General features: G+C 41.5%; 1 protein-coding gene across 4 annotated transcripts; it reads left to right on the top strand.

The window, feature by feature from the left end:
• The first annotated feature begins 152663 nt into the window (after positions 1 to 152663).
• Positions 152664 to 287932, top strand: CHRM2 (cholinergic receptor muscarinic 2). Of its 4 annotated transcripts, XM_081147901.1 has the most exons (3): positions 152664 to 153004; positions 153240 to 153379; positions 282302 to 287932. In XM_081147901.1, exon 3 carries the CDS (start codon positions 282349 to 282351, stop codon positions 283747 to 283749), a length of 1401 nt encoding a protein of 466 aa, XP_081004027.1. In that variant the 5' UTR covers positions 152664 to 153004; positions 153240 to 153379; positions 282302 to 282348; the 3' UTR covers positions 283750 to 287932. The 4 variants fall into 4 exon arrangements, with proteins under 4 accessions (XP_081004027.1, XP_081004029.1, XP_081004028.1 ...); XM_081147903.1 differs by lacking the exons at positions 152664 to 153004; positions 153240 to 153379 and adding an exon at positions 155769 to 155896; XM_081147902.1 differs by lacking the exons at positions 152664 to 153004; positions 153240 to 153379 and adding an exon at positions 155769 to 155901.
• Positions 287933 to 288358: the final 426 nt, after the last annotated feature.

The raw sequence follows: 288358 nt of genomic DNA, 5'->3' as shown, positions 1-288358 counted from the left end.
CCATGAACTTTGCTTAAAATAGGATGCAATTGTCCTCACTTTTATTTATATGCCCTGCCCCCTATAATCTTCAAATGTCCCATTTCATTTCAATACCCTCCTCAGTAATTTGTCTCTGGACTTTATCTGGTGATTAAGGTTGGGTTAATTTAATATGTTAGTTTGAATTTGATCATCCAAGGGACCAGTACCCCAGAGAGTTCCAAATTGGAGAGTATCTGACCATACAAAGGCATTTCTCATCATAGCTTAATAAATAACATACCTCCACTGTCTTGGGCAAGAGTGAGTATCTGCTTTAGAACCTGGCTTTATCATTCCCCTCTTTCAAGCACAGGTTGACAGAGTACTCGCTAAAACCAAGATGTGAAAAGACTTTCTTGTAGAATATGAAAGGTTTTGTGAGTTTCATACAACATTTCAAAACCTTCTGTATTCTATTGGGATAGAGTTCCTTTGTTTATCTAGGTTTCCCCTTGCTGATCTCTCCATATTCAGGTCTCTCACATTCATTCTAATTCTTCCCCTGAAACACCCTATATCAGTTAAATAAATTTTAAAATTTCAGAAGAAAATATAGTCCTGTGCATATTATCTTTTCTACTTATCTTACTTAAAAATCTACATGATGGGAATAGTATCCCCAATCTAACAAGATCATCTCCATCAAGCCAAACATGACAAACTGTGAGCAGCAAACTGTGAGCAAAACACTCCACTGGCTCTTTCCTGAAAGGGGAATAACTGTCTCCTCTAAGACTGTAGCATGATTTTCCTTGTTTGGTGTGTGAGATGATGATTTATAACAAGAAATATTGTATATATTTGGCCTTTGACCTCATTCTCGGCACTGAGCTCCTATAACCCTTGAAATTTTCTGATAAGAGTGATGAGGGTGACTTTTGGAAAGCCCTCAGGTAACCTAAGGATAAGGGCTGGTTGCTAGGGAAACTTGCCTTGTGATTAGAGGGTTGGAACTTTCAGTACCCTGCACCCCAACCTCTGGGAAGGAGAGAAGGGATACAGGTTGAATCAATCACCAATGGCAAATGATTCATTCAATCAAGACTAGTAACAAAGCTTCCATAAAAACAAAGAGGACAGGGTTGGGGGAGCTCCTGGGTTGGCAGATACATGGAGATTTGGGGAGGGTGGCATGCCTAAAGAGAGCATGGAAACACCAAGCTTTACACATCTCTTCCATCTGGCTGTTCCTGAGTTATATCCTATAATAAACTGGTAATCTAGTAAGTAAAATGTTTCTCTGAGTTCTGTGAGCCACCCTGACAAATTCATTGAACACAGGAGGGGGTCATTGGAACCTACAATCTGAGCCAGCTGGTCAGCACAGGTGATAACTGTGGCTGGCATCTGAAGCAGGAGGGCAGGGCAGCCTTGTGGAGCTGAATCTTTAACATGTAGAATTTGATGCTATCTTCAAATTAGGGTAAAAACTGAGTTGGATTCTTGGATGCCCTACTGGTGCTGTAGAATTTCCCCACACATGCCTCCAGTTTGGAACTTAGCCAATGTCTTGGCTCCCAGGACATTGGATCCAATATTAGAGGAGAGCCGTAGCCATCACTAGGTCTTCCAACCATTCCTTCAATCATGTTTTCATTTATCAATGTTTCATTTATTCATGTACTTATCCTTTCAGCAATAATTGTGTAGCTGCTGTGGGTGTGTGGCTGTGTGTATCAGGCTCTGTGCTACATCTAGAAGGAGAAAGGGAACAAATTCATGGGTCTGGTTCTCATTTTCTCATTCATTTGTTTATGCTTTGATTTAACAAATATTTATCACAAGGTCACTATTTGTCAGGTATTGCTTTAGGTGATCAGAATACATCAGTAACTAAAACTGAAAGTAAATAAAACAGAAATCCTGCTGCTGTGAAGTTTATATTTCAGAAGAGGGAGGAAGAAAATACACAAATGATACAATAAACACAATGTCAGAGGTAGTAAGTTCCATGGAAAAAAATGAGTAGGTCAGTGTGAAGGGGCTAAGAGGGCCAGTATTGGACAGGGGCTGCGGGCTGGTAATGTGAGTAGGCTCCACTGAGAAGGTGACACGTGGACACAGACTTGATGTTGGTGAAGGTGTTGCCTGTATGGTTCTATAGGGCAAGAATATTCACATAAGAGAAATTGCCAGTACAAAAGCCCTGAGGTGTTATGATCCTGTAATGTAAAGAAACCAAAGGTGGTGGCAGGTGGAGTGAGACCCTGGGGAATGGTAGAGTTGAGGTCGGGGGGCATTCAGGGAACTTGATCATGTAGGCGCTTGCAGGGTTTGGTGTTTTCTGCATGTGAAGTAGGGAGTCATGACAGAGTTGTGGGCATAGAAATTTAAGCTGACAACATTTTAAAAAAATCAGTCTGGCTGCTGTGTTGAGAATGGACTATTTAGTGTCAGGAAAAGACATGGAGAGACCAGGTGGAAAATTATTGCAGAAATCCAGACTCATGTTGGTCACTTGGACCAAGAAAGCAGAGAAGAGGTAGCAGGAAATGACCAGATTCCACATATACTTTGAAGGCAGAGCCAACTGAATTTCTTGATGGACTGTGTGTAGGTTAAGAGAGAAAGAGAGGAGCCAAAGATGACTCTAAGGTTCCATAGATTATTCAGACAAATGAATGAGAAATCCAATGGTTACCATACAGTGCTTATAGTAAAGGTAGAAATAGAGACTTGAATGGGTAGATTGAAATTACATAGTGTTAGGGAAAATGCCCTAGAAGAGGTAATGCTTGGATTGACTTTTGCTAAAATGAGTAGTATTTGTGAAGTCAAGATGGGAAGATAGTAATGCAGATTGGAGAGAGGTAAAGAAGTAAAAAGGCAGGAAAGAGCGAGGAATACAGGTGGGCAGCTGGTGAGAGAGGAGAGAGAGAAGTAGACGGTAGGAAACTACACAATACTTATGTACTAAGGAACATTCTTCAGCTTCATCATGTTTGTTGAGGGGAGCCTCAGGAGCGTATTAAGCACAGTGTGACAGAATTATTTAATAAAAGGGATGATTTTGGAAATACTAGTGTCAGAGGAGATATTCCATTGGATCGGCCTTATGAGCGTAATTAGTGACATCCCAAAAACTTTTCCATGGTTTCTGATTCTAGAAAAAGATGTAGAAACTTCTAAACAAAGGGTATGAGAGGCAATAGTGTTGAGAAAATGTGAAAATAGACTCACAGTTCAGAAAATGGATCAACGTTTGCAACTCTAGGTACATTATATTAATTAGGTACAGGAATTCAATATGCCTGGTTTCTTTCATCTTTGCCTCTAAGAATGGCTTCTCTCTGTTTTTATATGTGTGCAATTTTATTAAAAATATGCAGGTTAGTATAGTCAGAACCTGGGAATTATTTCCCTGGCTTCATGTGGAAGAGATTTGCTTCCCACTTGCTCTGTGCCTTTGTCTATTTTTCAATTTTTATTTATTTTTCTGTGGCAGAAACCCAATTTGAGGAGTGCCTGTCATATAGAAAGCATTCACTCAACGTGAGTGTATAAAAGTCAAAACAATCTCTGTTCCAAAGAGATGACTATTTGCTTTAAATCTTGTCAATTGGTGGCAAGTGTCGTATATTTAGAGTAGGAACTTTTCCACAGACAGATCTCCTTCATTTCCAAGCATGGCTGTCTATACACAAATAATGCCTTTGGATATGTAGAGTAGGGTGACTAAAGGTGAGTGGTTCAGAATGACGCACTTTCCTCTTAGAAAACCAACTCAAAATAGAATTTCCTGCTGATGGCTGGGTCAGGAGGGCCACACCAGTGTTTCAGAAATACAATGTCCAGAAATATATTTGTTGCTGTGCCCCGCTAATCGCTTTGTCCAACTCATGTCCTTGTTTCCTTCCTTTTCAATTTACACTTCACATCCATAGTTTTAAAATAAGTGTTATTATAATTTTTCCAAAAGTAGGAATAATTCTGAGAATAGGCCAATGGAATACAGAAAAAATATCTCAACTACTTGCCCAGCAGGAGGATTGGTCCAAGTTAACATTCTGCATGAAAAAAGATAATGAATGCCTGCAGTACAAAGCAGTGGAGCTTAAATGAAATCTGACTTAACTTGAAAAATGTGTGAGAGAGATGGCTCTGTCAGGGACCTCAAAAATACCAAGTATCCCTAAAGAGACGTGCCTAAGGGTAGATTTTCATGAGTATGTAATCCAAGTGATCCCTATTTAACTAATACTTGGAAATGATGGAAACAAACATCTACTCTACACATGGATTTAAAAAAAATTTTAAGGCAAAGAAAGTTCTAGGGATAGTGTGTAAAGCTACCCCTTAGATAAATGGTGGTCCTCCACCTCAGTTATTTCCCTATGTACACACACCCTGACAAACACTCTTTCTGACCATGAAGATAAAGAATCATCAAGATCTGTTTTCTCTTACTGTTGTGAACACCTTGTCCCTACACTTTTTTTTTCTTTCAAGTCTACAACACGTTTTGTGCTTGAATTGCATGTTCCAGCAGCCTCATGTAACCCATAACTTCTTGTGCTCTCCTACTAGGATTTTTAGGGAGGACACTGCAGGGTTAAGACCATGACATTGGGATTGTGAGGTGTTTATGCATCTAGCCAGAGGCCACATGTCCAATTCTTGCACCCTTGTAATTTCCAATCTTGGAGACACTGTAGTTTGCCTGGACATGGAGGACAGGCTTAGACTCTGGAGGTCCAACAGTACCAAGTCTGGGGCGAGGGTCCAGCAAGACTTAAACTTAGAGTAAGCATAGACCTGTAAGTCCCTGCTCCACTTTTGTTTCCAATGATTCCTGATTCCTACAGCCTCTTTCATCATTCATTTTTATGTGCACAATACTTCACTTATTCATTCAAAATGTACTGAATGCTAGCTCTGTACCTGGCTCTATTTTTGTGCTAAGATGACAGCGGTGAGCCAGATACCCATGCATAACCTTAAAGAATGTTCAACCTAGTGAGAAGGACAGACTATTAGTCCTGTCTTATAGGGAAAGACATGGGGAGTTGTGTGCTACAGACCAAGGGCTAACCTATACTACTTTTGTGTTTATCTGGGTGGTCAATATCCACAGATATTCCATGGTCTGGAACACTTCTCATACAATCATTTTATTTATTTTTTCCCTGTAGGTTGTTCCTATGGTCTGGGATCCTAGGTATGGTTAAATTTCAGCCCAATATTGTATAGTTTTGCTGTTCAGTCTATTTTCAGCCTGTTTTCAAACCTCCCCCAATAATGATCTACCAATCAAAGATAATCTGATTTTAAAGGCCCTTCTCTACTGTCATATCCCCCAAGAAGGCTTTCCTGTTTCCACATTAATTCTTCCCTTTAGAAATTCACATAGCATTTTGATTTCCTTCTATAGTGAATTTTCTTATTCTAAATTCTACAATGGATGTTTGTGTGCTATTCTTGCTTTAATGATTTTGAGAATGTAATACAATACTTTTCTTTAACAGTAACTAAAAACCTCACAAATGGGACATCCCTCTGAAGCTATTTCCTTCTGCCTTTCCACACCACATTTACTCTGATTGCTGGAAGAAAGGCTATAACCAGCCCAGCCTTTCAAAGGACCAATCTTCGTAAATCATATGACAGAGTTCTCCTTACACTCAACACAGTTGTCCGGTGTTAAGCTGGGACTCATTGTGAAGCTTAGTTGGGTAGGAAGGTAGGATTTTTGGATTTGATCTCCCAACTACTGCAGGGCAAAAATAGTGAAATAATTGAAGGGACCTAAGAAAGTCAGAGAATAACACACATATTAGGTAGGGGGAGTGTCTTACTGGGATCCCCAAGGGGTGAGTCCACTGTAAGATCTGTTTGGTTGATCACAGGCCAAGGCATGTCTGGAGGATTAGGCCTTTCCTATAGAGCCATGGTCTTGCCTCTCACATTGGTGGTACAATGGATGGCTGTTGAAGGTTTTGCTCCTGCTCTATAATATCCTTGAACATTTCTCCTCCCACCTCCACACTTCTTACATATGGACAATTGACATTTTCTCTATCTTATGTTATGTCCTATACACAGTGAAAGACAGTCCTCTAGCTGAAGCCTCTCTCCCAGTACAATTCCTTAGGCAAATATTACCCCAGGTAGACATACTGACCCCACCATTGGCCTCAGAAATTCACCTGAAAAGCTGTGTGTGCATTTATCATTATTGACTGTGACATGAGATAGACATTGATAGAGCCTTATGAACAATGTGTTGTAGGGATCAATCCTAAATTAATTCCATCACCTTAAAAAGCCTATAGGTTCTCCTTTGTCTCATAAGGGTAACTGTGCACAGATCACTTAATCTCTGAAATGGGGTCTATATAATATTTACTTCCCTTATAGAGTTATGGTGATAATAAATAATACATGTTAAGTGCTTAGCATAGTGGCTAACACATACCAAATGCTGAATGAATTAATGTAGTCTCTGATAATGATGACCACTATGATGCCGTGAATCTATTTGTTCTCAGTTAGATATTACCAATAACCGTCATTCATTATAAATCTCTCTCCTGCCCCTCTCAACAATATATTGGAATAGATCCCATATTTCACAAATTAAAATATGCCTATTCTTTGCCCAGGCTGTGCCAGGGGATTTCTGAACTAACCAAATTTAAGTTATTTGTTCTATAAGGGACAAGAGCCCTTTTCAATGGCCTCAAATTGGCTTTAAAGCCATTCAAGTGGACCATCAAGTCTACAGGAAAAATGAGGAACATTTTATGCTCCAGCTAGTCCTGAGGAATATGGGAAGTTATTTCCATTTGAGAAATATATAAACATCCTCCCCCACTTTTCTGAGATCTTTTAAATTCTAACTATTAAATTTGTAGGTTTGATATTCAGAGAAGGTGTTTATAGTATAAAATTATACTCTAAGCTGGAGGTTTGGTTTCAACTTCATAAAGTAGGGACAGGTAGCTTGTTGGTGTTGGCACTTAGAAAGGGGTTAAATCTGTGGCGGAGATGGGGGAAGGCGAGGGGTGGCATTACATTGCAACAAGCATTTGGAAATCTTTGCAGCTTAAGCCCATACAGATAGAATCGACCAAAAATGGAAGAGCCTTGGCTATTTTTGATGGATATTGCAGCAGTGATAGATTATGTTCTTTTGCGTTTTTGTTTATTAAGCTTGACAGAGGGTATAAGAAAGGTGCTTTTGATTAAGCACTTTAATATCTTACATTTATATAGTACCTTTCACCCCAAAGGGCATAATAAGCTCTGTTTATACAGCTTTGTAAATATACAGCGTGGGCCTTTCCTTCACCGGGGCTGGTAGAAAACCATCTGTGGCAGACATTTGCCCCAGTGAAGGCGGCGGGGAATTCGGGCCAAGTTCACCAAGGTAGACTCGCTGGTGCAGACCCATGTGCTAAAATCCCAACTATGGGCAAACCCTGGCTCGGCAGATAAGTTTGATGGAAGAAATCCACACATAATTAAATCTATGTTTAATTAGTTAATCTACTGTTTAGACAGCTGGTGTTACATTGCCTTCTTGCTAGTGTGTGAAGGGAGTTTCATGAATGTTTGGCATATCCTGCCTAAGACCATCAGCTGGATTAAAAAGTAACAATAAATACTTCAATTATTTACTTAAGCTTTTCAAAAGTATTTTGTTTGGGACCCATTTTTCCTGTGGTTAGAATGCAGAGTAATGGTGCCTATGTATGTCTGGGTCATTATAAAGATAATAAATATGTAATAATATTTTTTTCTTTTTGTTGTTTGTTTTCTTTATTTTATTTTGTATTTTTCCATCGCCATTTTTCTCCCCTATACCCTCTACCACCTTCACCCATCCCCCACTCCCCCCACAATCACCACACCGTTGTCAATGTCCATGAGTTCTTTCTCTTTTTTTTCATTTTTGCTCAATTAGGCCACCCTCCCAGCACCCCGCCCCCACCCCCTGAGAGCCGTCAGCTTGCACTCTATCTATGAGTCTGTCTCCATTTAGTTTGTAGTTCAGTTCATTCATTAGATTCCACAATATTTGTTATCTAGACTGAAGCTGATTTTAAATGATAAACACTTTCTTGATTATAGGTATTAGTTTTAAGTAAAATGGAAACTATTATTGGATTTTATATTGGGGTCACTGGGGTCATATTTTAAGGGTTCTTCTCTTACAATAGTTTTAGGTACTTATTTTTGACAACTAAAACAACCAAAATATAGCTGATTAGATGTAAGAATGAAAGTAATATTGCAATCCATAAGCAATAAATTTATTATATGTTCTTGAGACTTTAGGTAGCATTTGACCCTTAATATTCAATGTGAAGTCTCTCTGTCTCATGCACGCACATGTGTGCGCACTCTTGTGCGCACACACACACACACACACACATACACATCCCTAATTGATAGAATCCTAAGTCAGGATTCAAGAAACCTCTAGGTTTATTGTGAATTTTGTCACTAATTAATTTTCTGGTCAACCTCTCTCTAACCTCAATTTTTTAGTTTATATTTCTTTCTACAGAATGCAGTAGTGGAGAAAATTCATGTATTATGATAAGTGTACTAGATGTATGATTCCTCTGAGGAATTTATATGACTCTTCAAAATATCATATATCAAGTTAAAAATCACCAAATTCTTCTAAGTCCTACAAAAATCCTTTAACAGTATAAATTTTACAACTTTATTAACACTTTAGGCTACTATGTTATTTCTTACTGCCTGAAATCAGGCATGAATGGATTTATGAAGTTTTAAAGAATGCCTGCAGCTGGGAACATTAAAATTTTGATTTATTTGTTACATATCTATGATATAGTCAGTTGAATCGAAGAAGACAGCAAACTCAATATATTATTTTATAAGCACTGTAAAACACTTTATGAATATCCATATCTTAGAAGGACAAGATTAAGACCTACCTTGAAATATATCTAGGTTGTAGCTATACTGTCTCTTAGTCAATGCTTCAAGCTTTATGTATTCAGATTTTATGTAAACAACTCTGTTGCATTTGGGATATGCCATATTTGTTTAATTTGTAGTGATGACTTTCCTCCCCCCCAATTTTATTATTTTATTTTACAATAATTAGCAACATGACCAAGCTCAGGAATTCGGAAGTCCCTATTTTAAATCAAGGCATTAGAGCTGTGTTCATAAAGAAGTAAAGAAATTAAGTATCTAAGTCTGGAAGAAAAACCCATGTGTGCTATTTCATTATATTGTGACAGGTATAATTTCAGATGCCATGTATGTTTATCTTGTTCCAGAAGGTATAAAAATCTCGTGCCTTCTTTACATTTAGAAACAATCACCTTTGCTTTCTTGGTAGCCTGTTATATTTCTCAGAAAGCTGCTTGCGTAAGGAACTCCCCCACATTAAATTGCTGTGCGTCAGAAAATGGATTATACATGTGCTCTTGGAAACAATTGATCCTGTAGGCTGGATTTCATGGGAAAATAAAAACCATAAAGAAATGCATTTCACAATGTTCACTGGCTAATTCAATTTCTCAGTCATCTGCCTGCTGGTTTTTGCTGGGTGCCATGATGGCAAACAATTGGATTGCAAACAATAAAGGCATTTTACCCTAATATCCATCTTATTGAAAATGCCTGTGTTTATGAAAATAATTAGAGCTAAAATAGTTAGTTGAGCTAAACTCTACTGAGCCCCTATTTAAAGAGTTCCATATTACATAATATATAGACAACAGAGACCCTGCTTATACTGTCCTACCTAACATTTTATTCTGAGTTGTAGTAAACCTAGCTAGTTTATATAAATTATTATTTTTTCCCAGAGGTCAGGGACTACATCATGATCATTTTTGTTTCTCACTCAAATACCATAATTTGTGCAGTAGATGGAATGAATGTCTGAAATATAAAGCACTTAGGAGACTAATAGAACCAAAGAATATATTTGCCCTTGATTTTTACATTTATAGAAAGAAAAACATTGATATGGCATCTAATACATTAAAGTAATAGATCTGTAGAATGGTTTCCCAACATCTCTAGAGAAAGTCTAAGTATCTTTGAGTGGCACTCAAGACCCTTCACAATTTGCCACTGATGCACCCCTAGTCTCAATTCTGTGACATCCTCTTACATACTCCACAGCTGAAGTATGCTTGGATGGTAGGACATCCTGATTTTCCCAGAATAGACATGGCTTATACCTGTTGTCTTAGCATTTTTTTTTTTAAATATATATCTTTATTGATTTCAGAGAGAGGAAGGAAGAGAGAGAGATAGAAACATCAATGGTGAGAGAATCACTGATAGACTGCCTCCTGCACACCCCCCACTGAGGATCAAACCCGAAACCCGGGCATGCGCCCTGACCGGGAATTGAACCCCGATCGCCTGGATCCTAGGTGAACGCTCAACCGCTGAGCCATGCCCAGCCGGGCAGCATCATTATTAATAACCCCACTTTTCACCTTTATAAGTGTATTGGTTTCAATCAAGTGCATGGTGACCTTAATTTATATACTTATTTTATAGATCTGTGGTGTTTCATGCTTCCGCATATTTTGGAAAACTATCTTAAGAGCTTCTATCTGTCCATGAGTCACAGATGTTTGGGTACATGTTCAACCTTTAGGTTTTCTCACACGCAACTTAAGAGTTGAGTTGGCTCAAAGTTTCTGGGAACTTCAAGTTTCTCAAGAGCTGTGTAAAACTAGAAGAATCATGGAGGCCTGATTGGTTAGGCAAATTCCCTAGAGCAATTCTGTTGATTCCGCAGGGGCCATTTAAACACTGAGCCTCTCTTTGAATAATGCTGGGAATATGCTGGATCTAACTTAGTTGTTAGTTTAGGGCTACAGTGACCCCTTCTCAGACTGTCCCACAAGCTCCCCAAAACATGGCAGAGCCACCCAATTTATTTATACTACACCCTATATGATGTGTTCAGTAGTCCAGCAATTCCTTCATTTATTATAGAAGTGTTTCCAGAATAATTCTGGTCTTTTAGGGGGGATCAAAGAAATTCAAACCAGGAAGTTTTAAGGGACCAAAGGATATACATTTGAAGAATTAGTAACTTTGGTAAAGCAGTTGTTTCTGTCCATGTCTTCAGATAAAATGCTCGACACCCAACAGGAACAAATCCAGAGCATCTGCCTGGCTGAGCTACTTTGGTTTATAAGAACATGGATGTGCTCAGATTTACTGAACCGACCTCCATGGCAATGCCTTCATCCATGATTTTCCGTCTATTTGCCTCCCACCCCCTGTCTTTGGTTTTCAGCTTTCCAGTTGGATAGCAGACATTTATTTTCTCCTTTGGCTTAGGACATGCAACTTCTGTCACAGTTAATATAAGGCACCAGCATCTGCTAAAATAGCAGTGTTGCATTGAAAGCCAGTAGATCAAAGAACAGTTCCAATTCTTCTTTTTTCTCGGCCTTTATATTTAGTCATGAGCATATAGGAGGGGGGCAAAGCACACGGTTGTTAAGGTTCTAGGAAAATAATTTACTTTACCTCTGTCTGTAGAACTAAGAGAGCTGGAGGAGACCTGGGATGGTTTTATAGGCCCCAAAGGCACCTGTGGCTACTAGAGGTGTCTCCTCTGTGTCTCATAATAGGAATGTGAAAAAGACTGAAAAATATTTATAGGATAAATTGGCTTTATTGTAAAGTAAGAGTGAGCACCAATGAATAAGATCACTTAGGAAACTCATCAGAGCTATTCTTATAGTCCTGTGACCCAAGGCATGTGTGAATGTAAGTGTATGTGATCATATACTGTTCCCAGAAAAGTATTCCTCAAAGCATTTTCCAGGTACAAGAAGAACAGTTAAATTTTCAAATCAGATAAGATATGGAAAATTTAAAAAAATGACCCTTTTTTTCAAACCCATGATGTTTCTGTTTCTATATTTACTGCTTCTCAATAGAAAAACTAACAAATAATAAGAAATCACAAAGAGGGAATATAAATAATCTGAGTGATAGAAGAATCCTGAATGAAAATTAAATGTTAGATATGTACAAGATGAGGGGAAACATTCTTATTATTCATAAAATTATGAAGCTTATATCTACCGAAACTCCAAATAACAAAATTAACTGGGTCTTGCTTTTACTAGTGCTATTTTTGGAATGAAAATGTGATTTTCTAACATGCTGGCAGTGTTAGGAAATGAATGATGTTGAGGTACCTAGAGTCTAGCAATAGGAGGGTGCTGTTACCACTTCTAGACTTACAGGGGCAAGGAAAGGAAGTGGTGTAATTGGAATCCAAGAAGATCAGCTGTGATCCAGAGGAGAGCTTCCATTAGGAGCTGGAGAAGTCACGGGCCATGAGCCCAGCTGGAGCCACAGCATTGAATTAGGGTTGGAGAGGGTGTTTTAGTCAGTTTGGGCACCTCTAACAGAATACCATAGAGTGGGTGGCTTATAAATAACAGAAATTTGTTTATCATAGTTCTGGAGGCTGGAAAATCCAATATCAAGGTACTGTCAGATTCAGTGCCTGGTGAGGACCTGCCTCCTGGTTCATAGATGGCCACCTTCTTGCTTCACATTGGTAGAAATAAGGGAGCTCTCTGGAGTCTCTTTTATAAGGGCACTAATCCCATTCATGAGGGCTCCACTCTCATGACCTAATGATACCCTAAAAGTTTTCCCACCAAATATGATCACATTGGGGTTTAGAACTCCAACATACAAATTTGAGGGGCACAAACATTCAGTTTGTAGCAGAAGAGGAAGTACTCTGATCTGTCTTTTTACATTCTTAGATGCCCTGTTAGTTCTCTCCTTAACTGAATTCAGTTAAAAGACAGAGAGCAAGGGATTTCACATAATTGAGTCCTTGGGAATCAATTCTTTTGAGTTCAGACCAGAACCAAGAAGACTGAAAAATCCTTCTGTGAGTGAAGGAAGGGGAAGTGAGGTGGAGAACTCTCAGTATAAATTTATACAATGATGTTATGACAAGTATTATTATAGTTCCCATTTTACAAATGCAGAGCTTGAGTCTAGGATTGTTTAAATAATTTTGCCCAAGGTCCCACAGCTAGTGGAGGTCAGACCATTGCCTTGAATTTATCTTTCTTGTTCAATAACCAATGCTATTTACTATGTTATATTACCATCGCAATGTTTATACTTTTCAGCCTATTGCCGTTGTCAAAAATAAATATTCAAAGAAAAGTTATATATATATATAAAATTTATGAATGGATAAATTAAATTGAAAGCAAAATGTAAGAAAAACAAAACTAGGTATTATATGGAGGCAATATAGGGAAAGTCAGTAAATACTGCTCTACTCCTTTCCATTCTTTGCTTCTATTGCCTGGTTTATTTCTACATTTCCAGCAAAAGCTTAGAATTCCTGTCACATCAATCCCAAATTAGCTTTTCAGGCTAAAGGCCTTAGGCATGAGTGTTTTTGCAAATTGGATAGAAGAGCATTGCAGTGGTCCAAAGGCTCCCAAGTCAGCTTGAATTTATGGCATAGCTTGGACCATAGCCTAAACTGGCAGCCTGGGATGTGTGAGTGTGAAGGAAAGAAGTTGAAACTGCCTCTTATTTCATATTTTCCACATTAAACAGAAACCAAGAGGGAAATGGTCCCAATATTTTATTGTGTATATTACTTATCCATTCTAGGCTGACAGTGTCATGTAAATGGACTGTGGCAAATGAAATTTTCTCCAATCCAAGTGAGAAACAAACCTTCAAGATGTTGATTATAAGATATAAACCATTACATGGTACTGTTTCCATAAATAAATATTTTTCCATAAAATATAAGAGTAGTCAATTCCACTACTGCATAGAATTAAAATTTCAGATTATTTTAACTCCAATAAAAGGAGACACCATGACAAACCATAGTCCAGAGGTGAGTTTAGTTTGTTTAGATTTTCTTTCCAATACCCAGTGTTGAATAGTTGAGGCCTAAAAAGATGATGGAACCAGTGCCGATCACTAAGCATTGAACAAGGAGTTCATTAACCCACAGAGACAAATAGGAAGTAGGGGCCATCCACGTGGCAGCCTCTCTGTTAAGGGAAGTAGGAAATGCATTATCAAACAAAGGAGAGCAAAGTAGAAGGTATAAACAAGTCACTAATGTTTTAAAAGGAGGAAAATACCATGTTTACAGGGGTAAAAGCAGAACACTTTTTAAAAAATGATCAAGTATGAGAAATGCGACATGAAAAATGGAGAAGTCAGTTGTCAATTTGGGAAGGGATGTGTTCTAGCCAGAAGGACTGGCGTGAGCAAACACGTAGTTTGGGAGGTGCTGGGTAATATGGTTTACTTGTAGTGTGAAATGAGAACCAGTGGTTTTTGGTTAAGGGCAGACAAAGAAGAATAGTGGGAGAACATGGGGGTTTCCAATCCAAATCAAAAGACTGGCAAAGGAAAATAGGAACTCCCTAGGCACTTGGGGTGTGGCATTACATTTCCTGGAAATGAATTCAGTCTTAAATGATACATGAACTTTCACAAATTAATTTTACAAAATTTATGAATAGGTTGCATGGAACCTCCCAGGCCTTCCTATTTTTACTGCTATATAGATACCTACACGAAAAAACATAGGTGTCTACTGTTGCCTTATATGTGCATTTGCTTGAATGCATATTGCAAATGCCTTCTTCCTTCACTACCTTTCTGTATCAATCTTTTTGCATTAGAAGATGCATTTCTGAAATCTACTAATTTTATATGCATATAAACATACTTTATTTAGTTCTTTTTATCGGCATATTAACATATTTTATTCATGTCATATTTCATATAGCTTTGTTACAGTTTCTTTACCCATATATATTGATGTTTTGTCCAGTAGTGCCCGGTTAAGAGCAATGCTTCAGGCCCTTACATCCCAAAATGTGCCCATGCCCTTGTTACACTCTATCATGGGAGACACCATGAAGTGGTTTTTGGATCCTGCAGAGGTTTCTTGCTTTGCTCAGGAGAGAAGACAGCATCAAAGAGGCCTGCTCCCCCCCGATGAGAAAAAAAGCTGGGCGAACTGCAATTCAAAGACTATTCTTGACCCATCAGAGAACTTAAGTCACTGGGCAAAACCTCACACAAAATCTGGAGAGCTGGGCATCTACATGGAGAAACAGTCTCAGCATTTGCTCATTCAGGGCAAGCACTGCCTACGATCACTGAGGTCTGCGGAAAGACTTTGGTGGAAACTTCGAACGAATCGTGCAGGATAGCAAGAAGGTCTGAATGCCCTGCGGGACACAGGCCGGGGGCTTCACGCTCCTCTCAGACGTTTCCTCCAAGAACCACATCGAGCACGCAGGGAAGAGCAGGCAGAATAGTGAGAAACCTTCCCAGGGGCGCTGGCTGGGGGAGGGGAAACGCAGCCTCTGCCCCAATCCAACCAGGCTCATCTCCTCTATCTACCTTAAAGAAAAAAAGCCTTAATCTGAGGGGGAAGGGTAACCAAATTGTCACCAGAGCGAGCTGGTGACAACTACTTCCAGCTTGGGGGGAGGAACAGGAAAAATAAAATAATAAAATAAATAAAATGAATAAAATAAAAAATAATAATAAAATAAAATATAAAATAAAATAAATAGTTCTACACCGGGGGAAGGCCAGGACTCCCTGGTGATCCCATCTCCAGGAAGGGCGGAACAGGTGAATACCAGGCCCCTGAGATCCAGGTGACTGCCTAAGGCTGAGGCTTAATCAAAACATCAGAAAACACTGGCCCCTGCTACACTCCTCTCACCCAAGCACTGTCACCGCCACACTAAGAAGCACTGAGTGAAAATAACAGTGCAAACATCTTGGAGATCTGGAAGAGAGAAATTCTCAAAGACGACTCATCGTCAGGTGAAGAGGCCCATAGCCAAGCAAGGGCCAGACACAGAGAAATCCTTTGGCTAATTCGCCCACACCCTAAACACAAGATATTGCATGAGAAATGGGAGGCCTGCGTGGAGCTGAGGCTAATCACAGGAATAGCCATCTTCAGTCTAAGCTCTGCTCTTGACTAGCCTGACCAAACCCTCACAATAAGGAGAGGCGTGTTTATCGCCAAGATTAAAAATTGTGTGCTTCAACATCTTGTCTTCTATATAACATACTATGTTTTCAACAAAAAATTTGAAGTCGTACAAAAGCCATTAAAAACAGAAGAGACAGTATTATCATCAGAACAAGATTTATGATATAGACTACTTTTACCATATCAAGTAGCCTTTATATCTTTTATTTATTAAAAAAATGTTTTTAGTTTTTCAATTATAGTTGATATACCACATTACGTTAGTTTCGGGTGTTCAACATAGTGATTAGACATTTATATAGCTTACAGAGAGATCACCCCTGTAAGTCTAGTACCCATCTGACACCATACCTTTTATATCTTTTGAATAAAGAATACCATATACTGGAATGTCATATTTTTAATAATACTTCTATCCCATTAAAACTGTAGATAGCTCTAATTCTGAGAGCCTCTCGTTCCTCTGATGGACCTGGGGAAAAGAGTTGAATATGAACTTTACCTTTGCATAGCTAATGAGATTGGCGTACCAGAGAGCTCCATACCATTAAAATACATTCAGCATTCTCTAAACGGAACAAAAAGGCAGAATTAGGTTGAGAGCCATCTTCCAATATAAAGAATGTGGTGGAGATTGGAAGGGTTTAATAGATAGCTGATTTCCATGCAAACCTATAGAAATCTGTATCTTGCCAACATCCCTATAAGGAGATGGCAAGAGCTCCTTATAAAATGTGGATGAGAAGAGGGGAAAAATACCTCTGACATACAAAGCAATTCATACTGTAAAGGCATTTTTTTCCCCTGAACTGTTTTAATACCACTTTCCTGATCTCTTGCCATTGATACAAAGCCAATAATTTCAGACTTAACAAGATGCAGGTAGGCCAAAAATAGGGTCTGTATATCTCCTAGGCCCGAAGATGGGAAATTACAAAATGTATGACTCATGGTTTTCATTCTTGCAATCCATTCGACAAAGTTGGATTTAGAATAAGTGCCAATAGGCTTTGTTTGTTCTATGGTTTTTCAAAAGTATAAATAAAAAAAAAATCTCAATTTATAAAACTCAACAAATTCTTGTTCTCTAGTCTCTTCTCAGGCAAGCTTGAGATTGCTCGTATTGCCAACGCTATTTACCTTTCAAAGTTGATTTCATGCTCTCTCTTATAGAAATTAAACAGTGTCACTGAGAAATGTGTGACAAATGATCCTGGCCTTAACTCCAGTAGTGACCTTTAGCACGCTAACCATGAAAGAACCAAGAACAAAGCCAACCTATTTGTAACCTGTGAGTCGGTTTGAAAGATTTCAAGTTCTACCTTAGAAAGTGCTTCACCCTTGTTAATGCATCCAATAAACTCTGACCAAGCTTCGGGGAAATACTTTAATATCTTTATTCTTAGGTCTGTTCCTCCACTTACTAGTGTCTGTCTTGGAAGTTAAGTTGCAGGAAAATTGTCTTCTCTATTTATTCTTATGCTTAATCTTAACTGAATTGATACTGGCAGTAGATTGTTCTTTGCATCCTCAATTCTCTAGAAAGACCACCATTTTTCTATTTAAAAAATTCACCCTCTCTATGAAATATTCTTGCTAAAAATTGACAACAGCAGCAACAAAACCCCAAAGTGATCATGGTTCTAGAATTAACTACAGAAAGTACAAACCATGCTGGGTACAGAGGGATCTGTTGAAAATATACCACGGTGATATAATCTGTAAAATACAAATTGGAGGAGATGCTACATGTCCACAGTGAGCATTTTCTTGAACAAATGAATTGCAAAAAAACAGTAAGGATGGAAGGAAAATCTATAGATTAAGAGATGCATTAACAAATTGCAATGTATGGACCTTATTTGGATTCTGACCCAAACAGTCAGAAGAAAAATGAAACTCTCAGGGAATTGTGAACACTAATTATACATTTGATGATATTAAAGAAGTATTATTGATTGTAGGTATTGTAGGAGTATTGAGAATATATTAAAAGGGCCTCTATCTTTAAAACATACATAATTGTTTATGGAGTAATTATAGGATATCAATGAGCTCTGAGATTTGGATTAACATATTCAAGGGGGAGTGAAAGGTGTTATGAATGAAGCAAGGTAGGTGGTGAGTTGGTGGTCGTTGAGGCTGGATGGTGGATAAATGGTGGCTCAGGGGACTGCTCTCTCTTTGCATGTGTGTGTGCTTGAAAATTTACTTACACTTCAATTCAGTAGAAAATAACAGCTGGTTTTTTTTTATCTTTCAATTATTTTGATTGCTTTCGGTTTTCTTTTTCAATCTACTTGTTCAATGTTTAAATTTTTAAAAATAATTTAAAATGTGCTTAATTGTGACTGAGCAAATGATGGCTCTGTGCCTCAGTTTCTTCAGCTGTAAAATGGAGACCAAAATAGGACTTCCTCAATGTGTTTCTGGGAATATTAAATAATAGAGAACACATAAATTGCTTAGAAGAGTAAATGCAAGCCCTTATTTTTAATATTACATTGTGCTAAGTGGTTACCTATTTAATCCTGCACATCTAAATACAGATTTTTATCAATTGTGCTTATTCTATTTTATCTTTTTGACTGACAAAATGAAGTCAGGGCTATTTATTTATTGTAGTAAACTGATGTCTGACATAAAACCACTCATGTGAATAAAAGGATATTAAAAAGAAGAAGACAACTTCTTGAAAACGGAATGATTTGCACAAGGATGTCCTGTGTGCACGATTGGTAGCTATCAGAGCAAAGAACAGAAATGACAGAATTTTTATTTGTGGAAATTAGATGGGAGGTAAAAACCAAGATAAAAATAAGGAATTAATCAAGATAATTTCTGGAGTGACTTTGGAGCACTGCGGTTTTCAGCTCTAATGTTGTTTGTCTTCATAATAATAGTAAAGCCCATGGATGATAATGTTGAAATTGTGACAGTTTGGTGTGAGATGAGAACTGCTGAGCATTACCACTCTAGTGGAGGGGGGAGGAGACAGACTTCTAAAGGAAATTGGAGGCTGGCTTAATAGCGAGGGATTTTCTTGTAGGATATTATTATTATTACCTTACTGGTGTGAATATAAATAAGCAAATATATTCAAATCTGGCAAAAGGAACACGAATAAAAAGTCATAACAAAAGAAAAAGCATTTAATTCAAGAAAAACACATAGTTGCCCAAAAGGAGAGAGTATCTTCTGTGATTTTTGGTAACTTAAAAGTATAAAAAATATGATCATAAAGTAATTAATTTAATCTACTGCTAACTACAGTAAGTGAGTACTTCAGGTTTTGTTTTTTTTCTATTTTGAAGCTGTTTTTCTTACAGAATTTCTATACTGATGTAGGAAAATTTCCCTCAGTAAGGTCGCAGCATGGGGATGCACTTACGGAGGACACGGCCGGGGGCACGCACAGTCGCCCTGGGAGACGGTGGCTTTAGCAGGGTTCTTGACCCCGTCTCTGCCGGTATCCACCTAGCTGCTGGCCTTCATTAATTGCTAAGTAATTGCTCTATTGTTTGTAATAATGCCTTGGGCTTTAAATGGCTCCACAGCCTGGCCCAATCAAATTCATGTTCCTTTGTATGGGTAATCTTTGAGGCCCGTCTTTGAGATCTCTTCTGACCCCATTCCGGCTCTTCTTAGACGTCTCCATCCTGCTTCACTCAGGTAAACATTTAGCTGGTCTGTGGTTTAACTTGTTGCTCTCACAGCTACTATCCTCCTCTTCGCTGCTCAGGGCACGGCCACCTTGGCGACCTGCCGTCTTCACCGGGAGGGTGTTCCACCACCAGGACGGCTGTTAGAGCTCATTCCTTTCTTAAGACCACATGGCTATAAAATGTGCTGCGTCCACTGTGGTCAGCGGCGGCTGTGCGAGGGCCGCAGGCACACACATACTGAGCAGGCTGAGAGTAATGGGCCCTGCTCATCTTTCTCAAGAGCCTCTGGCCTGTGAATGAGGCCTGGGTGGAAGAAGTCTCTAAACCCTTAGAATCTCAAAAGCTCTTTTCTGAATAGAGTTTCTGCAACACAGAGCGGAGAAAGGTGAGAAATGCTGGTGGCTGGCCCCTCCTAAGGAGACACTGCGGTCCTTGCTTGAGATCCAGAGGGAGCCTGTGCTCTTAGCTGCACTTGCCCAGAGCGGCCCTCCCGTAACGCTGAGCTGGGCGGAGGGAGAGCCGGCCTGGATCATGGCTGAAAGGTCACAGCCTTTGGCTTTTCTTACCAACACTTATTAGATTTTCTTGAATAAGTATTTCTTCATTAGCTGTGTGCTCTTAGGGCAATTTCTAGAGATTTTAACTGGTTATTGTTTTTAAAAATGCTTACCAGTCATTTCATTGTGGAGAGTCCATGACCCTCTTCACACTGCACTTCCAGAAGCCACCTCTCCCTGTCCTCACTGTGCCTCACTGCATGCGTTACCTGTACCTGTGCTGATATTCACGTAGTCAGTCCTTTCAGTATATCTTGTTTTACTCTAAGTAATTGTTCTGCCTTGTTCATTCATTCACACGGGGGCCAGCATAGCCATCAAGACTTACGGCTTGTCTTATAGTAGGAACTTCATTATAATATACAAATAAAATAACTACCAGTGCTGGGATCCATGGTAAGCCTTTTTACTATGACATTTCATTTAATCCTAGAACAGATTATGAAGTAGAATTAGGATTCTGATTTTACGCTGAAGACACTTCGGTGTGAGAGATTAAATAACATCTCAGGATTGAAACCAGATCTACCTGAACAGAACGTGATCTGATTATAACCAAGTAGAATATTTTTTTCTCGAGCTGTTTAGTTAAAAAGTTGTAAGCTAAACATAGATATTCTCGGTTACACTGAGACACACCATAGAGGATGCTGAAAAACTGTTCTCTCTTTTTTCTCTCTGTCTCTCTTTGTCCCTCTCTGTCTCTGTCTTTCTCTCTCTCTCATCCTTGCTCCCACTCTTTCTCTCTCCCTGTGCACTACCTCGCCCCTCACACACACACTCCCTCTCTCCTTTACTCATGCATATTAACCAAAATATGAATCTTTGAATAGCTAATATATTTCAACACTAAAAAATTTACATAATCTTGAATTCTTATACAAGCCTTATTTGTTTTCCTGCCGCCAACAATTTAAAGATTCTGACTCTGTCTAACTTTAAAGAAAATACCTTTGTTACATTTTAAGACCATGATCTTATTATGAGTTAGTTATGTAAAGGCTTAGATTGTTAGAGCCTTTTTCACTGTTCATAGAGTTAAAACTCACCTAAAACATCATTTCAATATCTACACAAGACAGCAGATGTCCAAATAAGACCCACAAAACATATATCAAATATCAAAGTCATGTTAAACAATTCAAGTGTAATTTTGGCCAAAGATTTTAAGGTTTATTTATTTATTTTTAAGACACCAAAGAAAGGCAGTGATGTTACCTGAGGTGTTTTTTTTTCTTGTTTTTTAGAAAGTCTGCAGCAATATGCTATTCCCTAGAATGTCTCCTCAGAGCTTCTTTAAAAATGATCAGAAGCTAGAAGGAAGAAAACAATTGATAGCATTTATAGGCTTTGTTCAGAAGGGAGTTCAAGCAAATATTTTGTAGGTAGGGCAACATAGGACACCAAAGCTCTGTTTTCTGGGTTTTCATTCTCAAAGGCCATTTCTTTTTTCTTCAACATGCTCAGTGTTTCTCTACAACAGTCACAGTCAGAGTGGGATCGTTCTAAGAGGTGTCGTATGAAGGTAATGAAAATATTTAGAGACACTTAACTGCTTCCTTTAGAAAACATTGAGCAGAGCGTTAAATCATAGACCCTGGCCAAGAAGAGATGGGATGTTAGCTGAATATTGTTGAAGAAGGGTAGATAGATATAATTCACTGAATTAATAACCAAGTTGATTGATAAAAAAACTTTTTTAAAACTATATTTTTATTAATTTTAGAGAGAGGGAGAGAGAGATAGAAACATCAACGATGAGAGAGAATCATTGATTGGCTGCCTCATGCACGCCTCCTACTGGAGGTTGAGCCCACAATCTGGGCCTGTGCCCTGACCAGGAATCAAACTCTTGGTTCATGGGTCAATGTTCAACCACTGAGCCATGTGAGCCAGGCTTAACTTTTTTCTTATTGGGAAGAAATCATCATAGAATTGAAAACAGACATTAAAAAAAAAAGGTATATATTTTTTTGTCTTGGAAAAGATCAAGAAATATAGAACATAAAGAGTGAAAGAAAGTATCAGATTAATTCCTCTCACATAACAGAGCAGGCTAATTAAGTGGACATGAAAACCAGTAAGAAGCCCTGACATTAGTGATTTTCAATTAAGCAAGAAGACAAAGTGTGATAGGACTTTCAAAACATAAACTACAAGCGACTAACGGGTCAGGCATATGTGTTCCCAAAGCCTCTGGTGAGAGAAAGTGAAAGTTTCACTAGAAAGAGAAAGAAAACTGAAGTTCAGTTAAGAGATGATGTATAAGTGATAGCAAGGAGATTTAGTATCAAAGGTATCAGTTTATACTATGTGTTTTGTTTTGTTTAATAAATATATCTTCATTGATTTCAGAGAAAGGAAGGGAGAGGGAGAGAGAGAGATAGAAACATCAATGATGAGAGTCATTGATCGGCTGCCTCCTGCACACCCCACGCTGGGGATGAGCCCGCAACCCGGGTCTGTGCCCTGACGGGGAATCGAACCGCAATCTCCTGGGTCCTAGGTCATGCTCAACCGCTGAGCCATGCTAAGTATATGGGCCAAACATATACTTACGTTTTATGCTTGTTTCAGTGTTTCTCTAAATGACATTTTTTAAAAGTGCTCTTACAGTTTATTACAAATGTCCAATAAAAATGTTCATGCTACTTACTTAACAAGAAGTTATATATATAAAACCCATTGGGAATGAAATTGTTTTATTGTCACTCATGCTCCACGTGGCCCACACCTAAGGAAAATCCCTATCGTAGGGAGGTTCTGATTTCCCTGACTTCTCCCCGCGCTGCAGGCACAGGACTCAGGAAGAACATGATTGGTATTTGTGGGGTGAGTCCTACCTTTCCAAATACGTTGAGTGACAGTGAACATCAAAATTCCCTTTCAAAGAGACCACCTTTTCTCACTATGCTTTGGAAGAAAAGAGAGAGATAACAGGAGCCTGTTCTTTTAAATACAGTCTCATTGCCAGAGAGGTGGTGCGTCTGAAATCAGCGCTGTGGCAAGTGTTAAACTCATCTGCCCAAACAGCACAAGCACAGCTGCTTCCCTAAGGTCCATTGTCAGGCTTTCTGATTTTCAAAGAACCGTCGGAGCTAAGATACCTGTAACCCTTTTCAGGGCCACTCATCTGCGTGTTCAAGCCAGCTGTGCAGTCCCTCTCTCCTGCCAGGCAATTCGGATGGTCCTGAGCTTTGCAAAGCAATGATACAGATCGTTTTTACCTTTAAGTCCTGATTGCACAGGGCTCGAAGGGAAATGCTTCTAAAAGAGGTTAAGATATACAAAGATCTCTTACAAAGCTGCGGTGAGGCCCCAAACGTGGCCTCCTGCAGCGAGTCAGATGAAAGAAAGCAGGATGGACAATTTGACAAAATGATATCTTCGATTCAACAAATGTTTCTGCCGCCTCCTACTTAGAATAGCTGGGTCTATTTTCAGCATTGTTATCTGTGCTTTCCATACAGTATTTCATTGAGTCTTTATAACAAACCAGCGAGGAAGGGATCTGTTAACTTCTAAGGAAAGGCATGCAAGGCTCTCTCTGCTCCTTTTTTCGACCCTCTGGTCAAAAAATGAGCTGAGATTAAGGTCAGGTTACCTCACCTCAAGAGGGAAGTGTCCAGATTTGGACCCATTAAATTTTAGGCTTTGTGCTGGGCCTCAGCCTTAATGCATAAGCCTCTGCACACAGCACAGAAACAGTAACAGCTGGAAATGCTCTGCCCGCTCTCATGAGGTAACCAGGCCTCGGACAGTGCCTCCAGCTGACTCCATTCCAAGCTGTGGGACAACTGGACTTATCTCTCTTGTTCTCTTTTGTCACTAGGAGGTGTAGTTTTATTTATTTATTTATTTATTTATTTTCACCATTGAAAAGAAATTTGAATTGAAATGAAATTTAGACTTTGAGGTAGATATGAATGAAATAGTTCTGATCTGCTTTTGTCTGAGGTCAGAAAGAAAACAGCACACTTCCCTCCTGCACCGCCAGGTTCCGCCGTGGAGTCTGGGCTCAGAGCCCCAGGGCTCTGTGCCACCTTCAAGGACTCTGTGGGCAGAGGTGACTGCAGTAAGGGAGGATCTGAGCTTGTGTTTCTGGTTAAATACCGTGATGTTATCTTCATCACAACACAGCTCACACATCCTCAACAGTATTACTAATACAATTTTACACATGAAGAAACTCAGCAGCAGGGAGTTGAAATAATTTGTCTAAACTCATAGGGCGTTAATACATGGCAGAGACAGGCTTTGAACCCAGGCTCATCTGACTCCAGTGCCTTTATCTTTTTAAAATTTTTATTGATTTTAGTGAGAGAGGAAGGAAGAGAGGAAGAGAGAGAGAAACAAACATCCATTGGCTGCTTCCTTCGTGGCCCCTACTGGAGACTGAGCCTGCAACCCAGGCATGTGTCCTGACCAGAGTAGAATCAGCAACCTCTTGGTGTGTGGGGTGACACTCAACCAACCGAGCCACACCTGGCAGAGCATTTGCCCCCTCCTTTTTTTTTAAAGTCATGTTTATTGAGGTAAACTTGACATATAATAAAATCCACACAGCTTCTAGGTATGCAATGCTATGAGATTTTCTTTTTGAACAATTTATTTTTAATTTTCCATGATGTGAAATTCACGTGACATAAAATTAACCATTTCAAAGTGAATAGTTGAGTGGCATTTAGTTCATTCACAATCCCAAGCAAACACCACTACTATCTAGTTCTCGATTCTTTTCAATACTATGAACTTTGGCAAACTCATGCAAAAAGAAGGATATTCTTCAATATGTAACAGTATGGATGGGCCTTGAAGACACTGTGCTAAGTGATATAAGTCATTCACCGAATGACAGATACTGCACAATTCCACTCATGTGAAGCATCTAAAAGAGTCAGATTCATAGAGTCAAAGCATGGCATAGTGTGGTTTCCATGGACCAGAGGGAAGGGAAATGGAGTTCCTGGTCGGTGGGTATAAGTTAGCAGTTAGAAGGATGAGTAAGCTCTGGAGATGTGCTCTATAGCATGGTACCTGTAGTCAAGAATAGTGTATTGTGCCCAAAGCCTTGAGTCTTAATGATTAAACTAAAATGACATTCAAAAGGAATAGCAATTCAGACCATGTATAAACACCAAATAAATGGGACAGTGGTCAGTTGTAAAGGAGTTAAAATGAAGCAGTTGTTGCAGTGGGCAATGAGCCTTCATTAAGGAGCCCCTGATCCATAATGAAGCCCAAACACTGCAAAGTAGGAAAAAGTAAGCAGGAGACAGAAACAAGAAAGGAGGAAGCCAGCCCAGTTCAATACAACATGCTCTCAGTGGACACATTTATGCTGGTGCCCAGGTAGGGTTCCCAACAAAATAAACCATCAGGTGATCAGAAGGTGGGAGTCACACCCCACCTCCATTCCAAGTGTCCCTTCTTTCTGCTCCACCACTGACCCTGCCCATTGGAAGAGCTCAATGTTTATTTTTGCTTGTTTCTCCAACCAATACAATGAAAACACATGACCTGGCATGTTCAAATATACTTAAGAAAAACGTGAAACAGAATATTAGCATTTAGAAAAATCTGACATTGTATTTGATGCACCAAGATTACCACTTTGATTATAAGGAATGGTCCCCAAATCAAGATTCTCTCTTCTCAGTTTGTTTAACACAGTGAGTGATCATTCTGAATATTTGCTTTTTAAATTAAGGTGTTCTTAAACCAAATAAAGGAAGGTCTACATGATGTGAATTATGCAGAAGTTATAAAGCCACAGGAATTTAAAGATATGTAATAGAAGATATATTTTTATATTTGATAAAAATTTGTTAGAACTCTGTAAATAGTATTATATTTATAGAGAGAGGCCATTATAATGTTTGTGTGTGTGTGTGTGTGTGTGTGTTTAGGTAAACATTTAAAATGTCCTCTGGCAGGCATTTGTTTGAATTTTACAAAGCTTTTCTGTTTAACATTTCTTTGTTATGTTTCTCACATAGTGCATGTTATCTCTGTATTCTAAGCACTAAGCATCATTAGGAAATAAATTCAAAGACAGAGATTCTTGTCTGAGAATGGAAAATAAATACTTAAACTAGATTTTTGGAGCTGGAGGTATTTTCCTATGAAGAATTTATCGGCCAACATTTTTTTTTAAAAAAAGTGTCTGTCACCGCAAATTTGTGACTTCAGGGAATTTCCCATAGTGCTTCATGCCCACACACAAAATTTTTCTTCTTCAGGATGTCTTATTTGTCTTGGTGGAGAAAAACCTGGTGGTGATGCTGATGATGGTGGTGATGATGATGATGATAATAATAATGTTATATTTCAGAAACAAATGAATGAAATTCAGCCTTTGGTTTGCCATTCAGTTGAAGATGTATATGTATCTTTGTGGTAGGCAGAGAGTTCTGAACTCAAATTCAGCGTATTTGTCCTGTGGTGTGCTACTCTGTTAAAGAAACCTGTGGCACTCTCATTCTACCTCCTTCAAAGCTTAACAATAGCCTCCCTTATCTGTGGTTTTACTTTCCATGGCTACAGTTCCTGAGGTCGACCTCTATCCAAAAATATTAAATGAAAAATTCCAGCAATAAACAATTCATAAGCTTTAAGTTGTGTGCCCTCCTGAGCAGCATGATGACATCCCATGGCATCCTGCTTTGTTCCCTCTGCGATGTGGGTCAATCCTTTGTCCAGCGTCTCCACACTGCATATGCTCCCTGCCTGTTAGTCACTTAGTAGCCCTCTTGGTTATCAGGTGGGCATCTTGGTATCACAGGGCATGTTCAGGTCACCCTTATTTTATTTAATAATGGCCCAAAATGCAAGGGTAGTGATGCTGGCAATTCGGATATGCCAAAGAGAAGTCGAAAGTGTATGGATGTACATATGGGGTTTAGCACTGTCGCTGGTTTCAGGCATCCACTGGGGGCCTTGGAACATGCCCCCGCAGGGAAGGGGAACTACGATATTTGACATGTTTGTTACAGTTTGTAGGGAGAGAACATACATTTTTAAGCTGATGAGTTTGAATTTTTTTAAAGAAGAGGACACTTCTTTTTTCAGATAAAGCCTCGAAATAACCAAGCTATATATGAAACCTTCCAAAAATAACCTATTTTGAGTAAAAATGGGCTGAGGTCCAGATTGCTGCCCAATCAGGGTCTCCTGATGGGACTGGAACATGAAGCAGCTCATGGAACTCTAAGGCTTTTCTGAAAACAGTTTGAAAATCCCTGCTTTTAATCACCTGTGAGGCTTATGTGAAACTGGGGGATTTCAAGAATGTCTTCTTAAAGTGGAGGAAGTGAAAAGGGAAAAATATTCCAGGCAGGAAATGAGCACAATATGGTTGTCTTTTAAAAAGCTAATTTGGAAAATCTAATTGGAATTCATTGTATTTAATGCTGTTAAAATGATGTATAGGTTCCCAACCCAATCCTCCCCATATTCAAATGCCCATCAAAATAATAATGTGGCTGAAATGAATCTATTAAGACCCTTAAGACCATCTGAGACTTTCAGACTAAACTACTAATCTTACCTCTTAGTTTTATGACCCTTTTGGTTCATGTTGATCCTTAAATCTTTCAGTGCTTGAGTCAAGAAACCCTCTTTGACATCATGAGCTAAAAATATAACCAGGTAGAGAATATAAAGAGAATTAAAGTCCAAAAATGACATATTCCTGATTTGGAGAGGTAGTGTAAATTTAAAATAGTTGGCCCTGTGGTCAGATCACTCATCCCAATTTTTGGTTCAGAAAAATATGGTATCCCTAAATATGTGAAGTTTTCATGTGAATAATATCTATCTATCTATGCACCTCTCTGGTCCATGGCTTTTCAGTAATCCATTACAAAGAGATAGTTCCTGTCATTCTGTATCTCCAATGGTTCTCTTGGTTAAGGGTTAATAGGCAATATTTATGGTAAAATAAAGATACTTTTGGACAGCCAAAACCTGAGAGGTCAATATTAAATTCTTGCTAAAGGATTGCTAAATGAAATACTTACATAAGAATTGAACTCAAAAGAAAGAAGGGAGTACAAGAAACAAAGTTGAGGAAAGAAAAGTAATTTTAAAATATATTTTTCATTCTATGATTTTGATACCAAGTACAGATATTCACAAAATAATACTTTTAAAAAAAAATTTATATAAATGTCATACTGTCTTGGTCAACATAAAATTTGTTTATTTTCACTCAACATTAGGTTTTAGTTTGTCTCTATTAAGCAAGAACATAAAATAGTATAGTAACATAGAAGGAATATCAACTTAATGGGCAATATTTTTATTATAATTTTTAAAATACCTGGAACAAAAATGACTAATTTTTAAAACATTGAAATCTGAATAGTAGGTATACAAGTGTAGTCATGTTTCCTGTAACTTATTCACTTAATTGTTTTTTACTTATTTTTAATTTAATGTAATTTTATTTTTTCCATCACCATTTATCCCCTCTCTGCCCTCTTCCACCTCTACCCCTCCTCACTCCACCCTCTGCCCCCCGCTATCACACACTGTGGTCTGTGTCCATGAGTTCACTCTCTCTCTCTTTTTTTTCTTGTTTGCCCAACCCCTCCACCCCCCCCCCCAACACTCCCACACACACCAGAGCTGCCTGCCTGCTCTCTATCTATGTCTGTCTCTATTTTGCTTTTTCATTAAAAACAAACAAACAAACAAATGAGTTACACACCCAAAGAGTAGAGCAGGGAAAGGGAAAATGATCTCTACAGAGACCTGACAAGCACCAGCTGGTCAAAGTGATAAAGTTTAACATCATCAGTGATGCCTTGTGGATGTCATGCTCCCCCTGATTTGATGTGACAAGATCACATGTATCATATTGTTTCCCCAAACCCATATCTTGAATCTAATCATGAGAAAAGTATTAGATTAAACTCAGATTAGGGACATTTTATAATGTCCCTGGCCAGTACTCTTCAAGAGTTTGTCCCTGACAAACTGATGAGAAACAAATAAATGCTGAGAAATTGTCATAGGCCAGAGATTGGGGAGATACGACAACTGAAAACAATATGACATGTTAAAGTCAATCCTAGAAAAGAAAGAGAGCATTAATGGAAAAACCTGTGAAGCTCAAATAGTCTCAAGTTTACTTAATAATAGTAATAATAATAATAATGCACCAGTGTCAATTTCTTAGTTTTGACCAATGAAACAAAATAATTTAAAATGTTAGCAATAAGGGAACAAGGTAAGAAATATACAGAAACTCTCCAAACTATGTTCACAACTATTCTATAAACCTGAAATTAATCCCAAAAAAGTTTGTTCAAAAAAATGTTCAAAAGAATTTTTTAAAAATTGAATCATTTTAAACTTAGGTAAACAGTATCCCGTTATATAAATGGAATGGCAATCTTTTATACCTGCAGCAAACCCGATACGTTGACGAGCAGGAGCACGCTCTCCCGTTTTGCTAACATATTCACTAGTCAGCCTCAACTGTTTAAGTAATGAATCTTCAGAAAACTGTGGTCACTGGGATTTTTCACAGGACAACACAGAGATTCCATGATTTTGCTTCCTGTGGAGTATCTTTTAATCTTGGATTCACTTAGGAAGTTAGATTTTCCTTCACTGGGTCCGAGGATGTTAAACTGTTTCCGCCGGCAGGCACTGTGCTGGGCAGGTCCAGAGGGCATTCAGACACACAAAAGGCCCTGAATGCTGACGGAGCAGAACGCCACACATGACATCAGCAGACGCCTCTTCTGGAGTCAGGCAGGCAGCTGGCATCTCACCGAGTATGTGGGGAAAGAACAATCTTCTTAGCAGTCTCGTGGAAAACTGTATTTACAATCTAAACTGTGAATAATAGTTGATACAGAGACTAAGAATGCCCATGAAGGGAAGCGCTGACTCAGCACAAGCTTGCCAGGTCTGTGGGGCATAAAGAAGAAAATTTGCGAAGCTTGGGTGACAAAGCAGAAGAGAACAGAGAATATTACATAGGTAATCTCACTCTAAGGTTTTCACCATTTTCTTAGGAAAAAAAATTCAATTCAAAATGAGGACCTAAAGTTGAATCTGTGTGTGAATATTTGTGGTAAGCTTTATGCCATTCTCATTCACTTGGCTCTTTAAATTTTTAATTGAGTAATATCTTCAAGTATAATGATCCATAGATATTTTTTCCCCACTAACATATCCCAGCACCTGGAACAGTGCATGGTACAAAATAGCTGCTAAGTAAATATTTGTTGAATGACTAAATGAAGGATACCCTTTGTGTGCCAACAGCCACTGATGTCTCTCAATGGTGGCAGGGAGTCTGAGTGTCAGCAGGGGGGGAAAGTGTGTCTCCTGGCCAAATGCTATTATTTGAGCTTCTGATCAGTCCCCCTTGCTGGTGCCACCAGTCTCTCTTGGTGTTGTCAGCAGACCTCCTATATCATCCGGGGAAGAATGACCTACCTAGGCCACTGTTTTAGCTCGATTTTCTCTCGCAAACCCTAGACTGAGTGTCTTAAGCAAGTCCAAGATCAGGTGCCAGCATGGGTAGGGTCTGAGCCTTCTTACGGATGTCTGCCCTCTCTTCTCAAGCTCTCATGCCTTTTCCTCTGTGTATGACATGGAGAGAGAGAGAGACCTCTCTTTCTTCCTCCTCTTAGAAAGGCACTAATCACGTCATTAGGGTCCCACCCTCATGACTTCATCCAAACCTAGTTATCTCCCAAAGGCTCTGCTAACAAATGCCATTACCTTGGCCTTTCTGTCTTCAACATATGAAATTTGGGGAGGGCATAGACATTCAGCTCATAATAGTCACCTCTGTTGCCAGCTTGTGGGTCCTGGAGACACAGGGTTGGGGCCACCTTCTTTGGTTGGGTGGGATGCCCCGAGGAGTGATTGATTCTATGTTGTGCCTCAGTCCTAAGGTCTCAACCAGTTTGCTTTCTTCTTTCCATTTTTTCAAGCTTCTCTTTTGATTGCCTCTTATATTTTTTTCAGGTCTTTGGTTGTACTTAGTGAGACAGAGTAGGGCAAAATGAACCTATGCTATCTCGTTTCCACCGAAAGCACATTTAATTTTGAAGTCCATGGAAAGTTCAGCCAAATCAAGTCTCGATTTTCCTGTTGTGATTCTGCTAGCACCAAAACCAACTACCAGAGGCTCACTCAGCTGCCTATTATCTGGTTATAAAACCAATTTACCAGCTCTGCTTTTAAACTATTTGATTACCGTGAGAGTGGACTCACTATATTGGGGAACAAGGAGTGGAAAATTGCTTTTAAAAGTCAATTTTAGTCATCTCTCTCATAATCAGAAATAGAAACTGAGTTGCCTTATTATGAGATTTCCCCTGTCTCTTGTTGGCTTGGCTGAGTGTCTCTTAATTCTGGTTTCTTTTCATTTTATCCAGTGAATTAAGTCATCATTTGTGTATTTTCGAAAATGTTTTCACTGAGCTTATTATGCTTGAAAAGGAGTGACGAGAGCTATTTTGACTTATTACTTTCTGTACGGTTAGGATAATCAAACATTCAGCAAGGAAGAATAGAAGCACCGTGGGAGGTATGCATGAGCATGAAAAGAGCGCCCCCAAACCTCTTCCAAATAGAGAGCGCTTCCCGCTCCTTCCCCCTTCTGCCCACCCCACCTCCGTCTTTTCCCTGCTCTAGACGGTTCCTGAGCCGGGAAGTAAAAGTTGTGAGTGGGAAGGGCTGGGGAGGGTGGATGTGCAGCCAACAAGGGGATTTACTCTCTGGATGAATCATAACGATTGTACTATAATCCCACGTTCCCACGTACGGCCCCGAGTTCCTGTGCCAGCACTCGCCTGCCTTTGCAACAAGGCAAACGGGCTCCTTCTGCTACCTCCTCCAGCTTTTCAAGCGAGATCATATAATCAGAAAATGAGAGCTATAAAGAGCCTCGGGACCACCAAATTCCAGCCTCTCGTGAGCAGGAGAGAACTGGAGGGCCTAGGACGCGGTGAGAATCATCCACGTTCACGTACCGGTGAGAGCTGGAGGTAGGGGGAGACGGTGGCTTTCGGCCGCCGCTGCTTTTATGAGACCAGGTTGCCTCATTTCCGCTGTGGCCACTAGGAGCTGTCGTGCTTTAATGCATAGTGTTTGGTAAGGGCAGGAGTACATAAGAGCTATCCCACTGCTGCTCAGGACTCTAAAAACGTCAGAAAAACAAGCTGCTGTGACAATTTACAACTTGAGACGTACAGTCAATATCTCTGTATTACTACATCTGTCTTATCTTTATCTTTTCTTCCCTTTGCTTATAAAGGAATAGAGACATTATGAAGGTTATAGGGATATTTTTGTCTTAATATCAAAACTATTGGAATAGGACAGAGTGTCTTATGACTAAAGCGCAGGCACTTAAAGAAAGAGAAGAGCCCAGCAGTCAGACCAAGGGGCCGTTCTCATTTTCTTTTGTGTGCCCAGCCTGAGCAGAGGACCTAGCATGTAGGAAATACTCACTACCTATTTTTTAATGAATCCTTGAATGAACATTTCCTACAATCAAGTTATGTTTTATTCTAAGCTTTATATATTGGAACAAAGCAATCGATGCAGGTATTATCAGAGAGTTTAACAGAAACTGGAAATGGGCCATAAAGTCTGTTTGATTAACCATAGATAAGAGGATAGTCAGAACCAGATATCTGCTGAAGTGGGAATCCCACCTCTCAAACCCTCATTGGTGCCAGAGAAATGTGCGGTATTGTTAATGGATCGATTATTTGGGGGAAAGGTATCCCCTACAAAGCTAGGGTAACAGAAAAGGGAATGGACAAGACCAAGCACTTCTCTCCCACTTCTGTATGGACCTGGATAGAATCCTCTGGATGAATGAAGTATGATCAAATTCAAGTGTAATTAACTTCATGTTGAACTTGGCAAGACGTGGCTACTGGCCATCTGTGTCTGCAGAGCAATGGCTGGAACATGTGAGGTGAATGAAAAGCTTGTGCAGAAATACAAAAGCTTTTGAAGAGAGTATCAGAGAGCAGGGTGGCTCGATGCAGGTGGCCTCACAGGTAAGTCTGTGCAAGAGTGTTGCAAATGAGTAAGTTCTGATAAGAAGATCTACAGAAATAGAAATAAATTAATTCTCAGTCCTGTCTGATCATAAAACTAGGAAGGGGTTTGGCAAGCTGTTGGAAAAGTTAGTTGAAAAGAGAAAATTCAATAAAGGCATAGTAACCAGTATATTCCATTTCTGAAAGATAATCTTGTAGCAATGAGATTCGATATATTGAGAATGGCACTGAAGGGCAGAACTGGGACCAGTGGGGGAAGTTATGAGGATAGTATTTCTATGAACACAAAGATAAAGTTTTCGATAGCTAAAACTGTCCAAATCTGTAATGGCCTAGCTTTACTTTTATCACAGGTAGTGTTCAAATACATGCTTAATCACCAGTTACAGACAACACAAGGGGAATCCCAGAATATAACAGATTCATAACTATAAGGGCCTTAATGAACTCCTGTACACCAAAATCCAGCCTGCTGTGATTTTATGATTCTTCTAAAACCACTCTGGCTGGTAAGCATTAGGAACAGAAAAAGAACCTGGTTGGCCCTTTTGACATCCATCCCAGAAACAGTGGCTCAGTACCTTTTAGAACCATGTACTTATTTTGACACCAATGTTCCATATCAACATGACTCTCTTGATGTCTCAGAGTCAGTCAGTCTGTATTCCCTCAGGTAGGTTACAGACAAACACATTAAAGGTTAAGAGACAGATTGTTCAAGACTTTGTTGTTGTTGTTTTTAATTTATCTTTAGTGTTGAAAGTATTACAAATGTCCCTCCCCCCCATTGATCTCCTTCACCCTGCACCCCCCCTCCAGGCCTTCACCACACTTATTGTCTGCGTCCGTGGGTTATGCATATATGCATATAAGTTCTTATGTTAATCTCTCCCCACCCACTCATCCACTCCTCCCCCCCTCCTTCCCTCTGAGATCCCTCAGTCTGTTCCATGCTTCTGTGTCTCTGGATCTATTTTGTTCATCAGTTTATTTTGTTCATTAGATTCAGCATTTGAGTAAGATCATGTGATACTTGTCTTTCTCTGACTGGTTTATTTCGCTCAGCATAATACTCTCCAGGTCCCACTGTGCTGTCTCAAGACTTTTTATTTAGCTCCAAAGTAGGCAGGCCTAAGTCTGGCAAAGACATTGAATGCCATTTAAAGGCAGGATCTTCTTTAATGCTTCAAAGAAGCAGCTTTGGGTTACTTGTTTGAGAACGGGGGGGAGAAATGATATTATAACTGTAGATATAGATTCAGATCTCTAACCAAAACCAAAACCAAAATAATTTTGTGTCCCTTGGCAGGAGTTGCAGAAAGAGAATTTAGGAAATTTTTGTTTTAATATGTTACCATCATTTTTTTCTTTGTGATGCTTGATATCGCTGCTTATAAACCCAGGACATCCACAATATGGAACTGTTAGAACTCACAGTAAAGGCAACAGGAGATATAGCAGGAAAGGCCCAGTTAGGAAAAAACACTCTATAAATGTCTAGAGGACTCAACCAAGAAATGATGGTCCCATTTGGAGACACCTAAGGTTCTAATGGTGGAAGTTACGGCTGCCATGCTACTCTTTGATGGTGATGTGCTTGGAGACCTGATTTCTGTCACTTATCATGGGAGCTGATACTGTTCTCTGAAATTTTATGGCCCCTACAGAAGAAGGTTGTATAAAGCTAGAGTTGGAGTTAGAGAAAATGTCTGTTTTATGTGGGCTACTACTGTGTGTTACATTTCCATTGCTTCTCCAACCCAGTATGCTCTACTAAAAACTAAAACATACACAGAACCAGTTCCTTGTTTCAAGGCAGGAAGAGGCTCTTCCTCATTGAATATATAGTTAGGCCACTAAATCTTTGCTCATTTGGACTAGCCCTTGATGCCCTAGAAATGTAACACTCTTATATAAAGCTGTTCTGTGGTGAGAAAGACAATATTTTATCTATCTTAAGATGAATTGTCCATGTTTCCACCCTTAAGAAATAAGAATGCAACTTATAATGGAAGGTATTTTAAAATATCGGTAGGTTAGATATTGATATAGTTGTCATTTCTTCACACGTTCAAAATTGTTTGTTTGTTTGTTTGTTTTCTGGTGGCATGACTAAACAAATGTCTCTAGTTAACATACCAGTTATACACTTATTATGCCTCACCCAGCCGGTGTGGCTCAGTGGTTGAACGTCCACCCATGAACCAGGAGGTCACGGTTTGATTCCTGGTCAGAGCCCATGCCCGGGTTGTGGGCTTGATCCTCAGTAAGGGATGTGCAGGAGGCAGCTGATCAATGACTCTCATCATTGATGTTTCTATCTCTCCCTCTCCCTTCCTCTCTCTGAAATCAATAAAAACATATCTAAAAATAAAAAATAATTATTTTGGCCCATTTGAGGACAGAATATATGTCTTGTTTGTTGTCTGAAATCATCTATTGTTACCTTCTGGTATCAATAAAAAAAGAGCCAATATAAAAATGTACATATGGGGCCAACAGCTTGTTAGAAAATTGCACAAAAATACAGAGCATTCTTTTTAAGAAATATTGCATCGTTAAAGCTCTGGGTAGTGCATAAATTTATATTGCATGGAAAAATACAGATATTGATGATACCAATGCCATGATGAATTGTCCTTGTCTTTCCACCATAAACGACTAAAAACCTGGACTACTTTCAGATGTTGGACAACTGAGCCTTTTTTTTTAAGTTGATTTTTAGAGAGAAGGGAAGGGAGAAGGAGAGAGAGAAACATCGATGTGAGAGCAAAACATTAATTGGCTGCCTCCTGCACACCTCCTACTGGGGATGGAGACAGCAAAGGACGACACCCAACCAGCTGAGTCACACTGGTCACAACTGGCAACACAGGACTATGATCCTTAAGAGAGGAGAAACAGAGAGATAGCCTATACCGGTACCAGATTTCCACATGGAGCCACTCTTTGCTGGTGCAGACGGGGGAACCCAAGCAGAGCACTAGGTACCTGCTGAGTTGAGAAAACAAAGCTCTGGTTTCAGGAAAATAAGTCAGTGAGAATTCTCAAAGCTGATTACTGCAAAAGAAGCAGTTATGAAGAAAAATGTTTTAAAAATCTGCAGTTTTGAGCTTGCTGCTAAATAAGAAGTTTGCATGCCTAGGGTGACAGCCCATGAAGCCAGACAAAGAATGTCAGTGACCCTGAAAGCTTAACAATTCCCAGAGCTCACACAAAGTGGGGACTCATTCAAGTTCATAGAGAGTAAAAAAAAAAACCCCTAACACAGGGCCATTTAATAGATATCTCAGAAAAGTAAAGCCTTAGAAGTATGGATAAAATAGTTGTGGGTTGAAAGATCCTAGAGATCTTTCCAGACAAACCTGGAAAATATTAAGCTAATTTTCAAGTAACATAATTGTTAGCCAAAGCACCTCCATACGCTATAAAGAAAACAATAAAATCCAGACACTCAACAGCGTGACATCTGCAAGTCAAGCATCAATTAAAAAATCACCCAACATATAAATAAACAAGAAAATGTGACACATAGCTGGGAGAAAATTCAGTCAATAGAAATAGACTCAGAAAGGAGAGAAATAAAGCAATTGGCAGATAAAATTTTAAAAGTGCTAAATATATGACTAAGAATTAAAAGAAGAGATGACAATAACAAGAAGAAAACTAGAAAATATATATATAAAAAAGAGATAAATGCTACTTCTGGTGATCAAAAATACAGTATTCAAAATAAAATATTCACTGGATGAGCTTAATAGCAGATTAGACACTGCAGAAAAAAATACCAATAAGCTTAAAGATCTAGCAACAGAACTACCCAAATGAAGAAGTGAGAGAGAAAAGTATAGAAAAAATAGAACAGCAACTCAGCAAACTGGGGGAAAATATCATCATTTAACGAATAAGTTGGAATTGGGAGGAGGATGGAAAAGTATTTATAGAATGAATGGCTAAAACTTTTTCAAATTTTATAAAATCTCTAAGTACACAAATCCAAGGACTTCAAAGAAACAATATTCAAATAGAATATTCAAAAATTCAAACAGAACAGACACAAAATTACACCATGGTAAACCATAATAGATGGCTGAAAATCAGCGATGAAGAGAGTAACTATTAAAGACAGCCAGAGAAAAAAGGGAGACAAAGAATCCCCACTAACTATCATAAATGCAAGCCATAAAACAATGGAGTATGTCGTTAAAGTGATGAGAGAGAGAAACACACACTTGTCAACTGAAAATTCTGTGTCCAGAGAAGATATCCTTCAAAAACAAAAGTAAAATACCTTGTGAGACACATAAAACCTGAGAGAATTCATAGCTGGTAGACATCCTGGCCCACTTATAAATCAGCCCAAAGATGTGCAGACTCCTCAGGGTGGGTTGGGTTTTGTCTTTGCTTTGGTTTTTAAGAAAGGAAATGCGGATCCCAGAAATGACATGAAAACTTCCTGCTCCTCACTAAAAAATGAAAGTTTTAGAATTGATTTTTAGCGAGTTGCCTGTAGCACTTAGAAGAGAAAGTGGCAAGAGGAGCAGCCAGCGCAAACTTAGACAGAATGCAGGCACGGCAAACGCGCCTCATTATTTCCCCTGTTGGTTTACTTCAGAGGCAGACTAAGGATAGGGAAGAGCACGGCTTATCTTGATTTCCACACCCACCCTAACAAATTCGCTCACCATCCCCTCTGGGCGAGCTGGGAAATTGAATATATGATGACAATACACTTGAGTGTTTTCTTAGCTGACTAAGGATTATAGTCTACAGGTTGATAACAAAGAGGAAAACATTTAACAATGAAACTCGTTTTTTGATAAGAGTTTTCAATTATTGAGAGGACACAGAAAGTTAGTTCATATTAAGATAGCAAATATTCTTTTATAATATAAAAATATTTTTTGACTAATTAAAATATAGATTCAGGTAAAATAAAATTATGGAAAAAGCGTTGACTATAGAGTGAAGTGTACAAACACTGTCCTTCAGTAACTTATAAACTTTTCGTATGTCACTATATTTTCCTGTGGTTTTATGTTTTCACATTTTGAAGAAAAAAAAAAGTATACTTTTTGGACTTTAAAATCTCTGGAACCTTTGTAGCTTCAATAGTCTCTTTTTCTTAATTGCCATAAATAGTCACAAATCTATTTTGGTCGTTCAAATACTCTAAAGTGGAGAAGTAGGACCCCAGATAAACCTGGGAACTGCAATATCATAGCTCCAGATACTTTGTTTAAATTTGAAACTCAATTTAGAATTTTACAACTTGTTTTTGCACGTTTTTTCTGAAGTGGTTAAAAAAAAAATTTACAAACTCTAGATAAAGGCAAATCCTTTAATTAAACATGCTGGGTCTGCCTAGGTACACACTAGATGGAAAATTGGAAGGCTTTTAAATATTTAAGAGGGAGGAATATAAATTGGTAAGAGAATATTATTAGAGAAGACAGGATGCATAACAAATAGTCAAACAGAGATTAATTATTTCTCTCCTCCCCAAAAATAGTAGACATGATTACCAATGATGATGAAGTTGACGGCATGAGCAGTGCTTCGTCTTCCGCTTACGTCTCTCCTTCCAAGAACTCCTTTCATTGACTATGTGATATTTTCCGGTAAAATATAAAAGATGGGAGGTCTGACCCCACAGTGGTGCCTGGCTCAAGCACTCCTCCCTGTGGGATAGCGAAGGCCTCGAGGGTTACCTACTCTTAGCTTTTTCTGCCTGTAAATTTCAATAAACCTTACTGGTCGGTGTATTGCTAATAGTGTGTGTTCCTGCTGACCACATGGACATACCACATTTTACAGCCATATGGTTTTAAGAAATCGGGGAGTTATAATAGGCCATCCTGGTGGTGGAACATCCTCCTGGTGATGATTGCAGATCACCTAGATGGCTGGTGATCAGGTGACCATAATCGCCGCGAGCCACAACAGCCTCAGAGTGACCAGGTCACTCATCAGACTAAAATTCCTCATACCCGGTAATTGTGGCATTCATAAGCTATCATATCTTTAGATTCCCCATATCACTAAAGTCCAAAAGTCAAAAGTCAAAAGGGTTATTTGGAAATTTGAGAAGAGCAAATTAGTTTCAGGTTAAAAACAGACTGTAATAAGGCTGCTAGTAGCCAAGGGAAAGGGGTTGGCCTCGTCAGAGCCTGGGAAGATGCAGCAGGAGAGCTCTCATACGAGATCAACTCAGACGAAGAAAGAAACGTATTCTGTGCCAGCTACTCCTGTAGGCAGTCAGGTAGCTGGGAAAGCAGAGAAGAGTATGGCCTCTGCAGAGAAGCAGAACAGACTTAAGTGAGATACAGAAACAAGCTCAGCAAGAAATCAGAGCAGAGCTAGGGCCAGGTCCTCACCCCAGCATCTGTTCCCTGTTGTTCATCTCAGGCTCCATTTCCCACTCCCCACCCCAAGGGGAGGCCTTCTATGAGACTGTATGTATTGGAACTCATAGAGCCGTAGGCAGTTAGTTCATCGGGACTGCCTTGCTGGTCTTTTGTTCGACTGTATAATTGATTTGGACCTTCTGGGTTCCATATACTCAGCACTAGTGGGAAGGCAGGTTGGTTGGATGAAATCACTCTGACCCCTGCTGATGGGATTCTATTACATTTGGCCAGGGGCATTGCTGAGAAATGACTGTAATCCTGAAACTTTGCACAGTCATGCAATTGAAACAATACCATTTTCTCCGAGCAGAGAAATAAATTAGTCTCCATATAACACACTTAATATAGGCAGGGGTATTATACAACACTGCTTCCCAGTTTAACAACCTTGTTCATCTAGTTTAAAAAAGTCACTAGTGCCTCACTGTGGGTTGTCAGGCCTATACAGAAGAGTGTCCACTATTATTCTCACGGTGGCATGTGTCATAAAGGCATCTTAACAAATCATATTAGTTACTGGCACTTGGGTGCCGCCTTGGACCAGCTTTTCCCATTACGCCCCCACAAAGAAGAGTGGACTAAGTTTGCCTTTTTTAGGGAGCACCCAGTGACCGATGACCATCCAGAACTCCGTAGCAGTGATGGATCTTCAGTGGGCTGATGAAACCACAGCATAATGAGAATTGCTTGTTGGAATCCAAACATTCCATTATGCCGCCTTTAAAAAATTCTTAGTTTGAAATATTTAGACATACACAAAAGAGGAAGGTAGTATATTAAATCACCATATACACATCCTATAATATAAACATATATATTCTTAATATCAGCATTTATCAGCATTCTGACATTCTTGTTTCATTTATACTTCCATTTTTTTTACCCTGACAGTATTTTAAGCAAATTCCAGATTAATATTCATAATATTTTTAGAATGGCACCACTAAGGAAACTGCTTGCATTTGCATGCCATTTAGGCAGAGTCAACCAAAGATGGATGGGCTTTTTATCAGGACAAAAATCCAAGGCCCTCTTTTTAAAATATTTTTTAATTGACTTTTAGAGAGAGAGGGGAAGGGAGAGGGAAAGAAACATCAGTTGGATGCCTCCAGCATGCCCCCTATTGGGAATTGAGCCTGCAGCCCGGGCATGCGCCCCAACTGGGACTCAAACCAGCAACCCTTGGGTGCACAGGATGACGCCCAACCAACTGAGCCACACTGGCTGAGGCAAGGCCCTCTTGAGAATATATGGGCACTAGCTCAAAATGACATTCCCCAGCTTATTAAGTGCAACTCCTAGTTTTGTAACCGTCACCTGAAACAAAGCGGCTCAGTACCTGGTTGGCCTCCTAAGAGACTGGAGGCAGCGCACTCCATACTTGGGCGTTTCACCAGAGCCAAGTCACTGTGCAGGTCCAATGGGATCACTGAAGCCAGAACTCCTGGAAAGATTCCAGGCACCAGTAAAACAAGCTGTGTCCTTTCCCTCCACTGCACCTTTCAGAGCCCAGGTGATCGCCATTATCTAGGAACATTCTTAAAGAAAAGTGGTAGCCCTGGCTGGTTTGGCTCAGTGGTTGGAGTGTCAGCCCTCTGACCGAAAGGTCAAGGGTTCAGTTCCCAGTCAAGGGCACGTACCTCAGTTGTGGGTTCCCCGCCCTGCTCCTGGTGCCTGCGGGAGGCAATGAATTGATGTGCCTCTCTCACATCGATGTGTTTTTTTCCCCCCTCTCTTTCTTTTTCTCTCTTTGTCTCTCACTCTCTCCCCCCTTTCTCCCTCCCTTCCACTGTCTCCAGAAATTGATAGAGAAAATGTCCTAGGGTGAGGATTTTTTAAAAAGATGAATGGTGTGCTGGCCTGTGAGACTGCCAATACTCACTGGCCTTCGTTCTTTGAACTGGAGGGTTTCCTCCCACTGCTGACCAGTACCCACCCTCTGAACAGTGACTGCCAACCTATCCTGAAGTCGCATAGTCCCCCCTGATGGAAATTTCCTGGCTTCCTGACTTAACATTCCCACCCTTCAGTGGGACATCTCCCAACCTAAGGCCATACTTTGAAAGAGCTCCCCAAAAGCTCGATTTAAAAATGAGTGTCTATTAAGAGCAAAGCCTGATCTTGCTTTTGTCTTATATTTGTCATTATTACAATAATGCCATGACGTGCCCATTTTCATAGCTATGGGGATGAATTTGTACCTGAATGTTGACTGCGGATGTGGGTGAGCAAAATCTGGGACTTGATACACAAAGTTCTTCAGACCTAGAATTTAACCTCTCTTTTCAGTCCTGTCCCCTGAGATGCCTCTATCTGCTATGTCTGTGAGCTCCTGTAAAATGCCTGCTTTGGTTCACACTGATTCCTGTACATGGAATACCTCCCCACTCCATGTCTACATGTCAGATCTTATTGATTCTCTTAGGTCCCAGTCAGATGTCACCTCATACTCTCTTCCCTGACCTCCTATACAATTTATAGTTCTTTCAGGACACATTCTTCATTGTAGCAGAGTCATTTATACTCATGACAGACTTTTAACAGCCTAGTGTGAGGAACTGAAGTGTATGAGACTGAGCTCTGGGAAAGAAACATCGACAAGAAAATCTCTGCCCCTGTGGAGACCATGCCTGAGCAGGGTGCCAGACAATTAACAGCTGTGGGTGTAGGGCAAGCCAAGGTCTCTAATAGGAACGTGTCAGGGGTACTGTAGAGAGCAGGAGGGGCAGCTTCTAGTGTTGACCTTATCATTAAAGGCCTCAGAAAGAAGATGCCTGAACACAGACTGAAGGATGTGTGGAAGCTGCCACAGAGCTAAGAAGAAGAGAAGATATGCCAATCCAAGGGTGTTCCTATCTCCCTGTCTGTTATCAAATTGTGAGCTCCTGAAGGCAGGAATTATTCCAATATTTAAGGTCTCTGAGTGCTTTCATGCCTGTCACAAAGGACAGCTTCAATAAATATGTATTGTCTGAAGGAGATTTTTTAGGATAAGTGTGGTCAAGCAGCAAGTGGAATCTGAGTAACAGACAGGCAGCAATATGATGACAGGGTACCACTGAATACATGGTCACTTGGACTAGTCCTGCCGCTATGGAAATTGGTCAGGGAGGAGATTGCAGCTGTGCAAGTTCTGGGTGGAAACCTAGGAATACAGCACAGTTCTTGATGTCATATTTAGAATCTCTGCAGACTACCATGATTAAGAGAGAGCCCTATCCTTGTATGCAACGCAGAGGCTTCTGATCAGTGACCTCTAGTTTACCCAGGATGGTAAGGAGGTTTAAGAGCCTCCCACAGCTCCTCAGTTCTCTATTTAGTCAATAGGTGCACATTTACAAGGCCATCCGCTTGGTCAAGAGTGCAAGCGCCTGGCCAGCGTGGCTCAGCGGTTGAGCATCGACCTATGATCTAGGAGATCACAGTTCGATTCCCAGCCAGGGCACTTGCCTGGTTTCTGGGCTCGATCCCTAGCAGGGGGCGAGCAGGAGGCAGCCGATCAATCACTCTCTCATCATCGATGTTTCTCTCTCTCTCCTTCTCCCTTCCTCTCTCTGAAATCAATAAAGACATATTTAAAAAAAAAAAAAAAGAGTGCAAACTACCGTTGAGGGAGAACTGTCACCTCATTAACACCAAGCTCTCCCCAGCTGAACTGATCTGGAAAGAGAGTGATCTGAATAGGCTATGACAGTCACATTTCAGCATCCACCTAGTGGCTCAAGTCTGAACACTTGCAACGGTCCAGTGCTCTGTAGTGACCTTTGCATCTTTGGTGCCCTTCCTACTATCTCCACTGCACTTAATGGAGCTCCTGAAAGGCATCAGCCTCCTAACCCATTCACCAGCCTCCAGCCCTACTGTCTTCTAAACTCTTTCCCAACAGCTGCCAGAGAATTAAAAAATAAAAACCCCCACTAATGTAAGAATGTTATGTGCGTACTAAAATATCTTCATGGTTTCCCAATGCTTCGGGCTGCCTTCCAACCTTACGTAGACATCTCCCACAATCCTGCTGCTCACATCTGCAGTCTCATGTGTTGCCACTGGGCTCTTGGACCCTTTACACCAGGCATCTGATACCACTTTCTGATTTCTTGGTTCCATAAGCGTGCAGAAATGTGTCCCTTATTTTGTGCTCACGCTGCCTTGACTGCCTTGTGTAGGCCTTTACCCAACTAATGTCATTGGTCCTAAACATTTTAGTTATCTACTTTTTGGTAGCTCTTTCTAACACGTGCACACACACAGAGCTAAACTGGATTACCTGCCCCTTTGATGTAATTCACGGCATCCTGGACTTGCTTTCTTGCTAAGAACAATATTGCATTTGATCTGTTTATGATCTGTGTTCTGTTTCCCTTACTATTGGCACTCTTCCCTGGTTTTCTTTCTCCCCTGCCACCCAGCATCGCGCACAGCACACAATGGCTTTTCACACTCTTCTGAGTAAATGGATCTATGCTTTATGACCAGCTACACCCTTCGCTAAACTGCGACGAAATAACGACTCTCCTCATTGCAGGCTCTTCGGTTATCCCATAAGAGCCACAGCAATATCTACCTCGCAGGGTTGTGATGTTTAAATGAAATGTTGCCCAGGAACAGATTTTGAAACTATAAAGCACTTTAAAAAAAATCAAATCAGAGTTCAATCCTTGGTTATAGACTTCAGTCAATAACAAGTGCATTCACATTTCTCAAATATGTTTGGATTTCATAAAATTTGCATACCCTAGAAGACAGACCCAGCAATCACTTTTCATAGTCTGATGGTATGAATGAAAACAGAAGGCTCTTTTAGGTGAGCCATTACATTTGAGAACAGAAATACAAACAAAGCACGATACATTAATTTCCAGATATTAATGCCCAAGTGTGAGTGCTATTTTATATACCTGTGTGTGTGTGTTTATGAGGTTTGGATGTCTTCCCCTTGCAAATAAGATGTGAAAATAGCAGGCCAGAAGAGCAGTTTATACAGCTTCTTTTCTTACATCCATCTGTTTTTCTTCAGACTACCCAGCTCTTAAAGTGGAAAACAAAGCACACAGACTGCATTTGAACACTTTCTCTGCAGGATGACTCAGTCTTCTGGCTACTGTTCATTCTATTTCTTCTGCTTTATAGAGCCACTAGGAGGTCAGTTTAAAGTCTTCCAGAAGCCAGTGTGCTCACTTCTCAATTTACTGCTTAAATAAATAGACAGAGAGTTAAACGGTCATCCGCCAATTGCTGTTACATTCAGAAAATGACCAAGCAAAACACACTGTCACCTTTAGCACCGTATTGTGGCAGAGCTGGTACGTTTAAGGTAAAATGACTTTCTGTATTGGCTGGAGCAGGTTCCCGTCTCTCTGAGTGAAGTCGGGGAGTTGAAGCTGCGAACATTAGCTTCTTGAACCTGCCGTGTCATAGGGCATGTGGTCAGGCCCGTCAGACTGCAGAAGCTTTAGAGGCTCATTTCTGAGGGTCAGTCAACTCTCATGGCCTTGCACTATTCAGGAAAGAATTGTCTTTGAACTACAGTATTTCATTTTTTATTCTGAAGAAATAAGATTTTTTTTTTTAAGCCATCAAATTGAATGACAATTTCAGAGCCAGGCAAGTTAGATTTCATGAAAGTTTATGAGGGTGAACAGTGTCAACAGAAGAAACATCCAAACCTGTAGAGAATTTTTAAAAATTCTTATTGAATTTATTGGGGTGACATTGGTTAATAAAATTACATAGGTCTCAAGTGTACATTTCTATAATACATCACTGTATATTGTATTGTGAGCTCACCACCCAAAGTCAAGTCTCCTTTGTCACCATTTTACCGCCCCTTTCCCCCCTTCTCCCACCCCTCTTTCCCCCTGGTATTGACAGTACTGTCTTCTGTATCTATGAGGGTTGTTTTTGTTTTTTGCTTAGTCTCTTCATTTTTTTCTCCCATCTCCCCAACCCTCATTCCCTCTAACAGCTGTCAGTCTGTTCTCTATATCTATGAAAATTTTATTAAGAGTTTATTTGAACCTGTGGGGTGGGGAAGGGGCAGGTGGAGATGAAAGAGGGTGTAGGGGAGGGTAGATGGTGATGGAAAAAATAAAATATAAAATAAGATAAAATAAAATAATAAAATAAAATAAAATGGTTTATTTGAACCACTCTGACAACATATGCTGGGGAGAAAAAAATCTCAAATTTCGCAGAGAATACCAGTTTTGCAGCTTCTTTTATGCATTTGAAATTAAGGAAGGGGCGTGGGAGAAAGCAGGGTGGGGATTGGATTGCATTGCAGGGTAGTTAACAAGATTCTGTGCTTTCTTGAGGGTGGTCATACCTTTGAGGGTTACTTCTGGCGTCTCAAAGGAGTGCTAACCTAGATGTACAAGGACAGTGGGCAGAGCTGGCTTAAAACCTTTCACTAAAGAAGTTACAGGCCTGGGAGTGACACCCACCATGACCTGTCCCCTTAGGACTTTATGATCAGAACCCCCTGTGAGGTTACTTTCCTTAAAACTCCTTTTTTTTTTTTTTCATTCACAAGGGGAGAAAAAAGTTTTCCTCCACCTGAGATCTACAAATTAAACTGCCAAAGACAGGTTAGCAGGAGAAATGCTTTCTTATGTATGCATTTGGGGAGCCTTCAGAAAAAAATAGTGAAGACCAAGGAAGTGGTCAGACCCAGGGGCTTATATAACATTTTAAACAAGAGCAATAAATTTGAGGAGAGGTGTCAAGACAAAGGAAGCAGGGGTTTAGGCTTTTAGAGGCAGTAAATTGTGGGAAGGTAGAAGATAAGGCTTATTTAGTAAGGTTCTGTTTATGCAGGCTCATCTCCTGTGCTATTTCTGGTGATAAGGTCCAATCTCCCCTTCCTGGTACTGGGGGGGGGGGGCACCCTCACAAAGGGATTTTTATGCCCTGCTTTCAGGCAAAGAGTGGGAAGGCGGAGAGTTTTTCTTATACCTGCTTCTCCTCAATAGCCTTCAGCTCAGAATAATCCTCTTGTTAAAGGAGCGTATTTTGGGGTGGTGTCTCATGATCCCTGTAAGGGCACGTCTTATGATTCAGAGAGATATAATGTCAATCGGCAGGTATGGTATGGAGCTGTAGACCTTTTCAGTGTCCCCTCTTTCCCAACCCTGACATTATTGATTATTACCAGTTTCATTCAGTATGCTGGGACATTTTATTTATCAAACCTCTTTCTGTTCCAATTCTCTATCTGTTGTTTTTTTTCTCCTTACTCAAAAACTTCAAAACATACGCAGTGCAAAGCTCCTCTGGTATCATTATTACTTCATATTTATCTTTAAAATGTCCAGCTATTTTTCTTAAGAATTATTTCAAAAGAAAACTTTAAAATGATACTTATCATGGGAAAACTGTTATCACATATCACCTGTAGAAGGTTGCCGTAAAAACATAACACAATAAAAACATTTAATTTTATTCTTTCTTATACTTTTTATTTCTCTCCTAAAGTTACCCAAGTGGACTTGCATGCTATTACATTAGAACTATTAATGTATCAATCTTCGTTATTTTTAAATTCCCTATCAAAGAGCTCTAACAACTCTCATCTGAATCTACTTCTGTTGATTTCTTTATCTCTTGGGTGTGTATTGTGTGTTTTTCCTTCTATGTGCCTTATTATTGCTGTTAGTAGACAGGTATCTTTTGTAGCATAGTGAAGGGGTTCAGAGCAGGCTTCCCCAAGATGTAGGGCATTTGGCATGTAGATTATTTTTAACTGAAGACAACGAAGAAAATTTTACCTCTCCCTTAATGCATTTAATTTGTGGCCTTGCGCATATTAAGAGTTCTCATGAGAAATAACATTTTTTAATGACCTGTCTACAGGCCAAGCAAACTTCTAGTTACCAACCATTTGCCCTTCTTATCACCTTTCAAAGTACCCCCCTCCCCTCAGAAGCCTCAGGGTAGCTGACCTCACTCCTTACTCAGGAAGCCAGATATGTCTCCTTTCACTTTTCTGTCTCTGAACCTCTCGTGTAGGTGGGGTCTCTGACTCTTTCATGTACGTGGGGTTCCTGTATATACGTATATAATTAAATTTGCTTATTTCCTCTCGTTAATCTGTCTCATCCATTTAATTATTAAGGACCTAGAAGTGTAGAGGAAATTTTCCTCCCCCCCCACAATACTACGGTTGTGATTCAAGCCAGCAACCTGGGCATGTGCCCTGACCGGGGATCAAACTGGCGACCTCTAGGTGTGTGGGACGACACTCAACCAACTGAGCCACACAGAGTTGTGATTCTGAGAAACTGGCATGCTTTTCTTCTCCTGGGACTCTAATGTGGAGGTTTTGAAAAAGGTTGATAGTGAACAGGGAAAATAATTAGTGAAATTTCAATGTTAAGCTGCCACTGCCAAGAGGAGTGGAACCGACTGACTTAATTATCAGCAGTATCATCTGTCTCAGAAATCATGAACAGTTTTCAAAGCGGAAAGTATTTATGGACCAGGAGGAATTGCGGATTGTGCAAATGGACAGACTAACAGAACCTGGCAATGTCCCTGTTCACTGTAGCGAGAAAAACAAGGCCACAGCTAAACCCTAATTACAAGAGGGAGCCCGAGGCATACATTCAAGAATTAAACAAAACAGATATCAAATTGAGAGGTGTTATTAGCTGGGGGGTGGGGTGGGGGGGTGGGGGGGTAAATGCCCTACAAATTGAAATTCAAATGCTTTTTAAAACCACAAGAAATTGCATCTGCTTTTTCAACAGTCTAGAGCACCAGAAACAATACCAGCAAGGAAAAATATTAAAGAATGTGTAACATCTTTGCTATGGTCTGAATGTTTGCGCTCCCCTAAAATTCACATGTTGTATTCCTAACTTCCAAAGAGGATAGCATTAGGGGGTGGGGTCTTTGGGAGATGCTTAGGTCATGAGGGTAGAACCCTCATGAATGGCATTAGTGCCTTATAACAGATCCCACAGAGATCCCTCACAGCTTCCTCCATGTGAGGACACTGCCAGAAGGCTCTGGCTCTGAACCAGAAAGAGGGCTGTGTTCTTGAACTTCTAGCCTCTAGAACTGGGAAAATAAATTTCTGTTCTATGTTGGCATGGCCAGCCCAAATGAAATGGCAGTCTTTTCATCCAATACCACAATACAGATCCTTTTGCATGACTGAAAATGATATCACATCACAGTACTTTATAGTTACCAATGTTTAAGATTTGTTTGTTCATATTTATGATTTATCTTAGGCCAGAATAAATATTTCCTCTATTGACAGAAAGACTTGTTTTTGCTAAAGATATCATTTCAGTGGGAGAATTCTTCCAATTTTATTTCTTCTTACTGAATCATAAGCTCCCCAAAGTGAAATTTTGAATAGTTGAAAAGAAAAATTCCCCAATTTCGTTACAGTGCTCATGGAAAAAGGCATAATTCATTAAATCAAGTAAATCGAAAATTATAAATAATAATATAGTAGTTTCTTCAATACCCAATAATAGTTTTTTGCTAGTGCAAGAGCTTTATCCTGTTCCAATTGCACTGTAGAGGGAGAAAAGAGCCAAATGATTGAATCACTAAATGCTATTTTTCATTTGCCTAATCCCTCATAATTATGCCCTCTCAGTGTTTTTATCTTCTAATAATTGAAGAAATTTAATCGAATGTATTGGGAGTGACATTGGTTAATAAAATTATGTAGGTTTCTAGTGTACAATTCTGTAATACATCACCACCCAAAGTCAAATCTCCTTTTGCCACCATATATTTGACCTTTTATCTTTTACTATCTCCCACACCCCTCTCTCTGATAACCATCACACTGTTGTGTGTCTATGAGTTTTTGTTTGTTTGTTTGTCTTGATGTTCCTTTGTTGCTTTCACTTTTATATCCCACATATGAGTGAAATCCGGTGGTTTCTGACTTTTTCTCTGATTTATTTCACTTAGCATGATACTCTCAAGGTCCATCCACATTGCCGGGAATGGCAGTGTTTCATCTTTTCTTATGGCTGAGAGGTATTTCACTATATACATGTACCACACCTTCTTTATCCAATTACCTATCAAAGGACACTTCAGTTATTTCCATGTCCATATCAAAGGAACTTTCCATTATTTCCACCACGAATAATGCTGCAGTGAACATAGGGGTGCATATGTCTTTACAAAAAATAATTTTAGGCATCACACAATGAACTCACACACCAGAGAACCAAAGAAAGCCACGCGAAGATATGCACGTACTAGGATGTGATTAAGGTTGGCACATCCATAAAACTTTCTCAAAGCATAGATGCGAGTGATGGGGCTGGTAAAATAGGCACACGATGGCTTATCATGTATTATCTTGAGAAAAATGTGGTAAACTACATCAAAAATACAGGGACTAGTATAGTGAATACTTAGGTAGCCACATGCCAACTTGGCCAATTCTTGTTTTTTCTTTCCACATTTGCTATATATATATATATATTTAAAAATACAGAAAGGATTTAATTCCCATATGATGCCCTTCCCAATCTTATTGCCATCTTGTCATTGCAAGTATTCTCACCCAAATTTTCTTCTTATTCCAGAACTATTATTCTTCTTTTGCTGCATATGTTTGTGTTGATGAACAACTTATATTTAGTTTGTATTTATATTGATATATTTTAAATGAGTCACTAAAATAGAGAACCTTAACATTATTATTTCTTCATTAGAGGTGTGCATCCAATTGGGGAACACCATCGCCTCACCAGGAGGCGGACAGAGACCAGTGTGGGAGATCTGGCCTCGAAATCAAAAGGTGTAGTATTGGGCTGCGGCTAAAGCTATGTGTCTTTGGCAAGTTCCATGGACTCTCTGAATTGCAGAATTTAAGGGGAAAATGAAGGAAAATATGTACTTCTTGGGGTTTTGCGAATATTATATAAAATATAGCATGCAGAACTTTTGACCCTTAGGCACAACTATTGTTTTCTTAATGTATCAAGAAGCTAACTAGTTTTTAACAGTTCTGTAAAATTACCTGAGTTTATAAAATATTTTCTTAAACATTATTCCTGGACCAATGAGAACCCTACCTATTTTGGGCTAGTAAATGACATAGAGAAACACAATCAGATATATAGATATAATTAAACATTAAACAAATAAGCTCAATATTACGCAGAATGAAAGGGACCTTAACGATCTCAACTTCAGTAGTAGTCATTTAATACCCAAGAATGGAATACAGAGTCAGAGGTGACTATTTAGTCATATGCAGAGACTTTCAAGCAGAAAGTAAATATCGATTGAATTGTGATGATACCTCTTCCATTGGAAGAAATATAGTAATTATTTTTATCGTATCTGTTTCCAATGGTAAAAGAGAGCTAAGGCTTTCTCTATTGAAAATGATTCCTTTTGAAACTCTCGCTGCCTGAGCCAAGCGCTGATGGGAGATCGTCTCCCCTCCTGAAGAGCAGCCGGGCACTTGTTCACAGTCACTTAGTATATATGCAGACGTCTCTATCAACCATGTGGCCCTTTTTCACGGTCACAAACTGCTGCTGTGTGTGCGTCAGTGGCAGAGCCCTTACTGTTCACGCTGTTGCTTTCCTGGCCTTAGATCAGGGCCCAGGCCACTTGCTCATTCCAGGGGAGTGAAGGGGTGACAGAGATGGGCCCAGCAGCTGCCTGTCAGCCTGCAGATGAGGGGGTGCTCCGGGACGGGCTGGGGCTCCAGCAGCTGTTTCAGCTGCTATTTACTCTGGAGTTGGGGGCACGTGTCTCGCGCTACCTGTCTTTCAACTTCCTACGTGGAAAGATCTGTAAATCCCAAAGAATGCAAAGGTGAAAGAGAGCGGCGCACATTTATAAGTGTGCGGATTCTTCAGGGTGTGACAGAGTGTGAGGCTCGCTCTGATTTATTCCGCCTGTCCCCCTGGGCACATCCAAATTGCTTGCGTCTCAGCTACACACTTTGATGCCTGGCAGAACCGCCACGCATCTGCTGTGAAATGACTGGCGGCACATCGGGATGTCTCGCAGCGCTGAACTTGGTGCGTTTTAGTGGAAAGGATGCCAGACCAGAATCTCAATGATCTGAGATACAGTCCTGGCACTGTGATGGACCGGCAAGGTGACCTTGGGCAAATGCTTTCTGTCTAGATCTCAGTGTTTTCAACTGTGAAAGCAGGTGGTCATTGAGGTGATCCCTGAAGTCCCTTTCTGATGTGATTCTATGATTTCTAAATGGGCGATCGCAAGAACAGCGATCATGTATAGAATGCACACTGGTCAAAGTCATGTACAGGGACTAAATTGTTTACTCCTCAAACAGTCCTTTAACAAAGTAAGTGATGCCGTTGGTTCGCAAGGAGGAAAGTCGTACTAAATGACTTTTTCGAGATTAGTAGGAACCTTGTTAACGGGTTAGTAAGGGCAGAGCTGACACTCAGACCCATTTATATCTGGTATCAGAGTCAGTGCGTTAAGATGCCATGAAAAGAATTCTAAGAGCCCTGCAGAACTGGACCTCAAAGCACCCAGGTTGTCCTTGAATTAATTCCTTGTGTCTGTAATTTCCATAGTATTTCTGAAATATGAGGGGCCCTGTCCCACAACAAGATAGTATTGGGGCCCGGCCAGGCGTGGCTCAGGGGTTGAGTGTCGACCTAGGATCCAGGTGATCGGGCTTCGATTCCTGTCAGGGCACATGCCCGGGTTGCGGGCTCAATTCCCAGTTGGGGGGGGTGTAGGAGGCAGCCGATCAATGACTCTCATCATTGATGTTTCTCTCTCTCCCTCCCTCTCTTTTCTTCTCTGAAATCAATAAAGATATATTAAAAAAAAAAGATAGTATTGGGTTTGATGCATTGGAATTTTCAATGCACAATAGTTATTTATTGTTTCCTATCTTCCCTGGTGTCAATAATTTTTTCCTGTAAATATGAAGGAAGAAATTGTTCCTTGATATTTCTAAGAAATGAATCCAGCCCTGTATAGAATATTTTTGTATTGTTTAAAAATAATATATTTGTTTGTTTTGTGTTTTACTTCTTGGTTATTAAGGTAGCTGAAGAAAGCTGTGTTGAAGTACCTCGCATTCAACAACAAAATCATATAACCATGGTAATATTTTGGGATATCCAATTTAAAAATTATTCTCTTCAGAGTACAAGTTTCTTTTAGAAATTAGTTACTGCAGTAACTCTAATTAAAATGTCTTATTTACTTGAAAGAGGTGGATTATATGCTTATTTTTTCCATTTTCTGCCAGGTAGCAAACAACTAGCAGTAATTATTTTTGTCTGCAGTTGCTGACAGAGATGTAGCACAGAGAGAGCACTAAAGTAGAAGTGTCAGCTTAGCCATTTCCTTGTTTATTTATTCTAGCAGCAGTGGGTGGGCGGGCAAACCACAGTTTCCTTACAGGAACTTTCTTAGGGCTCTTCGTATTTTATGAGGGCTAATTACGGTAAATTATATGGTAGGATGGGTAAAGCCACTCAATCAGACATATACAGATGTCAATGTCTCGGTCCACTAATAGCAAATAAGTGAGGGTATGGCTTTCAATTTCTACCCAGTGTCCCTAAAGATGCTTCACTTTCAGGAGTGACGTGTGACTATATGGCCCATGTTCCAAGTGATGGGACTAATTTCTCTCTCTCTCTCTCTCTCTCCGTCTCTCTCTGTCTCTGTCTCTGTCTCTTTCTCTCTCTCTCTCTATATATATAGGGTGTCCCAAAAAATGTATACACACTTTGAATAATTATTAATTCCAATGTATTAAACCTGAAACAAAAAAATTTATGTGTATACATATTTTGGGACACTATATATATATATATATATATATATATATATATATATATATATATATAATGCAAAAGTAGATTTACACTTGTGAGTACATGAAACAAAGTTTATTCTTGTATTATTATTGATTAATTATTGTATTATTTTCCATAAGAACAATTTCATAAATATGCAGACATTCATATACATATATTGATACATATATATATATATAAATACATATATAATATTTATAAAACTTAATTGCTTTGTTATATTTCTGTTTTAAAAAAATCTTTCTACTGACTTCTCCATAGACCCTCTCACATAAGCCTGGAGAACACTTATCTGAAAGTCAGAGCAGATGTGGTAGAGCCCAGACTGAAAGAAGAGAGGTAAAGGGGCTTTTGGGCCTTCCATTGGGGTGGGATATAAAGAAACGCTCAGGACAGAAGCTCTATCTGGGATTAAGAATGGCAAAAATGAAAAGCGGGAAACTGCTAATAAAGAGCTCATTTTTGTTGAAAGCAGTCAGTTCTCCACTTGATTGTCCTTCGTCATTAACATCGTCAGGACTCATTATCCAAACTTGAGGAGCCCCGAGAGAGAGTGATGGGACTGCCCATGGCGCTAAGGAATGGGCCGCGACATTTCACACGCTCAGCACATATGTGGCTTTTAGGGACAAACGTGTACAAGTGCAAAAGCACCGCCTTGAAGCAGAAGGCTGAGCGCAGGTGACATGGGTCAGGACGTCCTTGGCTCTTCTGCTGGTGGCTTTTCTGCCCCGGCTCCATCGGCCGAGCCACACTCACGCTGACGCAGTTCTGAGTGACAGATGGGAGAGCCGCGGAGGAGCTGGGCTATCTGCTTCTTTCTTGTCTGTGTCTTTGTGTCGCTGGCCAAGTTGGGATACTGTGATTAATATGAGATACAGATGTCAGCTGCGCAATCAGCGGCTCACGCTGGCTGGCTGACAGGCTGCTTTGGCTGTGCAGGTGACAGCTTCCTTTCGCTTGGGCTTGTGTCAGTACCTTTTTCCTCCCAGGAAGGAGAGGGTCCCTGGGCGGCAGTCCAAGGATGAGTTCATTTCCCAGTTTGTAAGGGTGCAGAGGCCAGAGACCCAGCTATTGATTATGGGATTTTTTTGTAATGTCCCCAGAAACTAATGTAGATGTTTAAAGAAGACTTGTTAACACTAGACACATGGGAACCTGCTTCTACTTTCATTCCAACAAATTTCCAAATGAGATTCATGTGATTTATTAACAGTGGATACAGAGTCAGTTCCCAGTCCTGTATCTGCCACTTATAAGCTGCATGACTTTACGACAAGTTAGATGTAACATTTGGAACCTGACATTTTGCATCTGTTAAATAGGAATGATAATACCTTCCTGATACACTTTGAGGTGATTAAATGAGATGATACATAGTGATTCATATGACTCACAGTTGGTCCTTTAAATGGTAATTATCCTTGTCTCCTTTCTCTACTTTTCTAGATTGTTTACAAAACACAAACGTATATCCAAGTTTAAAGTAATAATAAATAATAACAACCACCATAAGATTATATATAATGAACCCATACTAGTATAGGTACATGTAATATTGTTTAATTTCCCCATAAACTCTATGAGATAGATATTATTATTATCTGCTTACTATAGATAAAAAAAGCGAACAATAAAAAATGAAGTGACAGGTAAATCCAGCTTTATCTAACTGTGTACTCTCAGTAGCTCTACAGATGCCAGTCATACTGCCTTATGTTAGGGCCAATAATAAACTTTTTAGCATCAAATAACAAATTAAAAACTGTGTCAAACTTATCTATTACTCTTACCAACACCTGGGCATGCATGAGAGTGCAAAGACCTCCATGCAAATACACACCTGTATACATAGCTGTTGAGTAACCCTAGGGTTACAAACCAGAGGCATCATGTATCAGTGTTATCTTTGTTCTCAATAGAAGATCTGAGAATCTCTCAAAGACGAGACTCGGTCACCGATTTTGCAGACAGTAATCCAGTTTGTTCGCAGATGTGAAATACAGTACTTCGCTTTCGGCTCTTGTCATCCATCCCCTAGAAAACTGGGTGATCGGCCATGAAGGTAGCGGGCCCTGGTGCCCAGCTCACCTTGGCTATACCGTGCGGTCACCTCAGAGGAGCTTTTAGTTTAAGGAAAGTCTGAAAAATTAGAGGCTGGTTAAAGAACTATAAAAAAATACATATCTTCTTCAGTCCTTAGCTGCCTCAGTTGTACGTATTCCTTCCTGCCATCTCTCTCACTAAACAACAGATTCTCCTCTCCAAAGTCAAAAACGCAAATGAATGAATGAATGAATAAATAAAATTAAGACACACAGTCAACCGCTCCCACTATTTGTCTTTCTCTTCTGAGCCTAAGCACCTCCATCAGTTTGCTGCATATCTTAGACCTTGAGTTCACCCCCTTTCAGGTGAGAGCCCAGCAGGTCTGTGCTAAAACAAACATATATCCACCCTAATTCTAAACTAACTCTCTCTTTGATCTGTCTCTTTGTTCTCGGTGTCCGCAAATACAGTTTAAAAGTGTTCAATTGAATGATTCCTGAGACCAAGTCTACTGTATCTTATGACTGAGGCCCTGACCCTTCTACACAGGCCCTTCCATTAATGCCCCTCTTCAAAACACCTGGCACCTTCCTCAACTCTGTACCCCCATCTCAGTCGCCAGTGTCCATCTGTCTTACTAAGTTGATGCCGTTGCCTTTCGTTCTCTCTAAGCTTCCGTTGTTTCATCTCTGTCACATTCTGGTTTTGGTTTTTCCACATAACTCTTTTTTTTTTTACCCTCACTCGAGGATATTTTTTCCATTGCTTTTCAGAGGGAGTGGAAGGGGGAGAGAGAGAGGGGAACATGGGTGTGAGAGAGACACGTTGATTGACTGCCTCCCACAGGCCCCGGACTGGGGCTGGGGCTGGGGCCTGCAACCGAGGCACGTGCCCTTGACCGGAATCAAACCTGGGATCCTTCAGGCCTGGGGCTGATGCTCTAACCACTGAGCAAAACTGGCCTAGGGCTCCACTTAACTCTATTTTATCCATGGTGCTTACTCATAAGCTTCTACGGTATTCTGGAAATTCTGGAGACTAAATGTTCAAGTATTGGCTATGAGGTGACACACGAAGGCTCAGTGGTGAAGAGAACTTTGACTTTTTGACAAGTTGTAATAGCGACGAGCAGTTCAGCATATGCTGAAGTTGAGGGAGCCAGAATGAAACCACCATGATCAAAAGATATCTTTGAAATTCACAATCTGCATAGCATGTTTAATATGTAGGTATACTTTAAAAAAATTTTTTTTGTTATAACTCTATAGAGTAATGAGAAAAGCACAGCACTAGTTATCAAAAAATCTGGACTCCAGCATTGGCTTGTTTTGTTCTAGCTGTGTGACTTGAGGCTATTTAATTCAATAAATTCAATAAGTATTTTTAATGCCCATCATGTACAAGAAACATGTGAGGTACTGCCAAAGATATAAAAAGAAGCTAATATAATTCTTCCCCTCAGAGCTTTTACACTAAATTGGAAGGAAGGGAGTTCCAGCCCCTTCCTGTGATGGTCGAAATGCATTATTTCAAAGATACCTTCTAGCATCTTCAATCTATTCTTCAATCTAAGAGACTAAACGTAGAAAAGAGAAAAGTGTTCTCGTTTTGCATTTTTATTTTGCCTTTATTATTCCTGAAGTGTGTTTTTATTTGTCTATGGCTTTTCTGGTTATATTATTAGAGAACTCAAAGGTTCTATAAGAGCCAGATAATTTTGTACTGAAAACCTGCCCTGACAGTCCTTCTTAACCTCTACCTAGCTACCTTGGCATTGTGTTATTGTTGATTACAGGAAGGTTTCATGTAAAGAAATGTGTGGTCTGCCCCAGACCCATCCTCATGCCTAGGAAAAGCTTGTGTCCCTGGTCACTGATGTATGTAGAGACACACCACTGGCCACTCTAACCAGGGCAGATGGGAGCCCAGACTGTGTTTTACGTCTAATTGCGGAGACAGGGACTCAGTGAAGCAACCATTCCATATGCCAGCGAGAGAAGCCAAAAACTGAAGGTTTCCAGTGTCCTCATTGCCGAAAACACAAAGCAGCATCTAATGCCCCCTTCACCGTTGGGTCTCAGTTAATTTGCAACACCCTATTTTTAAAATATTGCAACCTTAAAATAGTATTAATTCTGAAAGTGCCACTCTGACTTCAGAAATGGTACACTTGCTCTCTTCTTAAATTATACAACTTAGGAGAAAGAAATATGTGTTCAACAGACACACTGGGGTTGTAGAGGCAGGAGTGGGGTTGCAGAGAAAAACTGCCTTGCCTTCAAGCCTGGAAATTGGCCCTTGATGGTCCTGAGAAAAGAAACAAGAGAACATTTTCTCACTTTCATCTGCAGCCTCTGGGACTATACTTGGTGAGAAGTGAGATTTTTCCAGAACACAGACACCTCCTCAGATTATGCCATGACTTTTTCTGCCTGATGAAAATCTCCATCCCTCTGAGCAGAGGCACATCCTTGGAAGGAAGGTTCCGAAAGGCAGCCATCTGTCGGGGAAAGAGACGCCCGTGTTTACCCTGAAACTGCCTCCTCCCAGACTCGCCCTTGAGCTGGCTCCCGGGCTGCTGCGTGGCTGTGCTCAGGCTGCATTTCCCGCGAACTTGCAGGCCAAGGCTGGGCTGATTAACTCCTATGATTTTATGGTCGTCTTGGCCGGGTTTGAATCCATCCTGGTCCTGCCACATCCTAGCAAGATGGATGTTGTCTATTACCCAGGCTTTCTGAGCCTCAGTTTGCTCATACATAAAACGACCCTCAGAATGTCAGTTTGTTAGAAAGATTGTTAGAGCTCAGTGATATGCTGTCGGTGGAGTGACCAGCACCTTACCCAGCAAAGAGTTCACACTTATTAAATGTTCCTTAGTCCTGGCATTCTGCTGATGCCAGTGTCGGGGAGGATCTAGTGTATGAAGGAAGCCATCGCTGGTACAGTCATCGCAGGCCCCAGGAGAGTAGGAAGCAGATGGAAAATATAACTTCCCCTTGCCTTCCTTTCGCCAACTCATAGACTCATAGAGTCTTGGGGATGCATCAGGCCAGCCTCGGAGATGAGGGCAATTCATCACGTGGTGCCAGCTCTTCCACCTCTGTTTAACAGCGGAGGCCGGTTGAAAAATGATCCACGCAGGCAGGGGCAGTTCTCAAGAGGCCAGACCACTTGGCGCAGCTCCCTGAGTTAGCAGGCCACTGTATTTATCTTAAGCAAAGCCCTGAAAGCATGCCACACTGCTCCAGCAACATATCAGCTGTCCGAATGATGTTCTGTTCTGTCTTGCTTAAATCATTTAAGTCTGTGAGTCACCAACTATTCACTGTACGGGAATTCTCCCCAATGGCAAGGTGGTAGAATAACAAACATGGAGTTCTAGCGAAGAACTTTTCATTGGCGGGTAACTCCCGATTTATTTCAAATGGGACATTTACATCCCAGCTATGGGATATGCAGAGGTATTGAGTGGAATGTCAAGTGATGCTCCAGCCTAACAGGTGACCAGAGGCAAAGGAGCACTTGAAAGAGAAATGTGATTTATTGCTTTCAAGATCTTGCCATTCAAGGCTTAATGCATTTGCTATTAGGCCCCAAAGCATCATCTTCCATGGGACAGAAGGATTTCATCATTTTCTTAGGAAAATAGATAATCATGAGATGTAGTCTTTTCAAATTAAACGTCTCAATTGGTATCAGACAGCCAGCACCTGGGGAAGGCCAAGCATGACCGCATATGATGGCTCCGAATAGCTCAGATAAATTTAGAGTCTTCACTCATGAAAAGCAGTGTGATTTCTCTGGCTCCTACGACTGGTTCTGTTCACGCTCTAAGCTGAAACGTATCCCACAGCAGCATCCTCTGATCTCTGTGGAGCCCACTCACATTTCCTTTCCCTGTCTGTCATCTACCTTGATCCCCAGTCTCCTATCACCCCCCCCCTTGCTTCCCACCAAGCCCCCTGCTCACTCAGTCACCCGCATCTTTGATCACATCTGAACGCATGTAGGTGCTAGTAGTTATAGGCATGTGTGTTTGCAAGGGCATCTCTGTGGCTTTATATACCTGTGCCTGTGTTTTCATATATGTAAGTGGACTTAAGAAATCTCCGCCTAGAGTGGAGCAGCCACTTAAATCTGAATCCCCTTCCCTCGCTTTCCCATACATCTCTGGTATTGCCCCACATCAGGCGGGAGAGGAGTTCCTCTGGGGGGTTAGGTTGCATAATTCACTTCTGGTGGAATTTGGGGCCAGGTCCTTCCCTCCCCTGTTTTCTCTGCCTCCTCAGTAAAGGAAGCAATGAGAAGAGCAGACATGCACTTAGGAACAAAGAGCCACCTGAATTTTAATTTTAGTGATTATGTCTGAACAGCAGGAGTCCCGTGTGTCCCAGATGTATCGGGTATGGTCTCGCTACGCAGAACAGAGAGGGGACATGATCACTTATTACCTCCGCCATGAAGCAGGGCACAGCAGACCCCTGTGAGCTGGGCCTGGAGGAGTCGTCGCTCCGCTCCAGCTTCTCTGCCCAAAACGCAGCTCCTTCCCTTTAATCCTGTCGTCTCATGAAATCGGTGATATGTGTCAGGCCCAGCAAAACCAACTTAGTGATGTGAGACATAAAGTAATATTTTAGTTCTTAAACTGTTTGAATGTCTGTAATAATGTGAAGTCTAGTATTATCCAGAATAAAAGAGAAAGGACCACACTACGCTGTCTAAAAACTTAAACTGAGTACCTACCACGTAGCAGCAGGCACTTATATATACTTTTCTGCTCGATATTTAAACTTCATAGCCATTCTGCATGGGGGTATTGCTGCGGAAAGTTAGCACAGTTGAGTGACTTTCCTTATGCTACATACCTATTAAGTGGCCGAGCCGAATAATAGCTATAACCTTTCTATGAGCACTCGTCTATTAAGCTAGGAGTACAATGGGTACAAAAGTGAATTTCCTGTAATTTTCTTTCCTCCCTAGGCCTTAGTAACGTGTGGGTAGAAATGGAACCCTTTTTGTCTTTTAGTCTCAAGTTAGAACTCGAACTCTTTGAATTCAGGATCCATATAAAATTCAACCTGGTAGCAAATACAGTGTATAGTTCATAGTAGGTACTTAATAGCAGTGTGTTGATAGGGACTCTTTTTCCGTCTCTTGAAGAATGCCCTGTGTCTATGCTTTTTTCCCCCTTTTCTTGACTTTCTGCTCTTATTGCTTCTTATTTCTGTATAATCTCCCCTCCCTAACTCAGTGGATTAGAACCGCTTAATTGTATGACGTTTGTAAAGTTCTCAACTTTACAAAGTTTGAGAAAAGCATTAAATACATTGGAACAAAAGTTCTATAAGTTAAAAAGTAACTATTGAGAATAAGTTTTTTTGGTTCCTCTGAAAAATCTCCCTATAAAATAGAATGTATTAATAACAAAAATTGTGCTGATAAAATTCATTGTATATAGAGTATTTCTAGAATTACAGTCTATTTCTTGGGAACAGAGCTTTAAATTCTAGCTACTTATGTGCCCCACATATTTATAAAATGCCTACTGTGTGCCAGATTATGTGTTTGGGTCAGAATATAGAGAGAAAAGGCATGGTTTCTATCTTCAAGCAAATTATGATGGCATGACCTTAATTTGGGAGGATTAGGTATGTGATGTCTGGGTATGTGAGCCAACTATTGCACTGGCATGTGAGAAGTGCTATGATAGAGATTATGCTAGTACTTTGGAAGAACAGAATTATGGTATCTAATTGAGACCTCGAGTCAGGAAAGTTTTCCTAGAGAAGTTGGCGCATGAAAGGAGTTTTGAAGAACCAACAGTGGTTCCATAGAAAAAGGAAAGAGACTTTGAAGTTAGCCATTGGACAACCCTCAAGGTTCATTTTTTCTACAATTCACAGGGTTAAACTTGACTTAACTCAGTCTGTTCTTTTTCTAAACTATCTTCTGTAAAGATATACACAAACTATCTATATTACTACTCTTATTTTGTAACACTGTGAATGAATTCACAATATAATTTTTCAAAACTTGAGCCCAACCTTCTGGTTCTTTCTAACTAAATGAAATAATGGAGTGGGTTCTGAATTTGTAATTTCTTAATTTTTGACATTTTAAAATAAGGTTCTGCCCGGCCGGGCGTGGCTCAGCAGTTGAGCATTGACCTAGGATCCAGGAGATCGCGGTTCGATTCCCAGTCAGGGCACATGCCCGGGTTGCGGGCTCGATCCCCAGTTGAGGGCGTGCAGGAGGCAGCCGATCAATGACTCTCTCATCACTGATGTTTCTCTCTCTCCCCCTTTCCATGCCTCTCTCTGAAATCAATAAAGATATATTAAAAAATAAAATAAAAATAAAATAAAATATAAAATGAAGGTTCTGCTACCATGAAGTCTGAACCAGTTTAACAAACTTTTGCCTAGTGAATATCCACAACTCCCTTTACTGAAGATACAAAGATTTGTGACAGACATGTCAACTCTTGAAACAGATGCTCCATGGTGACTGAAAAGAGTTTCTTCTCTCACAGCGGTTAACCACGCTTCCTGAAGTTTGCATGTACCATCCAATCACTCAGAAATGCACTTTTCACAAATAGAATACAAGTGAACCCAGCTCACCCCAAATGATGGTACAAATGAGTGGAGTGGGGTCCAGGTCAGTGTGGCACTGAAGTCCATAGAAATAAGCATTCGCTACTGGAGTGTAACAGGATTTAGATTCATAATCTTTAAACTGCAAAACCAGCAAGAAATATTTGCGTCAACTTGATCTGGTTTAATACCATAGCAAGTGCAAGTAGAGCCTAAACGCTCATGTTAATGAGAAGCCTGGGATCAGATGATGGACGAGGAGATTGGAAGGTGGCAGAAAACTGTATAAGGACTGATCCCTTTGCCTGCCGATGTCCAGGTCCTGATTCATGCGCTTACACGAATCTTCACGTTTATCGAAACACTTCACATATTTTGCCTGGTACCAAACTGGGTCTTTGTCCATGTTCTGCCACCAACTGGATGCATGACTTTGGGTGGGTCATTTCTTTTTTCCCATTAGTGCATTTGGTGATCTCTTACGTCTCTTCCTCTGTTATGTACGTAATTCTGATATGTGTGTCCTGTCTAAATGATAATTGGACAGGGCCTGTAAAATACTGAGACACTACCAGAAAGTAATCCATAGACCTTGACAGATATTATCACTCTTTCGGGACATTATTCTTTATGCCTTACAAATACAGAGAGGTGGCAAATAGGTTTCTATCTGTATGCTGTGTTTGTGGTGCTGGTTGCCTAGAGTGTTGTGTTATCCATATCAATTCTAAGATCCGGATAATTCGCTTTTTAAATATTTTTGAAATTAACATCCTCAATGAATCTGATAATGTAGATACGATATAACACTTGGTCTTCTTCCGAAATAAATTTTAAAAAAGGTATACAAATAATGTAACAATAAATTAACAACGCTAATTGAATAGACCTGTATAGCACTGTATCAGCCATGACCCTAGCAGGAAACATTCAAATGTGTTAACTGAGCAGCACTGAGTAAAGGAACTATTACCTGAGCTGTTGTCAGAGTTAAGGGAAGCCAACAAGAAATATGAAGTTTTTCAGGAGCTCGCTACAGCATGGACCCATTAGCAGTTCTAAATGTAGAGGAGCAGGCGGTGGAGAGTGTCCCTGAACCCGGTGAATGGTGTAGTGACAATGGAGCTGTAGAAGGCAGCACCTGAGAGAAGCTGTGGCCTTCAGTGGAGAAATGTAGTCACTGCCAACGGTGGCCTCACAATGAGGGACTGTCAGGATCAAATGCCCTCCCCTTCCTCTCCTCATGCCCTAAAAGGTTAGCCTCCTCAGATGCAAAGGGGTAAAGAAGGTAGAGGTAAGGGGAAGGGATGTTAGAGGGTGCACAATCTAGATGGGGGAGATTATACAGCATAAGAACACCGTGCCCAACAGTTAGACAATATATATTCTTTATAAACAAGTTAGGGACATTTATAAAATTTATTGCATACTAGACCTTAAAAAGTCTCAATAAGAATTAGACTAGAACGACACGGAACCCATTTTCTTACTATCATGCAATTGTTAGGAAAATAAAAGAGGAATTAAAAGCTTTTGCAGAATTAAAAGTTTAATGTAGTCTTCTAAGACATTCATGGCCAAAGAAGACATTAACATGGTGACTTGATCAGATTAAGATGCTACATATGCAGATTTGTAGGACACGGCTAATGCAATGTTTAAAAGGATTCCAAAATAAAAGAAATCGTAAAAGTAATGAGTTAAGTGTCCAACCCAACAAGTTAGATAAAGATAAAACAGAATTTACCCAATGAAAGTAGAAGGAAGAAACTGATAAATGTAAGAACATAAGTTCGAGAAAGAGAAAACAAGCTAAAAAAGTAACCTACGAAACCAAATGTTAAGTTCTGTAAAGATAAAAAAGAAAAAAAAGTTAGATGTGAGTGTAATTTATTCTTAATCTTATGGTGCCCTTCCATGTGCAGGGTGTTTATTAACATAATCTTTCTTCTCTCTCATAATTTAGCCCTTGGAAAGCTGGAATTTTCTAGTGTGTTTAGAAGGAGTAGCTGGCCACAGTTAGGCAGTGTCTCTCTGTCTCTCTGTCTCTCATTCAGTTTTGTCCTAGATACAAAGTGGGAAAGGAAATTGAGTTGTGAGGATACTAGAAAGTAAAAAAAAAAGGTACCAAGTTCAAAATATCTGATAAGCAGAGCTGCTATTGCACAAATGTCAATTCTTTCACCTCCCCCCATCATTTATTGAAAATGCATGTGTCCAAATTTACATCTTGATGGGCATTTAAAATTCATAGGTCATAAATTCTGAATTAGTTGAATGATGACAAGGCTAAAGAAAGAATTTCTCTATTTATGTTTTCTCAATCAGTTACCATTGAGCTAGCACTGTGATCTTTGACCAGCTCCAAATATGGACTCTGGGAATGTAATTTTGGCTGGGATAACTGCTCTAGGCCCTGAAGATTTTATATTCTCTGGTGAGTGTGGAGTTGGTGTCTTCATACTCTTAGATGTCTTGTTAATGATATGGATTCCAAAAATGAGCAAACTCAGAGACCTACCACTGATTCATTTAAGTTCCAAGGACTCAGAGGAGTCCTAGTCATTACTATGGAAGACAGTCCAGATTAAAGCCACTGAAGAAACTATATTAAAACCATATGGAAAATTTATTGTTTCCCAGGCATTCTCTTAAGGACACTATATATATTACTTTATATAAAACTTACATCAACTTCATGTGATGGATATGATTATCATTTTTATTTTATATATTGGATATTTGAGAGACAAAGAGGTTCAATAGCTTGTCCATGGCCACCCAACTGTCAGGTAATGCCCACAGGATTTGAACCCAATCTGACTCAGATTCTACTTTTATCCACTTCTGATGACAAAAAGTAGTTGTATTTAGACAAATACACCTAAGCTTTCAAATTGATGAGACATAGAAATTGGAGTAGACTTAAATTTCTTTGGACTATTAACACTTAAGGACAATATAATTTATTTTGGATCAACAAGTCTTTTGATCTTTGGGCTTTGACTTTCAAGGGAGTTTAAAAGTTGGATCTCTTTTCTGCCAGGGAATTTGATGATGGCAAGAGATTTATTTTCATATCTGAAGTATCACTGCATTGCTGGAATTTTAATATTACAGCGTCTTTATGTAGTTTATTATTGAAACACATTTATGATGTCATTTGGTCTCTTTGAGGACCTTTTGAAAAAGTGGCTGGACATAATTGGAGAAGGGAAATAGAATAAAGAGTGACTTTTCAGCCTTGAGTACAGAGTGGCCTTGGAGACGATTTAATTAATGCACTCTTCTGACCCATATCCAAGAAGAAAGCCAAACAAGCAGTTGTTAAATGCAGAGTGGCATCGTGAAGGATTATTCTGATGGACATCTAATCTCTTTGCAAGAGGGAGGTAGCACATCATTCTCAACTGACCATAGCTTTAATGGTTAGGCCAATGAATTAAGAGAACAAAAACGTGGGGAATATTGGAAATGGTGGTGCTTCTATCTTACTCCTGATGATGATTACTCCATGTAAAGGGAGATCCTTTGGCACAATTCTCTTGGCCTCTCTCTGTCTAATTATTCACCCTGCCCAAGAGGAGGAGGAATGCCCTATCTGGTTGGTGAGATTGGAAGGGGGAAGTGGGCATGGATGGTCAGCAGATTCCTTTTTTTCTAAGGAGCCAGAAGACTGCACGTAATATGCATTGTGTCCTGGATGTCTAGGAGTAACCCTGTCTCAGAGATGGAGGCCTGTTCCCCTCCAGCACTGCTGGGTAGTAAGTCTTTTCATTCTAAGATCTAGTAATAGAAACTCCACTTTCTTATAGATAAAAGAAACACTGTTTAATATCATCATTAACATTTCAAAATCTTATTAGTCCTTCCTTTGTCTTATTCTTGGAGTGGTTTAGTACTCAGGCAAGAAAAAGAGAGCAATTTATTGCCTCCCTTTCAAATAACCCAACAACAAACTACTGCCACGATGGATGGATGGATGGATGGATGGATGGATGGATGGATGGATGGATGGATGGATGGATGGACAGATGAAGGGGAGAGGGAGAGAGAGAGAGAAAATTTATAAGAGGATAACTCAGAACCAGAATCATGCTGATTTGTACCATAGAATTCCAGAAAATTTTGGGAACCCTGAAACTGTTTTAACCTAAGAGTGAGGGTGCAGGATGGGGATTGAGACAATAGAATTGGTTGAAAATTTGTATATTTGTATAAAAATTTCAGCTTGGTAATGGCTCCTCAAATGACTGGACGATAAAGTTAATGAGAGAGAACTGGATAAACATTCCATGTCCCTGTCCCCTGCTTGGACTCAAGAAACTTCTGGTAGCTGAGCCTATTTCTTCCAAGTAAGAAACTAAGTGTTTTCTTTATGGGGAAATTATCAGGTTAAGGAAACAACAATAATAAAATTGTCAATTGGGAATTACCCAATTAAATGGCCCATCCAGGTGATCCTGCAATAAAACCAAGCATTGAAAAAAACTTGCTTCCAAATAGCTTTCTGATATTTTACTCTTAAATAAAAATGCAGTTAAGAATCATAAGATGGTCAAAATAAACTCATAACATGGCAACAGAGAGAAATCAAACAAAAGCAGGAAAAAGGAAGTAGGAGGAAAAAATAATGAAGGAGTAGGCAAAAATTCACGCCCCCCACACCCCGCTGCACGCACAGTCCCCCCAACCCTCCCCACATACCCCACACACACAGAGGGAAAGAGAGAAAAGGTAAATTACTTCCATAATTAACATTAATATTAATTATTTTCTAAAAAGAACTAAAATTACAAACCAGGATATTCAGAAAAAATAATCGGAAACAACCCTCTTCTCTTCCCCCCGAAACTTGGAAATTAAAAACATAAGGTCAGATATGAAAATGCTAATAGATATTTTGGAAAAAGCTTCAGAAATCTACCAGCAACTAGAAGAATAAAAATAAAAAGGGCAGACAATAGGAAAGGTAAGATCATAAAGTTCGAGGATCAGCAGTGAAGCCTAAATGTCCAACGAGAGGACATTTCTGGTGATGAGAGCAGAGAGCACTCGGGGTAGAAAATTACCAGTGATAATTCAAGAGAAGCACTAAAAACTGAAAACAGCCCTTTGCCCATTAAAAATGCCTACCACGAACTTAAATAAATAAAATAGGAATGCCTACCAATCCTATGAATGCCTACCAAGAAATAAAAATCAAGTAAAAATAAAAATCAAGTTTCTCCACAGCACTAGGAATTTGACTGTAATGAAACATTATTTGCCAATTTAAAAGACAGATTAATCCTACTAAAATTCTACCCTGTCACACTACTAGTCAATTAACAGTCTCAAAAATTGTATCTCCTAAGTGCCCTTCCCCGGGAAGCGATGGGCACAAACCATGGGAGAGGGAGCTGCAGAGCTCAGAATAAGGGCTGCGACCCAGAAGAGAGGAGAGAACTTTGCGCCATGGTGGCGAAGAGAGTGCCAGGTTGGCAGCTGTGCCATAGGCCTAGAGGAAAACCAGCACAGATGGGTCTCGGTACTGAAGGACTGAGGCCTCCAAGGAAAAGATGAGTTTGATATGACAGTTGATGTGGGGGATACATTCAGAGAGTACAGAGAACCATAAAAGTCACTTGAAAACTCACCCAGAAAACAGATTTCTGAATTGTTATCTGAATTTCTTTTTGACCGCCCCTAATCAAGTACTTTATGCCTGAATGCTTTGGATTTCTGCAATTGTAGTCAGAACCTGATGGACAGAATTTTTCCTATTCCTTGCCTTCCTTAACTCTGCACCAGAAAGTGTCTGCGCTTATCACCTTTTGCTATATGACAGGGAATTAGTCAGAAAAATAAGATAAGACAGCAAAGCCCTGCTACCAGCTAGCTCTCTAACAAGGTGCTAAGGTCAATATTGCGCTAGCTTAATTAGTGTCAATATTAAGAACCTTCAGACAACCTGTAGAGAGGGAACTGACTGCCGGTATTTGAAAGCTTCTCGGGACTATGAAGATGGGGGAGATACAACGAGGGTTTTGAGTACCTCTCAAATTCCAAAATATAGGTGATTACCTGTTGTACATCCGTGCAGGTAGAGAGCTATTTTTCTGGGAAGCTATGCCAGGCTCTCGAAGGGATCTCTATTAATGCCTAGGATAGCTTCACGACCATCTGTCCCAAGGTCCAAGAGGAATCACACAGTTACAGATGGGAACATCAAAGAAAATGAACACATGTATTTGGGGTGCCCTCGAGCAGTGTCGGTGTGAATGCGAGGTCTGGAGACACTTCCTCTCCGTCCGAGGAGGCAGGCTCATGGGGCTGAACATCTGTCTTCGTCTGTCCTTCCTCTGACAGATGCCCAGCGCAGCTCATCAAGTCTTCTCAAAGAACGACTCACCATACTTTTTATTATTTTCACAAAACCCAGGCTTGGTTATAGAATCTTTTCTGTACTAGCCATAGTTCTTAAAGCGCAATGGTCATTTTTTTTTTTTTTAATACCTGGGTGTGGTTGCCATGGGCTCTTAGAGACAGAAAGCACTTTTGGGCCTCCTGTTCCTGATGTGGATCCAGCCTTAGTAGCCCTTGGTGTTTCTTTCTTGAGCATTCCTGCTTTACCTTTCCATCTCAGCGTAAATACACACAGCCAGAACTTTTATCAGTTTTGTGTCAGATTTGCAGCCTCAAAGAGGGAAATAATGACCCACTCACACCTCTTCTTATTGAAAGAGGCCTTTATTTTCGGCGTGCAGGGCAAGGGTTGGTCACTAAAGGAATCGGCTGTCTATAAAACCTTTGTTAGAGCTGCAAGTCTAATGCTCAGAGAAACTTCGCTTGATTTCTGGAGGCCAGGGTTGCCAAGTTAACAAGACATTTTCACCTGTTTCACCCCATGCCAGGTATGGGATAATTTTGCACAAATACTGCATATTTCTATGTGAAGTAAAGCAAGAGGCAAAGTTCATATAAATAATCCCTTGTCTAGGTAGATGCAGAAGTTCTCGCTTTTTTCTTTAGTATCAGCGTTTGCCACTTGCTACGAGTTGACTTGACAATATTCTGATCCCCGCCTCCCTCCTCACCTGTCACAGGTTGCACGCAGAGTGGGGGAAGGGGGTAAAACCTCAGCTCCCTCCCTAAGTGCGACTGGTGGCCATGGGAGGAGGAAGCAGGAGGTGAACCACCCACCCTCTCCTTCTCCACAGGCAGGCTCTGCCGCCTGGACTGCCTTGTGAAAAAGCCCGAATTCCCCGTTCCTTGTGCGTCCCCCCCGCTTCATTCTCCGTCCCCTTCCCAGGCGGTCCTTGCTCCCGTTTGGCTGCTAACACCTGTCTGTGAGCTCTAACCATAGGTGGCCTTGTCAAATCAATTCCTTCATTTCGAAAAGCAAGATGACATCCGGGAGGAACAACACGGGGTGTGGTCCACCTGGGGGAGCCGGCTCTTCTGTCCCTGTTCTGTCCTGTCTGCTGGAGCTCTTGCCCTAAGGAGGCGACAGGGCCCCCCTCCCTTTCCTCCACCTCGCGTCTCCCCTCAGCACACGGAGCAGGATGTTCAGGAGCAGTTTCTCACCAGCCCAGAGGGTGGGTCAGAGGCTCTTTCACTCAATCTTTGCACTTTCCCAAGAGAAAACATGGGAGTGATGTATCAGGAGAGTCTACAAAGTTCACGGAAATAGGCCCCAGTTCATGCTAATTTTATAAGTGACGGCATGTCCCCAAATGGGGACTATTCCCACCTGCAGAGCGCCTAAGGCCAGGAAGCGTTAGGACTTCCAGGAAGACGGTGGAGAGTCTTCTCAGAATAAAGCATCGAGGAAAGTAAGCATCCTTCTAAATTCAGTTCTCAGAGGGTCACAGACTCTGCCTTCGATCTGTACAGCCCTTGCCCCTTGACTGAAAGTAAAACCGGGGTGAATCAGGGCATTTTCGTGAGATAGCGACTTCGTGTCTCCATCCTGGTGCCTTTTCCCCACCTTCGCCCCGCAGCCCTGCGCACCGAGGGAAATGGGAAAACCCGGCTCCTCGGAAGTCAGACCCGAGCAGATTATGAACAATAAGCAGATGTCAGCACCCCGATTGCACGGGGGACGCCTTCGCCTCTCCTGTGCAGAGGGACCAGCAGAGGTTGAAGGCTGAGCCACCCGACCAGCAAGGAGCCGGGATGCCACCCACACTCCCAGGGCCCCGAGGCGGGAGGAAGCCTTCATCCAGTGTGCTTTGAGAAAGCTGGAACACGGACAGCTGACCTGCCATAAATCCACAGCAAATGGACTGACAAAATCCCGAGGTGCAATGAAAGTAATAATCTCAGCTCCCGCAGAGGCTCCCCTTGTATCCTCAGGAGGCACCTAGTGGCCTCTCTCCTCGTCGCCACTCACTCAGTAGGACTTGTTCACTGCAGGGCGAAATTACCTCTGTGGACGTGTGAGTTGCCATTGTGTGAACATGTTATTTTTACTGTAAAATTAGTGTGTATTAGTTAGTGTAAATCTTCTGATTTACCTGGGCCTTAAAACTTCCCTGATGCAATTGAAAATTTTAATTCTGCTGAACCCTTGCATCTGAAAACACCTTCTATTTTTTCCTTTTTTTTTTTTTTACCCAGCAAAATGCTTCAGAAAAAAAAAAAATCTTTAAGCAACTTACTAACTGATGCTTATGTGCCTTTCTCTCTGTCTCACTAATGCAGCACATGTCTAATAGATGTCACCATGTGCCCGGCGCCGCTCAGAGGGGAGCCTACAGCAGCGAGAGTGAGAGGCAGGGAATCTCCCGCTAGAGCTAGAGATTCTGGGAGAAGAAGACGATAAAACAATAAAGTTCGCAGTAAGAAATTTAGGTGATGACCTAGGAGGGGGTGGGGTGCGGCCTGAGCTAGGTTAGTTTAGATGTTGAAAGAACATTTCACCGAAGCTTTGAGCTGAGGCTGGAATGAGGAAGAGGAGAAGCCGTGGGGATATTTGTGGGTAGACAGGCAGCCAGAGCAGGCTTTTTCCAACTTGGCACTAATGACTTTTAAGGGCAACTAATAACTTTTTATGGGGCTTGTTCTGGGATTATAGGAGGCGTAGCGGCATCCCTGGCCTCTACCCAGTAGATGCTGGTGAATGGCACCTCCCCACCCCATTTGTTAGAACCAAAATGTCTCCAGACTTGCAAGATTGCTTCCAGATGAGAACCGCTGGGATAAAGGCATTATAAAATGCAAAGGCCCTAAACAGCAACAAGCTGAAGCGGTATATAAGAAGTTAGTGTGTCTGGAAGGTAGAGATTTAAGGTAAGAGAGGGAGAAAAAAAGGTCTGGATACAGGCAGAGGCCAGCTCACACTAGAGCCTTGCACATTACTTATTACAGTAAGGACCTAGGATTTCACTGCAGGTACAGGTGGGAGACATTGGAAGACCAAGGAAAGGGAATTCTAATCTGAATTACATTTTGCCATCACTGTGGATGCTACATGTAATGCTGCCAATGCCTCGTTGTACTAACTTATTTTAATTAGTGGATTGGCTATCTGAGTTCAAAGATAAAACTTAGTTCAGATTTTTTGGTAATAAGTTTTACTTTCATTTTATGGATTTAAATTTGCTATGAACACTCTGGAGGCTATTCCCCCCAGAGACTATATAATTAATTTGGGTAGACATCAAGACATGCAAAAACGTACATAGCCACGTTAGAAGCTGACACCTTTTACTTAATTACTGCTCTAAATATAAAAAATAGGGAAAAACTGAATATTGCCACTTACCAATTACTAAATTATTACGTACTATTGAAAAAGAAGAAGACTCCGTTACTGATGTCATGCTCACACAGTTGGATTCTTTGTTTCCCAGCTTCCATTGGGCCCCTGGGCCCCGTAGATGTGGAATTTCAAAGCAGTGTGCCAGGCTGCTGAGTGGGCATCTCTCGGGAGGTGTCTGAACACGGTGAGAGCTCTCACATCCGCAGGGCAGACAGAAACAGGTCGAGAAGGGAGAGGCTCAGCCGTGGCTACGTGAAGCGTCGCTGCCACCTCAGGCTCTGAACTCCGGCCCACGACGAACAGGGAGGGGTGCTCCCTTCACTGTCAAGCTGAGCGACAGGCGCCCTCAGGACACCATTCCCTGGAGTCAGGACGCTCCGTCGGTAAAGTGTCTGACACAGGTCTGAGTTACGCGTTTTCTCAAGGAGAGAGACAGTGCTGTGGCCTGAAGCATTGAGAGAGGGAGAGAGAGACTGATACTGATTTGAAATCAGTGGAAACTGCACTCACCAAGCACTAAAGAATGCCTGCATTTTGCTCGTTAAGTTTCTCGGGGTCCAGAGTCGAAGGAGTGAGGTGACTTGGAGTCCTTTCAAACGGCGCCTCTTACCGTGCCTGGAGCAGTGGTGAGGATTTCCATAGAGGGTTCTGTGTGGAGTGAGTCCAACAAGGAAGGTGAGCGCAGCCCAACTGGGGGGGTCGGGTGAAGAGGGGAGGAGGCACCTGAGGGTTTCCAAGAAAGGAAGGTTTAAATATCAGGTGGGCTCAGCAGTTCATCGCTCGCTTCAAGAAGGGTGTATCGGCCCCCCCTTACCCCCTCAGTGCAATGCAAATTGGACCACAAGCCCTGATTTGCAAGGAGAGGGTGGAGCAGGGAAAGAAGGAGCCCGGGGGAGGGCGGTACTGTCTGAGTTGGTCAAGTTCAAGGTGCAGACGCAACAGAGACCACGCTTTCTCATTAGCAAGTGGACACTGAGTATTGTGACTTAGAGTAAGTCAGTTCATTGGAAAAGGACAGTGGAGAACAGAAATGCCCTTTCGTGTTATTGTGTCCTACTCACCCTGCCTGTTCAGCATCCCGGTTAGAATGTTCTCCAGCTGCGGGGATCACTCTTTATTCTAGAGTCTTCCCACGGTGTCGAGGGAAGCTCATCACGTTTGCTAACCTGGAACATTATCTGGACACATCTAAGACCAAGTATGTTTTTGTGTTATATTTTAGAGCGTTCATGTGTTTATTCATTCATTTAATATGTGTTTATTGAGTGCCTAATATTGGCCAGGTTTTTAGTAATCTTGGCTTGAGGTGTTAGACACTTACCTCACCAGAGGGAGGCTAGCAGGCTAAGGGAAGCAGGCCTCTGGGCTCAGAGGACCATGTTTCCAGGCCATGGGATGCTCAAGAGATGTTCAAGGAAACACGGTGCCCGGAGCTCCACTGTCCAGGGGACACAGTGGAGAATTACGCTGAGCTGGAGATGTGTCTACTCCTCACACAGTCTGCTTAGTCTTCGATTCTATCTCTAAAAACGGATGCATGTGTATTCTAACTTAATCTGCAGTAAAATAAAATACTAAGATGTATCAGTTTAGAAATATTCTAGAAGGAAGCCATACATAATAGCAAGCGTCACAGAACAATGTGGGTTGAACTGCATCTCCCAAAGAAATATGTTGAAGTTCCAACCTCCCCCCCTCCCCCCCATCATACCTGTGAAAGTGGCCTATTTGCAAATAGTCCTTGCAGATGCAATCAAGTTAAGATGGATCACCCTGGATTAGGGTGGGCCTAATCCAATGCCCAGCCTTCCCATGAGCAGAGGGAGATAAAGGTCTTCAGATATAGAGAGAATGCCAGGGGAAGACGGAGGCAGAAATTGGAGTGATTCGGCTACAAACCAAGAGATGCCAGGACTGCTGGCAACCGCAAGAAGCCAGGAGAGGGGCACGGAGCAGATTCCCACCTCGGATCCTTCAGAGGAGGTGGCCCTGCTGACACATTGATTTTCGGATTTCTAGCCTGCAGAACTGTGAGAAAAATACATTTCTGTTATTTTTAAGGCACCCAGTCTGTGCTCATTTGTTAGGGCAGCCCTGGGAAATAATACAAGTGGTAAATTCAGCCAGAGAGAGAGAGAGGGAGGGAGAACAGTGAGTGTGGACTGTACTAACTTTCTCTTGAAAATGCTGCCATCAAACATGTTATAAGATAACCTTGTTCTGTCAGATCCTAATAATATGTTCTAGAAATTGCAGGCCAGAGACAGATCACGTCGCAATTTAGTAGGCACTCGGAAAATAGCAGCAGGAGCAGTGACACCTAACTCCATATGCTTAAGTATAGAAGGGTGTTTGTAAACTGTGAGATGCTCTGAAAACAAAAAGAAAACAGCACTGCTGCTCCTCTGCTTTCATTGCTTGTGGTTATAAAAAATTAACTAGCGATTTATATATAATTAATTAATTTCACATTTGGGGATATTTTTATTCTCTTGTTTCTGGGCCCCAGTCAAGTTTTTTTACGACAGAGCAAATTCTTACACTACCTGAATTTTTATCATGACTGTGTGTGACTTTTCTAACCAGGACATAAAAATTACTTCTGTTTCAGAAATAAAAGGTTACAATCTACTAGAGTATACAGACTATTTCTATTTGTTCCCTTTTGTAAAGTGCCCCAAATTAATGTTAGCCAATAAGGTACTTAATATCTTTTCGGTGGTTAAGAAGGTATTATGGGTGAAAGGGTCATGACATGGCATACAGTGTTAATTCTGTGTAAAAATTATTTTAAATGTCTTTTTTAGGACTATTTAAGTGATGGGCATATAGAGAAAGGAAACATGAACCAGATTGACTGGAAATACATAGAAAATATTGAAGTGAGTGAATGCTAGCTGAGTGATACATTTTTTTGAAGACTGTGAAAAAAAGGTGATAAAATTTATTTTACAACGTCAGAGGCATTGAGCCTATCATCGTCACAGAAACTAAGTGAATCCCGTTTAAAGCTTTGGGTGGGAGGAAGGCACTATCCCTTTAGATGCTTTGTTTACAATTAAAATGTGCTCCTACCAGGTCTCCATAGGCAGGTTTTCATAGGTGTCGTAACCTGAGCCAGAGAGAAATGGAAGCCACTCAACCATCTGAGAGAATCGTCGCTAGTTTGATGATTGGAATCTGATGGTCTTTGCAGAGCCCCTGCTGTGCACCCCCCCCCCCCCCCAGCTCCTACGTGGCTCCCCTGGCAGGTCAAGGCTGTGTTTTCCTTCCTACCACATCTGTTATTCCTCCCATCTTTTTTTCGTGGACACGCCTCCTCTTTTTATCCCTGAAAATGCCTCGGCCCTCTGTGTGCGCCCCTCTTCTTTAAGTTCCCGCAGCCTGATTCAGGACTTCGCACTCCTCACTCAGTGCCCTGGGTGCCACGTGAAGTATGGAGGCGCCTGGGGGGGGAGGGGCAGGGACTCGTTCCATTTGCCTCCGTGTGGCACTGTGTCTACTGGAGGAAGGGTTGCCTCTTCCTTCCCACAGAGAATGTTAATTTCCCAAGGCAGGTGCTTATGGGTTGTATCTATCTACCTGGCGAGTGTACTTTTGTTCTTTCCTTTTTAAAAAAATTAATCTGCCCAGTAGAAGTGCATTTTTCTGATTTACCCAAAGACCTTTATAAGAGTAGAACTTAAACATTCTCACACACACAACATAGATAAATCTGCGAGGTGATGGATGTGTTAATTAACCAGGTGGGAGGAATCCTTTCACAATGTGTAGCAATAGCCAAGATATGGAAGCAACCCGTCACTAGACAAGTGGATAAAAAAGCTGTGGTACATATAGGCAGTGGAATATTACTTGGCCATAAAAAAGAACGAACTGAGCATTTGCAGTAGCGTGGATGGACCTAAAGGGTATTATGCTCAGTGAACTAGGTCAGTCAGAGAAAGACAGATACCATATGATTTCACTCATACCTGGAATCTAAAGAACAAAATAAATAAAATTAAAACAGACTCATAGATACGACACAGAGAGCAGACTGGTGGTTGCCCGTGGGGAGGTGGGTTGGGGGCTGGGTGGAAAATGTGACGGGATTAAGAAGTACTAATTGATAGTTACAGAATAGCCTCGGGGGTGTCAAGTTCAGCACAGGGAATATAGTCAGTACGGTTGTGGTGACTATGTGTGGTGCCGGGTGGGTGCCGGAGGTATTGGGGAAGGAATCACTTTATGGGGTGTGTGGTTCTCTGACCACAGTGCTGTGCACCTGAAGCCAATAAAAAATGATGAAAGCACTCTGTAATTAAAAAAATTTTTAATTAAAAAAATATAACAATATATACTTTAAGTATCTTACAATGTTATTTGTTAATTAGGCCTCAGTACCAAAGCTGGGATGGGGGGTGGGGGGTAGGGGGAAGAAACCACTCTAAGTATTTCAGAAGGATATAGGGTAGATAAATGTTTCTAAATTGTTGGAAAAGGGGAGAACCCAAAGGGAGAGGGCCATGCAAGTAGGTGCAAGAAGGCGCTCCAACTGTTTAGGCCGGGAGGAAAGGGCATTCGCCAGGGCCCCCGGGGAGCCTCACAGTTACTGCAGCCGCGATGGAGGAGCCAGGAGCTGCAGCTCCCGGGAGGGACGCGGGTGCTGGCAGGCCCCCTGCTGATATCACAGCAGCCGCCTCAGCCAGGAGCAGGGGAAAATGAGTTTTCTTTTTCTCCCGGCTTCAACTGACTGCCAATGCCTCCCATTGGCAGAATTTAATCAAAACCCAGTTAGCAAAGGAGTCCAGGAAAACAGTTTGGAGGCTTCCAGTCTTTGGCAGAATAGGGGAGAAAATAAAAAGGCATCTGTGAGGCTGAGAGCCGAGAGGGAACTAACTGAGGGACCCGAGAGCAGGTAATAATAGAAATAGTGGGGAAAACAATTCTCCCTTTCCCCACAGGCAGCTCCGGCAGCCTGACAGCTCCGGGGGGCAAGTGGGTCCCACAGTTTGCTATACTCTGAATGACCTGGGATCTTTATAAAAGTACCCCAGCCTGGTTTGCAGCCCCCAGACACCCTGAGTTGGTTGATAAGGGGTGCAACCTGAGCATTGGGATCATTACAACCTCCCAGGCGGTTCGAATGTCCAATACATTTGGGCCCAGTGCCGTGGCGATGCGTCTGTGGAACACGTGAAACTCTCCCCTGGGGCTCCAGAAACTTTGCAGCAAGCTATTGCCCTACAAAAAGTGAGTGATGTCACCCCAATAAATTCAATAAAAATTTTAAAAAAAGGACTTAAGGGTTAGACAGCTAGTTAGTGGTAGAGCACGGCAGGAACCTGTCTCCTGACTCCTAATCTAGTGCTCTCAACATTAATTGGGTTATAATTTTGCAGTTAAGAAACAGCAGTCATTTGACGGAAAACCAACACAATAAACTGTAAAAAAATAAGTTTTAAAAAAAAGGAAAGTGAAAAAACCTCGGCAGGGTCAAGACGCCTTAAAATACAGACTGTACCGGTCTATGAAAATCAAAGTCATAATTCAAATAGACTTCATGCTTATTCCCATTACCGAAGACTTCTTTACAGCACAAAACTTTCAATAGGTTTTAGTCCCATACATTTACAATGTGGTTAGTATTACATCAGGCGGGTCTGCACAGCATCTTCAGGAAAATATCTACTGTACCTTTGAAGAGCAATTTAGATGAAAACAAAACACCCTCAAAAAGTTGTGAAGGAAGGTAGAATGAGCATTGAATTTCGAGACAAACCAAAACACCGAGTTACATTCTATGATTTGCCGACTGTTTTCCAGAGTGAAAGATTAAACTCTGGGGCCCTCTATACAAAATTTTTTTAAAATAATCAATAAATAATGTATAGAACCCTTGCAGCCCAAATAGTCTGGCTTGTTTTGTCATTTCTATTATTTCTTTCCCCAAATATACTTTGCTTCATTTTTGCACTTTCGACGTAGCCTTATAAAGCCCTCTCTAGAAAGGAATCCTGAAGGCTCTGAGCTATGACATTCTCTCTTCTAAATTAGTTAATATAAAATGACAAAGAGAATACATGACCAGCTGCCGGGATTACTCTCCTACTGTCTGCGTTCTCTGGGGCAAGACAAGAAAGGAGGCAGAAAATTAGGTGGCGGGGTACAGAGAGCCCCGTTCTCCACCCACGCCTCAAACGCTTGGCCTCTCAGCCACTGTGCTGTGTTCTGAGTGTGTACATGACCATCGGTTTTAGGTACATTTAAAAATAAGTTACAGCCCAGCCGGGCCTGGCTCAGCTGTTGAGTATCGACCTAGGATCCAGGCGATCGGGGTTCGATTCCCTGTCAGGGCACATGCCCAGGTTGCAGGCTCGATCAATGACTCTCTCATCATTGATGTTTCTGTCTCTCTCTCTCCCTCTCCTTTCCTCTCTCTGAAATCATTAAAAATATATTAAATAAATAAATAAATAGTATCTTTAAAAAATAAAAAAATTTAAAAAAATAAAAATAAGTCACAGTACGATATTATTCAATTTAGAATGAAAACGCAGAGTTCCATTCTGGTGGTGGAGAGCTTGAGCAGTGCATTGGATTCCACTTGCATTCCTTAGTCTCTGCTTCCAATGCATGGAAAGGCCTTGACTCACCATTGCAGGTCATTGGGAAAGGCGGCCGGGGGGTGGTGGCTGTGTGAGAAAGTTCTGGATAGCTGGCTCAGATGGAATCAGCAGCTCCTTCTAGCGCCCCTCCCTGGACGCCGCAGTTGATGCGCACGGTTCCCTCAGAATCTGCTGGGTTGGCTAATTCAGCTCCAAGGACAATGGCCAGTGGATTCCCGATCCACCCTTTAGAAGGATGCGGCGCTCAGCAGGGATTCTCACACTCTGTAGTATCCTTTGGATGTGATTTTAAAATATACCTAATAATTGATCATCAATTTCATTCTTCACTGAGTGAGAAAATAATAAAGGGGTAGGAAAAAATGACGTTTTTTTAGCAATCTAGTTAGTGAACCTCTGTGGTGGTTAATTTTATGCGTCAACCTGACTGGACCAGCAGTGCCCAAATTATTTCTTGGTGTGTCCGCGAAGGTGTGTTCTGGAAGAGGTTAGCATTTGGGTGGCTGGGCTCAGTTAAGTAGATGGCCCTGGGCAATGCAGGTGGGCATCTGCCAACCTATTGACAGCCCGGATAGAGCAAAGGCAGAGCAGGGAGGAATTTGCCCCTCTCTTCTCTTTCACTGATTGAGCTGAGGCACCTCATCTGTGTCCTCCTGCCCTCGGGCTGGAATTGACAGTGTCGGCTCCCCTGGTTCTCAGGCCTTCAGATCTAGACTGAATCACACCACCGGCTCTCCTGGGCCTGCAGCTTCCAGACTGACAGAGGACAGACGGAGGGACTTCTCAGCCTCTGTAATCATGTGAGTTGATTCCCTACAGTCAATAAATCTCTCTCAAGGATGGATGGATGGATGAATGGATGGATGATGGATGATGGATGCATGGATGGATGGATGGATGGGTGGATGGATGGATGGATGGATGAATGGATGGATGATGGATGATGGATGCATGGATGGATGGATGGATGGGTGGATGGATGGATGGATGGATGATGGATGGATGGGTGGGTGGGTGGTTATCTCCTATTGATTCTGTTTCTCTGGAAAACTGATTAATACACCCTCAGATGGACGTTTTTTCTTAATATATATTATTCTTTTATCCCTAATATCAAAAATAATATTGGGATCCTTAAGTAATGGGTTTAGACTCTGCAACATGCTGAGTATATCACTAGTCTATGCCACCTGAGCAAGCCACATAAAATCACAGATATTCGAACTTTCAATATCAGAATTATTCATTAAGAAAGTTTTGTCGCCTGTTTCATTCTTTAAATGTGGGTGAGATTCTTTAACTTTGAAGCGCGCTGGCCTTCATGTGGGAAGGCAGGTTGGCATCTGCTGTCCGCCTCACTCAGAAAGCTGCAGACAGACACCCAGAGAATCGGCTTTGAACACTCCTAGCAGGCTTTCTCTTCCTTCCGCCACTGAGCCATGCTCCAGAAATCCAATTTAGATGACCAACCGCTTTCTGTGACTAAAACGCCGTGTGGATTGGCGCTCATCACCAATATCTCTTCGCACAGAAATGCCCTTTCTTGGTGCACGTATTGCTGATTCCCTCGGCGACTGATACTAATGCCTCTCCTCCTGCTAAAGCACAGCACCCAAAGTACATGTAAATTAATGAAATACCTTTTCCCTGGTGGTTTGGGTTTTTAGTAACAGATCAAACAAATACTAACCAAGACTTTCTCCTTGATACAAGAACCATGTATGTTTGAAGAGCAGAGTCATATTCTGTCCAGGGGTTTTGCACAGCTGTGGACCGAAACATCTGGTAGTGTGATGCTATGATAATAGCATGTCATGACCACTGTGTGACAACCAGAACACCATTTAACGGGGAATTTTACAAATTTTCTCACTAACTTCCTCTGTTTTCTCTTTGAACCAAACATTAATTCCAAATTTCCTGCCTGATTGTGCAAATATCTTGCCATACTGCGATTTGTACTTGTTTTAACTCTCTGAACTATAATTTTGAGTGATAAAGTGATAGTTTTCGTTTCTTCTCTGTGTTTGTCTTTTAAAATAATCTTTTTAAAAACGGGAATGTATTTTCCCACAAATTCCGGTAAAGAAACTCTTTAGGTTGTCCCATTTTTAAAAAAATTACGCAGACCGCATTGGCTCCCTGCCAGTGGTGAACTGGCTCCCCAGTCTAATAATAGCCAATGTTCAGACATTTATTATCCTATGTCCTAATTGTCATTTTCCAATTTAAGTGCCCGTGCAAATATTCACACTTTTTGTTGTTGTTTTTGTTAATCCTCAAAGATATTTTTTTCCATTGATTTTGAGGGAGAGAGGGGAAACGTTGATCTGAGAGAGACATGTGGATTCATTGCCTCCCAGCACGGGCCTTGACGGGGCCTGGGAGCGAACCTGCGCCCAGGCACGTGCCCCTGACCGGGAACTGAACCTGAGATCCTTGGGTGCGCAGGCTGACACTCTAACCACCCAACCACACCTGTCAGGGCAAATACTCACCCTTTTATGTTCATCTGTCCTTGCATTAACACATGTGCTTTTTCATAGCAGACATTTTTCTGAGTTTTATAATTCATGATATGTCTTTCATCACTAATTTTATGTTTACTAAAGTCTTTCTGAGGCACTAATACATTTTTGTGAGCTATGGGCATGAGGTAGCATACAAATAAGAGCAGACATTCAATTTGTTCAATAACTTCAACATACATAAAAATGAGCATGAAAGTGACATGGTAATATTTTAGGGAAGATAAACTCCAGACAAACTGACAACCAAACTTGTCATTCTAAAAAATGGACAACCTTTAATAATATCATAATTAAGAAGAATGCATTTTATACAATTATAGTTAAACTTACATTTCAAGTCTGCAAAATAAATATGGATATAATTTTAATGTCTTTTTTTCTTTTTTTACTATTTTCACACCAATTGATAGACATAGGCATGTGGCTGGCTAAATACTTAAAGGAGCGTACTTTTATATTATCTCATGGCTAGAAAAAGTGCATAGTTAATGTTTTAAAGGCTTGTATTAAAATCCTGGATTAATCATTTAGTATCTAATTATGTTACCTCGGGTAACATTTAAGTTCTTGGAACTTTAGTTTCCTCATCTGTAAAATGAGGATAGGAATGCATTTGTTAATTTTTGTTATAAAAGTGTAAATATCTAGCCCTAAATCAGTGTAATTGCATAAGATCTATTAGTTTCTCTACTCACCTGAATTAGTTATTATATTGGCTTTAATAGATTGGCCATAATGGAAATGAATTCTCCTTGTGAGAGATTTTGAGAAGATAATTTTATATGGAATTGTGTCTGTTTCTTCTTCCAAAAGTTATCACTAAATACTTAGCAGGGTCATACCAGGAGAGAGTGCAGATCATGTGAAGAATGGACTCAGGCGAGAGAGAGTGGTGTATGTCTTGGATTTTCATCCTGGCCTCAGCAGGGAGAATTGCCTATTGATTAGTGAAAATTTAGAGCCGAGCATTTGGGAGTTGGCTTTGCATTTGCTGAACACTAAGTAGAAAAAAGAAGGCAGCCTAAGGGGGAAATTAATAGATTGTTACGGTCTACGTGCTTCAAATCTCCTAAAACAACTCTTGAGAGAAATAACTCACCAATTTCCTAACCCTACTAAGCTTCTTCCTTAATTATGTGATGCTTGCTTATATTTTGGTTCCTCATATACAGCTAGTTGTGCTTAAAATGCTTTTGATTGGGAAATGCAGAACATTTCCAAGGCACGCTAAAATTAAAAAAAAAAAAAATAGTGGGGTGGGGATTTTTCCTTTGAATTCTGTAAAGGGTAATTTTTAATACGATGATTACTGATAATTTCTTTTTCACAACACTAGACTCCGCTTAGTATTTCTCAGCCCTTTGATTCCAGGTTATCAGCGTGCATTAGAAATTATATTGAAAACAATTCTTTTTCAGATATGTTAGGTCCATGGAAGACTATGTTTGCATATACATTTTTAATTTCTACATTTTTGAAACACTCCTCTTTATATCCTTTCTTTATTAAAAATATCGGGGCTAAAGTTTCAAAGTATCTTTATCTACATAGACTACACATCAAGAAATAAATCTCACAGTGAATTATAGAGGAAACATCAGTACAGAGGCTTCTTTCTTTTTATTTTACCTTCAATATAATAATTTATTATTTTGTATATTATAATTTCATTTCTATCAACAAATACACAATTGTATGTCTCCTAGAGCAATTCTTTCAGAAGTTTTCCAAGCTACCTTTGAAGACTGCTTGCTTTGAAATTTTTCATAAAATGGTTTAAGTGACTCTTGCTCATAAAGATATTACTCTTCTGATTAAAAGCACAATAGATTGTCACAAAGCATTATTTACTAAAGATTCACGTAGCCATGACTTCTTTCATTGCCCTGTTGCAGTTTGAACAGTGAGGCGATGTTTTGTCCGATAATTGCTCAATTGCAAGAAACAAAATCCCACTCAGGGTAGCTTAAGCAAGAAGGGCATTAAATTGGACTTAATTACAGATATAGTTAGACCTTACTGGATATGACAAGTTAACAGGTAAATATACTTTCTAGCTATTATTGTTTTTGGAAATGCATGGTCCCTTTGTCATTTTTGTCCGCTGTACCAAGAAGTACCTTTGCCAACCTCAGCAGGGCACATGGACCAGAATGGCCCCATAGCTCCAAAGTCCATAATTCCAACCCTGTCTCCAGCGGCCACCACAATCTGGTTTTTCATTTCTTGGTCTTTCATTTAAATTTGCACAAAGGAGGACCTTAATTCACACGTCCCTGGTCTAAAAAGATAAACAGGTGTAATCCCCTGGTACCGACATGGCTGTGAGACTCCACCTCTTTAGCTGAGGTCTGGGTTATGGGTTTGCAGGTGGGAAAACTAATAGAGATGGAGAAGTTAAGAGTCAATCTGCTCTTAAGGGCGAAGATGATGATTTTTATTTTAGGGTGTGTTAAATTAGGGATTAGAGATTAGAGATTAGGGATTAGGGATTAGGGATTAGAGATTAGGGATTAGGGATTAGAGATTAGAGATTAGGGATTAGGGATTAGAGAAGGCAGTTTTTCCCAATACCTCACGTGGACAGTGTCTAGAATATTTTATTTCACTTTTTTACTTTGCATTTAATTTCAACTGTTAGAGATTCATTTGAGTTAACAAGGGACGCTTTCTGAGGAGAGATTTAAGCTTCCAAACACATTTAAATTAGTTATGTTGAATTATTGACATTGGGGAAAGGTGGACATAAATGAAATCAAGGTAACAGAAGTGGAATGAAACCCAATTTTGAAGAATTTAGCCCCTGGAGAAATCTGGGCCTGGGTGGTCGTCTATCTACAACATAAATTATTGCTAATACCAGCAATCACCACAGGGTTCATTCTAGTGTTCCACTTCTTTACTTATTTCTTTACTTTTTCTCTGACTGTGACAAACTTGGCTCTCATTATGAACAATATATTTATATATTTACTCAGCCCTAGGATATAACTAAAGTAGTTTCATAATTGCTAAATCATAGCTGTGAAAGACAAACCTACTGAATATTACAGTTTTTTCTTTAGCGTGGACGAAGCATATATGGTAATACTTTGTATAACTTTTGCAACTTTGTACATGTCTGAAATTATTTCAAAATGTCAAAGTAAAAAAAATAGACATTTAAATCTGACGATTGTTTTTTTAAAATGACCTTTGAATTCTGTGTTTTGTTTGGGAAGCCTTCCCCTAACCTCCCCTTCCCATCCAAGATCATAAATATTGTCTGATACTTAATTCTAGGTGTTTTTCCACTTTGATTTTTCCTTCTATATCTTTAATTTATGGGCAATTTATTTTTATGTGTTATATAAAGTAGAGAACTGACTACGTTATATTTTCCTTTGATGTGTAAACAACCATTGTCCCCAACCATTTATTTTAAAGTTCATCATTTTCTGGCTAAATTAAAAAAAAAAATTATGACATAACAAATCACTTATATATAGATAGATAGAAAACAGTGCTGCAAGAATGGGCAGAGGGAGAAAATGCACTTACGATATCGCCATAAAGCTACAGGTGACTCCACCAGGGGCTTTGAAGAAAGGTCAGCCCTCCAGAGGTGTCCCGAGTTGGGGAGAGATGGCCGAGCTTTTACATTCCTGCATCAACCAGTAATTGGATGCAGACTGCCCTTGGAAGGGACACAAACAGGGTGAAGTGGTTTTCTTCGGCGTGCCTGGAGGGGACAGGCCACCGAGGGCCACCTGCTGGCAGAACCCCTCAGCAGCAGGAGGGATTGAATCTGTCCCTCAGTCTTCAAGGGGGATCTGGGTGGGAAGGCATGGTGGTCACCAGGGGACACATTATGTTTAAACAAAATTTCCCCATTATTTATTTACATTTTTCTTTCCAAATGGATATTAAAATTGACCTATCAAGTTTCTCTTTAATTCTTGTTTGAATTGTATTTGGAATTCCATTAAACTAAAGGTTAACTGGCTCTCTAATGTAAGCCATCCAAAATCTAAAAATGTGGACATTTCTTTTTATCCTTGGTGATACGTTTTCTCCGGAATATGTTTGAATAGCCAACCATCTTGTAAAACATCTGATGGGTCCAGCCTGTGTGACTCAGAGCGTCAACCTATGAACCAGAAGGTCACGGTTCGATTCCCAGTCAGGGCACATGCCCGGGTTGCGGGCTCGATCCCAAGGGGAGGGTGTGCCGGGGCAGCCGATAGACGATTCTCTCTCATAGATATTTCTACCTCTCTCTCTCCCTCTCCCTTCCTCTCTCTGAAATCAATAAAATCATATTTAAAACAAACAAACAAACAAACAAAATCTGATGGGTCCATTTTTCTGAGGACTCAAGTATTTGCTATGTATGGTGAGTCCCTTCTGAGTCTCCCTCTGTGATGTATCACACGACCACTTTGTGTGGCTCAAGGAACAAGACTCGTTGAGGGAAGAGGCAACTCAGACACGCAGGACCAACTAGCAGAGAGCAAGCACAGGCCCAGGCTCCCCATCCCCGCAGCCCGCAGAGGAATGTCCTGAGGCCTGGGTGTCCCTGGCCCACGGTGAGTCTGGGCTACTGTTGACGGTCACTTTCCCTTCTGTGTCTGCTCTGTTATGTTGCAAACAGGATAAAAGATTTCAGGGGGAAAAATATTTCTTGATGCTGGGTAGGGTGGGATCATGGTGCCAGCTGTTTATGAGATGTCACCGAAACCAGCTGTTTGGTACCTGGAGGCCTTAGGCCCACGAGATTTTCAAATCCTCCCGACTGTGGAAGCCAAGCTTGGTGCAAGGCTCCCCAGAGAAATAAAAGAGGCCACATTTGTCCAGGGAACCTACAGTAATTAATATCCAGGGTCGCTTGTAGGCAATTCTGCTATTGCACCACATCTATTTTCTGGAAGATAAATTTTCTTCTATTTTTAATCATTCCTTCTACTCTATTTTCCCTCCTCTTTCCTTCTAGAATGGTTACTTGCTTTCCTGGATCTCTTTTCCAGGTTTCCTGATGGCATTCGCATCATTTCACGTCCCGTTCATGATCTGTGTGTCTCTGACTTGAGTTTTGAGACATGTCCCTGCACAGTCTTTAAGACAAATGTCATTCTGCGGCTGTGCCTCGTTCTACGTCGGTAGCAAAGGTTGAGTTATCTTTTTTGTTGCAGTTTAACTCTGAAGAGCTGGATTTACTTGGTTACTTTTATTTCCTGGTGCCAGTTCTTTAGAAGTATGCTACTCTGTGGCGCCTCTGAGGTTATTTAAACGTGCTATGGTGCCTGCTGTCTTCTGTTTCCTTTATTACCTTGGGTTCCCTTGGGGGTTTCTTTATTCGGTCTGTTTTTCTCTCTTTCTTGCCTTCATTTTCCCTCAACTGTTTCAGGTTTTAGCTTGTTCCCAATTTTAACTGACAGCCCACACTTGGCGGCATGTTGGGTCGAGGTGGCTCCAGACCAGAGATGAGGGGAGCCCCCCCCTCCCCCCCAATGTGTGCTGATCCTGGTAACGCAGGACCCCTGCTGAGAGCAAGGGCATGAGAGGTGGTGGAAATGGAGAGGTTCGCACGTCTGGGTTTTCCTTAGGAGAAGGGAATGTCTGGGTACACCAGCGCTCTGTCCACCGGCGCAGGTTTTTCTTGACCTGCTGTCCATGAGGACAGTCTCCTAGGGCAGAGCTTCCATTTACCTAGAGTGTTATTTACTTGGCTGCAGCTTCGGGGCAAATTCCTCATGCAGAGAAGGACCCCGCTGCTCCATCCTTGAGTTAGTGCCCCCCTACCCGCCTCCCCAGGCTGGCCCTGCACCCCGCTCCCGCCCCCACTGGGAGAGGGAAACGATGGAAGTCTTGCTGGGTAAACTCGTATTTGGTGAATTTTCACTTTTTGTTTACCTTGTTTTTTGCTTCTCATGAATTGCAAGAGCCTAAGCTTGGTCGGGTTTCAAAGGAAATCTGTTTTCTGCTGTTAAGAAATTCCTCTGTGTTCTGACAACGTAACCGTGCCCTGTTGTTTTTGGCAATGGGACAATGGACTTAGTGGTGCAATATGTGGGTTTGTGTTTTTTTAATTTTTCTCATATTTTAATGAGATTTGGAGGGGGAGACGGAGTCGTGGGTAGTTAGTCAACCATCCTAAGTAACAGGAATTTGGAAAATGGAAACCAATCATTCAAAATCTCACTGATTAATAGAACAAATGCTTCCCCCTCGTTAAATGAGGTGTGTTTTTCCCCAAAGGTAAATAGTAACTGAAAACATACTTACAAGCAGATGGAATATGTGGGGTGGAAACAAAACCTCAGAAAAGGCAAGATGTGATGGGGTCCAACGCTTAGGGGAGGGAATTCAGCCCGGAGAAGTGAAAGACATGAATTCTTTGAGAATTAGAAGGATAACGGGAGACATTTACTCCAGTGACGATTAAGAACGTAGTAAAGCTCACAGGTTGCGGTCATCTTCTCGATGCAATAACAAGCTTGACTGTTAATTAAGAGTGAAGAGGGGAAAAGTGGAGAAGTTGGAGATGGAAAGATGAAAGATATAAAATTATCTCCGCAGCCATTTATTACAGGAAAAGAAAGCATATCCCATCTTTTGAGGCTCTCTCTCTCTTTTATCTTTTTTTCCCCCTGAATTCTTTCCTCCTGCATTGTTTCTACTGTCAAAAGCACACTTACTGCCACAAAAACTCAACTGCTGTCAGAGGCAGGTGTCCGGCCTTCTCACTCTGTCCTGTCTAGAGACTCGAGGTTGTATTGTTGCTGTGACTACAGTTTCTATGCCCCCATTTCAACGTCTAGCACCTTCGTCTTCATAAACCAGTAGAGAAAAATCACAAGTAGCTCTCTCCTTTCCCGGTATTTCATATCTTAGCTCTCCTCCTCCATTATGAAGATGACAATCTTAATTTTTCAGAAAACTTAACGTTTTAGCACTTGCAGGATCATATCTAAAGCCCTCAAATGAGCCCTGAAGGGTTTCTCCCGTTTTCTATCTCACCAGCTTCCATCTCCTTCTCCAACCCATGTCCCCAAACTTTCTAACGTCACCATCTTTCTTTCACACGAAGTGGCTGTTCCAGGCAGGCTGGTTTCCTCCTCAACACCAGCCATCCCCTGGTACCCCTCGCCTGCACGTTCATCATAAAATGCTCTTTACCTCCATGTATCCAAGTTGAGCCCATCACCCAAAGCACATTTTATCTCTTCTCGGTGGCAAGTCCCTGCCCGCTGTCAGCTGTGCGGATTGCTTGCGTCTCTTAATTTTCACAGCCCTTATATGACGACCATTGATTTTGTTTTCTAAGCGATAGAAGTGTGTAGATAAGTCAGGCTTCTTATTTGATAAACAATTCCTTGAAATGGCTTTATTCAACATAGGTCTTGCTATCAAAGGGAGAAAGTCTCCTGACAAAAGCTTTTTAATTTCGATTCTCTTCAGCGTTAATGGGATGCACAACTCAAAGAGAATTGAAACTTTTCTAAGGACCAAAAGGAGTCAAACAATATCTTTCCTCATTCTTAGTTAAACAAAAGAATAATAAAGTAACAATTTTTTTAGTTGAAGGACAATTGCAAACTTGTCCTATTTGAAAGTCACTATGATAAGTCAGCCCTCAGTGCTCGGGTATGTCACTGGAGGGCTCAATAGGATGGAGTCCTGCTTTTTGTGGAAGTTAGAGGGATGATATAATTTTACTTCTTTCAGTCTAAAATGTCTACATACAACCGGGCTGGGCGTGGCTCAGCGGTTGAGCATCAACCTAGGATCCAGGAGATCGAGGTTTGATTCCCGGTCAGGGCACAGGCCCGGGTTGCGGGCTCGATCCCCAGCAGGGGGCGTGCAGGAGGCAGCGGATCAATGACTCTCTCATCATTGATGTTTCTATCACTCTCTTCCTCTCCCTTCCTCTCTCTGAAATCAATAAAGATATATTTTTAAAAATTAAAATATCTACATATGAATGTGATGTGATGGGTCAGTTGGAACTAGTTAATTCAAAGAAAAGCACAGCAATGCTCTGTTTATATAAGAATCATTTGTCCTGTTTTACAAAATAGTACAATATGTTGTGAGGAAATCTGTACCACATTCAGGGCTGTGTGGAGCTCAATTACTCTGTAAGCCATTAAGCAAATGAAATCTTACAAGGGTTCCTTGCTTCTTCGAGGTTATCAATCCATTCTGGCCGCCTGGCAAGGCTCTGAGCCGCTACAAATAATCGAGCCTGAGCGCCCCGCACTCATCTCTCCCGGGAACTCAGCCCTGGCCCACTCTCCCCGGCGCAGAAAGAAAACTATGTTCACTCTTGACTGGGGGAGAGACAGAGAGAGGGACAGAAATGCACGGAACCCTGACCCTTTATCTCTTTATTTCTGGGAATCTTTTCCACAACACACTGTTGGGGCTGCCTGCTTCCACTATAATTTGCCATGGAAGACGTTTGCTTTGTGTGAAAGTAAAGAGTCGCATTTTCTGTACCCCGATAAAAGGCCTTCTGTAGAGTGTTGTAGGGGAGGGAAAGTTAGGGGAGGGGTCTTCCAGGTAAGTGGCCTAGAGAAGTTGCAAAGGCTGCTGGGAATCCACCTGGGAGAGCATCTCCTGGCCTGTACCTATCAGTCCATGAACAACGACACACTCTTGTTCCCCAACTATCTTTTTTTGTTTTTAAGGAAGTATACTTTGTAAAATATGAAGAAAGGAAACTAACTCAATGGACACATTAGAGACAATTTGATTGAGGTTGTAAGATATGTATATTATTTGCTTACCATTGTTGAATAAATCGCCTGTTATTTTTAGTACTTACCAAATTTGATAGAGAACTGGGAGCGATGAAAGCGAAATGAAGAGAGACGAGGAGAGCTCTGGCCTGCAAAGCAGGGAGACCATCGGCTGTAGGCATCTGAAACGGCAGGACCATACGTAAAGGAGGTTATTTTTGTCGTGTTTATTTAGGGTCACCAAGGCTTTGTGTGTGATTGTGCAGAGGACTTGGTGCTAGTGACGGGGAAAGCAGGTTTCCAAATTTAGAGACCCCTCAACGTTCATGAACTTGGAAGTTCCAGGCAAACTTGAAACCTCTTCTTGGCAAAAGAGACTCTGTGTTTCTTCTGTTGCTTTTTTCAGAAGCGTAAAATAGTTGCCTCAGACAATAGTTAAATTAGTGCTTTCTTCCAGTTGTTTTATAGACATGCGTATGGGCTACACATAGGCATTGTAGAAAAGTAAGTACAGATAATAGAAACCATAAAAATATAAAAATGCATGCTCAGTGCTAACCCCAGTGTGCGCTCTTCTGCACCTCCCCTGCCTCCCCTCCCCTCCTCCGCCTGCTCTTCGTGGAGTTAGGTGAATAAATCTCCCTCAGCGTCAGATGAATGCCACATACATAAATGTAGCTCTTTTTTCCCCACCCAAATAAAATCACACACTCTGTATGTTTCTGGACCTGCTTTTGTTAATCAATCATCTTCACCTTTCCATTTTATTAAAATCGTCTCTCCTCCGATAAACCGGAGCAGGAGAACAGATGGAGATAAAGAGAAATAACAGTTTGCATTTTTAATGTGGTGCATGAATGTCACCGTAAACACGTATTTATACTCACAATATGAATTGTTTGTATGAATTTGATTGATACCAAGAGGCAGGCTGTCTGAAGCCACGTGCGTTTCAGAAAGTGATGAAAATTCGTTAGCTCTCTATCTAGCTCACAGATCTTCTCTGATTAAGTAACTTTATTTTGAGTTTTACAAATGACTTATCAGATAGCTCCTAGCATTGCATAATATTTACATTTTTTAAAAGAAAAAAAGGGGGAAGTGGTATTTGGTGCAGAGAGGTGGGAGCTGTCATGTTTTTCAAAAATATTGTCTCAGCAAAAGGCAGAAGAGGCGGCACTGGGCTCTCGGGTGGTGTGTCAGGAACACTCACGCTGTATACAATCCTGGGTCGCTGGGCTCATTTTTCCATGTTGTGCACCCACAATAGTGAGTGCCACAGAGAGAGAAAGGCACCTGCTCTGTACTAAAATTTGTAATTGTTAGTATCCTCAAACTTCCAAAGAATTTAATTCCTTTTCTTTTTAAGTTTTTTAAACACTTTTTAATGTTTCAATTACAGGTGATAATATTATATTAGTTTCGGGTGTACAGCTTAGTAGTTAGACATTTATGTAATTTATTAAGTGACCCCCCCATAAGTCTAGTGCCCACCTGGCCCCATGCGCAGTTCTTACAATACTGTTGACTGTGTTCCCTGTGCTCTAGTTCCCATCCTGCGACTATTCCGTAACCGCCGGTTTGCAGTGCTTAATCCTTTCACCTTTCCACCCAGCCCCTGAATCCCCCTCCCGTTTGGCAACCATCAGTTTGTTCTCTGTATCTACGAGTTTATTTTTATTTTGTTTATTTATTTTGTTCTTTGGCTTCCACATAGAAGTGGAATTATAGGGTCTTATTTTCAACTGGTTGATAAATGTTTAGAGAGAGTAAGAAGTTAAGAAAACGGACCTTAGGTGTGAATCCTGCCTCGCCACCTACTTGCTGTGCATTTTTTTTTAATTAAATTTATTGGGGTGACACTGGTTAATATGACCATATAGGTTTCAGGTGTGGGTTTCTATGTTACAAGATCTGTATATTGCACTGTGTGCCCACCACCCAGAGTCAAATCATCTCCCATCACCATGTATTGGGACCCCCTTTACCCCCACCCCCTTCCCTCTGGCAACCACCACACTGCTGTTTGTGCCCATGGGTTTCAGTTTTCTATTCCACGTATGAGTGAAATCATATGGTTCTTAACTTTTTCTGCCTGACTTATTTCACTCAGCATAATATTCCCAAGGTCCATCTGTGTTGCTGCAAATGGCAGTGTTTCATCTTTTTATGGCTGAGTAGCAGTCCATTGTGTACATGTCCCACATCTTCTTTACCCAGTCCTCTATCGCAGGACACTTTGGTTGTTTCCATGTCTTGGCCACCGTGAATGATGCCGCAGTGAACACAGGGTGCGTTCTTAAAGGATTTTCTTAACCTCTCTGTGCCTTATTTTCTTGGTCTGCGTAACATGGATAACGCTAGTATCTATCTCATTAGTGATTATGAGAAGGAATTTAATTAATATGTATAAAGCCCTTAGAATAGAACCTGGCACAAAGTAACCATCATATATTCATGCCAATTATTATTATTTATAGTCAGGAATATTTGACTTTAAATAATTCACTCATGAAACATAATTATTTTTAAAAACTCCCAAATTATTCATCAGGAAGTGGAGTTAATTTTTAGGACCCAAGGCCTTGTTCAGTGCCTTCAAATCTCTCCATGGACTTTTCTGCCTCTTCTACCATGTCCCTATGTGCTCATTTAGGACAGAAGCAGTGGAACCAAGCAGAGGGCTCAGTGATGAGGCAGATGGGCTGCAACCTCACGTTGAAGAGACACCTAACCCAGCCCAGGAAACGCATGTTCATCCTTCAAGAATTCAATCCCAACATGAAGTCTTTGCAAAGGCTTTCTCTGACCTCTGTGTCTGATTCAGTTGCTCCTTCAGAAAACTCCCCGACATATGATTTCTTTACTATCTCCCTTTCCCCACAGAGCATAGCTCCACAAAGGGAGGGACTCTCTTTGCCAAGTTGAGTCCAGCGCCCAACAGAGGGTCCATTACATTTCACCCGATCCATTGCTACTTGAGAACCACAGGTCATCTAAGTGTCGCCATGAGTTGCTGCTTCTGCTCTGTTATGCCTAACTCGCAAGGTTGCTGGGAGAATTAATTAATTGAGTCATGGATGTAAAATGTCCTTCATTGCAGCTGGAACAGAGGACCCTTGGCCTGTGGTCAGCCACGTCTTATGCAGGGCCCTTTGTTTGGAAAGCTGTTTTTCTTCGGATTGAGTTGTCAAAATTCCTCCCTCCCCATTCCCATTTGTTCTTATTTCCATACCTGGAAACTTTGTGTCTCATTTCTGAAATAATGCACGAAAGCAGTCTGATCCAATTATTTCCCAAATTCTTCTGACATGTGGGAGAGAAACAGTTCTCATGTTAGCCCAATCCTCAGCTAAATGAGGAAAATCAATCACGTTGGAAAATGACTTTTATTGGAGTCGGAGTCATCCATTTTCTTCCAGGTGGGTCATGTCAGAATTTTCATAACAGTGTCAAAGAGAACAGGAAAGAGAATTATAAAAATGTCAGCCTTTGCTAACAATGGAGATGGAGCTGATCCTTGCAGGCGACTTCAAAAACCCTGCTGGATAATTACACAAAAAGAGCTGCAAAAGCATGTACTTAAAAAAAAAAAAAGTTATCTTAAATTTATTCCTTTCATTTCCTCTCTCCACTGGAGGAAATAAATAAATATGAATATAAGGGGTAATCAGAAGGAAAGTTTGCAAAAATTTTAATCAATTTCTCAATTCTATCATACCCAGAATGCCTTTCCAGTTTCCTCCTGTTACTGTTATGTCAGTTACCTGGGTCCGTCATATTATATCTCAAATCCACCTCATGATGCCAAGAGATTGGCATCCAAGGCACCGGCGGTCCTCATTATGAGACTCATCTTTGCCTCACCCCCTCGCAGGACATGGGAAAGAACTATCTCAGGAGAACCTGTCTGAACAAGCATTCACTGAATGCTGGAGGGGAAATTTCAATATATCCCTTTTTCTTGGACTCCAATATTATTAATTTATATTTCACCCTTATAAGTGCTTATCATTGTCAATAAACTCCCCGAAGATGAGAAGTGCTGTAGATGCTCTGCAGCTGGAAATCCAGACGTGAGACAGACTGTGACTGGAGAAACTCCAGAGAAGGGGGACCAGCTTCTCATGAAAGGGGTTCCTTCAAAACATTTGGAGTGAATGCCATCTGGCCTGGCGGTATTTTAAAATTTTAATTTATCCTGTGGATGAAGAGTATCCCGTGAATTTAGTGCGATTGCGCTGCTATCTCTGACCTCTCAAGTTCAAAAGACATTTTGAAGACAGGATACTCTGTATTATTACTTCAGGTGCCCACAGAGGGACAGGTTTCATTTGACTCCTCTAATTTTAATCTTGTTGTCTCTGTGAATGCCTTTTTTAAAGTGTACGTTTTATGTTAACTTACAATAAAATTAACTTGTGTATATACATACAGTTCATGACTTTTAACACATTTAGAAATTTGCACAGCTGTCACCACAGTTAGGACACAGAGTCGTTTCATCGCCCTGAAGACTCCCTTTCGCTTTCTGTTTTCAGTCACACTCTCCTAAACCTGGAAACTGCTGGTCCTATCTGAAGTTTTGTCTTTACAAGGACGTCATATAAATAGAATGTAACTCTTTGAGAATAGGGTCTCTCAGTCAGCAAAACGCCATTGGGATCCTTCCAAGATGTGGCAAGTATCGCGGGCACATTGCTTTTTACTGCCGAGTAGTATTCAGTGTATGAATGTACTACGGTCTGTATCCTTTTGCCCATTGAAGGCCATTCTGGTTGCTATAAACTTTTGTGTACAGTAGGGTGAATGTAAGTTTTCATTTCTCTAGTGTGAACACCTAAGAATGAGACAGTGGGTTCACATGGTAAATGGGTGTTTACCTTTATAAAAAACTGGCAAACTGTTTTCCAGAGTGGTCCAGTTGTTCCTGCTCCTTGTATGCACTTAGTATTGTCAATTATTTTCTTTTACCCATTTAATAAGTTGATAGAAGTACCATGGTGATTTTAAGCCACAGTTCCCTTTGTACAATTCTTCCAGCTTCTCTAGGTATTTTAATACATTTTACTGATGTTTTTACCACTTCAAGTAGAATTTTTTCCACCATATAAATCCCTTTATCTTTTCCCCTTTAGGTTGTAGTTGTCTATATATTACATCCACATACAAGATAATTACATATATACACATACACATACATGTATGTGTGTACATATATATATATATATATATATATATATACACACACACTCAAGTGTAGATAAAGTAACTAATAAAAACCCAGATTTTCACATATATTTACTCAGAAAGAGGTTACTTATAAAAATTATTTAAGTAGCTTTGTTTAAATACTTTTAAGGAAATTATTATAGGTGACACGGATATGAAAAAAGTATAACACAAACTTTAAAGCTTGCAAACAACTTTTCTATGCTCTAAAGATATTTTCACTTTTATACCATGCCTTTGGCATTTCCTCCATAAACTATCACCGACAGTTCCCACGGCCCTGCCCCCGAAGGTGCGGGATGTTCTCTGAAGAATGCGTGGGTTGCTCTGTGCTCCGCAGTAAAGGGCTATGTTCTGACTGGTTAAGTCGAACGGGCCGTGACTCTCTTTCTGCCACGTCCCAGCGCATCTGGACACACTGCCATTACCTCCGGGCCGGCAGCTAGTTTATGAGAAGCCAATGACGCTTGGAAAATGGTCTAGGTTTCTACACTTGGCTTAAATATGAAGTGTGAATTAGAGTGAAAATTAAAGATTTCAACAGAATTTCTTTAAAGGTCCCTTGATAATTTTACACGGGACTCCTGAATTCTGTACTCAATATCAAAGCTTTGAAGAGTAAAGCAAAAGTGGTTGTGATTATTTTAAAACACTCATCCTGAGTTTATTCCAGCCAGTGGATGTAGAAATAAAATGACTGGATTGTTGCTTCTGTTCCAGGCTATGTCCGTAGGAAGGAGGTAATTAAGGGGCAAAATGCGGGCTGCTGAGTTGCATCCCAGCTCATATAAGAATACCTTATTTCTAATGTTTTGAAAATGGATAAAAGCAGTAGTTGGGTTTTTCTGTTGTTTTTTTCTCTAATGTTCAATGATCTCTGAAATTTTATTGGCCTCCTGCCCGCCCCCCAAGAGGAAAAGAAGTAGTTTTATCTCTTCCTCTAAATGGAGATCTTTTTTAAATTTAATCTTCACCTGAGGAAATGTTTTTATTGATTTTAAAGAGAGGAAGGGAAAAAGACAGAGAGCGAGAAACAGAGAGAGAGAAAGAGAAAGATCACATCAATGTGAGAGAGAAACATCAATCGGCTGCCTCCAGCACGTGCCCCTGCCGGGGATCAAACCCGCAACCTGAGTATGTGCCCTGACTGGGAATCCAACCTGAGACCCGCTGGTGCTCAGGATGACGCGCTGACCAACTGAGCCACACAGGCCAGAGCTAAAGAAGATCCTAAAGAGACCAATCTTCATTTATCTTTAAGGCTGAATCTGTAAACAAAACAGTTCAATTATTCACTCCTCCCTCTAATTTCTTCTTTGGTTATGAACGGATAACTAACTGTACTCTCTCCAAAACTGAACTACAGAGAAATAGAATCATGGCCTATCTGACCAGAATTTAATGTTGTAATCATATAAAACAAAATGAACCATTACCTATCACGAATATGATCAAGTAATTGCTATACAGTGTTATTCTCTGTAACAATTAGGCACAGAAAAATTTATTTATATAACATTTTGAGGTTGCTATTACTCTTTCATGGTAAAGTCAGGTTTTAAAAATCTCTTTTCTTCGGTTTTACTTGTATTATTCTTAAATTATATCAACCAACACTTTTTTTTTGGTATTGACATACATGCCCGAACACTTATTCAGATGCAATGTCCTAATTCTGAATTTCGACTCACCTCATGGTACCCACTGCAGCCTGGCACTAAGATCTTGCCGCTCTTTCCTGTTCTATCTCTGCCTCTTACCTGAATTGCCTGGGAGTCTTTTCAGCTCTTCCCTCTCCTGAAGACCTGATACTAATCATTCTAGATGATAGAAGGACGGCGGCGATGGTAACTCTAAGTCACTTGGCTTTGGGTGGATAGTCCGAAGCACACAGACATGATCGTGTGCTTGACCATGGGTGGTTACAGAGTGGAGGGGAACAGGAAGGGGTACAGGAAAGGGACCCAGGTATGGAGACAACCGGTGCTCAGGGAAGACAACTCCAAGTTCAGGTGTCCCAATTAGAAGCCTAGACCACACAACTCCTGGACACCTGCTTCTCCATCTCTCCCCACCAGCTCAGGTCCCTTCAAAGGGTTCCTCCCTAGGAAATGAAAGGAAGTTTGGGCAGTTGTTCAGAAAAACACAGCAAGCTTTTCAGGACTCTAGACCAAGTGATCAGATTTTTCCTCAAGAGTCAGCCTTAGAGGAAGATGTGGTAAGATTTTAGGAGCAGTGGGAAGACGTTTATCAGGTTATATGCCTATGTACCCTCTTGATAGGACAGTCACAATTATTTCAACCTTTTTGGGGGGGGGGCTCTCAAACTAAGCTTGGGCTTTTTTAGCCCTTTATGACAACTTGCTTTGATATTCTTCTGGATTGTATGAGAATGTGATTGGGGTTCAAGGTTCCCATTCACCCAGGTTCATCAAGCTCATCCAGCCCCTTGGGTGAGCCCTCAAGTTTGTTGTCAACATCTTGCTTGGGTTTCTGAACCTGATTCCCCAGGCTCTCCCTTGGATTCTCTTAGTGCTGTCTGCACTAAGTCCTGGTGTCACCATCTACCATTGCACAATTTCTCAAATCAACCCTCAGCCACCCATACCTTAGAGAGGTTATAAATAACCCAATGGGTATGGCTCCACGCTTACCAATGCCCAATATGTGTTTGAACGTGAAGTATGAAGACCGGGTAATGGGGAAATGCAAGGAAACCCTTGTTGCCCTAAAGGGAATCCAAAAAGGCGTGAGAGTCAGGTTTAAACAAAACTTAAAGAAGGTTAAGTAAAACTTAAATTACTCCACTGCTTTGCCTCAAGCTAGCTCTTTTTACTTGCAATAGTGAGCACACACCGGCATCCTGCGCGGGAGTGTCTTATGTCTTGCACTGCTGTGCACAGCAGCACAGAAAGGCTGTGCTGGTGCCGCCAGTCAGCCACTAAATCATAAAGTGCTGGCGCTGGAAGGGACTTTAGAAGTTATCTATACCAACATCCTCATTTTACAGGAGAGGAAAGTGGGACCAAAAGAGGTTAAGCACCTTGCCCAGCATCAGTCACGATGACTCTGTGGAGAAGCAATCAGCCACATCACCACCTCGGTGCCCGGAGGCCCCCTGCTTCATGGCTAGGGGTTTGAGAGCTAAAGCCATTTCACTGATTTCAGAAGCTGATGCCTAAATTTGTCCTCTTGATATTCCTTTTTTTTTTTTTTTTTGCCTTGAAGGGAAAACACTATGCTGTCCTTTGGGCGTTTTGCTAATTCTCTCTCTCCTCTCTTGGCTGAGACACTCAGGATCACCCTTTACTTGCTGTGGCCTGGAAGCTGAGTGAATCGGCCAAGGCTACAGGACTTCTAATCCATATTAGCAGAGTGGAAACAAAGGTTGAAAAGGTGGTTGTGAGGAAAACCACTCTCTTCTTCTCCTTGAAACCGAAGAACTCGTTTCAGCTGGTGCAGCTGCTTCCTCCGAGCATGGGTGTCCGTGTTTGTATGCCTGCGTCTGTAGATACCTACAGATAAGAGCTTGTGTCTGTGTCTATTCGATTGACCAGATCTCTATGTTAATGAATGCAAACCTATGTTCAGCTGTAAAGAGGTGTAGAGATATGCGTTTTCCAGGAAGCAGACCTATAAATATATGCATGACTGTAGAAGTATATATTGTAGGGTCCATGCATACATGCCATAGGTCGATTTTAGACAGGGGTGAAGACATCCTCTCAGCCTCTGCTCTTCTCTCTTCAAGAGCTATTTTGAATTATTAAAGCACTGTTTTCATCCTTGTATAAGTTATGTCATTTCTTCCCCTACTCTAAAAATATTACTTGGTCTCTGTAAAAGACTTGGAAAACACAAAAACATAAAAATTCAAATTATAGTCTTCCTTTTATACGATCCCTTTTCTTTGCCTTTTAAAAAAATTCTTCTAACTTCTAGACTAGTCTTCTTTACATAACTCACTGTCTCTTTCTCTGTCCCTTCATCCTACTCCGGCCATGACCTTTCCACATTGTCAATATAGATGCCTTCTTAAGAATGTCACAGAGAGGTGACAGTAATTAATTGACACAGAGGCTGGCCTGTAGCTTAGAAGCTTCTTCTGGCCATCATATGCTACAGACAGACATGGAACATATTAGGGAAATACAATATCATAATGCATGTCATGGAAACTTTGCATTTAAGAGTAATGTAATACCCAAAGATACTAAGCAGGCTACTTTATATGAAATGAATACATTTAGTCTAGATCAGTTATAATAATATCATTCATTTATTGAACTCATAGAGTGGTCCAGGTGCTTTTTATATGGAGTGTCATTCGAAATGTTCAAAACAACCTTATGAGGTCATTGTCTTCTATAGGTGAGGTAAATGAGATTCCTAAAATATGTTCTCAAGGCACAGCTTCATAGTCAATGGTAGGACATGCGTTCACTCCCATCAACATCTGATTCCGAACCCTCTACTTTTGATAAACTTCCATTCTGTACTCCAAAACATGTGAGAGGAATTCATAAGTTGACTGTAACATAATGAAGAAAATACTCATCTTGGATCTAAGAGGATCTGAAAGATCTCCTAGTTCAGGTCCTTCAGCTAACAAAGGGGAAAAGCGACTGTGCCGAGGGGTTGATTTGCCTAACATCACACAAGCAGAGGCAAAGCTGGGGTCAGGACACCGCGCTGTCCTCAGGGTCAAGATCAGACTCTGCCGTGTAGATCAGTGGTTCCTCTGAGGTTCATTGGCTCCAAATCTCCACAGGGTATATCCTCTTAAGCCTATGTATATATTGTCAGTAAAATCTCTTTTATTCTAAACTAAAATAAGTCCCTATTCCCATGCCATTTTTGACTGAGATTTATTCTGATCGCTTCTTAGTTTTCTGACTGGGGAGGGAGGGAGAGGTGGATGGGACAAAGTAAGACACGGACAGACTTCTCCAAACTGGGAGAAGGTACAGATTCTGAATGGGATGGACAAAATAACAGAGAGGGAAATAAAGCTCAAGGTTTTGACTTCAGTTCTCCCACTAAATCCCCATTTCTTGCCAATGCGTCCTTTACTGTGATGTATATGGAACCACGTCTTCTGAATGAGGGAGGTGTTACAGCGCAGAGATGGCAGAAGATTCAGTGTTGTCCTAAATCCTGACATACAAGCTGTTTAGTTGATCATATAAGTCTCTGTGCTTTTGCTCAGGGACTCCAAAGTATTACTGTTTCTATTTAATATCAGAAAAAAAACTATATAACTGTTCAGAGATGATCACATTTCAGGCCACCATCAAGGTCTCTTCACCTTTCTAAAATGAAGTACCACATTTCTTTCTAATTTTTTCACTGTGGTGCTCTTTCTAAAGATTTTACATGAGAGCCCTGGCCGGTTTGGCTCAGTGGTTAGAGCGTCAGCCCACAGACTGAAGGGTCCCAGCTTTGATTCCGGCCGAGGGCACGTACCTCGGTTGCTGGCTCCATCCCTGGCCCGGTCCAGGCGTAAGGGAGGCAACCAATCCATGTGTCTCTCTCACGTCGATATTTCTCTCCCTCTCTCTCTCCCTCTTCTACTCTCTCTGAAAAGCAATGGAAAAAATATCCCCAGGCAAGGATTAAAAAAAAAAAATTATATGAGAAACCTTTACTTCTTATGTGATTAATTAAAGTACAGTCATACAGGCATTGTTAGGCGAATGCATCATTGTGCAAACATCACAGCAAACACACAAACCTGGGTGGTATAGCCCACCGCACACCTAGGCTACGGGGGATAGCCTAGTGCTCCAGGGCTCCGAACCTGAACTGCATGTTACTGTGCTGAACCCTGTGGGCAATTTTACTACAATGGTGACTGTGTATCTAAACATATCTAAACATAGAAAAGGTACAGTGAAAATATATAGAGAAGATAAAGGATGGAACACCTGTGGGGGCATGACCGTGAATGGAGCTTGCAGAGCTGGAAGCGGCTCTGGGCCAGCCCGCGCGTGAGGGGCGGGGGAGTGCGAAGGCCCAGGACACGACACTGCTACAGACTTTATAACCCTGCACGCTTAGGCTGCGCTAAATTTGGGAAGCGTCACAAGATTAAGTCAAGCACAAGAGAAAATGGTGCAACCAAGAGACACGTAAACAAGAGACAGTGAGGCTGCCACCAGTGTAACATCACACACTGTTTCGCAGCAACAATTTTTCAGCGCCAATTTTTCAGAGCAATTTTTCAGCACCATTATGTGCTCCTTCACTGACCGAAATGCCGTTCCGCAGCCCATGACTGTCATTCCATTTAGCACGCAGGAGCTTGGAACGAACTCCCAGAAATGAACAGTCATACTCTCATTTCTCTAAGCAGAGAAAATCAACCGAGCACCGGTGACTGTGCCTTAATGGCTTTCCCCAGGAGGGCCGAGCGCGTGTCCCAACACGGGGCCGGGCACAGAGTGGAGGCTCGCAGGTGTGTGATGAGGGAATGAAACGAAGCTCTGTAGCAGAGCCCGTCACGATTTACTCCTTAACATGTTGTCTCGCCTGGCAGCTCCGTGGGGGCAGGGATCATGCTTCATTTTAACAGCTTTGTTTAGACGTAATCCATGTACAATTCATCCACTTAGTGCACAATTAAGGGCTTGTAATATACTCACAAGTTGTGCATCCATCACCACAATCAGTTTTAGAACATTTTTATTACTGCCCCCCAAAAACCTCCACACCCCTTAGCCTTCACTGTCCCTCTCCCGATCTCACCATCCTGCCAACTCCCCCCTGCCCTAAGCAATATCCTTTTTGTATCTACAGATCTGCCTATTCTGGACATTTTGTATAAATGAAACCATAGAATATGTGGCCCTTTGTGGCTGGCTTTATCCACTTGGCATAATGTTTCAAGGTTTGTTTAACTCGTAGCATATATAAGTGCTTAATTTCCTTTTATTGCTGAGTAATAGAACTTTGTACGGATATAGCATTTTATTTATTGATGTTTCAGTTGATGGACGTTTGGATTGTTTTGCATTTCGCTGTTATGAGCAAGGCTTCAATGAATACTCGCGTATATGTTTTTGTTTGGTAGTAGATTTTCATTTTTCTTGGGTGTATATCTAGGAATGGAATTGCTGGTTCATATGGTGACTCTGCTTGACCACTTGAGGAACTGTCAGGCTGCTCTCCAAAGCGGCTGTGTCACTTTACATTTTCAGCAGCAGTGTATAAGTTACAGTTTGGGGCGGTGCTTTATTTATATCTACACCATCAGCACCTAACAGCACAAGACATAATGATATCTAACAGGCATTTATTGAATTGCACAGTTGTTTCGTCTTCAAATTTCTGAGTATTTCCAAACTTCCTTGGAAATGAAAACCAAGGAGTTTAAAGCACTTCAAAAAATAAAATTACTTTGCCCCATTTACTTCCATATCGAATTTACTATTCCCTACTGACTTGATTGTGGGTAACATAAATATTAGTGGCAGGAGTCGGGCGTGAACCAAAACCTATCACTAGTATTTTAAAACTTTAATTCTTCCAGCCATCCCAGAAATTGCCTGAGAGTCCTCTTTAGGAAGCGTAACATTCCCTTCACAGGCAGGAATGGGGGGCAGCCGTGTGTTTCAGTGCCCAACATCCATGTGGCTCATAATGCCGATCGGTGAAAACTTACGTATTTTAGGAATGATGAGACTCCTAATTTTGGAAAGAGTAACTTGTTCATGGTCAGAGGAGTAGAAAGAGTCGAGTCCAGGTCTTCTTGTTTCAAGTGTGTGTGTGTGTGTGTGTGTGTGTGTGTGTGTGTGTTCTCCTACAGGACATCCTTGCAGCCTCCCACACCCAATAATTGGCATCACACAATAAATACCCTCAGCATGTCCTGGCCAGGCCTTCGCCACCTGATCTGCATTCTCAAAATTAGCGAATGACCCGCTCACGGAGAAGCACTGACATGCCCAGTACGACTCTGTGTTCACGGGGCTGGGGGAAGGAAATCTTTGGGCAGAGTGGCTCAGGGTCTGTCCCCGTGCGCCTCAAGGGTGAGTTCAGGTTGGAAACAAATGTACTGAGTTTTGTTCCATCTCTTTAATTCCATTTGGCATTTGTTGCCTTGAACATGTTAGAGGTATAAAATATCTCCTTAGAACAAAAGATCATTATGGCTTCATCTGTCTGCAGAGCCTATGGAAGTAGGACAGAGCCTCCTGGGCCATCTTTCAGAATGACAAATAATGGCCTTGTTTCCCACAGGTGCTCATCTTCCAAATTCTCTCCTTTTTTTCCGAGCTGTAGTGAGAAATGGAAACATATAGGCACACACAAAGAAGTAACTTCTATTTCTGATCCAGCTTTTGTTCTGACATGAAGGGGTACAGGCGTTGGTGAGCATAATCTTACTCATTAAGAATATCTGGAGGGAGAAGCACATAATTGTCACGTTTACATTTTGGGATAAAATCTCTGAGGTGTGGGATAAATAGACACTGAGACTAACATATCGAATATCAACTCTGTACCAGTCCCATTTTAGGAAGTTTATGTTCCTTATCTTGATTAAACCGTTCAAAGGACTAGATATTAGAAGTTCATTGTCATCTCCACTTAACAAATAAAATAAATACAATCTAAAGTTTGTAGAAGTTGATTTTGCCCCTGTTCACACAATTCAAAAACAGCATTAAAAATCCATTCTCTTTCCACTAAACTACTGTCTTTCAAGCTACACTAGTGCTTTTCAAGTTAAACAAGTTCAGTAAAAACCATATAAATATCTTTCTAATAGGAGATTATGGGGGAAAAAAATCTCTAAAATATGTGGGGTTATTCTGGGGAGTGCATAGTTATTCCAAATGGGGGATAATTGGATATATTTTCCTCCAAGAATTAAATAAGCACCATTTAAATTAGCACATTGTATGCAAACATCTGCTGCAAAATTAGTTCCCAAAAGAGCTTGAAAATGGCTTGTTACATTTTAGAGTAGATTACACCTCACATTCTTATTTACACTATTGATGCAATTAGCTAACATCTTTTGTGAAATATGATATTGAGTGAAATAAAGATCAATATATATTGTACGGTTTAAAATTCAACAAAATTTTTTAAGACCAAAAACTGTATTAGCATCACTTTGCCTATATATTCGTTTGAAGACTCAATGGTAAGTGTATGCTTACATAGCAGCCCCAAATCTGTATTATCTCAAAGGGGCTGAATTTAAAAGATCGATACAAGGAGTGTGTGGGGTGTGTGTGTGTGTGTGTGTGTGTGTGTGTGTGTGTGTTTATATGTGTCTATAGTGATGACAGACACATTTCAAAATGGTACAAAGAGTTAATAAGGAAATTACTTTCCTCTACATTTATAATTTTTTGCAATAATAGATATGTTATAAAACTAATACAAAATATACACATGCTCATATTCAAGGTGAGCATCTTCATGAGTCAGAAACAATGGAAACATGAAGAGGTAAACTCAGTCTGAAGCCTTCTATTGATGTATCTGCCAATTACAAATGTGTAGAGAAATGAAATATCATAAAACAATTTATTTAATAAACATGTATTCAGCTTTTAAAACTTTATAAAACTATTGATTTTTTATTAATTTTAAAACATAATTTAAACCATATATCCTTACAATCCCATAATTATAATATAATGATTATATTGCTATATTAAATTATACATTTATAAGTAGTAAATTTTAAATGTTCATTTTTAATTTATATATTATACCAGATAGATATATAGCACACTGTAATTTAAAATACTAAAAACCATGAGAATTAAAGTGTTCTATTTCTTTGTAAAAAAATTTACCACGAGTACTTGGAACAGTGCTTGCCTTTTTCTTTTCACCATATAACTTACAATACGGAGCGAGTGTCTTTTTCCTGCCTTGGCAGATTGTCATACTCCATTCGAAGTTTGGATCAGCGTCTAAAATTGCATCCCTTATGCTTTCAATGCTGGGAACTATGCCTGTGAGATCTTTTCATGGGAAGCTTTTTGCTGGCCTCCCTTCCTCTGGGACACTGTCACCCTTTTTGTCACAACCGCTTTCCTTCCCCATGACTAGAAGTTGGCCTTCACTACGTGCTCTCGAGCAGCCAGCTCAGCTTCTAGCATCATTCCTTTCACTTCTTGGCTGAACTTTTTTATTTTTTTAAATTTTTTTACTTATTTATTGATTAGAGAGAGAGAAAGGGAGAGAGAGAACACCCCATCGATTTGTTATTCCCTTATTTATGCAGCATTGGTTGGGTCTTGCATGTGCCCTGACCGGGGGTCCCCCTGGCTTCTCAGGATGGCGCTCTAACCAACTGAGCCACCAGGCCAGGGCTCTTTGCTGAATTTTTACCTTTGTTGATGAATTTCCTCTTTGGAGTGTCCATTTTTGTATGACGTCACATGGGTTTATTGCAGGGAGACAAGACCACGCAACTGCGAGCTTTGTTATCTGAGTGTGAACTGAACAACAGATGCGTGATGACCTGTCACCAACAGACACTGAGGCAGTGACATGACTGGTCCCTGATGATCATGCGCACTTGTTATTTACAGAGTGGTTTCTGGGCTCAAGATCTGGCCAGGGAGTTAGTACTTGACACAATCACTCGCAGTTGATGTGCCATGTAAGCGAAGTTTGGATCATGCTGCTGGGAGGCTGGTGCTAAACCGTGGAAACTTAACCACGTGAATGCTCTGGCTGTGTACCTTCCATTTCTCTGTTTGAAGTAAGCACGTTTGCAGCTGTCCCGGGCTTCAGTGGGTTTCCCCTCCTTTTAAGTTTCTTCTCTAATTCATTTCTTTTGTGGAGAAATGATCGAGGAGACACAAAAGAAGCTATTTTTTTCAGTACTTACAAAATGAATGAAGTTCCCATGATGGGTCAAAGTAAAGAATGTCAGTAGAGGCAGAAAATGTTTCTCCTAGAGTATAGTTTGACTTCACTCTCCATGGTTGCACATTCTATTAAATAGTAGTTCTCTGGAAGAAAAAAAATCCCTCTCCCTACACTCAATTAAATTGCTCTGATAATGGGACTATCAGATGGTCAAGTGGCAAGAGAATGTTGGGACAAGGGAGAAGTAGAGGGTAGCCTTTGGGGTAGATCTCGGTGGTAACTTTCAAAATCATGCATCTACTTTTCCCAGGGACAGGCAGAATAATACTTATATTGAGAACATGCTAACGTTGATTGTGTCTAATATATTGTCTCACGCTCCACATATAACTGTTTTCCCCCCTCTTATTGTCTATGTAGATTTCCATGCTTTGATTTCAATTTTCACTCTCTATCTTAAGCTCAACAGCAAATATTTGCACTTTGGTATCTCCTTAATTTCCAAAGAGCTATTTGTGTGAAAATGGGCTAGACCTGTGGCTCTGGTCCCTAATATGACAACTGTGGTGTTATTTCCTGGTTCAGGTTGGAGGGGACATAGGAATGGAGCAGGTCAACAGCAATATGAACTTAAGCATCTGCTTCACTTCTAGATCCATTTCTATATTTTGGGAACAAGAAGATTTAAAAATGGCAGAGTGTACTGCAGGTGAGAAGAAGTGCGGCAGTTCTCTTGTTCAGTTCTTTCGTTTTACCGATGAGGAAACTGGATTCACAGCAATTATGAACTTTGCTTGAAATTAGGAGATTAGGCAGGTGCGCAACACTAGTCACTTGGTATCAGGTTATTGGTCTTTCTGCCGCACCAGACTTCCAGAGGCCGGCAATAATAGAAATAGATCCAAAGACTGTTTCAAAATACAAGGCACAGTAAGCACAGTGTTGAAAAACTGATCTTCAAATTGATTTCCTTTAATGCGAGACAGTTCATGCCAAATAGGACCGTCATAACTTACAAGCTTTTGAAAAGCGCCTTGTGCATTTCCCAGCCATCTCAAACTGTTTATTGAGTTAAACACATCACATTGAAATCCAGTTTCCCTGGTGCCTTGGTTAACTACAATTACTGCCCAGGTTTAGTTGCCTCATCTGTGGAGTGAAGACGGATTGCTGAAGAGACCCACATCATTTGCCTGGACAGTAAGTTCACTTGTCGATGCCATCGTGATCAAAAGACAGTAGCTTTTAAAAGTCTGTTGTGAATTCCCAGAAACTCTGAAGCCAAGGCCAATCATTTATGTCTTATCCCAACTCCTTTAGAAAATGAAGATTCTATCATGATTGATTGCCAATTGGAGAAATGCATTTATAATTAATCTCATACATTTCCTTGTGAATGATTTATGCGTGGGAGTGGTGAGGTCATGAGGCCAAACAGATACATATTCCAGATATTTTTCTTGTGTCTTATAACTAAAATAAGATGGACTCTTAGCAGGTTAGAGGCAGAAAAAAACTTCTGTTCTTTCTGAGCCCAGACCAGAGCTCATCTCATAATTCACAACTAAGTGCTCCTTCCACCGTCTTCTACAAATCGCTGGTTCTTTCATGGCTATCCTCATTGTCAGACAAGAAAACAACCCTGTTTTTAATCCATTGGTCTGTCTCAACATGGTGTCTTATTGGAAGAAATGACAATCTAATATGCAAAAGTGACTGAACGGCTATTTAAAATTTTAAATGGAGTTTAAATGAAAACCCTCTCCAGAGCTCCATTCACACGCAGTGCAATATTCTTAATTCTTCTTTTCACCCGTCTACCTCCCCAAAGCGCCCCTCATTAGAGCTTAATTGTCAGTTGCTCCATCTCTCAATTAAACCACCTTCCACTGTGAACCCAGTGCTCAAAGACTTCAGGGTTTCTCATCACTGCCCCCACCTTGAGATCCTTTCTTCTGCAGAGTTACTATGTCCTTCCCAGTGTAAGTCAGTCCAGCCAGGCTACCCCGTGTGTCACTTTGCACAAGTTTGGAACCAGTGCACAGGGACAGAGGCACTTTCTGTGTTGTTTTGCTTTTGCAAAGGAAGAGATAAGACTGTGTGCGCTCAACGTTGACGCCTCTTTCTCTGACATCTCCTTTTGACCATTCAAGTCCTTTTCTTGGAATGAGGCAAAGTGTACATCCAGACATACATTATATGATTCTATATTTTGATGTTTGTTTCTATTTCTGTATCTCTCTTTTCACCTGTTTATTTCTCAGTATCGACACCGACATTCTGCAAATCTTGTGCAGAAAGGGAGACTGGAATGAGTTCTGTAGGACAGGAGGGACTTAAATTCATACATAAATAAATACGGTTATAGAGTTGGGGCTTCGTGTCTTTGTTCTCAGTTCTGTTTATCCCAGTGTAGATAATTCTGTGCCCAGAAAACCTGACTGAAGAAAGTAACAGGGTAGGTAAAGACCTTAAAAAGAGTCACAAGTTTATTTTTATGCAAGTGACAACACAAGAGCCATTGTGTGATATTATTGAAGGCAACAAAGACAAATATTTTTTCAACAAGTGCATGAAATGTTGCTCAACATCATTACTCATTGAAGAATGCAAATCAATGGAGTTACACTTCACAATCTACTAAGATGTTTGTAATTAGGAGAAAAATAACAAGTGTTGATAAAAATATGGGAAAACTGAACTCTTATCCATTGCTGGTGGGAAGGTCAAATGGCATTTGTGGAAAACAGTTTGGCAGGTTTTCCGAAAACTAAACACATGACCAAGCAATTTCATTCCTTGATATATACCCAAAAGAATTAAAAGAGGAATTCAGACAGACACTTGTACACTAATGTTAATTGCAGGATTATTTATAAGAGACAAAATGTAAAAGTGGAGCAAGGATCCATCAATAGAGAAATAGAAAATGTGGTATATACATACAATGGAATAGTATATAACCATAAAAAGGAAAAGAAGTTCTGATACATATGGAAAACATTATGATAAGTAAAATAAGTTCAAAAGGACAGATATTATATGGCTTCACTTATATGAATGATCTAGAATAGGCAAATTCATAGAGACAAATTACCAGGGCCTGGGTAGGATGGAGAATGGAGAGTTTTTGCCTAACTAGTACAAAGTTTCTGTTTGGGGTAATGGAGAAGCTTTAGAAATAGAGAGTGGTGATGGTTGTCCAACATTGGGAGTGTAATTAATGCCACTGAATCATACAATTAAAAATAGTTAACATAGTTTATTTTGTTATATATATTTTACCACAATAAAATAAAAATTTTAAAACTCTGCATGGGATGGGGTTAGCATAGCCTCCTCTACGCTAGAAGATAGGGATAACTCTTCTCCTTATCAAGTTATCAGGATGGTGGTGACAATTTTTTCATAATAAAAATAAGCATATTTAGGCACTCATAAAAAATCAAGATGCTTGGGGAAAAAGTGAAATATGCAAGAAAGTAGATAAAACAGGGTCACACAAAATAAGGTGAGACGGGAATCGAAGTGACGTCTTCACCTTTACCCAGCAAGATGAACACTTCCTTGGGTCAATAGCAAAGGCTGAGAAATTGGGTAGAAGTTTGGAGTAATTCCTGAGGAACAGAGGAAAGTCGCCTGAGACCCCTTGATGCCTTAGGGAAAGCACAAACTACAGCCATCTGTAAAGACTGAAGAATACACTGAGTGATTGGAACAATAGGAAGTCAATAAATAGAATTGGTGAGCATCCCCCTAAGAGTCCAGTTGAAGTTGGGTAACATGACTTGTGCCCTGTATTTGATTGACACATTAATTTTTTTAAATGTTTGGCCTCTCTATCAGACAACTAAGCCCACAGTACTCGTAGCTGAATACTGTGATCTTTACCTTCAAGGTGAAAAGAGGTGAGGAGATATTTAGGGATTTCTCTACACCAGAGCTTATAAAAATGTAATGAACATTGGAAATTACCCAAAGTCTTATTAAAACATGAACAGCTAGGTTCCACCCTCAGAGTTCCTGATTCTTGGTCTGTGGTATAACCCAAGACCTGGCATTTCTAACAAAGGCCCCAGGGCTGCTGCTCGGAGGAACCACACTTTGAGAACCACTGACCTGCGGGTGATGCTCAGGCTCTTTCCTCCACATCCTGTTATGTTCCCACGCTATTCATCACCGTCCCTCGCTCCACCATCACTTGTTGTTTCTGATTGAGACACAACATCAGCTCCTCTTCAGCACTGACCTCAGCTTGGACTTAATTGCATCCACTTAAAGCAGGAAAGGCAAGTGTTTTTCTCACTTGAGAAGTAAGGGAGCTGTAACTTTTAAGTGGCTTGCCCAAGATGACATACATACAAGATTACATGTTTAAATAATGAGATTACATCTCATTACGGACATAGGCTGAATTCACTCCCAGCCTCAAGTCCTTGTCAGTACAACACAGAGATAGCTCACATGTCTTGTTCAGCCACAGCTCTGGGAAGGAGCACACATCACAGAAAAGCAATGACTGAGGCATGGAAATAAGGCCTTGGAGACTCTCCTCTGCTTTTCTTCTCTTTGGAAAAATAATAAATGCACTGTGCTTTGTGAATGCAGTTGGAATGTGTCTCGTGAAATCAGGCAGACTTCTGGACTATGATGGTGTCTGATTAGAGTTTCATGACTTGGTCTCTCTGAGATTTCAATAAAATATCTATGAAGACTTTAAAATGAAAAGAAAACCTATAACATTAAAGGCTGAAAGTAAAAGACAAGTCACTGGTAGGATCTGAGAGGAATTTCCACTGATTTAAGACTTATAAACTGTAGTCAGAAACCATTAACCCATGGTTTCTAATGACAGCAATGGTGCTCAGAGCAAATCTTCTGAGTTGTATCAAGGACTGCATGGAGACGCCTTTTTCACACCTGTATAGTCTTCCATCTAGATTAGAAGTCATGCGAGCCAAAAATCCAAGCAGTGACCCTGGTCCCTCTACTTCCTCATTAGCTTCCTGAGTTAATTTTGTCTCCCACCATGTGTCTTCCCACATGCGTTCCAGTTTGGAAATGGCCAGTGTTGGCATGCAGATGAATGTCAACACAGGCAAGCGTCGCTTCGCATCAGGACATTGATGTCAGCATCATAAAGCAGGAGGGAATTAGAGCTCGGGGAGCCGAGCAAGCAATCCTGCTTTGGAGGTTGTGACCAAACAACAGTTTCTAGAAAGTGAAGAACCACAAAAAGCTTTAGACATTTCTGGGTAAATTCTTTTCTTTATAATAAAAAGAACATGGGCCATGTGATGGTTAAGTTTGTCAGCTTGATTGGAAGCAAGGATGTCCAGATAGCTGCTAACACGTTGTGTCTGGGTGTGACTGTGAGGGTGTTTCTGGAAGAGATGAGCATTTGAATCAGTAGACCTAGTAAAGAAAAATTCCTCCCACCAATGCCGATGGGCATCATCCAGTCCACTGCGGGCCTGGACAGATCAGAAAGGTGGAGGAAGGGTGACTAATTCTTTCTCTCTCTCTCCTTGGGACATCCATCTTCTCTTGCTCTGGGACATTGGAGCTCCTGGCTCCTGGGCCTTTGGACTCTGGTACTTACACCATTGCCACCCCCTCTCCTCGTTTCCAGGCCTCAGCCGGGGGGTTACCCCATAGGCTCGCGGGTTTTAAAGCCTTTGGGCTTGTACTGAATTGCACCCCTGACTTTCCTGTTCTTGAGATTGCAAATGACAAATCAGCAAGTAGTGGGACGTCTCGGCCTCCACAATCATGCGAGTTAACTCCCATGATAAACCTCCTGTGGCAAATGCTAAGAGATGCTAGGCTCAGGATATTCTGATTTCAGAACAGTTTTTCACCCCGGTAAAATCTGACTAAGCCGTATATTGCTCACCTGCTAGTGTTCTAGCAGGATATCTGCCAAGAGGAGTCTGACAATAATTGAGGTACAGGGATAATAATTAAGAATAAGCTTTATATTTGTCTTCATCTTTCTATCTCAGAAAATATTATGCTCTGCTAGAAGGTAGCTCTTATTTCAAGGATAGCTAACAGATGGTTAACTATAATGTCTGCAGCATAAGTATAATAGTTATACTTTTGAGAAAGTATTTCAGGAAACAGACATAACATTTAGAATGCATCAATAATGAGGTTCTCCATAAAATTTAAGAAAGCATGACCTCTAAGAAATGAGAAATGAGCAATGAATTGATAAGACTAGAGTCTGAGATGAGAAAAAGCTACGAGAGGCAGATATAAATTAAAAAGCTGATAAAAAATGACATACTAGCTCATAATAAAATTAAAAACAAAAGGGCAGAAGTAAAATATGTATGAGAACAAATAAGGACAGAGAGGCACTGCAGAAAATTAAATCAGGGATGAGCAAGATGAAATTGAGATACTCCTTAAGGAAATGCAACATATTTTATGGAACATATTTTATAAAAGTTGAAACACTTTCACCTTTGGCAATATGACCACTAGGTGCTCGGAGAACCTCTTTCCATCCCTTCCCTCCCCAAATGATTATATTTTGGATAGGACCCATTAAAAACAACAACATATTCCTGGGTTCACAATTCTACTCAGCTCTTCAAAAAAGCAAGAGGATTGTTGGGAATGGTCAGCAACGGAAAGTTCAAGAGCCAAGTCTGAGCCGAGGATTCTCTCCTACAGCAGCGTTACGCCCGGGATGCTGAGCCCTGAGCCGGCTGACAGGCGCAGGCGGGAGTCGGGGTCCTGTTCCACGCCCAGACTCCCCTGTGGGGGGCCCTGGCTCCTGGCAGAAGCCAAAGCTCACTTTCCCTAGAGGAAAAGCATCCTGAATTTAGACCCACACGCTCAGAGACAGCAAACCAAGAAACAATGGCTACAGATGCCAAGAGCTGAAGATACTATAATTGTCAGATATATAGACTAGTGATATATAAAACACTTTGAGAAATAAAGGGCGAAAATAAAAATGCACATGTAACGGGAGAATAGGGCAGCTCTTTAGGAAAATGGCATTTCAGAACATGAACTATAATTGTGAAATCTAAAACTCAGCTGATGGGCCGAACATCAGATGCACACACGCAGACATGCACATGTGCACACACCTAAAAGGTTAAAACATTTTTAAAAATATTTTATGTACCATGATAAAATAAATAACAATAAAGGCAGTAAGAAGACCTTTAAAACTGGCAAAGGGAAGTGATATACTTACAAAGAATGCCAATTAGACAGACGGCTGACCCAAAGCAACCATGGAAGCCAGGTGACAGGGAATTAATAGGTTCCTCGTGTTCAAAGAAAATGACTGTCAAGGATAATTGCACGCCCAGCGGAACAACCTTTCAAGAACAAAGGAGCGATAAAGGCATTTTAAGTGAAACAGAAACGAGAGTGTTTACTAAGTAATGGAACTCCTGTAAAAGAAACTGCGGATCAACAAGAAAACAACCCAACAGGAAAATGGGCCAAAACCCAGGCCGATTTTTTACAGGTGAGGAGATGCAAATGCTGAACAAACATGCAAAAGGATACTCAAAATTACTATCAGAGCTCTGTAAACGCAGAGCGTGGCGAGATAGAATTTTAAAGCAATTAGGTTCACAAAAATGACAGCCCTGAAAATATTGGAAGAGGCTTGGATAGGCCTGAGTTTTATAAACTGATAGAGGGTAAGTCTGGGTAGCAGGCTGCAAACACGCTGGCACCACTTTGTGACAGGGGCCCTCGTGTCACCCCGGGCTCAGCTATTAGCCCTCGGGCAAGGCCCTGGGGGTGTACCAGGGCACACTGCAAAATGCTCCCTGCAGCCCGAAGTTTGAGAACAAAGCTGAAACCCTGGCTGGGTGACTTAGTTGGTCGGAGCATCTTCCTATACGCCCGAAGGTTGCGGGTTCGATTCCCGATCAGGGCACACCCCGAGGTTGAGGGCTCCAGCCCCGGGCGGGCGCATCCTGGAGGCAGCCGGTCTCCCCCTTCCTCTGTGGCTGAGCATAAATAAAAGACCAAACTGGAAGCAGTGCACTGTATCACATGGGTGAATAAAATCCGTGTCACACAATCCGTTAGCACAACCAGTGAGCACAAATGAACTCTAGCTACGTGCAACGTAGCTAGAACCATTCTGGTAGATGGTTGGGGGAAAGTAAAGGTCCCAGAAACCTGTAAGCAGCTTGAGACCATTTTTATGAATCTTAAAATTTAGCAAAAGTAATCAATGAACTGCCCTGAATATAAATGTATATACATATATGTATAATTTTTTAAAAATCAATTTTAAAATGCGGAGGAATGACAAAGGCAAAATGAGAGTGGCTTCTCCTTGGAGAGGGACATGGGATGGGATAAGGGGGAGCCCCCAGGGAGAGCCATTGGGATGGAAGCCTTGGTAAAGTTCTAGTTATGGAGTCACAGGATTTTGCTAGTATCTTGAATTATATTTTCTACATGTTCCCTAGTTTTTTGCATGTCAACTATTACATTAAAATATAACAAAAATAAATATAAAAAAACCCACACAGTTGATTCCACAATGGGGAAAAAGGGGACATCTGTAATACTTTCAACAATAAAGATAAATTAAAAACACATGCACAAAAAACAACAGTTGACAAATCTTTTGGAGTCAGAAAAGAAAAGAAAAGAAAAGAAGAGAAAACTTGCCTCTCTAGCAGAGCCAGTCAGAATAAGAGATGCCTTTCAGGCATATGGAGAAATTAGTGAACACAAATTTGCATTAAAAAAACCCAGTTGACAAATCTGTTTCATTTTGGATATAAATTACTGATTGTTTGACTTTCTAAAGAACAGAAAATAACAAATGGAAGTGAAGCAGTAACCACAATAGAAAAGGGGGAAAAAAAAATCAGAGCTAAAGAAAACTTGAGTCAGTTAAAATCATTGAAAATAAAATATAGTATTTTTTTCTCTTAAAATGTGAACCAGTAAACAATTCCAGAAACAATAAGACCAAAAAAAGTATAACAAAACAGAACAAGAGTAAATAAAAATAATAGGTTGCTTACAAAGAGAGAAGAATTGGATTCTGGATCGAACATGTTTTATTTCTGGGTTCACATAAAGTGACGGAGAGAGGGCTCCGTCTCCAACCTCACGCTCCGCGGTGGGAAATGAGTGAGTGAGGAGGGCAAGCAGGTTACTGACGGGAAGGGCAGGCTGACTTCAGAAACAGTCCTGCAATAACAAAATCAGGAAGAAAATGAAGCATTTTTTAAAACAGAATTGAAATTTTAATAGTGAAAATTGAAAGCAATTCATATGATCAATAATAGAATTGTTGATTTGACTATACCCATCCCAGAAATATCATCTGTGCCCTAAAAATAAGATTGCAACCTGCCCAACAACTCCCCAAAACTGCCCGGGTCATCAAAGACAAAGAACGTCCGAGCAACTGCCACGGTCAAGAAGAAAGAGCCTCAACCCCAAGCACTAATCAAAAAATATGAAGAAAAAAAGTTTGCAAACACTATTGTTTATTTCACACTAGTGAGAGCATGAAAGCAACCTAAATATTTAGTAGTAAGAAAATAGTTTTAAAAAATTCCAATACTTGCATGCTGTGAGGCACTGTTCAGCTATCACGAATCAAGTTGTATGACATTAGGAATTAAATGAGATAATTACATATCAAATTAAAAAGCAGGTTCCTGAATAATATCTAGTATAACTCCTGCAGCTAGTGTGGCCTCAGAATATCTGACATGTGTATTTAAAGGTGTTTTTTTCTCAAATCCTCATGACGACCTAGAAACAACAGATAAGACGATAGTGGCCATTGGACCTAACCAAGCTCTGCACTAGCCAGCGGCCTAGGGTATGGCTGGGCACACATTTTGACCACTCATGGATGCTGGAAATTATTTAAAACAATTGGATTTACTCTGTTCGAAGACTGGAATTTTTAAGCAGAGAGAGAGAGTTGAGCAGTTTTAAATAGTTATGTGAGTCAAAATAAAATAAAATAAAAATACCCACAAACAACAACACCTGGGAAACAGCCTTGATAGAAAAAACCAAGTCATGGTAGCGATAAGCTCCAGATCCCACAGCCACTATATTTGCTGCTGAAACCTGCTGGGTAGAACAGGGTGGCTTCCTCATACCCAACCTAGATTCCTGTCTCCATAAGGAAAAAATTACGCGAGTATTTCTGAGTACCTGCAAGCTGTTGCTTTTTCTATATATATCCTTATGCTAAATGCTGCATCACCAAATTATTCTGCTCCTTGGAACTACAGGGCCCGACAGATGCAGTACTATCCTGCCCCAATTTTGTAACTGCCTATTTATGGGTGCTACGTCTAGGCGCACACATCCACTCACACACTGAGGATAAGCCAGAATGAAAAAGACCCAGGTCCTAACACGTGTTTATCCAAACTCGCGTGGAGTGCTTGCTACGCACCTCACCCTGTCCCAGACACAGGGGCACAGCCGGGGGCCGCCCGCCTTCCTCCCTGGCACTCACCCGACCGTGAGATTCCGACAGTCGCTGCTCTCTCCCTGTTGGGATTTGGGGAAACTTTTGTTTACAATTCTTTATATATTTCCAAACTTTCTACAATACCCCCCCCTTTTTTTTTTTTTTTTTACCATAAATGAGCCTTAGTTTAAAATATAAGAAATATGTCTCTTTGATTTCTCTCTCTCAAGGGAGATGCACTGAGGGGGAGCAGAAGCCAGGGAACGAACATTTTTTTTCTTGGATGAAATCAACAGAGAGAACAGCATCCTGTGAAGAAAAATTTTTATTCCTGGGACACAAAGGGGCAATGGAAATAGCTGCAGAAGAATGAACGAAGCATGGGCTCGTTCACACCACACCCAAGTCCTGCAGTAGCCACTGGAGAGCTCTGCAGGTATAGAACTTGGCCATCTTCCAAAGCATCTTCTTCTACCTTCACCCCCCCACTTTGCGGGGGCAGGCAGGGCAAATGTCATTATTTCTAGTTTGCTGAGACCTCCTGGGTTAAGGGAAGCAAAGTTACTCTCCCCCAGTTGCAGCCTTTAAAACTGGCCCAGCCCAGACTCCAGCCCTTGTTGCTTACTTCCCACCATCGTCTCCCCACCGCAGGGCATGGGCCTTGCAGTGCGACTGGCCTCTGGTCGCCTTCACCCTGATTATGCTACTTTGGGGGAAATTACGGTTACAGTCTTAGGAATTCTATTCTAATGGGTTGTTAGGCTTCAAAGGGCCCTCAGAACCGCCGGCACGTTGAAAGACCAGTTTATATTAGGGTGGAGCACAATATAACTTGGTTCTTCTAAACCCACTGCTTGGGCTCAAGCTTTTGTTTTCACTGCCCTGGGGCAGATCTAATAACTCTTTACTCTCCAGGATATTAAAAAAGTCCTCGAGTCCCATTAATCACAAGAAGAGCCTCCATTACCATAATTTAAAATCCCCAGTCCAGTTCAATCACTACTCAAACTATGTTAGACAGGCCCTCGCTATGGCAGGAGCAGCCAAGAGTCCCACTTGAACGTGGTTGGTTTTTTTGTTGGTTTTTCCTGAAAACAATGTAAATGTCCACAAGGCCTTGGACAACACAAGGCTCTTGGAACAAGCCCTGCAGCCCAGAAGATGCAACGTAGACACAGGTGACAATGTGGCTTCGATCATCTCCTTCTCGCTTGTTCTAATGCCAGCTGCAAACAGTGGGGAGAGTTTCACCGGAGAGCTGGTGTTTCCCATCAGTTGGCTCCGTGTTTCACTGCATTTCTTTAAGAGATGGGGGCTGAAGTGAAGGGATATTGGTGCCCATGTAAGAAAGGCCCCAATAGCTCCATCCTTTCCACCAACGGGCATTTAGATCTTGAGACAAAAAGTTGGTTGATGACTCCCTGTCTGTAGAGGGCAATTAAAATGGTGATGCAGTGAAGTCCACAGGGGCCATCATGGAACCTAAACAGAAAAAGTCCTGGTCCTATCTATCTATCATCTATCTATCTATCTATCTATCTATCTATCTATCTATCTATCTATCTATCTATCTATCTATCATCTATCTATCTATCATCTATCTATCTATCATCTATTTATCTATCTATCGTCTATCTATCGTCTATCTATCATCTATCTATCTATCATCTATCTATCTATCATCTATTTATCTATTGTCTATCTATCTATCTATCTATCTATCTATCTATCTATCTATCTATCATCTATCTATCTATCTATCATCTATCTATCTATCATCTATGATCACCTAGTTAGCTATCACCTATTTATCTACCTAGAAGTTCAACCTAAAACTCAAAGATGTGACACCTCTGGGGTTCTAACTCAGAGTTTTTAGAAACTGTCCCAGGGAAAGCTGTAAACTCAAAGACAACTCTCAACAGAACAGAAATATGTTACCCTGGTTCCTTTTACATCAACTCTTCAAAATGACCTTATTTAATATTAGTAGGTGTTTCAGTAAAATAATATGAATAACTTTTTATAAGATAAATGCACATCTCTAACCACTCACACGTCACCAACTGCCTCTTCACACATCTGCTTCTGCTCATTACCTTCGATCTAGAAACATAACTATAAACAACCTCAAAACTAGTGGTTCTCAAACCTGGAGTGCGTTTAAAATATGCCAATGCCCAGGCCCCACCCTAGACCAATTAGAACAGACTCTCTGGGTGCAGAATTATTAAAAGCTCCCCAGCTAACATACATTTAGGAGAGCTGCTGCTGTAAGCTCTCAAAGCTGGATGCCACTTAGCGCTGGTCTGTATCCAATCATTTTATATCCATATATAAGGAAGGAGAAGCTGCTTCTTTCTTAAGTGACTCTGGTTCTTCTCTTGACCTCTCCTATCCAGATGGGGTCATGGTTCAGTAAAATACATGAGTGTGGACGGACAAAGAGGGAAGGAGCCTCGCTACCTGGCTCCTGGTGCCTCTGCTCTTTCTCCTGGAGATTTGCTTTTGACCCTACAGAAGAGAGAGGGTGGAAACTAGATTAATCTTTCAGAGTTTGTGCTAATGGAATACAAATGCCTCTTACTACAGAGCCCTAAGAAGCAGATGTATGCTGGATCCAGGTCAAAACAGCCCAGGAGAGACATCTGTTAAGCTTTCAGGAATTTGGGGAGCCAGTTGTTGTCACATTGACATTGGCCGTGATGGGAATATTTACACCATAGGAATCAACAAATGCTACAGTCCAGGGCTCTTTACTTTCCCCTGGAGAACCAACTGTCAGGCGGTCACCAGCAAAGCACTGGAGGGTATAAATACTGAAAAGGTGCTTCTCAAGCATGGTCCCTCCTTTCGAAGTTGAAACAAAAAATAGGAAGCTTTGCTACTGAATGGCTCCTTTCCTCAACAATCACAGAAACTACCTTCTCGGAAAGAGTTTACAGAAGTGGGGAGGAGGGAAACACGCGCCAAGGCTCATTCTAATTAACTATGTGCTTCCTCGTGGCCGTCTACTGACGTTTCCTCATCATCATAGAGATAAAAATATCCTGCAGGTGTTTCTCCAGTCATTAGAGTCAATGGGGGCCCTCTGCTCATTAACATCCAGCTCCTATGTTTTTCCAACCTATGTGTGAGGAAGCGGTGGTTTGTTTTTGTTTTTCAGCTGTTGATGTGGATGTTTAGGTAATTAAAAAAATCGTTTCAGGAAATTGTAGATAAATGCCATCTGTCTTCCTGTGCAGAGTCGAGATTCGTTTTCAGAGGAAACTACTCTATGCAGCATTGTATTATTTTGCAAGAACGTGTCACTGTCGCAAACAGTGAAGACTGTGCTGGGAGCATCCTGAGGTGGCTGATTTTCATCTACTATCAGTCAGTGTCTTCTCTCCCATCACATAAATGACCAATTATCTTAAATGTGAAAATGTACCTTAAGTAACGCAAATACCCAGCAAGCCAAAAGAGCCAGGTAGTGTCAGCGGTTTAATGTGTAAGTAGTGATCATTGTGATATGCACGAGTGGCAAATAAAGAAATGAATAAATAAGTAAGTAGGTAGATAAATATCCCGACCTTGACTTTATTAAACTTCATAACTCCTATGCTTTCCCATGGCCAACAAACCAAGCAGCTGCTACCTCCCAAGTTCTCCTGCCTACATCTTCCTCTCTGCAAGACATACTTCTTCTGTCTCCTGTGCTCAGTTTCCAAAGGACTGCCCAGTGGTCACCACTTTACGGGCCCCCTCTTCGTGTCTGGGGCTCTGTGATTGAGAACTTGGTTATGGACTCTAGCTCCACAGCTCTTATCCCCCCTTCCCATCCCTGTGAAAATGTATCATCCCTGTGATCCCCTCCCTTTCAAAGACTTAGTCTGTGCTTCTAGCATTCGGAGCAAAGACTTCCTGGAACAGTCATTGTCCGATCCAAAGCATCCACATAAAGACCAGGAGTCTCAGACAAAATTGCAGGAGAGTGTTGGAGCAATTTGAGGGTGAACAGTCACTTGTCAGCCCCCATAAACTCACATCCAAAGTGGAGAAGGGCCTCTTCACCTTTCTCTAAAAGACATTCTTGGTAACCCCACAGCTGGAATGGCAGAGTCTTTGGTAAGATTAACTCTTGCCAGTAAGTATTTTTGCCAGTTTATATAAACTGTACTTACAGCAGTGTATTCAGCTCTTAAGCTTCACATATGATATGAAAGAGACACTGGGGGCCTGTTCGTTCACCTCACCCAGTCCCCACTCAGCACACGCTTTAGACTGTGCTTAGAGACCTCTTAGAACTTTGAGCCTTGTGGATTTTTTGTTTTTGCTTTTTTGTACATTCAGCTGATGTATATTGTACACCCAATTCCATTTGATTTAGAAGACTCCCTCATTATATGAGAAATTAAGGACTTAGTAAATGAATTCATAGAAACAGTGTTGATCATTGTTCTTTGTGATTATAACTTAAAAACATGCAGGGGGAGCAGGCATTATCTCTGGATGGTGTGGCTATAGGCAAGTTATGTTTATTCCCTTTACTTTGTTTCTAAATAACATAGAATGCATGCATGAACATCTTGTTTTGCTTAAAAATATGTTTATTGCAGAGAAATCCCTGATCACAGGCTTTCCATAATCGATTTTACTAACAGGACTTATAAAATGAGCCAAAATTACTCATACAAGGAATGAATTGAGCTTTGCAATTCAGGGGAACCCTTGTCATAAGAAATTTTTTCTATTAGCTCATTAAAACTCGATAGTCTTTTAATAAAAACAAACACAGTTAATTTGTTCTCGATTTAGAGCAACTAGTGTCCAGTAACAGTTCCACAGAGAGTCAAGTAATAAACGCATCATGCTCGTGGAGGTCTGCAAGGGCTATCCCGAGAGCCAGGAGGAACCGAGATTTTCTTCTCCCTTCCCCACCCCAAAAGGGACATGAGATGCTACAAGAAATTAAACCAACGTAGAGGATTCCCATCCTCAGCAAGTGAGCTTCGTCACGAGCAGCACTTCAAACCCACCAGGAAAGACTTCATCTCTTCTCACCACCCCCCACCTCCCAATTCCCCGGGGTGTAGGTTTTAGTTCCACCCAGCAATCTTGCTCATTTATTTTATTTTATTATTATTATTTTTGGGCCTGTTATCTTCCTGGAGCCCGTTTCATTGTGTCTCCCTTTAAAATGTTCAGCAGGACGGCCCATCTGCTGTCGCTGAACCCCAGTGCCCACAAAATGCAAAGCGAGGCCCAGTGGGAACTGCCTCGAAGAATCCTTGGCCCGGTAAACAGCAAAATCGCAAAATGGGTTTTAACTTCTTTCAATTAATAGCAGCAGAAGAAAGAACAGAAAGGGAGGCAGGCTGCATGGCCTCGTGTAGGCCTCCGGGAGCCCGGCCTCGCTGTCGACCTACTGAGTGGCCGTGGAGGGAGCCGTAGCCTGCACACTGCGTGCGGGGAGCTTGCGGGTTTCCTGGGGTGACGGCCAAACAGAGAGGAACATGGGGAGCTGTCACATTCCTGCTTATTATGAAGGCCCTCAGGGTACTTAGAAGCTCCCCGTTTTAAACGATCTCTCTGCACAGTGTTCACAAGCAGTCGCCTCACCTCCTAACACGCTTGCCGGATAGGACAGCGCCCCTTTCCCCGCTTTGGGGGCCTTGCAGTACAGTTTGGGGTGCTCCGGATGTGTAAGGGACTAGGCCATTTAGTCCACAAGCATATGCTGAGTACCTACTATGTGCCAGAGCCTGTGCTAAGCACTGGGTGAATTAAAGCACATATAGGCCCTGATAACCGAGCTTACTGTCTGGCGGAAGGGACAAATATTAATAAATAATCGTACAGACAGGTGCCCAGTTACAGCTGTGACTAGGGCTACGAAGGAGTGGCAGGTGACATAGGAGAGCCCCGAGAAAGGGTTGTGGGGGTGCCAAAGCGAGGCAGAGATGTTTGGTCTGCCATCTGAAGGGCGAGGGGGGATGACTGCCCTCGAAAGGGAGGTAAGAGCTTCGGTGAGGCCAGGGGACAGCCTTCTGTCCCCGTCGGACACCGGTGCTGGAGGGAGCGCCCCGCATGCTGGGGCTGAGGCAGGCAAAGCGGGGTGGCTGGCAGGTGGACGGCCACGTTCTGCTCCACAGGCCAGTGGTAAAGGGTTATGTTTCTGCAATTTTTAATTTTTAAATGATTGTAGGTTTATAAAAGAGTTTTAAAGATAATAGAGAGAGTCCCCCGACCCCTTTCCCTCAGGGCCCCTAATGTGACCCTCTTCTGTTGCTATGGTACAGTCATCGAAGCTGAGAAATGAACACCCGCACCACAGAATTAACGAAAAAACAGACTTGATTCCGATTTTACCAGCGTTCCCAGTAAAGCCCTCCGTGCACTCGGGGCCCGAGGCAGGGGCCGTGTGGCTTCGCATCTTCGTGTGTTCTTGGCCCCGCGCCTTCTGTGGCAGGGCCTCAGTTTACCCTTTCCCTCGTGATCTTGACGCCTGTGAAGAGCGCTGCTCAGTGGCGTTGCAGCGCGGTCCCCTCGTTTGGCTGATGTCGCCGTACAGTCGGAAGGAGGTTGTGGGTTTGGGGGCACCACGCGGCAGGGCTGAAGGGTCCCCACCGCCACAGCAGGAGCTGCGCGAGACGGACGGACTTCACTGAAGGGATTAGCTTCGGTCACCTTGTTAACAGAGTACGGGGGAGCTTTCCCCCCGCGACGTCCCCACGGTCTCCTTTCTTACTCTGTTTGTTGGAAATGAGCCGCTCAGTCCAGCCCGAGGGGAGAAGGCCTCTGCCTCTTGGGGACAGGGCTGTCAACTGTGGGCACCTGTCAGAGCCACCCGGCGGGGAAGGTATGCGGGGTCCCCCAGAATGTCTATACACTTAACAGCCGGCAGATCAATTGATGTCGCCTGCTTCTCAGATTTAACCCATTGGAATTCATAATTATTCCAAGTGTGTGTACATTTTGGGGGGGACACTCTATATTTGGGGGAGATACTTTGAAGCTGCCCAACTGTGCTGCTCCAGCCTGAAGCTTGTCGCCCACACATTTTAGCTCGCGTTAGTGGGTCGTGCCTGCAGCAGCTATTACTGATGTTGAATTTCCTTTCCCGCATCCTTTCTGTATTTAATATTTGGAATTCTTCTGTAAGGAAGATCTGTCTCTCCTCCATTTATTTACTTATTCCATCACTTACTTGTATCAGGATGGACTCGTGGGTATTATTTATTTTGTCTTGGGATTATAATCCAGGGTCATCATTACTTATTTCTTTTTTCACTTTGCTCTAGCTCTTGGCCACCGGGAGCTCTTTAAGGTCGGCGCCTATGTCCTTTGACAAGCTCTCACATTGTTTTTGAGGAAGTCCGTGCTGTCTGGCGCCAGAAATATTGAACCAATTTTTCATTTCTGAGAGGAACTCCACTTGTTTGTGACACAGTAGCCTCTTTATATGTTGCTGGTTTTGATTTGGGAAGTGGGTGTAGCTATGAAAGAGCAACATGAGGAATCCTTGTGGTGACAAGCTGTTCAGTACTTTGACTGTGTCAGTGTCAATGGCCTGGTTGTGATATTGTACTAAATGTGCTGTTGCAAGACCTTACCTTTTGGGGGACCTGGGTAAATATTACACAGAATCTCTCTGTAGTATTTCTTATAACGGCATATAAATCTATAGGTAACTCAAAATAAACCTTTTTATTTAAAAACTATATCTGACAATTGTACAATGACAGATGAATGAACAATAGAAATATACTATTGTGGGACCTTTGCACTACACCTGAGGGAGTATTGTGTACTGTAAACCTTAAAGGATCCTCTATCATTTACATAGCAAATAAATATATATTTAATAGATAAAGCCAATAAAAGATATGGAATGAAATAAAAGATAATTAAATTAAAAGAAAACATAAAAAGAGAAAAGGGGGAACAAAGAACAGATGGAAAAATAGAAACCAAATGTCAAGTTGGTAGAACTGAACCTTGAAAAGGTAAAATGATATAAATGATCGAAAGTCACCAATCAAAAGGCAAAGATTTTCAAACTGGATAAATAAGCTACACCTCACCATAATCTACGAAAAGTCCACTTACGTATCTATGTATAATATACAATTAAAAATAAATAGTTTGAGCCCGGCCGGGCGTGGCTCAGTGGTTGAGCGTCGACCTAGGATCCAGGCGATCGGGGTTCGATTCCCGGTCGGGGCACATGCCCGGGTTGCGGGCTGCAGCCGATCAATGACCTTCTCATCATTGATGTTTCTACCTCTCTCTCTCCCTCTCCTTTCCTCTCTCTGAAATCAATAAAGATATATTTAAATAAATAAATAAATAAATAAATAAATAGTTTGTTAAAAGGTTGAAAATATATTTTATGATCATATTAACTTCAGAATAGCTAGTCCTGTTTTGTAAATTAAAAAAAAAAATAACTTAGAGCAAGAAATATTATCAGTGAGAAAGGGTATACTTTCAGAATAATAAAGCCATCAATGTATCAGGAAGACATAACAATTCCAATGTTTCTTCACCTAATAACAAACCTTCAAAACACATGATGCAAAATGAATGGATGCGTTGAAGAAATGGACGTATCCTTAACTATATTTAGAGATTTCAACAGCTCTCTTTCAAAAATTGACAAATCAGAGAAATAGACAATTAGTAAAGATAAAGTCATGGGGGGAAATAATAGATCATCAAGCCTATTGTAAAATATTACACCCACATTCCTGAAAAGGCTTGATGCAAAGCAGAGATATGTTCAAAGTCATCCGCCCCAAATGTCAAATATGCCACTGATAGATGATGTATTCTCATTTTTCTGGCTACTGTTGCTCAGACATACATGTGGGAGTTTCAGTAATGCTGTTGTGTACAGCAGAGTTAATTTCTTCTTATTGATGAGTGGTAGTCCATGGTTGATTATTTCTGCAATTTTCTATCTTACGTTTAGTACTTTAGTAAGTAGCTTGAAAGACAAAGAGGAAAGTGGAGGGAAGGCCACTGCTATTTATTGGGCATTCATTTGCTGAGCAACGTGCTTAGCTGTTCATGTTCATGATGCCAATTAATTCTCACAAGAACTATGAAGTGGGTGCTATCGCCACCTCATATTTACAAATAAGAGAAATGAGGCCAGAACATATAAAGCACTGAGCCCACATCATATTGCTAATAAGTGACTAATCTTGGATTTGAACATGTACTGTCCTTATTCAATGCCCCAAATCTTGACAGCCATGAAATACTCCTTCACCCGCCTCCAAAAGTGTATACAACTGTTTCCTTCTACATTAGCCACCACTGTGGTAACAAATAATTTTTAAAATGTTAGCTTCTATACTTGTAATTCCAAAGCTTATGTTGATAGCAAATATCATCATTTCAATCTATAAGGTCACATTTTTGGTACATTCAAAACCCGTTTTTAAATTCTTGGTATGGTTTCCGTGGTACTTTAGTCTCTCTTCTCCTTTCCTTTCCTTTTTTAACTGTTTGTATGGAGTTCCCTGCTTCTTAAAACGCTGGGCTTCTATAAAACTCCAGAGGAAGAAGAATCCCCATTTGGTTTGCTATTGATATCTAAAAAGGGGTTGCCAGAGCTAGTAAATAAAAATACAAGGAAGCCCGGTTAAGTCGAAGTTTCAGATACACAATGAAGTCTTTAAAAATGTACTTATGCCTCTGTGAAAATTTGAGGACCATTTATACTAAAAAATTACATGTTGTTGATTTTAAATTCAAATTTAACTGAGTGCCCTGTATTTTATTTGGCAAGTCTAATCTAAACTAAAGCAATAGAGTTTCTGAAATTTCCCCTGATGGGAGAAAATCAATCCTCTGTGTCCCAGGCAAATAAAAATATACAACATTATCACAAACGTGGCTTACTGAGTTTGTATAAAACGAACATCTAAAATCTCCAATTAAAAAAGGCCTCCTCTCCTCTATAAAAGCTCTATACCAAACTCCCTCCCTAATATTTTGAGAGGGGAAAGACAAGGCACCCACAGCAGGCATATGGTACCTTAAATTAACAGGGCCTACTTTTTGTCCAAGGAAGGGCGCCCTCATGGAAGTAAGCAGCCATAGACATGGGCCAGCCTTTCTAAAATGGATGTCATTAGTTGGGGGGGGGGTTCCACTTTCCCACTGTTTTGAAATCTTGAAACAAACCTGGAGACGGCAGCTTTGCAAATCCAATGAAACTGCTTGCGAGCCGCCCTCATGAACTACCCCGAGTAGGGAGCGCTTCTCCTGTCTCCAAGCATAAGACTGGTAAAGATATTAAAGGAAGGATATTGAGATGACATTACCTTCCCCTTTGGCTTCAAGCTGGTCCAAGGCCCTGAGAGTCATCAGCTCCATTCTGTCACTGGTTCCAGTCCCTCATGTGCCAGGATCGTGATGAGGTTCTCTTGGGTACCCAAAGTTAACATGCCATTCGATGGAGTCTATTTAAAACTTTATTAGGAGCTTGGATTTTCCCTCCCCTATAATTTAGAAGGCAGAATAGAGAGGCAGTTTGCTCTTAAAACAATGCAATTGTGAGCTCGTGAGCTGGTGTCAGGCTGACTTCCTCCCCACGGAAAGTAACTCCCTTGACGTGCACCAGATCTCTGTACCCCTAGATTAATGGGAGAGGATTCACATAGCTTGTGCTTAGTGCTGGACCTTGGAAAAGAGTGACGTGACCGTAATGGAAGGACTCAAGGAAGGGATGGGACCTAAGTGGCAAGCAGGAGATTTGGGTCTAGTTACCTTTCTCTCAATCTGGCCACCCTATTAGTCGTGTGACCTTAGGCAAGTTACGTACCTTCGTTGAGCTTCAGTGTCCTCTTTTAAAAAATACTGAGGCTTGACTAGATTATTGTAAATATCCTTGTGAAACCAGAGGTTTATGTCATTTTACATTAGCTTTTTGTTTCCCTCGAGATCCTTGTGTTGTGTTCAGTTCTCCCAGCTATGTGGCTGCTGGAGCAATAGTCGTGAATCACGGAGCTTACTGGCTCTCTAACAACTGCTCTAGAAACCTTTACATAACACATCAGCCTGGGAAATATTACGGGCTGCCACCTAAAGGGGCTCTGGGAGGAAAGGTAAGGGTGCATAGTTCTTTAAAAAAGAAAAACAACAGAAGAACTGAAGTATGTGAGGAAAGAGAGGGGAACTCTATCAGAGGGGGGTATTTAGATCATTGGACAAAAGGACGAATGGGAAGAAAACACAGAGGAGCATTAGCGTAGCACGTGCTGTGTTTCAAAGGGGTGGTCAAGATGTTACAAGGGAAAGAGTGAAAGGGACTGTAACCCAAAGGAAGGAGGAGCTCAGCTGCAGAAGTAGCATTGTGTTTGTCCTTCTGGCGAGCAGAAGGGCTATAAACTTTTCCTAAATATTCCTGAGATATAAATAAACATGTGGAATCACAGAGGCAGCTACCAATGTCTATCCTTGGATTGTTGGGCTGTGTGACAGAAAGGGGACAGAGAGCCAAGGCCACGGGTGGGGTGGGGTGATTGGGGTTCCTGTAATGGGATGGAGGAAATGAGTCCCGTGGGAATGGAAGTGCTGGGGAAGTGGGGCAGCGATGTGTGTCTGTGCTCCCGGGGAGCGCTGAGAAATAGCAGCCGACTCAGGAACTCCTGACAGTGCAGGAGACTGAGCTTCGGATATAGACCACCTAAAGAAAGACAGACATTTCTCGAAATTCTTCCTATGCTTTTCATTGAAAAATGTATAATTCAGTGACAGAAGAGAAAGAATATTCAATTTGATGAACACGAGTTAAATGCCATGGATTTCTTTCCTTGGGCAGCTATTGAGTTACTACTTCCTCAAGTAATATTAAGGAGATGGGAGGGGAAGGGGAACAGAATGAGACTTTTCTTGGGGCGATGGGCACATGATGCAGCGTGCAGATGATGTCTTAAACTGAATTGTACACTTGAGACCTACCTGTATGGTTTTGTGAACCAGTGTCACCCCAATAAATTCAATTGGAAACAAACAAACAAGCAAAAAGGAGTCGATTTGCCCTGAGCTGCACAGGCTCCAGGAGCCTAAATCTTTCCTTTTTTTGTAAATAATAGTTTATTGAATTTTAGAGAGAATGAGAGAGAGAGAGAGAGAGAGAGAAACATCTACGCGAGAGTGATACATCAGTTGGCCGCCTCCTGCACGCCCCCTACCGGGGATGGAGCCTGAAACCTGGGCATGTGTCCTGACCAGGAGTCGAACCAGCAGCCTTTCTGTGCATGGGAGGGTGCTCAACCAACTGAGCCACACCGGCCAGGACCCACGTCTTTTCTTGAGATACACACAAGCGTCACAGCAAAAGGATACAGATTATACTTACCCCTCTCTTTCCACCCATTATTCCTATTCATTTTTTCAAAATTCACCTGTGCATAAAGAATGTGGTATTTTCTCACCCGATTAAGAGAAAGGAAACACATCAGGCCTATGTCTTTGATTCTTACTCATGATGTCAAATGCAGTTTGTTTCTACAAAAAACATGATATGAATTTAAAACTTGAAGACAAAGAAGAGGAGGGAGCTTTAAAATGTGCATGACTCTGGGTGTGGAGAGAAATATAGGCAGTGGAATAAATAAAGAGGAAGGTGATTGCTTTCTAAGCAGCATGGTCTGATATGTCAGTAAAGGAGGTGAATGTCCCTAACTCCGTGAACTTTTTAAAGCCGACCCTCTTCTACAGCCCATTACTTATACAAACTTAGTATCTGGTCAGTAGGCTCTGAACTCCTGGTAGTCAATCTTCTCAGCCCCATAATTCAAATTTATCTGGCCTCAGTTATCTCTTATTTCTGTTTAACTCAGCTTTCAAAATGGACAGGCACACAGCCTGTCATAGAAAGAGGAACAGTAGGCATTTACTGAACACCTACTGTCTGCAAGTTCAGTATTAAAAACTCCAGAGGAGCCGTGGCCAGTGTGGCTCAGTTGGTTGAGCGCTGTCCCATGAACTGAGGTTGTGGGTTCGATTCTTGGTCAGGGCACATGCCTGAGTTGCGGGCTCGATCCCCAGTAGGGGGCACTCAGGAGGCAGCCGATAGATGTTTCTCTCTCATTGATGTTTCTCTCTCTCTCCCTCTTTCTTCTCTCTCTCTCTAAAATCAATAAAAACATATTTTAAAAAAACAACAACACATAAAACTCCAGAGAAAACAAAGGTGAGAAGAGAATTTCTACCTTAAGTTCTGATTCTAACTTTGCTAAGGGAAAATCATTTAACAAAGCCAATTCATAGTGAAATATGTAAAAAGAAAGCTCAGGGGGAAAATGGGAGAAACATTGAAAATGAAGAAAAGATAGGAAATATATGCAGGGAAAGAAATATGGTTTAAAAACAGCTGAAAAGACTGATAAACAAATAAATAAGTGCATATTATAATAACATTTTAGATTTTTTGTCAGATTGGTAAAAACTGGAAACATCAAATTGGTGAATATAAGGAGAAATAAATTCTCCTGCGTGCTGTTGGTGAATGTTGGAGGGAAACTTGTAAACTTTATCTAAATTTTAAGTGCATGTACATTTTACATAAAAATTCCCCTTTCATAAATCTCTCCTGTAAATGCTATAAAAGTATTCTATATAAAAGCAGAAATATTCAATTTATCATCAAATTGCTTGTCATAAGAGATCATTGGAACAATAAAAAGTATATATATAATTATATCTAAATTATATATAAAATTATATTTATATCTAAATTATATATGTAAATGATATATGATTATTTATATAAAATAAAATAAGTATATACAGTTATATATATATAATGTGATTATTTGATTCAAATGATGACATTAAAACGTGTGTGTGTGAACACACATGTGCATATGCGCACGTGGGGGAGAGAACAGAAGAGAGATAAGGCTGAATGTGGGCTCTGAGGAGCAGCCTGGCTCTTTCCCTGGGTGCACTGACTACATGCACTGGTAGATGCCTAGAAAAATAATTCTAAACAGTAATACATTCTTAGTAGCTGTTACCCTGGGTGGAGAATTTGTAGAGTAGCAGTTAGTCATCTTTCCATTTCTTTCTTGGTACATCTCCATGCAGTTTCAATTTATTACAGCAAGTGGTTAGGACTTTGGGAATTTAAAATCAATAGGAAAAATGAAGAGATATCACAAAGCACCACAGTGGTTAATATTCCTGTGACTTATAGAGACAGGGGACGTGATCTAGGGGTTCAGAAGAGATGGACCCAATGCCCAGCTGGCTCGGTCATGAAGGCTTGATGGCCTCAGGGGACACTGCATCGGGACCCACAGAGTCTGGGTTCTCACCGCCTTTAAGCTGCCAGATCACCGCAAACGCTTGGGCACAGTGGAAGCTGCGCAGACATCAGGGCCAGCCTGATCTTTCCGTGGCTCAGTTTAAAATGAAGTTCTCTAGATATCTCTCAATGTTGTTCAAGTTTAAGAATTAGTGATAGCCCGGCCGGGCGTGGCTCAGCGGTTGAGCGTCGACCTAGGATCCAGGCGATCGGGGTTCGACTCCCGGTCAGGGCACATGCCCGGGTTGCGGGCTCGATCAATGACTCTCTCATCATTGATGTTTCTATCTCTCTCTCTCCCTCTCCTTTCCTCTCTCTGAAATCAATAAAGATATATTTAAAAAAAAAAAAAAAGAAAGAAAGTGCCCAGGGCACTCAACTTTAAAAAAAAACAACACAAAACATAGATTTAGTGATATTTGAGTAGGAAGGAGGGTTTCTGGGGGTGGGGGGAGAGGAACACGAAGGTGGAAAAATGAAATCTTGGTTCTGAAAGTAGCAAGCAAACCATTCTTCTCCCACAGAACAAGGTGGATAGAGCAGGTGAATGACAAATATTGCTGAAAACGTTTGAGTCAGATTGTAGATGGCTTTGAGTGTGAGGATAAAGAGGGTGAGCTTCATCTGATGGGAAATCACTGGTTTCAGAGAGACTTCCAGCCAAACTAATGCATTAAGAACTGTAATCTGCAGTGAAATAAAGGAACAGGGGCCTAGAAATGTGGGGGGATCCTTTGGAGGCCCTCTCAATAAACAAAGGTGAGATAAGAATACGTTCCTTGCACACTGGCCCCGGGTATCGAAAATAGGAGACTTTTGGACCTGATAGGAGAATCGGTAATGGAGGCCTGAGGGGTGGAAAATGTAATTTTGTTGCTGGTATTTTAGCTTGAGGAATAAAAATCTTAAACAGAAAGGCAAGTGTTACTATAGGGTCCTGCTGTGGGAGAAAGAAAAGTGATTCAAATTTCAACTCCAGGTCATCTTTATTAGTGCTTTGGTCACTGATTTATAAATTATAGGGGATACATTTAAAAATCTATATTCTTGCCTGTAAATGGAAGTGGGATGATCTACCCAGCATTAGCACAAACACAGTGCATTAAGAGTTGAAAACCACAAAGGACATGTGCTACATACAGGGAAGGTCACAGTGACCACCCCCCCCCCACCTCCCCATATTCAAATTCTGCAATTTCTGCTCTAACAATTGAAATACTGGGAGGTTTACATTTTGCCGATTTTATGACATGGGCTTTTTTTTTTTTTGTAAAGAGAAAAATTTTATTATTCTTGCCCAGCCTTCCTAATTTACATAACCCTTGTAAACGCTTTGCCTTCATTGAATATGCATAATATTTTGAGCTAAGGACACTGGGTATTAACACTGTTATGCATGAGGGGCTTTAACTCAGCACCTATGGCGATTTACCCGAAGGCCGGTGGCTGATTGCTGGTGGCGCTGGCGTAGCTGCTGGGTCTCTTTTGATGTACTTACTCTGAGAACAATACATCTCAAGATGCAGCGGTTGCCAAAGGGTAGTATGTCACACATCCTTACATAGGCCATTGGAATAGACACAAGTGCTTTCCAGAAAAAGGTTGGTTTGCTTACTCTTGCATGGTAAGGGTTATAATGTAATTAGCTCTGCATCAAGGAATAAAACGGTTGCATGCGTGCATCACAGCAGATGAAGGTTGTCGCTCAGAAGACACATTCCTCCCTCTGCTACGGGCAATAGGGGCAGCTGCCTGGTGGTGGTGGCAGTCCCCGTGGGCTCTCATGGTGGCAGGACTGCAGCGTTCTCCTGGATCTTTTTTTCGTATATCTAGAACTCAATATCATTTATCCCTCTCAAGCCGAGAAAGAGTATATGACATTTCTCCATGTGAATCTGTAACGTGCAACAATTTCTAAAAACCTCAACTGTGTTTATTTTCTGCTTCCATAACCATCCCCAAAATTAACCACATTAAGAGAAGTATCCTTTTTGCACATTCTGGGCATGGATGTAGCCTGTAAAATCCCACGGGAGTGATTCCTGGATGTCTCTTGGACACTTAATGAATAGCCAGAACGTGGGTTATTTTAAATAATGCTGCAAGGAACATAGGGAAGCATCTACCTTTTGGTATTCATGTTTTGGAATATTACCTGTTCATAAAAAGAATAAAATCTTACCATTTGCGACAGCATGGATGGACCTAGAGTGTATTATGCTAAGTGAAATAAGTCACACAGAGAAAGACAAATACTACATGATTTCATTTATATGTGGAACCTAAAAAACAAAATAGACACACAAACAATACAGAAATAAGCCTATAGATACTCAGAGAACAAACTGATGGTTGCCAGATTGGGGGCAGGGGTGGTAATGGGTGGAAAAAATGATGGGATTAAGTAATACCGATTGACAGTTACAAAGTAGTCGAGGGATGTAAAGTACAGCACAGGGAATATAGTCAATAATATTGTAATAACTATGCATGGTGCCAGGTGGTACTGGAAATATCAGGGGGAACGCTTCATAAGTTATATAAATATCTAACCACTATGCTGTATAACTAAAACTAATATTCAATGTCAACTGTAATTAAAAGAAAGACTGAGTTATTCTTAAAGTTACGTTCAGACTTGTGTGTTAGCCTAAGAGGTGGGGAGGGGGAGGGGGAACGCTCTGTCCTATATGAAGTCTTTATCGTCTGCAATACTTTGGATCTGCTGAGAAGCAGATGCTGACATGGGTTTAGGTGTCCATGCAGGAGACTTATTTACTGGGGGAAGAAGCAGTCATACAGATGGAACATTTCTGGAAGGTGAGAGACAGGGGGAGAGGATTGGGTACAGAGAATCTTGGACTGTAGCACAGTTCCCCCAAAACTGCAGCCAGGTCAATGCAGAGTTCCTGAGCCAGAGCCGGGGGCTGGAGTCAGCCCACTTCCCCCCTCTCCGCCCGCCTGGCCCCTCGGGCAGGGTCCCCTGTGCTGGCCACCGCAGGAGGGCAGAGCCGCGTGTGCTCGTGGCTGCTACACGCTGGCATTGCTCACCCCTGTGAAAATGTTTCTCTACAACAGCTTCGGTGTCTTCAGATGGTTCAGACGTTCCCAGTGATTTTCCATGAGAGTCAAGTGACCTGTTATGAAGTCCAAAATACTGAATGCAATGTGCTTTTTTAAAACCGCTTAGCTAGAATAATTATACATGTCTTGATTGAATTTATTTCTTGTTTTGTGTATTTGTACATGGGTTCATAAAGACCGATCTCTTTATCATTGTAAAATATATCCTCTGTATATTAAATACTTTGTGCACATCTTCTATTAAAATTTAGACCTTATGTGGGAAAGTTATATTGACATGCCATATTGACATCTCTATAGTAACAGGACTAATTGGTGGCTCTGGAAGGAAGACTTGTGAAGATCAATGGCATAATGATTACTACTTCCTGCAGTCTGTATTAAGAGCTTTGCAAATGAATCTTAAAAGCAATAGAGTCTCTTTAATTTTCAAGTTGTTTCAACTGTACGGAGGAATGTGTGTGTCTTAATCAAAGAGGGATGCCTGGTCATTTAAACAAGGACATTCAGTTTTAAATAAAGCTCAGGCAAGTCAGGTGTCTGTGGGGAGGGGGTGGGGGGGATTGTAAGCATTTATATGAAATCAATACAGTCATTAATAGGTGGATTTATTTTTAACAAAATAATAAAAAGGAACATGGGACAAAAAATCCACAAGATTTGCGTTTCAGTATTAGCCCTGGCCTGTGCTAATAACAAGGGGCCTTAGATGAGTCCATTTAAACTTTCTAACCTTCTGTTTCATCACTTAAAAAATAAAGGTGATCATTAAACCAGCCTGGCCGGGCGTGGCTCAGCGTTTGAGCGTCGACCTGGGATCCAGGCGATCGGGGTTCGATTCCCGGCTTGCGGGCTCGATCAATGACTCTCTCATCATTGATGTTTCTATCTCTCTCCCTCTCCTTTCCTCTCTCTGAAATCAATAAAGATATATTTAAAATAAATAAATAAATAAATAAAGGTGATCACTCATCCGTCTTCTTCATGTGATTTTTAGGAAGGTCAAATGAGCTACGAGGTGACACTGGAATGACTCTGGATGTCTCTGTGGAAACACTAAAACCTGGAATTGCATGCAAGATGCATTAGCCACAGGGGCTTCAGAGGGCGGAGCATGCCTCCTGAAAGCAGCTCTGTATTGTCTCCCGGTACAAACACACAGAACCCATCCACGTCCTCAAATTCTCCCCTGGGAGGAGAGATCCGTCTTCTCATTCACTTATTTGCTCAGCAGACATGAACCCAGCACCTTCAGGCGTGTTCTAGTCGCCAGGATGCAGCCGTGAGTAGGGGTCAATCAGATGGACAGAGACGCGTCCTCATGCGGCTCACACTCTACGTAAGAGGTGCCTCCCGTGTCCAGGAAAACGGCCTCTGAGATGGAGATTTGTGACCAGGGAGTGTGGCAGGGATCGACACAAGTCAGAGAGCGAATGAGGCAAGCTTGGGCCGAGGGAAAGACTAAATGAACCGAGACTTAGTTAACAAGGGCCTCGGAAAACCCCAGAGGTGGCCTGGAGTTGGGGTGGCATTTTTGCTGACCATATACCTGATGTAGTTGTCCCTAGGGAGGGACAGAACCTTGAGTGCGGCAGGTTCTTCTAGCCAAGGACGATGTCAAGGGGAGGGGGTTTCAGGCCTGTGACCTGTGAGCAGATAACACTCCGGGGCGTGGAGAGTGAGCGTCAAGGATCTGAGGGGTGCGCCCCAGCATCCAGGACAGCAAGTGAGTGTACACTCTGCCAGCTGGTGATGGGTGCCATGGAGAAAAATCAGACATTAGCATCTCAGGGGTGGTGGGGCTTTTATACAGAACAGGCAACAGGGTATATTGAGACGAGACCTACAAGAAGCGAAAGCATGAAAATGCAGATTTGGGTGGTCAGAACTTCCCAATTCAAAGGCTCTTCTGATGGGAAGTGGCGGCTGAGGTATTTGAAGGACACCAAGGAAACCGCTGCAGCTGCAGTCGTCCAGACAGCAAGGGAGATGGTAAGAAGTGAGTCAGAGAACTGGCCCAGGGGGAACAGAGGGGGTCCCTCAGTCACACTGGTCAAATCTTGACTTTCTACCGTAGCCAGGCCTGCTGGGCAAGCTGTCAGTGAGCAAGAACGAGGGGCTGGGGAGCCTGGAGCAGCAGATAGTAAACAAAAAATGTAAAAGATTATATTCAATAGTGGTCAGCACAGAAAAAGGAGATTCTTAAATGGGTAAGGTGATAGGAAATGAATGAGCTAGAGAAGTCTCTTTAGATCAAGAAGGTACCTTCGAAGGGGGATGTTAGAGCTGAGACCAAACCATGTAAAATGGCATCAGAACCTACATGTGAATTAGAAGAATGTAGGAACTATGTACAATTTACATACATGTATCCTTTCTCGGGGAGAATCTATCAGGTATGGTTAACTAGCCAGGTGCAAGATGCCACTGGACTGACTTGAAGATGGCACCCCCACCAAATCCTTGGGCTCATTGTTTTAGGGATAGGATCAGAGTCCTGACCCATTGCAACTCATTAAAATCACTCCTGGAATGCAAGGCCAATGAATGTCCTGGGACAAAATAGACAGGCCTGGTCTAATTGAGCCACCATTTGTGAGTTTTCCATTCCCTTGTTCAATTAGAACTAAGGCCATCTCCTCTGTGAGTCAGTTACCTTCCCCCAGTTCCATAGTCACTTAGAAAATTTATTCTCTCAAGTAACATTTCAATTCAGTCCACCTCAAAAAATGCTTATGAATGACTACTCGTGTACAAAGCACACTGCTAGATGCAACAAGTATGTTTAGATGATCAGTGTACGTTCCATGTCCCCAAGAAGATTAAACAGAACTAGAGGCGGTGATATTTATGGAAGGACGGAACACTCGGCTGACTGTGCTAAGTATACAGGGAGCCTAGTATTAATTATTCAACACTGCTTTTCATCAGGACCCAGATAAGGCCGGTGGACTTAAAGCAACCCCTCAGCAGTACTGAAATAAACTTTAAAGAGCATGCCTTTGACCATCATGAACAGCATGTAGAAAATATAATATTTATTAATTTACTCACTTCTTCATTTTGCACAGTTGTCAAGTTCTATGGGTTGTATTGTATCTCCCCCAAATTCACGAGGTTGAAGCCCTAATCCCAGTACATCAGACTGTGACCTTTTTCAGAGATAGGGTCTTTCCAAGTTAAAATTAGGTCACTGGGATGATCCCTAACCCAATATGACTGGTGTCTAAATTTGGAGAAAGACTTGCCAAATTTGGAGAACGCCATGTGAACACAAAGACAGCTTTTTACAAGCCAAGGAGAGAAGCCTGGAACAGATCTACCCCTGGTAGCCACCAGGAGGAACTAACCCTGCCAACACCTTGCTGTCAGACTTCTAACCTCCAGAACCACGAGACAGTGTTTTCTGTAGTTTCAGCCACCCAGTCCCTCGGTGCTTTGTTTTGGCAGCCCTGGCAAACTAAGTTAAGACGCTAAACTTAATATCCTAAGTCTGAATATGCTCCCAGCTAATGTCTAAAGGCAGGAAAGACTATGATCTAAAGCACTGGTTAATTCATGCTTTATACGTTTATCTAGCTCACTGTTAATGAGAAGTTGGGAAAAGTTTAATTTTCAGGTTTACTCACCCAAGAGCTGTCATTATTTTTCCTTACAGCTGTTCATCTAAAATGTGTATGAGCTTGTCTGCCGGTTTGAAGAATAGAGTTAAGATAGTTCAGCCACAGGGTCATCAGGATGACTCAAAAGTATTTAGCCAACTTGTAAACAGAACAGGCCCCGCGGGACGCTGGGGGAGAAAGGCTGCGTCTGGCCGTGGCCCGGGAGCACTGCTTCCCGAGGCTCTGAGACAATCTCCCCGCCCGCTACCTCCTGCCAAGTTCCCCTTAGTGTCTGTGTGCCCGTTCCTTCATTTTTACAATTGGGTGCCGGCAATCTTCTCTCAGTTGGGAAACCAGATAATAGTCTATGAGAGTTCCATAGTTTTTAAATGGATCTGTGCAAGTGCCTGAGGAATTCCCCCACAAAACATATTTTATGAGCTTTTTGAATATCTGTTTTGAAAGCAAAGGAGGTGTCTGTTTGCTTGGAACAGAGATGTGTTCCAAGGACTGCATTTGGTCGAAGTCTGTCTTCTAAGGAAGTTATTGCTTTATCTTAGCCCTGAAACCTCAGGCCAGCGCTGCCCTGATCCCGCAGGGGTGCTAAGTGCCTAGATCTCTGAGTGCTCTGCGCCTCCACCACCACGGCCTGGGAAGGGTCTCTGATAAACACTCGGCTTTGGGACAACTCTGGAAAAACAGAAGTAGCCCATTTTGAAGAAGAGACCTGTCCTTAATCCTCTAAGTCAGATCATCTGAATGATTAATTTGTGAAGTAGATTGTGTTGTGGAGAACTTGTCCTTTAAAGCCTTGTCCCTGGACCGTGGTGGACAGAACCCAGGATTCCTGACATTCGTCCAGGTCCAGGTCTAACTCCAACCCCGTATGTGCTGCTCCCTCTGTGTGCTCTGCTAACGTCCCCCTGGTCCCCGGGATCCCGCCCTGGCCCTTCCTCAGGCCACAGCCTCAGCCTTGCCCGTGGCTTCAGTTGCTGCCTAGGAACAAATAGCTCACAGCGTCATACGTCTAACGTAGACCTTTGACGTCCAGGTCTGTACTTTTAACTGTTTGTCACCCTCTCTTGTTTCCTGGAAGGCCCTTCAAATCCAGTATATCCAACACGAAACCTCCCCTGAGAGCTGGGTCCCCTTCCACTGTTTCCAGTTCTAGCCAGTGGCATCGCCACCTCAGATGGCATGGTGCCATCTTCATTATCTCCCTGGTGCCATCTTCATTATCTCCCTCATGCTTCACCAAATTTATAAAATTTATAGCAGACAACGCTTTGGAATTCATCCCTTTTCTCTGTTCCCACCATAACGTCTCCCTTAAAGATGCCACCATCTGTTCATTGGCCTTAAGCAATGGCCATGCCAACCTATCCCCGTTTGCTCTTGCCTTCCTCCAACCCGTTCCCCTCACTGTGGCCAGGACGTGCGTTTTAAACACATTACATTATAATCACCTTTCCTCACACCCCAGGAAACCTCCTGCCAAGGGCTTCCCAGTACTTTGATTATAAAGACTGTGTCCCAACCATGGTCCTACTTCCATGCGTGGTTTCCACCCCCAGCCCGCCTGACCCATCTCCTCTCATTCCTGTTGGACATTTTTTTTAGTTTTTTCCCACCCTCCATGCTCTCTCCCACCACAGATTTGACCCGTGGCTCCCTTTTCCTCCCACTCTTCACCTGATTAATTTGCGCTCATCTCTGTGAGGTCACTTTAGGCTCCAGTTCCTTGTGCAGCCTTTCTCTGACCTCCCTGGCCAATTTAAATCCCTCCGTATTCTCAGAGCAGTGTGACCTTTTATTCCCTTACATTTATCATAGTTGTCATTTCCAATGAATTTGGGCAATTGCTCGCTTAATATGTGTCTCCTCCATGACACTGAAAGTTCTATCTTTATTTACCATTTTTATCCCAAATGGTTTGCCCAGAGTCTGACACATTGTAGTTGCTTAATAAATATTTATTTAATAAAAGAATGGATTAAAAACACGATGACATCGCCGTGGTTCAGAGGCCACTTGGGATCTCAAGCACTACCCCAGAGTTACAAAGAAAGTTATGGGAAGAACTTGTGCTTGGGTGTAAAGTTAGTGGCAAAAAAACACACAAAACAATGACGCCTGAATAGAATAATTGTATAGGTAAGAAATAAGTTATATCCTTAGCTATACTAATGCAGTTGGATTTCAAAGAGTTAAAGATACTGATTCAAAACATCTACTACATTTTTTCAAGCAGATATTAGCATGTGAACAAATAGAAATTACTAAGAAATAGGGCAGGCAAAACACACACACACAAAGCAACCCACAACTGGCAATATCCACAGCTATGACCCATGTCCAAGTTTGGCTCAGATTATGCAATACTTTCTTGGAGCCCGGCTTCGCCTATTTCAAAACTGTTAAACTAGCCATTTCCTCTGCCTAAAAGTGCCTCAGCCCAGAAGTTCACACTGCTCACGTGTTATCATCCTTTAGGCCCTGATGAAATTCCAGCCCCCCAGAGTCATGTCTCCCCTGACTCTTTATCCCCTTTGTCAGCCAGAACAGAGAGATTGTGTCGTGGAGGGAAGGACAACTGCATTGTAGTTCACAATCCCACTGCATATTCACTGTGGTTAGCAGAAGCCACTCAGTGATTCAGACCGTGGAGCTTCTATTGTGAATATTGCTGGTTGCTGTGCCAGGGGGGGAGAGCCCCTGAGGTAATGAAATGCTCGGCTCTGAGTCACATCAATACCATCCACACCTCTTCTGTAGAACCAATCACATGACCCTAAGTCCCACCACAACTTCAATCTGACTTGGTGCCCGTAAGAAAGGAGAGCTCTAGATCTGTGGCAAATAGCATAATATCTAATCTACACTAGACTCTTTACTTTTGCAATTTGCCTTAATTATTAGTTTGATATTATTCTATCTTTCTGTCTATCTCTCTGTCTTTTTGTCTGTCTATCTATCGATCTATCTACCTGACTGTTTACTGCCATGAAAGCAAGATTTTGTCTTAGTCAAGCTTTATCTTGAGCAAGTAGAACAATGCATGGTTTATGGTAGGCAGTAAAAAAACATTGTTCATGAAGTGAATAAGTAAATAATGAAATGCACCATGGCTTCTCTTAAGCTCTATCTTCTTTTATCCGAACCTTCTAGTAACGAGCTCAGTTTGCCTTTATTCTAAGTCAAGAGCATTGCTAGACTGTAAAGACAGATTCTAAGCAAAGGCTATGAGATTGAAGGCAGATTTTGAAATGCGCACATGGAGAGGCATAAGGAAGGAAATCCAGGCTGAGAAAATTTACAGAAGCTGCCTGTTGTATGCAGCATTGGGCTGGAGAAAATGTGGCATCAGCTCCAACTGGCCTTGTCAACACTCCATCAGGGAATTTGTAGTGAGGCAAGAGCTACCCCCAGGTGAGGTGACTTCATGCTTCCTTTTTAGGTTATGATCAGCTCAGTCACTCTCCAAATCTCAGAGATCTTCACAGAGGCTGATACCACAGGATAATTGACCATTTGGGCCAATCCTGATACTCTACTAGGAAAGACTTGATCCTGTTCTCTCTCCAAGGTACTGATTCAAAACTTGTAAATATCACTGAACTGTCCTAAGTACTGAACATTTAGTATCAATAAACTGCTTCCTTAAAGTGTACCCTTATCCCACCCCCACCCTAGGAAGGTTATGGCCACTATAGTTGACTGAAACGTTGGGGCACAATACTTGACACAATTATATTGCAACTAACATAAGCACTCACCTGAGAATTTGGACAAGCTAAATTAATGGCAAACCTACAATACCTGAGTCACTTTCTATGACACATGAGGAAATTTGGCATATTAGTTTCCTAAGACTGCTCTAGCAAATTACCACAAACTTGGTTGCTTAAAACAATTCAAGTTTATTATTTAAAATGTCAGTAGTTCAGAAGTCCAATGCGAATCTCACCGGGCTAAAATCAACGTGTCAACAGGGCTGTATTCCTCTTGGAGGCTCCAGGAGAGACTATGGTCTCTAATATTCTCCAGGTTCTACAGACTGCTTACATCTTGGCTCATGAGCCCTTCCATCTACAAAGCCATCAATTGCAAGTAAGGTCCTTTTCACATCCCATTACTCTGTTAAGATTGTTCTGCCTAGGTTGCCCAATTTAAGGGTATTGGTGTTTCATTGGGCCCAACTGAATAATGCAGGATAGGTCATCGCCTTGTCATAAGGTCAGCTGATTAGCAACTTTAATTCCATTTGTTGTCTAAATTCTTTTTTTTTTTGCCATGTTTGGTAATGTTTTCAAAAGTTCCAGGGATAAGACTTGGACATCTTTGGAGGAGTAGGTAATGTTCTGCCTAACATCCTTAGTACATATTAACATTGAAGATTATGAAAATCATTATAAAAGTGGTCAAAGGAGTATTATGACTAGCTGCATAATACAGTAAATCTTGAGGTACTGAAATATTTTTAAAGTAACCTGGGATCACTTAGGATGGACACAGTGCCATTTTTCAGATAAAGAGCGTGAAGCATGGATGCGTTAAATTCCATATCTGAGGCCATATGACTCGGAAGAATTGGGATTAAGTTTCAGGGCACTTTCTACTAAGATATCACTGTTAAATTTCATTCAGGAATCCAGGCTATAACGCAGTTCATTTCAGAACAAATCTATTAAGTGGTTAGCATTTGTTTTAAACTCATGAAGCCTAAAGTCATAAATTTACAATACTAGAATGAGTTCATCCTTTGATGTTGGCCAAAGTGATCATTCCTCTGAGTCCATGATTTCAGTGCTTCAGGTGATCTAGTTACCAGAGGCTGAGGTTCCCAGATGTGGCCAGGTGCATACCATCCAGGTCATCCCACTCCAATAGGGTGATATTGTGGGCAAGGTACATTCTTTGTCTGAGAAGTTGAACTTCATCATTTGCTGACCTCATCACTGAGAAGTGTGCACATAAATAGACAAATGTTTGGTGAGTTATTTTTAAGTGAGTCAAGATATCACTATTAAGGAAAAATATAAACATTAGCGAGGATGGGAGCAAACTTAGGAGAAAGTGAATGGAGATTTGAGAACTACTCCAAAAGAACCATTCATCTATAAATTTATGTTGTTTGGAATTGTACTATGAAGTATAATCTATACTAAAGAGTCACTTTTATTCCCCAGAGCTAACTGAAAGCTAAATAAATATTCTGCATGTTTACACATTCACATAGAAATGCTTTAAAAAATGCCGTCTCCCTAGCGCTGCTGTGCTTTGTAAAACTGGCGATCAAGATGCTATTTATATCTTTAATAAAACATTTAGATTAAATTTTCTGCTTCACCATGGATCCATCCTGAGAAACACTGTGGCACACTGGCTTGGGGTATTAGGCTCTGACCTTTATCCTTAGCAACTGGATTGCTACCCATTCCAATTCTCTCCCCCTCCCCGTCTTTACACCCCGGTCTCTCTTGAATAAGTTATTTTCCTCTCTGCCACCAGGTTTCTAAAGAGGTTCACAGAGAGAACTGTCACCACACAAGGGAGAATGCAAGCAAAAATAAAAAAATAGGAGCTTTTGCAGGTCTATTTTTGTTTTTGCCAGTTATTTACCCCTAAGAAGATCTCAGTAGAATGGGTGTAGAAGCTGCATGTGAGGCCCTGAGAACCTGCAGGTTAGCCTGCGGGCGGTGCTGCAACAGTTTAGCAAAGGAGCACGAAACGGTGTCATTGCCCTGCCCTGTCTGTGCTTGTTTTAGTTTCCACACCCCCATGGGTGTATATCATGGTAGACACGACAGGGAGCTGGTTCCCCGTTGTCCCTTTTAAGATCATGAGTATTGGCTCCCTTGGGACATTGAATTTCACTTGGTAAGTGCCTTATTTCTTTTAAATTAAATTTATTAGGGTGACATTGGTTAATGAGTTTACATAGATTTTGGACCTGGCTGGGAAGCTCAGTCGGTTAGAGCCTTTCCCAATACTCCAAGGTTATGGGTTCGATCCCCAATCAGGGCAAATACAAGAAACATCCAACAAATACATACATAAGTGGAACAATAAATCTCAAATCTCTCAGTCTCTTTCTTGCCACCCCTTCTCTTTCAAAGCAATCAATGACAAATTTTAAAAGATTATATTAGTTTCAAGTGTACAATTCTATGACATATAATCTATATATTGCATTGTGTGCCCACCCACTGCGGTCAAATCTCCTTCCATTTTCATACATTTGACCCCGTCTGCCTTTCACCACCTGCCCCCCCCTTTCCCTCTGGTAACCACCACACTTGTTGTCTGTGTCTATGAGTTTTTGTTTCTCTGTCTTCTTTGTTCATCTGTCGCTTTCAGTTTTCTATCCCACATATGAGTGAAATCCTGGTTCTAGACTTTTCTGGTCTGACTTATTTCGCTCAGCGTGATACTCTCAAGATGCATCCGTGTTGTCCCCGATGGCAGTATCTCACCCTTTCTCATGGCTGAGTAGTGTTCCACAGTGTGCATGTCCCACGTCTTCTTCATCCAGTCCTCTGCCGAAGGACACTTTGGCTGTTTCCAGGTCTTGGCCACTGTGAACGGTGCTGCAGTGAACAATGGGGTGCGTATGTCTTTGCGAATAATTGTTTTCAAAATTTTCAGGTAGAAACCAAGAAGAGGGGTTGCTGGGTCCTATGGTAGCTCTAGTCTTAATTTTTGGAGGAACCTCCACACTGTTTCCCACAGTGGCTGCACCAGTTTCCATTCCCACCAGCAGTGAATGAGGGGTCCCTTTTCTCTGCACCCTCTCCAACGCGTGTTATTACCTGTCCCATTGATAACAGCCATTCTGACAGGTGTCGGGTGGTGTCTCACTGTAGTTTCCATTTGCATTTCCCTTATAGCTCGTGAAGCTGAGCATCTTCTCATATATCTGTTGGCTGTTTGTATGTCTTCTTGGGAGAAGTGTCTGTTCAGGCCCTCTGCCCATTTTTTAATCGAATTGTTTGTTTGGTGTTGAGTATGAATTCCTTATAAATTTTGGATATTAACCCCTTATTAGAGCTGTTGTTTGCAAATATCTTCTCCCATTTGGTTGGTTGTCTTTTTGTTTTGTTGACAGTTTCTTTTTAGTTTAATATAGTCCCATTCACTTATTTTTGCTTTTTTTTTGTCTTTGGGGTCAAATTCGTAAAATCCTCTCTTAAGACCAAGGTCCGTAAGTTTAGTACCTATGTTTTCTTCTGTGTAATTTATTGTTTCAGGTCTTATGTTTAGGTCTTTGATCCATCCTGAGTTAATTTTTGTATGTGGGGGCAAACAGCAGTTTAGTTTCATTCTTTTGCGCGTGCCTTTCCAGTTTTCTCCATTGTATGTTTTTGGTTCCTTTGTCAAATGTACTTGCCTGTATACATGTGGGTTTATTTCTAGGCTCTCAATAAAGCCAAGAATCAAAAGTTCTGGACAGGAGAGAGAACAAAAGAAGAAATTTAGCAAATTCTAACACTGCAGAATAAATCATTGTCACTAAGCACTCACAGTAAAAATATGTTTAATGTGCTGAGATTATTTTTAATAATATATAAGTAATGCACTTACGTTAATATGTGTATTAGTGTCTGGTCAAGGTCAAAGACAATCATGCTGGGATATGGTTTCAAATTTCCTTCATGAGAATCATCATCATATTTATATCATATTATCCTGAGAAGTGTTCCCTATAGTAGTTCAAGTTGTGAGCAATTAACCACATCAAAATAAATCTGAGATTGAATGTACTGAAACAGCGCTGACTTGGTAATCGGGGAAAGGAGTTGCTATGCTTACAGCCCAGCTGCAGTGGTCACACCCCGGTTTATAAGAAATGTTGTTAAGTTTAAAAGAGACAGCAGGAGCATGGTTCAGATCAGAATTTTTTGGGAGGAACGTTTATAAATTACCTGGGTCAGAAAGGAAATCTGAGCTTCTGGTGTAAATGCACAGATTCATTGGGAGTTTTTCTATGTCATTTACTATCAGAGAGTACTTATGTTCTGGGGATAGATGCTAGTTTCTATAGTTAACAGGTATCACGATTCATATTTTTTAAAACCAGAGCAAAGCAACTGTTGGGATTTCTCTCTTTGACACAGGGCAGGACAGGCATCTTTGTTTTAGAGGAGATATTCCACCTTTCTTCATTGACAGCCATGTAAAGACAAGGATTTGATATTCCATTCCAGGAGCTGATCAGACTAAGAAAGTAAAGAAAAGGAGACATCGGGGATTCTTTCATCTTTCTGCTAAGGAGACATACTTTTTCTGGTGTGATCTGAGTAAGATTAATACCCTGCCCAAAACTTACCCTGTCCCCAGCCATGTATTGGCTAATACTCTCCCAAGTCAACATTACATTTAGTTAAGAAAGAAATCCTTGCCCCAGGGGAGTTGGAATTGGGAAAGGAGCAAAGAAGTCAGTCATTCACAACACAATTTAATTACATATCCACATTTAATAATCCACATTTTCCAAAATGTTTTTCACAAATATTTTATCTTAATCATCATGACAACTCTGGGGTAGAATCTACACATTATTGAGGGGACTACATTGTAAAGGGATGAGGCATTATGTCCAAGGTCAAATGTCTAATAAGTGGCAAAGTTTGACCCTGAACTTGCTTTGCTGTGTGGAGAACTTTGGATCCCATCTTTCTCACGTTCAGGCCCTGCAAGCAAGTCTACTATTCATTCCGTAGCAATTTTCCTTCTTCACTCTCCTAGTCTTGTCCAGGCCATCCTGCTTTGGAGGTGATGATAAAGAAGCTTCTACAAAGACTTGCTCTTCTTAGATGCTCAGTGGCATAGTCCCACTTTCATCTCGAAAATTTACATCTTTTCCCCATTTCCATTCTCTCACTCATCACTCTGGGCCAGCTCTAGGGTAAGACATATAAGATCATTCCCAGAGATGAGCCCAGTATTATTTTGCAAACTGAGAGGGTAAATTATGGTTCAAAACAGGTTTCCATTCTTTTCAGTCCATTCTGTGAACAGGGACTGCATTCCAGTTCATAATAACACTGTCCTCACCTCCAATGTCATTATGTAATTAGAATGAGCTGTAAGAGCCTTGACCAAGAGCTTTCATCTCAAGACATTATGGAAGAATCCACGTGCTAGAGACACTGTTTTGTTTTTGGGAGGCAAAATTATGCTCAGAAACTGAGACTGTCTTGGTCAATAATTTATTTAACACAGGCTCACTGCGGAAAGTATATTAACTTCACAAGCCAAGAGCATACAGGGTAATGTCTCTTAAGAAGCCAAAAAGAAACAACAAACTCCAAGGTAATGATCGATTCATTACACTGCTGTCCCAGGCAAGGGAAATGAAAGGAATAAAGTCCAAATTTTGTTGAGGTGCATCTTTATAAGAGTTGGTGCTAGGGAGAGACTGTCTAGCCAACTGAAAGCTGAAGTCTAGCTGCAGCAGCGAAAGGAGAAGTCCCTCGTAGCTGGAGCATGTTGCGATGGAACTGTGGTGTCGGCATTGCCAAGCAAGATGTTCTCCTTCATGGGGCTCCTTGCGTGATTTTCACCACTGCTCAAAGGGTCACCTGTATTGCAGCCAAAGCTAAGGCCCCAAAGGTCTTGAGAGAGCAAAGGGTACTTTTGCCAAGACCAACAGGGTAACTTCTGCTTAGTTTTCAGAGCTTCTCCCTTGTCTGCTGTTTCTTGAAAATAACCAGCTCAAAACAGTCAATATGCCAAAGAGTCATATCCTGCTCCCCTTCGATGGTCATTAATATGTCTTCAGTTGTAACAGCACCTTCCTGGTGACTGCTTTCAATATTTTAAGTATCATTTCATCATGCATTTGTATCTTCCTTCCAAGATGTAACTGAGAGCTTCCAAATCCCAGGTACAACACACCTTAGGTAGAATCCACTTCTGGAACCGCCACCCCGATAGAGGAGTGTCAAGGCCGTTCCCTGCATTCCACGTGGGCTATGACAGCAAAGATTTTATCACAGGTGCCGACGAACAACAGTTCTCTCCAACTGGGGTAAGCTTCTGGAGAGCAGGAATCGTCTCATTACTTTTTGCTGTCGTTGTTGCCCTGATATCTAAGAGAATATTGAATGATATACAGATATTTGTTGAGTCAATCACGGTACTTCGATTCAGTGTATGGTAGGCCTCCGAGAAACACTCCGTTCTCGGAGATGCAGTCTGGCGTTGTCAGAAGTGTCCCCGCAGAAGGAGGCAAGGCCATGCAGCTTGTTTACATGACCCTTGCTCAAGAAAGAAACATTTCCAGGGCATTGCCACCAAGCAGGAGAATCTGTCTTCCATACCCTGACATCAATAAAGGGAGGAGACTCTGTGTGGGCCCTGGCACTCCAAGGGTAGGCTTTGAATGGTTGTTATTGAAGATGCTCAATAATTACCAATACATGCTCATTGGGCATTCCTGTTCAATTAGCTCGCTTTCTAGGAACATGTTTGTCAATAAATGCCTTGCAGGAATGTTGCAGGCACATTGACTTTGCCTGGGGCCTGGCCTCGTTCCTTCCTGCAGGGATTTATAGAATACCGTCCACGAGGTTTTGTAAATGAGGCCCTTCAGCCAAAACCCAGTCACCTTGCTGAGTCAATGAGGAAGAAAGGACAAGTCCCCAGGATCCGTCACAGTAAAATAGGAATGCTGCAGGGAACGATTCTCTGGTTGAAGGAAGAGTCTGTTTTTAAAGTGAAAAGGTCTATGCAGAGTGATATTAGCAGACATGCTCAGCTGAGCCTTGTTTGGCAAAACACTGCTTTCTGCTTCACAATGATCTCAGTCACCCTTGACAACAGCGTGGAGGTAGCTGGGGGGGGGGTGTGTGTAAGGAAGATAAATGGGATGGAAGGAGACTTGACTTGGGGTGGTGGACACACAATACAGTGTATAGGTGATGTGGAATTGTGCACCTGAAACCTGTATAATTTTGTTAACCAGTGTCACCCCAATAAATTCAGTAAAAAGGGGAAAAAAGGAAATAAGGGGCAGATGGAACTTAATGAGAAGGCCGTCCTGTGTTGATGTCTTGAAAAGTGTTAGATCGTCCGCCTGGCCCTTGAAGGGCCATTTTCAGTTACCTTCAGAGCCAGGTACGTATGTGACCTGAGAAATTACATGAATCCCCATGAGCAAGTACAGAATTCACTCTAGTTCTAAGAAACTAGGCTTCCCTGCTTCTTGAGCATCCCTAGAAACGACTCCTTCCTTCGCAAAGATTCAAAGAATTTGGGGCCTCGGCACAGAGAAGGACCCGCTAAGGCCTTCCGTTTGAAGTTGCTGCCGTCTCATCTCCTCTCACCTGAGATGCCAGCTGTGAAAAGGGGAAGCTGAAGCTGTTCCTCAAAATGTGAGGTGAGGTGGGTCTGGGGGACTGTTTCGGTTCCTCTGTCTTTGAAGAGGAACTCAGGGGGAGGAACACACACACACACACACACACACACACTCACACAAAATGCTTCTCGAAGGAAGCTCACGTCCCAAATGGCCTTTCCTTTTGCGTTTTTAGCACTGATTTTTCACCATTGCAACTGGTTGCTGTTTTGCAGGGTGGTGCTTCGGCGGATGCCCCTCTTTTGAGCTCCCCATTTGAAAAAAGAACTCTGTATTTTATGTATTTTAGACTCAGCAGCAGTAAATGTTTTCAGGCTGTGGACCACACCGCCGCTGCTAGGCGAGGAAGAGTTTAAGGCAGCTGTGATGCCAGATTTCAAGAAAAAAAAGAAAAGAAGAAGAAAAATCAAAAGCAAATCATTTGTTTGTTAAGCTGTCACCAAACATCGCCGGGAATCTGTCCCATTTGATCGTGGAAAGTCCCATTGCGGGGTCTGAAAAAGGAAAGCTTAAGATTTTCTAGGAGACAGTGATCATCTTTTCTAGCTCAAGAATAGAAGGATTTAAATTACTTTCTGAGGACATTTGTAGGGAAAGTAAATAACCCTAAGAAGACTGGTGTGTCTATTATGAGGCTGTTATTAAGATTTCAAAACAGGGAGGGAGGCTGAAGAACCCATTTGAGGCAGCGATTGTCATCCAGTGGACGTTCACTTCTAACCCAGGATGGTTGTGTTTCACACGGAGGTCAAGGCACAGGACTGTTCCTTTGACATGTTGGGGAGGAAAAAAATTCCCTCTGCCCCACAAAGGTTCTTTGGCTGGTCTCATAATCAAATAGACATGAGACAAATTAACAGGAGAAAATTTCATTTCATTTCATAAGCACGAGAACACTCTCCCCTCCTCCCCACACACATACACAAGAGTTTCTAAGACACACAATAATATAAGGTGCTTATGCCATCTTGAGCCAAGGAATGGGGTAGGGGCCTAGAGATTCAGAGGGGAGGAGGGTAATTCACAGGATGACAGGACCAGATGTTCAGTAATTAGATGTTCACCCTGCCATACAGATAGGGCATTACAATTTATTTCTGATAATAAGTCATTATGGGCAAGGCTTGCAGTTTAAATTCTTTAAGGGAGAGGTAAAAGCTTTTCTCAAGCCCAAGGGTCTTCATTGACTTTGGCTCAAAATCATCCATATGTCAAAGTGGCACATCTGGGGAGGCCTGTTCTGAGCTCCTCCGTGTACATCCGATATATCAGCCTGTCTTCCCCAAACCTCCTGCTAATAGAGGCTTTACTTCAGCTCTTGAACAGTCTGTGCGAGTGGGGAATTAAGAGCAAGGCAAGATCCCCTGCTCTTGGCTCATTTTCCCCATAGAGGCAAAGTTCTCACCTTTATTTTCTTGATTCTTTGAAAGCAGAAAATTAAGAAAATGTTATGGCCATCATATCTGGTGGGAAATCACTCGAGTTGAACTTGTCACCCTCTTAATCCACTTACGATGATAGAGTGCTGATCTGAGCATCTAATGACTGAGGCCTAATTATCACTGGGCTGAAATCAGTGTGGCCCCATAAAATAGGCACCACCTTCCCAGGAATGAGACCCGTCAGTCATGCCCCTTCTCCTGACCTTAGTGCTGAGCTTACTTCCAGTCTTATTCAAAAGTGGGCTTTGGCAAAGGTTCATAGTCATCCCCTTCAGGCATCTGAGCTCTTCCGTGCAGGCCTGAAACCAGCTCTGTGAGGTTGTAGGTAATGAAGTTTGGCTTCACAAGTGGAGATTACTAATTCATCAGTGTTCTTTGAGGTGGAAAATAGGCATGTGGATAAAGGGAAACTCAGAGATGCCTTCTACAATGTCTTTAAAGAGGCCCTTTTGAAAATGTTCCAAGCCCGGGGTTACCAATAAGTGTAAAAGCTATATTCCTGGGATGGGGGGAGTACCCTTTTATCTGAGAAAATGAACTGGCTTAAGGGATAAAAATAAAATGCTCTGAATACATATGATTTTTGCTTATGTAGAAGGAAAAATCGAAGGGGAAAGAGTGGAGTTTCTTGGGATTAGTGTTATGATGGATGTTTAACATGCTTTTTGTGTGATATTGATGGTTTTCATTGTCAAGGCCGACTCCTAAATGTTTTGATCCAGTAGGTCACATGACCCAGGAATCTGTGCTTTAAACTCCTGACTGACAGTCTTTTTTTTTTTTTTTTAAATATCTTTATTGATTTCAGAGAGAGGAAGGGAGAGGGAGAGAGAAAGATAGAAACATCAATGATGAGAGAGTCATTGATCGGCGGCAGCCAGCAACCTGAGCATGTGCCCTGACCGGGAATTGAACCCTGATCTCCTGGATCCTAGGTCGATGCTCAACCGCTGAGCCACGCCCCAGCTGGGCCTGACTGACAGTCTTATAATTATGGCTAAGATGCTATATGCCATGCACTCTGCTGGAAACCTTACAGTATTTAACCCTATTATTCTTATAACAACCCCAAGAGATATTCCGATGTCCCCTTTACAGATTAAGAAACGGAGGCACAGATAAGTTAAACAATTTCTTCAAAATCACACATTTAGTGGCACGGCTACAAGTATATAAAAACAGTGTTAAACAAGTATATAAAAAACGACCTCGAAGAAGTAAATGGACAGCACTGTTGATTGTGTACTGAAAATGCTGTTTCCCTTTGCAGCTCCTCTCCAAAAGGCCATAAGCATAGTGACTCCTATTGGACATAGCAGTTCTCTTACTCACAGACTCAGATTCATTTGGGATTGAGAAAATATTTTTTTAGCTTTCACTGACTTGTGCCAAGTCCTGCTTGGTGTTAGCTGCAAATTAACAGGAAGGGCAGAAACTTTGAGCTACAGGATTTCCATTTATTAATGAATTTACATTTCTGTATAATTAATTATCTTGATTGTCCCCTGTCCTATAGGTGTTTCACAGGAGCGTCTTTCCTTGGCAGTAAGACTGAAAGCTTATGAAGAACAGAGGCGGTAACGCTTGCTATTCTCTATGCTCTTTGACACCCAGCAAAGGCCTGGGCATCGAAAATTGAATGGAATTTAATTAACTATATGAAACCAATGCATCTTTAACCTGCTAGTTGTCTGTCTTTGTGATCGAAAAGGGGGCGCCTCTCATATTGTTATTCAGTTTGAGGCTCAACTTTTTTTCATTTGCTTGCCAAAAGGTAGGTGAGGGAAAAGCAGCCTGTATAACCTGTTGTGCGTTGATGCGATCTTCACATACACATGCACGTTCAGAAAAGCAAGTCTTGTCCTCAGCAGTACTTCAGAACTGTCTTTGTGCCTTTATCAAAAGGGTTAGTACCTAAAAACAATAAGAAGTACTCCTTGAAGGAATTTCTCACTAAAGTAAACACACACAAACCTGAGGCTGATCTCAGCACAAAAAGTTCGCATCCTCATTTTTTCACGGAGATCCCCCAATTCCATGAAGCACCCTGAATACTTTTGTAATCAAGTGCCCGGCAGTTGAAAACATGGGCACTGACCTGTGTTTAAAACAAGAAGAGAAACATCGCTCCCTCCAGCACGTTTATCAATCAGTGCCCCAAACAAATAAACAATCCGCGGACAGTTCCGCGCGGCTGTGTGTTTTTGCAAAGCGTAGCGGATTTACCGCGACACGTTCCCACCTGGAAAGACTGGGCTCGAGTGTCTTCGGGAGTCGCAAAGCGACCCTGCGTTCCCCCGGGGACGGGACCGGGCGGCGGCGATTGCCGAGGTCCCGATGGAGAGACGGCAGATGGAAAGCGGGGCTCCGGGCGCGGACGGGGCCGGGAGCGGAACGCAGCCGGGAGCCAAGGCTGTCATCTTGGCGCGGAAGAGCCGCCAAATCAGAGAGCAGAGGGGATTTCATTGGAGGGGCGCCTTCCACCGCGATGCACCCCCGTCAGAGGGCAGGGAAATCGTCACTGTTCCCTCTGCAGCCGTCCGCCCGCCGCCGAGCGAACCCGCGCGCCCCGCGGAGCCGCTCGCCCGCCCCATGCCCCAGGCGCGCGGCGCGGAGACCCGCTCCCGCGAGCGCACGCGCGCGCACCCCCGCGCAGGCACACACACGCACGCACACTCACGCCCGCCTGCGGGTTGGCCAGAGTCTCGCTCCCGCAGATCCGCTTCCAAACAGCCCCGGGCGCCGAAGTCGGTGCCGCCGCCGCCGCGCCTCATTACTACTTTCCAAGCACTTGGGTGGAGACATGCGCCCCGCCCCGCTCGCCGGTGCGTCCGGCTCTCGCCTCTATGTTGCGCTCCGGGCTCATCTTCTCCGCGGCAGCCAGGTTCGCAAGTCCTTCTGGCTTCCCCTTGGGGGCTTTGGGGTGCAGGGCGGCGGCAGCCTCGCTTTCACTTCGGCCCAAAGCGCCGAGGGGCTCCCGACCGGCCAGGCGACCCTGGGACACCCGGGCGAGATGCGCGGCTCCCGCCCGAACCTCTGGGTCCGCGCTCTCCCCGCCTCCCCGCCCCACCCCTCCGGGTGTCGCCGCGCCAACTAATCTTTTCTTTTTCTCTCGGAAGATCCAGGGAGAAGGCGAGCGGTCGGCTGGCTTAGGACTCTGAGCCCTGCGCAGCTCGCGCCGCGCGGTCAGCCCCGAACCCGCGAGGGCCGCGCGCCCCGCCGGCCCGCACCGAGGACGCCGCAGCCCCGGAGGCGGCAGGTAAGGGCGCCGCTCGCCCAGCTCCCCGCGCGCCCGCCCAGGGGCCCCGGCGCGCCGCGGTCGCTCGGCGTCTCCAGACCCGGGCGCGAGGGGTGGGGGCTGGGACGCGGGGCGATGCGCCCCCGCGAGCGCGGGTTCTCGGACGGAAACTTTCGCTCCCGGGGCTCGGAGGGCCGAGGGCAGCGACGGCGGGTCTGGCAGGAGGGGCGGATGGGGCCCCGCGCGGGGCAGGGGCTGGTTCCGCGGGTCACTGAGTCCCGCGGAAGGTGGAAGGCGGCCTGGGAGCCGCGCGGCCGGGGCGCCATCGCTCCCTCTGCCACCCGCCGCCCCTCCATGCCACCCCTCCGCTGGCACCCCTCCATGCCGCCCCTCCACGCCGCCCCTCCACGCCGCCCCTCCATGCCGCCCCTCCACGCCGCCCCTCCACGCCGCCCCTCCGGCTCCCCGAGACGCCGCCAGGAACAGACACGGAGAGCTTCGCCCTCTCCGGCCCCTCGCGCTCTCTCCTGCCCGGAGTCTGACCACGTCTTCCAGACATTTGGGGTGGAGGCGCGCGCGCCCCCCTGCTCCGCACGGTACCCCGGTTCCGCCCTTCGGTGCTGCGGTTCGTGGACCCCGACCAAGGGGCAGGGTGAGGAGAGGGACCTGCTGGCCCCGGGACGGGGGGCGGGAAGCCTCCTGCCACCCCGTCCCGTTTCAGCCGCGCACAGAAGGTGGGCTGCCGCCGAGGCTTGGGGACAGGGTCTCAGCCCCGCAGCCCGTGAGGCCCAGCCTGTGCCTTGGCTCCGCGGTGGGTCCTGGGCCGCCGCGGCGGGGCCGGGGTCCTAGGTGGGGTCGCTGCGCGCCTGGCGCCCCTGGCCGCGCGCACCTGCGGACCGGGGCCACCGCGAGTAACTTAGAGCTCGCGGCACCCGCGGGGTGCACCGCGCGGAGAGTCCACCTGGGAGCCCGGCCCGCAGCCCCTGGGGCGCCCTCAGAGGGGCGGGAGGAAGCCCGCCTAGGGGCGCTCTCAAGAGGCGAAGATCCCCCCAATAACGAGCCCGGAGAGCCCCCCTCCAGCGCCCCCGCCCCCTCTGTGTTCTCCCCCGTCGCCGCCCTCGGGGCTGCCTTGAGCCACGGAACCGCCGGACCCCACTCGCCAATCCCAGGTCGGGAGCCCAGGGCTGTCGCCGGGGCGCAAATACCGCCGGGGCGCAGAGGCGGGCGGGGGGCAGAGCCGCGCGGGCAGAGCCCAGCGCCGGCAGGGCTGCCCGCCGCATCTCACCCGAGCTGCCCTCGGGTGTCCCGGGGTGAGTTCACGGCTCTGGCACGCCTGTGACCGAGGCCACCAAGGGTGGCGGGTCTGCCAGCCCCGGCATGTTCAGCGCAGCAGAAGCGCCGCGCTCCCAGCGCCGGAATCCCGCACCCTGACTTTCTGTTTCCCGTTCATCTCCTCTCTCTCTCTCTCTTTGGTATGTTTTGCTTTTTTCCTTAGCGCTGGGTGGCAGTGGGTACCTGGCAGCCAGCCTTGCGGTGTGCCCGTCCCCTGCGCACACATGCAGCGGGCACAGGAGCGCACGTCAGTCCCCGCGCTCCCCCGCGCACGGCCGGCTCGGGCGGGCGGCCTGCATCCCGGCTCCACAGCGCCGCGCGCCTGCGGCCAGGGCCAGGGCCAGGGCCAGGGTCAGGGTCAGGGTCAGGGTCAGGGCCACTGTCAGGGCCACCGCCAGGGCCAGGGTCAGGGTCAGGGCCACGGTCAGGGTCAGGGTCAGGGTCAGGGTCAGGGCCACGGTCAGGGCCACCGCCAGGGCCAGGGCCAGGGCCAGGGCCACCGCCAGGGCCAGGGCCAGGGTCAGGGCCACGGTCAGGGCCACGGTCAGGGTCAGGCCAGGGCCACTGTCAGGGCCACCGCCAGGGCCAGGGCCAGGGCCAGCGCCAGGGCCAGGGTCAGGGCCAGGGCCAGGGCCAGGGCCACAGCCTTGGCTCCGCAGAGGACCAAGCCTGAGGATAACAGAGCCAACCCAGACTCCAAAAAAAAATCAAAAAAAAAATCATGGGCAACAGGAGAAGCCTGAGAAAAACTCGAATTTGGGATGGGGGTGGAAAGGCCCCCCCAGCTCCCTAGCAGCCTTAGAGCCCAGGGCTGCTGCGGTGCCCACCTTGACCTGAATGGAGAGGGCTCTGAAAGTGAGGCAGCTCTTAGGCTCCTGAGATCAGCCTGGCAAAGGCCCTGCCTTGTCATTTGGTTGGCAGTCTGTCTGTCTGTATACATAGTACTGAAAAGCACATGGAGGAAATGTGCGTGCGTGCGTGTGGTGTGTGTGTGTGTGTGTGACCTTTGGGGCCTTAACAACAAGGGCACTGATAATCTTAGAAGTAAACCAGTTGTTCTGGCCAAGAGACAGTTGCACCCGGGAACTCTATTAGGCTGCAGTTCAGAAAGTGGACTTTTGAGACTCTTGTCAAATGAATGGGAGGATTTTGTGCTGATAGTGTCACAGCTTTGCAGGATTCGGCAGCTCAGAACCTGAAGAAGCAGTAAGGTAATGCCAGAGGAATGTTTATTGTTATCACTGTTACTAGGGATGTGTTCCCGTGTGGCAGAGATAAGAAAATTCTATGGACTCTATATATGCTTTAGTGGGTCAAACAATTATGCCGATGAAACCCGAAAACTAAAACTTGACCCTAGGAAGGCATCAGAATTCCAGCCAAGTCTGCTTAGTGTTTTAAAACTCTGAATGAGGTGGGCGTGGGGAGAGTCCTGGGACCGGGAATTCAGGGTGGGATTCCTGACAGATGCTTGGTGTTCTTTCAGAAGAAAAAGGCGTGTTTGTTTACGGGAGGGTGTCCCCTTGTCGGAGGGGGACTGGAGTGAGAAAATAGGATTTGAATATTCCTATGGCAGTTCAAGAGAGCTCAAAGAGCCAGTGTGTTTACGGTTCTCAAGTGACTTCAGGGGTGGAGGTGGAAGAGACTAGCAGGTCTTACCTAGGCAAAGGTCCCTTTGGAAGGGTCCCCACCGTCTCTCAGCGTTAGGGTCAGAGATTGCTATCTTCACATTAAAAATCGACATTGCTCAAAATGGGACACCATGCCCTTCTTTGCCCAGCTGCAAGCAGGTGGATGTATATTCAGTGGGAATTTTCTAATTCCAGTTCCAGGGCAGGCAGCTCCCAGGTTCAAGGACACAGAAGGGAGCGGGGCAGCTTCAGAGTTGAGAGGGAAACAGCAGCCTGCAGCCTGCTGGCCCTCGGGGAGGGCGGGGAGGGCACTGACACCTACATGGGGTGGGGGGGGAGGGAGGTGGGGGGGCTGATTAGGGGGCACCTGCCTCTCAGACCCACAGCAGTGAGCAAAATTAAAACAAGTGCAAAACATGAAGGGAAATGAAGAAGAAATGGGAGAAAGAGAACAGAAACAGAAAAAACAAAGGGTAGGAACTGGTGGGAACTGTTAATAGCCACAAGCGATGGGTTCAGCTTCCATCAAAGGCGTCAGTCAGGCCTTGTTTGGGGTATGCCCGGGGGGAAAATGCCTACGGCAATCGTCTAACCTGACCACTCAGCCCTCAGCCTTAATCTTATCTTAATCTTTCTTTCCTTTACTCAGTCGGATCAAGAGCCTGAGAGAAACATTTAGCTACCCAGTTCCCCCGCAGGACTGGGTTTCTTCATTTAAACTTATGTTGGAAGTGGTTGGGCATTTCACGGTGTGGACTCTGCGTGATGTTCCTCAGTAGACGCCTCCGTATCCAACACTGTCAGTACCCTCCTTGTGGCTGTTAACACCGGGCTGTCAGTCCCTGTCGCCTGGCCCCACTTTGCCTCTCTTTGGTTCCTGGAGCGAGTGCTGGGACTGCTTTGATTAGAGGCTGTGGCAGCAAGGGCGCTGACTGGGTGCCCCAGAGCTCAGCTGGGTCCCCCAGAGCTCAGCTGGGTCCCGTGGCGGTGATGGTGGTGGGTCATTTTAGTAGCGTGTGTTTTGTGTGGTGCAAAGGAAACAGGTCATTTTCCCCGTAGAAATACATTTTCAGAGAGTGTGTTCTAAGTCCTGGCACTGTCCCAAGTACCTTACATGTGTCGTGTTATCTGTTCTGTCAGAGCTTTGTCCCCCTGTTCAAGACAGTCTCTGGCACATCCTAGGAGGTTATTAAGTGTTTGTTAAATGTGTGAATAGGCGAATCCATCTTCTCATTGCAACAATCCTATGAAATAGATGTTATTTTACAGATGAGGAAACCAGAATTCAGAGGGTCAGGTATGGCCCCAGATCATACAGCTAGTGAGCTGCAGCCGCCGGATTCACACTCAGGCCTGTTGGTCCAGGCTGTCTTCTGCGGTGCCGATCGGCTCCATGAATTGTCGTAGCGCCTTTTGCCCTGTGGTGCGTGGCGTTCTAGGGTGCTCTCCCCCTCCTTTTAATTCAGTTCTGCATATTCTTGCTGGATCCCCTCGACCCTAAGTGAGGGAGATCCAGAGCCAACTAGATTCTCAGTTGGCACAACACGCTTGTTCTGATTAACCAGTGATTGCCTCTGGCAGCGGGAAACAACGGCACCAAAATTACCTTATATTTTGGCAGATGCCATTTCTACCCACAGCCCTGCTGAGAATTTCTTTGTCTAGTGCCAAAGGATGAAGGAGAATTGTGTGAGCTTCCAGTTTAACTCGCAGCCCATGTCGCTGAACTGGATCAGGAGGCTTTCCCAGCCCGATGCCTAACTGGGAGCTGCACACATCCCACCCAGCCTGCAGCCTGGTGGGCTCCTCGTTCGGCCAGGCTGACCGAGTGCCTCTCTTTATTAAGGCTGCTCGTGCTCGAGGGTCTGAATTGCAAGGGCAGCTTTTAATTTCAGTTAGAAGACTTACCCACCTTTGCTTTGAAAGGCAGAATGTGACTCTGGGAAGCTGCTCTTAGCTAAGGGTGAGGTAGGTTCTGGCTGGTTTGCCTCTTTCCATACTTTCCATATTCTTGTCTTTATTTCCCTCCCCCCCCCCATGTTCAAGATCCTTCCTTTATATTGTGACCTAAATACACAATCATCTTAACTGGTGCTGTTACCATGGTAATGTTTCGTGGTAGATAAGGGTACGTACTGAAAAATCGGTGTGTTTCGCGAGCAATGGGATCCCTTTTCTGTTTCCCTCTCTCCCAAATCCCGGCTCTCACCGAATGATGCCCTCTGGTGTTCAGGAACAGGAAGCACATGACTCTGGAGAGGGCAAGAACATCGTTTTTAAAACTTGGAATTTCAATTATAATTTGAAATGGACAAAAACAAGAAGACTTTTAATTAGTATATTTTTAAGCAAAGAGATTTAGTGGAAGACATTCCTTGCCTGGGCATATAAAGTGCAGTTTGCTGTGTAGAATTCTAGAAAATTACGGGAAAGGAGGGATATTTATTTATACCCTTAGGTGTTTAACATTGTTGTGAAAATATTTCTATAACAGACAAAGATATTCTATTGAGATATTTCTGGAAGAAGAAGCTAATGGAATGTTCTATACCTTTAAGTCTTTAAAACTTCAAAATGGAAATCTTTGTCTTTAAAATGGGAATGTTTTTCTTCTATTTCCTATATATTACATATAATATAATTTTACATATTATATATTGCATGTTATATATTATATTTATATATTATATATTTTACATATATATGTAAAGTTATATATATAATTTGTTGTTGCTTTGTTATGGGGGAAACTTGGAAGTTTATTCCATATTATTGTGTGAAGAGTAATATCAATCTGTGCATTATTATTAATCAAAAATTACATGACAAATTGGAAGTGAGGTTGACCTGCTATAAACATGTCTTCTTTCTTCCTCACTCCAAATTCTACTGTCACCGTCTAATGGTATCACCAAGTCAAACCTGCCTCTGAGACGCATCCAGAATTCACTCCCCCTCTCCATCCACACGCCTTTATCCGACCTTCAGCATCTCTCGCGTGGCCGACCACCAGAGCCTCATGTTTTGAACTGGTCTCCCCCCTCCAGTCTTTCCTTGGTCCAATCTATGCCTCACACCAACAGACACCCCTTCTCGAAAGCAAATCTGAACAGGCCTTTCTCTTACGAAAAGTCCTTCACTGTTGCTCAACTGTCTGAGATAAACTCTAAAGTCCAGCCCGCGTGAGATGTCCCAGAACTGATCAAAGCCTTTGTGCCAAGCCGTGTGTCCACCAGCCACTCCTTCACTGCTCCCCAACTGCACGAGGAAATAGTACCCATAAACAGCGTAGGGGAATGACTGGCACCGAGTAAATGCTGAATAAATATTGGCCAATATATTTATTTATCTTTAACCTTTTCCCCTTTCTGCCCCCCCCTCTTCATCTAACTTATTAGTATAATACAAATAAGCAACAGTGAGCATCACACTTATATTAGCCGCCCCCCCAATATATTTCTGGGGAGCTAGCTGCACGGTCCCCAAGTTCCTCTGTGCTCTCTCCCATCCAGTGTCCGGTCTGGGTTCTCATTACTAATCTGCTGGCCCAGCAGCTGGCAGCCGCCTCTTCTTCTTGCCCGGCCTGGTGGAGGGGTTCAGGAGAGTGAGGGAATTGTCTGAAATATTAAGGGGGATACATTTTTTTTTAAATTCTCTTTTTAAAAATATATTTTTATTGATTTCAGAGAGAGAGAAAGGGAGAGGGAGAGAGAGAGAGAAACATCAATGATGAGAGTCATTGATCCGCTGCCTCCTGCGCGCCCCCCGCTGGGGGATGAGCTGGCGCCCCGGGCCTGTGCCCCGACAGGGAATCGAACCTCGACCTCCTGGATCCTAGGTCGATGCTCAACCGCTGAGCCACCCCGGCTGGGCACTGGGGATACACTGTGCTGTTTCTTTTGCAAAATGTTGGTGCTCTGTGCTGATCCCCAGTAACTGATATAACACAGTGTCTCCTCCAGGAATGAGAAAGCGATCACGATGCTTCCTGTGGTGTTGCTCGCCCTGGTCATGAGGATAATTATTGCCCAGTAATAAAGCAAAGAAGCTCTCCCTTAGCTCCCAGCTAGGCCAAGCCAGTAAAAGAGATGGAATAATATAGGAAGGCGAGCCTATCATTTCTTGATTATTTAATTAACTGCTAAGGAGCTTTTTAGGAGGAGTGAGATGGAGACCTAGAGAATCACCTGAAGGTAATCTCCCTCACTCTTCATAAAAGCTAAGCATGAAATAATTTGATGGGGGGGTGCGGAGAACATATATTACACCCACAATTTCATATTATTGAACGAGATGATTTTCTAATACTCTGCGCCTTCCTTGGCACTGCTCCAGAGGGAAGAGGCTTCTATCACATAACCAGCGTGAACATGGAAAATGATTGGGAAACTACTTAATTGAGCTTTAGGGTACTTGGTTTCATTTTGGGGAGAAGATAGAGAGCAGCCCCAGGGCCAAAGTGTTTCCCAGACCTGCCTGCTGTTTCTTGTTTCATCCTCAAAATTACTTTTTTATCAGATTTTATCAGTGGAGTGGGCAACTATATCTTCATGTGGAAACCTAATATTACAGGCTCCCTTTCTCTCTTTGATTTGTGTGCCGGGATTACTGATGGGCAGGGAGCCGTGGGTGATGCGGGTTTAATTTCTGTGGTCTTTGGACAGTGGGTGTCACTCAAAGATAAAAAAGAAGTCACAATTGTGCTTTTATTTTAACTTGAGCTTGACTGGATATTTTCCATGACTGGATATTTCCACGTTAGGGGAAATTTCAGAATTTTGGATGAAATACTCTTCTGTGACAGTAATGACAATAAAAACAATGGACTGGCCACCGCTCTTTCTCGAGTGTCTACCAAGGTTTAGGACCTGTGCCATTTCTTTATATATGTTATTCCTATACCTCAAGCCAGCCCTGTGGGGTAGATGTTTGTTATTTATTCTTGGATGTGTAGAAATTGGGGCTCGTTGACACTAAATAGCTTGTTCTGGGCGTAAGGGTGAGTTTGTTGCTTTGGGCAATCAGTCTCAAGTCTAGCCTCAAAGGTATGTTAAAAAAAATTTGAGTCTTGTCAGTTTTGTTTTACTATTTCATAAGCAGTCTCTATAAAAGAATATCCCATTATATTATTCAACATCTAATTCTGATAAAGCCAAGGAAAAAGGGAGAGGGAAGAAAAAGACATAGAAGCTCATCACTCTCTGAGTCCGTGTTCAGAAAGTGGAATCAGGACAACAGAGTTTAAGTTGGAGGAATCATTCTCAGGTGAGGCTGAGACTCTGTCCTGAATGCTCACCCCCTGGCTTAGTCCAGTTGGTCTTCCCATTTGAAGACACCTGTTCATTTAGGCCCTGGGGAGCTCTTTCTAGGCACAGCGGTGGGAAGAGTCTCAGTAAGGCTTCCAGCTCCGGCAATTCTAAGGCATAAAATAAGATTTCATGAACATTTATGAAACGCATGTATGTTGGAACATTTCTGTTGACTATAAAAAACACTATGTGTTAGCAAAAATACTGTTTGATCTCCTCTATTTTGTACTGTTCTATCTATTCCATTTCTCTGCAAGACAGTTGCTGTTACTTAACATTAACGTCTGCATCGCAGATATAAAACAAAAGGCCAAAGGAGCTAATTATTCAGAGGGAAGACCCATCAGCAGATTAATTCCATTCCTGTTTACATGTCCACAGTCAACTCTGTTTGCGTCCCAAGTCACCCAAGAATCATTAGTGTCTATTGGTAAATGATAATACCAGCTAATTTTTTACAATTAATTGAAATCTCACGCTCTTACATTGTGATATCAGTCAATATTTTTACATTCCGACACTTTTAATCAAGGACTATTTTTCACAAGGGAGCTACAATGAGGCCCTAATTAATTAAAGTGGCAATTGCTCGTCTCCCTCGCAGTTTGTTGGTTACATAACACATTCTTTAGAAAATTCACATCCTTCCCACTCTTCTTTAAAACTCCCCCACTTTTAAGGCGCTCCCTTGGCTTCTGTCTCTCAACAAATTTACTGAAAATTCAAATTATTTTTATTTTCAAGCAGGGGTATGGAAAAGAGGTCATATTTATTCCCCAGCAAGTTTCCATATTCAGACAAAATAAAATGACATCCTCCTATCACTGAAATGTTCAGAGAGAATCCCCGGGGTGGCCTTCATGGGAGGGAGGTTGTCACACGTCTCTCCTTTGATGTTCCCTGGGTTATTTCAGCCCCTTGATCACAATGCAAGATCCCATGGTCGGTTCCTCTTGGATCTTTCTTTCGTTTCTCAGTCCTCAGCTACTTAATTGCTCCTGTCTCTCTGTGGCTGTTTCAGAGTTTACGGTTGATTATATTTTCCTCTGGTTTATTCCCATTATTTTAGTAGACATCGAATCTAGAGAGGTGGCTATAATTGGCAGCCCTGCTCTCGTCTCCCTTAATAGACTTTGCTCTAATTCCCATATTTCAGCCCCTCTTGGTGGGAGATGCATTTGCAGAAATAATTGGTGGTGACTGAATCCACTAGCTGATTTTCCCTAAGACTTAGGAATTCCAGGTCATTGAAACCACTGCGCCCTATATCGGTCAGCTTTTCTCAAGGCCATGATTCTCATTTGCCATTTTAAATTAACCTGTGTGACTTCCTCCTTCCACTTGCAGCAAATATTTGACTCCTTTTTAACATGATTTTTTTTCTTCCAAACTCCCATGCACTCTTATTTTACTTTTCCAATATAATTGAAAATGAAGCCGTATCACTTGCTTAATTACCTACAATTCAAAATGCGTTTTTTCATTCCTAGGTGTAATTATTGAACGACAACTTTTCTTGCTGCATTCCTGTGTTTTTTAACAGATTATTTCTAGAGCAGTTTTAGGTTCACAGCAAAATTGCACAGGAAGAACAGAAAGTTCTCATGCACCTGTCCTCGTCCACTAACAGCCTCCCCCCATCAGCGTCCTGCGCCCGAGTGGCACACTGGTTACAATGAAGGGACCTACACTGACACATCAAGGTGGCCCGAAGGTCATAGTTTACACTCCCGCTTTGTGTTGTATGACCTGTGGGTTTTGACAAATGCGTAGGCGTGTACCCACCATAGCATCACAAAGAATAGTTTCATTGCTCTAAAAATCCCCTGTGCTGCCTTATTTATCCCTCCCTCCCTCCCTCTTAACCTTCAGCAACGACGCACCTTCTTACTGTCTTTGTGATTTTGCTTTTTTTCAGAACGTCATATAGTTGGAACCGTGCAGTCTGTGGCCTTTGCAGATTTTCTTTCACTTAGCGATAGGCTTCCAAGTTTCCTCCGTGTCCCCTCATAGCTTGAGAGCTCATTTCTTTTTGGTGCCGAATAATATTTCATTGCATTTGTTTTTCTTTGGTATGTTCACTAAATCAGTAAATGTTTTCCCTTCTTGAAGATACATTTCAGCTATTCATTAGAGAAATTGTTGTTGTTTTTTCATTTCAACACGTATACTGTATTATTTTATTCTTGTGCAGTATTTGATTTTCTCTAATCTTGCATTTCCACTTTCTTAAATTTTGGAACTTTCCAATAATGCCCACAGCATTTGTTACATTCTGAATATTTTAATTCTATCTCTTTTCCCTCTAACCCACCCTCTTCCTATTTCAACACTTAAGGAGATGATAGCATTGTTGCTTGGCATCTTGTGGTTTTTATATAACTATTTTTATTTTCCCATTCTGCTTTTCACAAGATTTATTTAGTTATTTATTTTGGAATTCAGGTAACAGAAATCTTCCACCTCTCTGTTTAACGACTTAGATGGTTAGTTTACCGAGTTTTGGCAACGCCTCTGCTCCTTGAGTCTGTAAATACGAGGAGAGGGAGTAAAGATAACACAGAGCTGGTTCTTTTCTGTTTCTCTTTCCTAATTGATCTTCCGAGCCCCAGCCCACACGCTCGTGATGACGCCAAAAACTTACCCAATATGCTTCTCCTGCCCCTTCAGTGGAGCTCTATAAATCTTAATCTGTTTTCCTAATAGCAGACAGAGTATTCTTATTTGTATTTGAGAAGTAAAAGACATCCTAAGAGGTTATTCCAGATTCCTCCGAGTTCTGCCCTTTCCTCTTTCTCTGCCTTTATTTATTGGAGAGAGAGAGAGAGATTGATTTGTTGTTTCACTTATTTATGAAATCATTAGTTGGTTCTTGTATGTGCCCTGACCAGGGATCGAACCTGCAACCTTGATGTATGGGGACAACCCTCTAACCACCTGAGCTACCTGGCCAGGGCCAAGATTTAAATTTTTAAAATTCTTCTTGGCATTGAACCTTGTGCCTGGTTCTGTTCCTGTCACATTGCAGAGCCCAACAAATGTGTGGTTTTTTTTAATGATGATTTTATGCCACTAGTCTGCTAGGAGTCTGAAGTGCCTTGCTACCCAAGTCTGCTCTTCTCTTGGTTTCATAACCGCAAGTCATCATTTTCTGAAATAGCTCAAAGAAACTCTCATTCTAGGTAAAATTTTCCTTTCAGAATAGATCTTCCCTTCTGACAAATTTTCCTGCTTCACCTAACCCTGAGCAAAGTTTTCTGTGGGCTACCTTTGCAGGTATATAGTAGTGTTTTTACTTTATTTAAGTTGAAGTTAATTAATATCTAGGCCATGAACTTTTAAAGGGATCTACCTTGTTGTTGTTTTTACTGTTCCACTTATTTATGCATCCATTGATTGATTCTCTTTTTAATCTTTATTGTTGAAAGTATTACAGATGTCCTCTTTTTTCCCCATGGACCCCCTTCACCCCGCACCTGTCCCACCCCAGGCCTTCTCCACACTCTTATCTGTGTCCCTGGGTTAAGCATATACACATGTAAGTTCTTTGGCTAATCTCTTTCTTCCCACCTCCACCCCTGCGTTCCCACCTTGTTTGTGTTTATGTGTAACACATCTTGAAACAAATTCTAGTTAACACAGATCACAGCCCACTCTTTTTCTCCCCACCCTAGGATGGAGTCACAGCACCACTGACTCTTCTTGCTTGACTCCGTCTACAAGAGAAATGACCAAAGGTGAAGAACGACTTACGTCCTGAACCTGAGTGCCATTCTGGAGAGCTTGCCATGCCCTAGCTTTGGTCTCATGCATGGAATCGGAACATTCATTTATTTGTTCTTTTGTTTGTTTATCCAACAGATATTTACTGAACATTTATTTTGTGCACGGCACTGAGCTGTGAGCCCGCTTTTCCGCATTTTCACCCCCCCTCGGGCAGGCTTAGGGCCCCATCGCCGCGCCGCTGCGGCATTGGCGGTTGTGGCATAGCTGCTCCCCGGCCGCCCCCACCTCCTGAGAGCTTCCGAAGGAAAGAAAGGCTCCCACCCCTTTCCCCGATGTCTTTCTACTCTCAGGCGGTAGAAAGTAGTGGCAAACGGGGAAAGCATTAAGCACTACAAACTGGTAGCTACAGAATAGCCTCAGAGATATAGATTTCAGCATAGGGGACAGTAATATCAATAATAGTCAATATCAAATAGTCAATAGTCAATATCAAGTCAATAGTCAATAATATTGACACTAGTCAATAATGTCAAGATAAATATGTATGGGCCCAGGAGGCCCACTCTGTCAAGTACATGATTTTCTAACCACTCTGCTGTCCATTGGAAACTAATACAGAATGATATTGGATGTAAATTATAATTGAAAAATTACAAAGTAGAATATGTACTTTGGAGACAATTGTACCATGGTCAGTTTACCTCTTATTCCTTCAACTTCGTAGATTTAAGAATTTAGCAAAGTATTCAGCATCACATAGGTTGACGCCTTTATTTTGGAGTTAAGGAGACTGTGACCAAGAAATAACAGGGAGTTGTCCTGTGAGTGACAATGACTTGAGGTGCTAGGGCTAGGATTTGGGGTTGGACATCCTGACACCCAAGCCATTGTCAGTCTTATACCCTGTCATGACTGCCCCTAAGAAATGTTCCACCTGATTATTCTTGATCTTAGAGTTTAATTCCTTCTCAGAATGATCTGAGCTAAAAAACTAAAAAACAAAAACAACAGACAAACAAAAAATCTTCCTATTCTTTCCTCCTCATTTGTGTGGGCTCTCTGATTGTTTTTCCATCTCCCCCCTTCTGTCTCCCTGATGTTTTACCGTGGAGTCTCCTAATGCAGTGGGAAGATTTTGTTGGAAAGGCTGAAGTTCAAACATGAGTGACTGAGAAAACTTTAACAGCAGACAGGACGTGAGGCCAACCTCTCAGGACATGGATGACCATCATGTCACCCTTCTGGTCCCCTGCTAAGGATCTGCCCTGGTTCAAGGAGCTACTCCAGTCTTGAGAGATACTCTCCTTTTCTGCTTTGAGAAGGTGGGGAGACCTCATCTATTCATTTTTGCCGAACTGCATATAAATAATTAGCGTTTTTATTCATCCTGGCAGTATCTATTTAGACCAATGTATTTTTTTAAATATGGTTTTATTGATTTCAGAGAGAGGAAGGGAGAGGAAGAGAGAGAGAGAAACATCAATAATGAGAGAGTCATTGATCGGCTGCCTCCTGCACGCCCCCCACTGCGGATGGAGCCTGCAACCCGGGCCTGGGCCCCGACCAGGAATCGAACCCTGACCTCCTGGTTCATAGGTCGACGCTCAACCACTGAGCCATGGTGGCCGAGCTAGACCAATATTTTTAAAATAATGTTGATACTTATAAAAAGATACCAACTCAGCCTTTTAACCTGACATAATGAAGAATAATTGAAAATAAATTACACAATGTATTTTCCCCTGAAGATGTATTACAACTTTTGAAAAGCCGAGGGAAGTAAGATGGATGCAGCCTTTTAGAAAATAACATTAAAGTCCACTTTTTTCTTCTGCTCCCCCATCTCACGAGGTCATTAGGAAACTCTGTTGTCGCATCTCCTGCCAAATTGGCAAAAATTGTCCATGCAGTATCTTTAGAGTAAGAAAAACGGACAAATTGGAAAGCTGTAGCTTGATGTCATCTCTCCCAATACTGTCGATGTACGTTTCTCCCAAATAGCAGATGACTTCATCTTGAAGTCCTGATAGCCATCAACGTAATCAGCTTTGCCACAAATACTTTCAAAATGAAATGCCCACATATATATATTTTTTAGTTGTCTTTTTGCTTTGTTTTATATCAGAAGAAAGTGAACAGGAGAAGCAGTTGGTAGTGAGCTGCGGAATTGGTGTTGTCTGGGACACTGGGCGTTTCATGGTCCAGAGAAAGTCACAGTGAGGTGGCAAAATGCTCCCTCAGACCACTGTCACTCACGGGGGGACGTGATGTGCTCCGGGGGAATGTTGGGCAGGCACTTGCAAAGCTATTTTGAGAGGTGTCTGGAGCTGTGAGAGGACAGGGAAGCGTAGGAGAACATGCCAGAAGCCTTGTTTGTAAATCCTGGATTTTCTTTAGGGGCTATTCAGTCCCCAAATCACAGGGCGCTTTGCCAGGAAATAAAGCTGCTTATCTTGCCTCACTAGAGGAGCATTTCACACTAAATGAAAACCCCAAATTAAAATGAGGACATTTCCACCAAAATCGCAGGAAGTCGTTCTGTTTGTTTGTTTTGTGTTTCTCGGGTGTGAGCTCCCCAAGCAGATCAAGGGGCTGGTGCCATTAGTCGGTTCCAGTGAGCGGTCATCACAGGACAGACAGGACGTGGTGTCCAGAGGACCTGTGTTTGAGGGGACAGAATCCAAGTCACCTCCACACTCATCTTCACAGAGGCTCAAAGAAAACCCATTTGGGCGAGAATGACATTCTTTCTTTGGCAGATTGAACCACCTTAAATAACGATGGAGAAAGGGGAGACAGGTCCCCGGCCCAGCGTTTCCCACATTTTTTGGTCTCTGGAACCCCTGGAGATCCCCAAGGGAGCTGGAGCAGAGCTTGCTCCAAAGATGAGCAGGCCTGGGGGGCTCCCTTCCACCTCAGCCCTGTCTGTAAAAGAACCCACATTCTGCAGGTATCATCTACATACATGTGAAGGGGACATTGTTCGTATTTAAAACGGAGAGAGAAAAAGGCACCACTCATGTCAGTGTCATTCTCACCTCATCGCTCTGTGTCCCTGCAGCGCCCGGTCAGCTTTTGTATCCAAAGCACATGTACGTGCTTTCTAAGGGTCAGGTGCTGATCCACTGGAAATACTTGTTTAGTCATTTATTGCTGCAAAATTGGGTATAGCCAGGAACTCTGCTGGACACCTGGGACACCAAGAGGATGACGTTAATTAATCATAATCCCAGCCCTTACAGCCTGTCCCGGGAGATAAAGTGAGGGGCAAACAATGATGCGCCATGTACAGGTGCTGAGACAGAGGTGCTTGGACTCCTGCAATTGAGGGGAGAAGAGGGACCAACCCAACTGGGGCTTGGTTTAATAGAGCATTTAGAGAGTGGGTCGGCTGGCTGGGGATCTTAGTCAGCCTGGGGTCCTATAGCAAATACACCATAGACCAGGTGGCTTTAACAACACACTGCAGTTGAGCGTAAGATATGAAGAGCCCGGCCAGTGTTGCTCAGTGGTTGAGCATCAACCTGTGGACCAGGAGGTCACGGTTCGATTCCCGGTCAGGGCACATGCCCGGGTTGCAGGCTTCATTCCCAGCGGGGGGGCGTGCAGGACTCAGCCGATCAGTGACTCTCTCATCACTGATGTTTCTCTCTCTCTCTCCCCATCTCCCTTCCCCTCTCTGAAGTCAATAAAAAAAATTTAAAAAGATATGAAGGAATAATTGTACTATAACTTATGGAGCAATGACTGTCACAACAGAGTAAAGAAAAAGTATCAAAATATGTAAAGCACACATCAGGAGGTCAGAAATGGAATAGTGTGGGTTTGAGCAAATCGCTCCTTAGGTTTGCAGGTGGCTTTAGAGTTCCCAAAGCTCACCGTTGCGTTGTTTTAGGGCAGGGATTGGGCCAAGTACATACAGCCTTGACCTGTTTCTATACGGCCTCTAGCCAGGAATGTTTTCTGCGTTATTAAAGGGTTGTTAAAAGAATAAAAGGCCCAGAGCCACATGTGGGTAGGACAGACTGTACTAGGGAATCTACCTGCTAATTGTCATATGTTCCTGCTCTTGTTTAGCATTCCTCTGGTTTCCTCGATTTATGTATTTTTTCTTTTTTTTAAGTTTTTTTTTTTAATATGCCTATATTGATTTCAGAGAGAGGAAGGGGGAGAGAGAGATAGAAACATCAATGATGAGAGAGTCATTGACCAGTTGCCTTCTGCACGGCCCTGCTGGGGATCAAGCCTGAAACCAGGGCATGTGCCCCAACCGGGAATCCAACCGTGATCTCCCAGATCCTAGGTCAATGCTCAACTGCTGAGCCACGCTGGCTGGGCTATTTTTTCTTTTTTTTATATATCTTATAAGCCATTTCAAATCTCTTGAGACACAGGTGTATAAATACTGAAAAGGCAAAAAGTAAGAAAAGAGAAAGACTGCACCACAGAGACCAAATGTGACATCGCCTTCGATAATATTTCCTACCCGACGCTTTACGAACAAGTTTCCTGACCCCTCTTTTAGAAGATGCTCGCAGAGGCTCGTAGTTCTCCTGAAATGTAACTAGTTCTTCTCAGTTCCAGGTGAGACAAAGGCAAGGTGGGGAAGCAACGCGGCCCCACTGCCTGCCGTGTGGGTTAAGGAAACTTGATTTGTTGAGGTGGCTCTGACAAGGTCTGTATCCCATTGTCCATAAATCACCTGGTGGATCAGGTGTCTCAGTTTGGGTTTCAGGACACAGGTCTGTCTCTTGATCTTTGTGCTTAATTCCCACTTTCTTGAAGCCATAGTTGTGGGTTAGTTAATAAGAACTTAAAATAAACAATACTTTGTTAAAGAAAAACACTTTACAGTTTGTAATGTACTCTCAGATCTATCACCTCATTTTATTGTAATAAAATCTCCAAAAGATTCATAATAACATTGAGGAAATTCAGAATCAGCGCAGTCTCAGGGGCCTTGTCCGTGGCTTGAGTGGGAATGCAGAAGGCCCAGCTCCTACCGGACTCTCCCATCGGTCCTCACAGAAATGCCCTGGAGGGTGTGACAAAAGTCAGCTGCAAGCTCGCCTGTGATAAATCCTCTAGGTGGACCTCAAGGAAGCCGATTAAGAATGATGGGTGCAAATTTTGCTCTTGAATCAACTCACCCTCAAAGAACAGGGACTTCACGGTGGGACTCAAACCCTCGCTGACCCTGTCACACAGGGAGGAGTGTGTCTCCACCCGAGGAGACTAGGCGTCCACTCAGGGGAAGTGAAAAAGAAGTGCCTGAGGCCTGATCCCTGCGAAGCAGCCCCCTTTGTGGGACACTGAGGATATATATATATATATATATATATATATATATATATATATATGTATGTGTAATATATACATACACACACACACACACATAATTTTCCTTGGAACTGCCTTGTGACCTGACTGTGGGCCCATTTTACAGCTGAAGAATCGTGTATGGAGAGGAAAATTTCCCTCTCGGGAGGTGCCTCGGGGGCCACCCTTGATTCACTGAGGCGACCCCGGTGGGAATTCGGGGGGAAGCAGACCTGAAGGACAGCTGCCTGCAGGATTTGAAATCCCTCTGGGTGGGCCTAGGTATACCCAGGGAGCCTGGAGAAGAGCTCTCTGGGACGCCCTGACAGATACCCTTCCCCGGGCCGAGTGTGGAGGGGCCGCCCCAGCCCCTTTGTCTCCCTTGCCCCGGCTCTGCTGGCCCTGCTGCTTTGCGCTGTCTCTAAAGAGTTGAATTTTACCTCTGTGCTGCCGTCCCCCGCAGAGAACCTGAACCTCAAGGCGCAGCGTAGTCCATGGGCCCCTCCTGTGGAACCTAAGAAAGGCTCTTCTCCTTGGCATGGGGAGGAGTTGAACCCCCTGCCCCCTGGTGTCCTGTAATGTGCACAGCCGTGCCCGTCCTGCGCTGGGCAGAGCAGAGGCCTGGTACCTCTGGGAGCCTTCCTGCTTTCCCCCTGTTTCAGCCTAAAGTGACATGTGGACCTGTGGTGTTGGAAGGTGTGGGACTTCAGTGAGAACTATTTTAGCAGGTTCTCAGGACGGATTCACCGGCGTGAGTAGGAATAACTTTTTTCAAGTCACACCAATCCTCTGCCCTCCATCTCCAGGGCAAAAGCTCTCTGCTAGGGAACAGGCTTCGAGGTTTTAAGGGTTAGCATTTCCTCTTGCCAGCTTGTTGACGAGCCCCACGCCTCACAGTTTCTCTTAATTTGAAATGGGGCTATGATCTGTTTTATTTCCTCCAAGGGGACAATCCTAAGAATAGTTATTCTGGTTAATAAGGTGATTTGGGAGCTTCAGAGAAATGTTGATGTGATTATTTCAATTGAAAGTGATCACTTCTTCAAGAAAATAACTTTCCCGTCTCCCAGCCCCGTTTGCACTGCCCTCATTTCCTTCTGAGTTATTGCTCTTGGGTCCTGTGACTATCTTCAGTACCGACGGGCAGACGTGTTCTGAGAAAGGCTGGCCGGGTGAGGTCGTGGGCTCAGTTATCACCGAATACAGGCCCTTTCCAGGCCGCTTTGTGTGTGCTGGGAGCCACTTATTTTTACAATGAGGTGACTTGATTGACTTCAGAGCACGCCTACCTCTTCTTGAGCGAAGGAAGGCGGACGATAACCATTTTATACCTGCTGCATATTTACTGCGTTCACGCTTATTTTTGCATCTATTGCTCCCTCTACAAGCCTGTGAGGTGGGTGTTATCACTGATTTCCAGGTGAGGAAATGAGTATTTAAGAGCTTGTCCAGTCTCAGCTTTAAGTATATGACAGAATCAGGAAACAAATCACTTTTTCCAACTCAAGTGCACTGAACCTTTCTCCCAAAAGGTGGCCCTCAGGACCTCACCTTACCTGCAGCTTCTTGGTTTCTATAAAGGATATTGCCAGTACCTCCACTTCTGACTTCATAAGCTCAGTCAAGAGTCAGAAGAAATACATTTGGAAACATTTCATAAATACTGAAAATGCTATGCAAAGGAGTGTGCTAAAGTTATTATTACCATTCATAATAACTTAGATTCAAATAAAACCTCCAACCCCTTTTATTTGGTTTGTTTATCTACGTAGTACTATTACAGGGATGCTGTTTTTTTGGTTGTTGTTAAACCTCAGCTGAGGATATTTTTTCCATTGCCTTTTCAGAGAGAGTGGAGGGGAGGGAGGGAGAGGGAGAGAGAGAGAGAAACATCGATGTGAGAGAGACAGATCGACTGGTTGCCTCTCGCCTGTGCCCCCAGGGGTGACGAGTGAACCCCCAACCCAGGCATGTGCCCTTGACCAGGAATCGAACCCATGACCCTTTGGTGCACGGGCTGACCCCTCACCACTGAGCCGCACCAGCCAGGGCGCAAGGGCGCTATTTTTTATATGTTGACTGTATCTTTCAATTGTGTTTCTTGCCTTGTTAGGCTTACTCCTGTTGGACCCAGTGATATTTTACAAACATGAAGCAGACATGACACCTTGGCCACCTCCTCGGTGACTAGGATCACCTAGTGAGGAGTAAGGAATTCTCTCTGCCCTAACACGCCTTATATCCAGATGTTCCTAATTGTTTTCCTTCAAGTCCAGCATGAACCTTATCATTAATATTCCTGTAGGTATATTTTCCCCTAACCTGGGGTCATAGGTTAAAGTTATTTCCAAATTTTCAAGGAAATTCCTTTAAAACTGGGATAATAGATTCCTAATCTTGGGGAGTATTAAGAAATGTCTAGTTTGCACTTAAATTTAATTTCGGGGAGTTCTGACTTGTATCTTGCTGAGCTGCATGGGGAAGGAGGTGACAGAAATGTAATCTAAGGAAAGATGTGGTCATGTGGAAGCGCGATGTCGCCTCAGTGCCCTCCATGGCACTGCCTCTAATACCAGGCAAGACGCTGCCATGTGCACACGGCTAAGAATAACTAGCTGTTGCGATTGATCATAATATTCTGAGAAAAACGAAGGTTCCGAACAGGATATTTTGTGACCATTAGCTACCTTTCCAATTAAGTAATTTTTCTTTGCAGAATCCCCAAAGGATGTCCAGTCTCGAAAAAGGAAATTGCCATGTTCTGCAGTAGTGAGAACTTGTGACTCAGAGGCAGAAAGAAACACTGTTTACAGGTGTTCCAGGGAGAAGCCCAGAGGCCCACCTTCATCCTGGTAGCCAGAAACCATGGGTTTTGCTCTATCGAGTAATAATAGAACCTTCCAGCCTAAAGGGGGTGCAGGGCTTTAACTCTGACTTCGCCCACCTGGAGAGACTATGACAGACAGGTGTCTCCACCCAAAGACACTGTTTAGAGTAATTAAAGTTGCCCTGCATTGAGTATATCTTAAGGTCCAATTGTTATATATATACATACACATACCTTAATCGGCCTTCACCAGACCTGCAAGGTAAATATTATCTCCATTTTACAGATGAGGAAAATGACGCATAGAAAGGTGGAGTAACATGGACAGAGAGCAGAGCCAGTAAGAGCTGGAGCTAGGATTCAAATGCCAGTTAGTGTCTCTCTGTCTCTATGTCCCATTGTCACCCTTGGGAGTGGTCCTAGAAGGGGTCAGGGGTGTTTAAAGAAAAGACATTCTGGGAAGGACACTTAGAAAAAGTCAAGCAACTGAAAGCCACTACTTCAGGGCCACATTCCTTGACCTTCCATCTAGACCTGCTGACCCGCTCAACCTTCATTGTTCTTTTCTGCACTTCTCGTGTTTCTCGTGGGCTTCCCTCTTCTTTGTTATTGCGTTTGTGATACTGAAAGGGATGCTAGAAAATGAGCTCTAGCTACCAAGAGCCATTCACTCTTTTTATGGAGATAGAAAATATGTAACATACCAAATACCATTTTAAAATGTACAGCTCAGTGGCATTAGGTACAGCCACATTGCTGGGCAACCATCACCATCACCCATCTCCCACACTTTCCGCATTTCAGACCGAACCCCTGTACCCATGAAACAGTAACACCCCATTCCCCTTCACCAGCTCCCACAACCACCATTCTACTTCCTCATTTACTTTATTTATTTAGCTTTTAAAATTTTTCATTATTTATTTACTTATTTTTTTTAATTATAGTTAAAATTCAATATTTTTTTATATTAGTTTCAGGTGTACAACATAGTGGTCAGACAATCATATAATTTATGAAGTGATTCCCTTGATAATTCTAGTACCCACCTGGCATCAAACATAGTTGCTATGGTATTACTGGCTATATTCCCTGTGTTGTAACTGGACATCCCCATGGCTGTTTTTTAACTACCAATTTGTTCTTCTTAATCCCTTCACTTTTTTCACCCAGCCTCCTACCCCCTTCCCATCTGGCAACCCTCCATTTGTTCTCTCTATTTGTGAGTCTGTTTCTGTTTTTTTGTTGTTTATTTTGTTCGTTTCCCCATATAAGGGAAATCATATGGCATTTGTCTTTCTCTGTCTGACTTATTTCACTTAGCATATAACCATCTAATTCTACCCACGTAATAGCAAATTGTAAGATTTCATTCTTTTTTTATGGCCAAGTAATACTCCATTTTATACACGTACCACAGCTTCATTATCCAGTCATCTATTGATGAGCACTTGGGTTGTTTTTACATCGTGGCTGTTGTGAATAACACTGCAGTGCTGTTCCCACCTGCCTGGCATCTCTCTTTGGATGTTTCACCACATCTCTGACTTAAAGTGGTTCTAAAGTAAAATGTTGCTACCTCCTGAAACCTGTTTCCTCTCGTTCTGCATTCATCCCCACTCTGTTTCCTAGCCTTTCTCATCTCAGGAAATGGCACCACTGTCAACTAGTTTCACAGTTCTAGAAACTTAGGACTCAGTTTTTGAAATAAACATTTTAATTTTAGTATAGTTTTAGAGTTAGCAGAAAAGTTAGAGATAGTATAGAGAGTTCCCATGTGCCTCTCACCTAGTTTCCCTTGTTGTTAAATACATTAGCGTGACACATCTGACACAACTAATGAACCAATATTAATACATTATTATTAACCAAAGCATCATACTTTATTGGGATTTCCTTAGATTTTTACCCAATTTTTTTTTCTGAGATTCCTTCCACATACCACAGTAAATGCACTTGTTCTTTCTTTCTCCGTAGGCTCCTGGCACTGACAGTTTCTCAGACTTTCCTTATTTTTGATGACTTTAATCAGCTTTGAGGAGCCTTGGTCGGATATTTTGTAAAACACTCGTCAATTTTGGCGTGTCTGATGTTTCATGGTTAGGCTAAAGCTATGGTTTTCTGGAAAGGAAGACCACAGAAGATTAAGGGTACAGACTATTGCTGGAGAGAGGGACATTCATCCCTCTGCCCCTCCTGGGTTCTTATTGTTGGACTAATAATAAAATTGATACAAGACCATATCGACAGGAGAAAAAGCAATTTAATACTTGTATAGGGGAGATCATAAATGATGCTCAGAGAAAAGATGGAACCAGGCAGCCACTTATAACGTTTAGACAAACAAGAAATTCGTGAAGAACAGAACAAAGAAGCTTACGTTTGAGTGCTCTTTAGTGAGGTCTCCTCTTTTATCTTGAGCTGCCTCAATCTGGTTCTAGACCACACTTGTTTGCCTTTCAGTTTTGGTGGGGTTTTTTTCTTGTTTTTTGTCTTTTTAAACATGATATGCCCTTTTCTGCTTTGAGGCTTCTGCTTAGAGTGTATACCATATACTGTTCCCTGCACAGAGAACCTCCTCATGCTCAGCACGGAAACCATCTTCTCTTAATTGAGTCTGATTACTGGCCTTTCCCTACAAATTCAGTCTAAAATTATGACTTGGCTTATAAGCCATCTTAGCACCTTGCCTATTGCCTTCCTAGAACTTAATGCAGTCATTTATGTAACTTTTACTTTATGTCTTTAATATCCCACTAGAAGGCAGGGACAGGAGCTCCCTAATTTACCACTAAATCACCGGGACCTAAAACACTATCCGGTACTCAGCAGAGCTTAACTCTGAACGAATGAATGAATCACGTTGTCTTAGGTGAATGCCAAGCTTGACTTTGAAAGATGTGGGGAAAGGCACATGCATTGGATAATTCTTTGTATATTTAGAGCATTTCTTTTTCTTAAGTGATGGATAGCTGGTAAATTGTGCTTCATTTAATTTATTTAAGGTCAGTTCTCTTCCTTGCTTTGATGTATGAATCAGAAATATACTTGAAGAAGACAGAATGAACAAGGTCTCTTTTCTGTGACAAATAAAGGGGAAACTGCCATTTAACTCTTCAGTGAGGTGATATTGGTCTTGTGAGACTCTAGGTGGGTTATCATGCTTGATGGTCCCTGAACATCAAGAGGGTACAAACCAATAGACACACATCAAGGGAAACCAAAAAAAGATCCACGGCATGAGCAGAATGGAGAATTATGGCCTCAACTGAAAAGCAAGCAAGCAAATAAACAGATGTCAGTAAGTTACTCTGGGGCCCCAAATGACAAGCACCAAATTGGAGAAAACTCATAAATATTTGAAGATGTCTAAGGGTGAAGCCAAAGAAGAGAAAGTCATGAGACATTCTTACGAAAGTTTTTTTACTGACAGTGGCACCCAGAGTTTTCTTAATCCTGTGGTCTGATCCTTTTAGACTAGTGATGCCAAGACTTGCCGTAAAGATTCGTCTGAAAAGGCAGGAAGCAAATGTGACCTTGCATAGTGTCCCAGCACTTCTGGAAGGCTCACCAGGACAGGCAGGTGCCTGAGTTAAGATAATCTTACCATTGGTTGACCATAATGACGTAGAGTCAAGGTAATGTGTGAATTCTTTCTTCCCTTTTACCCCTGGCTCACTATTTAGGAATCACCAGTAAAGCCAAGGTTACCTGGGCCCACCTTGCCCTTCCTGGGTTGCTCCCTGATGGGGTTTTGGCTTCACTGAGAGGCTCTAACTCAGCCAAGCTTACTGAGACCCCTGAGGATCATGGTTCCTGGGCTCAACCCTGATTCCAGCCTGGTGGACCTCTGCAGTCTTGCAGGCTGTCATCGCAGGAGGTGGAGGCATTTCAAAGAAGCTTTCTACCTGATAAGGAAAGCATCTCAGCTTAATTTCTAACTCTTGTTATGCTGATAGAACAGCTTCCTACCTGAGGCAAATAGACCTTGAGCTGGGGGGTTGTGTTGACCTGGAGGCTAAAAAGAAGGAAGTTGGTAGGTGGGGAAGAAAGGAAGTCTTGGGAGCCCAGTGGAGTAATTGTATTTGATTACTGAACATGAAACAGTCTTCTTCATACATACTCTTCACATTTTATTCTGCCTTTAGTGATGTCTGTGTCTTCAATTTTTCTTTCTTCATTTTTTTCTGGCTATATGCTTCCTCGGCTGTTGACTCTTGTCGAATTCAAGACGACCTTTTCCCTCACCCTAAAGCCAGAGCGCGTTCCCCACCAAAAAGCCACCTTAGCTCTTTTTGGTTCTGTCATCATCAAATTGTGCTCAGCTTGGAGGTGACACCTCTTCACATGAATCGTTACATAAAATCATGGGAGATTACAGAGTATAAAAATAAAAACAGAAGTATCTGATCTCACAATATCCTCTCTGACCACTCCTGATAGAATGATAACATCAAGATCATCATAATAGATACACAGAGGATAGTATTAAAAATAAAAACAACCCCAAAAGATATACAGAAAATGTGACATTGGTTATTTCTCATAGAAAAGCGTTGTGAACTTTCATTTTGTATATTTTGGAGTTCTTTTTAAATTTTTACAATATGTATACATTTACTTCTCAGTCAGAAAAATATTTGTAATGTTTTCAAAGTGTAAACAATATGTAAGCTGTTCTATTTTATAAGCATCCAACACTGCACTGTGGCCATCCATTAGTCCTCAGGAATTCTTCAGAAAGGACAGTATGTCTTCAGCAGGGCCTGGTTGTCGTTGTCAAGGACGGACATAAGGAGGCTACCAAACTGAAGTCTGTCGTTGAATGGGCTTTATATTCGCATTTCAGCTTGATTCCATTATTTTTTCCAGATTCGGTATTAACTCACAGTGCTTTGGAATATCTAAGCATCACTTTGCATCCTAGAGTTGGAAACTTTTTCTGGAATCAGCAAAGGAAATTAGAGCAGACTATTTTATCTGTATGGATTCAAATATTTCTAGAAATAATAATAGTATATTCTCACAATGTTATGTAATTATACAATTTTTTTCCCCCCCCAATATTATTCTTTACTTGATCTTCAGTTTGGGCTTTTGGGTAGAAATATAAAGTTGTGTGCCTAGAATTGGTCTTGTTTCCAGTTTGATAAATACCTGTCCTATAATGAATAATGAAGATTTTAAATGTGTATAATAGAATCTACATCTTAACAACATTGCAGAAGGCTCTTAAAATAAAACGTAATTTGTAATCCTCCAGTTTTTCTTCTTGATGTGAGCTTGGAGCTACAGCCTTTCTTTCCTCATTCCACTCCCATCTCTCCATTGGAGCAGGAGTTCTATTTAAAATGCAGAATTCATAGCAGGTTCGGGGAACCTTTTCTGCTGTTTCTGTTCTTCTGGCCATGCTATTTCTGTCTATGACTCACTTTACTCTTCTTAGATGGATTCTCTGAAATTAAATTTAATAACTCCTTTACTAAACAATTAAGTTTTGGTCTTAATTTGCCCATTGCCCTCTTGGTTGCAATAGCAAGATTCACCCCGTTTAAACTTTTCTGCTGCTATACCCTCCTCACCCTGCCCAAAACTCCTAAGATAATGTTCCTTTGGTAAATCACTTTTCACTTTTTATGGCAGAAAGATCAAATGACAGATTGTGTTTGATGGATTAATAGGCCCTTTTGCTGATACATACTATTATTGATGTGATTCTTTTTTGTTGTAGCTTTGCTTTGTTTAATGAGATGCACTTATAAAATCTCTATTGCACCTTTAAAAAGTAAAGAATACAGCCCTGGCCGGTGTGGCTCAGTTGGTTGGGCACCATCCTTTGCACTGAAAGGTTGCTGGTTTGAGGCAGCTAATGTTTCACTCTCCCATCAATGTTTCTCTCTCTCCCTCTCCCTTCCTCTCTCACTAAAAATCAATTTTAAAAATCTCTTTAAAAAAAAGTAAAGAATCCAGTGGGATGTTCAAGTGCCTTAAATATCTCAACCATTTTGATATTCAAGAATTAAATGGAAAGGGGTATAGTTACCATCATTTAAAACATGGATTGGATTCCAGTAATTTTAGGAATATAAAGCTTTGCTACTGGCCATTCAAATCATGGAGCTGTAGAACATGAGTGAAATCAATTAATTTGATACAACTTTCAGGGGCCTGGGGAATGTGTGATTTGTGTCGGGTTGGGGGAACTTCTTGGGTGGACTCTTTCCTTGATCATAAAATTTCTGTTACCTGTTCATGCTTCATATAGTCCAGGGCTTCAAAAGATACGTCCATGGCTTATCTTTCTATCTCTTCACAGATAATACAAAAGGGAAATGAAAACATTTGAGCTGTGGGGAAATTACCTCTAAGTTGTTCTAAAAGAAAATAAAAACAATAATAGTAGACCTGTTCAGAGAGAGTGTTGTACTCATCTGGGCCTTAGTCGCCTCACACTAAAACGAGAGGATTGAACTGGATGACCTCTAAAATATCTAGGAGATGCTATTCAGCAGAGGCAGTTGGAACATAAGTCTTAGTTTTCTGTTACAAAGGAAAACCCTGTCCCACAATTCTCTCAGAGCTGAAGCACACTTTCTCATTGATTATAGAAGGTTAACGTAAATGTTGATTTTCTGAATTCTCATGAATTCCCTGAATCCCCTAGTTAGTCTAAAGTAGGTGTAGGAAAACATTACAATGCAATCTTCCAGTGTATCTAAAGGCAAGCAATGTTAATTTTCTCATTAGGATGGGTTATTTTTCTAGGTAGCATGTGGTACTCCCCAGGCTGGAAGATTATTTAGTAAATCATAAGCCCATATAACCCAGAGAGATATAAGGCTGAGTGCTTTTAGAATTAATATTTCTGCCTTGTGTATGCATGTGTGTGTGTGTGCACTCATATCTGTGTATTCAGAGTGGTTCTAGCTAAAAATAAAAAGTACACAAGAAAATGTTAAGATTATGGAATCTTGAATGAGGTTGAAGAATCACTAGAGTGGAGAACATGATGTGTTTGTTAAGTGCAAGTAGTTCAGAGGAACTCGACTAAATTGATGGGGGAATAATTGGTGGAGATGTGGCTTCCTGTGTTGGCGATGACAGACTGTCAGGATTCATATTGCCTTAACAAGGTTGAGTTTAGGGAAGTGAGGCATCGCTAAGGGGTAAATCGAGGAGTAAAAACGATTGGTTTGTGTTTAAGAGAAATGACTATGGTTGAAGAACACAAAATAATTTAGCAAGGAGACTGAAAAGAGTTAAAAGGCCAGATAAGTAACTGAGATAAGAAAGAAACACGGCCTCAGAACTAAGTCAATGTTGATGTGGATTGCAAGGAGGGGATGGATTGGAAAACTATTAACCAGACAGAGTAAAGAAGTCAATCCATACTGATACCAAAAGACATCAAAACACACACAGAAAAACAGCAGAATAAGAAATAAGGAACAATGAATCTACAAGACAACCAAAAAAAAAATTGACAAAACGGCAATAGTAAGTGATTTCCTATCAATAATTACTTTAAATGTAAATGGATTAAATTCTCCAAATAAAAAAAAATAAAATAAAGAGACAGGATAGTTTGACCTGGGTGATTGGGTATGTGTGGTAGTGGTGGTGGCAGTGATGGTAGGTTAGCCAAAAAATAATGAGACCAGCAGAGCAGTTAAGTTTCTAGGATAGGTAGCTGAGTGATGGAGATGGGGCCAAGCCAGTCTCCTACCAAAGATAATTAGTTCAGCTTTGAACATTTGAGTTTGAGAAACACAGTGTCTGCTTAGAGGAGTGTTAGGATATTCGACATACAAGTCTTAGTAGAGAGATCTGGACTGAAGATATACTTTCAGTATTTACCAGCATACTCACAGCAAACTGCTATTGCATTTGTATATTCATTTATAAACAGGTTATTTTCAACTAGCAGTTGTTCCCAACTCCATAGCTCTCACCCTGTATCCCCTTGGGAAGTAAAATTGCCAAGTGGTGACAGAAATAAAAGAAAGGCAGGCAGATTTGTAATAAATGAGCTCCTGCGCTGGAAAGCAGTGCTACGTCATTTTTCCTAATTGAAAACAGTTTATCTTTCATTCATTTCCCTGCTTTTGTTTTCTGTGTTTGCATTCTGACTACGTAGGTATAACTCAAAGTATAATTAAAGGGTCAGGGTGGCACCACCGTTACAGCCATTTTTAGCAATCGTTAATTATAGTCATGAAAAGTAAAAACAGACATGGCTTTTGTGGTATTTTACAAGCAAGAGCTCCTGTTTGCATACCTGCATGTTCTCATGTTTGCTTTTGTGAAAACCTGATCACAATTTCTCCCCTCTTTTTGTCCTTTATTTATATCTCCCCTCAATGTGTTTTTTTAAGCAGTTTAAAAATAAGAAGAAGAAGAAGAATGCTGGCCAAAGAAAATAAGATTCTGAATGTCATCTCTACCTAAAATCAACATCGCATCTCATTTTGTGCCCCCTTCTGTAGTGGAAACACAAAGGCCAGCAATACTGGGATATATGGCCTGCTCTTAAATACTTTGGGATTGTTACTGATGTCAGCAATGGCCACATTTTGATGGCAATAAATAAATTCCAAATGATCTTATTTCTGGTTATTAGCTAGTTCACCTGAAAAGTTGAAAATAAATTTAACAGAATGTTAGAATTAGCATTGAAGAATATGAAATATTTTTCTCAAGGGGTATGTATTTCGCATCGTCCATACAAATGGTGGGGGGTTTTTGGAAAGCTTATTTGATAAGCTCATCTTAGCTTCATGCACTTGTTGAATTAAAAACAAAAATGTGCCAGGCCAGCATGGATCGGTTGGTTGAGCGTCAACCTACAATCTAGGAGATCACGGTTTGATTCTGGGTTGTGGGCTTGATCCCCAGCAGGGGCCGTGCAGGAGGCGGCTGATCAATGACTCTCTCATCATTGATGTTTCTCTCTCTCCCTCCCTCTCCCCTTCTCTCTCTGAAATCAATACAAACATTTTTTTTTTTTTTAAATGTATCAGTTGTTAAATGTTCTAAGTGTAGTGTTAAATCTAGAAAATACTCTTAATGTGATGACAAGCTATCTCCATTGACTAGCACTAAATATAACTAACAGAAGAGATTCTTTAGTTCATATCAATTACCAATTTTTTGGTATATTGATTTAATCATTCATGAAGTTAATTATTTCAGATTGTTAAATCTCTAAGACTATGTGTTGGGGTGTGTGTGTGTATGTGTGTGTTAACAGACTATGTGGAGGTCTTTCTGTGATTCTAATAGAAAAAGCATCAGTTCCAGTGACTAATTCACTTTCAAGGTTAGAGAAAGAAATAACTGATCAGAAAGGCAAGACATATTGTGACACATAGTAAATAGAAGGTAAGATAAATGATTTATTCAGTGTGTGTGTGTGTGTATACATATATATAATCTTTGCATTTTAATTTATTTTTTATTTTTAATTTTTAAAAATTTATCTTTATTGATGAAAGAATTACAGATGTCCTCTTTTTTCCCCCATTGACCCCTGGTACCCCACACCCATGCCCTGCCCCAGGCCTTCCCCACACTATTGTCTGTGTCCATAGGCTATGTGTTTATGTATATAAATTCTTTGGTTAATCTCTCCTGCCCACCCACCCCTGCCTTCCCTCTGAGATTCATCTAGACCCTGAAGGTATACAAATTGATGACATGGCTACACAAAGTGCTAAGTTAATTTGTTTTTATTTGTTAAAGAAACCCAACACTGTTAACTATCAAGATGGACACAGCAGTGAAAGATTTCAAAGAGCTTTAAATCCGGTTGCTAACATAAGAACAGACATAAAACAGTAACAGAAGAACAGAAAAATCTAAAAATTTAAGCAGAAAGCAGATTTTACGTGATAAAGTTTTGTTGGCTGATGTATGGTGTATTGTGAATTTGTTGTGCTACACAAATCCAAAACATCACAATTGTTATCCTCATGAAAATGACCACTAAAGAACATGATGCGATTCTGAATGTCAATATTTTGATTATATTTTTAGTAATCTCTCATACTTTATAATCTATGTGATTTTAATACTAGTCTAGTGGTCAAAGACCTTTGCTCTCAAAAAATGAACAATTTCATTTCAGGGAGCTCTTACACCTATCCTGCTCTCGTTTATTTCTTTAAAAAAAAAGCCGATTCTGTATGGAAATTCCATCACTTGGCAAACTGAAAATGACCCCTTAAGTGGGCACCTGAGAGAACTTGGTGCTACTGCATAGAGCAAATGACCGCTCATTGAATTTTTAATGTAAATAAGCAGCTTCACCCCAGGAAGAATCTAAACCACTGATTCTAAACTCACTGGGTTTTGCTGTGGGGCTTTCGGGGGATTCTTACTGACCTGCGCGATCTCCGCCCACTAACAGAAATGAAAAATTTCCTAAGATATGTCCCATCTTTGCATATCTGTCGGTTAAGAAGTGTGACATTTATGCACCCAATTCGTGTCCCTGAGAGCCAGATTATACGTCCCTCAATCACATGAAGCGATTAACAAGGCATTCATTTAAAAGGCTCCATAAGCATTCCTCTATTCCCTTTAGAAACAATGCAGCAAGTGCATTTAGAGCCGATACAATCCTGCCTGCTCACTCCTAATGTGTTCATGGGCATCGTCAAATATAAAGCGTAGGAATCCTTCTCCTGTTTCACAGTCCCTTGAACCCAAAGGCCTGTTTTTGAGAACACCAGAACCTTCTTCAGAGTTAATATTTGGAAGGGAAGATACAAAGGCATTGTCTCGCGTTAGGCGATAAACCTTAGAATTGGATGCGCTCCTAGCTTAAAAAGTGAGTGTTCGTGCAAATTCCCGAGGGAAGCTACGTACTGAAAAGTATCTGATTAAAGGAAAATCATCTCCTCTCGTCGGGAGAGCTCAGTGTTTATTACCATCATTATTTCTCCTTTCATTTTCCAGGAGGCACTGAGGGCTGTTTAAATAAACAAAACAAACCCAGGAGCCTAGCGAGCCAGGCTTTTGTGTGCAGGCATTAAGAGGAGAAGAGTAATTCCATCAAAACAAAGGCGGGTTATTTCTGACACTGTTATCACCAGCCCATGTGACAGTTTCCCCCATCCCTGCCCTGGGAGCCTGAGAGCAGCCCAGGGACTTGGGAGATACCGGTGACAGGAGAAACGAGACCCTTCAACCAGTCTAAGGATGAACCTAAAGGTTGCTGCCAAGATTACCTACCTGTTTTGGATTCTGTAGTTTTGTATTCAACTATATTATGCCGCAGAGACGTGAAACAGGACAGGTTTGGCCTTGTCAGTGATCATGAGCACGTTGCCTTGGGAATCAGTGGGACAGGGCCGTGGTCTGGCGCTTGCACCTGAGTGGCTATGGCTTCACACCTCTTTTGGTTTGGGGTTCTCCGGGGAAACGACCCTACTTCTGCTTGGGAAGTAAGTGCCAGGGGCTATCTAGGGAAGGAGAGGCAGGGAGTGAAAGGTTTTCTATTAAGCTGGGCACCTCAGACGGTGGCTGGAGCTCAGGCACGTGGAACATTCTAAGAAACGGTGCAAAATCACAAACCTCATAATTATCTGGCCTGGGGATTGCGGGAGCTGGGGTTTTCATCTACCACTGGCTGAAATAATCATCATTTGAAGGCTGTTTCTAGGGGCTAGACATTCCTGGGACACTTCCAGCTTCCATAAGAGGCGGGCAGAGCAGTCTCCCTAGGTTCCTGAAATAGCTCTCAGCCACACAGAGGCAGACGTGGGCCTATGAGAGTCACTAGGAGGACACTGGCAGGCACGAATGACACGGGTGGGTACAGAGAAAGCCAGTTAAAACCTCTAAGCACAACCCTATTTTGAGCCCGGATCAACAAATGGATATTTATTTATAAATTATATAGATGGATGGGATATCATTTGATTAAGTATATTATAGTCTATATGCACTTTTTTTTTAAAGAATTTATTTTCTAAAAATAAGTTCTTTCTGCAAACCAATGGATTGTCTTGCATGGCCCCTGGAGTGTAGGCACCCCCATATGGAGACCCCTGCACTCACTGGGAAAGTGAGAACATCTTTTCAAGGCCCAAACAATCCTGAAGTGCACAAAATCAAGGACACAGGGCAGTGACCCCTTCTTGGGAAAGCAGAAAGGTGCAGCAGGCTTGCAGCTGAATTCAGGTGAAATGGATCGGGGCAATTCAGACTCACAGGCGTTTGAATGGCAAGTTTCCGACGTCACTGTGGTTTTGCCATTGAGGCAGATGTGAAAACAGACACCCTGAAGACTGACCAACAGGGAAGAAAAGCATGAGCTTCCTCTCCCTCCTGATATTTATTGGGCACCTATCACCCGCTGTGCTCTAGGGAGCTGAGCAGACGGCAGCTGCCCGCATGAGCCCGCAGGGTGGTGACACAAATGTCAATGATCTTTGGATGTTAATGGACCCACTCTGGCCTTTCCTGTCTGTCCCTCTTCTCCTTTCCATTACTGTTGTTAGAAACATACAGATGCTGCTTCATCCCATTTGGGGTCAGGGCATAACCCTTTAGCTTCTGTTGCATTTATTAAAACAGCAACGTTATGTGTAAGCTTTACAACTTACAAAGAACTTGCACACACATTGTCTTATTCACAAAACTCCTCTTACTGCCCGGCCAGCGTGGCTCAGCGGTTGAGCATCGACCTAAGATCCAGGAGATCGAGGTTCGATTCCTGATCAGGGCACATGCCCGGGTTGCGGGCTCGATCCCCAGTCAGGGGCGTGCAGGAGGCAGCCGATCAATGACTCTCATCATTCATGTTTCTCTCTATCTCTCCCTCTCCCTTCCTCTCTCTGAAATCAATAAAGATATATTTAAAAAAACAAACAAAAAAAAACCCTCCTCTTATTTTCAAATAATACACAGAGAAGCAAGAACTCAGGGGCCAAGTGATTTGCCAAGGTGCTGCTGGCTATATAAACTGAGGCCCAAGATGAGAGTGAAATCCAGGTTTTCTTACACAAGAGTGTGTCCATATCTCGGAATATGTTAATCTTGTGCATAGCTAGGCAGGTAGAACTGCCAGTGCATAATGGAATGGGATTCTTAAATTAAACTAGATTAGATAAAGGAAGAGCTGTCTTTCACACTTCACATCATTGTGCTTTCCAGATCATTGTTGTCACCATCTTTCAACAGGCTCCAGGGTCCTTACTGCACACCATCAAACCTACTCTCAGATCAAAACATAAAAATAATCATTTACTACGAACATTCATACTATGATCTTTCTTTTAAACTCTACTCTCTCTCTGTCTACTCATCTATCTGTTTTTGCAGCTAGCTGCCAGTAACTACAATAATTAGAATTCTTTTCAGAATTAATATTTGGTATAAATTTTGGAAGAGTTTGGATTTAGATAGCAACTTGGTAAGAAGTGAGACGTGAACCTATTGTGTCTTCCAAAGGTGTGTACATTTTAATTTTTATCTCTTTCTAATTGAAAATTAATACACATTGCTGTAATTAACCCATCTAAAAATCAGAAGCAGTTGGGATACACATATTTATTTATTTATTTATTTGGTCTAGTTGGTATGTAATATTATATTGGTTATGTTAGTTTAGATGTACAATATGGTGATTCAACATTTTTATACCTTACAATATGATAATCCCCCTAATTCTAGTAATCCTTTGTCACCGTACAAACTTATCACAATATTATTGACTGGATTCCCCTCCACCTTTCACCCATCTTTTCACTCCCTCCTTCTGGTAGCCATCCTGTCCGTCTCTGTTTCTATGAGTCTCCTTTTTTTCATTTTTGTTTGTTCATTTGTTTTGCTTTTAGATTCCACGTATAAGTGAAACCATCCAGTATTTATCTCTCTCTGACTTTTTCACTTAGCGTAATACCCTGTAGTTCATCCATGTTGTCCCAAATGGTAAAATTTCATTCTGTTCATTGGCGTGTATGCATATATAATTGTAAATAATGGTGCAATGATCATATGGGTGCGTGCATCCTTTTGAATTAGTGTTTTCATTTTAAAAAAATAAATACCTAGAAGTGGAATTGCTGGGTCATATGGAAGAAATATTTTTAGTTTTCTGAGGAATCTTGATTCTGTTTTCCATAGTGGCTACACCAGTTTGCAGTCCCACCAACAGTGCACAAGGGCTCCCGTTTCTCCACATCCTCGCCAACACATGGTATTTGTTGAGTTTTTGATAATAGCCATTCTGATTTGTATGTAGTATCTCATTGTGGTTTTGATTTGCATCTCTCTGATGATTAGTGATGTTGAGCATCTTTCATCTGTCTGTTGGCCATCTGTATGTCTTCTTTGGAGAAATATCTTTTCATGCCCTCTGCCATTTTTTGATCAGATTGTTTATGTTTATGTTATTGGGTCTCTTATATATTTTGGATATCAACCCCTTGTCAAATATCTTCTCTCATTCAGAACGTTGTCTTTTTGTTTTGTTGATGGTTTCCTTTGCTCTGCAGAAGGTTTTAGTTTTATGAAGTGCCATTTATTTATTTTTGTTTCCCTTGCTGGAAGGGACCTATCCAAAAAAAAATATTACTTGGACCGATTTCAAATATTTTACTACCTATATTTTCCTCCAGGAGTTTCATGGTTTCAGATCTAATCAATTTTGAGTTTATTTTTGTGGATGGTATAAAAGAATGAGTGGTCCAGTTTCTTCTTCTTCTTTTTTTTTTGTATATCTGCAGTTTTCCTAACCCTACTTGCAGCAGAGACTATTATTGCTCCATTAAATGTTCTTGCCTCCTTTGTCATAGATTAATTGACTATATAAGAAAGGGTATATTTCTGGGCTTTCTGTCTGTGCCATTGATCTATGAGTCTGTTTTTGTGCTAGTACCATATTGTTTTAATTATTGTAACTTCGTAGTATACTTTGAATCAGAGAGCACGATACCTCCAACTGTGTCCTTTCTCAAGATTGCTTTGGCTATCCATGGTCTTTCATGGTTACATGTATTTAAACACACTCCTTTCCTGGTCCTTCGAACTCTTGCCATGTACACAGGCACTTTCTCTCCCTGCACCTTAGTCCAGCCTGGAGACAGTGGCTCTGTTTGGGGGAGATATAACTGCAGGGCTCTGGGACAGCCAGTGCACCCAGCTGTGAGGGGCAGAGTAAGCAGAGCAAAAAAAGGCTTCAAAGATCCCATGAAATGCAGCTCCAGGAACAGACTACAGCAAGGATGGCACGGCTTTAAGACAACCCTGGATGTAAGAGGGCAAATCATAAGCAACTAAGCCCTTAAAGGTTGGTGGCAGTCCCAACCCTAGGTCAGATTTACACATGACGATTAGCTGGGCATCCTTTCTTGGCTGTGTAAGTATAGAAAACAACTGCAATTAGAAGTCTAGCAGTTGGATTTTGAAATTCCATAGCAAGATGTAAATGCTTGGCTACCAAATACGGTTTACTAGATTTGTTATACAGCAACCAAACTTTGGTCGCTTCTGGATCTTTATCATAAGGGTGACACAACCTGCAATTTCTTGCTAGTTCCCTTGTTCATTTCTATTTATCAAAGGTAAAATGTTCAAGCCTGGGATTACTCTGGAGCATGGGAAGCATGCATCAGAGCCAAGAGCTTAAAAATGGGCCAGAAATGGAAAGTGGGTGGAGGAAATTCTGACAGAGAAGACCAAGGACAGAAACTAATTTGGGGTAGTGTAGATGTAGGTTGTGTGTTCTTCAACCAAAGATGGTGAAGAGGAGATCCCCTCACTTTATGGAGACCCTGCTGGTTTGGAAAGTTCACTGTTCGACACCATGGATCTCCAGGTGGGTCACGTTTTGAGATACACCAACCTGGAGGACTCCATGCTGTCGAGCTGTTCACAAGCAGCGGACACGCCTAAGCCCATCTTCCCAGGAATTAAATCGGTGTCTTCTGTGGTGTACACGCAAATCTTCTTCAAAAAGAAATCTTACTCTTCTTTCTTTCAAAAATGAGGACAAACTTCTCACCTCTGAGTCAAAATATATGTATTTTTGTGACTATTATTAAAGCTGGTGTTGTATTGTACTCTATTAGGATGGAAATACTATAAAAAGATTTATTTTTATAACAGCTAATTAAAAATGACAGGGGTGTAAGTAAAATAATTATTTGTGGATTTTAGTTATGTATAGCAGGAGTTTTGGTAATAGGTGAGTTGTCATATAAAAAAACAACAACCAGTATATTTTTTTTCTAAAATTTGAATTTATTTGTCTTGGTATAAAAATATATAATTTCTAACTAAGGAAATGATGTTCCTTGCTTTGCAATAAATATGTTCCTTGTTTTTATTTAACATCTTTTTGAATTGGGTAGATGTTTTATATTGCTATAAAACTGTTAATTATATAGCTATATTATTGTTATAAAACAATAATAATGTTGAAGCAATCATTCTTGTTATGCTTTAATAAGAATTCTATTAGTATTTTTTACCAGTAATATGGAACTGGGAGTTGGTTTAAGGTAGGTGTTATAAATGATATTAAGAAATTGACTTTTATCAAATATTTTGTTTTTAATGCATTGGGATTTGTATATATATTCTCTTATTGGAACTGTTATGTGATGTATCAAATTTTAGTTTCCTACTATTTTAACACATTTCTAAATTCAATGGCTTTAATTGTCATGATATGTTACTCTATTAAATGTGCTGATGAAGTCTGTCTGCTAGTATTTTACTAAAGCTTTGTACATTTACATTCATAACAAAGATTGATTTAAAGTTTAAAAAATGGCTTATATTTATATCAGTTACACTGTTTATATGAAATTAATTGGTGATTTCCCCTTTTCCCTTATGCTGTTGAAGAACTTATAGAGGTTGAGGGTTGTCAGTTCCTTAAATGTTTGAATGACCCACCACTTTTGGTAAAAAGCTCAAAATCTTTTTTTTCAAATTTAAAAAATAGATTATAATGTTTTTCTATGCCATTTGTTTATTCATATTTTATGTATCTTCATTAATTTTTGTAAATTATGAATTCCCCATTGATTATGTAATGAAAATATTTACATTTTTATCACATAATTGCACACATGACTGTTAAATTTTATTGTTCTCTGAATCTGTCAGTAATTTTCTTTTTCTAATTTTAGCTGCATTTTCCCCATGCTTTTTGGTACACTTAGCAGAATTATGTGAGTTTTAATTTTATTAATTCTGTTGCTTTTGATTTTATAATTTATCACTTATTGTTTCATAGTTACTTTTTCCTAATTTCCTGGGGATCCACATTACCCTTCTATTGGTAGCTTCCTGAGTAAAATGCTTAGCTCCTTCTTTGAAAAAAAAAAATCCTTCTTGTTCAGTACTGAGGACATTTGTAACTATGAATTTGCCTCTAACAATTGCTTTGGTCTCACCTAAAAATAGAAAATGTGGTCCGGTTAATAAGAGCATGGGCTTAGAATGAGGCAAGCTAAAGCCTGACTCCTGCACATGCTGTGAAAGGAACTCTGACTCGCTTTCTCCACCTGTAATTTACCGTGAAAATACTTACCTTATAGTGCTTTACAAGGTTAAATGATATAATATATTTGTAAGAATATAGTACAATGACAGAAAAAGCAAATGTTCAACACAAATAGTATTTGTTGAAAATTATAGTTTGGTTTTTCCTTTAACTCAATGATCAGTTTCCTTTTTTTAAAAATTTATCTTTACTGTTGAAAGTATTACAAACCCCCCCTTTTTCCCCCATTGGTCCCCTCCACCCTGTACCCACTCCCAGGCCGTCACCCCACTATTGTCTGTGTCCATGGGTTGTGTATATATGCATATAAGTTCTTAGGTTAATCTCTCCCCACCCCCACCTTCCCTCTGAGATCCCTCAGTCTGTTCCATGCTCCTATGTCTCTGGCTCTATTTTGTTCATTGGTTTATTTTGTTCATTAGATTCCACATATGAGTGAGATCATGTGACACTTACCTTTCTCTGGCTGGCTTATAAATATCTGTTGGTTTCGTTCTTGTTTAAAATTTCTTATAAATTTCAAATTTTATTGCATTTTGTCCAGAAATGTGGCCTTATGATGTCTATTTTTTTTACCTTTTCTCAGTTTTTTACTTTTTTAATTACTTGGATAACGGAAAAAAAATTCTATTCTTTTTTTATTAAATATATCTTTGATTGATTTCAGAGAGAGGAAGGGAGAGGGAGGGAGAGATAAAAACATCAGTGATGAGAGAGTCAACTGCCTCCTGCATGCCCCCTATAGGGGATCACCCCACAGCCTGGGCATGTGCCCTGGCAAAGAAGATTCTGTTCTTTATTGAAGAGAGTCAGTTACACACACATGCACACACAGACACACTTTTCATTTATATTCATCCCCCATATTGATCGTATTATGCATTTTCTTTATTCTTCTTATTTTTTTTTTAACTGTACCCGACCTGTAGTGTATTTGCATTTCTTTCACTTATTGTCTTTTGGTCAAATTCTAATAGTGTTTTTTTAACACATTTTGAATTTTATGCATAATTATTATTGTATTCTCTGTTCTGTTTAAGATGTTTTGCCTGTGATTCTAATTTTTATGAAACTCACGTTGCTCCTTCTATTTCCTCTCTTTTACTTTGTCTGAGAAGCGTTTGCTATACTTTTAATTTCTTTGTGCCCTTTGTTCAGGTCAGGTTTTTTTTTTAGTGTATAATTGGATTTTATTTATTTATTTTTAATCCTTGAATATTTGCATTTAAATTCATAGCTTGATCCTCTTATTTTTTCTCTTCTTTCATTTTTCTGCTTTCATTTTGTGTATTACGTTTCATTTCTTCTTCATCTCTTGCTTTATGAACTCTCTCTCAAATAGTGATTTGGAGAATATATATCTGTTTTCAAATTTAAATCAGCCTTGGGTTTTTCTTTGAAACTGTATTTTATCATTACTTTGTAGTAATTATCAAAGCTAAGGGTAAGATGTGCTGCTTTTTAAAATTAGCGTTTGCTTATTTCATACCCAGTTTCAGACCTTTTGTGATATAACGTGAGGATTCAGAGTGAAAGTATTGCTATTAAATTTTCGTATTTTCATTATATATGCATATACATCTCCACGTGTTTTCTTTCATTCCAACATTTTCAGTTGCCTTGCACTTTGCCACCTCTTGTTTCACTGGTTTCTGTGATTACAAGTCCTTGTGTAGCAGGATCTCTCCATTTCCAAATTCTTCCTTCCGATTCAGTCTCTTGCAAATGGTTGAAATACTTAGTTTTGTTTAAATGAACTTAATATTTCTTGAGCCAATAGACAGGTACGCTTTCAACTATTCTGACTTTCACTTTACTGTAATGACAGAGAAGGTGCCAACATTTATGGGGGGAGAAGAGAGAACATCGTGGATGCACACACGACAGAGTGTTGTTCTCTGACACACACACAGCAAGCACGTTATATTTTCAGAGGCTGTATCCTTTCTTTTCAGTGGAGATAATAATAATAAACAACAATATTTACTGATTGCTAGGTACCAGGGCTAAGCCTCTCAAAAGATTCCTTTATTTAGTCTTTATTACAACTCTGTAGGGTAAGTAAAGTTGTATAACCACTTTATAGATGAGGAAACTAAATAACTTACTCAATGTCAGGCAGCTTATATATGTTGGTCCCGGGATTGGAATACAAAGGATTGAGCTGTAGCGTTCAGGTTCATAATTATGCCAAATTGCACCCTAAGAAGATCTGTACACTTGCGGAAAAACACATTCTTGAAACCCATGCTCTTCAAGGGTGTCTGTGGTCCCATTCACAAGCCTGCCTGAGTGTACAGCTCTAGGTACACTTTCTTCCTCAGTTCACACACCCATTTATACTGTTTATCACATAGCTGTCCTAAATCCCTACAAATATGCACGGATAAGCAACCCTGATGGTCAGAGAAACACTGACGTTAGTGTAGTGAAATCATCTTGTACTGGGTCATTTGCAGAGTATAACCAACAATGGGTGAGAGAAGTGTTCGTGGTCGCATAAACTTTCCCTCCAAGATAAAATTACACACACACACACACACACACACACACACCCTTACCCCTAGAGCCATTTATGCAGTTGAGTGAATAGGGGGGGTGATTTTTAGCCAAATTAAGGGGTGGGGTTGGGGCTAGGGGAGAAGGTAAGCAGGAAAGTGCGAAGACAACATTGCATTCAGGTGATTCCTAACTTTATAAATGCTCAGCAGCTATTGATTAGCTATGGTTTTGATCAGCATAGTAAACAAATCCATATTGATTCTTTTAGCAACGTTCCATGTCCCCATGACCTTAATGCTGCCTCATTTCCCTGGAGTTGGGATGGAAGCCCAGTAATCATTGTCGCAATAAGACAGGCCCTCCGACGGGGTTTTGAGTCCTCCTGTAGACCTTTCAGGCCCTTCCGTGAAAGCGCCAAATCATCTGTGGGCTCCGCTGCTCCACCTGTCACCGTTGTGAGATGTGAAGTCCTCGAGTCCCTTTTCAGCCCCGAGGTGTCCGGAACAGAGCCTCGGTGTTCGCCAGGGAAGGGCATGGAAAGGAGCGAGGCGGGAGGTGTGCTGATGCTCAGCTCAGCTGGGCCCGGCCGCCCTCTCCTGTCACCTTTCAGCAGCGCGTTCCCATTTTCAAAAACTGGAATCTGGCTTTTGATGATTGTTACTGTTTTTCAGTGTTGCTGATGTTCTGTTAGTGATGAGCAGTTCCTAACTCCTGGCCGTATCATTCTTAGGTTTTGTTAATTAAAATTAAGTGATGTGTGTGTGTGTGTGTGTGTGTGTGTGTGAGAGAGAGAGAGAGAGAGAGAGACAGAGAGAGAGACAGAGAGAGAGAGAGAGGGAGAAGATGCCTAATTAAATCATTCAAATTATAGTCACCCAGTTGTCATTCTAAATTATGTTTTTAATTTAGTTTTTGCTTAATAATTTAGTTTTCTTTTTCAATGAACAGATTCTACTCCTGATTAGTGGAGCTGACCTTTCATGATTTCTGTAACCCCCCGAGAAAACTAGCTATTTCTGGTCAATCCCATCCAAATAGCCTTACTTTAAGAGTAACAGGACCAACAACCTTACTCTAAAATGATACTAATTTATTCATTGGAGAAGTAACCGGTTTTATGCAGCTAACAAAACATTGGGTTCCAGCGATGATATGGATAAAAACGAACATTTCGTCACTGCACATAACTGACATCACAGTTAAACATACAATACCTAGTAATATATCTAATATACATCTTAGGTTGTTGATAGCTTCTTAACCTAACAACAGCGAAGTAAACCACAAAAGAGCAAAGGCAACGTTGATTTCGTGTTTCCTGCCCATTTAGTACTTGCCTAAGTATTCTACAGGTACAACCCCTTTATAAATTAGATGCCATTACTTTTCCCCAGTTTACATTTGGGGAAGCTGAGGATCACGATACTTATTAAGGAGCTTGCCCAAAGTCATACCCACTGGCTTCTGGCAGGGCTGGGACCTAAATCCATCTTCCTCCCCATCATATTGTGCTGAGGCTCATTTATCTGGGTCCTCAGGCTGGATCTTGGTGTGAACACCGGTTTGGAGGGGGGTCGGAGGGAGGGGGACAATTGTACTTGGTGACCAACAGCAACTAATTGCAACCTGGCTTCGCAACTTCTCAGGCCAATAGATTTCTCTTTTACAAATTGGTTCATGTACTGAATTGTCTTGTGGTTTTTATGCAATATTTATGATTCAAGGGAATATATATATTGCTTTTCTCCTCTGTACGTTACGCTATCCTTATAAATATGGACTGGAACAAGTCTGAAGCAGCTTTTTAGGCCTTTCCTGAAAAGCGGATCTGCTTTTTCAAAGGATTGCACTGAACCCTCAAATGGCCCCCAGTAAAATTCTCCTGTTCCTTTTTTGCACATTACAAACCATATTAAATACCTATCCCTATAGACAATGCTTTCAAAAAATAAAATAAGTGGGGCATAGCGGGCAAGTGATGATTTCCCATTTTTTTATATTAATTACTTTGTTACAGTTCTGTCTTTGCAATAAAAATGTGATTAAAGCATAGATCTTAATTTTTATACCTCCCTACAAGCAGCTTTTTATAGGAAGAGGGATTTTTTAATATCAGGAAAAAGATAATTAAATGTTTCTGACCCCTCCTCCCTCAATAACATTATGGGGTTTTTAAAAGCAAGATATGCTTAAATATTTACTTCTTTAATATTGGACGCTGTCAAGGGAGAAAGTAATTGTTGTTTGACTTCTTTCCTCCTTCTAAATATATTCAGTTGAACAAGTATTTATTGAACACACACCATAAGTTATCTTAGAGTCCCTGTTGTGTATCCATCAATTTTTGACATGTTTTACAAGTAATTTATTGACAATAACACTTAAGGGGCACAAGTGTGGGAATGGTTTCCTTCCTTAGTACGTTAGAGCAGATCACTAGTAATTTAGTGGACTCACTTGAGTGAGAGGGAAAACAGTGGAATTATATATATTGCTTGCTAATCTGAGTGTGCCCCAGGGGATGCTGCTTCCTCGACCCATGTATATCATAGCAGGAAAAAAATATTGGTTTGAGAGGTACAAAGATAATAAATCCCGCTTCTTGTCCCAAGAGAACTCAGACCCCGTGGTCTCCTCCCATCCTTCCAAAGCACTCCCTTAATCACATGTAGCAGTGTCGCCATTCTCTGCAGTAGAAGGTCTCTGCTTTCTCACCAGTGGACAGCAAAGCCAAGACTTGAACCCAGAACTTCTGACTCTTGGCATAGCTTAGTGGGTGGCAAAGACTTTATCATCTAAAGTATTGTTATTTTTAATGAGAAATAGCACTAGGGTTCTACATTATGCCATGGGAATACCATACTACTTCTAAAAAGATAACTAAGATAAATAATTGTCATTGCTACCAAGAAGCTGCTAACGGGCTTTAAATAAATTCAATATCAACATACATAACATTAATTTATCTATGCCTTACTTGCATCCTCTGTGGAATGGGGTAATAGGGGTATCTATCCCATGGTGTTGCTGGATGCTTGGCACACAATTAGCGTCAATAAGCATTATAATGTTATTGCTATTATAGTTATATTTAGCTTACTACTTTATGTACAAAAGAAAAGAGGGAGGGTAAGCTAGAATGCACATGGAAAACCAATTTAAAATATTAATTTATAATAAATTGTAATGTATACAATTTAATACATTAAGCTCATGACAAAATACCTAACTGAGTGAGTATTTAGTATCTATCCAAATACTTTCATGACATAAAACAGACTATTCTGTTAATTTACATGGTAACTGTTTTTGAGCACCTCCTTCATGACTGGCATTTTTCTGATTGAAAGATTTAGAATAAAAATGAAATAAAATATGGATTCACTTATTTATTATTCAAGATGGAAGAATATGTTTGCTGTTTCTACCAGGAGTTGTTTAAAGGAATTCTTTTTCAGTCTGAAATCTTTAGCAGTCTCAGGGAAGTAACCTCTCAGCTTCTGAAGGAGGCCTCTAGAGCGCATTTGTCTATGTTCGAGATGTTTTTTCTCAGCTTCTGCCCACAGCAAACAGAGCTGACTGCATCTGCCCTCCAAGACCAGACACCTAATAACCAACTACCAGTTCTGATGTGATATTTAATTCTCAAAACAAGGCTATGAAGTAGGTATTATTTTTTAAGGATAATAAAGCTGAGACCCAGAGAAATGACAAGACAGGCAGATAGCACATCTGGGATTCTGACTGCAGATGCCTTTCTTTTCCCATTACAGTCAACTGCCCTCTTTAGGCTTATGTCCCAAAACCCATTTCTGAGCGCAGGAACTTTATCTATCTGAATTGGTAGCACATTGTGCCAAGAACAGTGCCATTACCATCTGGCCACTCATTTAGGCTATTTTAACATATGGGATGAAAATGTTTGGATCTTATCCCTGGACAATACTAGCAAAACCTGACTTTAACTTCTTTTCTCTCATGACTGACTCAATCTACTATCTTGCATCAGGAATTCAAAAATCCACATGCAATTGCTGACTTCTCTTACCTTTTATTTCATTTCATTTTTGTTCCAATGGTGCATCCCTTTTCCCGGTTCGTGCCATTTTCCTCAACTGATTATGCAGTCACTCAAGTGGCAACTCCAGACTTACCTACCCCTGGCTGATTACAGAAGATTCCTACAAAGGCATCTAAAGAAAGAATTTAAAAAGTGGAAGAAAACCAATTGCGGCCTTCATTTGTTGTTATTACAGTGGTTGGTGAAAGAATAAACACTGTCAGCTCTTCGGACAGTGCTCCAGGGCTTGCACATCTGGTCCCCACTGCCACTGACATCACCTCCCCCACTTCCAAAAGTAGGATCACGTAGGAGCACCATGACCTGCGCTTGGAGCAGCCCATGAGAGGAAGAATAAGCCTCTTTAAGACACATAAAGAAAACATTGCAGAATTATAGAGAGGAACATGCTGGTGGCTGCCTCAAGTGCTGCCTTGATGGGATGTTGGGTAGCTCGAATAAGCAGTGGGATTTCGAGGCCCCGTTTCCTCACCTGAAAAATACAAATATTAACTTATTAATCAAATCTATCTTTATTTCTCAGATAGAACTCCTGTAGGAGAACAAATGAGATCATGCAAATGCCAGATTTGGGGAAATTGTAAGTTACATCCAAATGTTTGTTAGTATAACGAAGTCGACGTGACCGAGTGAAGGGCAAATTAAGCCCTTGGGTGCTTTTAGGTCTTTTAGATGATTGTTGGTTTCTTTTTGGAACAGAAAGAGTTGAGATCCTATGGGATACCCTAGTGGACAAGAGGGATGGATTAGTGCACCCACTAAAGAGTTCACACTATATCCAGAGTATGACTTACAGGCCTTTTAAGGAAAGCATTAGCTCACAGACTTCTACTATAGTGCTCAAGTCATCCCTGTAAGAAATGTACGTGGGGAGAAAAGAGATGTATTTGGGAAGAGGGGTGCATAGCTATTGCAAGGCTCGTTGTGATGGTTCAGGGAAAGCAGGCTATAAGGAGAAATGCTTCCGTAAATTTACATTACTTGCTTAAAGGCACGAAGTACCTTCATGCTTCATCGATCTCAGGTTCAGCAGGATTAATTAATTAAGGCTTTGCATGCACACCCTAAGATTAATTTACTGAATAATTCACTAAGAGACGTCTGTTCAATCCTAAGATTAATTTACTGAATAATTCACTAAGAAAAGTCTGTTCAATTCTGGAAACTATAATGAATCATCGACGTGACTAAGTTGCCTTCCCCAAATTGACTGATAGGTTTTAAATGGAAGTGATCAGTGCTTTGGGCATATTGATCCCACTCCATGTCCCCTATGTTATTAAGAATTCCCAAGACCCTTGAAGGACTGGAACATGTTTCCTTCAGGGAGATTGAGGAATCTCCTAACTTTCAACTGGAATGTCTTCTTTAGGCCCACGCACATTAACAAGTTCCAACTCCTGGTCATCATTGATGAATTAAGGGAGAGGATTATGTTGGTAGTGAGATGCCAAATTCTCAGGAACTCAGGGAGAGAGGCTGACAGAGAAATGTCTGCTATTATTCTTTGTGACAGAATTCTCGTGCACACTGCCAATGACTAGCCTGAGCGAATTCGGTACAGCATGACACCAAACAGTAGGAAATGTGGCGAGGACAATTATGTTTTCCAACTCGGGAGACATTTGGAGAGAAGAATCTCTCTCTTTCTCTCTCTGTCCTGTAGATAGTCTAAAATCTGTATTGGAAAATCACATTTTTTTACTTAGAAATGGAAACCAGGAGGAATTAGATATATCTTAATTACTGTACCATCTTCTTTATGGAAGTCTGTCTATCTCTAAGCCTGGCCCATTGTAGGTGCTTGTTGTTGAATTCGTAGAGTAATGGTTTAAAAAAATTAGAATAGTGCTGATCTAACTCAATGGTAGGCCCTGTTCTAGGAAGCAGTACTACCTAATTCTCACTACTTCATCCAGACTAAGCACCTCGTATTGGTACCTGTGTTGTTCTAACTCTTTCACACCCTCACTGCTGCTGCCGTTTGGGTTTTCCTATAATTCTTACTATCAGGAGCTATGGGAGCATGTAAATTAAATCTGCTCTGCCCTCGTTAGTATCTCAAGCTGAGAAGTAGCTGCATCACTTTAAAATCAAATTTTACTTTAGAAAGAAAAATAAATGAAAATCACATTTTACCAGCCTTTTGCTCATGTTTCTTCATGTTTCCCAATCCTCACTTTAGAGGTTATACTGTTCTCTACAGAGAAGTGTTCTCTCTTCAACCCGTCTGCCTTGGGTTCATTGAAAAAGTTTTCTTTTTAAGTAAAAAATCTCAACTTGTGATGTGGTTTCTGAGGACCACATTGCTTAGCTCAGGTGAAGATTTACTTTGTGCCTCTTATCTTTCTGTTCTTTTCTTTGAGCCGGTATTGCTACATTTTCAGTTCTCACAACATGGTTTTTCATATTTTTCTATTTTCCTATCTATGCACATTTCCCTTTAAAGTTTATCTTTTCTTCACATTTTTCCTTTTGATTTACTTATCTCCTTTCTCCTTAAATGTTCATTCTTTAAAACCTTTTCTTATTTTTAATTTACAGCATGAAATACACCTGTGTTTTTAAAAACAACCACTGAAAATACTATTTATGTGAAAATCTCCACCTAAAGACAGAAAAGCTAAATTCCTATTACAATTCAAGATTAAGGAGAATTGACAATTAATTGAATTGTATTTTTTCTCTCTCTCTGAGTAGATATATACATGTGTACAGCTCTTCAGCTATTAGGACCTTCAAGTTTAGAGGCTATTTTTTTAAAAATATATCTTTATTGATTTCAGAGAGAGGAAAGGAGAGGGGGAGAGAGAGAGAAACATCAATGATGAGAGTCATTGATCGGCTGCCTCCTGCACGCCCCCCACCAGGAATGGAGCCCGAAGCCCTAGAGGCTATTTTGATTTACATTTTGGAAGTTCCCTTTGCTAGATATCTCTTATGTATCACTTCTCCCTCCTATTTTTTTATGACTCCTGTTTCCTTAATCCTTGTATTGATGGTCCTAGAACATGCTTTTATTTTCTTACAAAGTCTCACCGAGCCCTTTCCAGAATGAGTTGGATTATGAGTCCTAAAAGCAGGCATGACAGCTTCTACCTCTTTGCTCTCTCGAGCATTTTTAGACTCATACATTTATTATCTGCTTGTCTTCCCTTTTCTTTACACCCCTCTTCCCTTTCTTCCTTGGAAGTTCAAATGTTTTCTGTGTTCAGGATGAGTCCCCATATATTTCATTTCCTTGGCCCTCCCCAAGGCCTGATGTGTGACTAATCAACCTCGTGGCTCTCCCCCCGTGGGCTCCTGCAGTGGGAAGGGGCTGCTCGGCCCACTGAAAGGAAAGGCCGCGAGCTGGCTGCGGGCAGGCCCAGAGCCACCAAGGGGTCTGAGAGATGAGCTGCTGTGCCCCTCTCGGCCCCACTCCGCATGGCTAGACCCTCAGAGCTGCTCTGCACTCATCTACAGCCTTTCAAGGAGAGAATGAGGCGGACGGGCGCGGGTGGTGGATTGCTGACAGCTGTCACCAGAGCTTAATGTACCATCTTCAGCGTAGACCCCAGTCCATGAATCAATGTCACGATTTTCCTACAAATACAGGACCAGTTTAGGAAAAGCTGGGATGTAGGATTTTTTTTAATAAAAAATTGCAGCCCATCTTCCCATTTAGAACTTTTCTCCCTTCATAATAACTAAGTTAGCCAATAAGATCAGGGTTGTTAGTCTTGGGGAGTAGCCGGTGAAATGCAGCCTTAAAAAGGTAGGTGGAGTCATATTGGACATGGATAGTTTGGTAGTTTTCCTGGGGCCTGAAACATGGGCCTGATCTACCTAGTGGAGCAGAGGTAATCCACTTGAAAATTCACTAAAAATAGACATATAACGCACAAGGCCCTTGTTTTAGAATAACCGTGATTTTTGCCCAGAAAGAAGAGAGAAAGCTTTTAAGAAGCGGGGAAAATGAATGAAGGGAACAGGAAACAGAAAATCCAACATGCGCATGTGGAACAAAATGTCTTGTCTTTCCAACCAGCTTATAAACCACTGAAGTTGGGCACTGTTCACCAGAAAGCCTGTGTCCTTTAATGCCTGGAAGGGTTTCTTGAGCAAATGAATTAGATAATAATTACTAAGACCTCAGGAGAGACAGGAAGTTGAAATTTACTGCTTCACTTCATGCATTATGAGCTCCATTGACCATATAGCTATTGGATGAAATGTTTACCTATAAACGGCTAGCTACGAACAATTAGGGTTTCGTTTCATTCTTTTTAATATTAAAACAGTAAAAGCTTAGGTTATTGAATTTTAAGTGTGTACTGAAGTTCTGTGATTTACATACTGCCTTTTAGGATTCACACTCCTGTGTTCCTCCATCTCACTGTTGTTATCCTCCAACTTTCACCCTCTGGAAGTGGGGTTTATCACTTGAGGAAAATGTTCCCCTGAAGGGACACTTTTGACGCTGTCAACAAGACTGTTGATCCTCAAGGCTGGGGTCATAGAGACATTTCCAGCAGCTCGGCGACATATCTTTCTGTGGGACCTGTGGGACCCTGCGCTTCATTCCTGGCCAGTGGGAAGCTCACAGCATAAGGCCGATGCCTTGGGGAAGGTTTCCTAGGCAACGTCGCAGCCCAGGTCATTGCCACTTGCTCTCAGTGATGGGCAGTTTCTGCTGGTGGTTCCTGTTGGGGAGAACCACATGCTGAGGTCCTCTAATGTCACTACATAATGAGAGATGAATATGAGAAACTTATGCTGAATGGCTTCTTTAACAAAGTGCCCATCTGAGTGTATCTGGAGAAAGAGCTATTACGAATGGTCCAAATAGTTTTCCCAGGCAATGAACATTTATAACTTTTGTGTAGCTAGCTATTTCTAAAGTGCAATGTGGCAGAAAACAGTTGGCCATTTCCTCTGTATTATGCTGAGTGCATAACCTTTTCAAGACCCCTAGGACACGCCATAACAATTTATTTTGCCTGTTCTCAGTTCAAAGCATTGTATGAAAACATTCATTTGTCCTGCATTACTGGGAGGGAAAGATCTCTCTGCAAGTGAATTTCCAAACAATGGCAGTATACTCCCGTACACTTAAATTTTTGAAATTAGATTATGTTAGGATCGAGATGCTTTTATTAAAACTTGCAGTTGGGTAGAAGCACTTCTTTAAATGCTATACCTTCCTATATATTCTAAGGTTCTAATGGATATGGTCTATCTTAATTAAAAATCATTACTAGAAATATCAGGTAGTATTAACTAGATTATTTCATATGTCACATTTATGTTTATAATGAAGTGAGTGTACTCCTTCTAACTTGCAAATCCAGCCAAGCCATCCTCTTGCTTAGAATCCTTCCGTAACCTCCATCACCTATAGGAAAAGTCCATATTCTAATAAGGTCTTCAAAGCCATGTCTCTTTTGACCTCTCTGGTTTGTTGTTTCTCTCTCATCACCCTTAATTCTGTAAACTTTTGAAACTATAAACAGCTCCCCTGACAGACCACAGTGTTGCACAGTCCTGTGCCTGAGGCTCCGCTCTTCCAGAAAGCTCTTTTTCTCTCTTTCTACCTGGACTATGTGTTTCTTGACCCATTGCCTACTTCCATTCTTACTGCTTTGGTCTTTCCAGCCCTATTGTGTCCTATACTTCAGTCACAGTTGTCATCAATGTTTGGATTGCTTTGTTGACAGTTAGCTCATGTGTTCCTTAGTGACTGGGTTTTCTAATGCTTCTTCCATACTTATAGGTCATTGAATGCAATGCAGACAAGCACCCAGGATTCAGAGACACGTGGGACCCTCTCCTGTAACTGAACGGTCTCAGCCATATGATAGCTGTGTATTTTGTGACTAGTTTTTATGTTGTTTTTTTCCAATCTCTTCATATTGAATTAGACCCTTGTCAGTTGCTTCTGCCAATGCGTACTCTTAGCTAAGTAACTATGCACCCTTAGCTAGGATACTGAAACCTTCTGCACCTCAGTTCCTTCTTTTTATGGCTATTAGTGAAATAAATTGGGGGAGCATGGCAGAGTGATGAAATGGTTGACCACCAATGTGGCACGTGATCCAGACTTTGAGTGAGACCCCGCATCCATTTACAGAGCTTGAGAATACAATGCGTTCATAATCACGAGGATGAGTGGAACTCGTCAGCTCCACATTTTAAATTCATACTGATGGCATCTGTGAGGCACTACAGCATTTTGAAATCTCAGCTGGCAACGTTTCTGGGGAAGCTGTTAAGGTGCCTTTTGCCCTTATAGAACAGGACAACCTCCCTTCATACCCTAAACCCAGAACATGTGTAAACTAGATTTACATATTAATCATTTTGGGAGAGAAATTGCAGTCACCTTCAGTCCACCACACCTTACATCCCTGTCATTGTTTCTCAAAGTCCAAGCTGGAAGCCCCTTTCCTAGCTCAGCTTCCCCTGTGCTCTCAAACTCAAGTTTGACCCAAACACGTCATCCACCCACTTCTGCCACACTTTCCACCAACCCCTCCACATTTCTCATCTTTGCCATGAACAATTTTTCTTTCCCACAGCTTCTTCCCTGAATACCTCCTGATGTTTTTTGTTTTGTTTGTTTTTCCAGATCCTATGGTGCCTGGGGTGGCTCTCCAGAGGCTGGGAGCTAGCTCCACCCACCTCTCCCTTGCCCTGTGGGCTGTGCTTGACCTGTGGCATACTTAAACTTTCATGGTAGATCTGTGAGCCCTCGCTGGAAGGGCTTCATTCTGTGTCTGGGATGGGGAGGGTGAGAGGCCTTTTTTTTTTTTTTTTTAAATTTATTAATTTATTTTTTTATTCTTTATTTATCTTTATTGTTGAGAGTACTACACGTGTCCCATTTTTCCCCCCAATTGACCCCCTTCACTTCACTCCCACCCCCTCCCCAGGCCTTCACCCCATTATTGACTGTGTCCATGGGTTATGCATATATGCATATAACTTCTTTGGTTCATCTCTTCCCACCCTCCACCCCCCTTCCCTCTTTCCTCTGAAATATGATCGCCTGTTGCATGCGTCAGTGTCCCTGGATCTATTTAGTTCATCACATTGTTTTGTTCATTAGCTTCTTGTTAAAGAAGAGCCTTCAGCTTTTTTATAGTGCTGGTCTAGTGGTGATGAACTCCTTTAGCTTTTCCTTGTCTGAGAAGCTCTTTATCTGACCTTCAGTTCTAAATGATAGCTTTGCTGGGTAGAGCAATCTTGGTTGTAGTTCCATGTTTTTCATCACTTTGAATATTTCTTGCCACTCCCTTCTGGCTTGCAAGGTTTCTGTTGACAAATCAGCTGAGAGTTGTATGGGTGCTCCCTTGTGGGTAACTAATTGCTTTTCTCTTGGTGCTTTTAAGATTCTCTCTTTGTCTTTAACCTTTGGCATTTTAATTATGATGTGTCTTGCTGTGGGCCTCTTTGGGTTCCTAATGTTTGGGACCCTCTGTGCTTCCTGGACTTGTAAGTCTATTTCTTTCCCCAGGTAAGGGAAGTTTTCTGTAATTTTTTCAAATAGGTTTTCAATTTCTTGGTCTCTTTCTTCCCCTTCTGGTACCCCAATAATATGAATGTTGAGCCTCTTGAAGTTGTCCCAGAGGCTCCTTATACTATCTTCATATTTCTGGATTCTTTCTTCTTTTTGCTCTTCTGGTTGGGTGTTTTTTGTTTCCTCATGTTCCAAATTGCTGATTTGATTCTCAGCATCCTCTACTCTACTGTTGATTCCCTGTAAATTATCCTTCATTTCAATTCGTGTGGCCTTCATTTCAAATTGGTACTTTATTATGTTATCGATTTTCTCAGTTATTATCCTAATAGTCTGCTTAAACATCCTTATAAACAAAATTCTGAACTCTGTATCTGTTAGCTTGCTTGGATCTATTTCATTTAGTTCCTCTTCTAGAGATTTCTTCTGTTCTTTCCTTTGTGACATGTTTCTTTGCCTCCACATTTTGGCTGCTTCCAGGTGTTTGTTTCTATGTATTGGTAGAGCTGCTATGTCTCCTGGAATTTGTAGAGTGGCTTTGTGTAGCAGGTGTCCTGTAGGGTCCAGTGGCTCAGCCTCCCCTATCACCTGAGCTGGGCCTTCTAGGTGTTCCCCTGTGTGGGCCGTGTGCACTGTCCTGTTGTAGTTGAGCCTTGGTTGCTGTTGGTGTCACTGGGAGGAACTGACCCCCAGGCCAATCGGCTGTGAGGACCAGCTGCAGCTACAGCCAGAGAGCTGCTGTGCTGGAGACACCCCTATGGAGCAGGATTTACTTCAGTGGGGCTTTGGTGTTCACCAAGTGCGCCCCTTGAGTGTGTCACTTGTGGATGTGGTAGGGCTGTAATCCAGCGTGGTCGACTCTGACCACCAGGTGCACTGTCTCTGGGGCCTCCTGGGAGGTGCAAAGTCAGCCTGTGCCAGTGCCTTGCCCAGGGCCCCCCAGCATGAGCTACACAGCAAACCGTAGTTGGCTGCTACTTGTGCTGGCCTTGGAGGTGCCCAGGAGAGGCCCAGCTATGAGCCAATGCAGCTGCCGCTAGTGCCAGGCCTGGGGCTGCTTATCAAGCCCTATGGGGCAGCTGCTGCTTGTCTGAGAGATTTTCGGAAAGTCCTAAGCCTGAGGCTGGAGAGGCCACTTGCACAGAAAAGCCCCTGGAAATGGCCTGGATGAGCTGCAGGTGGGGGGGGCGGGGCCTCCGGGAATCACGGGGCGGGGCCAAAGGCATGAGTCAGGTGCTGGCGATTCAAACATGGCGCCTGCCTGCGGGCTGTGCGGGGAGGACTCGCCACAGGAGCCATGGCCTCCGCCAGCCCTTCTGCCCGGGAGGAAGCCGCCCTCCGCCTCTCGCCCGGATCTCAGGCAGGTTAGTTCCTCCCCGAGTGTCCCGGGTCCTTTCCGGCTGCTCCCGGCGCTGGGCTCAGAGGGAGCGTCCGAGTGAGTCCGTGTCGGGCCCTTTAGAGGAGCTGCTGGGGCTCCCGCAGCCTCCCGACCCTCAGGGACAGTCCCCACTGGTTTCACAGCCCGGAGTTGTGGGGACGTCTCTTCCCGGCCCTGGAGCCCTGGGGGCCTGCTGTGGGGCTGGGACCTCTCACTTCTTCGGGAAACCTCCTCGCCGAGATGCCCTTCTGGATTTAACCTGTGGCACCGCGTCTGGGCCCGCGGCCTTGTCTCCGGGATCCAGCCCTGATCCGCCCGCGTCTCCGCTCCTCCCGCCGGTCTCAGTGCTGCTTCAGTTCCCTGGTTGTGGGGCTTCTGTTCAGCCGGATCTCAGGAGTGCTGGTGGTTCTGTGTTTTAGTTGTGATTCCGCTGTGGTTGCGGGAGGCTGCGGGGACCGCTGCTACCTACACCACCAGCTTGTTTCTCCTCCTACCTCCTGATCTTAACTTTCCCGTTACTGTCCCTGGAGGGCACCACTTTCCTACAACCATCTCAGATGAAGGATGGTTTCTTTTTCACAGCCAAGGACCTCAGGATCTAGGTGTGAATACGGGAATCCTCCAAGCTCCTGGTAGAGGATTCCAGAATGATTTCTGCACAGTGGTGTGGAACAGCCTGCTCTCCTCCATGCTGCTGCTACACCAAACCTCCCTCTTCCCATTTCTCTTGCCTACTAAGCGTTGCGCTACCCTGTCTCCTTCGAGGAAGCTTCAGCCCCTGGCCCACACCGCTTATCTCCACTTCGAGCCTTCAGGTCAACCTGGATGGCTCTGTGTTCACTCCCCTAGTAACCTACTCTCTCAGCCCCTTCTCCTCATTGTCTTCCATGAGGTTTGCCTTCACTCATTCTAGTTGCCCAAACCTACAAGGTTGTCATCATCTGGAGCAGTTCCATCACCTCTTAAAATCCTAAACTCAAACATTCCACTCTCTGTCTTCCTATTTGTATAGCTCTTTTATTCCAATTATGTGCACTCTTCAATATTATAGGGACCTTCAGCATTGCTGCCCCACCATCATAACCATGTTGTCAGCTTTCTTCTCTCTTCACTTCTTTCTATAACTAGTTTAAATTCAACAACCCATCACTTTAATACTCTTGTCATTAATTTAAATCAGTTACACCCATGCAGAAAATCCCCTTTCCTAAAAAAATCAAATCTGCCTTCTCGGATGCTGTATCCTTACCCCCCCCCCCCCGTGGTGCTGTAGAAATGACCCCTCTATGGAGACTGGGGCCACTACAGAGTCGTAGTTTCCAGCCTCAGTCGGGTCCTGGGAGATGCTCAGTGCCTGGCTTCCATAGTCATGTCGTTATCTGTTCTATGATCTCCAAAATCTCATTTGTTCAAGCAGAAACTTTGGCGTCACCCTTGACTCTGCTTTGTTTCATGCAGCACATCTCATCAATCAAAAATCCCTGTGAATTAAAGAAATTTTACTTCCCAAATATCTCTGCATTTGTGCTGCCACGACCTTACTTCAGTCCCGCATCATGATTCCTCTAGATTATTGTAAGAATATATATATTTTTTTTGAAACCAGGCCACCTGCTCTTCTCTACAGAGTAACTAGTGTGATCACTTGACAGTGAAAATCTGTCTACTGGCTTGAAGATGTTCTTTTTGTGCCTCTTAGTAAAAAGCCAAAGCTCCTTTATATAGCATTCAACATCCTGTGGGATATTCTGTCTTAGCTTATAGTCCCGGTTTATGTCTTCCCGCTCTTTCTACAGCTACACGCCCTACATCTACAGTTTCCTCACACTCCTGCCCTTGAACTTAACAGTGGTCATCTTCAGGTTCTCTCTGTGTCCTAGCTGCTCTTCATTACTCCTTTTGACAGGCTTGGAGAGTGGCAATTTATCTTTCAGTTGAATTTTATGTCATTTCTCTGGAATGAAATCCTTGCCCCCTCTTCAGCAACTGGGCGAAACTAAAGTTTTACTGGCACTCTAGTTTTATTATGAAAGACCCTGTATGTTGAGTTGTTATTTTTTTAAAAATATTTATTGTTGAGACTGTTACAGACGTGTGTCCCCCCTTTCAGTTATTTCTTCTTTCCTTGCATTTTTATGCTGGGGTATAGCCTGACAGAGGACCTTTTTGTTTTGTTTTCAGAGAAAAATGCACTTTACAGAGATGGGAGAAAGTGACCCTTTCATATATTTGCCAAATTCGGAGACTCCCTTTACCTATTTAGTGACTTTAGATTATAATAAGATATGCATATGAGCGCTATTACGATCGAGTGATTAAATGAACTATCACATGTTAAATGCCTGGACAGTAATAAGCCTTAAGTAAATTTTAATTACACTGCCATCTTGTAGATTTAGTGTCGCAGAGGGTTTTTAGATCGTTATCATAAATCCGATGCCAGATTTTATGTAGGATGTTTCCTTTAAGTGGTCTACCCCCACATCCGGCAACCACGGGGGAAGTACTGCCCTTCTTATTAACACAGAGGTCATGAATGCTAAAATAATAGTAATAATAATAACACTCAAGCAAGCCACTATTTTATTCTACTATGATCGGTAAAGATGTGAAATTTCCAAGGCAGATTTTGAATTATGGAGACCACAACAGCCGTGGCATGGACTGTGTAAGCTCCACGCATTGCCCCAGGAATGTTTCCTCACTCCAAACACCCAGACGGGGTGAGTCAGGTCTGAAAATTCCTTCTCAGTCAAGCCATTGATGAGTTGTTTCAATCTAACCAGTTGTTTAACCTCATTTAGGCAAAGTTAGGCACTGAGAGATGAGTGGCTCCTTAGAAAGAGCTGGTCATGGATGTAGACTGAGCCCAAGGAGGCTGGCACTGCAGTAAGGAACTCCCAAAGCTAATGGTCAGACCTATGTGACACTGTTTCAAAGAGCATACACCACAAACCCTGATGATAGCCTCACTCGTATTGCAAGTGACTTTTACATGTTGGGAGAAGTTAATCATAACATCACCGATTTAGTAACGGAATTAACACAAATGGTTATGTCGGCAGACTCCCCACCCTGTGTGGAAATTCTCTCTGCCCCTGGGCCCCATAGCTGTTCACAGCATGCTGACACCTCCAACGTAGCTTCACCTGTGCCCTCATTCCGGTCCAGACAGCGCTAAGTGTTAGGCAACTCCTTTCTCATGGCAGGCCAGATGTCACCTTTCAGAGCTTTATCCATTTGTTAGGGTTTTACCTTCTGGAGTAACACAGGTTATTTGAGAAAAAAAGTATTAATATTTCACTTACTAGTAATTTTATAATAACCATGTATGGTGCCAGGTGGGTACTGGAAATATCGAGGGGAACACTTTGTAAAATATATGGGTGTCTAACTACTGTGCTGTACACCTGAAACTAATACAAAATAATATTAAAGGTAAACTGTGATTGAAAAAAATTTTTAATTAAAAAATACTTTGCTAACTCTTTTCCCAAACCACCTTCTGTACCCATACCTACTGTGTCATAGTTTTATAATCATTAATTCAGTCATCCGTTCAGCAAGCACTGATCACACTTTTACTAAATATAGGGCATTGTGGGTGGAGCTATAAGTGATAGAAAGATACATAAGAAATGATCCCTTCCTTCAAGTAGCTAATACACAGTAATATGTTAATGTCCCTCTTAAAATGGGGCAGGTGGAATGGCACATAACCCTCCACATGTGTTCTGAGCAGTGAAGACTACAGTAGACGACCATTTCTCATGATCTGTACTCTGTAGTTCTATTAAGGAAGTTTATGTTTACGTTGACCTTATCATAGCTGAGTCAGATATTTGGTTTCTGGTCAAATAAAAACTCAAGTCTTATTTCTTTTTCATCTCAGCTAGCTGATCTAGGTGTTACTCATACATTATGTCTAACTACTCAGGTGTTACGAGCCCCATACTCTGTAGAGGAATATAAGGCTCAGTAAACTTGTGTGACATTCTCAGGGTCACAGAACAATTGAGTTTCCAATGAGCATGGTAGTGGATGACTTATTTTTTTCCCCCCAAAGTGGAACAATCTGAAAGCTTCAAGAGTCCATTCTTGGTAGATGCATAGTAGAAGGTGGGAGTGTTTTGAGGTACAATCTTTCACGGCTTTCTAACATCCCCTAGGCTGGGTGTTGGGAAGCTAATCACCCCCTGTATCTGCAGAGACACTCAGGGCGCTTCATCTAAGGCAGCTCCTGTTTCACTTTCTTGCCTTCTTGTCTTCAGCTCATTGCATCTCCCTTTCCTCTCTTGACTGCATGCCTGGCATTGACCATTTCATTATTGTGGCCTAATACCTTTCCTGATATCCTGCCAGATGTACATACACCGTCTATTATTTGCCCCTTGGGAGAGGAACTTGCCTGCATGTTTTAGATTTTGCTTCCAGGCTTTGATCTGGGGCTTCTAGCCACTTCTCATAATTCAGCTCAGAGGAACCTATTCAAGGCTTATCTATGAGCACCTGTGTGTGAGGCAGGGCTAGGTTCCTGCTCATGGACGGGTAACGTCCTACACACGTTGGTGCCAGTATTTGGGATGGGATATTGAGCAATATCTGTCCCAGTGTGGAAATGTGTGCCTCCTGTCCCCTCACATCCCTCTATAACTGTCAGATCTTGGACTTTGTACATTAGATTTCTCCTAACAAGATATTAAGGCAAATAAGTTAATTAAGGAGCCCCATTATTTCACGCATTTGAAGTGAGGCAGTGGAATTCAAATTGTTTATGAAGCGTGTGGCATGAAACATTTCAAAGGAGGTGATGAGAATGAGGGATATGAGAGAACGGAGCTATTTGTGGAAGAGAACCGAGTCCAAGGAGTCTGCTGTCTGCGTCTCTTTGCCTCCAGAGGCTTTCGCCCGGGCTCGGCTGTGAGCGTCCAGGAACAAGGCGGTTATTGCGTTTGCGATGCCTCCTGATGGGGTTTCTGCTGCAGCTGTCAGATGGATGGAGACATAATTAATGAAATTCTATTTATACCCAGGGATAAACTTAGACAACCGAGCCGTGCCGCCTAAACCGGCGCGTTCGGTGGATCCCGGTGCTGCAGTCTCTACCAAGTGACAACAATATTACATTTTCTGTCGGCCTGAAAATCACTGCCTGGTTCACACCTTTGAGTATGCTAATCGGGTAACTGAGGGGAGTGCAGCTGCTGTTGTCAGAAGGCCTGTGTCTACTCAGGAGTGTGACCTCGAGCGAGTTTACCAACTACTTCATCAGTAAAATGAGAATAGTAGAGCATCCCCTCTGCAGGGCTGTAGTGAGAAGTAAATAAGCCACATTTTCTTAAGCTATTAAAACCGTGCCTACACACGCAGTGAGCCACAAAATTAGTTATTTTATTCTCATTGCTATTCTGCTTCTAGTGAAGACAGAGGCACCTGGGCTACCACCTCAGGTGTGCTTGCTGCTAGCGAAGTATGAGGCTGTATGACCCTGGACAAGTCATTGCTGAGGTTTCTTTCGGCACCGAAAGTAGCACCGTCAGTTGATGGATCCGAGATAACACAGCTTAAAAAAAGAAGACAAATATTACCGAGGAAATCATATTGTTAGACTCCTTGAAGAAACATTAAGACCTGTAGGAAATACTACTTGTGCCAGAACGTACCAATTATAGAATAAATAAGCCTACGATGCTACACGTGTGGGCATCTGCAAAATAATGTTTTTACTCAAGTGACAAGCTGTCTGGCTCGGTGTGGAAAAAAGATGAACAGAGTTCTGTTTCTCAGAGCAATCAGGTACACCCCCACTGTCATTCTCATCAAAGTAGACGTTTAAATATAGATGTAAGAGTGGAAATTTTTTAATTCCTCACAGAGAATTGGATCTTCAAGTTGGTTACTCCTAGGAAGTAGGATATAGATCCTGAAAGCAGAATAATAAATTTGGGGTTATTTCTCCATGGAATAAAGGGTTGTCACTACTCGGAGTAGAAATCAGGCTTTACATTTCATGCCCCAGATCTTTCCCCAGAAACAAAACTGTTTCTTGCCCTATAGTATTGCTTGACAGAATTTTGCCAAGTGGAGCAGCAAAGAGAAAAGCAAATGAGCGAGAAAAGAAAAGGCTAGTCGAAAGAAGGAGATGGGTAAGAGGAGGAGAGAGAAAAAACTGTTCTAAGTTGCAATAATGTTTAAACCTGGGACCAAATTCCAGCTTGCTGACTGTGTGACCTTGGGCAATTTCCTTAACCTCTCTGACCCTCATGGTTCCCATGAGTAGGTTGAGAAAATAACATTTTGGTAGAAAGAAATGTTTTCTTTGTTGGGTTTTAAAGTAAATGAGATGGGTAAGTATCTAGCATAGAGACTGGAAAGAGTAGATACGAAATAGCTTGTAGTGATTATTTTTTCAACGTTGAGGGGGAGGTTTGCACATGCGGTGCTATGTTGATCCTGGAGCAAAACCACATGCTTCGTGATGCTTCCAAACATCAGAGGAAACAATGTTTTTGATATTCACTCTCGCTTTGCTTGAATTCACTGGAAATAATAGAACTGATTGACTGAGTTAGCAGTGTGGCTATTCCAGCTGCTATTTCTTTCTAAATGAGATTATTTGGTAAATATTCTGCAGAGAAGAATTCACTCATGATTTCAAGGCTGTAGAGCAAAGGGGCTGCAGCTATCTCATTGCTGACAAGGTTACATGTTGGAAAGAGCCCAGGATTTTGAATCAGATATTTTGTTTGAATGCCAACTAGACCACTTATTGGCTTCTGTTTCAGGGGTAAAGCATTTAACCAAGTTACATAAGATTATGTAACTTGAAATGAAAATGAAAACAAAAATAGCACCTATCTCAAAGGGCTGCTGTGTGGGTCAAAATACAGATGTATGCGGATGCATTTCTTGAGGGAGTAAAGCACAGTCTGTGTTGAAATTGGTTATCAGCTGTGTTTGATCCAGAAACACAAGGGAAAGAGCTTACCCTCCTCTTAGATCCTATTATGTGCATGAAATACAGGGTCAGGTGAAAGACACCTCTTTCTCTTTTAGGAACTGGTTTTACTCCCATTTCTGACACCAAATATGTGTGGGGTTCTCCCCTCCCTCCATGCCAGCCAATTCTCCAAGTCTCCAGAAATCAGCTGGGTGTCCTAAAATTCAGTTCAGTTCTGACACTAACTACCCAGCATTGGTGCAGACCCCACAGGTTAAGGGCTCAGTCTCATAAGACTTTCTCCCACTTCAGATGCCAGTCCCAAGGCCTGGGCCTCCTGAATGTCTGACCAGCTGGCTGCAAAGTGATGTGAGAGTCTGAACCAATCACAAGTATCTTCTAGATTGACAAATACAGTTCTCAATTAACACCACCCACCATCAGCAGTGTTGTCACGGAATGGAAGGGGTTCCCATGACCCCCCCTCAGGTTTGGTACTTTACTATAGCGATTCACAGAACTCAGGGAAACATGCTATTTACTACTCCTAGTTTATTATACAGAATATTATAAAGGACATGAAGGAACAGTCAGATGAAGAGGTACATAGGGCAGGGTCCATGAGGATCCCAACCACAGGAGCTTCTATTCCTGAAGAGTAGACGTATGCCACCCTCCCAGCATGTGGATGCCTTCATCAACCCAGAAGCTCCCAAACATCTGCCATTTAGCTTTTTTTTTTTATGGATGTTTCATCACATAGTCACGATTGCATATTAAGTCAACCCCCTGTCCCTGTCCTCTCCCTGGAGATTGGGGGAAAGTTGAAAGTTCCAAGTTCCTAATCAACATTTGGGCTTTCTGGGAACCAGCTCCCTGCCTGAAGCTATCTAGGGACCCGCCAAGAGTTGCCTCATTAGAACAAAAGATGTTCCTATTATCTGCCTGTATCACTTAGAAAATTCCAGGGTTTTTAGAAGTTCTTATGCCAGGAACTGGGACAAATACCAGTATGTTTCCTATTGTATCTTTTTTCCAGGATTAATAGATAGAGGTAGAGAACCTTTAGTGAATTTACATTTTCCCCCATCAACTTGTTCCTGTGGAAACATCTTCAATTTTACAAATTGAATTAAGCCAAACTTCTTTAATTTTTTCAGCTTTATGAAAACTAAAATCAAAGCCACAGTGAGATATCCACCTGTTAGGATGGCTGTTATCACAAAGACGACAGATAACAGGTGTTGGAGAGGAGTGGAGGAAAGGGAAGCCTTGTGCACTGCTGGTGGGAATGTAAATTGGTGCAGCCACTGAGGGAAACAGTATGGAGGTTCCAAACTTCTTTATTTTGAACCAAACCAAACACTTGGGAGCTCCTTCTTTGCCTCCAGAGGCACAACAGTTTTTCTGAACAGAGCAAGAAGAAACGTGTACCTTGTTCTCTCACTTTTTGTAGACATAGCTAGGCATCTGAGAAATTGGTTATATAGTCTGTCTCAGCCCGCTCATGTTTTTACTGCTAACCCAAGGAAGCTGGAGGACATGGAGATATGTAGTAGCAACCACCTCTCCTCTTTCAGGTTCCAGGGTAGCCTCCTACAGACTGAGGAATCTCAGAGAGAAGGCCGGGGTGGGGAGAGATGAACCAAGAATTTATATGCATATATGCATAACCCATGGACACAGACAATAGTGTGGGGAAGGCCTAGAGCGGGGGGTAGGTGTGGGGTAGAAAGGGTCAATGGGGGGAAAAAGGGAGACATCTGTAATACTTTCAGCAATAAAGATAAATTTAAAAAGTTAAAAAAGAAGTTCAGGCCCTGGGAACAGAGGGATTCCCACTTTTGACCACCCCTGCTTTTTCTAGCCCCTTTATTTCCTCCCTCTGTTTTGCCACCCTGAGTCTCATTCCTCCCAGACCAGAACTTTTCACCTGGATGGGAGATGACAATCTTTAGTTAATTGAACCAGGCAACCTTGAATCACATAGAAAGAAATTGTTTACCTGGACGACGAAAGCAGTTGTGGAGCAGGAACACAACAGATTTTAGGAAGAGTGAAGTGCTCGGTATTCTACTTTCAAACAATAGTGGAAAAATATGTCTCTGCTTATTGAGCAAAAAATGGTTACTAATTAGGGAGATGTAATGATCCTCCAACTTAACAAGGACATAAATAGAATGAATAAAACATTTACCAATTGATATCACGTCTGTTAGTCATTACACTAAATATAAATGGGCTGGATGTCACATTAAATGACAGAGATGGCCAGATTACATTTTTAAAAGAAGGCTTAATATATAAAGCATGTATGAGAAACAATTAGAACAAAGAATAAAGATCGACAGTTGTGCTCATTCATTGGCTCCCTGGTGTAAACAGGGAGATAAATGCCGCTTATATGGTATTTAGGTACATTTGATTTCACACTTTAAAAAATATATGCATGTTTATTATAAAAGTGAATGCTGATATTAGCAAACAACATGTGAAATGAGCAATAAAGAAATACTACTTATAATAAGAAAAAAAAAGATCAATGTCAAAGAATGGGCAGGAGTGCCAGTGATAATGTAGCTGAACTTAATTTCTTAAAAGTTATTTATGTTTGTACAACATAGATTTAAAGGCATACGGCTCTAGAGTATCTGGTCTATAGATTTTCTGAACTATATATTTTGATTTTGCAATGATATATTTATTCTTTTAAACAAATAAATAGTGACTCCTTCCATTCAGTGACAAAACTGCATATGGTGACAGAATTTTATTTGTCCATCTAGAAGATACTTGGATTGGTTTAGGCTCTCAAATCAGTACACTTTTCTCTTCGCTTCCTACTCTGGCTGATGCGTAGAGCTGCAATTTATTTGTTTGAGAAGGTACGATTTTTTAATGTGGCATTTCTATTTTCTATTCCTTTTTTGTACTAGCCATACCAGAAAAATCTTATGCTGTATATTTGTGAAGTATCTGAAATTCATTTTGAATGAGAAGGGGCATTATTAACCAGTAATTAAAATTCCAGGTTATTTGCTAGCTGCTTTCTTTTTGTCATCTTTAACTTTAGGGCTATACTTTCCTTTTCCTATTTATTTATTTATTTTGCTGTTGTCCTTTGCTGAATTGCCATATAGTTGTGTGTGCAGCAAGGACTTCAAAAGGGTCTTATTGTGCTTCAACTTCATCTAGGATCTAGTTGAAAATGCAGATGCTCAGGCCCTAAACCTTTAGAAAGATAATCTGCATTTTAATAATATTGTCAGCTGATTTGTTTGCACATTAAAATTTGAGAAACACTTCTCTAGGAGATCTTTCCGGCTGCTACATGAATTCTGCAATTAAAAATATCATTGGTTACTCAGCAGAAAGTATTGGTCAGAAAGGTTTTTATCCCACATTCCCAGTTTCCTTTATCTATAAGAGTCTTGGGATTTAATGGGGTGTTCATCAGAGGCATTGTCTCATCTTAAGTTTTCTGGTACAATTACCTCCTTATTTCTCATTACCAGGATCATTTTAATTTATCTTGGTTTCAATGGCTTAGACTGTGTGTGGTTAATGTATATAAACTTCTTCAGAGCCTCTTTGGCAGAGAGCATAAATAACACAAGAAATTTCAAAAATGTGTCTTTTCTGATAAGACAATTTAAATATGTTGAGAAGTGATGACACTTTAGCTTTCTATTCAGTTGAAGCACTTTGGACATAAAGACAGAAAGGGATTTTTTGTTCCAGCAAATGCACAGCAGGAACAGCCGAAACTCAGGGAGAGATAATGCACTAAGTATAGCAGTTAAGTGATAAAGATTTTGAATCTGAAAGTGGCAAGCTCCAAGCATCAAAGCAGCAGGAGCAGCTTAAGGCAGCAAATAGAAATGGTAAGACTCTCCTGCAGCTGTGAGGACGCGTTTGGGTACTGCGAGGGAGGAGGCCACATGAGGCACATCCTAAAGGGACAGATAATTACCACTCGTGACTGGATTGTCGATCATGCAAACCACCACTTCGTACTAAGGTACCAAATCCAAAGGTCTTTTCAAAATTATTTCCTGGTTGCTCTATAATGTTGGACAGTCCTAGACACTCCTGTTTCTCCCTTTGACTTTGCAAACCTGATTCACACTCAAAGCTTCTGATTTCATTGGTACGAGGTGCAGCCTGGGCATCTAAGTATTTTGAAAGTTTTACAGGTGATTTTAATATATAACCAAGTTTAAGAAAGTTACCCTAAGTGAATAATGAATTCCTTATAACCAAAACTTGCTTTATAATCCATCATCTCCTCAGCATTTAGTACAACACCTAAAATGAAAAAAAAAAAATTAAAAATGCTTCGTTTTAATAACTGCTGAGCAAGCATATTTTTATTGTAAGTCTTTATCCTATGTTATGCCTATATTAATTTCTTACAGAAATAAACATGATCAGACTCAGAGTTGAAAAAAGTTACGTGAACATAAGAGTAAAGTCAAATGTTTTGGCCTTGCATTGCTCTCCTGAATCCATTAATAGGAAGAACTGGAAAGCCATTGTTGGGTCAACACTGGACGCACCACTGACATTATTACCTATGATTCCAACTGGAGACGTCATTGTTGCTGGACGTCACGGCCTTAGTGGTTATGGTTGATTCTATACATGTGTTTCCTCTGTGCTATGCAACTTATAAACAAGAACACACAAGAAATAACACTTGTCTTTAAAGAACCTGTAGTTTAGTAAAAGAGTAGAACTTAATGAGCCAGGTATCTCATGACACTGTATTTCAGAAATAATGTACTTAACACTGGAAGCATTTTCTTTAGTATCAGGAATGAAACCAGAATGTCCATTATTATCACAGTTACTTTGACAATGTCCAGAGGTCCTGACCAGCATATTGAACAAGAAAACAAAAATGAGAAGGGTAAGATTTAGAAAGGGGTAAGTAAAACTGTCATTATAATACAAATAAGGTGATTTCTTTACATAGACAACCCAATATAATATCCAGATAAGTTATTAGAAATAATAGAATAGTTTACAGTAAGATGACTGAGGAAGAGATTAATATACAAAAAAAGAAATTGCTTTTCTGTGACCCAGCAACAAATAAACAGAAGATGTAATTGCAAAGTGGACATTATTTACTAGGCTATCGGAAAATATAAAAATCCAGAAATAAATATAAAAAATAATTGCAAGACACAAGTAGAATAAATCATAAAACTGGAAGAGGCGTTAATGACCTAAAAAGAAATAGAGATTAGATTTATATTCAAGGTAGGGCGGTAGTATTTTAAAGATATCAATTCTCCCTTAGTTGTGCTTTATATTCTGTGAAACTCTAATTAAATCTCTAATAGAAATTTTCATGGAACTTTATAAACAAATTCTAAAATGTCCATGGAAGAATGGAGAGCCGGGGAAGTTAAATATTTCTGCTTTACCAGATGTTAAGACTTACGAATTTATTTTAATTAAGGCACTATACTTCTATGCAAGGATAAACACATTGGCCAGAAGGGTAAAACAGAGACCTCAGAATCAGACCTGTACGTACATGGGAAACTGTTCTCCTATTTAAAGCACGCATGCCAATTACTAAAGAAGTCAGGCAGCCCAGGGGTTAAACCAGGTGCTAGAATGGGGTGTGCGCACAGTAGCCCTGATGTGAAACAGTGGGGTAGACGATCATTTAAAATCAAGCTGGATTTGATTAAACTCATAGGCGGTATTAGGCAACTGAAAACCTGATGGTGAGAGATAAACAAGTATAAAGAGGAAACTCAGCCCCAGGGACCAAGGTTAGCACACTGTGTCTTGAACCCTGAATTGTCCTCTCAGGGAACAGCTGTGCCCATTGAGCCGAAGTCCTTTGGGGAGCAGTTCCATAATGTACTGGTTGCTTGGAAGACCATATCCTGCTATTCTCTCTTATTTTTATCAGGTTAGGTTACTTTGGAGGCAGGGGGCCATCTTCAAGCTCATAGCATTGATTGTTTTTTTCAAAAAGTGTTCATATCCTTGGAGAGTTGGAGAGACTTGGCTAGATTAAGACAGGGAACGGCTCGCTTCCTCCTCACCTGAACATTAGGCCCCTGGAAACTATCTTTGCTGAGAAAACAGAATGGACCTGACCCAAAGCCAGAGCCTCCAGCGTTAACCCTCAGTGATATTTGTATTAAAAATACTCTGTTGTTGCTCCCTCTGTCGCTGTCTTACCAATGGCACCTCCACTTCTACCACTGGGAGGGTGGTGTTGAATTAAACGTATATTGCATCTGACACTGAAACTTGTTTTCAAGATTCAAATCTATGTTTGGATTGGGTGAGGCTATCTAGCCACAGGATACAAATGATTGTCCAATATACAAGATATGTGGAGTAATATCCCTTTCCAAAGCCTGTACTCCCCCAGTGTCAAGTAAGTGACGAAATGCTATTGTTGATGAGCTGAATGGTGTCTTTGCCTGTCACACTTTAGACGGAGATATGTATGTACTCTAATGGAGACAACTAGAGATAAGGAATATTTTAAATGTCACTTGATCTCTGAATTTCCCATAGTCAGGAACAAAGGTGGGAGCTACAAGTGTCACAACACATTGTACTGGGGCTGGATGTCATAGGAGATTAATAGGCACCTACTAATAGGTTTATTGAATGTTAATGTAGACATTGCTTTAAAATTAATCACACAATTTAAACTATAAATCAGCTATCGTAGAGTACAGATCAGTCATAGATAAATCATTTAAGGCCGTTTTCTCTCTCCCTCTGTGTGTGTGTGGGTATTGTTTATACATGGAAATGAAGAACTAAAGTAATATAGACAACCTTCAGTACGCATTTTCTTGTTTGTACGCATTTTCTAACTTCCCTGCAGTACCTTGTGCTACCTTGTAATCAGGAACAAACTCAACTATAATTTTTAAATACCCGCAACATGTTTATATAGGTTATAATAGTGCATTTAGCATTTTCTTTGATATTACCTCTTTATGTCTCTACTTGCTTTTATTATAAGTTGAAAAGGCTCTAAATTGAGGAGTCTGGATATAACTGGAGACTTTGTGTAACTTCTCTCTCATAATCTACTCTATTTCAAACAGATCAAGGTCACACATGCCTTCAAGTCCCAAGATCAAACCACTTCTATCAAACCAGTCAACATGAATAGAGTTTCTCATAAGCACAGTGATTTAAACAAGGAACACATTGCACCTTATTATATTCTGAATACTAATATACCTCAGCTTTTCTGTTTGGCCCAAAGACAGAGGTTTTGACTGGAATGAAAATAGGTAGATTTTGATATATTTTTTTCTGATTTATTCAGAGATCTAAAGAAAGATCAGTTTTCAATGGCCACATAAATGAAATTATCATTTTCATTGACTTAAACATACAGTCTCAGGACTGTTAGAATAACTTTAGAGTTAGGGAGAATTTGAGACCTTATAAAAAATTCTTTTTTCTCTCTTTAATTGCGATAGATGAACAAGAAGCCAAGCTGAGTGTAAAAATTAATTTCAGAATTTAGTGAAACTATTTTTTTCCCTCAATGATTTTTTAAAATGTCAATAATTTTTCTAAGATCTACGTTGCCTGCACTCACTATATTATAGAACACTCAACCTTAGGCCACCCTTTCTGTTTAATAAGCTAAAAATAAAAGATGAGATGATGATTGTGATTGTGTTGAACTCCAGGACCCTGGGTAGAGTCTGAGCAGTTAGAATTGACATTTGTGTTATTGTCAAAAACCAACTGCTCGCCACATCCATTGGTGTTAAACACAACATCTGGTTGAGTCTAATTAGGTTTTCAAGTAAGCTGATGAGAAAATGAGCTTTATGCACTTATCTAAATGGAGAAGTTTCTTTTGATTGTTGTAAATATATGGGTTGAGTTAAAAAAAAAAATAGAGAATCAGGTCTTGAAATCACAGTTCTGACATCAAACATGGCCATTGCATATTGCCTAGGAAGGGGAATTAGAGTCCAAGTTGTCTTTCATCACCAAATACATGGTCAGTAATGGTTCTTCTTGCATGAAGTGCAATGGGAGAGGGTATCCTGTAGTTATTCTTTAATTGAGAGCTTGTCCCAGAAATAAAGAGGAACAGAGCCTGGTGGGTTCACGGTGGTGTGTGCAAATGCATCAACATTTTCATGGCCAGAGCTTTGAAAGCAACTGGATCACGGAACTTCCTTCTTGATGAAAGGGGAATGGAAGGCATTTTTGGATTTGGGAAATGGCCAGCGAGGTGAAATGGAGCTAGGTGGCCTTGCTCCCTCTTTTTGTCAGGATCTGAATACTATCTCTGCACACCACTCTGGAATAGTCCATTGCTCGGAAGGTGGCTTCTCCCTTGGAGTAGCCTTGTTATTGGGCCTTTGGCAATTGCCTCGGAAAGTTTAAAGAAGAGCACTTGTGAAGCAGTTTAATGTTTAAATAATTCCAATTCTAAGAGGCAGGATCAAGATGATAATTTTAGTTCAGGGAAACATCTTTGCTGGTCTCTTTTCACACTCCTAATTTTGCCTCCACTTAACCACTGCCAACATCAACCTACTTGTCCCCATGAGGAAGCAGCAGCAGGAAAGAAATGTGACCCAGGTCTTCTTGTTGGGCAATATAAATCCCAGGACCCTTTCCCTCTAAGAGAAGTAGTTTTGTTTCCTTTTAGAAAAAAAAAAAGACCATTTTACCTCTCCTTTTACAGGCTTACCTTACACAGGTGTGGAGCCTGTTTAACTTGTAATTTCAATCAGGGCTTTACTGGTTTTAATAACAATAGTATGTACTTAAGTTAAACAGATGCGCTCAAGTTCAAGTTGTGCCCTTTTCAAGTTCTATTCATTTGGGAAATCAACTTCTTAAGCTTCAATGTTTTTTTAATTTGTAAAGCAAAAATTAATATTTTCTCTGCCTAAGGGTTGTTGTGAAGATTAAATGAGAAATATGCAAAAGGACTTTTTATATGTTAGTATTCTGTGTAAATGTCATTCTGTTTTCCTCTTTGAAGTCAAATTATGGGATTGAAATATCAAGTAAATAATGTTAGTTGTTCTTTAATTTGAGTCTAACGAAAATAATTAAAAGAAGTATAGCAGGACTTATCATCTTCATTTTTCAAGTGAAGAGACAGAGCTTCATTTAAATTAAGTATTGAAGGAAAGGTCGCATAACTGGTACAGTGAAAAAACATAAAACTCACATTTTAGTGTATTTTAAATTGACATTTGAGGTTCACAGGAGAAACTGTACTTGCCATAAAAATGAAGTATTGTGAAATGTAAGAGGACTTATTTAAATGAGTTCATAGCCAGTTACACAGCCATATCCAGCAAATGTTGATTCAGTATCAATGTTCGTCTAGGAACAAGCCACTGGTGGGGTTTTGTTCTGTTCTTGGTTCTTACGATCTGTAATATGTTTATTAATAGCTCATATAAAGCCCAGAAAAAACCAACTTAATATACTGTAGATAATCATAGCTGACCAGGATAGCTTTACAAGTTAGAATCAGAAATCTAAGCGACGTTTTCAGCAGGTTCAGGTAATGAGCCAAAATTAATTAGATAATATTTAAGATAATAAGGACAATACTATACATTAATGTTCGAGAAATAAACAGGAAGAAGATAGTAGTTTTTAAGAAAGAATCACTTAATTTGATGATAAAATTAGTATAGCTGTGGTGTGATTCGGCTGCTATTAACCCATGAACACATCCCGCCAGGTGTGGCTCGGATGTTGGGCATCGACCTAGGATCCAGGAGATCAGGGTTCAATTCTCAGGGCACATGCCCGGGTTGCGGGCTCGGTCCCCAATGGGGGACGTGCAGGAGGCAGCATCTCATCATGATGTTTCTATTTCTCTCTCTTCCTCTCCCTTCCTCTCTCTGAAATCAATAAAGATATATTACAAAAAAAAAAAAGCAAAGAAAACCATGAGCACAGTCTCAGGGAGTGACCTGACCAGGAAGCAGTTAACTGTCCCCCCCCTGCCAGGCCACTCGCTCCTCCAGAGGAACCCTCACCTGGTGGCTGAGGGCACAGGCCCTGGAGTTAGGCTGCCTGGTTAAACCCTGGCTGCCTGACTGCCTTCTGGTTGTGTGACTTTGGGAAAGTTACTCAATCATCTTGAGAACTGTAAAATGAAGTGAACGGTAGCACATGGCTAGAGAACGATTATGAGGCTTAATAGCACAGCCCAGGTGCTCAAAGTGGGGCCTGGCGCAGGGTCAGGTAACCGTTAAGATTATTACCGTTAATTCTGCATCGCAAACTAAGAAGGGCACTTAGGATCTGGAATATAACCCAGAGGAAATGAGTAGGATGGCATAAAGATAGCCATACATCACTACTGATTGAACATTTCTTAAACTTCAAACCATGAGCTAAAGCAATTTTATATAATCCTTTCAAAAACCCTGGGAGTTAGGTACTATTACATTCATATTGCACATGAAAAAGCTATGAATGAGGAAGGTTATATGGCACAACCAATAAGTAATAAATGATTGATTGGCTTTGAAATACCTTTACTCCTCAAGTAATGACACAACCGAGGAAGTTTAACCTGGACAAGCAGGCACCAAGTAGAGACATATTGTCCCCTGACATTTGAAGGACTGTCAAGTAGAACAGGGGTTTGACCTTGCTCAGCCAATAATATCGTCCCACATCAAGATTCAAGGGCTGGGCTCTAGTTCATCTGGATATCGGTTCAGACCTGAGTTTTTTGCATTTACCTCTCATTTGAACTTCATACCACTGAGCTTTTCTTAGTACAGTTTATCTTGCCTCCTGTTATGAGATTAAATCTTCCAAAAATACTGCCACTATTACATCAGCCTCCAGCTTTAAAACCCTCCAGTGCTTCTTCCATGGTTGGAAAGCTAAAACCCAGATGCCTTAACTTGGCCTTCAAAACTGTTTATGACCTGGCTGCAACCGGAAGGTGCCTCAGACATAATATAGGCCTGTCCTATCATTATCCTAAGAGTAAAATGAAGCTCGGAAAAGGTGACATGACTTATCAAGAACCTTCAGCTAGTGAGAGAAGATGGCTCATGGGTATCCGGGTCTCTATCCTATTATTGCAAATGGGATATTCAAAACAATGACATCAAACGAAGCAAAGCACTGCGTCTGGACGCTATGGTAGGTTTTCCACGTACATGTCTTCCACTCAACCCAGAGAGGTTTATCACCTTTTCCCCCCAACTTTAAAGACTTAATTTCTTTAGAGCAGTTTTAGGTTCACAGCAAAATTGGGAGGAAGAGACAGAGATTTCAGTTGTACAATAGTTACGATTAAACCTTCCCTGACACATCATAATCACCCAAAACTATGGAGTTTACATTAGAGTTCACTTTTGTTGTATATTTAACAGGTTTGGATCAATGAATAATGACATGTATCTACCGTTATAGTATCATTGAGTGTTTTCACTGCCCCCCCAAATCCTCTCTACTCTGCCCATCCATCCATCCATCCATCCATCCATCCATCCATCCATCCCTCCATCCCTCCCTCCACCCCCACCCCTGGAAACGACACATCCTCCACCTGTCTCCACCGTTCTGTCTTTTCTAGAATGCCGTATATTTGGAATCACATAGTATGTAGCCTTCCAGGTTGGCTTCTTTCAGTTAGTAATATGCATTTATGTTTCCCTTATGTTTTTTCATGGCTTAAAACGTTTATCTTTTTTACAACCTGTTATAAGTATCTCCCGAGAGTTTTCCTTGAACCTAAAAATATGTCTAGTCTGATTTGCTGAAAACAGGCAAGTGGAACTCCACTGAAAGTCAAGTGAAGGGCCATGTTACGGTCACTGAGATGTCTGTACTTTTTGTTTTTATTTTAATTTTTTGTCTTTTTTAACTTTGAGCCCCAAGTAAGGACAAAGAGGTAATCCTGGTGCTAGAGAAAGCTTCCGCATAGTTGCCAAAATGCATCCCTAGTTTCCAGAGGAGAGGGCCAGTTCTGGAGGCAAACAGTTCAGGTTTAACACCTTGCTCTCCGCATTTCTAGCTGTGTGACCTTGGGCTAGTAAGTACACCTCAGTGAGCCTCAGTTTTCAAGGCCTAATTAGGGACCTTTGCATCTTGTTATTTTTTAAAATATATTTTTATTGATTTTAGAGAGAAAGGAAAGGAGAAGGAGAGAGAGAGAAACAGTGATGAGAGAGAAACATCAATCGGCTGCCTCCTGCATGCACCCCAACCCCAACCAGTGATTGAACAGCAACCTCTTGGTGCACGGGGACAACACACTGGCTGGGGCTGTGTCTTACTTTTTTGATACTTGTAAGGTTTTGTTAAAATAATGAATTGAATTGAAAATACCTGTTCAGCCTTCAGAAGCTGAACTGTGTCTCTAGAGGAGGTGGGGGCACAAGGAGTTCGGCTACTCTTAGCCTTTCTCTTGAACATCTAGTGTATAGGTCTTCGCACATTAATGTAATGGAATAATGACATTTAAAAATGCAGTGTTTATGGCCTGCTATATTTCTCTCATCGAGCTCCATGGTCACCTCACTGACTTCTGATGGGGCCGGAAGCTTCCATGAAAGGCCACCAGCCAAACAGACCTCAGCAAGCATTTCCCAGCTTCAGCTCCGTGCCTTGGGGAAAGCAGGTTTTTGTGCCCTGGCATCTTCCAGAAGCTCATCGCCCTCCATCCCCTGGGAAGCATTCCTGGTCCGTGGTCCCAGAGGCCCAGTGTCAGACCCTGTTATAAACTCAGTGACAGACAGGGCGGCCCCACGGGACTCACCTGTCAAGGTGCCTATTTTGAAAGGTCAACCGCGTTTTTGTCGGGAGACCGCCCGAAGTGCCCCTGTCCCCTGCGTGAGAACTCGCATCTCTTCTCTGTGATGCCTGGCATTTTTCGTTCCCGTGTCCCTTGACCCTTTCCTTTAACTCGTGGCTCCTTGACAGAGGCTCACCTTGGCCGTCGGGGAAGAATGACCTGGGGCGGGCCGCGTGCTCACCATCCTCGGTGCTGAAGAGGAATGCACATAAATAATTTTGTTTTTCCCCAGACCTCTCCACCCTCTGATTTTTCTCATGCCCTGCTGGTTTGCCGGCACTCACCGGGGGAGCCACAGACAATGAGGACACTGTCTTTGTCCCTTCGCATCATCGTCTAACCTCTTACTGTCACAGCCTTCATTCCCTGCTCGGGGTGTGACACATTCACATTTCCATCTTAATCATAGCCTTGGAGGGTGGGAAGGGAACTGAGAGGTCACCAGCCCAGCTCACACAGGGGCTCTGTCTTCAGTGCAGGGAACACAGAGCCATTCACCCTTTGCGTGGACACCCCCGTTGGCCAGAGCTTCGTGTTCTGCAGGGCTGCCCATCCCCTTTGGGGAGCACACCCCTCATCCGGGATCTTTCTTATGTTCAGCTGTCACCTGTGTCCTGGTGACGTCTCACCATTGCTGAGGCTGTCTCCGGAGCCATAGAGAATAAATCTTTCACCTCTTAGACTTCTTTCTTCTCATGGGCTCCTTCTGTCCATGCCTCCAACTGTCCCCGATACGGTGCAGCTGCCTGATTTGTTTCCTTTACTTCTGGTGCAAACAGTTTAGCTGACGACTGCTGTTTTCTCCCCCAAATGGAAAACAAAGAGCACAATAGCAACACAACCTTCTGTCGCTGGAATAGCATTTTCGTTTCTTTTACTCCTGCAACCTGAGACGCTTTGAGTTCTAATATGAATTCTTCAATTACATGAGTTCGTGTATCTGTGATACATAATGTTCCTATGAGCTGGTAACAGAGGTCAGACTAATCTTTCGTTGACCAAAAGTTTGTTCCTGAATGGATGAGTCTTTCATTTGGTGTTATCATCTTGGAAACATTTTAGGGCAAAAGAAAAAGAAGTTCTTCCAAACACCCAGAAATGGAGATAACCAACAAGCGTTCGAAGATAGGGTTGTGTTTTACACTGACACCGTGTCAGAGGATGTCATAGGAACGCAGCGGGAGAATGGAACAGAGATTAAGACGGTCCATAAACTCCCAGAGAACACAGAGTAGCTCAGACTAAATGCCACGAAAGGGGGGAATGTGGCTCCTCATAAATACCCACAAAGCACTGGCTAACAGGCTTCTTCCAGAGAGTTTAATACATTCAGACACCATCCTTCCATATATACAAAAGGGGGTCTCTGGATACATTCAGACATAAATGTAGAACCAGGTAGAAAATAATGGACAGCTCTGCGGCAGAAAGAAGGACCCTCGGATATGTCAGAGCGCACTCCCAGAGGCTATAATAACAGGACAGCCTGAGCCGCCATAGAAACAGGGACCTTCATCAGTAGGGAGTGAAGGACCTGGTAGAGAAGCAGCTACATCTTCCAGGCCACTAAGTGGGCTATGCATCGAGTTACCTATAGGTATGGATATCCAGGTGCAGATAAGCTCAGAGAGAATCCGTAAGAGAGAGATGCATAGGGTAGAAGGTGCAAGAAATGGCATGTGAGAGGTTAGGAGAGCTGGGTAACAGACAGGTCAACTAATAGAAGGGAGAGGATTGGGGGGGGGAGGGGGGAGGGTGTGGAGAATCAAACCTTGACCATGTTATCAGTCACATGTATAGTATGAAAACTATCCCAGGAGGCTGTCTTGTCTCAATGTCTGAGAGCGTGTTTCCTTATTTTTACTAATATTAGCTATTACATTTCAGCAATCATTTGTTGGACACTTACTATGTGTCTGACGAAATGCTAAGCATCTCTGACAGTATCTCAGCGAATCCTCACGACTTGATAAGGTAGATATTGTTATTTGGTTAGTGAAGAGGAAAACAAAGGTCAGAAAGGTTAACTAGCCAGGCCAGTGTGGCTCAGTGGTCGAGCATCAACCTAGGATCCAGGAGATCGCAATTCAATTCCCAGTTTGGGAACATGCTTGTGTTGGGGGCTGGGCTCGTCTCTGATCGAGGGAGTGCAGGAGGCAGCCAATCAATGACTCTCATCATTGCTGTCTCTCTCTTTCACCTCTCCCTTCCTCTCTCTGAAATCAATAAAGATATATTAAAAAAAAAAAGGAAGGTTAAATAACTGTCAAAGTTTATACTAGCAAGTCAGGATCCAGCTAGATATAAGACCTAAGTATTTAAGCACCATGATGTATGGTTATTGATCCAAATGCCCTGCAAGAGACATCTCAATTCTTCTGCTCTTGTACAGATTGCATTAGATCGAGTGGAGAATAGCAGTATGTTGAAGTGGAAAGAAGCAGACTGGGAACTTTGAGGCAGAGATTCTTGCCCCAGCTTTGCTCCTGGCTAAATCCACATCATGCAAACTGTTTAACTCTTAGAATCAGTTGCTTTATCTGGCAAATGGGAATAGCAATCTATCTGGATGATTATTATGTAAATCAGGTTATATAATGCTTATAAAAATACTCTGAAACTAAAAAGAAATGTGTGAATGCAAAATATTTAGATCGTATCATCAGAAGACCTTCAGGGACTTTGATATTGATAAAATATCAAAATTCATGATACAAAGTGATGATACAAACTGATCAAATTATATTAAATCGTTTCTATATTAACTTGCAAAGCACTTACAGAGTGCCCTACAAACCAGGCATTGGGCAGAGCAGTGGGAGATACAAGGATACGTAAGACATAGCTCTTCCTTTGAAAGGTTTACAATCTAAAAATGTTTTACTGCTATTAGTTGCCATATTTTAGAAAATATAAATTTACATTCAGCATATGTTCATTTATGTGACAAAATGTACTACTGTTTTTGGATTTCTTGTGACTGAAAGCAAGGTGGAGGAAACTGAGGTTTTTGGTTTTGGTTTGTTTTGTTTTTATCTGCTCCCAAATCAGAGTCTGTATTTTAGCTTGGCACCTCTGTTTGCTGTGCTATATTATACTCAGATTTATTATAAGTAGAATCATGCCACTCATTTGTAAGTATATTTATAAATCACTTGAATTCGGAGAAGTGTAACAAATTTTAAATACTCACATAATGATCTCTTTCCAAATTCAAGGCACTTTTCCCCAAGAAGGAAGGGAGGACCTCCAGGGCCACTTGCTGACTCCGTGGGGCCCCCTGGTCCCCTCTGCCAGCGCCTGGGTTCTCAGCTGCAGACACAGAGGATGGCAATTGATGGAATAACTGCGGTTATTTTCCAAAGTGGACTGTTTGCTCATGATGGCAGGTTTAATCGCTGAGTTCATTCCACTGAAATTTCTGCCCAAATAAAATCTCCCATTTTATACTGAAAGCAACAAATGAATGAACAAGAGAGACAAACAAACAAAAACTCATAGATACAGACAACAGTGTGGTGCTTCCTAGAGGGAGAAGGGGTAGAGGGGGGGCAGTAAAGGGTAAAAGGGGTCAAGTAGATGGTGACAGAAGGACATCGGACATCGACTTTGGGGGGTAAACACACCATGCAATACAGAGATGATGTATCATAGAACTGCACACTTGAAACCTATATAATTTTATTAACCACTGTCACCCCAATAAACTTAATTTTTAAAAATCCTTTATTTTATGCTAGCCAAATTGTTTTCATTTCTCATCCCAAATGACAAACTCAATGAACTCATTATTGTCTCAGCAAATTGAGGATTTGGCCTGTCCTGTGTCTAAGGCAAATAAGTGTCTAGAACACCATGTTAATATCAACTATAAAAGCAGTTTAGGGCTGAGGTTTTATTTTCCAGATGCAGAGGTGGCCGAGAATGGAAAACATAAAAAGAGACAGATATTAAACCCACAAAAAAGTATGTGTGCCTCTTTTGTTTAAGTTCTCCCGTTTCCTTAAGATCTAGGGGTGAGAAGTATTAGACAGAAATAATGTCACAAATAGTCAGAATGTGAAATTGAGAAAAACAATATAATAATTGAGGTATTTGGGGATAATTGAGGTATTTGTCATTTTCTATTTCGATTATGACAAAGGTTAGTGTAGACATGCAGTGAAGTGATTATTATGGATTTTTCATCAACTTAAGTAACAACACAGTCTTCTGCATGGAACATTTATGACAGCCCTTTCATCATTGCTGGTTTGGGCATCTGCCCAGGAGGTGTCTTGGGTTATGTCGTGGACTTGTAAACCTGATAGGAATTCATCCTGTCTTGGATCGCTGCTAAGAAGCTCTGTTTCTTTAAAGAAAATAATTTCCCCAGTAAGATTATTATCATTTATAATTTACAGATCAAGAAACAGAGATTAAGGACCTTGAGGAGGCTGGAGTAGATGGGATCTGGTGGTGAGGTCAGATGCAGCTGAGAGAGGTTGCATTCCAGGGAGTTAGGAGAAAAGATTAGGTACAACAGGAGAAAAGTTGGTACGTGGCAAGGCAGATGATTAGGGTGTTCTCTCTCGATGGGTTTAATTTCTATAATGTAGGAGACAATACAGTTGTGAGAGTTGGGGCAACTTGAGAAGAGTAGTGAATGTTTGAAATACCTGTTGAGGGAGTTTGGATGGAGAGATGACTAAGGAGGACCTGATGAAGCTGGCATCTTGTCTTAATCATGGTTCCAGTCCTCGTGGCAGGGGGATTTTCTGCAGCAGCAGGCAATAGTTAATGTGGCTACTAAAGCACCTGGAATGGTGCAGTTCACAAGAAGGATTTCACAGAGGAACGAAGGGCAAGTGACCCAGATCCACCAATGGGTGATGTGATTGACCATGGAGCGTTGTCTAGATGGGATGGAAAGGAAAAAACGAGGTTAGGACAGAAATCATTAACTAGAAGGAAAAAAGAGTGCCTAATAGGGGTCTTTCTGCAGTTAAGATAGTACAATGGAGGTAAGAAAAGTAGCAAGCAAGAATACGAAGTTGGAGTCAGAGAACAGAGTAGCAAAACTTAAGATTTCAAAAGTAGAATAATTCTGAGTTATAATAAGGTCAGACTTGTGCCAATGGGAGTGAATCACTGAAATCGAGTAGAAGTGAAGGTCAATGGAGTCCAAGTGGTCAGGAAAATGTTAGTCCAGGACATTCAGTGGGTTCACTGTGCGGACGTTGGAATCACCCAAGCTGTTAGTAGGACCAGAAGTACAGAAAAACAGTATTGAGTCAAGAGCCAAGTTCTCCTGGAAGAGTGATTGGCTGAGCGTGGATTTGGCTAAGTGGAAAAGAATGGCAAGTTTCTCCTCTTGGCAAGAGGAGAAATTTGAACAATAAAAAGAGAAAACTGTCCCTCCACAGGCCGAAAAAGAGCAGCCTCCAATGGATCACCCAGGGAGGTAGTATTCCTGGGAGTGGGAAGTAAAGGCAAGGCCGTTCACAGTGGATCTATAGAGATTTCAGAGCGGGGAAGGGAGGCCAGCCATGGAAAGCACCAAAGTGGGGTGGAAGAGGGCTGTGACCCGAGGGGTTATGATTTGGGGCAATGACGAAGGACATCAAGAACAAGTGGCAGGGTAGAAGTAACCAACCAGAGCAATGATTTAAAGAAGTGTCTGTGATTAGTCACACAGATACTCTAGGTGATGTCCCCTGCAGGATGGCGTTTATTGTCTATGGCTCATTGCAAAATAGCTTGTATTAGAGAAAGTAAAGACGTCAGAAACTAATATTTATTGCACTCTAGATAAATTATCTTGTTTAATCTTCATAAAATCTCCAGAATATAGACATAATTATCCTCATTTTTAAGAGCTGAGGACACAGAACCTCAGAGAGGTGAAATAATTCTTCTAAGGTTATTAATGCCAGCGAGTGCTTAGTACAAAAATGAAACTCAGGTCTGTCAGAATATCCTTTCTCTTATACCAATTTAGAAGAACAGGCATCTAGCTCTGGGTCCACAGTTGCTCTACGTAAGTCAGTTAATTTCTTTCTTAGTCTGATTCTTTATCTCAAAAAACAGCAATAATATCAACTTTGCCTAGCACTTAGTTGACTTTTAAACTGATCCAGTGAGGTATTTGTCAAACCAGTCTGAAATAAACATATAAAATTATACATATACATTTAACTTCTTCATTTCTGAGTCTTTTCTTGTACCTTTAAATTCCTACAAATAAATTAGTCATTTATTCATTAACTTTAGAAGTAATGTTTCTACGGTATGAACTATACTGTGACGAATGACTGGATACAGAAAATAGAAATATTCATCTTTATAAGGGAAAACCAAATTCTTTTCTATAAGGGAAAAATTCTCCAGCGATGTGGAAGGAATCAATCTCTTCACATTCTTTTCATCACTTGTTATTGTAATATTTCTTTGTTGTTGACAATCTAGTGCGAGTAAAATGATATCTCACGGTGGCCATCACTTGTATTTCTCTAATTACTAATGAAACTGAGCATCTCTTGATTTGTTTATTGGTCATTAATGTTTCCCCTTCTGTGAATTATCTGCAAATACTTTTGCTCTTTTTTTTATTGGAATTATTGCCCTTTGCTATTGAGACCCTCTCATTTTATAGAAACGTTGAGTTTGCATCAGGAAGGTGAGGCAGGGTGCACAAAGTTACACCGTAAATTGGTAGAAGGGCCTGGACTAGGGCCCAGTTAGTCCAGTGCTTTTACACTGTGTCATAGCTTCCTGCCCACCAAGTCTCCCCCTCCAACAGAGGGGGCGGGGGCCTGAGGGAGGCCATTTGAGGGGGACCCCTGTGCAATATCCAGCTAGGATGGTTCTCATTACTTCAGCTTTATTCTTCAAACAAAAGTGAAACAAAAATGTGCCAGAACATCCATTATAAGGGAATCCTGTCAATTTGGATGACACGTGGAATCTGTTGTAAGCAACCAGTAGCACAGAATTCTCAGTCCGGAGAAAGTGGGGGGTCAGTGTAGATACGGTTTGAGACCTTGTGTAAGATATATGATAGACATTAGAGGAGTGACAGTTGGCACAGAAAATAATAAAATGGGCCTTGCTTGAGAGGCTGGCTGGCTGGTCTTATTTAGGAGATTTTATTTCTGCAGCTTACCTCCCAGTTGTCCCATGGTGGTTATAACGCACCTGGTAGTTCATCATTCTCCCTCCTCTGCATACGAGGAAAAGGGAGTGGGACTGGCATAGGAGAGGACACACGTAAGTGATTTCCGTCATTTTCTAATGATCCCTTCAAATAATAGCTTGAGGCCTGAAATGGAAGAACATTGTCCAAGTGCAGTAATTCAGTGAATTTCCCCATTTATTGATTCATTCATTCTCTCTCTCCTTTCCACCCCAGATTCATCATTTTAAGCAGTGAATCATTGTCTTTAAACAATGTACTGAGTTGAACTGGAGGGAAATCATATTTTTCTGCTGAAATGTCATCCTGTGGTCTGCCCGCAATCTTTGACTTTCCTCCAGCTGTCCGTTCCCCAGGTTCTGCCTCTTGGTCTTTTCTTCTTGCTCGTATCTTTCTTGCCATCTCCAGTGACTCTCGGATTGAGGAGGAAACAGTATCCCTGGAGCTGTTTGTGTGCAACTCAGATTACCCAGGTCCGGTCAGATGCACAGCATCTGGCTCCCTAGCCCCTTCAGTGCGGGCCTGAATCCACACATCTTCAGGGGGGTGAGAGCAGAACACCGATCATCGGTCGGTTCCACCACGTGTTGCATGAGATGAACCCCATGGCTCGGGGGCTGACTGCCGTGACAAGAGCAGAAGGAGATGGGACGGCTTGTGAGGATGTAAGAAGCAAAAAGGGTGGACACCCCACGAGTGAACCTTGGAGGACATTCAAAAATCTCCAATATGTGGTACAGGACAAATAGTTCTTTGTTTCTAATACAATGATAGAAAATATAATATTCGTAACTACACCGTGTTCTAGCACTACAGAGTGCAAAATATTCTTTTAAAAGCAGTATTTTAAATGAATTTTCCTCCTAGGTTAGTTATGAATATCAATACCCCTGACTTTGTGGAATTCACAAAAGAGCCTTGCAGAGACCTCCGAGGGTCCTTACCCTCTATGACAGCTTACCAAAGTTCTAGTCAATATAGAGATAGCGTTTCTTTTTTTAATTCTTATGTTTTTACTTCTTTGTTTATGTTCTTTATCTTTTGTTAAAAATTTAATTTAATTTAATTTTTTCCATCACCTTTTATCCCCTCTATGCCTTCTATCTCTTCCACCCCATAGCTTTTCTGGCGCACATGTTTTCTGCAAGATCACAAATATCTTGAGTGGCTTATTTTACCTATCCTTAGGAACCCATATTTAGTCAACCCTCACATCAAATAGGACATTTATGCCATAGGAATGATCCTTCATTTAACATTCATTGAATACCTGTCATGTGCATTCAACTGACAGGTAGTGAAAAGATAGAGGGCAGATATGATTCTTGCTCTCAGAGAGCTCATAAGCAGTGGCAGAAACAGACATATAAACCAAAAATGTTTAATTCTGTGACAAAGCAGGCATTGCATGTCTTTAAAAATGAACCAATTTTTCAAGCAGACAAAGCATGCCAGGGGAAGGCCCGCATCATCAGAGAGGTAGCGCCTGTTAGTTCAGGGTTGTACCCCTATTTTCTCCTCTGTGTGGGTCCATCAACACCGCTGACTGGTAGCGGAGGCAGGAAGACTCATCTAAGCAATGAGATACTGCCTCAGAGAGGCACATACATTGAGTCATTTTTTTATCCAATGTCACGGCCATCCTCTCACCATGATGATGAGATGGCAGCTTGGGCCAAAGCTGAACTAGTCAAGTATGTAACAAGAAATGAATCTTGGTCAAGCAGTGACCTACTGGATGTGGGAAGAGCCTCCAGAGCTCAGCTGCTTGTATCAGTCAAACCTTGGTGTTCCTTCTTTGTAGTTACACAGCCAGTGAATGGCACCCTGACAGGCTACGAAAATGGGGGAGGAAATGATCCAAGGCCAACCAACCTGTCTCTCCAGTTCTTCACTTTATTACACACACAGGTATGTTTTAACCCCACAGTGTCATTGTTAAAAGTTGGTAAACTGTTGTCTGAGCACATAACCAGGCACACATGGTTAGCTCTGTGTGAAATCTCAAACTTTCTCCGTTCTCTCTTTTGCTTCTCGATCATCTTACTTCTAAAGTCAAAAGATTGTCACTCAATCCACATTCCACCGACTTCGGCCTGCGTACCACCTGTCTTTCCATGAGGCCCCGTGGACTTGCATATTGCCTTCTACACTTACTAATACAACTCACCTCTTTGGGCCAGAACCTCACACGTTCTCCTCTTCATTTTCAGTGGCTTCCCTTTCTGATTACTTTCCCCCATGGACAATGAGTTCAAGGAACTGCAAACAGCATAGCAAAGCCAGAATATCGGAAGGACAGGAAAGACTTTTGAAAAGGCAGTTGTGCTGCCTTTCGTTAGTGCCCAGGAATGAGGACATCCACGGGTTGTCTTCCCCCTTAGCTGCCAGTTAGGTTCAACCGATGGGAGGCACCAGAAGATGATCAGGAGACAAGAGGAGAGTTAGATTGGGGTATTTATTACTTCCCCTCTTATTTGGCCAGGTCACTGTGGATTGCTGCGTCCTTTTGCTGAAGGCGGAAGGTCTGTTAGGCAGCCCTTCCCACAGAGTTGCATACTGGCTGCAGGAACCCTTGTCTTCTCTTTCCCCTTCAGGCCTGCGGATGTCCATGGCCCTGCTGGTACTGTATTCTAGGTGCCGCACTTTCCCTTCTTAGTTCCTTCCAAGCCTTGACATAGATCTGTGTTGTAGGTGGTCAGATATAGGCGCCTGTGGCTCAGAATAGAAGTTCGAGCAAAAAGTATAGACGGGTAGTTGAAGTTGGAGGTGGTGTGCAAAACAAGAGGAAAAAATGGCTGAGAAAGTGCTCCTAGGGGCCCTAAGGGGCTTTTGTCTTCGTGTCCTGGCCATATTATCCCCTCCCCATCTCCTTATCCTTGAGCATTTCCTCCAGGCAAAAATACCTAATGGACCAACTGGCGTGGCTCAGCGGTTGAGCATCGACCTAAGATCCAGGAGATCGTGGTTCGATCCCCAGTCAGGGCACATGCCCCGGTTGCGGGCTTGATCCCCAGTCGGGGGTGCAGGAGGCAGCTGATCAATGACTCTCTTATCATTGATGTTTCTGTCTCTCTCTCCCTCTCCTTTCCTCTCTCTGAAATCAATAAAGATATATTTTTTAAAAAAGAAAAAAAGAAATCACTCCTATTTCTTTCATGGTTATGGCTTACCTATTATGTGTTTGTTTTGTTTTTTTAAATATATCTTTATTGATTTCAGAGAGAGGAAGGGAGAGAGGGAGAGAGAGAGACAGAAACATCAATGATGAGAGAGTCATTAATGGAGCCCGCAACCCGGGCATGTGCCCTGACCGGGAATCGAACCCCAATCGCCTGGATCCTAAGTCGACGCTCAACTGCTGAGCCAGGCCCGGCCGGGCAGAAGTGATTTCTAATGGACAAAAGCATAAGGAAAAATCTCTTTTAAAAATTCTACCATGTAACAGTAAGTCATGGCATCTTTGAATCTGTATAATAACAGCTTTATTATAAAATCTTTAGCATGTGCTCTGTACTTATAGACTCTCTTCTCACTAATAACATTTCTCACCAGTGGCTTCTATGGTATTGTCCTCTTTATAGCACTTTAATTTAAATGGAGCAGATCTTGATATCTATTATAATTTTCATTTAGTTGGATGTTAATTATTCTCACAGGTAGAGGAACCCCAGGATAAACCATTTGCCAGTTCCTCTTATTGCTCCAGTAGCCCCAATTTCCATTTAGCCTTAAAAGAGTGTTAAGCACTTGTGTGTTGTTGTTGTTGTTTAACATTGGGCAATTCCTTTCTGAGAAAAACATTCACCTTTTCTCTCAGTTTCTCTGACTGAATCCTAAAATGTGTCCTGAGGCCTTCCTTCACTACCTGAGATATTTGACGTTCCCAGCATACCAATGCATTAATTAATTCGGTTTTTATAAATTATGTTGCCATCCAAACAACCATGGGTGAAAATGGCACTTTTCGTAACTATTCCTTTGATGTTTCAACTTGGTACATGTTTACTTCCTTGGAATATGCCTGTCCTCGGACTCTTACCTCCTTGACTCCTTAGTGTTTCCCCAATGGCAAAGTCTCAATTTCAGCAGCAGAATAAAATGGGATACTTTCCACTGTATGGGTGGTGAGCATCTTACCAAATTCTACCTGAGGGTTGTGTACCCACAGCCACCAGGGATCAATCACCGTTTGGTTTTACCCTTTCATCCCTATGAAGAGGGTGTTGGGTTTTTTCTCTTTATGTTAAGAACATTTGACAGGGTCAATCCGTTGCAGTCCTAAAAAGCATGGTCTTTGGTCTCAGCAGTGAGTTTTGCACAATTTTGAATAAACTACTCTAAAAACAGTGATATTTGAGGAATTGCCTATGCCCTTTGGTACCAGTTCTTTTTTTAATACTATCATAAAACTAAGTTGTAACAATTAATGAAGACCTGTTCTCTTGATTCCTGAGTTTCAACTCAGCACACTCAACATATGTTACTATGCAAAGTGTTATAAAGCACCATCTGAACGCCAGCTACTCTTGGTGTCTGCATAGCTAATGAGTTTCTATTTTAGTTTCTTTGTTATCTGTTTTCTTTAACTTGAATAAATGGGAGTGCTGCATCAACTGATATTTATTTGAGCACCTTCTCTCATCTCATCTTTATTCCACTCTCGGTGTTAGAAGTAATTCCAAAGGGAAAACACTGAGATTCTCCATCCCCCGTGTAAATTTTTGGTGGAAAAAGAGAGATACCAGCACTGTCATCATAGAGAGTAGAACTTAAAAAGAATGTTGAACAGGGAGGGTGAGCTGGAGGGGCTGGTGTTTATTTCAGGATTCTGCACCGGCGTAGGCTGTGGCATGTGGCCTTTGCGACAGACGGAGGGGAGAGCGTTGTCAGTCGGGGCCTTTTTGTTTTGATTCTTCCTTGGCTTTTATGTGTTCTTTTTCTTTTTTTTAATGTGCTATTTATTTTTGTTTGAACTGTTTTCTGGATGATTCTTAATATAAATGTACCGTTTAAGAGAAATGCCAACTCTTAGTCATCTAGAGAAGCTGCTCTACTCTGACCTAAGAGTAATGGGTATAGATAGTAACAGGAAGCCCAGATTGGAAATAGAGGGGGGGTTTCTGAACCCCTCATTACGGGACACAACATTTAAAATGATGCACTTGGCCCTGGCCGGATGGCTCAGTGTCGTCCTGCGCACCAGAAGGTCGCGGGTTTGATTCTTGGTTGGGGCATCTACAGGAGGCAGCCGATGGGTGTTTCTCTCTCACATCAATGTTTCTCTCTCTCTCTCTTCCTCTCTCTCTCAAATCAATAAAAACATATCCTTGCATGAGGATTTAAAAAAAAAAGATATACATGGAGCTTCTCGGTTGCAAACGGAGATGGGAGGCCTCTCCCCACATTCCCACTTCCCCTCTGCCCAGAGGGTTTAAAAACTACTCAGATACCTCTTCCTTTCCCCTTGTTAGAGCCTCTTCATATTAGCCTTCATTTTCAGATAAGTACACATGAGCCTCAACTCTTACCCCTTTGCCTGTGGCTACGTAGTCAGTTGCCAAGAGGGCTGCTTAATGTCAACTGAAGTGACATATCCATGCAGACCGGGGATAGAGAGAGAGAATGGGCCACAGGAAGTTTTTTCTTTTTCTTTTGTTATTATTACACTCACTTTACCCAAGGATGTGTTTGAGCAGTAAAATGATGACTTCGTCTTGACCCCTCAGCAAAGAGGGGACACGCACTACTTGGAAGCTACGTTTCAGACGATGGGAGGTCAGTCCTGGGTCCCAGGGGCAAAGCAGGAAAAGTCCCCCTCCTCCAAGTCTCCTCAGGAGCACCCAGTGGAAGAACTGGGTGACTTGGCCTCGTTGGCAACCGCCTTGCAGACTAAGTGCCAGAATTCCACTTCAATTTGTGCTGGGTAGGCGGCACCGTAGGTCAGGAACTCAACCGGGCAGGAGGCCAGGGCTTTGAGTGGCCTTTTCTGTGCCTTGTCCAGCACATTTTTGGAGGCAGCCCACTGCTATCAACACAAAACCCGTCCTTGTGGCTTTTTTCTCCAAAATAGCTCTATTATTTAAGGAACCAGGTAGCTTCATTATTGGCAAAGTATTCAGTGGGTTCTGATTTCCAACTCATTGACGGACTACTGGTCTCCTGATTGGATGCTTCTGCAAAGGAACCAAAAGTGTTAGAGTTAAGCTAACAAACACATAAGTCAGAGAAAGAAAAATGAGTATATTTCTTTGCTGTGCAAGGGCATCCTTAATATTATGAAAATATTGTATCATTTTTTGGACTACTGCTTAGCAACACCTGAGAAATGAATTGAGATCTCTGACAATGAAGAGCACCATGGGAAGATACCTATAACCGAGAAAGCCACAAAGCATATACCGGGGCTGTGGGTCTAGATTAAATTGGACGTCTAGTATCCTGTCACCTCTCAGTCAGTTGAAAAGTTTTTACTGAATATATGAGATGTTTTATAGAATTCTCAAACCAATTTTTTAAATAATATGACTGCTTGGTGAATTTTGTTCCCGCATAAGAAATTTTCAAATCTATACTAGAATATAAAGATTTTTATTGAAGCCACATCTCTAATTAGTCTAAATATTTTCTCAATTCAGAAAATTTATTTTTATCAATTCACTAGGAAAATCCAATTCACTTTTGATAACTTTTTAAAACCGACATAAATGTTTAATAACTAAGTACTTGCCATTTGATTACTTGATTTGGAAAAATAACAATCACTCTTTGTGGTTGCTGGATATTTTGCAGTCTGTTCAACTTGGGGGACACATTTTAATACTGATTACACTTCTAGTTTTCTAACGAGAACGTGGAAAGTTGTTAGTTAAGAGCATATTTGTATGCTGATGGAAATCAGCCAGGTGAGAGGGACCAGGGGAACCAATGCAGAGACATCAAGGTGACGGGAGGGGGAGTCTCGTGAACAAGGGGGACGTTGCCCCTAGTCTGGATACAGAGGCTTCATCCATGGTAGCAGTAGGTTGGGCACAGTATTTGGCCTTGGTGCTTATAATTATATAAGTGGCACAGTGGACCATGTGGACTTTTTCTTTAATTCACTTTTGTTTTCTCACTGTAAGAAGAAAGACCAAGGTCATCTGCTAGAGGGTGAGGTTGGGTAGGGAAGTGCTGGGGCCTGGACAAGACATACATGACATGGCATGGCATGGCATGACATGACATAGACCCAAAATGGAGAAAAGAAGGAAGCAGGCCACCGGCCATGTCCTTACTGCCTCTTCAGTTGACAGTGATATTATCCAAGAGTTTTAAGACTTTGACTCTATGTCTCTCCATGTAGTCTGGCTGAGGCTCACCTGTTATTCTCTTGCCTTTGAGAAATGTCTGGAAAAGGTGGCTGAGAGACCACCTTTTGCTTGTGCCCTGGAGACCCTGAATGTGCTCTGGGACAGGCACTGATGTCATCTGGACAATGGGGACCCAAGTCACCCTCTTCGCCTGCCTTCCTCTCGTCTATTTCCCCTCCTCAACTCTCCTCTTGTCTCCTCTCCTCTCCAGTTTGTCTTCTCCTCTTACATCCTACCCCCTTCCTTCTCTTCACGTTCTCTTCCTTCTACCTTTCTCTTACCACCCTCTCCCAGGACTCCTTTCCCTGCCTCTTATCTCCAATAAAAGTTCAGTTCTACACACATCTTCAGCTAGAGAGAGAGACAGACAGAGAGACAGAGAGAGACACCGAGAATTCATCCACCCAGAAATTTATAACATAAATAAATATATCTCTACCACTGAACTAAGTTTTACATTAAAATATATTCTAAAGTATTCATTTTAAAGGTGGCTGTGCCCTTCTGCCCAAGATAAGTGATTTATGTAAAAGAGAAACAAGAACATTTGTTTCTTGAGATAAGAGCGTCTGGGAGATGTGGGCACCAACATCCGGTTCCAGGATGGCAGATCTCCCAGGCCCAGACTGAGCTCCATCAGAGCAGAAATGTGGACTTCGGTAACACGGTTATTAGGAAAGCTTCACAAAGTCCCCAGAATATAGAGGATGGGCTTAAATATGGAGACAGAAACCAGTACCCATATTTATCCACTCTGGGACTTTCTGAAGTGCATGATAAAGGACCAGACCATACATTGAGAAGGAAATTAAGGGCAGGGGCTACTCCACCCCAGTTCCTGGCAGCCTCGTGTAGTACAGACACTATCCCAGTGGCTCCCAAGGCTCCAGGTTAAGGAGAATAAATAGCAGAGACAAGGCAGGGCCTGTGGCTGTCCTAGGGCCTGGCCACCAAGCAGCTGTGCCCCAATCTGAGATAAGGTGTGGAAGGAGCGAGCAGCTATTGCCAATGGCCAAAAAAAAAATCAACTGTTTCTCCATAACTGGGTCTTAGGAGATAGAAAGGGCTGGAATAAAGCTCTTACTGCTCCAGAAAGCCACCTACACCATCCACCTATAGACTGGCAGGTTAACAGGTTGCCGGGAGCCCATGCAGTGAGCCTGAACTTGGAACTGCCTCTACATAACACAGTGTAAAAACTGTGCAAAAGGATCTCTCCCCCTTCCCTTCCCCCTACTCCTAACACCACAGGAGCAGGACCCTTCCTCCAGGACAGAGGGTGTCCCACCACCAGGACACCCCATCACTCCTCCCAAGGGGCTGGAGTAGCAGGGGTCAAAGAGAAAAGGCCCGGCCCCTCTCAGGAGCCAGAGGATTAGTCCCTGCTGGTGACGGGGGGCGTCTTAAAGTGGAGTGGGCTGTTATAGTAAATAAAAATGCCGGGATCTCCCGAAGATAGCAATAAAGAGCGATGTGACCGAGCATGGCTGAGGCCAATGGTTAATAAAATATTTACAAGTTCATGTTTATAGCTCACTGTGTTAGACTCAATAAATCAATCTCCCAAGTATAGAAATATACTGAGCTTGGAACCAAACCTTCAAATTACTGTATTTTAAAACTTTACCCCCAAGACACTTTAGAAATAACGTGTCTCCAACCAAGTTGCTCCCACTAAAAATATTTTTAATTGTACATTTTAAACAAAGACAAAAAAGTTTCCGTTCCACTAACAAGTAAAAATTTAATATTTTAAGATATAGTTTTTTTCTCCCTCATTCTTTCAAATGTCTACCCTGGGGTATATTTTAATGTAAAAATTAAGATAGTAGTAGATGTATGTTTATTTATTTATTTATAAGGTATATAAATTTATTGTTGAGTAAATTCTCAGACATCCTTTTAACTCAGATATCTGGATACACTTTGCTAGAAGAAGGAGATAGGAGAAAGCGTCCTGCAAAGGAAGGGGAGAGGAGATACGAAGGAAGGAATATAGAAGGAAATGGAAAGGAACAGAGAGGACTGGCTCCCTGTATGTGGAGGGAGAGGCAAGGAGAGAACAGCTACAAAGAGGGAGTGAGCAAGGCAAAGACAAGCACCAAGGCTTGGGTCCCTATTGTCCATGTGACAGCTGTGTCCATCCCAGAAGAGGTCAGGGTCCAAGGCAAGAACATAAAAATAGCTTCCCAGAGACCTTCCCACACACCTGTGAAAGGTAATGGAACAACTGGAGAGCCTCAGGCGGGCTACACTGAGGGGCATGTGGCCAAATTTCTACAACTCTGGAGTAACAATATTCTCGTGGCTGAATAGGTGGTAGAGGGTGGAGTGGTAGGCAGAGGGGAGGAAAACATTAGGTGAAACTCTAAATAAGAACAGAAAGCCACTACCTGGTCTCTGAGGTCATCTGTTAGACTTTTCACACTCAAACGTGAAAATGGAGACGTACAATTTTTAGAAAAAGTGAGTTTTGCTTACTTAGAATTGGTTTACAAAAATACAGTACACGCTAAAAAGACGTGTTTCCCCTGCTAGGGAAGAGCACTGTATGGGGAGTCAATGGCAGCATCCCTGTCACAAGAGCCTGAAAAGGTCTAATGAAAATAGACACCTGGACAAAGTACCCTCTGTACTACTGGAAAACCGCCTCAACGTGACTCAGAGCTCCTCACGGCAAATAGCTAAACCCCTGAAAGTCAGCAAATATTTATCAAGGGCTTAAAATGTGCTCTCTAGGGTAGTAGGAATTATGGTGGATTAAAGGCAGAGTCCTTGCTTTCAAAGAACATATCTACTTGCAGGTACTTTGAAGATAAAAACTGCAATATAGGTTTGAAACAGTTAAGACTGAGCACCGACGGTAATATTGACAAAGAGAGCATGCTGTGCAAGCTTACTAGAGCTGGGTTTGTGATAATGCACGGGGGAATTGGGGGGGGGAAGAATGGGGGGGATGAGAGAGGGGGGCAGAAATGGGGGGGAATGAGAGAGGGGGGCAGAAATGGGGGTGGGGAGAGCAATTGACTTTCAAGACAGAACATTGTCCCACAGCTCAAGAGGAACAAAACAAAAATTAAACAGAAGGGAAGACAGTAGAAAGTTTAGACCAGAAGAAAAAGAAAGAAAAGATGAAAGAAGAATAGCCAGAGTGATGGAGACGCCTTTGTCTGAATGCTTACCCATTTTTAAATATTTTCAATTCATTAATGCATCTATCGAACAAGCATTTATATTATGAGCGCCAGGCAAGTTCAGGAGCAATAAAGGAACAGTTAAGGAAGGCCCGGTCCCTGCCCTGGAAGAGCTGGCCGTGTAAGGGGAGAGAGTGGGAAAGCGTTGGTTACCTGGCAGGGCCCAGACAGAGGTGTTCGCGGGGACTCAGGAGGGAGCGAATTTGCCTGCCAGACCTGCACGCTCCGGATCTCGGATGCTTTGTTCTCAAGGACGAAAGCTGAAGGGAGTAGCCTGCTGAAGTTATTATGTGACACTGACTTTTCTCTCTTCGTTGGCTTCCCCAGGAATCTGGTTTAGACAGACAAGCCATGCTTCATCTGTCCCCACCAAGGGCATGGGTTGGCCAACCAGGCATCTTGGCCCTGATTTCACATTAGAATCACTTCCCAGAGGATCCTGGGGTGCTTCTGGAGTTGAGAACCCCTGGCCTGTAAATAGACGTGCGCAGGCTTCTGGGTCAGCAGAAGTTTATCGAAGGTTCCGGCTTGGTTCCAGATGTTATCACAGGAACAGCCTCTTCTTGGGGTGGCACTTCTACCCTCTCATGGTGCCATTCACATACTGCACCATTTGCCTGAGTCCATAGGACATTTGGTCTTGATGAAATAGATTTTATTTGCAGAACATTCCTTATTATTTTATTTTTATTTTTGAGAACTGAAGTAGTTTACTTTTTGAGTAAAGGAGTGATAACACAAATAGTATCCATCCTCATGTGATAAACATTAGACAAGGCTATCTCCCAATGTGCATATTTCTGTCATCTTAATTATGCAATTTATGATTTATCAGGAACCATGTCCTGGGTTACAAATAACACCTCATCAGCCATGCATTTCGTCTGCTGTTCACCCATTATTTTTTGGTGACAGCACAGTATCTACCTGTGGTAATTGCATGCTGGTAATTTGTTTTTAATATCTTTCAACTGGTTCGGCTGGAATTTTTAAGTAGATGATAACAGCATTGAGTCCTACAACAATGTGATTTTTTCCCCTCTTTATTAAATACAAAATGACTACCTTTTGTGAAAGAGAAAAAGCAAAAAGGATTTTCTAAGAAGACATTTAACAAATCGATAGATTCTGAGCACTAAATCTGTCATCTGATTGTTTCATGAATGCATGTCTTATTATTTCATCCTTCGAAGTATTGTCGTCATCTATTTTATAAGTAAATGAAATATTGAATAATGTTAATTTTCTAGAAGACTAAAGTCAACCAGTTTTAACTGTTGCATGTCTTTTATTTTAACTATTTGGTTGACTTTCTAATATATAATGGCTAGTGCTAATCAGGAAGAAACCATAGTAAAATGTCAGGTTAAACTATTAAGTGTGTTTGTAAGAGGCATTCAGGATATGACATCACATATTGGGGATCTCTCATGTGTCTCATTAACAAAAATAAAACATATTAAATCAGAACTACATAGACCAGCTGTATGGTAGCGAGGTGTATGGGAACCAGGCAAAATATGAAGCTACTCCAGTGCTTTTGGGACTATAGAGTAAAAGAAGCAATGGACATAATAGAAACCGAGCTAAGAATTGACCGGGCATCACCTTGAACGTCTCCCTCTTAAACAAGTTTTATTGTGTTGATCAGTAAACTTATCTTTAAAGAAGACCCTTTTTTTTCCTCCAGAACACATGTATAATTGCCTGCTGACACTTCCACTTAGATGTGACAGAGGCACCTCAAGTTTGTTTTGAAAGTTTGGCTATTTGCTGCTGGGCCATATGTTGGTCAAAATGTAGCTAGCCAAATATTTTTCCCCCACGTGCATCGAGTGAAAAATAAATAAATTATGACAGTACGGCCTTTTTAATGAGAATATAATATCCTAATAATTTATAAGTATTAACTCATTGCAATCTCTAAGAAATGGGTAAATAGATCTACATGTCAATATATATTTTAAATAGGATTAGGAACATATTAAGAACTTCTATAAGAAATACATTTATATGTTGTAACTTCTACTTCGACTGGTCCTAATGCAGATTTTAACTCTTGACCTCCTATAGACCTTGTAGGTAATGAAGATTAGCCCACATCTTGACACTCTGTGACCTCTGTAAGCCTTTTGAAAGCTCCTGGACCATTTGTATTCTGATCCTCAGCTGGTCCTTGCAGTTTAAGGTCTGGAGCAACGCAGTTCTCGGTCACCAGCCTACAAAACATCAGAAACTCTTCTGAGACTCGCGGGCACTGCCCACATGTCCCCGTCTTTCTTTGCGCAGCCTCCACGGGAAAGACTGGCTCCCTCATGCTTTCAGTTGGCAGTTAGAAGGAAAGAAGCTGAAAAGTCCATTAAGACAGAATTGTCCCATGATTTTATAGTCTGGTTTTTATTGGCAACTTTGTTTTAAAAAAAAAAGGGTGTGTGTGTGTGTGTGTGTGTGTGAAAGAGGGGTGGGTATAGAAAAAAACTGGAAAGACACGTAACCAAAACGTTATTAGTAGTTATCTCTGGGTGGTGAGATGTATCTGTGATCTGTACTTTATTCTTTGTGCTTTCTCTGCTTTTCACATTCTTTACAGTGAACAAATAATATTAATTTTGTTCTTAAAATAAATATTACAAAAAGAAAAGACAGAACTACTCCTGCCTTCATAGACTCTTAATTAGAGTACACTTTCCATAGGGGTGTAGCCCAGGCAGAGTATACCTAGTCTCCCTCCCTGTGAAACCTATTCAGTTTTCTTACCTCCCCTTTCTGAGCAATGGGCCAACTCTCTACTTACCTTAGAAGGAGTAAAGCTTCTTTCCTTTCTGAAATTTTAAAACATAATTTGAGTAAATTATTTTCTGGGCATTATAGAGTCTTACAGATTTTGGAAAACTTGTTGAGTACGACTCAGGGCTGACTCAGTGCCACAGAACTTATGCTTTGTTTAAACACAATGGATGTAATATAAATGGTGGACATTCTAGATCAAGAATTATATCAAAATACCTACAAATATTGAATTACTATGTTGTACAACTGAAACTAATATAATGTTTTATGACAGTTATATCTCTAAAAATTATTAAAATGTAGAAATCTTTAATACAGAGAAGCATTTGATAAGCTTTTAAATTATGACAAATTAATAGAGAAATATAAGCAGTGGTATTTAGGGTGATTTATACAGATTACCTCCTCATCAGAATGCTTTCTTAACCCAAGTATCCAAGCTGATACAGAAATGATGTATATTAAGGGTGATGGAATTCAAGCATCTACATGTCGGTTAGGAGTCCATTTCTTGCCAAAGAGAAACAATCTAAAAAGAAGTGTCATGTTTTATTGTCAAGCCCACAATTCACTCTTCTCATAGTTGCATTATTCATAAATTTGCTAATTATGCCACTTTGTCATTCATCAGTGCTCGACGAGGAAATAGCGAATGGAATTGTTACTATGGATTTAATTCTCATGGACAAAAGCAAACTCATAGGTGAAATAAACACAAAAAGAAACTGTCAGACAGAATGACCATGTCATTTTATTGTGCATAATAGTAATTACATATCGCAAAGGAAATTTCAAAGCAGGAGAGGAGGCGTAGGTAAAAATGCCAGATACTCTCAAAGAAAAAATAACTCAGATGAAGGAGTCCAAAAGATAAAATGAGAACAATATAATTAAAACAGTCATGATGAAGAAGAAAGGGAAGGTCCTAAGATACAAACATGAACTACAAAGAGCTTCCTTCCGAGGCGATGTCACAGTGCAGTCTGCTAAAACTGGCCTGCCAGTGTCAGCCACGAAGCCACTATTACTATGCGTTGATGTATTAAAGTGTCACATATACGACTTGGGGTGAGACAAAAATAAACACAAAATAACAATGTTAGTAATGTAGGAATAATATTTGGAGACAAAATGCCTTAATAAGCTAAGACGTATTTGAAAAAGAGAGGCTAATGTTGGTGGCAAAAATAACCGTAAGCCTTCATTTGGAGAAAGAGCACAGGGAAAAGCTGGATCCCCTGCCTTTGGAATATGGTATAATTTTAACATTACCAAGGCAAACTAGAACTCAGAAAATGTTGTTTTGCTCCTATATTTTTCTATATAGAGGAATATACTGTAAACTAGAAAAAGGCAGAATAATCATTAATGCCCCAAAAGGGAAAGTTAGTATGGAAGAGTCTCGGTGGTTTGAATCACGAGCTCTTCAGTGTTTGTCTTCTGCAAAATAAGAAAAATAAAAACAATTTAGCTGAATGTATCTTATAAAACTCTACTTAATTGAAGAGTGTCTTTTATTCTGATATTATTCCCTTCATTTGTTTTTGCAGGCTTCACATATTTTTGTTTTTGTTTTAATAAAATGCTGGTGATGATAGATGGAACTTAGTTGTAGTGTCTTTATATAATAAAACAAAAAGTAAACAATGTTATATTAGTTCCTACTTTTAAGTATTATTTGTTCACAAAAATCTAAAAACCTGGGAGTTACTGGATGTTCTTTTTAATAAGGAATAATGCACATGATAGAAATTGGAAAGGTGTTTATGGTCACTCAGTATTTTGCCTGCTCTTGTCTTCCAGCCTCTTGTTCTCTTCGTTTCCCCCAGAAAGGCAACCATTGTATTTAATTCTGTACAAAATTTTGCACAAGTTATGAAATCGTAAAAATTACCATGCTTTTTACACAAATAGCAGCATACACAGCTGATCTATACTTTGCTTTTTTTCCACATAGACTATTAATATCCCAGAACATGACAACCACTATTTAAATTGTATTTTGAGTTAAAATTAAATATAAATATTAAAACAATTTATTGATATGTTTATCGAATCAATGTCAAAAGTTCTTGAGAAATGCCGTAGGATGAAAAAGGTGTCACGTATGCACCAATAATGAACTATCAGAAAGGGAAACTAAGAAAACATTCCATTTACAAGTGCATAAAAAATACCTAGGAACAGATTTAACCAAGGCTATATTAGACCTGTACTCAGAAAATTATAAAACACTGAAGAAAGAAATTAAAGAAGATACAAATAAGTGGAAGCATATAACATGTTCATGGATAGGAAGAATTAACATCATTAAAATGTCCATACTACCTAAAGCAATCAATAGATTCAAAGCAATTCCTATCAAGATACCAATGGTGTATTTCACAGAACTAGAACAAATATTCCAAAACTTTATATGAAACTACATAAGACCCTAACAGCCACAGCAATCTTGAGAAAAAACAGAGTTGGAGGAATCATGCTACCTGGTACCAAACTATACTGCAAAGCCATAGTAATCAAAACAGCATGGTCCTGGCATAAAAACAAACATATAGACAAAGGAACAGAATAGAGAGCCTAGAAATTAAACCCACACCTTTATGGTCAATTAATATTTGACAAAGGAGGCAAGAACATACAATGGGGGTAAAGATAGTTTATTCAGTAAATGGTATTGGGAAAATTGAACAGATACATGCCAAAAAAAAAAAAAAAAAATGGAACTAGACCACTTTCTTGCACCATACACAAGAATAAACTCAAAATGGATTAAAAACTTAAAAATGTTAAACTCAAAACCATAAAATTTCTAGAAAACATAGGCAGTAAAATCTCAAACATTTCTCAGCAATATTTTTTCTGATATATCTCCTCAGGCAAGGGAAACAAAATAAAAAATAAAAAATGGGACTGCATCAAACTAAAATGTTTTCACACATCAAAGGAAACCATCAACAAAATGAAAAGACAACCCACTGAATGGGAGAACATATTCACCAATGATACATCTGGTGAGGAGTAATATCCAAAATTTGTAAAAAACTTATAAAACTCAATACCAAAAAAACAAACAGTCCAATTTGAAAATGGGGAAAGGCTCCAAATAGACACTTCTCCAAAGTGGACATACGGATGGCCAGTAGATGTATGAAAAAGATGCTCAACATCATTAATCATCAGAGAGATGCAAATTAAAACTGCAATGAGGTGTCACCTCACATCTGTCAGGATGACTACAATCAACAAATCAAATGAGTGTTGGTGAGGGTGTGGAGAAAAGGGAGCCCTGGTACACTGCTGGTGGAAATGCAGACTGGTGCAGCTGCTGTGGAAAGCAGAATGGAGTTACCTCAAAAATTAAAAGTGGAACTGCCTTATGACTCAGTGACCCTACTTCTGGGAATATATCCAAAGAATCCTGAAACACTAATTCAGAAAAATATATCCACCCCTATATATATTGCAGCACTATTTACAATAGCCAAGGTTTGGAAGCAGCCCAAGTGCCCATCAGTAGATGAGTGGATAGGATACAAACACTATGTGACATTTACACCACGGAATACTACTTAACCATAAAGATTTTTCAAAAAGGAAATTTTGCCTTTCACGAAAGCATGGATGGACCTGGAGAGTATTATGCTAAGTGAAATAAGCCAGTCAGAGAAGACAAATACCATATGATTTCACTTATATGTGGAATCTAATGAACAAAATGAACTAACAAAACAGAAACAGATTCATAGATACAGAGAACAGACTGACAGCTCTGAGTGGGGAGGGGAGTTGGGGGACTGTGTGAAAACGATGAAGGGATTAAGAAAAAAAAAAAACACCAAAAGACTTTAGAGACACAAACAACAGTATGTTGATTACCAGAGGGAAAGGGGGGGGAGGTAGAAGAGGGTATGGGGGGGTAAGTGGTGATGAAGGGAGACGTGTCTTTGGCTGGCGAGCACAGTGCAATATACAGATGATGTCCTATGGAATGGTACACCTGAAAACGACATAATTTTATTAACCAATGACATTCCAATAAGCTCAATTAAAAATAAGTAAGTAAGCAGAAAAAAAGAAGAATGTTGACTGGATATTTCCCAAAGCAGAAAAAGAACAATTTCAAGGGCACACATACCGAGAACTTGATGATCAGTCTTAAAGCAAACTATGTTTAGCCTGATGGCTCCGGTGAGTGTTGGAAATTGGGATCTGGTGATGACCGTGAACAATTGTGAATTCGTGGGACTGAATAGATAAAAATGCCATCAAGGTCCTGAAGTGACATAAGGAAGGATGCCGTACGCCTTGTACGTCTGGTTTGTAACTATCCATTCAACTGTGTCTGGGAGGACCTGTGTCTGAGCCAGGCTGTGTGAAGTAGGGAGATAAAGTGCAGCTCAAAACTGAGTGAACAGCTTTATCCAGAGATGAATTAATTACTGCCTGGAGGGATTTTAAAGGTTAACTTACCCAATTAGAGCGTTGCAAGGTTTTGCCTATTAGCATTTTGTCATTGCATTGGTGGCAAATGGGGCATGATTAGCAAATTTACAAATAATATCAGTACGGGAGGAAGACCCAGTTGGCATCATATTGGAGCCAGAGTTCAAAATGATCTTGACATTATGGGGCAGTAAGCAAACAAAACTGATCAAATTTTAAAGGGGTTCAAAATATCAACTATCCAATTAGAGGAAAGTAGTTCTGGCTTAATAATTCATGTAAGGAAAAGCTGGGCATTTTATACATTAATTGCAAATACATGATTCTTAACACACGCTAGAAGCAAAGGACAAGCTAAAAGAGTGTGATGGTCCTTCCAAGCTACTGGATAGTTCTGCCTTTCATTTTGCATTCGTGTCTCTGATGCTAGTTTCCCAAAGGGGTAGATAGTGGTCAAATCCCTGAACTTCCTGCTTAACTATTTGAAAACTGCTGCTTTGGTTTACATGGCTCTAAAAGGGGCAAAGTGGTTTGACTGCCTAGGTCCTGAGTGATCTGGAATTTGGGCATTGTGGAGACTAGGCCTTGGAGGGACAGACAGGCAGGCACCTGGGGACTGTCAGCATGACTCTTCCGCTCACCCTGGCTTCTCTCTTGAAGTTCACGAAAGGCCATCTTTCAGAAGCACAGAAACCCACTTACAGATAAAACAAAACCAGACGATTTATTTCCTTTATGTGAGTAAAATCCTTATTTATTTCTGAAACGCCTCTGCTACCTTCCACCTTGGGGGAAGTGATCTGTGTTCATTTTGAGCCTGTCTCATCTCTCCTCCATCCTTGAATCTCTGCCTTGTTTTGCCCGACTTGGAGAGTAACAGCATCTATGACTTTATATATCTTTTTTCCAGAAACAATAGCCTGTGGCGATTCCATTATTTATCCTATCTCCTTCTGTCAGTGACATAACGGTCTGCCGCTTGCCAAGAAGTCTGCTTTTCCAGGCCAGCGATTCCATTCCCTCTAGCATTTTCTCAGATTTTTCTTGTGAAAGAAAAGAGAAAAAAATTATGACTGATAGTTCTGCTAAATGAGAACTCCGCTTTGAGTGAATTAGGCTGGACTTTAACATATGCCTGTGACCAGCATTTGAATTGTTGATGGTGTAGTGATTCTTATGATGGTTGTGATAATGGTGGCAGTGGTGGTGATGGTGGAAATAGTGATGGTGGTGATGGGGGGGGTGGGGGGGTAATGATGATCGTGGTAATTTTCATGGTGGTGGTGGTGGTGATGGTGGTCATTGTGGTGGTGCTGATGATGATGATGATATGATGGTGGTGGTGGTGATGATGGTGATGATGTTGGGGATATGACTGAAGGTGGTCTTGGTGATGATGGCCGTGATGTGATGGTGATGGTAGTGATGGCGGTGTTAAAGTCGTTGGTAATGTAACGTTAATGATGATGGTACCTGTTTGATAGTCTGCCTTTTCTTCTAAGGAGCCAAGTAGTTTGGGGGATTATTTGGTCCCACTGTAGAATAACAGAGAAAAAATATAACAATAATCTGATAGTCTAACATGATAGCACATAATTTATAATCAATATTATACTATTTGTCTGATTCTCAGAATGGAAAATAGTTAAATTACTTTTCTTGTTAGATTGTCACCCTTACTGGCTCCGGCTGAATTCTCATGTTTTTTTATTAATGTTTTGTATGGGAGAATCCATGATAAACATAAGAAATAAAATGAAATGAATAATCGCTAACACTTAGTATTATGTTTATGTCACCTGAATAAATCAGTCTAATTACCAGAATGTGTTTAATAAGCTTCCCCCGAGCACTCAACACTGATTTTGGCACTGAGCGGGTTATCATGGTTTTTGTTTTCAGGTCAGTAGTTTTTAAGACATAAGATATGATATTAATTTACCTTATCAATAGTTACAGAATCACACCTTCTGTGTCCTAGACCCTATGCTAAGAAGAAAAAATACAGTGCTTGGCCCCGTGCTCTAGTTGAGAACATAGAATTGCAAACACTGTTGCAGAGCAAGAATTTTGTTAGAATGGAGATACAGCAAGTGGACTTGAAATCAGAGGAAAAAGACATCTGAGTTTCATGGAGAGGTCAGGGAAGGCTTGATTTGAAGAGGGAACGTATTAGCCAAGAGACTAAAATGCCCAAAAACCCGCTGGCTTGAGTGCAGCGTGGTCATTGCAGTGAACTCAGCGTCGGCAACGGCCATTCAGGAGGAGGCCGGCAGTCGGGCAGCAGGCGTCGCAGGAGGGGTCGTGCAGGCCATCCCACGCTGGGGTCTTCCTCTCCACTGAGTAATTCGCAGTAGCGGGTTGGCACATGTTAGCTTGTCAGCTCGAAAGACCATTGAGAGGTCAGAGTAGAGAATGTATCTGAAGGAATAAGCCTGCAGTCAGGAGGACCAGGTGGGTGGCCTTTGAGGGTGAGAACTGGTGAGACTCTCAACCAATATCGTGATGGTAAAATGCAAAGGGGATGAGTAGTACACGGGATATAACAGAAATAGTACCTTAGGCAGTTAAAAAAAAATATTTAAATATGGGAAGATTTAAGGATGGTTTCCAGGTCTCTGGCTCACAACACAGGACTCAACAATGCAAGGCAATATGTAATTCGTTGCTAAACTATACAGTTTCAGAAATAAGGACCTGAAAACTCAGAGGAGTGAGCAGTAATTGAAGATGATTCTGCAGAAGGTGTCAGGATGTACGTGGAGATACCAGCGAAGTGGCAGACACAGCACGCCGTAAGAAAGCGGTTTGCCTAAATGACTTCGAACTCAGTTTCTCGTTCCCTGTTTGTGTTCTGGAGTCACTTAACTCCCACGGAAGAGACTCACCCCCTCCTTTACTCTGAAAAAGAAAGTAAACAGGCTTAGACATGGTCCATACCCTTTCCCAAATAAAATTATAGTTAATTGGAGAAATGCGTAAATTCTTTATGACAGAACCCAGTAGAGAAGGCAGAGGAGGGGGAAAGGGAGAAGAGAGGAGTGCATTAGTACTTATGTGCACAGAAGATGGGGAAGGAATCAGAGAGTCAGACTTTACTTCTGAGGCTTGGAAAAACTAATCTGCTGTGCCCCAATAAAACAAAATAAAATTCAACAAGAAAAGAGCCACATTGGCATTCCCAAATATTACAATGCCCTTTTTCACTGCCATCAAACAAGCTCTGTAACATCAAAGGGCATGTGTTTGCTACTTTATTAGGAGTGCTATAACGTCTCCACTTATTTTAGCTCTTCCTGTTGGCTTCCTTTTTGTTAGCTGGTACAGTGTTTGGAGCAAATAGTGTAAGATTAGTGTCCATAATACAAGAGCCAGCTGACAGAAACAAGACAGTGAAATAGAGCAGGGAGGTTGATCACCTTTGCACCCATGCTGTGGGCAGATCAGGAGATTCCAGCTCTCTCAAGAATAATAGTGTCCCTGTTCAGATTTTCAAGACAAATGCATTGAGATGTTTCCATGTGAAATAAACATCAGTACCTGTATGCGACAGTGTCACTTCGTTTGCTTCCAAAATAAAGTGTGTTTATAGAGACATGAGAATGATGTTTCCAACGAAGTGCCATTGGAACTAGACCCTGAAGAATGGTTAGAAATTGATTAGCTAGAAAGAAGAAAAAAATATATTGTGAAAAGAAAGCCATATACACAAAACTTCAAGATGGAGCTAAGGACCAAGCATATTTTGGGTATACTTAGGGGACCTCCAGGCTGAATTTTAGACTGAGTATCAAAGAATAGTGGGATATAAGTATCATATGAGATATAATATTTTCCAGGTTAGAAGTTTAGATTTAGGAGTATCTTAGAAGATTTTGAATAGGAGAGGGAGCATCTGACATTTCTGCTTTATGAATGATAAAATATTAACGTTATTAACAGTAAGAAAATTAATAATAGCTAAAATTATTAATTTATTATTAATAATAATATATTAATAAGAGCTAATAGCTCTTATTATGAGCCAGACACTTAATAACTAATTTAATTCTGATCATACTCAATAACAGATGATTTTTAGATTGTTAAACTGCTGTTGTTCAGATTGGTAAACTGAGGAAGTGGCTGAGGCAATTTTTACAAGAAATACAGGGAGCACATGAGCAAGAAGGTTTGTGAACTGGGCACAGCCTGGCATCTAAATCTCTGCATCGAATTTGTTATTTTTAAGACAAAATGAAGGGAGAAAGACAAGCTGAGCAACTACTCAGGGCGCTCTTGTCATGTGCAGGTCTGAGATTCTGAGGTACTGAACGTGAGTGAGCACAGAGGGGGTCCATCTGTGAGCCACTGGTTTTGCTTTTCCTGAGAGCCTGGTGCCTATTCAGGTCCAGCATAAGCTCATTTGCAGAGAGAAACTCTTATTTGCGTTGCAGAGATGGATCTAGCAACCAGGCCTGAATCCACTTGGTCCCTGGAGCAGTGCCCCCAATTCTCTAAGTGCAGCCACTAGCAACAGTGCTTTCCCTCAAGGACGGTCATTTTCTTAATTCCATTCATGGCGTTTCGTTTCTGGAGACGTGGCAGTCTATTGACTATGCAAATGGTGCAGTCGCTTTCCCAGGAAAATGCATAAAATTCCTATTGTACTATGTGTACGACTATTGGCTCTTCAGTTAAAAAAAATAAACGTAAGTAGCTCAGCGTCATTGTGGGAGATGAAACATCTGTTTGCTTTGGAATCCAAGAGACACCTTCCTCATAGCTTCCCTCTGAGGCGGATTAGTGAGCAATTCATGAAGAAATCACCCCAAGGGCTTTCTTGCCCACGTGACTAAGCGTTTAATGTCCCCTAGAACCAATTTTATTATTTTAATGGTTATGTGCTATGCATTCTTTCTGGGATAGATTTCTGTTGATGAAGAGAAGCTGTGGTTCCCTCTGATTCCATAAATGCCTCTCGTTAGGATCTGATTATGTTTCTTCCTGGCCAGCCAGACCTCTCTGGGGAGATGCTTCCCTGAACCTTTTGTGTTTTTCCTGCTCCCTCACTTAGCAAACATCTGTTCACCATTTCCCACATACAGGGCCTTATGAGAGGCACTAGGTTTACAGCAGGGGACAAGGCACAGCCAATTCCTTCAAATACTAAGGAGGTCAGATAGTTGTAGGTGCTAACACAGAGCTGGGTCACGCATTGAGGGCGATCAGAGGAGGGACACCCCATGCAGCCTGGAGCTATCAGCAAAGGCTTCTCACAGGGAATTACATTTAAGCTGTGACTTGAGAGGAAAAGGCAGAGGATGTGCCCACGCAAGGGGTAGAATAATGATTGGCCTGTCTAGGATTGCAGTTATTTCAGCTCAAATGCCCATCCATTTATCGATACATGTAGTAAAGAGTTCCCGAAGGGTGTTCCATAGCACATTTTTAAACCAATATATTTATCCATTTCTTGTGAGAAGAAATGTTCTCTGCTCAAATAGTTTTGAGAAATATTGAAATAATCTTAAGTTAATGGTTTCTTCACTGCAGCATTTTTTAGATAAAAGTGTAAACAGTGACTCAGCAAAAGAAGAAATGAGGATACAACGTTTTCCAAACTTATTTGACAAGGAAATGCTTTATTCCACAGAACATCTTTTAACACCTCGTGGAACTGGCGTTCTATAGAAACAGCTTTGTAAACGCTGGCCTAGCATCATGGTCAAGTGTTGGGAACCCCGATTCCAGATTTTCAACAAGCAGCGCTGAGAAGGAATCTGCAGGTGTTAGAGCGTGTGTATTTCAAACATGTTATTTTTGGCCAGCTACTGGGATTTTAGAGATTGCTAGAATTAAGTTGGAAAGCCACTCTTGATGACTGCAATATCCTGAGTCATGAACTGAGGAAACCGATGGAGTTTGTACCATCCTAAAACAAGATTCTGAGAATGTTTCCAAGAAAGGACGCAGATCAGCATCTTAGAGACAGTTTCAGTGTAGCCTAATTTTTTTTATCTTATATTCAGGACATATTGTAATGTGAGTATTTCCTTAGGTTCCCTATGTGGTATTCCACTGCAAGAACCAATATTAAGGTAGATTCGCTGAGTTATATAGAACTCAACTTCTCTGCAAACTTCTTTGGATGTATGGTTGCATCGATATTTTCCATATTCATTAGGCAAAGACTCTCTCACATTGAGGTAATTCTTTAACCCGTGAGTGAGGCAAACAAAATATCCTAGTAGCTTTTCCATTGCTCTTACACAGGGTTACATAACACACATAGCACATAACTATTACCTAACAAAGGGTTAGAGGGGAGGGGCAACTTGAGAATAGATGACATCTCTCATTTCTTCTCTTTGTTATAAATGGATGGATCCTTAATAACTACAGCAAGTTTCCCCCACCACCATTCTAGAAATACATGGATAGATAATCTACTGATTTATGACTCATATTTAGGTAGTGATGGATATGGAGAGGAATCGCCCTTTTCAGTAGGCTCTGAACTGACTCCAGAACTATTTTTTAAGTTGAAAGCTTGCAAAGTACCAAATACTTCCACATTTTGGCAGTTTCTTTTTAAATATTATTAAATATCCTACTCTTTAAATTTTTCTAAGTACTCCATTTTTCCCCTCAAAGACTAAATTATTTATATTCAAACTTTCTTAGCCCCTCATTTATTCTATAAGAATGCCTAAGCAAGTGCATATAAACTCAGTCCTATTGTCAACAGATTCTAAGCTACAAGCTCTCACTTTGACATAGAGCAAAGGAAAGCACAGTGTATGTATCCATTTTGCAAGGTCCTTGTGACAGGTTTCTTCAATTTATTGTAAACGGCAGCTCCTGCCAGGCGCAGGCCCCCTTTCTTCTCATGTCTTTGGTTCATCCATTAATATATGTTTGGCCAAGTAGAATCAGCTATTTTTACCCTTCCATGGTCTGCGTGATCATAATTTTGACAATCTTCATCTTGTTAAAAATTTGGTGTGAATGTCCAGGGACATTCAGCTCAGAAAATGTCAAATAAAGCTTCCCTTAATCCCTGGGGCAAGTCTCTTCTTGAGCAGTTTCAATCAGGAAAACTTGTATAATAACATAAAACGTATCTGGGCCTCCCTTACCCACAGGAACCCTTTCCAGTTATAAGGTGGGTAGAGGTTTTATGTTTGTTCAAAATTGCTCTCAATGTATATGAAACACCCACCCTATACTGAACTCAGTTTGTCTATTAGCATATTTATTAATTCATTCCTTTATTAACTTAAGTTTTACCTAGAATTTTATGCAAAATATCTCACACCCTTGGGTTGAGCAAAACCAAAACACAGAAACAAAACCAGAGTAAACCAAACAAAAATGGTTTGCTCTTCTACTTGAGAAAATGTACATGCAGCGTACCTGACTCAGTTTCTTACTGTCCGCAGCTATTTGGGGTTGGTTTCGTTGTTGTTTTCTGTTTCTTGTTCCCCTTGCCCTTTCTTCTTTACCCCTCTCCCTGCATCCGGGCTCCCAGCGCCCTTTCTGGAACAGCAGCAGGGCCTGCGTTAGATCAGCAGCTCCCACACTAAGGGCTTCTGGGTTTTGCTGGCCATCCAGGGGGCCTTCTTGCTTCAGACACACCCCAGCCCCATCCTCGCCCGGCCTCTGCCTCTTTCCTCACCCTCGGGGGCTGCGCTGGGCCTACCCATCCTGCCCATGGCACACCCTGAACCCAGAGGCTTCCCCTTGCCATTCAGTTAGAGGACAGAAGATGGGCCTGGAGACAGTTTCTCTCAAAGCAATGCCCAGCCTCCCTCTTACTTGAACAACTCCACAGCATTTATTGCACATCCAAAGTTTACTTAGCATGGTCCAGCCGTCGAAGATGCCCACCCTCTAAGCCTCCCCAGTGAGTACATTTGCCACAGCAGTCACGCAGCCGTGCCAGCGGACTGGGGTAGGGCACATGAGTGAACCGCACGAGGCAAGGACGCATCAATTAGTGCTGTGGTGACTATTTCCAGATCACCTCTTAAATTTTCATCCCTTCTTTTTAGGTCATCAGCAAATTGCCCTCTCTGGGGCCACTTAAGTACTCTCCTCAACACATTCAGACTTCAATTAAATCTCTCTTTCAGGCACTGTGTATAACACTCCACTGATCCCAAGAATTTGAAAATTTTTATTTTATTACATTTTCTTTACGAGCAAATAGGTAGGGGAAAAAATAAGGGTGCGTGGGTTAGTATTGTATTCCTGCTTTTTCCCTTCTAGAATGAGGAGTATTGTAGATGTAAATCGTGCTTACAAAAATAAAGACACATATCTCCCTTAAAATTAAAATATGTATACAGCAATGTATTTTCTTCCAGGAAGGGTTCTTTGAAAAAGAAATATATCTAAAAAAATTCAGATGTAGTCAGTCATAGTGGTTTCTGGTTGGAAAGGAAAGGAAATTGAAAGGAAGGGGGAAAAGGGAAGGAGACAGAAGGGATAGAAGATGAAGTCAGGGAAGAAAGTGGAGGGAAGGGAAGGCAAGGAAATAAGTCAGGTGACAATATATAATGTAATCATCTGTAGAGAATGGAATTTAAGTGACTAATGAACAATTTGTGTACTAATAGCTAACATTTTTGAGTGCTCACCATCTGCTAGGCTATAGTCTATGCATTCTACATACATTATCTCATTTAACACTTAAAACGATTTTATAGTTTCTTCATTTTATAAAGGAGGTAACTGAGATTTAGAGAGATATAGTCCCTTCACATCCAATACCCTGCACAACAGTCTCAGAGATCTACTTAAAATACAAATTTATTCATTATACTTTCTTTTCTAGAAACTTTATTGGGTCTACAACCATTATAGCATGAAGTCAGCGTTTCTTAAGAAAGACATATGAGTATTCCACAATTTACCTTCTTTCTGACTCTCGGCCATCTCCTCCCGCCTTTCCCAGACTCTATATTGCATTTCCAGCACCATAGAACTTAAATGCAATATCTTACCTCCCAATTTGCAGACTGCTCCTACCACATTATGGTGATCATATTTCATCATCACAACAAACTGTTGAGGTAGGAACCATAATTATTCCATTTAAGGACATTGCCAGGCCTGTGTTAGCTTTCTATAGCTACCATTTAGAGGTCAAGAGGGGGATACTCTTTTTCAAAGATATTTACACAGATTAACAGTCTTCTCTTGGTTTTCTTACTCTCTGATGGAAACTCTTCCTCCGCCATGTCTGCCTGATAGAATTATAAGAGCAATCAGTTTTCAATGATGCCATTGATATTTTTCACAAGCCTTTAGTTTCATTTTCTGTCTGGACTTGCTTATTCATAATTGATAAAAATGTCACTTTACTTGGAGTTGTGTTGATGTGGTCACTGTATTAATCAGGATTCTCCAGAGAAATAGAACTGAGACGATATAAGGATATGTATATATAATCGATATTCAGAATTTGTGGATTTCATAGTTATGAATTCACCTACTTGCTATAATGTGAATTCACTTATTTGCTATAATATGTTTGCAACTCCCAAATGAATACTTGTGCTTTCATGGTTATTTCCAGGTATGCATAGGACAGTGACAAATGTGAGCCACCTGACGTACATGTTCCCAGGTCAAATAAGGTGATGCTCTGCCTTGTTGTGTCATTTTCGTGGTCCATTTAATGCCATGTTTTTCTCATTTTTTTGTTGGTGTTTTGATGTTTAAAATGGTCTCCATGCATAGTGCTGAAGTGCTGTCTAATGTCCCTAAGCACAAGAAAGCTGTTAAGTGCCCCATGGAGAAAATATTTGTGTTAGGTAAGCGTCATTCAGGCATGAGTTATAGTGCTGTTTGGCTGTGAGTTCAATGTTAATGAATCAACAATATATGTTAAGTAAGATGTCTTTAAATAAAAACGCATACACATACATAAAACAAAGTTATATGTTGATCAGTTGACAAAAATGTTGTGACCAGAGGCTTTCAGGAAGCTAACATCGTATGTCAACTAGGAACAGTGGTTCAGTAGTCACTAAATTAGTGTTTGCTTGGACTGATAGAACATACCTACCACAAATAACAAAGATTGACAGCATGTCTATCTATCTATCTATCTATCTATCTATCTATCTATCTATCTATCTATCTATCTATTTATCTATGTATCATCTATCTATCTACCTATCTATTTATCCATCCACCCATCCATCTAAAGAAATTAAAGAATTGGCTCATGCAGTTTTGGGCATTGGCCAGTCCGAAGTCTGTAGAACAGGCCAGCAGGCTAGGGTTTGGAATTTCTTCTTCTCCAGGAAACCCCAGGTTTTGCTCTTATGGCTTCAACTACTTGGGTGAGACCCACCTGCATTTTTTAATTGATTTTTAGAAAGAGGAAGAGAGAGAGAGAAACATCTATGTGACAGTGAAACATTGATCAGCTGCCTCCTACCGGGGATCAAGCCTGCAACCTGGGCTTGTGCCCTGACTGGGAATTCAGCGGGCAACCTTTCAGTGCATAGGACAACGCCCAACCAACTGAGCCACACCAGCCAGGTCCCCACCTGCATTTTTGAGAGAAATATCCTTTACTTAACTTCAACTGACCATAGGTGTTAACCGTACCTACAGAATAGCTTCATAGCAACATCTAGATTTGTATTTGATTAAGTAACTGGGTACTATGGCTTAACCAAGTTGACAAATAAAATTAACCAGCATAGTTATGAGAGATATTGATGAGCTTATAGTGAGCCCAGTTTACCCTGTAGCATTTATATTTATAGATGTGAGTTACAACTGTATCTAGAGACAGAGAGGGATGGAGAGAGAGAGAGAGAGAAAGAAAGAAAGGCACACCATGTTCCAACAAGTGAGAAGTTTACATGATCAGGAGCAAAAACTTTGCTTTTACACTCCCTTGGTTTAAAATTTGAGCACCACCATTAGCTGGCACTAGAAAACTTACTTAACCTTTATGTGCCTTGGTTTTCTTATCTCCAAAAGGAAGCAAAGCAATAGCATCACCCATGAGAGCAAGTCTATTCTTTGTATATATTTAAGAAAATGTTAGCTCTTCTTAGCGCTACCTCCCTGAGTAGACTGGAGGGTAATGGAAGGCCATGAATGTGCACAAACTCCCTTGAAGATGAAGCCACAGCACCTGGGCTGGCATGTGGAGAAGTGCTCAGGGTTACCGTCCATGGGAAGTCAGCCAATTCTATCCCGGTGGCTTTCTGTTTGTCATCTACATAAACCTGACCTAAGAAGAACATGGGAATGGGGTGGGTGCAAGGTTTTGATCCTATTTCATCATTAAAGAAAAGCTTTCACATACATTGGCCATGGAATTCTTATTTCAAAGTTCTATGATTAAGGAAATACAACCCAAAGCAAAGGGCAGTAAGTATGACTGAGGAAAATGCAGATCCCAGGTGCTTTCCATACCCGATTTCTTTTTCCAGAAGAAGAAAGCACTCACAAAATCAGTCCACATAGAAGTCACAGCCACCAACTGGAAAGTGAAAAATGCATTCAGTTACGCCCTGGCCACTATTGCTTAGTTGGTTGGGTTGTCCCATGCACCGAAAGGTTGCGGGTTTGATTTCCAGTCAGGGCACATGCCTGAGTTACAGGCTTGGTCCCCAGCAGGGGGCAGCAGATTGACCAATGTTTCTCTCTTCTGCCTTTCTCTCCTTCTAAAACTCAATAAACTATTCTCTTAAAAAATTCACTCAATCAGCACATATACACAGTACTGAAAAACAGTGTGACCACATTCCCACTGTTTTGTTTAAGGTTGCTTGCTTCTGTGTGGCTGTAGGGATGCCATGTCAATGCAGGAGACTCAATCGTGAAAGGCGAAAGCAGGACCTTGCTGTTCCAAATGCTCTCTCTGCCTCCCTGAGTGTACCTGCCGCGGGCACCAACCCCTTCCATGACCTCCCCATCAAAAAGTGTCAGACCTCGGGGAGAATGAGGGGACATTATAAAACAAAAATAAACCTGTCATTTTTATAGTCAAAAGTGTCAGAGCTCAAACATCAATGGTGATTCAGTAGAGCCAGTAATGTATTTTGTGTCTGTGCCTACTGACCTTTGATGGTTATTTTATGTATCAAAGTTATTTTCAAGTTGTTATTGCATTCTAATCTAATCAATATTATATCTTTGGCTTAACAATACTATTTCAGTCTTGCTAAGCCACCCTAGATAAGCCACATCAGTTCCTTATTTATACAGACTTATTTACTTGATTATACAATATTCACCAAAGTGCTTCTGCTCCTTTCCAGCAAAGACACACATTTAGCTTTAATATCTTCATTCAAATCATTGTCATAATTATTAGGTTATTTTACAAGTTATATGTGATTAAAGAAATATATTAAATATTTTGGATATGATTTTTTAATTTATAAGTATCTTAAATTATGTGATAAAAACCAACTTATGAGTGGGACTAAATCCTGTATAATCACAGCTAACTTACAGAGTGAGACAGTTGTTTTAACTGGGAAGAGGGACTTTGCAGGTTTATATGCTGTCTTTATTATTTTGCAAACTCGCAGTTCTACACAGGATAAATTTGGGACATAATTTAGAGTAAATTAATAAGCATAATTATTAACTAATACGTCAATTATTTGTACATTTGAAAGCGGCCAGATGTTAAATAATAGCTTTCATATATGAATATATCCTATATATATTATGTAGAGGTTCCCAAATTTAAATTAATTTTTGTTAACCTATCCTCTATAGTCCATGTGAAGTATGGACATATGCATACATAGCAATTAGAAATATAGTAGCAGATTCTATTCATTGTGCAACTAGAAATAAGTAAGGTCAATCTTAGCAATACATATTCAAATTTATAGCCATAAACACAGGTCTGTAAAAATTTCATGTTAGATATATATGAAAAAAACTACAAGACATCATAGAGGGACAAAAGAGAAACCTTGAATGAGTGGAAACATTTCTGTAAAGGAAGACTTGCTACTAAACAGCTATTAATTTCTTCCAACTTAATTTATAACAGTCCAAGAAAAATTCCATAAGGATAAAGGGATTCATAAAAAATCCTGAAGTTTATATGAAAATAGGATGAAAATGAGTTAAAGATAATCAAAAACAGTATACTAATAAATGGGCTGTATAATTAGAGCCTCTGAATATGTTATAAAATTGCAATAGGGAAAATAATATTACTGGTACAAGGTTAAAACAGATAAAACCATAAAATAGAATGGAAAGCTCCCAAATAGACTTATGTTTATGGAAATATTTAGGAGATGATAAAAATAGATTTTCAACTTTGTGGAGAAAGTATAAATTCAATAAATGTACTTGGGGTGATTTTTAAACTATTTGAAAAAATATTAAATTTTTTATACATTATTCTAAAATAGAGTCCATATAAATTACAGTTTCACATATGAAAGGAAGTTCATTGCACCACTGTTTGTTAGAATGAAAAATTGGAAGTGGCCTGTGTCACAAGTAAGGATTATTTCATTAAATTATAATATGTCCAGGAAACTAAATCTAAAGTACCCGTTAAAATGATGCATTAGAAGATTATCAGATGTCATAGAAAAATGTCCATGTTTATCTTTAGTTGAAGACTTTTTAAGACAGTAAATGCCAAAGGTCATAAAAGCGGGGCCTACAGGCCAAATCTGTCCATTCACAGATGTGTTTTGCTCACTTGTCAGTATTTTATGACGCTGAGCCAAGATTTTAAAATTGGGAGAGTACACAGAAAAACCCGGATTTCCAGTGCACCTTTCCAATTCTGCATATCCGACAGCTCTGGGTCCACATTCCCGCCTCAGCTGGGGCTGAGCAGTGGAGTCCTGCCAGCTACCCCAGTTCTCTGCCTGTCCAAGGCCCAGGAGCCATACAGCTTGCCCCCAACCTGCTCTCTCACCCTTTCAGTCCCCTGTCTGGCCCCAAGGAGACAATGAATTGATCCATACCATGTGATCTAAAACATTTAAAGTAGGTGTGCATATATATAGGTGAGTGTATATATCGCATGCTCATATATGTAGGTAGAAAGATATACTACAAAACTTCAGCCTCAGTAAAAGTCCACAGGTACCTCCAACTATACTATAAGGTCTTTGACAACAGGGGACAAGTCAATATTGTTCACTGCTTTATCCCCTGAAGGTAACTAAAATAAAATTATCTGTTGAATGGTCAAGTAAAGAGGATAGTAGCTCTTGTTGGTCAGGTAGGAATGATTCCTTTTTTTTGGTTTATTTTTTTTAATGTTCTGACTTGAACATAGGAAGGAAAATTCACAATAAATTTTACTTTTCTAATGTCCAAAGACAGAGGAAACTGTGTAAGCAGAGCAAAATATATCATGAATAAATCTCACTCTCACGTGGTTTTTAAATAAAAGAGAAAAACACACCATGTTTAATTGAGACTTCACAGGGAAATCCCTGGCACTGAATTCTGCTCCATAACACAAAACCTAATTCAAGAGCTGATTTATTCGTGCCTGATTTTGTAATTTTGTTTAGATTCTGTGCCTCCGATGGAAATTATCAAAATACCCTTCCTTACCCTTTGCAATTTGTTACACATCTCAACACACCCTCTCCAGAAACCCCTTCTTGCAGGAATACTTAGCCTGCCATTATAGTGATGCTATACCACCAGCATGTACATCACGAGATGACTATTTTAGCCTGTCCACTAAATAAGACCAGGATGAAATCACCAGCACAGAGGTTTCAGTTAATTGAGGAATCAGACAGCCAGAGAAACCAGACTGGGAGAGAAAGAAAACACCGTTATCCCAAGGACAGACCTTTGCTCTGACATTGGAGAGAAGACTCAGATGAACTTGGCAAGTAAATTGCTTTTCTTTTCTAATATATGAGCTCTTGCTTTAGTGCTGAAGCCACTTTTTAATGAGTTGGTAGGTAAATACGGGGCTAGATTGAGGGAATTAGTTCATGCCTGTACGTTTCCAATATTGCGAGTGAAATGGAGATACAGATAGCAATTTGAATCTAATTTCCAAGCTTGCATGGATGAAGGGTCACAGAGGGAAGCTGAGACAGACCAGGATATTGGGGATGGGAGGACTGGTGATAGTGACAAAGAAAGCCAGCTGACACAGAGTCAAGACAGGCCTTGTCAGCAAGACCAGCAAAGCCTAAATAGTATAAACTCAAAAGAGCCCGGCCTGTGTGGCTCAGCGGTTGAGCACCGACCCCTGAACCAGGAGGTCACGGTTTGATTCCCAGGCAGGGCACATGCCCGGGTTGCCCGCTGGATCCCCAGTAGGGAGCGTGCAAGAGGCAGTCGATCAATGACTCTCTCATCACTGATGTTTCTATCTCTCTCTCTCCCTCTCCCTTCCTCTCTCTGAAATCAACAAAAGCATATTTTTTTAAAAGTGAGAGAGAGGTGGAGCAGTTAGGAAAACATAGATCTAAGGCAGAAGTCAGCGAGGCCATCTCTGACCTCCCAACCAGCGTTATATGGATGCTAACAGAATTAAAATTAGAATCCTAGACCGCTTTTATTTCATTATTTTATCTTTATTGCTGAAAGTATTACAGATATCCCCCCATTGATCCCCTCCACCCACATCAGCCCCTGCGTGTCCACCCCCCCAGGCCTTCCCCACCCCATTGTCCGAGCCCATGGGTTGTGCACTATGCATACAAATTCTCCGGTTAATCTCTCCCCGGCCCTCCCCCCGCCTCCCCGCTGAGACCGCCGGTCTGTCCCATGCTTCTCCGCCTAGGCTGCTTGAAGAGCTGAGAGAGTCAGTCACGTCGCACAGCCTCACTGCCGGAGGACAGGAGTCAGACCCAGGGAGGTCAAGCCATCTCCTGGGTGAGGATGCAGGTCATTTAACATCGCAGACCCCGTCTTTGCAGGCTGCAGACCAACACCGCTTTTTCAGTACAAACAGATCTGCTTGAGGAACGGAGCGGGGGGAGCGGTGACATGTCTACTGTTCAGACAGCTCAGAAATCCTGAGGACGACACCATCATGTATAAGCAAACGTTTGTTTGGGGGATGAAACAAAGACAAAAACCCCTCCCGGAAAGCACCCCCAAGTTCCTAAATTAAGAAAGGAAACAAGCCCCCGGTGGCTCAGCTAGTGGCCAGCTAAAAGTGATTAAAATAGGTGGTGGGTGAGATTCATTCAGCTGCCCAGGTCACTTAGTATCAAATCCTAATATTAGAGGGGAACCTTCATGTAGATGAATGGACAGTGTGGGGGCTGAGGCTTATTTCACACGGTAGTTTTATTTAATTTAGTCATTACATTGTTCCATGAACATTATTTTATGTTCAGAATCCCCCTTTCTTTTCCATTTATGTTTTTCATCGTATAGCCTAGAAATGCAAAGCAGTCGAGTCATCCCTCATAATGCCATTGACTATGTCTCAGCCTCCAAAAATGTATTAGGAGTTAATCAGGAGTCACACACGGCGCATTTTTTGCTCTGGATATTTGTAGTCCGATGCTGCTTGTTCTGTGTAAACAACACGTAACACAGCACGTGCTCCCTTCCCAGTATGTACACGGCCACTGCCTGGCAACTTGGGATACATCTCTGATTAATGTTAGCAAACAGGACACGATTATTAGCAAATTCATTGTAAACTTGTGCAGAGTCCAGTAGTAAATGGTGATTATTTGAACGTAAGAGGTTTTGACTTCATGAAAAATGTTGTATGGGATAAGTAGAGGAAATCTATGTGATTGCTGCGAGCCTAAGAAATTCAAGAAAGTACTTTCTAAATAACAGAAAGGAGTCAAACACCGGTTCACACAGAGCTATTGTACCTTAGACCATTTTACAAACTGTGAAAGTAATTCCCTTCCCTCTCTGCTCCCACCCAAGCCAGAGGCAATTTTACTCTTTTACTTAAGTTCATGAATAAATGCTGAGTAGTGTAGACTGGAGGCTTGGTTTAAATCCCTTTGTGAGCATTATCTCCTTTAATCCTTGAAATGGATCTGCTGAGCAGGTGTTATCACTACAATGAGAAAACTTATCCTTGGGGAATTTAGAAACTTATGAAAAATTTGGAGTGGGCTTATGTACCCAGACTGGAGTTTGGGGTTATCAATGGGCAGATACTCAAAACAACTCATGGTTGGAAGATCGGGTGCAGCCGGGACTGAATCCAGAGAGAGACCATGATTCAGGTAGTGAAGAGGGTTGGTTGGAAATTGAAATCCAGTTAAAGGTCTTGGTCTAGGAGATGAGTCTTGATGCCAGCGTGGTTGAAGACATTGATAGTTTATTACAGTTTCTGACTCCGGGTGGCCTTCATTGCCACGAGGTCCTTATAATCTCTTACTCCTTAAGTCCTTCGCCATGCCCTGCCTTCCTCATACTCAGTAGGTAGCCTTTAGGGTGTTTCCTGAACACCCTCTTCCTTGCTATCTCCACAACTAATTGAATCTACTCTCATCCTTCACCCCTTCCCTCCTGTTTGCAAGAATAACTCAGGGGCCATTCGCACCCCCATGTCCTTCAGATATTATTTTTTTCCGCTTCCTTAAGCTCTTCTTTCATCAATGATATTTATTGCTCTTAAATATTTAGGTCACCCACCAGGTCCTCTCTTCAATTTAATAGTTTTTATTAAGAAAGAAAAAGCAATTTAGCCACATATTTTTTAAGGCTTTCCATGGCCTCCTTTTCCTTCTAATTATCTTTCCTTTCCTGCTTTGTTTTATCCTCAAGTTATGAAATAGGGGACTGTCTGTGGCCCTTGTTGCTCAGTTATCCATCCCATCCCTGAGCATGCACAAAACTACATTTCATGATTTCTTTTTTTAAATTTATCTTTATTGTTGAAAGTGTTACAGATGTCCCCTTTTTTTCTTATTCACTGGCTTTTATATTAGAAAATTTCCATTTTATTGAAAGTAATTTATAATTTTCTAACTCATTTAACCTCAATGTGTGAAAATATTGTTTGAATGCTCTAAACCCACTGAGTCTTTTTAGCTATTTAAAGGTTTGTTTTTGTTTGAGAAGGAATGTGCAGATCATACTAAAGATAAAGGAGCTAGCTATAGGTTGGGTGTAAAAAACTTGGTTATAAAACTTGGAATTATATCTAAACAGAAATTAAAATTTATTCAAGTGCCTCCCAATCTTTATTTCTAAAACACAGTTTGGAAATTTGAGGATGTACTGGGCATTGTGCCAAACAGAATGAAAAATCGCCCCACCCCACTTCACCATCCCTGCCCCCACCACGCCTGTTTTGGGTATTTCTCTAGTCTAGCTGCTTTCTCAGGCAAGGCTGCACCACTGTGACTTACTGCTTTGTGCACATAGTCATTTGTTATTTTAATAACAGTACCAAAAAGAAAAAACATGGAGCAAATGAGGCAAGCTGTCACCTTCCAGCTTTATAGTAGGCTTTGAAAGCAACCAAACAAGGGAAGAGCCAGAAGCAGGCGGCTCACCAGTTACATTCCTAAATGCAGACACAGAGCTCAGGATGTTTTATCAAGAAGAACATAGACTCAGAGGCGGCCTACAAATGAATCTGTCCTTGGAACACTTTGGCTAAGTGTTCCCATCCCGATAGCCAAGCATAAACCAGAGTGGAATGTGATTGAGAGATGCAGAGACCTCACATCCAGGCTTAGGGCAAGAACCGGGCCATAGCACACTGGAGGGGGCCTGCTCAGCAGGCTCAGTGGGCCATCTGATCCCCAAAGGACTATCAATGCAGCAGGTCCAAACCCCTTGCCTTGCTGTTGGAGGTCAGCTCTAACCCGGTCATGAGCTAAGGATTCTCCCATGATGAGGCTGGGCCTGTTGTCTGTGGAATAGTATTTCCAGATAAATGTTTTGTAATCATCCTATCATAAAGTTAAGTTTATTACTTCTAGCCAGTCATAGCAAAAAAGTACGTGACATTAGAGACTGAGAAATTGGCCCTTCGTGGTGGTTCCTCAGACAACCTATGTCATCTCCTACATGCTACATTCACTGAAAATAAGATGGGTGAGGGAGAGAGTGAATACATATGGAGAAGATCAGGATCTGCATGAAGAAGATCCTAAGACAACTAAAGAAGATCATTAAAAAGCCTTAAACAACTCTCTCAAGAAAACTAGCGTTTGGCATAATGGATACTCTATATTTTTGTTACTGTTATAAGGTATTTACTTTCAATTAGCAAAGCTCCAAAGACAAAATTTTAAAAATAGTTGTTTTTTTTTGAAAACTTCACTTAGAGTGATATGGTAAAAGTAAATCACATTAATTTCATGCATATTCATAGACTATGTGGCCAGGTTGCTCTGAGCATTCACAACTTGACATAGAATGGAATTTTGCTATTTTTGTATTTGTTAACAATAAATTTCTCAGTTTCATTATTTGTTCTGAATTTATGGAAGGCAGACATTTTTCTTAGTCCCTCTGAAAGTTTATATACTCCTCCAAAATAAGCAGACCTCTCAGCTAAAATATAAGTATAGGATCACTAAAATAATCTTTCTTGGATACAGAGTAGAAATCCTAAATGGAAGTTTACTCATCTGTAACCTTCTGACCTTTTGGTTAGGAAAAAAATTCGCTACTAATTTTTAGATTGAAGCTTTTTAAAGTTTAGATTGAAGATTCTTACCATCCCAGCAGCTTAAGAATCAGAATATCATAGAATGATCATGGGATTTTCTTAATATTTAAGATGAATGGAAGCAAATGATACAAGTGGCATAGAACAGACCCATGCAAAATAAAAATTGCTTCCAATTACCTCCTTATTTTCTTGGGAGGAATACAGAATGCATGCTTCACTCCCCGCTCTTCCTTTTTTTATTTTAATGTCCTACTTGTTGGTTAGAACCATTTGGTAAATGATAATGAAGTTAATAACAGTGACTACTTAGTGAGCACCTGCTAGGAGCCTTGTGTATTGTGTATATTTAAAAAAAAAAAAAAAAAAAATCCGAATGGTAAATGTGATTTTCCACATTTTTTTAGATGTAGAAAGTGGGTCAAGAGATTTAAGTTCACACAACTAGAAGCCAGCAGAGATAGATTTCAGTCTGAGGTTTAACTCCAAAGCTTTAGCTCTGACACCCAGAGGCCCATTAGGGTTATCTGTGTAGAAAGGTTCCAGAAAGTAGAGCTAGACCATCCTTGGGGAGCAAGTCCTGCCCGAACGTCTCATAGAAGGGTATCGAGCCTGGTGGGCCTTTGCTGCTCTCTCCCTCAAGAGAAGTGACGCTTCTTGAGAAGTTTTCCTTAGACTGTTTTCTTTGTAAGAGCAGAGACATTCTTCCTCTCTCCTCGTCTTCGGTGTGCTGTTACCCCTCCTTCCTCAGCTGACACGCTTGGCACATACTTGCACACAGAATGTTTAGGTGAAGGAATCCAGGGCAAATTCCCTTAGCTTCCTACTGCTTTTCAGTTTTCATTGTTTTGGAGATTACTTAATTATTTATAGAATCCTACCCTAACGAGTTCTCTTGGAGGTCTAGCTATGTATATTTTTGTCCCAGTAGATAACACAGACTCAAACTGCTTCGCTGATGATACAACTGTGTTTGAAGGAAAAACATCCTGCCTCACAGATTGGGGCTCCAGGCCCAATCCATTCGCAGTCTGTCTGCTTGAAGGTCTCCCCTTATCACGCATCCTTTAAGCAAAGACATTGTATGTAAATATATTTATAATGTGAACTGCTCCAAGTTCAGCTGCTTTTTACCAGATGACATGGTGGAGCATATGAACTGTGCTGGGGATATTTGCATGGTAGGATTCAAGAAGGGAATGTCATTTTTGTCATAGCTTTCATCTCGGGCTCCATCAATGTGGAACCTCCCTTCAGGGGAAAGATAAAAATGAGGGGTTGTCATTCCAGCTCAGTCTTAATGGGAGAACTGATTTTTCAAAAGGTTTGGAGAGCCTGAAAGTGAGAAGGAGGTGGGGTATTTAAATATTTAAATAGATTTAAACTATAGGAAAGGGGAGGGGGTGGAAGAAGAGAGGGTCAGACCGTATGTGATGGTATATGTTACGTATATTAAATTACGTTGTGATTCCCTATGGTTATCACCAAAAAAGTTGTTACATTTCCAGCAGGTAGGATAACTGACTTTCCAAATTTGCCACACGAAGCTCATCATTCTCTCCAACCAATCTGCTTTATTTTAACTCTAAATTAGTGCTTTAGATACATAAATCTTTGCTGAGTTGATGCAGCTTTTTATGTTCCTTCATCTCAATTGCTATTAGATCATTTGGCAAAGACTTTAATCTTCTCCATGTTTTAGTGGGATAACACTGTGGTCATTTTGCTCGGTTCTAGAAATAGGCTGCAATCAGACGCTGAGGAAACAATCATTTTGTCTTTCGATTGGAAACAATAAAAATAGTTGCTGCCTATTACTCTCTACACTTGGTTACTATTTTATTTTTATAGCCTCATTGAATCTGGTATGAATCATAAGTATAGGAAGCCTGTGTCATTTCTGTCATTGAAAAGTCAAAGGACCCAAGATTTAGCCTCACGGAGGTGAGTTCCTTTCTTGGGACTCTGCGCCTACATTCTAGGAATTGTTACCAGAAAAATGGGGGTGTCTGGCAAGCTTATACTTACGGGTGCATTTGTTTTAAGAAGTCATAACCAATGGGGCGGGAGCTGGGTGAGGGGGGCAAAGCGGGGGAAATGGGGGACATCTGCAATACTCTCAACAATAAAAATTAAAGATAAATAAATAAGTGATAACCAAGAATATTATGTCTATAAAACACAATCCACTTGCCTTTACTTTTCATATGTGTATTCTTATGAAAAGAGCAATAAGTGTATTAATTTTTCCTTTTTCTCCATAAGCCATGCGACTTTAAGTGAAGACTTGTTTAAAGTAAATATAAATTCTTAAGTACAATTCAGTGTCCTGATCTAACTTTGTGTTTTCTTTCTACTCTGAAGAAGGAATTTCACTTCTATGGGCACCTCCTAATCTTTTTCACAACTTCTGGTCCCGTAATTCTGAACTATCCCAGTCTAGCTTCAGAGGAAAAAGATTAATTTATTCCTTTTAGCTTATCTCGGGGCCTAAAAAGATTTTCATTGCTCTCATCCAGAGTTCCCTGCGGCCTTGTGGTCTGTCTCAGCACGTGCACCGTTGCAAAAGCTCCCTAAGGGGAGGCTTTTTGTTTGGAGCTGCTCAGCTTCTCTAGAACAACAGCTTTTATTCTAGAATTTTCTATCAGAGGCATAACAAGCCTCAGTCCCTCTGCCAATTTGATTCACATGTTTAATTCAAAGCAATGAATTAACTAATTTAGAGTTATTAAACCAGCAGCCGACTTGAGGAAGAAACAAAACAAAATTTAAAAAGCCGACTATACAAATTTCCAACTTCTCGAGACGGTAAGAAAGACACAGACATCGACCCAAATACAGCTGCCAAGTCACATGCACGTCTCAGCGGCCCCGGGGGTGGCTTCCAGCTCCCCTCCTGCCTCCTCTGTGTGAGACGGAGCCGGCTGTGGGCAGAGGGCCTGCTCTGCTTTGGCTCCTTTGGTCGGAGGGCCCTAGCGAGCCAGCACCATTGACTAGACCATGCACCTCACGGGTATTGGGGTTCTGTCGGGTTCCTGATACAGAAAAGGAAGGGTCCTGTAGTCTCACTCGAATGAATTTCATTTTTAAACATCAGAACAATGGTTTCTTCCAGATGGTGCTGCTTAGAGTTGTCCAGACCTCTTTTTGGGGACAGGAGATGTAGTGTGTGGAAAAGTAACCAAAGTGTGCCACGGACACGGAGACAAGGGCAAGGCTACCAGTTAAATCATGTTTGGGCCTCTGTCCCTCTTGGTCATGAATTTTTTCTAGACTAACTGGTGTTCAGGATGTGTTTTAAAGAAAGGAGGAGATATTCTGGCATATGTGGAATGGAAGTTTGTTCAGTGTCACAAAGAATAGTCTTAAGTTCGACAGGCAGCCAATACTGTAAAATGTTTACGTCGTGATAAGGGCTTGGAGATCCGTCAAGGTTTTCACACTGGAAAAAATGCATAAATTTTCTTGTTTGTGTTAACTAGCAAATTGCTGTTTCAGCTGCTTTCACTCTTATTTTCCACTTGCTTTTACATTTTTTCTTTTTTACAAAAATTGCAACTTACATGAACCCTAAGTGCATGAACCCTACAGGAACAGCTTGGTAAATGCGACATGTTTCTGGTGTGACTTTCTTTTCTCAAATGCTTTACATAATGCATATCTGGTGAAGCCTGTGGTTGTGCTGCAATTTCCTAAATGAGAATGATCACCAATCTTTTCCAGAATGCTTTCCCCACATCTTTTCAGATATAATTAAAAACTTAGTGGAGGTGAGTCAACGGCTAAGTCTCATTCTGTGTTTCTGAACCTACAGGTTGCCGGGCTCCATGCACTAGAGTAGATGCCCACCACCGGAATAGGCACTCTCCTGGGCACACACTATAACACAGAACCTTGGAAGCAGAGTAAAAAAATTATACGCACACACAGATATGTCACACACAAGCAAATGTCCAGAGGAAGGAGAAAGGGAAAGAGAAGAGAAACAGATATATTTAGGAAGCCGTCTATATTTACTTCACCCATATCTGACTAGCCTTGCTCCATGGGGATCTTATCCTTGGCACTTGTCCTGTTGCTCCAGAGTTGTTTTGGGTATCCGGGAATTTCATCAGCAACCTGTGTCTCCCCTAGATTATAAGCTCCCCCTGGACAGGAATGTGCTCTATTTTTATTTGGTCATTCATTCTTCCTGCACACCCATCTTCCACAGCCCTTGAAGGCATAGAAAGATCTGATCATGACAGAAGTTCAAAGGGATGCTTTAGAATGAAGAAAGTAACAGAAAAGGCCCTGATTTCCTAGCAGCATCTCTACTGCTCCCTGCGGCCACCCCCACCCACCCCAGCTGCTCTCGGAGTGAGATTCAGGGGCTCATGACAAAGCTCTCGATACGCACAGTGGCTCTCAGAACGTGTTGCTTGGCTCAAAGGCAAACCTGATTCTTTTTTTAAGTGGAAATTTACTCCCTTTCTGCTTGATGTTGTCAAAGTATCAGAGCGGAATATCACTAAAGTCAGCTTGCAAAGCTGCATGGCCTTCTGGGCCCCAGGCCACAGCTCTCTCTTATTTGTAAGTACAATTGAAAGGCAGTCGTGTGGGTCATCACAATATACGCAAACTGTGTTTCATCTCCTGCATCAGTATCAAAACTGGGTGCTGAAGCCTTTCTTCAGAGAAGGGGACTTGGCTCCCCAAGGCCTCCTTAAAATGCCTCTCCCCAAGTCTCTTCTTTCTTTCTTTTTCTCTCCAGCATCACTGATGGCAGGAGTGGCCGATCATTGATGCAAGAACAATCTCAAAGCCCATTAAATACCAGCACCGAAGCCATTTATAAACTCATGGGATTAATTGAATGTTTGGAGCTCTAAAACAGAATATAGACCATACACCTCAGTGGTCATCTCTTCCATTATATAAAATTAAAAATAAATAAGCTTCATTTGCTGTCCACTGATTGGTGATAATACCATGTAAAATTGCCACCTCTCACTCCTGAGGCAGAGAAGAGATGGGGGTAAGACTCCTAGACCAGCACAGCTGCTAGTTCCTCAGAAAGGAGAGTCTCATTTCCAGTGACAGTCTATTTTACTGTATCATCCTTCACCCATGTTTTCTCTGATAATTGTATTTTGTACTAGATATCTAGGCTTAACAGTGTTGAAGTAAACTTTTAATTATCTCAGTACTGAGTGTGTGATTTAGCCCATATATATACAGTTTAAAAAGCTAACTTGGGTCTTATTTTCTCGGTTGGAATTTCAGGCAACAAGTGCTGAGGCTGATCATTTTGATCCCTAGTGTGCGCTCAACAATTTGGCTGCTTCTTAGGGATCACTGTCTGAAAGAGACAACGCCCAGAACACCCTGCCCCTTTTGGTAATGTGTTCAAGTAGCAGCAGAAATCAGAGCGCCCTAAAAAGTATAGACACCGAGATTACATTTTAAAAACGGAAGTTAAATAAACGTAAGCAATTATAAATTCAACCTCAGGGGAATTCCTCTTGATTTCTTGTTCTGAAATTTTGTTATACAATTACATATCTTCTCTCTCTGGGTTCCAGTTGTTATCAATCGTGGGTTCCTTTAGTCCTGGCTTTTCTTGTTCTCCAAAACACTTTAAAAAAATCAGGTTTTGCGTCATGGTCTGGTGTAGTGGAAAGACCTTGGCCCTAGGAATCAGATAGCACTCGGTACTTCCCAGCTCTTTGATCAGTGCCATCTATAAAACAGAAAAAGATACTTCTTTTCAGGGTTACTGGGAGAATTCAATAAATTCATTTGCTAAAAATTTCTAGCACTTGGGTTATTCATGTATTGATAATTTTTTATTAGCCTATCACATTGTAGGTGCAGCTATGAAATGATCATTGTACCTCAGGCATCCCGTGTGACTTGGGCAGAGTGTGAAGAAAAGCTCACTTATTTTCATTTTCACTGTGTGTCTAAATAAATATCCAAATTTATTTTAAAATCATTTTTTAATTAGGATTCTCTCTGTGACTCCATAACAATGTTGCTGTAAATGTATAGAACTTCTAGGTCATTGATATGAATACTTGAACATAAAACGATGACGATAGGTTATACATTAATACACAGGGTGACATATTTTTACGATGACTGCTTTTAGGAAAATGTTTACATTAAACGTCATATATTTTCATGCGCAGAGCACCACTTACTAACTCGGTGTCTTATTGTGAATATCTGCTGCCCAGAGCCACACTTTTAGCCTCAACACAAAGGTCCTGTGTTGCCTAAACCAAGGGCCCAGCTTGAAGTTGCGGCAAAGGCCTTGGTCAGGGCAGGTCACGTTTGCTGCTAGGAGAGGCTGTGCCTCCGACAAACAATAAACATTTGCAGCAGCATCTGGAGTCTCAAATAACTTAATTCTTTGATTTTTAGTTCAAAGCTTATAAAAAAAAGTATTTAATAATACAGGTCACCTCAGGGGTTGCTGTGAAGAGTAATCATACTCAATACATGTTAATTATTAGCAATATTATTACCATTCACAATTCGATATTATTGATAACATAATGTCATTGGCAATCATAATTTAGTATTGCCTCTACCGCCACACTCTGAATCTATTTCATACACACACACACACACAATTTTCTGTTAACTGTGAAAAAAGGTGATAAGCTTACAGACATTTAACAAATGTGAGTATTAATAACATTGATTTAATGCTAAACATTTATAGATCATGGTTCAGAGACATCTCACTTTGATCCCAACCTCTAGGAGAAAAATAGTTCTTATTATTCCTGTTTGAGAAAATTAAGGTTCGTGGAAGTTAAGTGGGGTGGTCAGACTCACACAGCTAATAATTAAGATTAGAGATTAGTACCTATAACTTTGCAAGGATAATATTAAGCCAGGATACGTTCCTCACTGCTACATATAGGAACTTGAATAGTGAAAAGCTAAGGGCAGGGAATTTTTTTCACAAGTTTCCATAGCACTTTCAGGACTTGGTCATAAACTAGCTTTGTAAAATACCAAACCGATTATGATACACTTGCCATAGTAAGATGCTGAGTCTTCTGAAGGTCATCTTCGTTGTTTAGTCTGTGGTGACTATGCTATTTCATCAATGATGTAACAAATCTCGTTTTAAAAGGCCCTATGATGCCACACCAGAAGTAAAAACGTTTACAGAAGTGTAAACAGCAGAGGTGGCAAGAGGCTGACCAAAAGGGGTTGACAGAAGGAAAGTTTTTTTTTACTAGAAGAGGAACAGTCCTTGCATAGCTTGTGCGTCACGTGGGGAGACAGGAATGCCATCCCTCTGACACTGTGCTTGCTTCTAAGTGAAATGTTTTCCATTTTCACAGATAGCCTTAATAGAAACGAGCAAATATTAGAACCAAAAATTTAGAGGATGTGATAGCAAGTAAGCATGTTAACATTTTAAACATTTACTATGCTCTACCAGGGTAAGAATTCCATGTCCCTCAAAAGGAATCTGGGTCCAGTTCATGATTATACAGATGCCTAACAGTTTAACACATTACTGGATAAAATTATATTCTCAGACTGGGAAAGGAGAGAAAAAGCATCCTACCGAAGAGTAAAGATGTTGGTTTTAGTCGCAGATGTTTACTCACCAGCCTTGAAACCAAGGACAGTTTGCTTAATCTCTTCCTAGAGCCTCAGCTTCCTTCTTCAGAAAAAAAAGGGTGAGAGGACCTGTTCTGAATATTTTAAAGAGCTGTTAACATTAAGCAAGTTAACATAAGTTTGAGAGGCCTAAGACTGTGTTTTCTTTTAAATGTGATTTTTTTTTTCAGTTGAAAAAGTAATGCATGCTCATGGTAAACAAGAAAAAGGGACAGGAGGAAGGCAGAAAACAAACCAATGAATAAATAATATAAAAGGAGCGGAGTGAGAATCGTGCTGCTCTGTGTCCTTGTGAAGTTTCAGCATAACAATCAGTGTTATTAGCACAAGAGATGGCAAGGACCAGATGACCATGAACAAATCACTGTCTCTTTCACTTTCTTAATCTATAAAATAGGAGATCAAACTAGTTTTATTTTTTAACATAAATATTATATCTACACATTTTCTTCAGAGGAAGTCACCAAAAAGCTTCTTATAACTAAGCTATGGTCCTGCCTTTTATTCAAATGAATGTGAAAAATAAAGTGTCAAACAGAACACTCAGAAAATAAATGCTTGGTATTTTTCAATCAATGTTTATTAAAATGAACATTCTGTGACATACATATACATATCATTCAATTCCAAAAAATGTTCATGAGTGAATCTAAGAAGAACCAAAGCAAGTTTATAAGCAAGTCATAATTCTCACCTTATGGTTACGTAGCTAACAAGGAGCCATCGGAACACTGGTTGAATTAGTGAAATCACTTTGTTTAAGTAAATTCCATGAATAAACAATTGTATGAGTAAGAACAACAGAAAATGCTGTTACTGGGAAGTGCTATTGAAACGGTTCCATTAATTAGGTAAATAGGAGTTGAATTAATAATATTAATTGTTGATCCTGTGTTGACTCAACCAACTTTTTAGAGCATCAGTTATATTTCAGGCAGTGAGCTGGATGGTAGACCTACAAAGACTAAGAAGTGAAAATTCACTGATTTTCTAGTGAAGAAAGAAAATACTGTATATAGATGGATATATGAACCAGTGTCCTATGAGTCAAAGGTATGAACAGGGGAGCTCCAAGAATGGAAACCTGAAAGGCTACTAACTACATGAAAAAAGGGCTCGGCCTCTCTAATAATCAGAAGCATAGAAGTTAAAACCAAAATCTACGCTTTACTTCTCTCGGGCTGGCAAATATTAGGAAGATGCATAACACTTGTTTGAAGGTCATTGAGAAACAAGGCTGACCTGATCAGGGTAGGACCTGCTGCCACCATCCAGAACAGTGCGGCAGCAGGCAGAAGAAAGCTAATTCCCACACCTTGGTCCAGTGGCCTCACTCCTGGGCACATGTGACAGGGAAGTTCATAGGCGAGCCTGTGACACGGTGTGAACATTTTCATTTCAGCACCGTTTCAAGAGGTTGGAGGCAATCTACACGCCCATCGCTAGAGAAACGTGGAAGGAAAGACTGCCATGATTTGCTCGCTATGGAGTTAGAAGCAACGCACTTGACATAGGCCAACGAAGAAACATGGTATTGAGTGGAAAAGAGAAACAACCATAAAAGCTAGAACACTGGGTTGTTTGGTCAATTAAGGTCATAAGGGGGGAAAAAACCTTTTATTTTTCAGAGTTGCATATCTAGCCAAAGAAAATAGTCTAAGCAACCAAAACAAGTTCTAGAGGGGGAAAGGGACAATGAGATGGGAGAATTAAAAAGGAAAGAAAGGAATATATTGATAAAGTAAAAGGAAGAGAGAGGCCTTGCAGAAACGGATGAGGTTTGTTGGTTATAGTGTGAGGAGTGTGAAAAACTTGGCTTCACATTTGACATTCAAATAACACTAATGCAAATAAATAAGTGACTAAGAACAGCAGGACAGAAAAAATGATAGCAGGTGTGCGATGGAGGCAATGGGAGCAGAGGTGGGACAAAGCAACAGCCAGGCCAAGAGCAACCAAAAGGGTTTCCGAGAGTCGATGGTGCCTGGGAATGTTTATGTGATGTGTGAGGCCCAAGCCAACAGACAGCCTGTGGTATCGAGCGGGGGACAAATCAGAATGGACCACATTTGAAAAGGGGTAAGAGGAGAGAGGCTTTGGAAGGGTTTCCTCGTAGGGCTTACAGGTTCTGAATCAGGAGGTCTGACCTGGGGCCTTTAGGTCATTTTCGATCATGTGCCTTACAAATATTGTTTCCCAATTTTTATTTTTTATATTTTCTATGCAGAAATTTCAAATACTTAAGTAGTACTTACTATATTTGGGGGCCTTATATATTCAGGCCAAACCACTCCTAAGATAGTAAGTTGTGTGTGTGTTTTTTAATGCTTGAGGGTAACTTGCTTCCTAAGCAGAAGAAACCTTTTGTTTAAGTGCTGTTTGTGCTGCGAAGGTGCTTAGCAAATTATTTTCTACATGGATTCCCAGGGAAAGCTACTGCCACACCTGTATCTAATATCATTATTTTGTAATCAGTGGAATCTGGATTAATAGAGATTTCTGAAGTTTGAAATACTAATTTCTCATCAATATTTACTTTCTGATATTCACAACTTACATCGATTTTGTCAACTTGGGCTAGTTTTTCTTTCAGACGCTGTGTCTCCTGAACTATGTCAAAGCTCATTTGATGAACTTTTTTCTTTCTTGTGTCTCCCACATACTTCTTCCCTTATGAAAGATCACTCAGTTGTCACCAGACTTTGGTTGGGCTGCAGAAAGCCCGCTTGGGTTTGATAACTGCTTCTTAACCGCTCGATCACTGCCCCCAGTGCCCATGCCTCCCACAGGCAGGGGCTTTGTTTTAGTCACTGAATGCCCAGCATATATCACAGTGCCTCATGACGAAATGAATGAAAGAATGGTTGAACAAACTGAGGCTCATAGTCTCATCTCTATCGTTCACTTGATACGTGTATAAATTATTTAACATTCCTGGGCTTCAGTTTCTTCTGCTGCTGGACAAATATAAATCCTAGCTTGATTGCCAACAGAAATAACAGTAAATCAATAGACCTAACAGTGATTTGAAAACTAAAACATTCACAAAATTGATACAATCGCATCAATAAACACTTGATAAATAACTTCTTTTGCAAGATGTGGAATATTGGGAATGCTAATATGTGACCCTGACTACAAGCGTAAAACAGAGGTCAGAGAAAATAATATTCATTGAGTGAAATGTGTTGGCTAATAAAGTGTTATGAAATTATCTTTATTATCATTATTAGTACTATGAAAAAGACTTAAAGCCACCAGGTATAAAGGAGTTATTGACTATAAAAGTCAAAACTCAGTGTTACAAGTTTTAAGCTTTCTTCCATAACTTTGTGCTCCCATTGGTATATTATTTTTTTATCAGTCCCAGGAACTCCATGATGCTTTGGAAAGTTATATGTATCATTTTGGTTTATTTAGTTCAATTCATCAACATTAAGCACGGTCTACTTGATTGATGATAGATGTAGATAGATAGATGATAGATATAGGTAGGTAGATTAGATAGATAGATAGATAGATGATAGATAGATAGATAGATAGATAGATAGATAGATAGATAGATAGATAGATAGATAGATGATAGATAGATGATAGATGATAGATAGATAGATGATAGATAGATAGATAGATGATAGATAGATAGATAGATAGATAGATAGATAGATAGATTAGATAGATGATAGATAAACAGATATTCTTATCTAGATATGATAACATTTGAATTGCCCTTTTAATTGAGGCAGGTACAATAAACATGTATGTGAAGGAAGCGAGAGTTTGGGTAAATGTGGTTCAAAAGGAAGGACTCTGGTACATTTTAAAGCAATGTTTATATTACGCTTGTTAATTTTATTCTGTTTCCCCGCAGGTTTAAATGTTTCTTTGGCTTCTCGGCTACTGATCGGAGGAGGCAACATGAATGACTCGACCAACTCCTCCAGCGATGGCTTGGCTCTGAGCAGCCCCTATAAGACATTTGAAGTGGTGTTTATCGTCCTCGTGGCCGGGTCCCTCAGTTTGGTGACCATCATCGGGAACATCCTGGTCATGGTGTCCATTAAAGTCAACCGCCACCTGCAGACCGTCAACAATTACTTTCTGTTCAGCCTGGCCTGCGCCGACCTCATCATCGGCGTCTTCTCCATGAACCTGTACACGCTCTACACGGTGATCGGCTACTGGCCCTTGGGGCCCGTGGTGTGCGACCTGTGGCTCGCCCTGGACTATGTGGTCAGCAACGCCTCGGTGATGAACCTGCTCATCATCAGCTTCGACAGGTACTTCTGCGTCACCAAACCGCTCACCTACCCTGTCAGGCGGACCACGAAAATGGCCGGGATGATGATCGCGGCCGCCTGGGTCCTGTCCTTCATCCTCTGGGCTCCGGCCATCCTCTTCTGGCAGTTCATTGTGGGCGTGAGGACCGTGAAGGACGGCGAGTGCTACATCCAGTTTTTTTCCAACGCCGCTGTCACCTTCGGCACGGCCATCGCCGCCTTCTACTTGCCGGTGATCATCATGACCGTGCTCTACTGGCACATATCCCGAGCCAGCAAGAGCAGGATCAAGAAGGACAGAAAGGAGCCTGCGGCCAACCAAGATCCGGTGTCCCCGAGCCTGGTCCAAGGGCGGATCGTGAAGCCCAACAACAACAACACTCCGGGCAGCGACGATGGCCTGGGGCACAGCAAAATGCAGAACGGCAAAGCCCCCCGGGATGCCGTGACTGACAACTGTGTCCCCGCCGACGACAAGGAAAGCTCCAATGACTCCACCTCCGTCAGCGCTGTCGCCTCCAACATGAGAGAGGACGAGGTGACCCAGGATGAAAACACAGTGTCTACTTCCCTGGGCTATTCCAAAGAGGAGAGCTCCAAGCAGACTTGCATCAAAATCGTCACCAAGGCCCAGAAAGGTGACTCATGCGCCCCGACGAATACCACCGTGGAGCTGGTTGGTCCCCCGGGTCAGAATGGAGATGAAAAACAGAACACTGTGGCCCGCAAGATTGTCAAGATGACTAAGCAGCCTGCAAAGAAGAAGCCCCCCCCTTCCCGGGAAAAGAAAGTGACCAGGACGATCTTGGCCATCCTGTTGGCTTTCATCATCACGTGGGCCCCCTACAACGTCATGGTGCTTATTAACACCTTCTGCGCGCCCTGCATCCCCAACACCGTGTGGACCATCGGCTACTGGCTCTGTTACATCAACAGCACCATCAACCCCGCCTGCTATGCCCTCTGCAACGCCACCTTCAAGAAGACCTTTAAACACCTCCTCATGTGTCACTACAAGAACATAGGCGCCACAAGGTAAAAACATCTTCGGGACGAAGGAAGGTAGTCAAGGGGAGCCTGGGAAGAAGAGGGGGAACAGAGCTAGTTTGCAAAATCTCTGCCATTGCACTTTATAGTCTTATTGTGGATGTGCAATTAAGGAGCCCGGCAGTGACACTCCTGTTGTGCCTGTGCTCCAGTTGGAGAAACTTGCACCTTATGAGCCCTGCCAGTGGAGGAGCCATGAGGCCATGAAGGCGACACGTTGGAATTGTGGATTTCAGGAAGGCTCTGCGACTCCTCAGTCTCCTAAAGAAGGGCTTCTGAATCTACAATTTTATCAGTCTCTGCACAAGGATAACCTTGCTCCTTCTATTTTTTTGTTCCCACGTGTTCATATAAGGATGAAAGGCCACAATTACAAGTTAACGTGGAGACTTAAACACAAAAAGTAGACATTATACAACGGGGAAGCAAAGAGAGGAAATCAAAGAGGGTGTAGAAACGATCTCCAAAATGCTAAACATATATTCTTCTGTTATGGTTTCACTTGGAGAACTGCAATGTAATAAATGCTTATTTTTTTACCTTTCCCCTTTCCTACCATCAAAAGAAAGCAAAGAAAAAACCCAACTAGATCACATCATTATTTTTCTCGCTATGGCATTTGTTTTTGTATTCTTCTACACTGAGTAAGGGCATATTATGGAGGACTTTCACCAAATCCAACCAGAGACAGCCATGAAAAGGGGCCTTTCCCCCAGACCACTGTGTCCTCTGCATTCTCCAGGGGTATAAAAGCCTATAACGATGTAATGTAGTTATGCTACTTTATGGGAAATGGTTTCACTAATCTGGTTTTCTCCCAAACTAGTCTCTTATTTTAGTAGAATAGCCTCCCTAATATATAAACATGCTTGAGAAGCAAAGTCATTTTTTTAAATTGAGGTTTTGATTATTTAATCAAGTTAAATAATGGTCATGCCAGTTGGAGAAAGCTTACTGAGGTCAGACAGATTTTGAAATAAGAAAGTGGGTGGTTGAAAGGGCATTCTGTTTCAACCTGAATCTACCTGACCCACGTGGGAAATGCTAACTTGGAAAACATGAACTCCTGGACTTTGTCAGCAGAAAGACGATGCTTTTTTTTCATTTGGGATTCTCAACAGGATTAACGTACTCACGTGGCACCGGTGACTTCTGGGTCAGTCCCAAGAGACTAAGCCCTTCCCCTCAATGCCTCTGAGAGCCAATATTCAGTTTATAGTCACACGAGGCTGTTTATAACCATCCTATGATCTAATGGAGGAAAAAAATGCCTAATTCAAAAACATTTACTAAAACCACATATTCCATATTCCTTAAATTGTCAATTCTCCCTAAATTATTTTTAACTAACATTCTATCAATAGACGTGCAGCAATCTTTGTGACGGACATGTCATGGATAACTTAAACAGAGGTCAGGTGGGCCCAGCAGAATTCAGGAGAATGTCGGTGGCTGTACCTGGGTCACATCTCTTATTTCTCTAATCCTACATGTAAAAAAGTCATGTCAGGAACTTATACTCAAATAGTGGCTCTAAAGAATCTTGTGCATATAGAGACTTTTTATTTGGGACCCCAAAGAAATATATGATTATATTGTTTATATTTAACTAGTTATTTTTATTCCTCGTTTATCTTAACTATATTTGCTGTAGTCTTCCTATCAGATTTTCTAAAGATGGCCCAATCAATAGAAATAAAAGTTATAAAAGCCTTTTCAAATTTCATATTTTGCCTTTTAAGTTTATGGTCTTCATCTTGACCAGTATTATCTATGTGAGGTGCATGATGAATTTGTCAGTGTTAGACACTTTAATTAGTTATTTTGTGTAACTTGCCTCATTGATGGCATCTCAACAATTTTGAGAATTAAACAAAAGCACAATGTAAACAACAACAACAAAAAGAACAGGAAAGAACAAATTGCGAACAGTATTTGGACCTAACTCACCCTTTATAAAAATAGCCTCCTGCTTGAATAACTTCAGGCATTTCCCCCCTATATCTTCCATGTATAAACACACAGCATCAGTTCAGACAGATTCCTTTACACTACAATTACATCAATGCAAAAGTTTACATTTTAAAGCCATGTTTATTTTATTTTATTTCTTCAAATCAACCAATGAACTGAGGGAAGGAACATCAAGCCAATGACGTGTTTGGTTCCCTATAAACAACAATTGGCGGGCTGAATATTTCACTTATTAGCTTGTGCTATTATGATGTAGATTCAGCTTTAGTCGAATGAACTCTTTGGATCCAAGGATTGAGGATTCCAGAGCCAGGTCTCTTGTACACAACAATCCAACTCACTTTAAGTCAAGTGGCCTGTTACTCTACATTGTCATTGCATCCTTCCCTTGGTTCCTTTTATTTCTGACCTTCGCTATGGCCACCACCTGTTATTGAAAGAGAAACCATCAAGGATTAAGGAAAGGAATTGAAGGTAGACTGACACGTCGTGGAAGCTTTGTCAAATGGGATCAAAAAATGGAAAGAATACTGAAATTATAGATGATTAGAAAGATACTGAGACTGTGTTCAAAGGTTTGCATTAACTACTGCTGCATTTGTCTATTTCAGTGGCTGTCCACCAGGGATGATTTTGCCCCCCCAGGGGACATTTAACAATGTATGGAGACATTTTTGGTTGTCACAGTTGGGGGAAGAGCTATTGGCATCTAGTGGCTAGAGGCCAGGGATGCTGCTAAACAGCTTAGATTGCACAGGATGGCCCCCTCCCCTGCTAAAAATTATCTGGCTCAAAATGTCAATAGTGTAGAACTTGAGAAACCCTGGTCTGTTTCAAGGGATTCTAGAGCTTGCTTTGTATAAGTGGGAAAAATAATCCTGTATCACTATTAATATACCAATGTAAACTGCTCACCTGTTTGATAAAGGCAGTGCTCACCAATCATATATCAGACACACTGTCATCCATTGAGTCTGGTGTATTTGTAATTCATAGACTGGGAACACAGGCCCCATCTCCATACCCAGAATCACCAGACCAGGCACATAGCACGCTGCTTCCAACATCTTAATGTCCCATTAGGTTGCCACCGAGTCCAGTCCATTGAGATTTCAGTAGCTGGCCATTGATGTGGCCAGTTTCTGTTGGAGCTGACATTTGTCCTTTCAAAAACATTAAGAGCCTCTTTCAGAAACAGTATGATTCACCTCCTTTGTTTTCACTGGAAAGGTAAATATCTGTCAAGAAGTTCTTCTCATAGCAATAATGTAAATATCACAGAGTGGTCTTACAAGAAGAGGAGATTAAAAACGTGAGAAAGCCAGGTCATTTCTTGAAAAAAGAAATGATTACCCTTTTACCAGTTCATCATTCATTTAATGGCAGACCCCAAATGTTAGGACAATATATAATAAGTCATTTTACATTTGTCCAAACCCATAGAATGTACAACAGCAAGAAGGAGCCCTAATGTCAACTGTGGATGTTGGGTGAAAAAATGTGTCAGCGTAGATTCAGCCACTATAGCAAACGTAGCGCTCTGGTGTAGGATGTTGACAGTGGGAGAGGCTGTGCTTGTGTGGGGAGCAGGGGATATACAGAAACTCTCTGTACCTTTTGCTCAATTTTGATGTGAACTTAAAACTGCTCTCAAAAATAAAATATTTCAGAAACTAAAAATAAGAAGTAAAATCTAAAAAAAAATCATAAGTCACGTGAGATTAGCTTTCCAGTGCTGATGTGGAAGCTGGAGGTCCATCCCACGTACTCTAGCTCTTTGCCCATTCACTGCTTTTTTGATCCTGAAGATCTGACATTGGGGGAGATGGTAGTTCAAACTGATGACAACATCCACGTAGAGATGCAATCTACTTTTATTTTCTCTCACTTAGTTCATTGATAGCTGCCTTTTCTCCAGTTTGCTAACATCCCTTTCAACAACCACGGCACTGGTGTTGCCAATAGATTAGGGAAGCACCCAAAGCCGGATGACTCGTGCAAAGTGTATTTTCAGCATGTACATACAATACCATGCCTCTCCAATATGCTTCTCCTGAAAGGGTGCACGCCGCAGCATGAACTGTGTGCATATTTAATGTATCCTCCTGGAATACGCTGTATGCTTAATATACATGTTCTATAAATAAAGTAATGAAATGTATAATAGAAATACATATTTCTGTATGCAAATAAATATATTATACACAAAATCTTCGTATGCAATGTTGTATATGTTGCTTCAGAGTTACAAGATTCACCCTTATATGGCCACCTTGCAAAAAAAGTAGCATTTGCTTTTAAAGGAGGAACTGTAAGAGCAGCCAACACCCTACCCATATTATTACTAAACTGTTTCATACTCTTTGAAAGCATCGTGTTGATTTTAAATATCTCTTAAAAGAATATATTAATAGATCGTTGCTGCTGTCACCTCATGTGACAAAAGTGCTTTCTGCTCCTGCCCCTCTGCCCGGCCGCTGACTAGAACCTTCCTGGCCGTTACGGTGCCAGCAGCTGTGCTGATCTCACGTCTGATTGCCTCATGAGGCTGCGACCAATTCATCGACACACGGCCTCGCTCATCTCCAGAGTCACCGATTTTTGTCAAATAAAAAATAATCATCCTG

The sequence above is a fragment of the Miniopterus schreibersii genome, assembly GCF_964146895.1.
Source record: "Miniopterus schreibersii genome assembly, chromosome: 9".
NCBI lineage: Eukaryota > Metazoa > Chordata > Mammalia > Chiroptera > Miniopteridae > Miniopterus > Miniopterus schreibersii.
This window is presented reverse-complemented; position numbering and strand designations above follow the sequence as displayed.

Excerpts from the sequence above, each read along its gene's own strand:
- CHRM2 (XM_081147901.1), top strand. The coding sequence starts at position 282,349 with ATGAATGACTCGACCAACTCCTCCAGCGATGGCTTGGCTCTGAGCAGC.